This window comes from Dipteris shenzhenensis, chromosome 19 (genome assembly GCF_047967505.1).
Source record: "Dipteris shenzhenensis isolate YYH24624 ecotype China chromosome 19, Dip_SZ_1.0, whole genome shotgun sequence".
NCBI classification, from domain to species: Eukaryota; Viridiplantae; Streptophyta; class Polypodiopsida; order Gleicheniales; family Dipteridaceae; genus Dipteris; species Dipteris shenzhenensis.
The window spans coordinates 50,857,602-51,145,959 of NC_141614.1; the positions used below are offsets into that span (position 1 = coordinate 50,857,602).

The 288,358-nt window shown below is 46.1% G+C and overlaps 1 protein-coding gene and 1 non-coding gene across 2 annotated transcripts; both read left to right on the forward strand.

Annotated features, from left to right (window-relative positions):
* The first annotated feature begins 26,140 nt into the window (after window positions 1-26,140).
* Window positions 26,141-26,215, forward strand: TRNAE-CUC (transfer RNA glutamic acid (anticodon CUC)). Its single transcript has one exon. It is a non-coding gene; the product is annotated as a tRNA-Glu (tRNA).
* Window positions 26,216-120,096: 93,881 nt separating this feature from the next.
* On the forward strand, window positions 120,097-239,149 carry LOC147890611 (protein CHROMATIN REMODELING 35-like). The gene is made up of 9 exons (XM_087390326.1): window positions 120,097-120,198; window positions 120,954-121,098; window positions 139,414-139,698; window positions 141,263-141,432; window positions 144,666-144,824; window positions 189,362-189,495; window positions 190,085-190,165; window positions 237,032-238,791; window positions 239,061-239,149. Exons 1-9 carry the CDS (start codon window positions 120,097-120,099, stop codon window positions 239,147-239,149), a joined length of 2,925 nt encoding a protein of 974 aa, XP_087246452.1.
* The last annotated feature ends 49,209 nt before the right edge of the window (window positions 239,150-288,358 follow it).

Here is a 288,358-nt window from a genome sequence, read left to right on the forward strand (position 1 = left end):
TCTCTCCTCCCCCCCTCTCTCTCTCTCTCTCTCCTCTCTCCCTGCCCCCCTCCCTCCATAAGTGCTAGTCTCCCTACCTACCTAGTTAAGCCTTAAGGTTGCAAGGCAGCCCCAGTGCTTGTAGCGCACGTAGTGCCAAAATTGGCAGTGCAGCTTGCCACCAGCGACGGTGCCCCCACCTTGCTAGGGCCATCAGCCTCGCCCCGCCCGCAACTCCTTTGTTGGGCCTCCTCTCCCTCCTTCTTAAGCCTCCCCTCCTCCACAACCTCCACCCCCTTTCCACTCGCGACCCCCCGCTCAGCCTCTCCCAAAACTCCCCCCCTTTCTCTCGATGGCCGCCGCGCGACGCTCCCTTCCCCCCATATTTTTTTACTTTTTTATTATTTATTATTTAAATAATTAATTTTAAATACCTAACCTAACCTAACCATCAAACTGACAATAGTTAGGTTAGTTTAACTTATGTTAGATTAGATTTTACCTAGGTTAGTTAGGTTAACAGTAGGTTAGTTACTTACAGTTAGGTTAGCTTAACTGCTAGTTAGTTAAACTAACCAGAAAGTTAGGTTAATCTAATTCATCTAATTGTGGCTAGTTTAGCAAACTGTAGTTAGTTTGAGCCATAGTTAGGTTTAGTTAGACTAACTCTTAGACATTTAATTGAAACAGTTAGGGTAGTTAGGTTAGTTAGACTAATAGGGCCAGTTAGGTCAACTGAGTTGGGTTAGTTACTACCCCTCAGTTAGACTTAAAGTCCATTCACACCAAACCTTAAGACCAAGCCCTCCCCCCCCAAAAAAAGGCCAATTTTAACCAAAGAGACTTCTTAAAAAGAAAGCACAAGTGCCTCCACCTCCGCCAAGCAATGGGCAGCAAAGCTCATCCACATTAGCTCCCGAGCCTCAAATAAAAGAAGCTCCATACCCAAATGTAGAGGTGGAGAAGGCTCGTTTTCAGGCACTTCAACAATGGGTACAAAAGGAACAAGCTCAATTTGAGGCTGAGAGACAAGCCCAAGTTCCAATCCATGACTTGGCTCCACAAAGTATTGATACTGTACTCGAGCCTTTGTTTCAACAACATACTCCAAAACATAATGTACCGCCATGTCAACTTGAAGGAGCTGCACTCTCTAGCATCCTAAGTTGCCCTGTGTCAATTCCCATTGGAATCCTCCTACGGAATTGTCCCAATCTTTGGGAGAGTTTCAAAGGATGCATTGAACTCACAAAGTCCCCTCCACCTATGAACGACATCGAAGATATCCTTGTGCGGATGGGTGAGAGAGATGACATATGCAACATTACTGTGCCTTTGATCCACAAGGCATATAATGAAGTCCAAGCCATAGTGGATGGTGGAGCAGGTGTAAATGTCCTATCAAAGGAGCTCTAGGATGAATGGGGTATCCCACCAATGCAAAAAGCTAATTTTAACATACACCTTGCCAATGATTCAGCGGCTAAACCCTTGGGAATAGTGAATGGCGTGTCAACAAAGCTCGCAGGAGTCCACTTCTCCCTTCAATTCACAATCTTGGATCTTCCCAAAAAATCCTATCAAATCTTACTGGGACGTCCTTGGTTACGGGAAGCATCAGTCCTCCATGACGCGGGAACTGATAGACTGACAATCCAGAATCACGACACCATAGTCAAGGTGAATGTGGGGATAGGAGCTATAAAACTAATTGTTCCTAGAGCATTAGATGACACACATTCAACAACAATCTCAAGCAAATCAGGTCCCCTGCAACAGCATGCCATAGCGTGTGATTCACAAAGCAATGTCAATAATTGGATACAAACATTGGCAACCATCGACAACTGCCATTCATTAGACCCCATCTTCTCACAGCTAGATGCTAAGGTGATACAAGTAGATCCTCCACTCACACATGAAGAACCAATTGATCTAGAGATGCCATTCTTTATGGTTGACCTCGACTGGGATAATGAACCTGAAGTAGGTACCCATACCAATGATGACTCCGATTTTCCGTGGGACCTTGAAACTGAGGCTGAGAATGCTGAAATTGAAGATCAAATCTTTGATAATGACTTAGCCATTCTGCATGCCCTAATGGCGGTCGAGCTCCCAAAAATTGAACCTCCAAAGTTGAATAACAGCAGAAGATCCCATAAGAAAGCTATAGGAGGAAATCGCAGAAAAGCCAAGGCCAAACACTTCAATGAATTCGAACAAGTCCAAACAAGGATCGTGGATCTATATCTAGCAAAGCCAGCTCCCTCAAAATCAGAACCACCACCTCTTGAATGGTCCCCTTAGGGACTAGGAGGAGTATGCACACCAAATGAACCCTTACTTGGGAACACCTTACCAATGGAAAAGTTACCCCACAGTTCCCAATGTAAGAAGTTTCGAAAGTATAAGCCACATGTGCAAATGAAGCTCGATCAAGAGACTTTCGAAAAAGAAAGTCAAGAAGAGCCTAACAAATTGGTAAATGAAACTATGCCACCCAGTACACATGGCACATATCAGGCTAGTTCAACACCACTAGAGGCCGATCTTTGAGAAGTGCTGGAGTACTTCAAGAATTACACAAGTGGCAATGCCCCAATAGCAATGCCAAGACCACTAAGAGAATTTGAAGTTCAAGAAACTGATAGCATTGAAGAAACTCCAATCTATGATGTACCAGCGAAAACTCGCACAATATACCTCGCCCTTGAAGGGGAGGAAGAAAATTGGTTTTCATTGGGAAACAGCTTTGACAAGAAGATGAAACCAAACTCAGCACTCCTAATGGAAAACTGTGACTGCCTAGCATGGTCATACAAAGAGATGAAAGGAATTTCACCAGACATGGCAATACACACGATACCTATAAGGGAAGGTACCCACCCTAAGGTATGTAGACCTTATCACACAAATCCTAAGTACGGCACCATGGTTTATGAGACGAGCTAGAAAAACTCTTAGATGTCGGATTCATCTACGAGATAGAGCACACTGATTGGGTTTCACCCATCGTCATTGTGCCTAAATGCAATAAGAAGCTTAGAATATGTGTAAAGTTAAAGAATGTGAATGCTGCCACAATTAGGGATCACTATCCCCTACCCTTAATAGAAACAGTGTTGGAAAAAGTGGCAGGTTCCGAAATATATAGCTTCTTGGATGGCTTCAATGGCTATAAAGTGCAAATTGCTCCTGAAGACCAATCAAAAATAGCATTTGCTACAGAATGGGGTATTTTTGCATATAGAGTCATGCCATTCGGCCTTTGTAATGCCTCGGCCACATTCTAGTGAGTCATGTTCACAGCTTTCAAGTCATTTCTAAATAAGTTTTTACAGGTGTTCTTGGATGATTTGTGCATCCATTCGAACAAAAAAGACCACCTCAAATGTCTTGAAGCAGTACTAATCAAATGCAAGGAGTATGGCATCTCCCTAAATCCAACAAAATGCCAGTTCATGGTCACCTATGAAGTTGTTTTGGGACACATCGTTTCTCAACATGGGATTGCAATTGAGATGGACAAAATCAAAATCATCATGGAATTACGTCCTCCTACAAATTCCAAAGGTGTACAGGTCTTACAGAAGATTTATCTTGTGGTATGCCATGATAGCTAGACCACTTTACATATTATTAGTGGAATTCCTATGGGCAGAAGAGTGCGACCAAGCCTTTGAGCTTTTAAAGTGGCGCCTAATCATAGCACCCATCCTTATATCTCCCAATTGGGATATTGATTTTCATGTTCATACTAATGGATCCAAGTATGCAATTGGGAGTGTGCTTTGTCAACTTGGTGAACATAAGAAAGACTACCCATTCTACTTCGCCAGTTGACAACTCAATGATGCAGAGATCAACTATACCACCACAGAAAGAGAAGCCCTAGCAATGGTGTATAGTGTTAAGAAATTTCGGCATTATCTACTAGCAAATGATTTTGTCTTCTACACCGACCATCAAGCATTACTTTATCTTGTGAATCGTCCGTGTACAATAGGAAGAATAACCAGATGGCTCCTCTTGCTTCAAGAATTCAACTTCAAAATAGTGGTTTGCAAAGGTGCCCAACACTACATTGTCGATCACATGTCTCGTGTCAAGTCAGGAGAAGCAGCCACTGGAGTAGAAGACGACTTCCAGATGCTACACTATTTCAAATCGATGCTGTTCTAGATTGGTGTGGAGATATCATTGGGTCCTTAATGGCAGGAAGACCACCCGCTGAAATGAAAGCAGTAGATGTCAGAAAACTAATTCTAAAGGCTACACCCTATCAACTCATTGCAGGACAACTGTACAAGATGGGCAAGGACTAGGTATTAAGAAGACGTGTAATGCCTCATGAGATCATGCCAATCCTAAGTGAAGTCCATGAAGGCATTGCAAGAGGACACTTCCAAGGGGAAGCCACAGCAAGAAAAGTCCTCCTCGTAGGCTAATGGTGGCCAACACTGTGGGTAGATGCCTATGAATTTGTAAAGGTTGTGATGTATGCCAACAGACTACTAAACCATAAAACAAAGACTTCAATCCCCTAACAACAATTATTGCACAAAAACCATTTGAAAAATGGGGGATTGACTATGTGAGTCCCATCCATCCAGCAGCAGCAAAGGGAACACAGGCGGGACACAGGCACACTACATCATTGTGGCCACCACTGATTACTTTACCAAATGGGATGAAGCTAAAGCAGCCAGAAAGGGAGATGCTAGAAGCACAAGATTCTTATATGAGAATGTGATCACCCGATTCGGATGCCCCATTGAAATTGTGTCGGATAGAGGCACACATTTTGTCAACAATGAGATAATCCAAGAACTCTTTTCTGGCTTTATGGTGGAAATCCATAGAAAAAGCACACGCTACTACCCCCAAGGGAATGGACAGGCCGAATCCACCAACAAAATATTATGCATTATCCTCACCAAGGTAGTAGAATCACAACATTCAGATTGGGCAGAAAAACTAAATGCAACCTTATGGGCATACCAAACCACACTCAAGGTCAATACAGGGAACACACATTTTCAATTGGTGTACGGCCTTGAAGCTGTGGTCCCACTAAAATTTTGTAATACCAAGCCTATGCATAGCAGCACAGGAATGCATGGGAGACCATGAATCCTTGAAAGAAGGACTCTATTAGTTGGAGAAGCATACAGAGACAAGACTAGTCGCCTACCATGCCATGACAACAGAAAAACACAGAAGAAAGGCATGGTTTGACAGAAATCTTAAAGCTAAAGACATCAAGGAAGGTGACTTGGTCTTGTTATACAATGCCAAAGTACACAACGGGAAACTGAAGTATCTAGTATCTAGGTCAAGGACCCTATCAAGTAAGAAAGATGAATCTCATCGGAGCTGTGTTGCTAGAAACATTGGATGGAGTCCAATTCAACACAACAATAAATAGGAGCTAACTAAAGCACTACTACTTCAACACGCAAGCCATCCTCGACACGCACCAACAAAAACAAGTGTCAGAAGATGACAGGGCCTATCTCACATCCAACTTCCCATATCTAACTACTCTCTTTGCCAACCTCATAACCTTACTTACCCTTGCTACTACCACCCTGTTAACCTTCCCAAGCTCCATCCTAACATCTATTCCCTCGATCGTCTCTTTGCTCATGCCTCTCACCATTTTCAACTGACCCAACAGTCCCAAACTTACGAACCCCTCACACCTAGCTTCTTCCCTTACCTTCTAATCCTACCCTCGAGGATTACCAAGCTGCTCAAACCATTTGCCCAGTTCTTCCCCCCTCCCCTGTGCTCCCCCTTCCACATTGTAGGGTTTAGGAGGAGTTTAACGGTTAGAGGGAGGTTCAGGGTTTAGAAGAAGGTTCCAAGGTTTAGAAGGAGGTTCTAGAGTTTAGAAGAGGTTCCAGAGTTTAGAAGAGGTTCCAAGGTTAGAAGGAGGAGTTTCTTAAAGGTCCCTCATATGTGAATTATACAATAATATGGAGAAAGCTTCCCTTCCTATATTCTCACATAGACTAGCAGTCAAATTGTTGAGGTATGTGATGACATTATTGGGGACTATTTCTCCTTTTTGTGGCATAAATACGGCACCTTCCTATCTTTTTATGCTAGCTAAGTCATTGTAGCTTTTGCCCACCTCTCCTTTTCTTTTTTATGTTGCTCTATCTGTCTAGATGGTTCATAATTATATACGGAATACTTGACATTCAAAGAATAAATGGCATAGTCCCAACACAACTCAACATTGTTGAGATTGGAAATATATGGTGAGAATTAAAAAATGCATTACAGAATAAGCCTCATATATTTGAAGAATGTTTTTAAGCTATGACTTATTTCCCATCACAATGATCCACCACCCATTTGCATCACTTACATAGATATACATAGATAGAGATCATTTTGTTTCTTTCCTTTGTGAAATAGGTAACTCCCCTTAGTCAATTTGCTTTGTTCCTCTTTGACTGTGTGTATCTTGTAAACCTCTTAAAATACATCATGATGTGACTATAATGGAGAGAAAGAGAGAGAGAGAGAGAGAGAGGGGGGGGGGGGGGGGAGGGAGGGAGGGAGGGAGGCAACGAGAGATAGAGATATAGACAGACAGATAGATAGATAGATAGAGAGAGAGAGAGAGAGAGAGAGAGAGAGAGAGAGAGAGAGAGAGAGAGAGTATATAAAGCTTCACTAGCACCTGTTAATGAATGATTTGTCATATCCCAATTTTTCAACACTACGCATGGCCTTCATGTCTTTTCATGTAGACAGGTCATGAGTAATTACTTTCAACTTTGAAACCTTTTGAGGCACTTAAATAAGTACGAGAAATATCTATGGATGCAAATTGTGTATTGTATGGGGCTTTGGAACTGTACATAACACCCCTTTTGTGCTCACCGTCTCTAATGTTAGAAAAGCTTGAAGAAGTGTCATCGTCTCCTTCACTGTTGATCGTATTCCACTCAAGAATTACATTCATACAATGGGTATACAAATGGTGTCTAAATTCCACAGGTTGTTGATCATACTTGTCAAAGGTCATCACCCTTCGCACATCCTCAGCTACCCCAAGATGGAGCAAGAAGTGTAGTAGCTCTTCTATCAAAAACTAATTCCTCGTGATCACAATTGAATGTTGTCAAAAAAATGCAAAAAATGCAATTCCCTACTAGGCCAAGACAACCTTTATATGGACTATCATCTGTGAGGATACTTCTATCATGTTTGCAAATATCATCCCATCAATGTCAAGCAAATGTTAGAGGCTTGAACATTGCTTCTACTCCCAATCATAATTTCTCCTTTATGTGTCTAGGATTGTTCCTAGCTCCACACCATGAAAAAATCCAATTTCATCCCTACATGATGCTCCAGAAACTCAATGATTGCCATAAAATTCTTGTGAACAGATATTGACCAAATGCTAGCTTATAAGTTCTCAAACACAGCATCAAGAAACTACATGCACCCTAGTCTAAGTATCTACCTTTGTTTTCCCATGCGTAGACTTTCACAATTCTTTGACCTCGAGAAGCACACATTTTTTTGACAACATCTTGCCTTATTAAAGATTTTGCCACATGTTCAAAACTTCTCTAGGCTTTGTGATTGTGTGGATACCATCTTGCATCATAAATATTTTGCCACATGGCCAAATCGTATGTAGGCGTTGTGATTGTATGGGCACCATCTTGCAAGAGAGAAGGGGAGAGAGAGAGAGAGAGAGAGAGAGAGAAAGAGAGAGAGAGAGAGTTTGGGAGGGAGAGAGATCTCATCACGTGTGGGCACCATTTTGTAGGTAGGGGGAGAGAGAGAGAGAGAGAGAGAGAGAGATTTGGGTGCAAGGGACGGGGGAGATATCTCATCATGTGGTCAAATGTTTTTCAAATGAAAATCTCTAAGGCTGGGATGTCCCTACCAAACTCTAAGCATAAATTTTGGCCATGTGGTCAAATTTTATGGTAAAACTTAGAGCAAGATCTCATGTATTTGCCAACAAAAACCTTCAACAACTCTTTTCTCATACCACTACATTAGTTTTTCTATTATTCACCACTGCAATGGCTGCAACTTCACCAATAATGTAAATTTCAAACAAAACTTTATGCGCCTCTATGAATGCTTCTATTGTGTTTTTGCTCATACATTTCGTCTTATTTATTAATTCCCTTGCAATCATTACTTCCTCTTCCACGATCTCATCAAATTTCTTGCCCACATATACCCAAATCTCTGAAAAACAAACCTTGGTGTTAGGATAAGTAACATAAAATAGGGATTTGGAGAAATCTAGGAGAGGGATTTGGATCCACAAATAAGATGGAGAGGATATCCACAATATCAATTTGGCAAACACTACCTCCCACGATTGCCTCAATGGACTATTCTTTCGGAGTCTTTGATGTGATTTTGATGATGACACAAATGCCATCCATTAATCTCTTCTATATTTTATTTTCAAAGATCCACGTACCAAGGTTGTTCCACATGGCATGCAAAAGTTTACTCTTTCTCTTTACTCCTTCCTTACCATGTAGGCAATCTTGGCCAGCCACCTTCCCCCACAATCACGAAGAACGATGCTTCCCGCTTAATGAAGCAAGATACTCTTTTTTATTTTCCTCCCTCAGTCCTCTCTCCCATTGTTTGCCCCCATAGCTCCATTTTTAAATTTCTTGGGTGAGGAATTTGGAAATGGAAATGGACCTCGCAATAGTAACAATCCTGAACTGCCCTCCCTCCATTACTCCATTCTTTTTCCATATGCCTAAGGTTAGGTCTGTGGAGTGATCTGAGGGCTAGGAAGAAAACGAGGACAAGAAGCCCACCCCAAAAAATAGCGAAGGGATGGAGGTAGTGAAGGAGAGTGGGCCTGCTGAAGAGGCTATTGAGATGAAAGGAGGTAGCTCAAAGAAGCAAGATGCTCCCGAGCCTATAGTGAGCCCACCCATAGCTTAAGCCCACCCCACAACTCAAGTCTATGTGAAGAAATTGGGTTTAGCTTTTCATAGGAATCCAATGAACCCTGCGATTGTAGCATATGTCATGTCATTTAAAAAGGAGGGTGATCTAACTATACCACTAAAGGAAGACGTCAAATTTTCCAAGCTACACACATGATTGTTGGATTATATTAAGATTGCATTCCATCATTGTTGCAAAGCTCTACATCAATACAACGTATTCTGGATATAAAACACTTCCTTGCAACTAGGAATTCTAGAATAATTGTTCATTGCCTCGGAGAGATGTGCATTGATCTCTCCCACATGACAAATTTGGAGTCTCAATGTGTAATGAAAAGTGCTCCTTACGTCAACCTTATCCAACAACTACGAGCAACAGGACCCATCTATGATGATGGGTTAGGGATCCCCATCCATTAAGTTAAACCACCAATTTGAGAATATTGATTCATTCAGGTGATGAAGAATTTTAATAGACATCCAACTTCTTGTGAGTGACAAAGAATCACTTAGCTAAAGCTACTTGGCTAGGAAGATCAAAGTCTCATTGAGGGGCTGACATGATTCTTGTAGTCCATGGAGGATCCCAGACGGAAGATGGAAGTGATAGGGAACCGGGTGGGTGAGAGGCACTCCAGAACTCCATGGGAAATTGGAAGGCAATTGGGGGCTTGAGACTTGCATCACTCCCCTCTAGTCTAGTGTAGAGGAGATGTACAGGTAGAGTTGAGAGGGAGAGTGCCACAAGGAGAGGGCCTTAGAGGCAGGGCATATGTGGGCGTAGAGAATAGTGTTTTTCGTTTTAAAATTTCCATATTTTAATTAACCCCCCTCATATTTTTAATTAACCTCCCCCTCCTTCCAAACTATCCACTTGACTTCAACCACTACTCCTACACTTATGAATCTAATGGTAGCACAAATCAAATCTAGAATCTTCTTCACTTTCTCTTCTCCCTCTATCTTCTCCATACTTGTGGGATAACCATAAGATTCTTTCCTCTATCTTATTTCCTAGATTTAAAGAAACTTTAATTAATGTATGATTCTCATTTCCCTCTATCTCCTCCTCCATGTTTGACTCAGTTTGCAGAGATCCTCTTGGTCCCACCCGATAAAAACAAGACTGTGGAGAGTTAAGAGACTCTCGAAAGAAGCGTATCTGGAGTGTTACACTTAACCGTGAGAATTGTCTTAACCAACCTAGGGCTCTCTAACCTCCCACCAAGAGTCTGAGATCACCTCTTCAATCTCTTGGATCCTGATGCCCACTCCTCAGAGATAAGAGAGGGTATGTCTATTGGCCTTTGTCTCTCTAGGTCGTCGTCTCCATGTCTTGAAAGATCTATGGCCAATCCTTTGTCCCACTATGCCCAACCAATGTGTGTCCATTGCCTAGGCATGCACCCCTCCGTCTCTCTGAATTCTAGGTGCCAGATGAGTGGCTACCTCTCAAACACCTCTTTGGAGGATAGGCTTAGCCTAAACAAGTCCTCCTGTCGACCTCTGCTACACTCTATAGAGACTCTGCATCAATGGAGAACCCTTCCTTGTCAGCGGATCCTTAGAGAATATCCACTTGTAGGATTGCTACCATTGTCCACAAGTGCAGAGCACATCCCAATAAGTCCCTCTGGAGTAGGAGCTTCCAAGGTTTTGCCCTTGGGGGTGAGGCCTCTCACTACCAGCTTGCCCAAGAGGGCTCTGCTCTATATCTCTAGATTGATAGTGCCCAATCCACCCTGGGCGTGGGGCAAGATCACTCTCGACCAAGCCACCCTGCCTCTGGTATTAAATGTGCCATCTGATCCCAACTAAAGGAAGTTCCAAACCAAGCACCGTCTTTGCTCCATGTAACCTCAACAGAAGCACCAATAAGAAGCAATAAACCTAGGTGTGGCAAGGAGTACTTGGTTCATCACCAGTGCTCAACTTGCGAGCGAGAGTTTAGTGGAGTTCTAGTACAGGAGCTTCTACCAAACACTCTCTAGAATCGAACTGAACTACTGCTTTGCCAAAATATCGATGCCTACATGACAACCTAGGTATCAGGTTGTCTCTCCTTTCGAAATCCACTGAAAGCCAAAATTTTCTCCCCAACCTCAAACATCTTAGCTCTCCTTGGTACCTATGAAAAAGCCTACAGATTTGGTCTAAATTATGCGAGCGCCTAAGGCCTCACAGTAAATGGACACTTCTCCTCTGACCCGCTCTAGGCTATTTGTAGAACCATCCATGTAGAGTGCCATATCATCTAGAAACTCCAAATCTAGGAGCTCCTCCTCTTGTCAGATTGGTAACCTCATCCCTGTAAGGCCAAGTGCCTAAGAACGTAGGAAGTAACCTAGAGCTTCTACCACCACAAAAAGGAAGAGATACCGGGGCCAATGGCTAGCCCTGTCTCACTAAACAAGAAAGAAAAAAGATCTCACCTGTAGGGCCCCCAATAATCACACCTAGCTGGAGCTAACTGCATAAATAGCTGAAATCCCTCTGATCCACCTCTCTGAAAAGCCAAGCCTCTGCATAGTAACCTCCAAGAAGGACCACATATGCCTTCTTGAAATCGAGAAGTAGGATAGCAAGACGATGTGCCTCCTTCGTGGCCCAATCAACTAACTCCCAGAACATGAAGATATTATCTAGGATGTTGCACTCCTGGACAAAGCCAGTCTACATCTTATGAATGATACCCAGAAGATGGGGTCTCAAGTGTAGGCTCAAGACTTTAGCCAAAATCTTGTAAGCTATATGTAGAAGAGTAATCTATCTTCACTGGCAGATATATGATCGATTTGCTCGCTTCAGAATCAGGCATGTCTAGCCTCTACTCAAGGAATGTAGAAGGGATCGTGAATCAAAAATTCCATGTTAGGATAACCAGAGTGGGGTGGAGATGTGCTCTTAAAAGCAGTGAAAAATCCTCCTAGTAGGCTAACCAGAGGGGGTTGGAATGTGCTCCAAAAGTAGTTTCAAAAGGTCAAGTCAAACCATCCTCTCCTGGGCACTTTTGGGATGGAAGAGCTTGTAGGCCTCCCACAACTCATTGTCCATGAAGGGCACCTCCAAGTGCCTACAAAGACTCTATGAAACCACTATGGGGACCTATTCCGAAATTGCCTCTCTGGCTAGAAGAGTGGTGATCGAGGCCTCCTCCAACTGAAAAGGCTGGCAATAGAAGGCTGTGGTCATCTTAAGGATCTCCTAGGGATCTAAGTGTATTTGCCCATGTGAGTCCCTAAGGTGTCAAAGCTAAATCCTTGCTGACCGTGGTCTTGTGGTCTTGTGGTCTAGAAAAACTGTCTCGTCATACTATCCCCCTATTGGACCCATCTGGCCCAAGAAGAGTAGTAAGAGAACTCTGCTCTACGGACCTCCAAGTCCTGAAGCTCCAAGCATGCACACTCTAGATAGGGTACCTAAGCCACTAGGACTTTGGATCCTTTTCCTTAAGTCCCCCAATGGACACCATTTTCTATGCAAAGCACACTCTTGCTCCTGAATGGTAGCTCTCCACCTCAAGGCATGGCTCTATAGCTCATGGCTACTCTGATGGATCTACTCAACCACCCATGTCACCCACCTCAATAGGACTATCTGTGGGTTGTCTCCATAGCTCTACCATCACACTCCTTGTCTTGTAAGAGACCATCAGGTATATGGACTCCCTTTTGCGGGAGTTCGACGGAGTTGTTCTGAGTGAAGGACTACTGGCGAGTAGTTCGACATCGTAGTGCCTGCTAGAATGTTGGTGGAGCATCCCCAAAGTAGAGGCCAATCACCAACATAGAATCTATCAAGATGCTCTAGTAGCCGATCATTTTGCTACTAGCCAAAGGAAAAGCATAGGCTCCCTACTAGCCCGAGGAACTCTGGCTCTCGCCAAGGGTCTCTGACCACTGATCACAAAAATGAACTTCTCCCATGCCATCTCTGCTAAAGAGGCTCCTCTCTGCTTATCATCCATGAACTCAACAACAATCCATGAGTCCACATCTGGAGAAGGCAATCTATGAGTTGCTGCCAGAAAGCCAGGCGGTGTTGCTTGCAAACTGGTGCATACACATTCAGGGTGCCCATCCAAGCCTCTCCTAGCTAGAAGCCTATCCAAACTACATGGCCTGGAATGAGCTTGCCCTATGCAAAAACCTATGAGGCCAACGCCTGAGAAACTAAAATGCATACCCCATCATTCTTGTCAACTACTAGGGACCAGATCTGTGGGTCTCTCCCAGCAACAGTGATGGCATGCTATGTCTACTCTACTCAGAACATGTGCTCCTGAATCAAGAGAAAATCCATTGGTGTACCTACCAGAGCCCATTGTAGTTCTTGGCATAGAATTAGGTACTGCAGCTGGTTGTGCACACGATCATGGAGTCCATGCACATTCCAACTCACCATCATCAAACTCATGGAGATGGGACAATAGTAAACAAGGCTCTACTGTGCGTGGGAGCTTACTCTCGAAATTGGATATAAGTGATTTTTCTAGGGGTTTCAAGGGCAAATAATCTATGTCCATGTGTCAACAAATCAATGTCACCATTGGCTCAATCCCAACCTCCAAGCCTAATACTACATAAAGGAAACATCTACCCCAAAAAGGTCAGTGCACTACTATAGCATCTAGTAGTGGAGCTATGTGAAAACTAACTCCAGTGGCAAACGGATCATAGCTATAGCCAAGCCTGACCCTAGCTTCACTAGAGAAAAGCCGAGCTAAAAAAACGTGGAACTACCATGGACCAGCCAAAGATCCATACCTTGGGGTCCCATCCAATCATCCATCATGTGGTATACCTGATGCTCCATCATCACGTCAAACAACTCAAGGGTCCAGTTCTCCCCCCCTTCCCCCATGCTCTTACACCTCCTTCCTCTCCCACTCCTATGCTCCCCCTAAACCCTTTGTTCCTCATCCCTTCTTCCTCTCCCTCTCCTCCTCCCTCCTCCTCCTTCCTCCTCCTCCTCCCTCCTCCTCCTCCTTCTCCCTCCTCCTCTTCCTCCCCTCTCCTCCTCCTCCCTCCTCCTCCTCCCTCCTCCTCCTCCTCCTCTCTCCTCTTCCTCCCTCCTCCTCCTCCCTCCTCTCTCTTCTTTCCCCCATGCTCTTACACCTTCTTCCTCTCCCACTCCTATGCTCCCCCTAAACCCTAAAAAAACATGTTGCTAGGTATGTTATCCGATCAAGTACTTATGGGATGGGAATGCCACTTTGCATGTAATTGACTGTAAGTCAATTCCACCTAGTTTAAGGTTTGTGCAAAGTGTTATGCCCATCAGATATGCTTTGCATTGTCGATAAGCATAAAACACCATTTTTGCCTTAGTGTAATGCACAACCATAAAAAGAAGGATGCCAGACCACACACCCCTTGAAGAAATAGCTTGGCAATTACAAGAACTGGAAGAAGCTGAAGGTGATGTGCAAGCTCTTCAACTGTTGACATTTGTCATGGCATTCTTGTTTGCCTTGATGAACAACCTCATGCAGCACCGTGTCTTTAATCCTACTTGTAAAGATGGATGCAATATCATGAGGGTTGGTCCTTTTAACATTGTCTATGAGTTGTTCTATGCTGAAGATTCTTCCCGTATAGTATTTCACAATACACTAGTCACACCCTACCCTGCCTATGTATGCTTTGTGGATGTATCTTCACCTGATTTTCAGTTCAAGCTTCCTCTTTCTATTGTTTATCAATAGATAAGCCTCATTTCGCCTCTCTCTTTTCCATTTTCCAAGCATGGCTTCCAAGCATGGCAGACATTCTTGTGTTTTGTGGATAGGTTGAAGAAAATCCTAGTGAGTATCTTGTGGCCTTCAAGCGCCGTTGTGTTTCTCTTAACTTTCTTACTGAAGAAAGATGGCTGTTGGTTCTTCTTACATTTCTACAAGGTTTGGCTCAAGTGTGGTATGAGAACTAGGCCGAAGATGTTCGCCAAAGTTGGCCAAGTTTGACAGCAGCTATGATTGAGTATTTCGGCAAAGAAGAGGAGCCGGAGAATGTGTACCTACAGGTGGCAAACTTGAAGCAGTCGGAAGGTGAGACGGCGCATCGATATGTGGATCGAGCGGCCGTGCTCCTAGACCGTTTAATTTCCATGCAGGATGACAATGCCGAATTTCAAGCTGGAATGACTCAGCATGTGCTGGGCTAAAATGTAGCAGGAGCAAGTGACGAAGCTTAAATGGGAGAATCTAGGAACTATGGTGCTAGCACATGAGATTGCTCAAAAGTTTGATAAAGTTCAGTCTGACCCCACTTCAAAGAAGACGATTGTCCCTCCGCAACCCCCTCGATTCTTGCAACAATAACCTGGGGGGTCTAACTCAAGGGCATACCCCCACGCCTCATTAGTTATGTATCCACCGCCTCCACCTCAAATGTATGGCCCTCCCTTAGATGCTTACCCTCAACAAGGAGTATATCCTCAACCTCCGCCTCGAAGATTTCCCTAGCCTCACCCATGAGCCCCCCTCTTTTCTACTCCCTCGGCCCCTCCAACTAAAGAGGCCCCTCCTGCAAAAGAACCCAGAGTCAATGACCTAGCCAAGGCCCTGAATGATCTTCGGCTTGAGATGGTGGGCATTAAAAATCAATCCAATCACCCTCCAAGAGAACGTGCCAATGTTGTGTGCTACGAGTGCCACCAGAAAGGTCATTATCGCAAGGAATGTCCCAATATTCCAAGGGTGAATCTTCTAAGTGAATCAGGCACTAAGGATTCTGACGTAGAGATCCTTGACCTTGGGAAAAGAAGTCATACCACCTTGGACCCCTCTCCAAACCGTGGACCAGGCTGCCCCAGAAAGAAGGTGTCCTTCCTTAAACTCCATAATCTACGAGGGAGATGAGTTCTCCACCATGTACTCTACCCTGAACCTTCAAAATTGTGTCATCTTGTAGCTTGATATCGTGGGTAGATACCCTACTACTACCAAGACAACCTACCATTGTGGACATGGCAAGCGATCTACTTAGAGGCTCTTCTATGACAAGGGGTTGATTACTGAGGAGTAGTATAGCCAGGCTACTAGAGCACCCTTGTAGGTATTTAAAAGTACTTAAAAACGTCAGTATTTAAAAGTCCCTCATATTGAAGAGGAAGAAGGCGAGGATATTGCAGAGGAAGAAGGATCCGAGGGTGGTGCAAATGGTGATGGGAGTGATGATCAGAATGCCTCCAATTAGTCATAGAAGTAGTGCTAGAAGTAGTGCTAGCTAGCTAGTATTATTTTTTGTACTTGAAGCCATAGATCGCTTGGCTTCATGCTATATGTATATAAAAATACTTTTTGGGCTATGAATTAATATATACTCCTCTTAATTTTTTAGCATTCAATTTCCTTATGCAATTTTTTATCAATGAATGTTTGTGATGTAAATGTTTTGGAGTTGTAATGTTTTATTTGGAATTGTAATCGTTGGCTTGTATATGATCGTTTAATAATATATGTACTTCAAAATCTAGTACTTTGTCCCTTAACTCATTGAATAATATAAAACAATTGGGAGGGTGTAGGATCCCAGTGCATTGATGCCCCCTTTTTGGGGCTGTAGGATCAGAATGGTTAGCTCCAAGGGCATTTGAGATCTCCAAGTAGTTCTAGGGTCCCACTCACCAAAACTTCCTTACAAAGGTCGGCCCACACACATGCGTAGGTCTAAGGAATTAGTCTCAGGGGCCCCCTCCCCAAAGGTATGAGAAGAAGTTGTGTCATGTGTGCCCAAATCACTACCCTGCTTCCGCGCAAAGGATGGTGTGGTAGCCTTTGCCTTCCCCTTACTCACAAAAGAGGAGTCCAACATCGCACCTGGTGGGGTGCTCGAGGAAGAGGCCTCGAATGAGGATACTCCTGTCTGTGAGGAAGGAGGGGGGGCTAACAAGGGGGGGGGGTGACGAGGGTAATCACCGTGGGAGGGACAGGTGGGGAAGGCTGAGAAGGGAAAGGTGCTGAGGGGGATTGCAGAGAGGGGGCAAGTGGAACTGGAGGGGTTGGGGAAGGGGGGGATGAGCGGGGTCTGCCAATGTCACAGTAGTAGGTCATTGCCTACGACTATGGTACCTATGGTCTTTGCTTCTCCTGTTCCGCTGATCTTTGAGGGACCGAGGGCACTAGTGCACTAGGAGTCTTTGATGAATACTCCTAATGCTATGGGGGGTCTGATGGTGGGCGGTGAGTCTCTCCTCCAGAGGTGCCTGAAGAATATCTTGAAGTCGAAGGCTCTCTCTTTGGGTCCCGTGGGACACCTATCTACAAGCTATCGACTTGATCTCTATGTCCATACGTCGTTGCCTATGCTCACCTCTTGTGGTTGGCTCAGTGATATTGATTTTTTTATGCTGGCGCAACATTCCTCCCTCAAGGTCTCTAGGAGAATCACCTCTAGAAGGGTGCTTGGGCTCTCAATCACTAACCTGAGGTGAGGGACTCTCTCATAAATCTCACTATTGTTGACTCTAAGACTATGCCAAATGCCCTCCCTATGAAAGGAAGTATGGAGAGCATCATAGGAAAATGGGGGACATGGTGAGTTGAATCCATCTTCCATAGTGAATCCCATGATAAGATACACCAAATGGGGACCCAAGAGAATAGGGTTCCTCTCCACGAGAGCCAGAGCAGTATCTGGGGAGCTAAGCTAGAGGAGAAAAACACCTTGTCCATAAATAGTGGCCTCGTGAATGTGATTACCATCAAGTGCCAAGGTTGGCCTAGATGCAATCCCTGATCTGCCTCCTCGAAGGAGTGAGGCCCACTATCCTACCTATAACTACGTGATCTTGAAGAAGATTCAGTGCTTGCTATAACTGTTGCTTACCTGACAGTGAAAGATGAGCTTTGACAACTGCGAAGATTGAGGGTTTTGCCATAAAGCCCCTCTAGCCAAACCAAAGGTCACCATCAAAGAATCGGATCATTGGGATAAGCTACACCGCCCACTGAAAGGCGAGGAAAAGATTTTGCCATAGAGCCCCTCTAGCTAGACCAAAGAACCACCAAAGAATCGGATCATTGGGATAAGCAATAAGATGCACCGCCCACTGAAAGGTGAGGAAAAGGAAGAAGAAGGTAAAGAGAGAAGGAAGGAAGGTGCCCGTAAGGAAAAGGTACGCCACATCACGTCACCACCCTGGCAAAGTCTCTAGTTGAACCTTTGAATGGGAGGTGATTCAATAGAGGACAGTTAAAGGGGCCTCTCAGGGTTGCTTACACAAGAAATCATGAACTCTTAGAAAGTGTAAGAAAGGATGTACAAAGAGTTGTTGATCCATGGAGGCTTGACCTTTAACAACAATTGAGGAGATTAGCGGGTACCTCGAGGGATGCTAGCTACCTGCTAACTGCTTGTTAGTCCTAGTTTGGAGGCAGTGAATGGATAAGGCATTGGAGAAAGGGTCGCTTGAAAGGTAATAGTATTTCTAGCTAGTTGATGATCAATGGCAAGCATTGACAATGGCACAGTTTTGGATGCGGGCTCACGAGCTCAATGGTTTTCTTGGTAGGTGGTTTGCTACTCATAGTGTCCACAGCCTGTGAGCTGTGGGGTGGTGATTGGGCTCACGTGTCTTTGCAATGGTAGCACAAGGGGCCACCATGAGCACAACTCACCCCCATTGAGATAGCTTTGCACGATGCTCATCACCTCTATGCACACAATGACGTGGACAGAATGGGAAGAAGGTAGGATGTGGGTGTAGCTCACAAGAGAGGCAGTTCGCCTAGCTATTGTGCACCATTTCCTAACTATGCATCATATCTACTAAGCTAAGTGTCAATGCTAGCTATACTACTACCAATCTATGTAGCATTGGGATGGTAGTAGTATTCATGAACTATAGTGAGCTCATTACTAGAGGACTAGCAATCTTCATAAAACATAGCCGGTTGATTTGTAGAGAATTAGCACTACTAGATAGGTACATGGTAGTGCCAAATAGCTACCATCCCAATGGTATGTAGAAATGCTACATACATTTTCTTTTTGATATAGCTTGGTATGGCACTATATGGTTTGTAGAAATGCTACATACATTTGCTTTTTGATATAGCTCGATATAGTAGTTTATCTTCACTACTATGGAGATCACTAACATTTCTCTTTACAATAGTAGGGCTGGATAAATAATAGTACTCCCTCTTTCCTATTGAAACTATTGTGGGTGTGAGGTTAAAATAATTACAATCTATTACAAAACCATGGTTAGTTGATACAAAACAAGTCATAACTTGCAAATTATTCCTTGGAGTTGACGAATAAAAAGAAAAAATGCTTACTTTTTCATGCTCTATCAAATGATGACTTGAAATGAAATTTAATCATCCCTCATCCCCTATTCTTCTGGTGAATTCTGGTGAAATAGGGAGATAAGCCGATACAAAGGATGTAACTTGCAAAATATACCTCTAGTTGATGAGCTATAAACATAAAAAATGCTAAATTTCTCATGCTCTATCCAATGATGAATTGAAAATTGAAATTTGATCATTCCTCAATCCCTATTTTGCCAATAAAAAAATGTTTTTATGAATGCTAGAATTCACTCCTTTTTTTAATTAGAGAAAATAACATTTTGTAATAAAATCCTCACTGATACGCACATTAGAGGAAAAAAAACTCCCTGTCAAGGTTACAATATTAAAGCGTAAGGATATCCGCTTAGCTAGACCCTTTATGGGGGACTTACTTCATCCAAAGGGCTGAACAAAGCCACTCTAGTGGTCTATAATGTCATAGTATACTACCATTCATGAAATAAAGGAAAGCGTCTGGCTCTCATAAATTGATAAGATCCTCCCTCTTATGCCTAGTGAAATCCAAGTATATCTCATATGCCTTTGAGAGCATGAATGATATCTAGCCAAATGCTAACCATTGTCTCTAAATTTGATGTGGTTTATTGCTCTATGTCTTGTCTACACCTAGGTGTCCATACCTATTAGGAAATGATGCTTGCTCTATTAGCTCCCATCTATGACATTGTCTCATCTCTATAAGTCATAAGCATGGATGAAGATCAACTCCTTCCCTACCAATCTAATGGACAAGCTCCCCACTGAATGTCTTTGCAACCACAAGTAGGTCCTCTATCTGTAACCCATGCTACCACTCCGCACCCACTCCATAGGTCACCACCATCTCATATTGAATCCTAGCAAAGACCATCCTCAAAGATCTCCTCCAAACCGAACGAGTCTTGTGCCAATAGGCAATTCCAAATAAAGTGCCTAAAAGATGTTTTCAAAACCACATCGTGAGCATATAGCCAAAAATGATTTCAAAAGCTAAGAGTCCCTTGCAAGGGCTATGTGTGCCAATAGCCAAAGGAAGTGGGAGATGTTTCTTGGCATGTAAATATCCTAGATCTTGCATTGGCACATACCCATCACAATATATGATGAGCAATTAAAGATACTATGGTCTCCTAGGCCACTAAAGAGCTGCTCCATTTCTTGATACCTTGTTTCCATCTCTATAAGCTATCGGCTAGCATAATAGATGGGCTGCATTGGGTTGAAGAGGCACCAATCTTTGGAATTTCACCAAATCATGACATAGAAGCATATGTGGACAAATACATCTCCACAGACATTGACAAATTCCCACTAAATAAAAAAGACATACAAACACACAAACATCACAAGACGTGCTTTAAAAACAAGAAAATGTGCCCCTTGACTGTGCTCTACAAATGAACTGACGGCTACCATGTGCTAGACATATCCCAGCACCCATGTATATCTGCCAAACCTCCTCATGCCTCCTCCTAAACCTCTCCCGGACCTCCCTCCTCTCTTCCAAGCCTCTCTCGGAACTCCCTCCTCTCTTCCCAAGCCTCCAAATCCTCTCCACGTGGCAGGTATGGTATTTCTCTACACCAAAAATTCTTAAGAAACTTTTGAGAGAATCCCTGTTTGTGCCGATTTTCTGTTTGCAGATGGTATGCAATCAATCCTCCTATTCTAGATCCTCCTACCTTGTCTCACTAAATATTTGAAAATAGGAATATCAAGACATCCTAACTGAAAGGTTCCTTAATCAAAACCACTCTTAAGTAAGTTATAGCCTCTCCTAAGCCAATACATACATAAAATGTGCCAAAAGGAAAAAAGGTCACATTTTCCTTGATTGACATGTAGGCTAGGTATGAACTAATGTATCTTAGAACATATTCAACTCCAATCAATTCCTTGCCAAAATTATGTAGTTTCACACTTGGTGAGTCTCTTGGTAGTTGGATCACTAACTTTAATACATAATTTGCACAAAGATACACTCACATACCACATCAATAGCTGACTATCTTGGCATTGATTCTTGCACTTTCTCATATCAACCCTTGTAAAACCTTGGCTATCAATGATGCTTTGTTGCCCTATATTATGTATTGGTTTTGATCTTGCGTACACAACTTGTTCATCATTGCTAAATCTCAAAATAATGTCCATTTTCTAAACAAAATAGCAATCTAGATTTAAAAAATTATGAAAATTGGAAGTTCAAGATGGTGGTCATCTTCTTGCTCAAGAGGTTGTAGAATGCCATCTCACCAAAGTAGACAAGGGCATAAGCGTCTACCTATGAGTTTGATAACTTCCCTCATCCCCAATTATCTTTTCCAGCTAGAGGAGGATGAGAGTTCCATAAAGGAAAGGAGAGAACTCTATAATTCCAACAATTGAGGAAGAGGATAAAGCCATAGCAAGCAATCTTAGTCTTTAGTAGGACATCAACATCAAAACCATGGTCCTTTTGCTCAGAGGGGGATATGGAATCCCAATAATAGAGGAAACCTAAGACAAGGAGGACATCAACCAAGTGCTCCTAGAAGAGCAAGAAAAAACAACTAATATAGCATCCCAAGCCATTGGGATTTGTATGCTTCTTAGCTTCTTTGTTGTTGTAGATAGGTCCACATTAACATTGCTATTGGCTAACCTAATCTATTGTAGTAGGACACCTTGATGTTGTGCTACTCAAAGCATGTAGTATTCCTCATATTGTCTACTACATTCCATCTTTTTTTTGGCTACTTTTTTATTTGCCTTGCATTGGAGTTTCATTTTCTATTATTTTTACTTGCATCAGTTTCTTGTTGAATGTCATTGTAGGTCACATTCACCTACTTAGTTGTCTCACATCTAGTAGCTAGTCTAGTAGGTGTTTGACATGGCTCTAGCATTGATGGGTCTTGTTGCCTTCTACAAAATCTTGTAGATTGTAGCTTGCATGGGTTGCCTTTGAGCTTTGCTATCTGGTTTGTAGGAAGTATTTTGTTTTCTCTCTCAGCTCAACTATTATAGTTCAGCCCAATCAGCTCAATCCAATTTCCAATTTCCAATTTTTTAGTTCAATTAAATTTAGTTTGTCTCAATTTTATTTCAATTTTAATATCAGCCCACTTTAGGTTAGGCTGAACCCCTGGCCCACTATAGGTTAGGTCTAGTGGAGGGGCACTCAGATCTAAATAGGCCACTATACAACTTCCTAAGATCCCCAAGGTAAAAAGCCTTTATATTCAGCCATTGCAACCCTATTGGAGGGGCACTCAGATCTAAGTAGGTCAATATATAGCTTCCTAAGATCCCCAAGGTGAAAAGCCCTTATACTCAGCCATTGCAATCCTATTGACACCCACTCCCTATCCAAAGACATACTGAAAGTGGATCATTTCAGACCCACAAGAGAAAATTTCAAATCCATTATTTGCAACAAGAAATCAAAGAGCTCAAAACTTCAGCTTGCAGCCCTTGGGAGAAAAGTACATGATAGGCATGATAATGGAAAGAAAGAGATTATTGCGATGACCATACACAAATTCAATGCATCTCCATTGACACCTACACTTGTCTCTATAGTTAAGGATATGATCACCAATCAAGTGATCTCAATGAATCAAGCAAGAAATGTTGTTGATGTGAGCAACAAAGTCAATAGAGTGGATCTCTATATGGAAGTTAAAGAGCAGAAAACCAAATCATGCAATAAGAGGACAAGCTTGCGCATTGGGGGATTAAAGTATGGTTGCCTTCTTGATGATGAGGAGAAAGACATAGATGACATAATCATATATCTTAAGAAGAAAGTACCACAATTGAATGGGATTAAAAAGATATATGCAATATTAATCAAAATGGCACACAAGCACATGTCTACTTCAAACGGAAGGTAGCAAGAGTTAAGATCCTCAAACATACACATAAGCTAAAGGGTACAAAGATTTGTATATTTGAGGAGCTCACTTTGGTCCAACTTAAACAAAGAAACTCTAAATTCACCAAAGCCAAGGAGGCAGGCAAGGCAAGCAAATGGGTAGTTTATCGAGATGGGCAAGCATTAATTACAAACTTCAAATACAAACCCAAAGACTCTCAATCTCAAACTCATGTTACAAAGGCCACCTTATGAGAGTATTATAATGTGCCTATGCCCTATAATAACTTGGGAGGAGTTAAGCCTTGTGTGCTCCCCCAATTCTCTAGCTATTTAGATGTAGAAGCCACTTTTTCGTAGTTATAATTTGTCTCATAAATTTTTGAAGTCTCCCATAGACACTAATAGATCTCTCTCTCTCTCTCTCTCTCTCTCTCTCTCTCTCTCTCTCTCTCTCTCTCTCTCTCTCTCTCTTCTTTGAGATTGTTGTGATGCTTCAAGATCCAAGATTGATCATGCCAAAATAGGCTTTGATTCCCTAATAGAAGATCTAGTTCCTAGTCTTGCTCAATTGAGCTACAAGTAGATAAAAAAGGGGCAAATTTTCCAGATTCTTGGGATGCCCATTAGCTTGGACAGGTCCATGAAGCAAAGATAGGATTGGGTACTCAACCAAGTCAAAAAGAAAATTGATGAGTGGATGGACCATGAGTTGAATTTGATAAATACAAGAATGTTTCTTAACCATTTCCTTAATGTGGTGGCTACTTATCATTTTTCTTATTGGCTAGGAATAATTATTCACCTCTTCTTACCCTTTTCACTCAAGAACATACTACTACCAAGGGTGGTGACTTTTAGAAATCTATTTGGACTACTTGGGAGGCACCAAGAGCTACCTAATTTGCTAAGGAAAGGGAAATTTTATCACTATTGACTCTATGGTTTCCCACTATTTTCCAAAATAATGAGCTAAAGGATGGGGAGATAGATTAGACCTAGACAATCAATAGGAAGGACTCAAAATTTGGGTGATACTTGTCTTAAGGATGAACTAAGGTGGATGGAGTCAAGAGAAATTAGAAGATAATGGAGCGAAGTAGAATATCATGGTAGGATAGCCCCATTGCTTGGAAGGGGCACATAGGGTGACCATCTCATGGAATCCAGTTGGAAAAGGAAATCCTTGTTGAGCCTAACTCTGAAGCTAGTAGGTTTCAATAATGAGACAATCAACATATTTAACTAAAGATGGAGAAAAAAAAGACTTCTTTGGATGAAAACATAGATTCAAATTCATCTAAATTAGCGAGATCCATGGGAAGAGTAGTGTCTTAATTTGGATGCACCATTGTATAGAGAGTTTTCTGGATTATGCTAAAATGGCAAATTAAATGGATGCTGCAAGAGATGCTTAGGATGAAAAAGGATATCTTATTTCATGGTTTTCCTCAAGCAAGTAGGGCAGGGAGAGTGGCTAGATGTAGTCCAATTGGATGTATGTTGTTTAGGAGATACAGAGGGATGTTCGGAGAGGATTGGATGCCAATCATGTATTATGGGCTCTTTGGGTGGCAAGTAGTAGTTTTTAGTTTAATGATATTGCTACTAATGTGGGTCGTCTCTATGTTTGGCTTAATAGGACCTGAGAAAGCTAGGAGAGAATAGTCAAGAGCTTTATAAGCTAAGCTACTGAATATTCTTTCCCTACTTTCTCCTAACCTACTAAATATCCTCTCCTTGCTTTTTCCAAAGCTACAAGCAACTTTGGAGAGGTTTGATACACTTGAAGCTATTATTGGAGATTGCATGTTAGCCTAAGCACTTTTGTGGACTTGAAAATTTTAGAGACTCAGATGAGACCACTAGACCATGCCCTTGGAACAATCGAGTGATCACTTTTGTTCTCATCATTAGGCTTGAATCTATTAGATTTTGGATTTTTCAACATTGTCTTCTTCGATGTGCTTTAAGGGTTATGTTTTCAAAATATCTTTTGTTTAGTAGTCAACACTATCGTGTTTTACAACCTTGAGGTGTCATCTTTAAGATGAGTCAATTGCTTGTGTATATGCCAAATGGTCTGTGAACCATTCTTGCTCACCAAGAAAAAAGGACGAGAACTTAGGTTCTAACGATTGTCCTTTTAGTGTTAAGATATAAGAGAATCATTTATGCAGGTCCCATAATGAACCACGGGCTTTTGCCTATAGGCTATGCTACTACAAGAAGGGGAGTTTGGTTTTTTAGAGCTAACCTAAGTTCTAAAGATCATGTCCATTTAAGATTAAGATAAAACAAAATTATTTCAAGTGGCTTTTTACCTATGTCACTATGAGAAGGGGAGTGTGGTTTTTGGAAGCTAACAAGCATACATGTAAGATGACTCCCCGGATGGAAGTAGAATCAATTTATCAACTCATACCATAAACGTATTTAGTTAAGCACAAATCTCACAAATGAATCAATGGACCCACAACTAATAACATTAGTGCTTCCATGCGAGAACAACAAAGTAAAACTCCTTACGTTTTCTGGTAAGAGAGACTAAGTATATTGTTTAAGAGTACTCGATTTATAGCCATTATAGAATCTATGCTAGAAACCAAGATGGTCGCTTGGTATGATTAGAGCTCGAAAATCATAATAGGAAAAGATAAAACAATGCTTACTTGGACAGTGCAAGACGACTAAAGAGACTAACAAAGAGACTGACAATCGGGATGCAGACAAGAACGTTTGACCGGTGGCATCAACTACTGTAAACGAGGCATGAATGAGAAGTTGAATATAGATCTGAGAAGGATCTGAGAAGGCTCTCCTGGCCATCGGGATGCAGACAACGGAGTGTAGCGAAAGCTCGTGGATCAAGCTATTGGTAAAAACGGAGCAGGTCTACGCAGGACAAATATTATATAAGGCTGAAAGGAATGCGATCATGCATCAGTCGAGACGAAACGCAACAGTATTTGACGCTATTGATATTAAACTCTACATTTATCTTTTTCTGGATCGTGAGTGCATAATTCCGTTGTAGTCTAGTTGGTTAGGATACTCGGCTCTCACCCGAGAGACCCGGGTGTTCAAGCCCCGGCAACGGAATTTTGTTTTTGACAATGCTATGCTCCACGTAATTTTCCTTACGTGGGAACATTTATGTGTTTCTACTTTCTTCCTACCTTCCTTTACGTAGGGCTCTAATGCTTACAATAGTGATAATAACAAGGATGTGCTCTAGAGCTCTCCCTTGTTTAACTTTTATGAAGTAGATCAATAGTTGATATAGGGGGGGAGAACGAGCGCATGCAAGAAGAGAGAGAGAGAGAGAGAGAGAGAGAGAGCGTGCGAGAGAGCAAGCTCAGAATAGAAAGAGTTAATGGAGAGGATGAGTTTCCAAAATTGATTAGAACTGTTGCCTTGCAAGGTAACACTAATGGAGGAGGAGGAGGAGGGGGAGTTAGCTAGGGTCTTGGTTTAAAATACTCTCTAATTGTGTTTTGATGTCGAAGCATAGGCCTAGAGCTTTACCCATGCTCTTGGCCTCTTTTTGTAATAGGGGTTTTTTGGGGATTTATTGTTTTTTTAATAAATAATATAAAGATGCCGACTTATGTTAAGGAAAAAAATTTGCAAAAACAGGCCATAATAACAGGTCGAGCCCTTGGCCAATGCTATAACAACAAAATAAAAACTCATAGAACTTTTGCTATCTCTAGCCTGCCACCAAGGTATTAACTGGACTGTAAATCTTAGCCATGTTGCCTCATACAAATATTTTTCATCTCGCTAATAAGGCAAAGCACTTTTCCTTTAGGTAGGGCTTTGTTGACCTAGCCTTGTTTTTCTTCCCCCTACAAAGTTGACATCTATCCTTAGGATACAACATCTCACATAAGGAGTAGTTTAAAATCTTGATTATAGAGACAAGAAAGCATATTGGGCCCTTACACTACATCGCCTTGATGTTCCCTGTTACCATGTGGGCAAAAAGTTGATCTACAACATGCAAACCTAGCCTCATTTATGCATAACATGCTTCTCAATATCAACAAGCTAGCCTAGCTTTCTAATATCGTCCATGCTAGTTGCCTCCCTCTTGTTTTCCTTTACCAAGCAACCTAATTTCAGTCTCATCACCCATAACTTGCTATAACTTAAATCCAATCTAAATCCAATCTCATCACCCATAACTTGCTATAAAATTCAGCCCCATTTATACTAAGTTGCCATAAATTATGCCTAATCATCCCCACTCTTCAATATGCATTTGCCAGTAGCCTTTATGACTTTGAGCTTGAAGTCTACTCATTGGATTAGTTGATAACCCTAGACACAACCACACGGTGCAACGTTCACTCACTATATCACCCTTGATGTTGTCCTTGTATGGTAGGGTTGGGTTAGGTTTATGCAATGCCTTTGGCAAATTTTACACGTATGCACACGTGTGTGTGTGTGCGTGCATGTACGTGCGTGTGTTCGTGCGTGTGTGTGTGTAAGTTGTCCTCCTATGGTAGGGTTGGGTTAGGTTTGTGCAATGCCTTTGGCAAATTTTACACATATGCACACACACACACATGTGTGTGTGTGTTGTGCATGTGCATGCATGCCTGCATGTATGTATGTGTGCGTGCACGCGTGCACACACACACACACATGTGTGCATAATGTGTGGGAAAAATCCACTTTGTATACAAGATAACACCAAAGGAATGGACATTTGTTGAATAAATTTATGTATTAGCAATCCATAGTTGCACATATGTAAATACTATTTATAGTCACAATGGCAACGACATGCCTAGTATTTTAGTAAATGTGTAAATTTTCATCCACACTAGTAGGGCATATTATGTTCCCACATAGAATCTATGTATGTGAAGACTTACATTTGATAACCCCTTAATTTGTTTCTCTAGAAATGGTATTGCTAAAGAGAAATGTATTATTGCATGTGATCAGAAGTATGCACAAATTTTTCCTTAACAATACTGCATTCTTTGTGCTTTGTTGCAATTTGTGGGTTTACTTATGGTCATTTTAGATAAGCTTTCATGCATCAATCTCAATGGCTCTAGAATAGCAAGCTAGACCAAGATTGCAATAAAACAATTTACAACTTTCCATCCGAATGCCCGATGAATGTGATTCCAAAGCCAATATTATTAACAAAAATCACATGCGAATTTAATCTATAGCTTCAAAATCTATGCTACTTTACATTTAATCAGTACTACATGTCTTTTTAAAGGTAGTAAAAACAATGCTTGATTAACCCCTAACTCTAACCTAAGTGTAACCTAACACAACTCTTAACCTAACCTTAGTCTAACCCTAACTAACCCCACTACATTTGCACCTTCTTATCACCATAGCCAGTCATCCCCAACACCAACTCACTACCCTATATCCTTGCACTCTAGCCCTCATACGTTCACACCATCCACAATTGTAGCAACTAGATAGCCACAAAAAATGAAGAATCCCATGCATCAGGACCATTTTGCTCCTCTCCAACATGTAGCACCTAGCAAGGAAGACCACGTAATAGCTTGCAAACCTCTCAAGGATTCAGGTCACCCCATGGATTAACGATCACAATAATCAAGCACTCTATCTTGAAACATCCAAACCAAGATTTTCTCACGTAAAAGAATGAAATTCCTACTGCTAAGGTTTTGATACATACTATTCAAGCAACAAAACTAGGACTTTCCATTTCATGTTGTGAAAATGGTCCAAATGACACTTTTACTACAAGCTTCTCATAGTGCTAGGTTGGCCCGAATTGTCTCAGCCAGGTAGGTGTAGAAGGTCGGAGGAATGGAAAGGGGGTGAAACGTCTTGGCCCTAGTGGGTGTAAAAGGTCTCCTCAAAGATTGCTGGGAAGAAAAGGAGATAAATACTATGGGCATCGATAGAGGAGCTAAATGATGGTGGGGAGTGTGGAGGTGGAAGAAGAAGAGGGAGGCTATATGGATGATAAAGAGTTAAAGGGGAGATGGAAGAAGGGTGATAGGGAAGAGGGAGACAGAAGGAGTGGAGGCTAGGAGAAGAAACGAAGGAGGGGAGGCATGAGTGAAGAGTAGGGGGAAAAGTAGAGAAGTGGCCAAGGGGGCGAGAGAGCCAAGGTGAGAGGATTAATTGTTTGCAAGGCGCAATTCAGCTTAGGGTAATTTTCATTTGATTTGGGGGGACCATTTAACCTTACTTTAATTTTTCAATGGCTAGAGAGAGGGGAACTAATTAATAGGGAATTTTGATGTTTCAGTGAGTAGGGTGACATACATACCTGAAGCGAGTGACCTTCCACTCCTTGATCATGTAAGAAAATCTTAATATGTTGAGCAATCATGAGGCTCTTGCTCTTATCAAACATACTTTCTCCATACTTATTTTCTCTTTGTTTTTAAGGTCACCTTTCAATTTCAAAAGACCCTAAGATGAAAAAGGCTTACACTTTCACATACGCATGTTTTGGTCCTCTACTCACTATGACAAGCTTCTAGCATGTGACCAATTAAAACAATTCTAGTCCTTAAATTGCAACTAATGAAGGCCACTTTTGTCTTGAAAGAAGTCCTCTACCCCTACTAGTATAGAGGCATAGGGTTCAAGCAGCATGTAGAAGAAGCTATTGTTAAGATATTAAAGGAAACCTCTCCATGTGCGTTACCTCTTCATCCAAATTTTTTGTATAAGTAAGATATAATTTTATTGCAAGGGGTGGTCAATCCTATAATAGACAGCATACAAAAAGGTGGTTTTAAAAAAACAAGATGAAGGCCAACTCTTCTAATGTAAGAGAATACAGTCAAAGAGGACCTTAAAGCTTCAGCTTTACATCAAAAATCTTGATCTATATAACCCCTTCTAGCATACATCTTTCACCAAACAGACACTAAATAACTTATGGAAGAAAGTGTTTCATCATACACCTTTGTCCAAAGTGTGTAAGCCATTGGCTCACTCCTTGTCTATTTAGAAGATTCGTACTCAAATAAACTTTGAACCCTTGATCTTAATTTATGTATAGCTCCTTTTGTAGCTCTTGGACCTGCTACTATTGAAGTATAAAATTTTGGATATTTTCTTCCTCTCTGACATATGCTTCAAAGGGTCTGTTTTGTACATACATCATTCTAGCCTGTACTTTTTTCCACAACCCTTGCATATATGTATGGTTAGCTTGGATTTCATTTCTAAAAACTCTGTATTACTAATGAAGCACCCTACTATATATTTGTGAAGCTGTTGTCCAAATGCTCTGTGCCATGGGATAGCTGCATAAGCAATCTCCAACACCTCCTTTGTGCAGTGAGCACATCTTCTGTCCACCCGCATCTGCTCCAACCAGGGGCCGATAGATAGACCCCCATGAGCCACCATCCAAAAGAAGTAAGATATATTTTATGTTCTCAATGCATGAAGATATGAAAGTCACTGGAACCATGGCATGCCACATCATTCTCCCAAGTCATGGCCAAAAGTGGCTAACCACCTCTCTAGAAACCCCTGCTCTAACTAGTGTCTCTCCCTTAAGGAGGTCCATACTACTGCCTTTAGCTGAATGCATTAGCTGATGCATGTCATGCATGAAAACAACAACCCCTCCACCATCATGTCTGAGTGTCCCTCTCGTGCTAGCCAGAACCACTCCCCTGGGTCCCAATAGATATCTCTAACTTGCCTACCCTCCCATAGCTATAGATACCAAATTGCTCCCTCTACAGTAGTAGAAAGGACCGTACTCGGATCAATATGCCGTACTCTGCCCAAGAGGCCAACAACTTTGATCCTTTGCCACTCTAAATTCTTCAAAGTTGCTAGCTCCTCTGACTCCCTCTCTAATGCACCCTGTAGGAGCCCACCAGGTCCCACCCTTTAGAACCTACGAGGGATGAAACCAAGATGCTCTATAAAGAATTGGATGCTGAGAGGTACCCCCATCTACAAGAACTGATAGTCCCAATACTGGGGTGTCCAAGGGTCCCTCCCACCACGACTCAAGGATCAGCATTGAATCAATCTCTACCACCCGTATGCCCGTTCCTTACTATCTCTAGGCTTCAAAGGATCTCACGGGTCCAGTGTCCCACTGCACCCATCCAATGTGAGTCCTCTACTCCAACATCTGTCCATCTATATCTATGAGCTTCTAGTGCCAAAGAATGGCATATCTCTCAAACTACTCCCTATAGGCAAGGCTAGCCCGAATGAGTCCCCTTGAAATCCTACACCATACCTCAATCAAGATACTCATGAAAGGGAAGCCTCTCTACATGTGTAATGCCTCCAAGCTATAAGACTGCTACCACTGGCCACCTATCTGGGGGGTGTTTTTGAGAAGTCTCCTATGTGGGAGGAGCTTCCAGGGCTTTGTGCCAAGTGTGAGGCCCCAAACCACTAGCTTGCTGAGGAGTTTCTGGCTCTACATCTCTAGATCTATGATGCCCAACCCATCATGCAACTGTGGAAGGATCGTTGTCTGTTAGGCCACTCTAGCCCAATGTTTTGCATACCATCTGACCACGCCTAGAGAAAGTACCGCACCAATCTTCTGAGCTACCCCATACAACCCCTATGGAAACACCAACATGAAGCAATATAGTAGCAGGATGTGACAAGTAGGATCTGATTGACAACTAAAGCCCTACCTGCAAGGGAGAGCTTCACCGAGCTCCAATATAGAAGCTTGTGCCGCACACTCTCCAAAACTAGAGCAATCTACTGCTCTGCCACCATCACATCCAATCCCACCTAGCACCCTAAGTATCTTGATGTCTATCTGCATGGGATCCAAATGAAGCCAAGGGGATCCACCTAAAGCCAAGGGTTGCCCCCCAATCGTGGACATCTTAGACCTCCTCCATGCACTTAAAGGAACCTACAGATTTGGTCGCATTGATTTGTGCTCTAGAAGCCTCGCAATAGATGGCCAGAGCCCCTTGACCACCATCTCAAGGCTCGCTAACTATTGATCCCTCCACAAATAGAGCTGTGTCATCCATGAACTCTACATCCAGTACCTCATCCTCCTATCAGATTGGAGTCACATGCTTGAAATACATGCAGCTTGGGAGCATAGAAAATAACCCATGGCCTCCTCCACAAAGAGGAAAAGGAAGGAGGCAAGAGGGCAACCTATTGAACCAAGTGAGATAGAGAAAATGCCTCTTTTGTGTGGCTTTTGATGGTCGCCTGACTTGAAATTCCCTGCATAAGGGCCTAAGACCCCTCAGATCCATCTCTCTAAGAATCCCAATTCCACATCGTTCACTCCAAAAATACCACTCCACGTTGTCATATGCCTTCTCGAAGTCCAAGAGAAGGATAGTAAGAGGTTGAGCCTCCTCATGGGTCCAATCTAGTGCCTCCCAAAAGGTTAAAATATTGTCGAGGATACTACGCTCCTAAACAAGCCAATCTATGTATCATGGATGATATCTGGAAGGTGGGGACAACCACAAACTCAGAACCTTAGCCAAGATCTAAAAAGGCAATCGGCCTCCATTGCCAGATGTCCTTATCCCCCTCTTTTAGGAGTAAGAAAATATAGTCATGTCTCAAGGACTGAGGGAGAGAGCCTGTGTCAAAATTCTCCTAGTAGGCCCGCTTAAGCGGAGGGTGGATATGCTCCCAAAAGAAACAAAAGAAAGTTGGAGTCAGACCATCCTCCCTCAGGAGCTTCTAAGGGGGGAGGGCCTTAGAGTTCCCCCTCTATGAAAGGGACCACTACTAGAACTTGCTCCCATAGTGCCTCTCTAGCCACAAGAGACGCAAGGGTATCCTCCTCTGTCTAGAACAACTGACTATAGAAATATGTGGTCATCCCTAGAATATCTTGGGGGTTCGTATATAACTACCCGTGTGCTTCCCTCAGTTGCTACAACTATGTCCCTGTTGCAGTGACCTAGAAAAAATGTCTAGTCATCCTATATCCCTGCTCCACCCACCTGGTGCACGAGAAGAGTGGTATAAGAAATTAGCCCTCTATTTTCCTCTAACTCCTACAAGATTAGCCTCATAGACTTGTATCTCTCACTGATCCACTACGAGCTAGGCCCCTGCTCTCTAAGGCACTCCTATGGAGGCCAAGTCTCTCCCCTAGGCTCGCTCCCTCTCTAGCAAAGCAAGCCTCCTCCTAAGTGCCCGAGACTATAACTCTACGCTACTCCTCTAGATCGCCTCCACTACCCAAGCTGCCCACCCCTCCAGGGGGGGCTCCCTCCAGGTACTGTCGAATTATGGCCATGGAATGTTGAACCTCTGCCTCATGAAGCAGGTTGTCTAGAATGCAAATCCCCTTTTGGGAAGATTTGTACATGGCTGCTCGAGGTGCAATACAATCAGAGAGTGATCGGACATCATGGTATTCGTTAAAAATGGCAGTGGATCCCACTTTGTGTAGAGCCTAGTCCCCCACATAGAACCGCGGTCTAGGTGCTCCACCAGCCCATCATGCCTCCTCTACCCAAAGAAAAAGTGTAAGATGCCTAAAGTCCTAGTAAACTCTACCTCATGCCAGGGATCTCTACCACTAATCCTTTAAAAAACTACTCCCAAGTGCTCCTCTTTGTTGCTAGCATCTTGGAGAAGGAGGTCCCCCTTGCTTATCCTCCATGAACTCAAGTCACCTCCGATGATCCATGAGTTGATATCTGGGAGGCACTTTATCAGATGTCTTGAAAAGGTTAAGAGGTGCTATCTACAAGCTGGTGCATACACATTCAAGACCCCTATCATGAGGCCTCCCACTCGAAGGACCATCCAGACCGCCTTGCTTGCTATTAGCTCACCCTGATCAAAGACCTCAAAGGCCACTACCTGTCAAGCTGAGAGACAAACCCCTCCACTCCTTCCCACTATTGGGGACCAAACCTCAAGCCCCCTTCCTAGGAGAAGGTGATGTCGACATGCAATATCGGCCACTGTGAACGTGCAAAGGTCAACCAACCTTCCTACCACGGCTCTCTACAACTCCTAGCAAATAATCAAATACTAAGGCTAACTATGTGCACAATCATGGAGCCCATGCATGTTCCAACTCACCATTATCATGTGGGGGTTAAAGGCCACTATTCCTTAACCCCGGTTATGTATAATACTCAAACATATATGTATAAGGATGGCATAGAAGGATGCACTCATCGACCCCCTACTCCCATGGCAGAGGGTTCGGATCGTAGGCCTTTTGGGGAAGGTCTGGCGTACCGATAGCATTGAGCAAGATCAGCTGTAGCTTTGGCGACTCTGGCTCTGGGAGGGGCGGGCCTTGTCAGAGCTTGAGTGGGACCCAGGAGAGTGGAGCTGGCCAGAGGTTGTGACAGGACAGGGGCCGACCTCCTTCTTCGCCTACAGCACGACTTTGGGCAGGCGAGTTCTTGGGAGGATGCAGAGTCGCCCCCCCACCCAGCGGCCCAGCTGGTATGCACAGGGTATTTCCAGATTCTTTTTGCAGGCCTTCTGGAAGGCTTTGTGGGAGAGCTGGCGGCCGCGGAAGATCTCCTACTTCCTGTGGCTTCTCGTCCACAAAGGTCTTCCGGTGGGGAGCTGGTTGAGACAGATAGGCCAGGACGGACGCTGTCAGATCTGCCATGTGGCTGAGGAGTCACCAAAGCACTGCCTGTGGAGCTGCACTCGCGCCCAGGAAGTGTGGAGGTGGACTTTCGGGATTCTCACTCGTGCAGCACCAGAGCTAGGCGTGATCACGTGGGGCGCGTTCTGTTGGTGCTTCTGTTGGTGCAGCACCGCACCTGGTCTACATCACTTATTCGAGGCATGCCAGCAGGACCCCACTTTCCTTATCACGCAGGGTACATGGGGGCTGCTCGAGGGTATCCCGCAGCACCTAGCAGAGGCGGATATAGGAGTTCAGGAGAGGCAGTCAGTCTGGGAGATTATCAGCAGCATAGCAGGGTGGCACATTTGGACCTCGCGTTGCACGCAGATCCTCGGTGGCACCTCCTTATCGACTGCCCAGGTCATGACTGATATTTGGTGCGAGATTATTCATACCCTCAGAGGCCAGTGGGACTAGATTCAGGGAGACTCCCGGTCCGGTCAAGAGAAGCGGAGACGCTTCCTTTGGGCTTGGAACACTCAGGGCCTCTTCTTCGAGCAGACCTCGCAGGGCCTTCGGTGGTGCTACTCACCACCCCGATGGCTGTTCATTCATTCACACTCACCTTATCCCGACGTGAGAGAGTGATTTATTGTGTTACCTTTTAGGGCTGTGTCTGATTTGTGAACGCAGCCCGTCAGCTACAAGCTGACTTTTTGTATCTTGTTCTCGAAGTAATATAATTAGCACTGTTTTTTCAAAAAAAAAATAAGGATGGCATAGAAGATTAGGGTGTTCTGTAACTACCAAAACTTGTGTGGCTCTCTTTTGGTTCTCCCTCTCTCTCCCCCTCTTCCATTCTACTTCCATTGAGAGAACTCTCAACTGGATCACAGCCCGGCTGGTCTATCTAATGCTTATGGGTGGTCTAGCTGAGCCCATGTGTGTGCCTGGAGCCTGGAGTCTGCTACTATTACAACTTTGTGGGAGGACGGAGCAAGCTTGTGGGTGCTTGTTTGAGCTACCCAGTTGGTATTGGAACCTTGTAGAAGCCTGCAAGTAGTTTTTGGAAGTCTTTCAGTGGTTTTTGCAAGCCTGAAGTTGGTTTTGGAGCCAAAAGATGTTTTATGATGATTCCCTTGTTCCTTTTGATGGACTAAGAGTCCAAAATGACTTGCAGAGGCAATCAATTCCTGCTTTTGATGTCCATTGCACTTTGAGAGTTCAAAAATCCCTTCATTCTTGAATTTGGGATCATTTCATTGGATTTCTGACTCACGGTCTCTGCTTCAACGTTTTTCTGCCAGTGTGTAGTTTGAAGCAACCATTCGTAGGTCTGTCAGTCCTGGTGGACTCAGGAGGTCCTAAACTTCTTTATTGCCCATCATTTGCACTCTGGGGGTATTTACAAATAGATTGGTTTGCTAAAACTTTTTTCAATCCATGTATTGGACCCAATGATTGGGACTACGGTTTTCAAAACCGTTTGTTCCATTGCATTCTAGAGGCCTAAAAACCCCTATCTGTCAGCTCTTGTACGATTCCGTGCAGATTTCAAGAAGTTCTATCTCTCTGAGACATTGAATCTTCTCTATCAAAAATCCATTCAAAGGGCAAACCTTAGGCTTCTAAGGTTTCATTTACAAGTCAATTGCCAAGGTTGACCCCACGTTTTCCATTCATCAGTTGGGATTTTGGAGTTCCAGTAGAAGAGAGATATTTGTAGATTGTCTTGTTGAGTCCAATTATGTAGTGATGCCCATGTTTTGAGGCATCTCAGGTCCTATTTTCAGTAGAGGTCATTGCCATTGGGCCATGATTTTTGGGACATACCGTATGCAGGTCACTCTGGTTGCAGTATAAGCCATGTGTGCTCATTTGTGGTTTGCATTGGGTTGTAGTGGATGCTTTATTGGCCACATAGATGCTATTTCATGCTGAGGGACAGCAATGACACATTGCAATTGATTAACTAATAGTGCTATGCTCTCTTAGATGAGACATTATTGATGCTTATGCCCATGGATGGTGTTTATTCTTGAGGCATTTGGCTCTTCTTTTGGCATTGGGTTCGCCATTGTTTTGTCATTGTAGATTGACATTTTCTTTTGGGCCCAATTTGCTCATATGGATGCATAGTATATGCACATGAGTCCGTAGCATTTTTTGATGCTTTGAGCCTTTGAGGTTTGGTGATACTACCTTCCATTGTGGCATACATATTTGGGTGCACCTAGTATTTTGTGATTTCTCTCTTGTAGGCAATAGCACTTGAGATTTTTCTTTATTTGCATCATGGCATCCTCTTCCATGTTTGAAAAGGAGTTTTTCAACATTAAAAAGTTTGATAGGATAAACTTTTCTTTGTGGAAAGAATAGATAAGGGATGTGCTTATTCAAAAGAAGCAGACTAAACCCTTGGAAGGGATTGCAGCCAAGCCTGCAGCTATGTATGAGGATGTTTGGATTGAGTTGGATGCATTAGCAAATTCTACTATTAGACTTCATCTTGCAGAGTCAGTTTATTTCATAGTAGTAAATGAACAAACTACGAAAGATTTTTGGAAGAAATTATGTGCCACTTATGAGAAGGAAATACCTCTAATAACGTTTACCTCACGAAGAGTGAAACCAAAAGGTAATTCTTTTCACACAAATTCGCCAGTTAATCAATTGGAGAAGAAGAAACACAATCACACCATGAAAGTGACAGCAGAATGGGTACAATCTCCCCCCCCTAGATGAGTGGCTCACACTTCCTCATCTAGAGTATTTATGATTTTTCATAAAAGCACCAAGGAGCCAAAATTGTCCGTCTCTTTCAAAAATGAGGGATTTGCTTTACATAGCCATCTTAGGGCCCAAAAATGAATTATGTCCACTACAAAATATATTGCTCAAACTTGCAATAATAAAGTAAATACAAAATTGGCCCATGGCCATATATAATGCATTGTGTGACACCTCGATTGATACCCTCGCACTAACTCCAATCCTCGCTATGAGTTCCATCACATGTACTCAAGCCGCCAATTACATTAGTTATTAACAATCGATTGAACAAATCACCGAATCGATCGATCCCAACATAACCGTGCTCAAAGCACAATAATTAAGCACAACACCAATAGCACTAGCGACATCAGTATTAACATGGAATCACCCACAATACTGACCATCTAGCATGGCAAAACACAAGCTAGTCAGGCGTCCCCAACTAACCACACAAAGTATCCACTAGGACCCCCGCTGCGTCCGGTGCGCTCCTATGGAGTACTTTGCCATAGTCACACTTGACTAAAGTAATAATATCCAAAGAAAGATATATCAGAAAATATAATTTTCGTAACATCCCTCTTGCTTGGATTGCAACTGACCTCAGTTGCATGTTTGATTATAGGAACTAATGAGGTTTGGAAAAGTTCAAAAGAGCCGCTCAGGGATCCACTAAGCATCATCTCTTGAATGATTCTTGAATTTGAGCAAGTATTTAATATAGACATTTCCTTTTCGGGTTGAGGTTTGTTGATGATCAATAATGCATTCAGGCTCTAGAATTGATTCTTCATCAACAATCAACGGAGCCTCTTCATAAACAGGATTAATAGGTAAAGGTCTTTTGAAGGGCTTTAAGAGGCTGATATGGAAAGCATTATGTATTTTCCAATTATCACGTAATTCAAGCCTATAAGCTAGATCATTGATTTTCTTCATTGATTTTCTGGATCACCTTGAATGGTCCATAAAAACGTGGGGACATCTTGATTACTGGCTATTTCTCAGCACTCTTCAACCTTCTTTTCTCAATCCAAAGAAGTACATAATTCGCTTCTTTTAAAAGCATGTGTTTCCGTTTCTTATTAGCTTGTTTTGTGTACTTCTCTTGAGCAATTGCAATGGCTTCTCAAACCTCTTTGAGAATATTTTGATAGTCATGGGTAAATGCATCTGCTGCTTCCACTCTATGGGTTAATTGTGTGATAGGAATAGGTAAAACCTTCCCATAGATAATCTCAAAGGGTGCTCTTCCAGTTGTAGAATGAGGAGTATTATTATAAGCAAACTGTAAGAGATGAATGTATTTATCTCAAGTCTTTGGTTGACTTCCCGCATAAGCTTTTATCATATCGAAAATAGTACTATTTGTAACCTCAGTTTGTCCATTCGATTCTCGATGAAAAGCTGATGAGAAGTCTAACTTAGTGCCTAGATTATGAAATAATGCAGTCCAAAAATTACTGCAAAACTTCGAATCTCGATTAGACACTATAATCTTTGGCAAGCTATGATGAACAAAGATATGCTTGATGAATAAATGTGCAGCTTGCTGAGCTGTTAAAGTCTTCTTGCATGGGATGAAATAAGCTTGCTTACTAAAGCGATCTATTATCATCCAAATCAGATCATTTTGATTCGCTATAGTAGGAAAACCTGTTATAAAATCCATAAATATTTGTTCCCAAGGTTGCGTAGGAATAGGCAAAGGCATAAGCAATCCTGGGGTCTTTCCTTTGCAACTCTTGATCTTCTGACAAGTGATGCATTCGGCTACAAATTTAGCCACATCTTTTCTTATAGTAGGCCAATGAAATTCTCTTGCTGTCACTTGTAAAGTGGCAGTCACTCCCCTATGTCCCATATATGGTGGTTGGTACATTTCCTCCATTAGAATTTGTCTAAAGGGTCGAGCGATGCATAATTTCTTTTGATAAAAGAGGTATCCATCATTGCATGAATAGTCCAACATATGATTCCAATTATTATTCTCTAATTTGTTCCATATATCGGAGAAGTCTGGATCCCCTTGATAAGAGTTCTTCATACCTTCGAAAGGCTGGGTCTCTATAGCAGTGATGTGATTAATACTTGGCTTTCTGCTAAGAGCATCAGCAACTACATTTTCCTTTCCAAGTTGATACTGAATCATGGGCTGAAGACTCTGTATAAATGATGCCCACTTGATGTGTCTATCGGATATTAGTAGCTGAGTCAACAAATTCTTAATACTTTGCTGATCGGTTTTGATAAGAAACTCAGCTCCCATCAAATAATGTTTCCACATTCATAAAGCATGCACAACAACAGTTAATTCTTTATCATATGTACTATAATTGCATTCTGCTGGTTTTAATTTTTGGCTCTCATATGCTATTGGATGTCCATCTTGCATAAGTACAACTCCAATTCCATATCCACTAGCATCAGTTACAACTACAAAGAATGGTCTAAAGAAATCGAGTAGTTGCAACATAGGAGCTTGAGTGAGAGCTTCCTTCAAAGCTATAAAAGATTTATCTTGATGCTCAATCCATAAGAAATGCTTAGCTTTTCTAAGAAGGTCTGTCAATGGATGTGCAATGTATGCGAAATTCTTGATAAACTTTCTATAAAAGCTACGCAATCCCAAGAATGATCTTAATTCATGTATATCTCGGGGTTTAGGCCATGTGATTATGCACTCAATCTTCTTTAGATCTACTCGAATCCCATCGACGGATACAATGTGACCCAAATACTCTATCTGATCTTGAAAGAAGCTGCTCTTTTCAGGGTTTATGTACAATTGGTTTTCTTTCAAGAGTGAAAAGACTAGCTTCAGATGTTCTTTATGCTCCTCAACATCTTTGCTAAACACTAGAATATCATTAAAAAATACTACCACACAATCTTGGTGTTTAAGAAGGATTCGTTTCATCATTCTACTAAAAGTAGCTGGAGCATTAGTCAACCCAAAAGGCATAACTAAGAACTCATAATGTCTTGTCTGAGTTCTAAAGGTAGTCTTGTATATATCCTCTTCTACCATAGGAACTTGATGATAGACGGATTTGAGATCTTTCTTACTGAAGACCTTGGCCCCTTTCAATTTGTCCAAAAGATCATCAATCCTAGGGATTGGATATTTGTTCTTCACTGTGATTTTGTTCAGTGCACAATAGTCTATGCACATTCGATAGGTTCCATTTTTCTTTTTGACTAATAAGACAGGTGCTTCATAAGGAGAACTACTGGGTCTTATCAATCCTCTCTCTATCAATTCCTCCACTTGCTTTTGAATTTCCTTTTGTTCTAGTTGATTGACTCTATAAGGAGCTTTGCAAGGTGGAGTATTCCTGGTAGGATTTCTATCCTATGATCTTCAGGTCGAGAACATGGTAGTCCAGGTGGTAAATCCTCTAAGAAACAATCAAAAATTTGAGAAAGAAACTTTTGGTGTGTAGGCTTAGTGTTTGGCTGAGTAGCCATTACCGTATTCACCAAAATCAGATATGTCTTCTCATGTTTTCTAATTGCTCTTTTGGCTTGTGTGTGGTTGAGTAAAGGACTCTCAGGTTTCATTGAGCTTTTTAGACATATTTCTTGTCTGTCCTTCTCAATCCACAAGTGAATCGTAGTCTATCTTAGGATTGTATTAATGTCTCCATGGCATCCCTAAGATGATGTCCACTCCCTGTAGGGGTGCCACTAGAAAGTCTCATGTATCCTTGTAAGGTTTGATTGAGATTTCAAGATTCTTGACTTCTCTAGTACAATTGTACTTTGTTTTGGTAAAAGCATCTTTGACCTTATAGTTAAAAGGGAAAGACTCTAGGTTTAGCTTTGCTAAGGTTCTTTCTGAAATGAAATCATGAGTACTACCATCATCATGCAGAATAACAACCTCTTTGCCATTAATGAAACCTTTCATCTTTAGAAGAGCATGACAATTATACTTACCTCCCTCTTTCTTGGCTACTTCGTTGTCAATCATGAGCACCTTCGCCGTCGGGGTCTTCTTTCTCTTAGGACACTCAATGGCTATGTGTCCCACCTTGTTGCACTTGAAACACCTTATTTCTTTCTTTGGAAAATTTCCACGTTTGGCTTCGAAGAAGAATCTGTCTTCTGTGGAGCAAAATCATTTTTAGATTTAAATAAGGGCTTTTTATCAAATCTCTTTTTCTTATGGAAAGGTACATGCCATTCTGAATCTTTCTCTTCTTTTGGGATTCCATTCTTCCTTTCATAATTCATTGCAAGAGAAATTGCAATGCTCAATGAGCGAGGATGAAACATGTTAATCTCGACTCTCAACTTAGACTTTAGACCTGCCACATACTTTCTGTGTTGATCTCACTCATTAACTTTCTCTAAGGACTGTAATTGGATCAACATTTGCCAAAATCTATCAGTATATGTGGGGATCATTTCCTTATCGAATTGCCTGAAAGTATCCCACTATTGTCTAGATTTTGCTTTGAAAAGTGAGGGAAGAAAATCTCTCTTGATGAGCTTTTGAAAAGAATTCCAAGTTTTTGGTCGCCTTTTACTGTGCTTTGTGATGTTCCACCAAAGTGCAGCACTCTCTACTAAATGATTTGCAGCACATTTAATCTTATCTTTTTCAGAGAATTTCTCCCCTGAAAAATAATCATCTAGCTAACTAATCCAAGACAAGACAGTGCGTGCTTCTTTCTTTCCATCAAAATTTTGAAATGAGAAAGCTTTTCTACTTATCTTACTCTTCTTCCTTGAATTTTGTGCTCTCAATGTGGCTTTGATTGTCCTGATAATAGTATCATCGTCGGATGACTCATCATCAGATGAATGTCTCTTCCTTTTCTTACCATTGATTTTCTTTTCCAATCTCTCCTTATGCTCACGCTCATCGGCCAACTATGCATAAAGTGCATCTAGCTACTCTTGGAGCATGGGTGGTTGTGGCTGATGCACCATGATAATGCGATAAGTACAAATAAAGTGGAACGGAGGAAAAATAAAGATATTAAGTGTATGAGAATTAAATGGATGAAATAAAGATGTGATTAAAGTGTATGGTAAGACAACAGATGGCAGAAGATACTAAGTGTATGAAATATAAAGCAAAAAGGAATCACTTATCTCGCTCTTTGATCGGAGGTAGAAAGGACTAGAGTGGGAGATATGTGACCGATGATGTTGCTTGTAGTTGTCTTTGCGCTCGACTGATCTCCAATTAATTGCTCAATGATTTGTGGTACCAATCGCCTTCTTAATTGAAGCGTTCAGATTTGGCTATGGTCTTCACCTTATTGACCTCTGATCACCTTGTTGAATTTCCTCTTCTTCTTTCTTTTAAAAGAGCTTTAGAGCTCTCTCTTTTTTTAAAAAAAATAAATAGATTCCTTAGAGAACCTTTGAGCCTTGTCCCTTGAATTTTGGCAAAGAAGAACCTTTTGCTTGACAACCTCGGCAAATGATGCAGACTTGTACATGGGTGGTGACCAGAGTAATAAGGCGAATGACAGTGTGATGGTGTGGACCAGGGTAGTGGGCATGGAAACCAAGTCCTTGATGGCAGAGTTTCATAAGTCTTTGCGAAGACTGCTTCTCCTAAAAACGACGGCATGGAGCCTGCTGCTGTCTACGTTGTCAAAGGCCCGAAGGCCAGAGGCTGTTGTTGCCTTGATGTATTAGGGCTATGAGACTGTGCGCGAAGTTAGAAGACTAGAGATTGTAGGTTCGCCATCACGGGGCGTGCAAGGAAAACTCCAAAGCATAGAGGCGATTGGTGAAAGCTAGCAAAGTCCAAACCCGACGAAGTTCCACACAGGCTGAAATGCATGCAGCAAGAGTCTCTTGAGGTAGAGATGGCTGTTTATTGCAAGGTAAGGTCTGCAAAGGAGGCGCGTGCAATGGCTGGCTGTTCACAATGGATTACGCCTTTTTGGTACATGATTTTTGCAATTATCCAGACTAGCGCAAAATCTCAAAAGGCCAAAGGCGTAGGGCCACGGGCGATCGATTTTCCTTGCAAGGCAACCTTAACGATGCATACTGTGAAATCCATGCACTGAGAGCTTTGATGATTGGGAGTCGATGGGTTGAACTTTTCGACACTTGAGGTAGAGAGAGAAAGAAAAAGAAATCATGGCCTTTGAAATCTTCCATAGGACTTCTCTTTCCAAGGTGTCTTTTTCTTCTTGAATCCACACGAGGAAGCTTCAGACTTTCTTTACTTTCACAAGAGCATCACCAAAGCTCTGATCCTACTGAAACCAAAAGGTAATTCTTTTCACACAAATTTACCACTTAATCAATTGGAGAAGAAGAAACACAATCACACCATGAAAGCGATAGCAAAATGGGTACAATCTCCCCCCCTAGATGAGTGGCTCAACCTTCCTCATCTAGAGTATTTATGGTTTTTCATAAAAGCACCAAGGAGCCAAAATTATCCCTCTCTTCCAAAAATGAGGGATTTGCTTTACATAGCCATCTTAGGGCCCAAAAATGAATTATGTCCACTACAAAATATATTGCTCAAACTTGCAATAATAAAGTAAATACAAAATTAACCCATGGCCATATATAATGCATTGTGTGACACCTCGATGGATACCCTCACACTAACTCCAATCCTTGCTATGAGTTCCATCACCTGTACTCAAGCTACCAATTACATTAGTTATTAACAATCGATTGAACGAATCACCGAATCAACCGATCCCAACATAACCATGCTCAAAGCACAATAATCAAGCACAACACCAATAACACTAGTGACATCAGTATTAACATGGAATCACCCACAATACCAACCATCTAGCATGGCAAAACACAAGCTAGTTAGGTGTCCCCAACTAACTACACAAAGTATCCACTAGGACCCCCACTGCATCTGGTGCGCTCCTATGGAGTACTTTGCCATAGTCACACTTGACAAAAGTAATAATATACAAAGCAAGATATATCAAAAAATATAATTTCCGTAACAAAGAGGTTGTTCAGTTTAGGGGAAGTCCCAAGAAAGAGCGAAATCTTGTAGCAAATCCACGGCACAAAACATTGAGTATTACCATTGTGGCAAGAAGGGCCACATGAAAAAGGATTTCTACAAGCTAAAAAGAGAGCAAAAGGATAATCAAAAGATTGAAAATTGGGATGCAAAATAAGAAGGAAGAGAGTCCAAGGGAGGACAAAGAAAAAGTGAAGATTGAGGAGATCAATGCATTCATCACTGATGATAGTGACAATGACATTCTCTTCATGTCTAGCCTATCTCAGAGTTGCTTACCACTTCAGAGGATGCATATTCCTAGATTTAGATTTTGGATTCTGGTGCTTCATTCCATGTTACTCCCCATAGGGAATGGTTCTCCACTTATGACAATGGAAAGACAGGTTGTGTGCATCTTGGAAATAACTATGCATGTGACATAGTGGGAGGAGTAGATGAGACAAAAATTTCCTTTGCAAATGGTCTGCTTTTGTTTTGAAAAATGTGAGACATGTGCCTAAGCTGACCAAGAGGATTCTCATTTCAGTGGGTCAACTAGATGATGTTGGTTTTTAGGCCACCTTTGGCTTTCAAAGTTGGAAAATTTAAAAGGGCTCTATGGTTTTGGCAAGAGGTACCAAGTGTGAGACATTATATCCATTACATGTATCAGGGGTGTATGATCATGTTGTTACAATAACCAAGCAGCCAAGTACTCCTTTGTGGCATTGCCACTGTTGGGGCACATGAGCTAGAATGGAATGAAACTCTTATGCCATTTGGGTTATATGTACCGCATTTTAGTTTTTTTGATTTTGAATTTTGTGAGCACTTTCTCTATGGAAAGTAGACTAAATCATCCCATAAAATAAGGGGAAAGAAAGAGCTTTGAAAGGCTTGATTTGGTGCATTCAAACGTATGTGGTCCATGCCTACATGGTCATTAGGCAGGGTTGAATACTATGTGACATTCATTGATGATGCTACTAGGAAAGTGTGGCTTATGCTATAGATCAGAAGAGCGATGTGTTCTAGGTATTTCAGAAATGGCTGGCTTTGGTTGAAAATTAGTTAGGTAGAATGCTTTGAATGCCTATGGACTAACAATGGTGGAGAGTATTTCTCTCATGACTTTTAGCATTTTTGTGATATACGTGGGATCAAGAGGGGATCTCATGTCCCCTCATACTCCAGAGCAAAATCTAGTTGTAGAAAAGATGAACCGCACCATTCAGAAAAGGTTGCAATGTATGCTTTCCAATGCAAATCTTCTAGTGGTTTTTGGGTTGAGGCAATGAAGACTACAGTGCATGTGATCACCTAGTAAGATTTCGGATGGTAGTAATTCTGAAGAGGCATGGAGTGGCAACAAGCCCTCTTACTGTCATTTGCATATATTTGGATGTGAGGCATATGCCCATGTGCCAAAAGAGCTTCGGAAGAAGCTAGATCCTAAGTCTAGGAAATGCATCTTTTTGGGTTATGGTGAAAGTGGAGAGATGGGCTATCATGTTTGGGATCTAGAAGCAAAGAAGATGATATGAATCCATGATGTGGTCTTCAATGAGAAGAAGATGCATAAGACACCCATGAGGGATGTCGAAATGAGGAGAATCACTTTCTAGGATGTGAATCCACCTGCATATGTTGATAGATAGCAAGTTGTCCATGCACCAAATGTGCAAGAAATGGTGCCACCAAGTACTCCCATAGGTACACAATCAAGGGCAGATGATGGATCATCTATTAGTGTAAATGATGAGCCAAATGTGGCTGATATGTAGGCAGGACAGCAAGCTGAAATGCCCTTGAGAAGATCAACTAGAATGTCTAGACTACCTGATAGATTTGTTCCAGGGGTAGACTATGTGATGCTTACTAATTATGAGGAGCCTTCTTTCTATAGAGAGGCTATGATGTAGAGAAGATTTCATCAAAGTCCACACCCTTCTCTTGCTTGAACCCTTTAGCAAACCAAATGGGCCTTGTACTTAGCGACATCATCACCAATGACCTTCATCTTGTAGACCGATTTACATGGCAATGCTTTCTTTCCACGTGGCAAAGAAACCAAGCTTGACCAAAGTAGGAAACTCCTTTGGCTTTCACACAAGGAGTATGTTACAAAACTGTTGTAGCATTTCAATATGGAGGGCGGGAAGGCAGTAAGTACTCCATTGCCTCCATATGTGAAATTGAGTCAAGTAGATGCAGATGAGGAGAGGGTCATGATGGCCAAGGTTCCTTATGCATCAATGTTTGGGAGTCCTATGTATTCTATGATAGCTACTAGACTGCTTACAGTGGGAGTTGTTAGCCATCGATATATGGCTAATCTATGAAAGACGCACTGGGAGGTAGTAAAGTGCATCTTGAGGAACATGAAGGTACCAAGGAGATGTGTATCTGCTTTGGCAGAGGAGAGATGCATCTACTTGGGTACACAAATTCATGACTATGTAGGGCAGCTTTGGGAGTCGAGGATGCTGCCATGGGAGCTCCTATGGTCATACCAAGAGGTCACCATCAAGACTCTACTTCCCAAAAAACAAACACTAATGCTCTACTACCCAAGGAGGGAAGGAAAAACCAAAGTAGACTAGCTTGTAAGAGGAATGCAAGCTGGGCAGGCTACAAGTGTAGTCCAAAAAGAAAAATTTATAGCCTAGATTCAAGGCAAAACCAATGATCCATTGCTTGTCTACTAATGTGAGCTTGGAGTAGTCTCTCCATGCAAAACATGCAATGTTGGTTCCTACCGAGGCTAGGAGCCCTTCTCAATGCTATCATAGTCGAAAGACCCTAGGAGGGAGCTACTCCTTGCTCTTGCAGCTATCCAAATGGAAAGGAAGTAGAGATGTATGCTACCCTTCCCTTCTTGGCTGGCAAAAAGACCTCACAGGAGAGCCATGCCACACCTATGTGGCCGCACAACTAGCAAGGGGCAGGGCCTAACTACACCTAGCCTGCTTGGGCCACCAACATGAGCTGAGGAGCCCATGCCTCCTTACAACCTTTATTTGCATGCTAGAGACTTTGGGGGCTGAGGCATCACGTTGGTGCAGGGGGTTTGTGTGGATGCACGGTGGACAAGAGCAGGGCAATAGCCACCCCAATATGGGTAGCTTCACTATACCAGGAGGAGACCAGGAGTAGGCTAAGCGCTAACCAAGATGGGGAGATGGTTTGCAATGCAAAAGTTCTAGGGGAATGAGAGGGCATGAGTGATGTTGGTGATGGCAAGGAGAAGAGAAGTGTGAAGGGGCATGCCTATGGTGAGGGGGTGGAGACGAGGCACATTGGTTGTTGTTGAGCTAGCATGGCATGCAAGTTTGGTACTGAAGCTAGCATTTTGAATAAACGTCCTTCCTTGACTTCTTTTTCCACTAGCTAATATCCTCTAGATTTATCCCTGATTGTGCATTCATCTCCATCAAAGATGACTCAATCGTTGTGCTCAGTCATTTGCCCAATTGACAATGCCTTTCCCTTGAACTAGATTTGGTGTGCTATCTACCATGTAGATAACATTTTTGGGTCCTTCTAATGGTTTCATCTTTGAGAACCATTTTTTATGCTTTGTGATATGAGATGATGTACCGTTTTCTACCAAGGATTTGGATCTGCTTGATCAACTTCATAGTTGCATTTCCCTTTGGAATTATAATCAATGTTAATGTACATTGTATCAGTCTTTTTCATAAACTCAATTGCAAGATGCATAGTGTTAGGCTCATTGGCATAATGACTGAGACTTGGACATCCCTAGTCTATTCAGGATTACTTGAACATTTCTATGGGATTCATAGTCTCTCCTAATGCTGCAAATTGATTGTTGTAATCCTTAATCCTGAGTACATAAGCATGATCAGTTTCTTTGCTATTGCAAAAACTATGGTTGATTTGGTTTCTCAGTATGAGAATCTTGGATGTGTTTTTAGACTCATAAAGAGCTCCGAACATATCCCCTGCTTCTTTGGATGTCTTCACTATGTTGAGCTATCCAAGCATGACATCTTGCACATTATGTTTGATCAAATGATATGCATATGTGTCTTTCTTGTCCCATTCTTCACCCATTTGTCTTGAAGTACAAGCATTTTTGCCATTCATTATTCCCATGCATCGTAATTCAAGTTATTCAACTTAGTAGATGCCGCCAAATTGAGATTGTGAGTTGTAGACATGATGCAAGAAATGTACTCGAAGTGCCTATGAAAAACACTATCTGAATCAATTGCAATTTGAACTAGTGGCAAAGATAGAATTGTAATATATTCAATTTGTTACAAGGCTTATGTGGCAAATGATGCTGGGAATAAGGCTCAAAATGATGTGCACAAATGCTAGAAAATAGCCAATTAAGGCTTACCATGGAGGCACATGAGTGCAAAATGAAATGATGTCAATCTACCCATTGAACGATCTAGCAATACCTCTAAAAGACTTTGAAATCTACTCTCATTGATGTGTAGATGGACATGTTTCATGACATGTGATGATGTGAAACCACATGTGAGCATAGGGACTGACTCCAAGGAGGAACTAGTCTGAATTTTTTGGCATGGCTTCAATTGGCTTATTAGAGTTATCTCCTCTATGGATAAACTAATCTTCATTGATCTAGAGCTATAGAGCAACTCGAGCAATGAAAAGAACCAAAGAATTTCTTTTTCTTTTGTTCCTTTTTTGTGTTGGGTCAGATGTGTCGATGAAGAGGCTTCAATGTGTGCAAGAATTGGATTTGATGCTGAGGCTAAAATGTGTGTGATACAAGTGCCAGAATATGTGCATGATGTGAGGAGCACGTAGAGCACAAAAAATTAAGCGTTTTCCTCTTTGGTGCACCCTCAAATTCTTCCTAGATCAAGAGATACGACTTGATTTACGTGGAGAGGCAAAAAAGGATGAAATGGCACTGTGATGATGCGGCAACTGTGTTTACATGCATAATTATTCCAATGCAGGTGTGTGCATATGGAGCATTGTGTGATGTGGTGGCACACAAAGTGTGCCTGGCAAGAGGTGAATGTGTCTAGCAAGCTCCAGTGTCACGTGGCATAGTATGGCATGGCAAATGATGTCATTGATGATATGGCTACTAAATAGACCTAATGATGTGGCATTGCTAACCGGACCTAATGATGTGTCATTGTTGACTGGGCCTACTAATGTGGCACAATGATGTGGCCAAGGTGATGTGGCAATGCACAGGGTGATTGGACCTGATGATGTGTCACTATTGACTAGGCCTACTGATGTGGCACAATGATGTGGCCAAGGTGATGATGTGGCATGCAAGGTGATGTGACAAAAAATAAGGGATAAGGCTAACACATGGTAGTCAAATGTGATGTGACTTATGGGTGACATGGCACTCTTGGCCAGTAACAATTGTTCTGATATGGTAGTTGTGGATGAGGTGCCATGTGTCAATGGGTTTATACTTGCCACCTATTAAGGATAAGAGTCATCAAATCTCAAGGAGATGCTGACAAAGATGTGATGATATGTTGTAGATTCTGGTGAAATGTTATAGATTTCATTTAGGGCTGAGCGCTTATTTATTTGCCGTTTTGAGCACTTGAGTATAGAGACAGTCCTTGGCATGATGGACTAAGTTGTTTGCATAGGCACGTGGGCTGGAGAGAGCTGGCTAAGCTTGAGTGCAAGTCTGGTTGATGAAGTTATTAGTGGTTGATGAAGAGGCATTGATGCTCGTCGTCCTTGGAGCTAGAGGCATCTTTGGGCCACGTGAGCTTGTTGGTTCTATGTGAGTTGGCTGGAGTAATTTAGGGGGTATCCCTTAGCTCTTGCCTTGTGAGCATAGGAACCAAGCACCACTCCCCAAACTAGGATCTCCTTTTATATGAAAGCATAAGGGCATTACTAGCATGCTGCCACACTACCAATGCATGTGTTTATTCACAATAAAATTTTTAAAAGAAGAAATATAACATGTTTTTTCTCAAACTTTGAGAGATCCTAAATCTAAAGTCATGGTGCCACTTACACTCTTGCCTTGTAGCACTAGAACTAGGCAACACTCCCTAGACCACCAAGCTCTTCTTTTAGAAGTATTATAAAACTTTCTATCATTAAGAATGCATAGCTATCCAAAACACAAGCACAAGGAATGATTTTGAGAGAAGCATGTGCCACTACCACAATCACACCACAATATTAACATCCTCCTTATTCCACATAGGAATTCTAGAAGGATTCCTCGCTTGGCATGTGATCTCTCTTATATTATTGGAACACATGGACATGAGCCCACCTCTTTCTATGACTCACTCTTCCTAATTTCTAAAAACCCCATAATATCCCATACACAAATAACTCTCACCCGGTATTTATCATTCATACACATGGTATTTACAATGATCCTTTCCACTCATCCTCTCAATCCCATACAATATCTTAGAAAATTGAAATAAGTAAGAGCCGCTAGGCTATCACTTGGCCCAAAGTCTCTATGGAACCACTAAAGAACAAAGAAGAAGAGATAATAAACAAGAGGGATATTGGCTCTTGGATTAAATATATTATATGATCAATGGGTTGCCATTGGATTCTTTCATTAAATTGGATATAAGCGAACTCAAAAACTACCCTAATATTTGCATCATTGTTCAACCACTCTAACCTTTGCCTCACACATTGATATGAGCACTGATGCCAAATGAACTAACCTGACTATTAAAGAATGCCACCTCAACATCAAGAGTGAGCTAGTTTTTTATCCCGCCGTCCTTCACAATTGGAGACCACATATAATAGAAATGCAAAAGAATCAAACCCACCAAAAAAGAACAGTAAGATTAGACTCAAATGCCAAGCAATACAAAGCTTATGGATCAAGATAAAGAAGTAGAATGGAGGTTAAGTTTCCATGCCTATGGTAGAGTCAAAAGTAGAGGTAATGGCATACGAGGAACATATGCCTATGTTGAGGATTCATCTCAACATCATGTGTTATCATATGTGCATAGCATGAACACATAGAGTGCTAAAAGGCACAAGGGTTAGAAACCCTAATCCTAACCACCCTAACCCTAAAGGGGTTTGTATATATTCTTTATTTTCAACTAAATTTAGCATAGAGTTAGTCATTTATGGTGTGCTCTCTAGCAGTGCCCTCTCTCATCATCTCCTCTCTTCTCCTCTCCTCTCTCCATATTTGTTCATGGTATCAAAGCCTAGCAGCAATGACATGGCCTATAAGGTAAGCAACCTACAATGCGGCCTACACCTTATTGCAAGGCAAGAAATATCCAACAACAAAAGTAGCTCTAACAAGTAGAGACAATGACTCTCAACATCACGGTGCTCACGCAATACAACCAACCTCAATGACTATCCACTATAATCAGGGAACCTCCAACACCACATTCTACAAGCGCTCTCAAAGCTCTAGCAGAGACAAAAAGGGAAAAGCAACACAATTAAAGCAGACAATCAACAAACTATAGAAAACACAAGTGATGCTAAACTACTCAACCGCCGACTTCATCAGGTGGCTCCTAGATCACTTGAACTCAAAAGTTTTCATCTTGTGAATATATGCATTCATATAGTTTGGCATGCTTTATGCAGCTTTCATACATAAAGGAAGATCTTGGTTTGGGAAGTGGTGTATGGTTCCTATGCTCCTAAGGCAGGCAACTAAGGGGCACCCACGACTTGCAATCTTAGATCTCAACCTTGAGCTTGAGAAAATATGTTTATTTATTTCTTTAAATTTTTTGTTGTGAATATATGCATTCATTGTTTGGCATGCATGATGTGATGTAATCTTCTCTTTTGAATGCATTTACTAGTGATTTGTATGGGGTACGTTGATCGCATTTCAATATATGTTGAGCTATGATAAGTTTGTTGCATTTCTTAGATTTTAAACTATTTTCTTAACCTCTTTTGTTGTGAATATGCATATGGTTAGGGATAGAAGGATCCACGTGTAATTTTGAGCTATCTAAAGCACAACATAAGTATCTTAAGTAGATCCTTTGAGATGAGTTCGTTGGACAAATAAATAGCATGAGTAAGGAGGAGATGGAGATGACCACAAAAAGTGCTTAGCCTAGTAGATTGCAATACTCTAAAGAGAATAGTTGTTTTGGGCATCAATAAGAGTTGGATGATGGATCTAAACAAGAATTGCCTCGTAGGGTTCACCAAATAGGACTTTGATGCTATGCTTTGGGTAGAGAGCTACATTGGGAATATCTTGAGCCGCTTTCATGAAGCATGTGCGGAAACCAAACATTTTAAGATGATGTTAGTGAGTTGAAGATGCATTTGGAGTTCATTTTGGCCTCTAAATGAGACAGTCATAAGGTCAAATGGTGAAACCATATTGGTTGCAAGTTGGGAGAAAAATTTAGCAATTGCTTTGGAGAGGGCCAAGGAAATAGCAAAAAAAGAAGGTGCAAAAAAATTTCTTTGAACAATGCAAGAATTGCATGGTTAGTGATGCTCAATAGCTTCAAATCGGGTAAAGTCATATAAGCAAGGTGCCCTTCATGATGTACATAATTAGTTGGTGAAAAGATACGATTGACCACATATGGATTTGTCTAGAAAGAACCACTAGGAGGTGCGTCAGGATTATTCCAGCATATATGGTATGTCGGTGAGTGATACAAGGGTGACATAGGGGATCACACATGCGAGGCAAGGAAAGAGGTGCAAATGCAAATTTGGTATCTTGTGCTTGTTTGTGTTATTGCGAAAACTTTGGAGGAGTACTTGTGGACTATCACATTATATTCTTTTGGTGGTATCTTGATGCACTTCATGCAAATTTATTATTTGAAAAATGCAGGTTTAGGTGCTATGTTCAATGCATCCTAAAATGTACCTTGTGCCCTTGCCATAATTTCTATGCCTCTTTTTAAGACTATGTAAATTTTGCATGTTTTTTAAGACTATGTAAATTTTGCATGAAGTGAGAAAGGAAGATCACTCAGTCTCAAGATCAACAAGGATCACAATCAATCGCTCCATGAGAAAAGGATCACGATGCCTCAACAATGCTTAGATAGTATCATGAACAAATAGCGAGTGGATAACATTGGAGATGAGGAGAGGGGGCACTTGCTAGAGAACACAATACAAATGACGATACACTATGTTAATTGAAAAGAATGAATATATATAAACCCCTTCAGGGTTAGGGTTAGGGTTAGGGTTAGGGTTTCCAATTCTTCTGAGTTTTTAGGATTCTTTTGTGTTGGTGCTATCATCTATGGACAATATAAACATGGATGAGTCCTCAACATCTTGAACTATGTGTAGTCTATGTTGGCATACCTCAGGTGGTACGCCTTCAGACTAGCATAGTTTTAATTGGAAACATCTTGGCACTCAAGAAATAGAGCACATACTTTGAGAAAACTACTCAGGGGTTAGCACAATTGACTCACGTAAACTATTCCTTTGACTAATTGAAATTGAGCTCTTTATTAATTATTGATGCTTTTGAGCTACATGTTTCAGCACAAAGCTCTTAGGATACTCATTCCCACTTGTATCCTTTGTAAAGTTATATGAAAACATTTATTATTATTTTGCTATTTTCTCAATCTTATAAGCTTCTTCTAGCTGAAGAAATACTTGGAATGGATTGGTTTGTCCCACCACCAATATGATAATTATTTCCATGAAGTGAGAGTCATGCCCAGGTTATGTCCACTAGAAATTGGTGGTCCAATTCTGGCTCTTTTGGCACATGGTCCTTTAGAAAAAGCTAAGGGCTGGTAGCTAATTTCTTACTATCCTCATTCAACATATCGTAATTTTGATACCCCGATCATGTAGTACTTCATCTCTTTCTATCCAGGGTCTACCTAATAGCATGGGCATTATATTAAAGATAATTTATACTGATGTATATATCTTTAAGTATTGCTTTTGGTGTGATAGAGTTGATTTACAATGCTAAAGGATGTAACGACTTCAATATGGTTTCTTTGATAGATACTAGATACGATGTTAACACTTGATTCTTGGATATCAATAATCACACATCTGTTGTGGTATTCGTTATATTTACCAAGAATAATAGCATTGAGCCATCTTCTAACGAAATCTTGGCTAATGGGAGGATAGCCAAGGAATAGCCAAATTGTCCACCACCACCATCTTTGTGTAAAGATGTAGCTCCATCAATTCTTATGGAGCTATTCTTTGAAGAATATGGAGCCATTTGCCCAATTGTGGCTCTTTCTTATTTAGCCTCTTTTGGCTCTGCACCTATATTGGGTGGATTTGCATTATCATCATCTGTATTAGGTGACTCCTAAATCATTTTTATTTTGGGCAATCTGGTAGTGATGCCATCAATAAAAAGGATAGTTTCATCTTCTCGAAGTGAAGTCATGATGCTCAATGTTCAATTGATTTAATTCAGAGCATAAAATCCTATACCAGCTTTCCTTATTAGTTTAGGCCACACGAAATCTTCATCGGCTCCTTCATAGAATCTTCTTGAAAATGGATCTTTCATCTAGAAACACCCTAAAGCCCCTTATTTCTTCTTCATTGCCCCAATTCTTGAAATACTTAATGGGGTATTAATTGAACCATCATTGTGCCGCTTTATAGATTATACATGCAAGGTACATCATATTTGAAATGGGATGTAGGGTCTCATGCTCATGGAGAACTTGACTATCCGAACATTAAAACATCTCACATGTTATCAAATATTATGTTTTATTTGGCTATGTGACATACTCCAAATGTATCCACAAAGGAGGACATCACAACATATATTGCAAAGCCTTGAATAATAACGTTGTAAAGCACTCCTTTTCTAGAGACAAAACCCAAAGTTTGAAACCATTGAAGATAACAAGAGAGAAAACCCAAAGTTCGAAACTATTGAAGATAATGGAAACGCACGGCCTTGGAGTTTGCTAGGGTCAAGTGTTGCTTTACTAGAGGTCTAGTATGCTTGATTTGAGGGAAGAAATTTGCCAACTCAAATGGCAATTAATTGAAAGATCCTTGGATGGTTACCTGGGTTGTTGGAATGATTTGGAGACGAGTAGTCAAACTTGAGTTTGACGAAGCATGCAACCAATGAGCACAAGGCCGCATAGATGGCGACGTGAAATCCAGTGCCCTTCGTAGCTGCACCAGCAGCCGTCTTCAGCTCCGCCACCTTTCGGCCTTGCAGCTTCATTGATTCTCTCAGTTCTCCTTCCTCCCCTTCACGTATCGATATTCGTCAGTTGCCTTGAATCAAGCCAGCCTAATCACGTGCATGCAACTGTGCTGCTGGGTTCCTCTACTCGGGAGTCCGGAACCTGTAAGAATTCTGGCTGTGATGCTCTGCCTTAGCCAGGTATTGTTTGTGACAGATGTTTCCATTATTGTTTTCTCTTCAGGTAGGTGCGTAGAGTTTTGGTTGATTCCCGAGTTGGCGGTGCTTTCCAGTGGTAGAAATTGCAGGCCATGCTTAAAATTTCACCCATAAGGACAATTTTGTGGATAAATTTCTACTCTCAGCTTTACATGATACCCCATTAGTCAGCATCATTTTGCATACCGAGAAAGCAGGTCTGCGTGGAGGGACCATACAAGTTTCTTTGACTCTAATTTCTTTTTGCTTAGCACTATCAACCATGACAAGGATATGTGGGAATAGCAGACGTTGGCGAAGCTGCAAACTAAGGTGCAGTGACGGTGAACAAGAACGCTACGTGGGCTAAGAGTAATATACTTGATATTTCAAGCGCAACATTTCAGTGGCTCTCGGGATGGCCCATCGTTCTGTCTTTCACCTTCTCGATCTCAGCGTTTAGTTCCTCACCCTTTACGTTGGAAAGTCTTTTGCACCTTGCAAACCTTGGCAATCCCTCTTCTACTATAATTGGTGCATGCACGCGTACTAGGCGTTGACGTTGTGGCCCCAAAGAGAATCACAGGAAGGTGCTCATTACGGACATAAATGTTATTGTTACTTGTCCATTCAAGACATCGAAGGTCCTGTAATTTTCTCCTTCGAGGTCTACTAGGCAACGCTGCGACAACTAAGCAACAGATATCCTTACAAGAAGGTGCCCGAGAGGAATCCTTTTGAGAAGACGGCCTTGAATCTGCAAAGCCGATTAATGCAAATGTGGGGATGTAATTAGGTCATGTTTGATCGTTTGACAAGGATTCTGACATGCCAACTATTTGTGCAGCCTATCTACTTCTTCTAAGACCATCGTTTGGTGGTCTTCGCCAAGACATTTAGGAGAGATGCAAATGGTGACTGTGAGACATTTCCAAGGTGCAGGATAGTTGTAATTTCTTCACTTATGTGGTGCTTTGAGATGGTTGTCGTCTCCACCAAACATGGCCATTCTTGGACTTAGCTCATATAGGGATCCCACGATTGACTGTCTTCAACCATTAAAATGTATTGCCAATTCTTTGTGAGATAATCAGCTACCAGCTGATTTGTGTGATCCACTTTGTGTCCTGCCAATTTTCATTGATAATGTGGAGCTGCATTTCCATGTGCTTTGGCTGGCATGAAACCTAGGAATTTTGCAATGCACATAAAGCTTCTACAGTATCATTAAACGCAGCTGTACTCCCATTCTGTGACTTCCCAAGGTCCTGAGGTAGAAGCTTCATCCAAGTGGCTTCACAAAGTTCACATCTGGGGTATGTACCATACCGAGATTCATGGTATCCTTGGAAACCTTGGTATTCTCTTGCCTTCTCTCCAATACGACTCCCTTGGTTCCTGCATGAACTGCCTCACAAGGTGTTCACTTGTCATTGCCAGCCATGCGAGTTGTTAGAGGTTTACTAGTCTACGTGCTCAACCTTTTTAAAATATCCTGTAGGTATTTTACCCGTGAGGGAATGATCCTATCATGAAGCTGTCACACTTCACTGCCCAAGCGACAATGCATTGAACCTACATCTGTACACATCAGGTTACATCAGTCTTTTGTATTGCGCTACCAACAAATCATCGTTCGTAGTGATGAGTTTGTCACCCACATAAAGCACTACAAGCTCAAACGTGATTTCTCCAACATGTAGTAAAGATTAGGATCTACAAAACTCTTTCTCAAATCTGTTGAAGAAAATGCTAAACAATCCTAGCCTTTGCTCAATATTGACGACATCTTCTAGATACCCATTCAAAATGTAGATCTGCATCCATTCAGAAGATGGGTCAGCTATTTTGTGTGCAGGGAACGAAGGGTTCTGATTGTGTTTCAGAGTAATCAACCTGGGTACCCTTCAAAATTGAATTCTCCCGACGTCAAATTCATGCTTGATCCTATAAAATCATTTGACATCTATCAGCTTTTTTCCCTATGATAATCTTCTTAATGTTAGTGTTCATAATTGAAATTACCTTCTCACTACATGCCAACCCTCCATTCTTTACATTGGACAGCTTCTATCAGTGACTGAATCTGCTTCCTCGCTTTCATATCTCCCATAAAAGCTACATTGAAATGACTAGAATATGTCCCAGTGGGATTTTCAACTCTTTGTAACCTTGTGGGTCCTTCATAGGCTTTCTTTGAAGATTTTTCGCCTCTGAGTTTTTCATAAGATCCATATACCATGGGGAGATAAAATTCCTGCAACCTCCCATTGCGATGAGGTGAATGAGAACCTCTGTTAGTGAATTAGGCATAGTATCAGAGTCCCATATGCCCTGCAGGGCTGAGGTCAAGTGATCCCTCCAATCATAGCCCAAAGAATGTGACAATCCATCTAAACCCGGGCATTTGCCCTTGTGCAGGGCCAAAAGTGCAGTCCTGAATTCTTGATTTGTAATAAGTACCCTATGGTACTCTATTTCATTTCATTTTGTATCTAGGATTTTTGTAGCCATTTTTGGCATCTTAGCGGTATTACGATGAGGCCACCTAATTGGCGCATCGTTGATGATGTATTTTCCTTTCGGCGGATGATTTTGTGTCCCATAGGCCATGTATGGCCTTCCGTGGACCTTTAATAAAATTTCTTTCTTTCTTTCTCTCTCTCTCTCTCTCTCTCTCTCTCTCTTTCTATCTATCTATCTATCTATCTATTTGGGGATATATCTCTGAAAATAAAGTTTAATCAAGCTAATGAAACATCAATCAAGCATGAAGCTTAAGCTACTTGTATCCTCTCTCGCGGTTGCCGTTGCAGATACAGTAGGCACACGGAGCCCTCATGGGAATTTTATTTTGAAAAATAGGGATGAGGTGCAATTGATTCAAGTTCATAATTGTCATCAGATCGTGAGATCTGATTTTTTAAAGTCGGAGGAGTGAATGGAGCATCAAGCATAGCTGTCACGTAAGGTTCCACCAATATAGGAATATGCCGCCATTGGTAAATGGATCATCAAGCATAGCTGTCATGTAAGGTTTCACCAATAGAGGAATATGCTGCCATGCCCTACGTCTGGCATCATCTCTAGCTGGTGTGTCAGGATCTGCCGATAAGAGGAAGGTATAAAAATCTATAGCAATGTGTTAAATGGCATTAGGATCTGTCAGCAAAACACCGTTCAAGTCAACAAGTTGAGAAATACTTTCTCTACCATGCTTACGCCCAACCATAGAGAAAAAAATCCTTTGTTGACTCTCCCTCCCAACTGTATCCAAAAGTATTCACATACATGACAGGAGTACCCTCTACTCTTTGATCAGGTAAACTCTACTAATGAGCCCTCGCTGAAGCAAGGCACTCATGAATCCAAGCATCAATAGGCTACAAGGTATTGTCTAAGGCCTTTCTCCCGCCTGATAATGCCTGCTCTTCCGGTGCTAGTGGTAGCGTGATAAAAATCACTAATACCATAGAAGGCTGCTGCCATATGAGAAGGAGATGCTACCCCGCCCTGCATGTGAGACACCCAAATCTTCAAGACATACTCTTTAAGACCCTCCTCTATATATAAGACATCTGGAATTCTGATACTATCCCAATGGCCTCTAGAACGAGGGTCAGAGATAGATAAGGCTACCAGAAAATGATCCAAAATGGATACACGTAGTACAATGTAAATGAAACCTCCTCTCTATCCAAGGCCCAATCATCCACATAGAATCTGTCAATCCTCACATAAATGGGCATAAGAAACCTCTTATTTGATCTGAGAATAGAAGAGAATGTGGCAAAATGTGAAAGGCATCATGTATCCATGCATCTGTCACACTGAACTGAAAAAGGAATCCATCCCAAGCAGCTCTCTCTAGCGAATGTATGCCTCCTTCTCTCCCTCCCTTTTTATCTAAAGGCAATTCCACCATGTTTGAATCACCTCCAATAATCGAAGAATCTAAAATGGCAGCCCAAGATAAAAGATCTTTCCAAAAAATTACAAGTTCCTCTCTATTATTTGGGGCATATAGATGAGAAGGCCAACCTTACAACCTCCAATCGACAAAATAATTCACTAAGCTCTGGAGGGAATAATTTTTTTTTTCAAGAAAATAACTTCACTAAGTATGAATGAAAACCGCAAGAGCAAGCTCAAATGCGGGAGTACATCATGCAATGCATGAGGAAAAAAAACAGCTCAAAATGAGCTAATAAAGAACCAAGGCAGAGGTTGAAAATGCCATCTCAACCCTGAGGGAGACTCAGAGAAGAAAGGAGATCCTCTCCAAACTCTAAAAAAAATAACTCTCCTAGCAGTGGTTGCTCTGGACGATCCCTGCATGCTCGCCCAAATGGCCATCAGAGTGTGTACCATGTCGGTCCAAATACTAGCCATAGCCTAGGAAGGGTGAACCTGGATACCCTCCATCGCCTCAGTACACCTGGCACTCCAAATATGCCAAGCTGCAATGCTAGCCAAAATCTCCTAAGACGTGTCTACTGAGGCATGAGCAGCTCTGAAAGGAGTGAAGGGAACATCCTGGAGGGAACAAGACTCCACTAACTTTTGTCGTACAATGGAAGTTGGATCTAGATCATGTCCCTCGAAAAACACCTGAGGGCCAGTAAGAGATAACCAAGCCACTGAACCCCAGGTCATATAGAAATGTGCTGTATGAAAGACGCTGAAAATCGTAGCAACACCTTTCCAGATCATCCTGGCCTGTCTACACTGCCAAAGGCAATGTTGTACTAACTCAACTACAATGTGACAACGAGGACAAGTAGGGTCAGCCCCGAACATGGATCTCCACAGGTTCACTACAATCCCTCCATGAATAGAAAGCCAAAAGAAAAGAGTGATCTTTCTATTCTGAGGGATTTCCAGAGCCTATGCCAAAAGTTCTTCCGCACAATTGTGGAAATCTGAAAACTATCCCAATGTGGTGCTCTGGAGGGCCTCCACCCTCTACTGCTGAGCTGAAACCTCCGGGCATTTCTAACTGTGTAGCGAAAGAAGGGGAAGCTCTTCTCTCAGTGCCCCTCATCAATCCATTCCCACTCCCCTGGGTCCCACTGCAAGAACCTAATAGGGGAACCACCATACAGCTAGAGTCTCCAAGACCCTAGCGTAAGGAGAATAGGATCAGAGTCAAGATACCACTATGAGTCCTTGCCCCACTCCATGAAACCTGCAATCTTGACAAGCTGAAATGCAACCTCCAAAAGAATATCATCAGAAGATCTGATAAGTTTGCCTCCCAACTGAACATCAAAGACAAGGGTATCTTCCTTCTGAAAGTTGTGTTTCTTAGCTACCCCTTGGTATATATAGAATAGAGGAATTTATTTTTTTCTTCATCAGTGTTTTCCATTTGTGTTGTGATTCGTGAGTCATCTTTGGTATTAGTTTCTATGTAATAGATGGATCTATGTTGGCCAAAAAAAAAAAGAAGAGAGTAATCATGAGTGCCACAACCAGCATTGAATAAGTGCCATCATTGGCTTAATGGATTTGTACCAGGTTTTTGGAAGCTACAACCCTCACCCTGATTTTTCTGTGATAATCAAGTTGGATACATATACCCACAAAGTCTGTATGGCAGTTAAGGTGCATTTATTGAAAGTAAAACCTTACATGTGCACTACTAATTGTGCAAGATTTAAAGAATCTTGGAATCATTTTTGTCCTACTCTCATGTCCAGTTAGACATTTGATGGGTTGCTGATCATTTTTGCTAAGAACCAAGGGTGAGTAGGATTTTGCTAAACAGCTCTTTCTATTACCATACCTGTAGCTCCTGCTCCCCTCCTCTCCCCACTCCTGCTGCTCCTCCTGCTCCCCTCCTCCGTGCCCCCTCCCTTCCCTCCTGCTGCTCCTCCTCCCTGCTGCTGCTCCTCTCCCTGCTCCTCCTGCTACTTCTCTCCCTGCTCCTCCTGCTCCCTCCTCGCTGCCCCCTCCCTTCCCTCCTCGCTGCCACCTCCTACCTGTGCTGCACTCTCCCCTGCGCTACCCCCTTCCCCCGCACTGCCCTCTCCCCTGTGCGCTGCCCCTCCCTCCTACCTGCTGCAGCCTCCCCCCCCTGCGCTGCAGTCTGCTCCCCCCCTGCGCCTGCTGCTGTTCCCCCCCCGCTGCAGCCTATCCCCTCCTCTCCCCCCCTGCTCTTCCTTGCTCCCCCCCCAGCTCCAGGACCCCTCTCCTCCCCTCTCCTCTCCTCCTCTCCTCCTCTCCTCCTTCCCCTCTCCTCTACTCCTCTCCTCCCCCTCTCCTCCATTCCTCTCCTCTATCCTCCCCTCCTCTCCCCTCCTCCTTCTTGCTGCCCCCTTGCTGACTCCTCCTTGGCTTCTTCTTCTCTCTCCCTTCTTCCTTCACCCACTCCTTCGTCTGGAGTACCCCTATTCTCTTATAGGGGTCTCGTGGGTTTTAGGAAAGCAGACAGAGTTTTTTATTTTTTGTGTTTGAATCGGCCAACACACCTCGATTGACGAATGGGCTCCCATTCAGTCAATCCGTCTCCGCTCACACCGGCCGCGAGAACTGTCACTTTTTCAAAAGACGAGCTGCAGCAGTTGCAAGAGGGTTTGGAGCACGAGTGTTCCACGACTCTCTTCGCACGCATTCATGGCTCACACCCCTCCAGGTCACAAGCTAGAGATTGGATGCTAGCGACGCTTCCTCAGGACCTCGCCCCTCACCTCAAGGATGTTCGTTTGTTGGGACGAGATTTCTTTCAGGTGTGCCTAGATTCCTTGGACGTCACGAGAGACCTGCTACAGGCCGGGTTTCTACTTCTAGGCTACAGGAGGATTTTTTTGTTTCCTTTTCAACTGGGGTTGACCCAGTTGAAGAGGACAAGCAGGGATTTTCTATTTTCATCAGGTTCCCTGGTCTTCCCTTAGTTTATCACTGGCTTCTTTCAGTTATTGGCAAGAGGTTTGTTGTGGTAGTAGAGATCCCCCCTCTCCTTGGCGAGCCCTCTTCGACTGCTGAGGCGGTCAGGATGGACGGGGTACCCAGGGTTAGGGTCATTGTCCAGGACCCCAATATTTCAGATGACCACATCATGCTACAGCATCCCGATGGGTCTTTCTTCTGCCAGAGATTTGAGGTTGCAGGTCGGCAGGATTTGCAGATCCTGGGGTCACTTCGCCAAAGATTCGTACCCCCTCCCCAGGACTGGCTCAGCGGAACTCATTTTCCGCTGTGGAGGACCTCTCTAGCCTCCCAGATGATGATTTTGTACCCTCTACTTTTGGAGTGCCAGTTATCGGCATCCCTCTTGAGAGATCCTTCTCTCTCTCACCTGTAGACTTTCCTCCCCTTGGACCTCGTGTGTATGGTAGGAGGTCTGCTCCGGTAGAGGTTTCTTTTTCTGCCACCAGGCCGGGTAAGGTATTCCAACCCACTTCCTCCCGCCGATGAGGATAGCCAATTGGAATATACAGGGATTGGGCGGCATCCCTCATTGCCGTCGCAGACAGCTGATCAAGAATCAGCTCCATCCAGGTGTTTCAGGTGGTTCCCTAGACATTTCTTTTTCTTCAGGAACACAAACTGGATGACAGAGATTGCTCCAAGTCAGGTAAGCTGCTCTTAGGCCGGACTTTTTGGCTTCCTACCTTGGGAACCAGAGGAGGTACATGCATTTCAGTTTCAAATTCTATTCTCCCTCTGGTCATTGGACATGGTACCATAACCCCCTCCAGTACCCAATGGGTTTTACTTCTGATTGACGGATGTAAGGTTTGTTTCCTCAACCTCTATGCTCTGAACAACAAAGGGGACCGTGTTTTGTTTTGGAAAGAGTTGCTCTCGTGGGCTGACATTGTGGATTTGTGGATTATTGGAGGTGACTTCAACATGGTTGAGGCACCTTCTGATAAGAAAAGGGGCAGAGAAGGTGGTATCCACTCTTGAGAGAGCAGCCAAGGATGCCTTCTTGTTCAAGTTCAGTGGGAGAGATGTTTGGTCAGATGATGCATTTCTTGTTCAATCTCAGTCACCTTTGTTTTCATGGTCGAACCATAGGGTGCAGATGCCTATCCATGCTCGGATTGACAGATTCTATGTGGGTGACTGGGCTCTTGATAGAGGGGGGATAGTTTGCATTGCACACGGTGTTTCCACTTCAGACCATTTTTCGATAATTTTGTCCATCTCAGAGCCTCATCTGAGAGGACGGTCTCACAGTATCAGGATCCCCGACGCCTTATACACAAATGAGACTCTCACAGAGGCAGTGTTGGAGATCTGAGTTTCTCGTATGTAGGGTTGGTGGCCGGTCCTTCACATGTGGCCACAGTACTTGCCAATATCAGCGACTTTTATCACTCCGTTGCTGGTGCTCGGCGAGGTGAGGTACTCAAGCGAGAGGTCGGTATCTGCCTGCAGTTGGCAGCCCTACAGAGGGAGGAGCAGAAACGACCATCAAATGCTTGGATACAGGAGCACCTTGCTTCGGCAAGGGCTCACTTGCAGACCTTGCTTGATCAGAGAGCAGAGTATGCCTTCCATGCACGGGAGTCCTTTTGGATACAGATGGGAGGGAGAGTCAATAAACACTTTTTCTCTACACTTGGTCCCAGACATAGTAGAGAGAGTGTCAGGCAGCTTATTGACTCTAACGGTGTTTTGCAGTCCCATCCGGAAACTGTCATGCACTTAGCGACAGCTTTCTATGCCTCCCTACTTTCCACAGATCCGAACTCATAGGCTAGAGAGGTGGCTAGAGATGAAGTTTGGTAGAGTTTACCTGTGTTGGTCACCCCAGAGATGTTATGCTCACTTGATGCACGCTTTACCAACATAGAATTCAAGACTGCTCTCTTTGCCCTTCATAAGGGCAAATGCCCTGGTTCCGATGGTCTTACTCCTTTTTTTATAGCCTTTTGGGATATGATAGGTGATCATATTACTTCATCCCTGCAGGGCATTTGGGACTCGGGTGAGATGCCTGACTCACTGACCGAGGGATTCATTCACCTTATCCGGAAAGGTGGCAACAGGAATTTTGTATCCCATTGGAGACCCATCACTCTTTTGGCACTCATTACAAAATCCTTGCCAAGGTGATCATCATCCGATTACAGCCCCTTCTTCTAGACCTCATCCATGATACTCAGATAGGCTTTGTGCATGGCAGGAGCATTTTTGATAATATCTTTTTCTTTTGGGAAGCCACAGAGTGGGCTATGCAGAGTGGGCAGAGGCTAGCAGTTCTACTCCTAGACTTCGAGAAAGCCTATGACTGAGTAGATTGTGGTTTTCTTGAGGGCACTCTTCTACGGTTTGGATTTTCAGATGCTTAGATTAGAGGGGTGGCCTCCCTTTACAGATCAGCCCACAACCACGTTTTGATTGGAGGGGTAAGGGGTGACAGGTTTTAGATTGGCATAAATCCTTTGGCTTTTGGATCAATGATGAGGACACTCCAGGCGGGGGAGTTGACATTGGCTTTTCCTGGATTCAGAAGGGTGTTCCTATCAGGTATTTGGGATGCCAGGTAGGATTGGACATCTCTCCAGCACAACAGTTTGCCCCAGTACTAGAAAGTGTAAGGAAAAAGCTCCTTTTCTGCAGCTCTGCCAAACTTGACCTTGCATCTAGAGTTGTGGTAGTGAACCAGGTTCTCTTGGCCACCTCCTGGTTTGTGTGTTCTTGCTGGTGCCGATCTAGGGATTGCATCACTCAGCTCATCAGACCAGTCAGGAATTTTTTATGGAGTGGACTTGATGGCACAGCGCAGATGTTGCAGCAAGGGTGGCCTGGGAGACCATTATTCTCCCTACATGTGAAGGGGGCCTTAATGTCATTGACCCGGACTTGCAGTGCAGGGCATTGCTTTGTAAGGTGGTGCTGAGGGGACTCATGCCTAGGCAAGAACCTTGGAAGGATTTCTTTTTTGGACGCATTCAGGCTTGCACACCAACGTTGGGAGTTGATTGGGCGGACAGCCCTCACTAGATTTTCACTTCCGCCCCTCTCAGATCTCCTGCCTCTCCTCTCATGGCTGCCATCCTGAAAGCTTGGGGGAGCTTCAGGAACACTCTTCGAAGGATTCCACCTTCTACCATCAATGAGATTGATAGGCAGCCAATCATTTGGAATGATAGTATTCTTGACGAGCATGCCAGACCACTAGGCACTTCCCATTATATGCAGTGGTCTAAATGGGAGAGAGGCCCCACCTACACAGTAGGCACTTGGAAAGCTTTTATCAGGTTACCTGAGGATCAGAGACTGCAGTCCGTGAGTCACCTCAGAGGGGTAGCACGTAGGATTCAGTAGATAGGTGCAGCCATCCCGATGGAATGGACAGTTGAGTTGCCTATTACTTCCACCACTTGGATGGGGGCTTTTTCGAGGACATCAGTTCCTTTACGGGTGATCGCTCTTCAAGGTCTCGGGGAAGACGCACTGGTCTTTGACGTTGGGGATGGAGGTTTACTCTCTACATCCAAGGATGGCATTCTTCTTGAGGTTGCCTTTCAGCTTGTCAGGATTGCTGCTTTTGTGGACTATGGAGCGGGATTGCAGTGGTACTTAGACCCCAACCCTCTACTCTTGGCCTTGGGATCCTGGAGGTTGTGGTTATATGGAGGTGCACCTATCAGGTGCTTGCAGTGGGACCCAGGAGAGTGGGAGTGGATAGATCATGGGCACCGAGAGAGGGGGATTCCCTTCTTTTGTTTCACGGTTGGTAATGCCAGGAGATTTCAGCCGAACAGTAGGGGTTTGATTCCCTCCAGAGCCCCCCATTGGGAAAGCTTCTTCATCACCGCAGGTTTGCGTAGAAATTTCTGGAGGCTGCTCTGGAAATCCCTTAGAAATAGAAAGATCACTCTTTTCTTTTGGCTTTCTATTCATGGAGGGATTGCAGTGAACCTGTGGAGATCACGATTTGGGGCTGATCCCACTTGTCTTGGATGTCATTCTGCAGAGGAGTCAGTGCAACATTGCCTCTGGGACTGCAGTCAGGCGAGGACTGTTTGGAAAGGGGTTGCTCGGATACTCAGCATCTTTCACACTTCCCCTTTCTTCATGACTTGGGGCTCGGTCGCATGGTTATCCCTTACCGGGCCCCAGGTGTTTTATGAGGGTGAGCCTTCTTCTTGGGCACTCTCGGTCCGCCGGCAAGTGATAGAGCCCTGCTCTCTTCAGGATGTACCACTTACTCCCTTCAGAGCTTCTCATGTTTCAGTGGACACCTCTTGGGAGATTTTGGCTAGCATTTCCTCTTGGCACATTTGGAGAGCCAGATGTACTGAGGCCTTGGATGGCACCTAGATACACCCATCACAGGTGTTCATGGGTATTTGGGCTGACACGGTTCACACTTTGATGGCCATATGGGCTAGCATGCAGGGCCCTTCATGGGTAGCCTCTTCTAGAAGGACTATATTTCTTCAAGTTTGGAGGGGTTCTCCCTTTTTCTCGGAGGTTTCTACCGGATTGAGATTTTTGGCTCTTGAGCTTTTCGTGCATTGCATGATGTATCCCGTATGGAGCTTGCTCTAACGGTTTTTCTTTAATACTTAATAGAAGTTTCTTTTTGCCAAAAAAAAAAAAAAAAGAAACATACCAGTAATGACTAATAGCAGAAATCTCAGAATTTGTCTTTCAAAACTTGCAAACACATACAAATGCTCGAAATTATTAACTTGGATTTTTTTTTTTTAATTATAGTGTGAAGGCTCTTAATTGGAATGGCCTACATTTCTTGCAAAGATGCATGTTTTTAGGAAACCAGTCCTTGTTATTCCTCAGGTGATGTGTTTGAATTCCTGAAAATGGGGAAAAGGAACCTTGTCATATCATCAACTCCAGGTATTCTTTGACAATCTATCCTGATGATTTTTTTGAGTACTATGTAATTTCAATTCCGTATTACAAGTTTTTACATCACTAGGAATGCCCCTCTGAACATGCAAGCAATTGTATTGTCTGTAAGGTTCTTATTTGGCATTTTCCTTTGGATTTCAAGGTACTTTTCTTGGTCTTTTCAGTGGAGTAGTTATTGCATGTGCCAGCTTTGGAAATGCATTCAAATTCATTGTTCTGCTAGAAGCTGGCCACTATATTTTAACTCCTATTTTGTTGGATATAATCTCGTAACCTTTCACCCAAGGGACGTTTAAACCCAGCCTTGGGTTATGTCAAGATATATGAGCTGTTATTGGTATCACCCAGCCTTTGGTTTTTTCAAGCTTTGTGAGCTGTAATGAAGGTGTATTTGCCATGTTTCCAATCAATAGAGCCTTGGAAACTCAACGTTGTCCTCCTGTGGAATGCTCAAAACCAACCTAAACATCATAGCTCCTTATCCAAAATCATTGTGCTAATCCACGTTTGCTCCTAGGAACAGCCACAAACAAACCATGTCATATACTTTTCTATATTGTTATAATGAATACTGGCAAAGCCAAGTGCACCCTTCTTGAGCCTATCGCAGCCGACACACAACCCTTCATGTTAAAGCTACACCATGCATAGAACATGAAGTCAAGTTGAGTGTGTTTTAGTGTGTTCTACTAGGAGTTCTAGTAGATTATTATGTGTGAGTTCCACGTGTCATATGGGGAGATATCCCATATACACTTTGGTATTCTAGTGTGTGTGCCTATCCTATATATGATTGTACTTGTGTGTCACATCAACACACATCAAGGAAGCTTATCAATGTGAGTCATTTCATTTTGGTACTTCCATTTCTCTTTCTTTCATTTTTGTTTTTTTTCATTATGTTTCCATTTGAGTATCATTATCTCTCTCCCTATTCCACCATCTCTCTCTTCCTCTCCCTCTTCACCATGTTCCTTCATGTGGTATCAAAGCCATCCTTCCTTTATTTCTTCCCTCCTTCCTTTACCATCTTACTCTTCCAAGGGATTGAGGTGAGGGAGGCCAAGAAAGAGGAGCTACTCTCCCTCTTTCCTCTTGGAAGACTAAAGATGCAAGACATGGAATGGAAAGGAAAGTAGAAAAGGCAAACATAAAGAAATGAATGAATGCTAGAAAGAAATGTACAACCAAAGAAAAGTACTTACATGACCAAGAAAGGATTGAGGCTTGATAATGTCACATGAGAAAGTAGAATGCCTTTATAGGATCTAGGATATAAAGTAGTATAGTGCTACTCTAGAACTCAATAGAAACACACTAAAAGTCACTCCAATCAACTCCATTTCCTAACACCCCCCCATGGAGGAAAGGTGAGGGAGTATAGGTATGGAACCAAAGTCATGATAATGACAGTCATCAAATTGTGCATGCCATCTAGAACTAGACATGGTTCCCACACAATCTCAGAGGCTAGTGAGCATAACATAAAAATACTCATCTAGCATGGCTCAGAGGCTCATCGTGCATGGATGCATGATCAACTCAGAGGTCTAGGAGACCAATGCACCAACAAATAGACCTATCAAAGCCAAAACGTATGTCTCCCATAGTACATCCCCTCCTGGCTCCAAAGACTAATGAGGAACATGGAGCCACACACCAAAAATAAAAAATAAATACATCATTTTAGGAGGATATCCAAGGCAAAGTACCTATACACATCATGCTCAGAAAGCAAATGAATCATCATCTCCATCATCCTCTAGATGTTGGAGACAGACATGTCTAATTTGAGCAGTGAGAGCCTGATCCTGGATGGTCATCTTCGTCTGCATCATCACTAGTGGCGGATGCCACCCAACTGGCATGATCCTTCGATTGTTGTTGGGAAAGCTTCTGGTAGCACCTGTCCTCCGTATGACCAAGCTTGTTGCAATATGTGCACTTGAATGGTTTGAATGTCTTTCCTCGTGTTGATGGAGGCGATGGCCTAGGTCTCCATTTGCTGGTGGAGGCAAGAGCCTGTGTAGTATCCGATGAGTAGAATGGAGATTCTTTATTGCGGCGATCCTTTTCAAGAAGAGACACCATATCTTCGAAGGTAGTCGATGAAATTCGAAGTACTTCAAGGGAATTCTCAAAGCGAGAGATCCCTTCGATACTCGTCATGAGGACAGCCATTTTGTCCTCATCATCCAGGGGACACTTCAAGTTGGAGAGTTGTTGAACTAAAGATTGAATTTTTGCTATATGTGCACTCAAGGTATCGCACTCTTCCATTTTTCAACATATAAAATTGCATTCTCGAAAAAACCTTGAAGTTGGTGATTTTGTTACCAAATATATTCTCGAGGCGTGCCCAAATCTCCTTGGCCATTGACTTGAAGTCGATGTAATGAATCAAAGAATCATCTAGGCAAAGCCCGATGATTGCGATGGCTCTCGAGTTGTGTTGCTTCCAAATCTTGCATGTTGGAGACTCCGTTGATGTAGCAATATCTTCATCATCTTCAATGACATCCCAAACATTCTCCTTCATGAGAAAGAGTTGGACCTTCATTTGCCATGTGGGGAATCCTTCCCCCATGAACTTGTCCACTAGCAAGGAACTTGCAGATAGTGAACCCATTATGAATATACAAGCTTGTGAATGGCGGGTAGCTCTTTAGGACAGCTAGAAGAGCTCAAATGTTTGCTGCTATAGAACGGGTGATGGGCAGCTGATAGTAGACGAATGTTTGCTATAGAACGGGTGACGGGACGCTGACAGTAGACAGATTTGCTGCTGGTGTAATGGTGGGCAGAGAGGGGGCAGAATGGCGGGCAGATCAGGGGGGAATGAAGCAGGCTGAGCAGAGGCGATGGAGCAGCACGAGCTTCAGTCATCACGAACTGAACAGTCACCTTTGCTTGATGAAGCCATTGTTGGTGAGGCTCGGGTGGAGGAGGAGTTGAGCTCGAAGTGGAATAGAGAAAGCAGCCCTCCAAGGGGAATGAGGGAGAGAGGCTTCAATGTCCTCAACCTCTTACCTCAACCTCTTGGAAGTTAGCCTAGCTCTGATACCATTTGAAGATGCATGGAAAGGAAAGTAGAAAAGAATGAGTAGGCAAACATAAAGAAATGAATGAATGCTAGAAAGAAATGTACAACCAAAGAAAAGTACTTACATGACCAAGAAAGGATTGAGGCTTGATAATGTGGCATGAGAAAGTACAATGCCTTTATAGGATAGGCACACTCACACTCTAAGTGTCAAGTGTATATGGGATAAGTCCCATAGTGACACGTGGCACTCTAGGATATAAAGTAGTATAGTACTACTCTAGAACTCAATAGAAACACACTAAAAGTCACTCAAATTGTCTCCATTTCCTAACAAAGACAACCCCCTTCTCACTCTTAGCCTCTCCTTGTAGCTGTTGGAGCTGATATTCATCAACATGAGCTGCTGCTACATCAACCATTGGAGCTGCTAGCCTTGGGACTGCTACTCACGCTTCTATCCTCACCATCAGCCTTGGAATTTCCGCCTACTTCTGTTGCTCCTGCCCTCGGGATTCCTACCAGCTACTGCTGCTGATTCCACCTCAGTTCCAACTGCTGATTCCACCTCAGATTTGCCACCAGCTGCTGCTGCTGCTGAGTCCGTCTCATTTTCAGCTGGTCCAATGCCTTCTCTTGGCCATTTTCTACCCCGACTGCAAGCTGAGTTGCTATTGCAACCCATACTATTCTAGCCTTTGGTCCGAGCTAGCCCTTCAGCCCATGCTGCAACATTTGGAGAAGACACTTGATTAACATGGAGTATTTCAAAACGGGAATTTTCATTGAAAAGTTTTCTGGTAAGAACTTCCAAACTTGGCAAACCAAGATGAGGCTTCTACTTATGAAGGAAAATGTGTGGAATGTGGTTAGTGTGGCAAAGACAAGAAACTTGCATTTGATGAGAAGAAAATTCTAGCTTGGGAAAATCTCAATGAAAAAGCTCTTTCTATCATTGATTTGGGTTTGTCCGATCAAGTTATTCATCATTTAGATTTTAATTCCACTACACATGAATTGTGGGACAAGCTAGACCGCCTACTTGGTAACAAAATTATCAATTCCCAAGTAGTTCTCAGACCGGAATTCTTTAAGCTCCATATGAAGCATGAAGATTCTCTTAATGCTCATTTGAATCATATGGAATCCCTCATCACCCAACTTGCTGCTTTGAAGGCCCTTGTTGGGGAAGATGATTAGGTGGCTGTCCTCCTTTCTAGCATTAAGGATATTCCTCAGTATCGTGATATTATACTGTTAGGAAATGGAGTCAAGTTGAGTCAATTTGGTGTGTTCTAGTGAGTTCTAGTGTGAGTTCTAGTCTAGTCTGTTTTGTTCATTGCTCTTGCTATTTCATTTCCATTTCATTATGTCTCTCTTTGAGTATCATTATCTCTCTCCCTAGCCTACCCTCTCTCTAGGATTTTTGTAGCCATTTTTGGCATCTTAGCGGTATTACGATGAGGCCACCTAGTTGGCGCATCGTTGATGATGTATTTTCCTTTCGGATGATTTTGTGTCCCATAGGCCATGTATGGCCTTCCGTGGACCTTTAATAAAATTTCTTTCTTTCTTTCTTTCTCCACCAGGTGCCTTCATGTGGTATCAAAGCCTCCCTTCCTACCTTCCCTTTCTTCTTGCTCTACCTAGAGGATGAGAGAATCCCACAAATGGTATCTTCCCTCTCCTCCAAGGTAGAGCTCCCTTCCCTTAGCCTCACCATTGTTTGAAGCTGTTGAAGGATCAGCCCAGAATGCCTCGCCATCAGCTACCGCTTCAGCCCGAAATGCCTCACCATCAACAAGTCTATTAGCCCGCCATCAGCAGCCCCATTAGCCCATATATAGGCCCGTACCAGCTTGCAGCCAGTCATACAGGCCGTACGGATCGTACGGACTGGTGAGCGTACACTGTGCCTGCTGGTCTGCCTGTACTGCCCTCAGGACTGCCGACTATAGTAGCTGCTACAGCCTCAATTGCCACGCCACTTGCAGCCATCCCTCGCCTCAATTGTTGTGCCATTTGCAGCTGCCCCTTCCCTCGATTGCCATGCCATTTGCAGCTGCTTATTGCCTTGAAATATGCATTATTGTTGCTGCTCATTACCTCTCCAATTGTGCATGAACTACTAAGCTGAGCTGCCCTCACTTTGCTCCTGATTCGTAGGTGCCCCCAATTCGTTGGTGCCTTTGATTTTCAGAGCCTTAGACCAGCTCCGCCATTTGCTGGTTATTCTTTTCAGCCTGCTGGATTTGTTACCTCAGGTTTATACCATGGAGTCCTATCCTCGTGGAGACATCACATCAGCACGGAAGAAAGCAATAGCCCTTATTGGTGTGAGGTTGGATAACAAATTGCTTCATCATCTTGACCTCAATGATTCAGCCACAGAGATCAAAGCTAAGCTTGAGAATCTTTACGCCACATCTACTGGACCAGACCAATGAGCTTTATTTGTTCTATTGCATGATCTATCATTCTCTGAATTAATTGATAATGGTTAGTAATATTTGGGTGCTCTGCCCTGGTTGTTTCCCAAAAATGAATGAAATAAATGATGTGTGTTGAGTCAATAAAGGTCCTCAGAAGAAGCAAAAACAACCTGGCTGCTGCTCCTCCCCGCTCCCTTGCTGCCCCCTCTCCTTCAGCCCCCTCCCTCTCCCTCAGCCCCTCCCCCTCCTCCTCCCTCCACCTCTCCCTTCCTCCCCCTCCTCTCCCTCTCAGCCCACTACCCTTCCCCTCCTCTCCCTCTCAGCCCGCCCCCTCTCCTCTCAGCCCATTCCCTGCTCCCCCGCTCCCTGCCTCAGCCCTCTCTCTACCCTGCTCCCTACCCCCTGCCTCTACACCCCTCTCCTCTACCCACTCCCTACCCCCTGCCTCTACCCCCCACCTCTACCTCCCTCTCCTCTACCCCCCTCTCTCCTCTCCCGCTCAGCCCGCCCCCCATTCCTTGCTCCCCCGCTCCGTGCCTCAGCCCTCCCTCTCGCTCCCTACCCCTTGCCTCTAACCCCCTCCCCTCTGATCGTTCCCTATCCCCTGCCTCTACCTCCCTCCCCCTCTACCCCCCTCTCCTCTACCCCCGCTCCCTCCCCCCTGCTTCAGCCCTCTCCTCTACCCCCCTCTCCTCTCCCCCACTCCCTATCCCCCCGCCTCAGCCCTCTCTTCTACCCCCCTCCTCTTCTTCCTATCTCCCCCCTCTTCCTTCTCCCACAACGTTTTTTGGAGCGGACGGAGCCTTAAAAGTGTCCGAGTCAGCCTCCTCACCTCAATTGGCAATGGATATTCCATCAGCCAATCCTACTCCACCTCCACCGCCTGCAAAAACTATTACTTTTTCTCAAGACGAGTTGCAGCAGCTCAAGAAGGACGTAGAGATTGAATGCTCTACCACGTTGCTCACACGCATCTTCGGGTCTCACCCTTCCAGATCCCAAGCTAGAGACTGGATGCTTACGACTCTCCCCATAGACCTCACTCCATGATTGTTAGATGTTCGTCTTCTGGGACGAGGTTTTCCCAGGTTGTCTTTGACACTCCAGATGCTGTGAGCACCGTGCTCAAAGCTGAGTTTTACACCTGGGACACAGGAAGATTTTCTTTGATGCCTTCGATATTGGTTTCAACCCAGTGGAGGCAGATAAGGAAATCTTTTCGCTCTTCATCAGATTTCCCGAGCTTCCCCAGGTTTACCGTCGACTTCTCTCTGTTATTGGGGAGTATTTTGGCACGGTTGCTAAGAACCCACCCCTCCCTGGGTTGCTGTTGACTGCAGCAGAGGCAACCAAGGCTGATGGGGTACCTAGAGTTAGGGTCCTCCGTAAGGATCCCAACCTCACGATGGACCATGTTATGATCCAGTCCACGGATGGTTCCTTTTTGTGCCAGAGAGTAGAGATTACAGGCAAGCAGGACCAGTGCAGGATATGCAAGACCATTGGACACTTTGCTAGGGATGCCCCAAGAAGAAGAAAAGGCCCAAGAAGCCCTCTGGTATAGCTACCACCCCATGGCCTCGACAGGGAGGTGGTACAAGTCCAGCACCTGCTCCTCGGCCTCGACAGGGGGGTTATACAGGTCCAACACCTGCTCCTCGAACTCTACATGGCCACCCTCCTCAAGGTGGTGGTATAGCTCCTACTCGCCAGAGTGCTCCTCAACTGAGCGCTCCTTTGGTACTGCCACCTTCTATCTCAAGTGCCTCACGACCTGCAGGGGCACCCGCCGCATACCAGTAGGTTCCAATTCGTGTGTAAATTCCTCCTTCAATTCACGAGGATACACTGGTGGACTCTACTTCACCTCAGGCTGTCCCTCCAGTCTCACCTCACACAGTCCGAGATGCTTCAACTTCGACCTCCTCCCCGCGGTCGCAGCTTCTCCACTGGAACCAACGGTGCCAGACACTCTCCTCAAGGCAGTAGAGGTCTCCACGGCCGTGCAGACATAGAATCGAGAGCAGTCCTCACTTCCTCCCTTGAATAGGGGGAAGGAGATAGTTTACACTATTGATCCTCTTCCCTCAGAAGGGATCCTTCACACTCCGGTGTCTGGCCTGATTCACAGGAACTCATTTTCAGCTCCGGCAGATGCTTCAGATTTCCCAGAGGAGGAGTTTGTGCCCTCTACTTTTTGTGAGCCAGTGATTGGGTTTCCTATTGACAGGGCATCAAGTGGCAAGGTTCTTTCCCCTATTGATTTTCCGTCACTTGGTTCCATTCCTCGCTCCTCGAGCAAGAGGTCTTCCCCTATTGAGGGGTTTGTTTCCGCCACTAGGTCAGGTAAGGTGTTCCACTCTACATCCGCCCATCGATGAGAATTGTTAGCTGGAACATACAGGGCCTAGGTGGCATCCCACATCGCCACTGCAGACAACTGATCTACGATTAGCTTCATCCAGGTGTTACTGGGGGTTCCATTGATATCTTATTTATTCTATAGCACAAACTGGATTCTAGAGATTGTGCCAAGTTAGGCAAGTTGCTTTCTGGCCATACATTTTGGTTGCCTACCTTGGGCACTAGGGGGGGCACTTCTATTTCAGTTTCAAAGTCGGTTCTCCCCTTAGTTGTTGGACATGGAGTTGTTATCCCCTCTAGGGCTCAGTGGATCATTCTCTTGATTGGAGGGCGTAAGATTGGTTTCCTTAACCTGTATGCCTCCAACATTAGAGGGGAACGTGTCATTATGTGGAAGGATTTGCCCTCCTAGGCCCCCACTGTGGATTCATGGGTGATTGGAGGTGACTTTAACATGGTTGAGTTACCGTCAGACAAAAAAGGGGGTAGAGAAGGAGGACTTCACTCTTTGGATAGAGCAGCTTGGGATGCCTTCCTTTTTCACTACTATGGCAGAGATACTTGGTTGGACAATGCCTTTCTTATTCAGCCACAGTCCCTCCTATTCTCTTGGTTGAACAGGAGGTAGCAGATGCCTATTCATGCACGCATTGACAGATTCTATGTAGATGATTGGGCACTAGACAGAGGTGGATCGGTATGCATTGCTACTGGGGTTTCCACTTCAGACCACTTTCCTATTGTGGTGGGTATCTCAGAGCCTCACTTCAGAGGCCAGTCTGCCAGCATCAGGATTCCAGATGCCTTGTACACAGAGGAGGACCTTACAGAGGCAGCCGTGCAGATATGTGTTTTGCATGTCCAGGGTGGGCAGCCATCTCCTTCACATGTAGTTGCTGCCCTTTCTGTTATTAGCAACTTCTACCACTCAATTGTGCTTGTACCAGGAGACGAGATATTCTCAGACGTGAGATTGGTGTTCGCTAACTATTGGCAGCTTTGCTGAGGGAAGAACAAGAACGCCCTTCATATGCTTGGATTCAGGAGCGCCTTGCTGCAGCAAGGGCTCATCAACAGATATTGCTTGATCAGAGAGCAGAGTATGCCTTTCATGCACAGGAGTCCTTCTGGATTCAGATGGGTGGTAGAGTCAAAAAATAATTTTTCTCTACTCTTGGCCCCAAACATAGTAGAGAGAGTGTATCCCAGCTTATTGACTCATGGGGTTTTACAGACAGATCCAAATGATGTCATATGCATAGCTTCAGATTTTTATGCTGCCCTTCTTACTGCAGATCCTAATACACAGGATAGAGAGGATGCTCGACAGGTTATTTGGCAGAGCATCCCTTTGTTGGTGAAACCGGATATGCATGTTTTTCTTGATGCACCTTTCACCAAGACAAAGTTCAAGACTGCACTTTCAGCCCTTCACAAGGGATAGTGCCCAGGTTCTCGGATGGCCTCACCCCTTCTTTTTTCATTGCACATTACATCAGCCCTGTAGGGCATTTGAAACTCTGGCGAGATGCCCGGGTTGCTCACAGAGGGTCTCATCCACCTTATCCCCAAAGGAGGTTGCAGAAATTTAGTGTCCCAGTGGAGGCCTATCATACTTTTGGGGACATGTTACAAGATTTTGGCCAAGGTAATCAGTCTCCAATTCAAGCCCCTTCTCCCAGATCTTATTTATGACACTCAAACAGGATTTGTGCATGGCATTTTTATAACATTTTCTCTCTTTTGGGAAGCTTTAGAGTGGGCCATGCAGAGCAGCCAGAATCTAGCCATTCTACTCTTGGATTTTGAGAAAGTTTATGACAGAGTAGATTGGGGTTTTTTGGAGGGCACCCTTCTACGTTTTGGCTTTACTAATGCTTGGATCAGAGGTATTTCCTCTTTGTACAGATCAGCCCACTGCCAGGTACTTATTGGTGGGGTAAGGCGTGAGAGATTTCAGATTTCCAGATCAGTCTGTCAGGGATGCCCCCTTGCTCCTTTTCTTTTTTTGTTCGTGGCTGAAGCTACGAGTATCTATCTTAGATCTCAAGCTGACATCTTTGGGCTGAGACTTCCCATCAGAAGGGAAGAGGAGCTACTTGACAGTGAGTTGGCAGATGACACAGTAGTTTACTTGGATGCCACACGATAGACGCTCACTTCTTTCAGGAAAGCATTAGATTGATTTTTGCTTGGCAGCAGGGGCGCAGATAAATTGGCATAAATCCAATGGCTTTTGGATCAGTGATGAGGACACTCCAGTTTGGGGGCTTGACATAGGATTCACTTGGGTTCACAGGGGTGTGCCAATCAGGTATTTGGGCTGCCAAGTCGGCTTGGATATTTCTTCCAGCAGTTTGCTCCCGTGTTGGAGAGCATCAAGAGGAAGCGCCTTTTTTGGAGCTCAACCAAGCTGGATCTTGTCTCTAGAGTTGTGGTGGTCAACCAAGTCCTCTTGGCCATGGCCTAGTTTGTTTTTTCATGCTGGTGCCATTCTAGGGACTGCATCACTCAGCTCAGGAGACTGATCAGAAATTTTCTTTAGAGTGGGCTTGATGGCACAGCAAATCCATTAGCCAGGTGGCTTGGGAGACCCTCATCCTCCCTACACAGGAAGGGGGTCTCAATATTATTGATCCGATGCACACATGCACCATAGAGCAAGCCCTTGATCATACTTACCCCAACACTTCTCACTCTCAATCCCCGTGCAATGCTGAATGAACCCCCATTCCCTCATCTCCCCTCTTCACCCTCACCTTCCAGATGGGAAATCCTTTCCCTCTCTCCTATTAGTTGTCCCCTCATCGTTAGCCATCCCGCCGCTGAGCCTCTTCATGTCTCCTGCAACGGCCAGCTTGCGCCAAGTTAGTGCGTTGTAACTACTCCATGTGCACCGCCTACAACCACCATGTATCTGACAAGGCACAGCCAGATGATGTTTGAGGGAAGGGGTTCCTATCCTTCCGGAGGTGTTACCGGAGGCCAAAGGCCACTAGCGTGAGAAGCATGAGTTTTGCAATGCTCTAATGCAATGGATCGCACAGAGCACACCGTGCAGTAGTGTGCGAGTGTCGTATGCTATACTGCAGTGAACGATGACGTACGAGTGCACTATGCTAAATGACAATCACCGGCAAACTCCACAACATAAGCAAAATAAGAAAATCCTACACTATGAACAATCCCCATATTGGGAAGTGACAAGAGAGATGAGAAAGTGACCGAGTTGGCCAAAGTACATATGACTGGGCTAGTGTCCCTAGGTCACAAGTCGCAAGTCACAAGAATACACAGGTCTATCCCCATAGTAGACAGAGGGTACACACAAGTCTCTCCACATTCTCTCCTTGGCGAGCTCGTAGCTCTAGCCTCTATCTCTCCTCACTCTCCTCTCCTTTGCTCCAATGCCGAATGCCTTCTCCTCTCTCCCCCTTCTCCTTCATCCTCATCCCCCACCTTGGAGGGTCCCTTCTTCGCTGAGAATCTCCCCTCTTTCTTCCCATTGGTGATCCTCTTATCTCCTTAGCTGTTGACGATAGCCGTTGCGCCGCTGGCTCTCCTGATGGCTACGGCGACTTCCTAACTCCCTGACTCGCTAGCCTGATGGTGTAAATTCTCCATGTGCAGATGACTCGCCAGCCTGATGGTGTAAATTCTCCATGTGCAGATGAGCTGGATCACCTCACCACTGCACCACTGTATCACTGAACCACTGTGTAAATGTAAATACTCCTGATTGCTCCATGTGCTAAGCTCACTCTCCATGTTCGCAGCTCTTGATGAGATCACTTTGGACATGATACTCCTAGTCGACCTGTGGTTGACATGTGTCGACCTGTGGTTGACATGTATCGTTACATGATTGCCTTGGATAGTACTCCTGGATGATGAACCCGTGTGATCGCGTGGCTAACTTGTGTTGACACATGGTCAACAGATGTTGTCATGTGGTCAACGCCTGTCGACAGGTGGTCGTCGTGTGATAAGGTAACAGATGAACATCTATGCCACCAATGAGTCAGGTCTGCAGAGGTTGGTAGAGCATAATTGCATGACATGAAGACCCTAGACGGATGACCATGTGCGTGGGTGACTTGCTGAAACATATCATATGTCATTGTTCATCCCTGTCCTAAGATGGTGCTACAGAAACTCTAGACACTTGATCATTCTCTTCCTCAACGGTGTCCATCACATTCCGGAGATTCTCATATTTTCCTTTGTATCGGTGATAATTTGATCTGTACATATCACGCTTGGACTGCACAGTAGTATGCTCTGCCTATAGTGATAGTAGCTCTGCATTGACTGTGGCATGTGTATCTTGTAATGCAGAGTGTTGCTCCTGGATCTTCTTAAGGTCCTGCTTTTGAGTCTCAAGCAGACTCCAACTCAGTTATCCTCCTCTCTGCTGCAGAATGTGAATTGGCTAGGCAGTCATGGTTGGCTTGAAGTATACTTAGGTCTTGTGCCATCCTATCTCTTTCTGTGGTATGTGTGCATAAAACCTCCTGGTGTTGAGAGTCCCTCTGATGTAATTCCTGCTCATGTTGTGCTTTCAGCCTATCCATCTCCATGTTATAGGCTCTTTCCTTGCTCTAGAGCTGTTCGTTGTATTGTTGCTCCTGAACGCATGCTGTCTACATGTCTATGCCACTGTGGAGAATGATTGTCCAGATGATGAAGCAAGATAAATGGACATCATATCATTCTCATGCACACGAGGACACTCCATAGACTCTGGCAAGAGACCACCCTCAAAGAGATACCCTGGAATCAAGTCAACCTGCGTAGCAGCACTGGTACACGTGACGTCGGAAGTACTGTGGGTGTGGCATAGCTAGTACGTGGTCGGCGAGGAGGCATGGGAATGGAGGGCTGTAGGAGGGATAAGCTGTGGGGGGCCGAGTGAACTAAGAGTGCCTGCTGCCCATGTATAGTCCCATCACCGCTCATGCCCAAAGTAAGATTGAGATTGAATGGCCCCTGAGATGTAGCACAGATCTGCAATATGCATGATGTAAAGACCTGGGAAACACGGAGTGAAGTTGAACCAACTGGGTGGTCATGGAGTGGCAAATCAAGTGGCTCCAGAGTATCATCTCCTTCCCGAACAGTAGCCATAATGGGATCTATGACAGTGTTGACCACCGAGGATACCCCTGTGAGATGAAGCGAGGGGACACCCGAAGAAGATGCCAAAGCCACGGAGGAAGCATCTGGGACCTGTGCAGAACTGACCACCAACTGGGCTCCTCAAGTGCATGAAGTACGGGGATCCGCTTGAGATGAGACATGCAGGAGAGGTGGTGGAGTCGTGACTGTAGCACGGAGAGAGAGGCTGATATGCTGGAGAGGAAATGATGGTATTGGCAGGGGAGGCGGAAGAAGATGCCGCCCAAGAAACAGACGTGGTCGAGTGGGTAGATGGAAGCCGTGCAACTACAATAGGAGGAGGGGCAGCCTGCCACTAATGGAGAAGGCGGGTAAGATGCGGTCCACATGTGCATGTATGTGTCTTTCCGCGACGTTTTCGCACAATGGCACGGAAGGTGGAGTGAAACAGAGACACGCAGTCAAAAGGAGTCACGGTGAAGAGGGCGTTCAATGTAGGGCGAATACTCCTTAAGATAAATAAATGGCTAGGCGCTGAATATAATCATGCAAAGAAATAACTCGCCAGTACCTCCTATCCCTCCACTGCTTGTCGGCAATCTTCTCCCTGTCTGTGCCACTTACAGCCCATGAGAAAGGATGTTAGGAGTGGAGACTCACCATAAGCAGGCTGAATAACAAGTGTGGGAAGACGCAAATAAGTAGACACTAGAGTTGGGGTGAGAATGTGGCGGGAACCCATAAACTCGAAGGTGTCAGAGGACATGTCATAACTCCGGATGAAAGCTGTATACAAGGAAATGTCCACCGGAGGAAAATCAATACCATCAAACTCCGTGAGGGCGAGTGCCTCAATCTCCCCTATAGATAGGACCGATGAAAGATGGAGAGATGGATCAAGAATGGTGGTCCACACCCGGAGTTGGGAGGGATGCTCATCATCAATGGATGCATCCCGAGTTGCCACTCGTCGTGGGGCAGGAGAGGGTGAATAATCGGAGCTGCCATGGTCCGAGAACTGGAGTCGCTTGAGGAAGTGGGAGAATGAGCTGGAGGATGATCCCAGTCCTCGTCAGAGTTCGTTGTGATGCTGGGCGTGCTGGAGTAGCAGATGGGGCATGTACAGCACAAGAACTCGATGGAGCAAATACTGAAGTAGAAGTACCTGCAGGAGAATTCGGGGCAGCAGCTGCACCTGGTGCTGTTGGACCTGCAGGAGAAACCGGGGCAGCAGATGCACCTGGTGCTGTGGGAGAAGTAGTGGTCTTTCTAGGGAGTGGTCGAGATGTAGGGGGACTCATGGAGCTGCTTGCCGGAGTACTCTGTGGCACTGGAGAGGGATGTGAAGGAGACCCTTGAGGAGTCATCTTTGCATAAAAGGAGTGAAGAGTTTGTCTTTTGGCAGTCAAGGTTTGTACTTCATGCGCCTCTCTGGCATAGAGGAGAAGAGGATACAGGGAGCGCGAAGGGAGAAGAGGATAAAGGAAGCTGCCTAGAGTGATTGCAGAGGAGGGACTGTAGGGAGTGAGTGCGAGAGGGGCAGTGATTGTGCAGGAGGGGGGCTGCAAAGAATGATTGCGGAGGGAGGGGGAAGTGATTGTGCAGGAGGGGGGGAGCGTTGGCTGCGCAGGAGGGGTTTTGCGCGGGGGGGGGGGGGGGGAAGCTGATTGTGCAGGAGGGGGGGGGGAGGAGATTGCGCAGTAGGGGAGGGTTGACTGCGCTGTAGGGAGGGAGAGGGAGCAGCTGAGGGAGAAGGGGGTAGGAGTAGATGGCGCTGTAGGAGGGGATGAAGGTGAGGTGCTTGCGCTGAAGGGGGAGAGCAGCGAGGAGGCTGGTGGGAGGAGCAGGGAGGAGAAGCGTAGGAGGAAAGGAGGTGGTGGAGGATGGCAATGGAGGGGGCTGGAGGGAGATAGCTCAGGTGGGAGGGAGCAGCGGGGACGGGTTGGAAGGAGCAGGGAGGAGGAGCATAGGAGGAGGAAAGGAGGTGGTGGAGGATGGCGATGGAGGGGCTGGAGGGAGATAACGCAAAAGAGATGGGCAGATATTGAAGGCCGCAAGATGGTGCTTGCAAGAAGGAGAGGGAGATGGATGGAGGGAGGGGGAGCTGAGGTAGAGGTGAAGATAGGAGCAGCCAAAGTTGCCCAAAAGCAACTTTGCCAAAATTAGCGGGTAATGGCTAAAATTAGCTGTGAGGAGAGGCGGTCACACTTACGAGGGGTGGTGAGAGATCTAGAGAGAGGTGGGAAAGACGGATGAAGTTAGAGAGAGATGATGGGGTGGAGAGAGAGTGTATTTGGAAGAGAGAGATGATGGGTAGAGAGAGTTAAAGGAGGTGCTTCACACCCATCGTGTCCCTTTCACCCAGGAGAGAGAAAGTTGTTTTGCACCATAGGAGAGAGAAGGGCTTTTCCACCACCATGAGAGAGAATGTTGTTTTGCATCACAAAAGAGAGAAGGTCCTCTTGTACCAGGAGAGAGAAGGGCCTTCTGCACCACTAGGAGAGAGAAGGGCCTTTGCAGATCAAGAGAGAGAAGGGTCTTCCTTGTGGAGTAGGAGAGAGAAGGTCCTTTGCACACCAGGAGAGAGAAGGATCTTCCTTGTAAAGCAGGAGAGAGAAGGTCCTTCTGCACACCAGGTTAGAGAAGGTCCTTTGCACCAGGAGAGAGAAGGGCCTTCTGCACCATCAAGAAAGAGAAGGTCCTGCTGCACCAGTAGGAGAAAAGAGGTCCTTTGCATCAGGAGAGAGAAGGGCCTTCTGCGCACCACCAGGAGAGAGAAGGGCCTTCTGCACCACCAGGAGAGAGAAGGGCCTTCTGCACCAATAGGAGAGAGAAGGTCCTTCTGCACCAGTAGGAGAGAAGTCCTTTGCACTAGGAGAGAAAAGGGCCTTCTACACCACCAGGAGAGAGAAGGTCCTTCTGCACCACTAGGAGAGAGGTCCTTCTGCACCAGGAGAGAGAAGGTCCTTTGCACCAGGAGGAGAAGGGCCTTCTACACCACCAGGAGAGAGAAGGTCGTGCACCAGGAGAGAGAAGGTCCTTCTACACCAGGAGAGAGAAGGGCCTTTTGCACCACCAGGAGAGAGAAAGTGGTTGTGCATAGGAGAGAGAAGGTGGTTTTGCCCTGGAGAGAAAAGGTGGTTGTGCACAATAGGGAGAAGGTGATTGTGCACTTGTGCACCAGGAGAGAGAAGGTGGTTATGCATAGGAGAGAGAAGGTGGTTATCCACCTAGAGAGAAGGTGGTTGTGCATAGGAGAGCGATGGTTGTGCACAGGAGAGAGAACATGGTTGTGCACCAGGAGAGAGAAGGTGGTTGTGCACAAGAGAGAGAAGGTGGTTGTGTACAAGAGAGACAAGGTGGTTGTGCACCTAGAGAGAGAAGGTGTTTGTGCACCAGGAGAGAGAAGGCGGTTGTGCACAGGAGAGAGAAGGTGGTTGTGCACCTGTGCACCAGAAGAGAGAAGGGTCATGTGCACTAGGTTGGCTTGTAGACACAGGGCGAGTCTAGAGAGAGGGTGCATTTAGAGAGAGAAAGTGAGAAGAGTTCTCTAGAGAAAGTGCATCTAGAGAGAGAAAGTGAGAAACAGATTTATAGAGAGAGAGTGCATCTAGAGAGAGAAAGTGAGAAAAAGTTCTCTAGAGAGTGCATTTAGAGAGAGAGGGTATCTACAGATAGAAATTGGAAAAAATTCTCTAGAGAGAAGTGCATCTAGAGAGACTATTTCTAGAGAGAGAAAGTGTGAAATTTTCTCTAAAGAGTAGTGTGTCTAGAGAGAGAAAGTAAGAAAAGTTCTCCAAAGAAAGTGCATCTAGAGAGAGAGTGAGAAAAATGTCTCTAGAGAGAGAGTGCACCTAGAGAGTGTGTGTAAGTCTAGAGAGAGAAAGTAGGAAAATTTCTCTAGGCAAAAGTGCATCCAGAGAGAGTGCACCTAGAGAGAGAAAGTGATAAAAAGTTCTCTAAAGAGTGTGCATTTAGAGAGAGAAATTGAGAAAAAGATCTCTAGAGAATGCGTCTAGAGAGAGAAAGTGAGAACATTGCTCTAGAGACAAGTGCACCTAGAGAGAGAGTGTGTTGAGAGAGAAAGTGAGAAATTTGCTCTAGAGAGAGAAAGTGAGAAAAGTGAGGAAGTGTTGATACTACCACGCCCCATCTCTCTTTGTCTATGGAAAGAAAACCAATGCACCATGGACTGAGTGTAGATATGAGATATTGCACAAGTTGGTGGGTGATTTGCGTCATGTTGTATCCTTGTCCAAGTGATGCATGTTCCAAGTCTTGTAACCTTGTTCCAAGTGATTGAATCATGGTATAACATATGTCCCAATGCATGTATCCTTTTTCCAAGTGATTGAGTCATGATATGACCTATGACCCAAGTCTTGTAAGCATGAAGTAAGTAGAACATGCCTTCACCTCTACTACAGACCTCTTGTGAAGCTTAAAGGGAACCCATTGACATCGCATGAAATACCATGAAGGAAGAAATTCCTAAAAAATGTAGTGAAAAAGCAAGACAGAGTGAAACCTAAAGGAAACCAAATTGAGTAGACAAACTTTTTTTTTTTGAAAATAGTATATACAAACTTCTCCATAAGAGTTTACGCAAGCTGATATTTCTTCACTTTGAACTATTCACTCGGGTTAGGAGCACCATACCATTCAAAGTGGCCAAATACACACCGCCACTGGGCAGGAGTTTGGAGATGAAGTAAGGTCCAGTCCACCCGCTAACAAATTTAAGTTTATGCTTCAAAAACTTGTTGGAATACAAGAGAACCAAATCACCCACTTTAAACTCCCGACGACAGAGGTTCCTATCATGCCACACTCGTTGTCGATTCTACCAAACTTCCTGTGCAAGGACAGCCTCTCATCGGTGCTCTTCTCACAACCGTTCAAGGGTGCATGCCTCCAAGTTGTCATCCATCTCAGCAATGACCCTAGTAGTCTTCATATGAAATTCATAAGGCATAACTGCCTCCAAGCCATAAACCAATTGAAATGGTGAATATCCAGTGCTGGCCTTATATGCGGTCCTTTAAGAGAGGTGCGGTGAGGATCAAAATATCCCAATCCTCCAGAGAATTAAGACACAACCATGTCATGATATGACACATGGTCTTATTGGAGCTCTCAGCCAAGCCATTGGTGCGAGGGTGATATGAACTAGATGTCTTGTGAATTATTTGCATTTCGATGGTGATGCCAGCAATGACATCATTTAGGAAGTGGGTGCCTCGATCACTCATCAATTCCACAGGACATCCAAACCTTGAGATGATTTGATCATAAAGAAAAGTAGCTACCACTTGAGCGGTGCATGCCTTTGCAGCCTTGGCCTCAACCCATTTGGTGCCATAGTCTGTGGCAACCAAGGCATATTTGTTACCTCTTTGAGTGGTAGGAGAGATGGGTCAAGCCCCATCTATAGAAGCGGGGCACAGGGCTGAATGGCTTTAGGGAAAGGTACTCACGTCGGGTAGGCTTGGGATAGGCTTGGGACCCCAGCTCGTTGACATGAGTCACGACGGCACACATGAGCATAGCAATCTTGGAACAACTTCAGCCACCATAATCTGACGTGCATTATCTTTCAAGCGGTGGCCTCCAGGGCCATATGGCCACCCCCCATGCTTGAGTGAGCCTTGTGTTTCATGAGGGAGCACGCACCGTTGAAGGATATGGCCTTTACCTAGCTTGAACAACTATCCAGCAATCATTTTGAAGGAGGCAGCTTGAATGATATGTTTTATTTTTTGGGCTGGGGTTAGCCTTTTAGGAAACTCACCCGTGGACAACAAATGCACAATGTTTGCATACCACAGTGGAATGGAGTCCACTGCAAACAAGCAATCATCCTTTGTCACTGTCACTCCGAAGAGGCCCGCGTCTGGCAATTCATCCTCCACCCCTATTGGTGCTTCACCTGACGAGATCCGTGACAAATGATCCACAGGTTGGTACAAACGGTCTGCCCTCACTACAATGTCAAAGTCCAATTCTTGAAAAAGAAGTATCCACCTGCTTAATCTTCCCCCAAGTGTGGGTTTGTTCAGCATATACTTGAGAGCTTGATGATCAGTGATGATAATAAACTTACTGCCCAAGAGATAGTGTTGGTACTTTGTCATGGCATAAACCATGCCTAGGCCCTCGCGCTCCCTGGCACTATAGTTGTGTTCAGCACAGTTGAGTTGTCTATTGGCAAAGTAAACAGGCAGGTCCAGTTTGTGCTCTGCATCTGGTTGAGCTAATATTGTGATAATGGCCACCCCACCTGCATCGACATGAACATGAAAAATGATATCCCATTGGGGTTGCCGTAGGATGGGCACCTTCAATAAATGGTCCTTTAGATTTTCGAATGCCAATTGCTGAGGTGGGCCTCCTACATCTTGGTCATCTGTACTGGGCCAGAACTTCATCTGTGGACCAATCTTGAAGGACCGCAACCATGGTCAACCGAGAAGTAAAGGGTAGGTTTGCTCATCCTAGGATATGTCCAAAACAATGAAGTTGGACAAGAATGTCACACCACCAATCTTCATGTTAACACCCTTGACTGCATAGGCTTCACTCTGCGTTGATCAGCCATGCGGACTTGGAAACAGACGTCACTGGTCAACTTCAAGCCCATTTGTTATAGTGTACCTTTGGGCATGATGTTCACAGCTGCACCCCCATCCAAGAATACATCCTTCAGATCCAAGCCATTAACATCCACAATAGTGAGCCTAGGACTTTGTTCACATCTTAGGGCAGCATAAGCTGAGCATTGATCTCCAACCTAAACCGGTCCGTTCTCTAGTGCAGGCCCGCATTGAAGAGGTTCCTTGTGTTGACCCCTTGGCATGCGGTTCAGTAATGCCATGGTCTGGTCCTTTACTTGTGGGGACAACAAACAAAGTGGATGTAGGATATTGTTGGGCTTGAATTCCATCAAGTCCTAGATCAAGGAGTAGGGTTGGGTCGTTGCCTTTTGTAACCTCATTCTCCTTGCTTCTGGTGCAAATGTGAATGTCCAGCCATTGACTCATGTGATGTCCCTTTCAGCACCTGCTTCCCTTTGCCTTGTGCCGTACCATGTCTCAAATGTCCAGCCTGTGACTCATGTAATGTTTCTTCTATCACCTGCTTCCCTTTGTCTTGTGCCATACTATGTCTCAATGGCCCTCTTTCTTGGAGAAGGTCCTGGTTGCTCCTCTGTACCCTTGTTTTGTCCTAGGGTTGGCACTTCCTTTGTGAACTGCACTGTTCAGAACTTTCGGGAAGGAAACTGAGGTATGCTTCCCTCCTCGCAACTACTAGTTTGAAGATCATTGATGACGCTCTTGACCACTGCTTGATACCTTGAAGGCATAGATTGGTTGCCGGAAGGTCGGCCACTTTTGGAGCTATTGACGAGGGCCTTGATCGTTGTGAGGACTTTGGTGATTTTTCTGATCAACTAACAGGAGAGGACGAGGAAGATGTATTCCTTGACCCACTGTCCACCTTGGAGAGAGGAGGTGACCTTAACTTGGAAGGAGGGGGTGACTTCGGAGGGGATGCATTGCTAGGGATAGAATTGACACTAGTCGATGACGAGGCCAATGGTATTGAGACAGAGTCGTGCATACCATCACCATCTTTTGTTTGTGACCTTGTCATAGCTTCCAACACTGCACCAATCAAATGGGGTGTGTCGTCCTCCCCATTGAGGGAGGATCTTGCAGATTGAGGCAGCCCTTCCAGAGGTTTGGGTAGACACAGATGATATGCCACTCACTTCCTCCACTTGGGCAGGTACTTTTACAAGAGGCGGTGTTTCGCTTCAGGTTTTGGCCTTTCGAGATGCACAAGAGGATGCTTTGGTTTTAAGTGTCCAGGATGGTGGCAGACTGCTCAAGTCCACAGAGGACATCTTACTTGAGTCTACTTTTCAGCCTATCAGGGTTGCAGGTCTTTTGGTGCAAGGATCAGATTCAGAGTGGTTCCTAGACCCAGACCCCCGGCTACCCTCCACCGGGTCTTGGAGGCTCTGGCTCTATGGGGGAGTTCCCATCAGGTATTTGCAGTGGGACCCCGGAGAGTGGGAGTGGATTGACGCAAGGCATCGAGAGAAGAGCATCCCCTTCTTTCATTACACAGTCAGTGATGCCAGGAGATATCAGCTCAGTAGTAGAGGTTGGAGACCTTCGAGAGTTCCTCATTTGGAGACTTTTGATATCACTGCGGATCTGCAGAGGTGCTTTTGGAGGAGACTCTGGAAATCCCACAGGAATAGAAAGATCACTATTTTCTTTTGGCTTTCTATCCATGGTGGGATTGCAGTGAACCTTTGGAGGTCCAGGTTCGGAGCTGTGACCCTACTTGCCCTCGATGCCTCTCTGCTTTGGAGACTATTCAGCATTGCTTATGGGATTGCAGATAGGCGAGGATGATTTGGAGGGGGGTAGCCAGGATTTTCAGTCACTTTGCTCACTCCCCATTTTTTATGACATGGGGCTCAGTGGCTTGGCTTTCTCTTACAGAACCTCAGGTTTTCTATGAGAGATTTGACTCCTCTCGGGCCATTTTGGCTCGATGTCATCGGACTAAGTCCTGTTCGTTAGATGTGGTACCACACCTTCCTTTTACAGCTGTACATGCCTCTATGGATACTTCTTGGGAGATTCTAGTAAGCATAGCATCCTGGCATATCTGGAGAGCCAGATGCATAGAGGCTTTGGAGGGTACTCAGGTTCATCCCCCGCACACATTGGCTAGTATCTAGACAGACACCGTACATACTTTGATGGTCGTATGGATGGGTATGCAGGGAGACTCTTGTGCAGCCTCAGCTAGGAGGGCTTCTTTCTTCAGAGAATGGAAGGATTTCTTCTTTGAGACTACTACAGGGTTGAGGTGGCACTTTCAGCCTCAGCCTTGGTTGTTTTCCACCTCACTCTGAGGGGATTTTTTATCTATCCTCATGATTTCATGATGTATTCCGCTTTGAGCTTGCTCTCGCGGGTTTTTTCTCTTACTTAATAGAAGTCTCTTTCTTGGAAAAAAAAAAAGGGGTGTGTCGCCCTCCCCCACCATTACCACATCAACCATGTTGACTTGGGATGCTGGTTCACCTTTGGTATTGGGATAGTCTCTACTGTAGTGATCATTTGTGTTGCACAGTGTCCAAGAGGGTCCTCCAAACAGCTGTGGACAATCATCTTGGTATTGGCCATACTCTCCGCATTGATAACACATGATAGGTCTTGTAAGGTTGGTACCTCGACCAATGCCTCCCTGGACTCCTCGAAAACCACCCCATCAATCGCATTGATAGTACTGTCCATACCCACCTCTGGGAGTAGTGGTTGGTATGGTGCATAATAGGGCTGAGGATAAAAGTATGGTGCCCCAACCGGATTGTGGGATTAGGAAGCAGAATGATAGGAGGGGAAGGTGGCTCAAATGCTTTTCCAGGAGTAGGAGGTTTAAGTGCTGGGCTAGAAGCTACCGGTGTAGCTCTATTGATTGCAGCCACTAGGGGTTCCCCTGAAGAATACTCTGGTAGAAGCTTCCTTGACTCTTTGAGGTACCTACACTTGGAAGCATCATGTCCATGGATTTCACAAAATGTACAAAAGGAGGTAGAAGGAGGTACCTTGCGCTTAGAGGAACACTCCCACTAACCAACCCTTGCATTCTCTACACCAAAGACCACTTCTAATTTGGGCCTCATAGGATGATTGTCCATGCATCCTTGTTCTGTCTTTTGGAACTTCTTTGATTTCTTCTAATTCCTTCTTGAGTTTTTGCCATGCCGATGATTCGTCCTCTCTCAGGGGCTGGGTGGTCGACCAAGCATCTAACAGAAACGCCCTTTTAAATCTTAGTACAATCAAAATCAGCCCCCACATCTAGAGTGTCCTTGTTGCTAATTCAAAAGACACTAGATTTATTCCAATTAATATGTGCAGTTGTTGCAAAACAAAATAAATTAAGGCTGTCTTGATTTCAATTCTCCCAAAATACCTGACTAGAGGACATGCTTCATTGGCCAGATTAGAGAGACAATGTTTTTAGGCCCACTACCTACATGTGCACATGAAACCCTCTTTGATTTCTTAGTTAGACAAGTAGCACTATATGTGGGAGCCTTCTACAGAGGGAACCTTATAGTGACCAAGTGCGTTTTAGACATGATGCTCTCACTTGTGATCCATAGGAAGAGATAGTAGTAGACAAACGTAGACATAATTCTATAATCACAAGGCTCTCACACCTTTGAGCATTGAGAAAGGTAGAGGTGGTGAAATATGTTATTCGCATCAAATCAAGGTCTAGGCTCCTTTGATTGTAGGCTAGCTCTTCTCTAAGTGAAGTAAACTATGTGAAATTGTGTGGAATCGTTTTGGATCTTGAAGATGAGGCAATTAACTTATGGGGTCTACCTGTGTAGCTGCATTACTTGACATTTGACAAATATGTGCTCTTCACCAGCATAGTATTTGTTCTTCTTCCTAATGCATAACGGCATGATGATTTGGAATCAAAATAGGAAACATGCTAAGGAATTCTTTACAAGGTATTTTCCATACTTCTTTCTACCCCTAGCGGGTCAAAAAGGAACCTAGAATGTCCCTAAGAACATGAGCCCGTCTTGGTTCATCAAGAGAGTAGGCATAAGGGGGATATTTGGAACCTCTATCGTGAGGATGGAAAGTTCGACTCCTCTCGGGCCATTTCGGTTCGACGTCATCGGATTGAGTCCTGTTCGTTGGATGCTGTACCACACCTTCCTTTTACAGCTGTACATGCCTCTGTGGATACTTCTTGGGAGATTCTAGCGAGCATAGCATCCTGGCATATCTGGAGAGCCAAATGCACAGAGGCTTTAGAGGGTACTCATGTTCACATCCCTCGCACACATTCGCTAGGGTTTGTTCTCTTACTTAATAGAAGTCTTTTTCTTGGGAAAAAAAAAAGGGATGGAAAGCTCAAAGCGGAATACATCATGAAATCATAAGGATAAATAAAAACCCCCTCAGAGTGAGGTGGAAAACAACCAAGGCTGAGGCTGAAAGTGCCACCTCAACCCTGTAGTAGTCTCAGAGAAGAAAGGAGAATCCTTCCATTCCCTGAAGAAAGAAGCCCTCCTAGCTGAGGCTGGCAGAAGGGTGGGTGACTACTGGAAGAAGTCATTAACAGGTCAATGGCATTGAACAAGATTAATCTAAGTATGAGACATTTATAGAGATGTGTATTTCACTCTATAGTTATTGGTCCATTATGATGTTCTTCAAAAGAGTTGGAGATGTTTCAATATTTCAATCTAAAGGAATTTTGGAAGCCTCATATTGAATCTTAAGTCCTTAAAAGGAAGGAAAGGTGGTGGGAAGATAGACTAGAACTTAAAACACCAACTTCCTCCAGAAGGATGATTAGGAGTGCCCACTAATGCTGGTGGCCCCATCATCAACCAACTCACGTGGGGGAATCTCCATGCAAGAGTCTGCAGGATAATTATGCCTCTGGTAGGTTAAGATATGGTGCCTGAGGCATTAATTCGTTGTACAGTAACATTTACAGCAGCATGGCATCCGAGGGTGCAGTTTCATGATAGATCTTCTGCACGTGGCTGATGATACCAGATGACTCACACTAGCACGAGGCTTGTTGAGCCAGCCAGTCTAATAGCTTGGTTATTTTTACATAAGTTTAACATTTCTTGGCCTTTTTTGTGTTTTTTAGTGGTTATGATATCAGAAATGGCTGATAATTCTTTTCTTTTTTTTTTGTTATGTCAGAAATGGCTCCTGGAAATTCTGGTGTGTAGATGTGTTTTTAATCTCTTGGCTGTTATGTAGCTGCATCTGTGTTTGCCGTATGAGACATAACTTCATAAATCTAAGAACTGACTGATGTTTTAACAGCAGTTACCAAACATACAAAGAAAAAGACCTGCAAGAACTACGGCAGCATGACAGATGATGTGGCAATCTGTACTGAGCGGTGTCAAAGCGCTCGCAGTGACATAAAGAAGATGTTGAAAGGGAGTGCCTCAGCAACCACACTATTCACCTCTGCTTTAGAAAGGCTGGCCCAGCATGGAGTGAAAATCAGCGAGTCTTCAGGATCAGGGTATGCTACAGAATATTTACCTCTTCAGAGTAACGACCAAGCTTCATCCATGCAAGAGTACAATGAAACAGACCTGATTTCAAATGAATTTCTGTATGCTCAAGCTCAGTCCCAAGTTGTGCCTTTCATGGAAAGGCATGATATGGAAAACGGGATAGGTGATGCAGACGTGGAAAGCATCCATACTCATGCTGAAGTAAGGGGTACATCATGTCTGAATGATAAGCAAGAAAATGGCAGAGAAAAGAGTTCCACTTATGAGCCAGAAAAGCGAATACAACTTGATGAGACCTTGGCGAATTCTCCTAGGGCAGAGGATGTTGAAGAATCTGGATCAGAATCTAATGACTATCCGGAGTCTGATGATGATGGTCTAAAACAGCTATGGCAAGACATGGCATTTTCGTTTGCCTGTATGGATGTAAGCTGGAGCTTTGTACTGAATCCATTACATGTTTTGGTTGTAGCTGTTTTAAAAATGTGACTGCACAAAAAATCTACAAAGGAGTGTTGTGAATTTCTTGCGAGAGCTGCTGCTCCTCCCCGTTCCCCTGCTGCTCCCCCTCCCCTCCCCCTGCCTCCGCCCCTCCCCCCTGCTGCTCCCCTCTGCCCCCTGCTGTCCCGCCCCCTCTCCCTGCTGCTCTGTACCCTCCCCCCTTGCTCCGCCCCCTTTCCCTGCTGCTCCCCCTCTCCCCCTGCCTCCGCCCCTTCCCCCCTGCTGCTCCGCTCCCTCTCCCTGCTGTCCCGCCCCCTCTCCTGCTGTCCCGCCCCCTCCCCTGCTGCTCCGCTCCCTCTCCCTGCTGTCCCGCCCCCTCTCCTGCTGTCCCGCCCCCTCCCCTGCTGCTCTGCTCCCTCTCCCTGCTGTCCCGCCCCCTCCCCTGCTGTCCCGCCCCCTCCCTGCTTGCTCTCCCGCCCCCTCTCCTCCTCTCACTCCTCCCTTTCTTCTCCTCTCCCTTCCCCTCCCTCCTTGCCCCTCTCCCCTCTCAGCCTTAGCCCCTCTCCTCCTTCCCCCCTGCTTCCTCCTAGCCTCCTTTCCCCTCCCTTGCCCCTTGCAGTTTTTTGGAACGGAAGGAGCCTTTTTTCCTGTTCGAGTCGGCCTCCTCACCTTGATTGGCGATGGATTCCCCGTCAGCCAATCCTACTCCATCTCCACCGGCCGCGAAAACTATCACATTCTCTAAAGACGAGTTGCAGCAGCTCAGGAAGGATGTAGAGATTGAGTGCTCTACCACTTTGTTAGCACGCATCTTCGGGTCTCACCCTTCCAGATCCCAAGCCAGAGACTGGATGCTTGCGGCTCTCCCCCCAGACCTCGCTCCTCGATTGGTAGATGTTCGCCTTCTCGGACGAGGTTTCTTCCAGGTTGTTTTTGACACTCCAGAGGCTGCGAGCACTGTGCTCAAGGCCGAGCTTTTACACCTGGGACACAGGAAGATCTTCTTTGAAGCCTTTCACCTTGGTTTCGACCCAGTTGAGGCAGATAAGAAATTCTTTTCGCTCTTCATCAGGTTCCCCGGGCTTCCCCAGGTCTACTATCGACTTCTTTCTGTTATTGGGGAGCATTTTGGCGTAGTTGCTGAGATCCCACCCCTCCCTGGGTTGCCATTGACTGCAGCAGAGGCAACCAAGGCTGATGGGGTTCCTAGAGTTAGGGTCCTTTGCAAGGATCCTAACCTCGAGATGGACCACGTCATGATACAGCGCCCGGATGGTTCCTTTTTTCGCCAGAGAGTGGAGATTTCAGGCAGGCAGGACCAATGCAGGATTTGCAGGACCTCGGGACACTTTGCCAGGGATTGTCCCAGAAAGAAGAAAAGGCCTAAGAAGACCTCTGGTACAGCTACCGCCTCAGGACATCGACAGGGGGGACAGGGGGGGAGATTAGACCCGGCACTTGCCCCTCGACCTCGACAGAGGGGTGGTACAGGTCCAGCTCCTGCTCCTCATTCTTCACGTGGCGGTCCTGCTCAGTCAGGTGGTGGTACAGGTTCAGTACCTATTCCTCGGCCTCACCAGGGGGGTGGTACAGGTCCTGCTCCTCGACCCCCACCTCCCTCAGGCACACGTGACGCTTTACAGTGGGTTCCAGTACGTGTGCAGGTCCCTCCTTCAGTTCACGAGGGTACCTTAGTAGATTCTGCTTCACCTCGAGCTGTCCTTCCTGTCTCACCTTGCACAGTCCGAGACGCTGAAGCTTCGACCTCCTCCCCAGTTGCAGCTTCTTCCTTAGATCCAGCACTGCCAGATGTTCCTCTTGAGGACGGAGAGATTTCCGCGGCTGGGCAGACACCGGGTAGAGAGCCTTCCTCACTCCCTCCCTTAGACAGGGGGAAGGGGATAGCTTACACTGTTGATCCTCTTCCCTCACAAGGGATCCTTCGTACTCCGGTGTCTGGATTGCTCCACAGGAACTCATTTTCAGCCTTGGCAGAGAGTTCAGATTTCCCAGAGGAGGAGTTTGTTCCCGCTACTTTTGGGGAGCCAGTGGTTGGATTTCCTATTGACAGGGCTTCTTCTTCAGGTGCCAGGATTCTTTCCCCTATTGACTTTCCTCCACTGGGTTCCTTCCCTCCATCCAGGAGGTCTTCCCCTGTTGAGGGGTTTGTTTCCGCCACTAGGTCGGGTAAGGTGTTCCACTCTACATCCTCCCGTCGATGAGGATTATCAGTTGGAACATACAGGGCCTAGGTGGCGTCCCACATCGCCGCCGCAGACAGCTGATCCGGGATCAGCTTCATCCAGGTGTTACTGGTGGTCCCATTGATATATTATTTATTCAAGAGCACAAGCTGGATTATAGAGATTGTGCCAAGTCAGGCAAGTTGCTCTCAGGACATACTTTTTGGTCGCCTGCATTGGGCACTAGGGGAGGCACTTCTATTTCAGTTTTCAGTTTCGCAGTCGGTTCTCCCCTTAGTTGTTGGGCACGGAGTCATTATCCCCTCTAGAGCTCAGTGGATTATTCTCTTGATTGGAGGGCGTAAGGTTGGCTTCCTCAACCTATATGCCTCCAACATTAGAGGGGAACGTGTCCTTATGTGGAAGACTTTGCTCTCCTGGGCCCCCATTGTGGATTCTTGGGTGATTGGAGGTGACTTTAACATGGTCGAGTTACCTTCAGACAAAAAAGGGGGTAGAGAAGGCGGACTTCACTCTTTGGAGAGAGCAGCTTGGGATGCCTTCCTTTTCCATTTCTGTGGCAGAGATACTTGGTGTGATGATGCCTTTCTTATTCAGCCACAGTCCCTCCTGTTCTCTTGGTCGAACAGGAGGCAACAGATGCCTATTCATGCACGCATTGACAGATTTTATGTAGATGACTGGGCACTTGACAGAGGGGGATCGGTATGCATTGCTGCAGGGGTTTCCACCTCAGACCATTTCCCTGTTGTTTTGGCTATCTCAGAGCCTCACTTGAGAGGCCGATCAGCCAGCATCAGGATCCCAGATGCCTTTTACACAGAGGAGGACCTTACAGAGGCAGCCCTTCGGGTATGGTTTGCTCATGTCCAGGGAGGGCAGCCACATCCTTCACATTTAGCCGCTGCCCTCTCTGGTATTAGTGACTTTTACTGCTCAGTTGCTTCTACCAGGAGACGAGATATTCTCAGACGTGAGATTGGTGTTCGCCAGCAGTTAGCAGCTTTGCAGAGGGAAGAGCAGAAACGGCCTTCAGATGCTTGGATTCAGGAGCGCCTTGCTGCAGCGAGGGCTCACTTGCAGTTATTGCTTGATCAGAGAGCAGAGTATGCCTTTCATGCGCGGGAGTCCTTCTGGATTCAGATGGGTGGTAGAGTCAACAAACACTTCTTCTCTACTCTTGGCCCTAGACATAGTAGAGAGAGTGTATCTCAGCTTATTGACTCACATGGGGTTTTACAGACAGAGCCAGATGACGTCTTACGCATAGCTTCAGATTTCTATGCCACCCTCCTTACTGCTGATCCTGAGACACACGATATAGAGGATGCTAGACAGGCTATTTGGCAGAGTATCCCAGTGTTGGTGAATCCGGATTTGCATGTTCTACTTGACGCACCTTTCACCAACACAGAGTTCAGGACTGCACTTTCAGCCCTTCACAAGGGCAAGTGCCCAGGTTTAGATGGCCTCACTCCGTCTTTTTTCATTGCATTTTGGGATATGATTGGAGACTATATTACTTCAGCCATGCAGGCCATTTGGGACTCTGGCGAGATGCCTGAATCGCTTACAGAGGGCCTCATCCACCTTATCCCAAAAGGAGGTAGCAGAAATTTATTGTCCCAGTGGAGGCCTATCACACTTCTGGGGACTTGTTACAAGATTCTGGCCAAGGCGATCAGCCTCCGATTGCAGCCACTTCTCCCTGATCTTATCCACGACACTCAGACGGGATTTGTGCATGGCAGAAGTATTTTTGATAACATTTTTTCTTTCTGGGAAGCTTCAGAGTGGGCCGTGCAGAGTGGCCAGAATCTTGCCATTCTACTGTTGGATTTTGAAAAAGCTTATGACAGAGTAGATTGGAGTTTTTTGGAGGGCACCCTACTACGCTTTGGATTCACTGATGTTTGGATCAGAGGTGTTTCCTCTTTGTACAGGTCAGCCCATAGCCAGGTACTTATTGGTGGGGTAAGGGGTGAGAGATTTCAGATTTCGAGATCAGTCCGTCAGGGATGCCCCCTTGCTCCTTTCCTTTTTTTATTCGTGGCCGAAGCTATGAGCATCTATGTTAGATCTCAAGCTGACATCTTTGGGCTGAGACTTCCTATCAGAAGAGAAGAGGAGCTGCTTGACAGTGAGTTGGCTGATGACACAGCGATTTATTTGGATGCCTCTCCACAGACATTGACTTCTTTCAGGACAGCATTGGATTTATTTTGCTTGGCGGCAGGGGCGCAGATAAATTGGCATAAATCCAATGGCTTTTGGATCAGTGATGAGGACACTCCAGTTTGGGGACTTGACATAGGGTTCACTTGGGTTCAGAGGGGTGTGCCTATCAGGTATTTGGGCTGCCAGGTCGGCTTGGGTATTTCTACCACGCAGCAGTTTGCTCCCGTGTTGGAGAGCATCAGAAGGAAGCTTCTCTTTTGGAGCTCAGCCAAGCTGGATCTTGCCTCTAGAGTTGTGGTGGTCAACCAGGTCCTTTTGGCCACGGCCTGGTTTATTTGTTCATGTTGGTGCCGTTCTAGGGACTGCATCATTCAGCTCAGAAGACCGATCAGGAACTTTCTCTGGAGTGGGCTTGATGGCACAGCAGATGGCTTAGCCAGGGTGGCTTGGGAGACCCTCATCCTCCCTACACAGGATGGGGGTCTCAATATTATTGATCCAGATTTACAGTGCAGTGCCTTACTTTGCAAGATAGTGGTGCGAGGACTTATGCCAGGACAGGAACCGTGGAAGGACTTTCTTATCAGCAGCATACAGAGGTGCACACCTTCCTCAGGAGGAGACTGGATGAGCAGTGTTAGATGGATTTTCACCTCAGCACACCTCAGATCACCTTCATCCCCTCTCATGGTTGCCATTCTGAAAGCTTGGGCTAGTTTCAGAAGCTCTCTTCGGAGGATTCCTCCTTCCTCCCGGGAAGAGATTGATAGGCAGCCCATCATGTGGAACGACAGTATTTTAGATGATCGTGGCAGACCACTGGGTGCCTCACTCTACATGCAGTGGGCCAGGTGGGAGAGGGGACCTGCTTCTTCTTTGGGATCTTGGAAAGCCTTCCGTAGGCTTCCAGAGGAAACCAAGTCAGGGTTGATAGGACATCTCAGAGGGAGTGCAGGGAGAATCTTGCAGATTGAGTCAGCCCTTCCAGAGGCTTGGATAGACACAGATGATATGCCTCTCACTACCTCCACTTGGGCAGGTACTTTCTCGAGAGGCGGGGTTCCACTTCAGGTCTTAGCCTTCCGAGGTGCACAGGAGGATGCTTTGGTTTTCAGTGTCCAGGATGGTGGCAGATTGCTCAGATCTACAGATGATATATTGCTTGAGTCTGCTTTTCAGCCTATCAGGGTCGTAGGCCTTTTGATGCAGGGATCAGATTCAGAGTGGTTCTTAGACCCTGACCCCCAGTTACTCTCCACCGGGTCTTGGAGACTTTGGCTCTATGGAGGAGTTCCCATCAGGTATTTACAGTGGGACCCCGGAGAGTGGGAGTGGATTGACGTGGGGCATCGAGAGAAGACCATCCCCTTCTTTCGTTACACGGTCAGTAATGCCAGGAGATTTCAGCTCAGTAGTAGAGGTTGGAGACCCTCCAGAGTTCCTCATTGGGAGACTTTTGGTATTACTGCGGATCAGCAGAGGTACTTCTGGAGGAGGCTCTGGAAATCCCACAGGAATAGAAAGATCACTATCTTCTTTTGGCTTTCTATTCATGGAGGGATTGCAGTGAACCTTTGGAGGTCCAGATTCGGAGCCGACCCTACTTGCCCTCGCTGCCTTTCTGCTTCGGAGTCTATTCAGCATTGCTTATGGGATTGCAGACAGGCGAGATTGATTTGGATGGGGATAGCCAGGATCTTCAGTCACTTTGCCCATTCCCCACTCTTTATGACTTGGGGCTCGGTGGCTTGGCTTTCTCTTACAGGACCTCAGGTTTTCTATGAGGGACTTGACTCCTCCTGGGCCATTTCAGTTCGACATCATCGGGTTGAGCTCTGCTCGTTGGATGTGGTTACACACCGTCCTTTTACAGCTGTACATGCCTCTGTGGATACTTCTTGGGAGATTATAGCGAGCATAGCAGCCTGGCATATCTGGAGATCCAGATGCACAGAGGCTATGGAGGGTACTCAGGTTCATCCCTCGCACACATTGGCTAGTATCTGGACAGACATCGTACACACTCTGATGGCCGTATGGACGGGCATGCAGGGGGACTCCCGTGCAGCCTCAGCTAGGAGGGCTTCTTTCTTCAGGGAATGGAAGGATTCTCCTTTCTTCTCTGAATCTACTACAGGGTTGAGATGGCACTTTCAGCCTCAGCCTTGGTTTCTTTCCACCTCACTCTGAGGGGGTTTTTTATTATCCTCATGATTTCATGATGTATTCCGCTTTGAGCTTGCTCTCGCGGGTTTTTGTTCTTACTTAATAGAAGTCTTTTTCATGAAAAAAAAAAAAAAAAAAAAAAAAAAAAAAGTGACTGCATGCCACTATTATAATTGTAGTTACATGTGTTGGTTCTAATTGAAGGACCTTGGATGAAGGTTTTAGTTTGTTTGTAATTAATGTACGGGTACATCTCACTGTCAATGGCTAGAACTTTTGTTGAATATCAAAACCTGTGGAATATCTCTGCACGTTTATCTTGGCATTTGAAGTGACATTCAGTAAAGAGTTAGAAAAAGATTCTGGAATATATTACAACTCTGACAGCATCTTGTTCCTGTATCAATGAAAGCATCAGGCTTGCTTTGATTATTGCTTTTGTTTTCTTTAATCTCAATAATGATCTAGAGGATCCATAAACCAGATGAGAGTGTGTTTCCTGGTATTGATGACACCATTAGGCTTGTGGTGGGTGATTCTTTGTTTTCGGCTCTTTTGTTTATTTCTTGTTCACTTGCACTAGGTGCCGAATTTGCAAGGTTGAAACCAATATTTTCCTGGAAAAGTGCCATGTAATGTTTCAAATGTTATTGGACCCAAATTCCTCATTTATTGTTATTTTTGGCGTTAGCTGGCTCATATTGAAGGCCTATTTGGTTTCCTTTCTGGGGTAATTGGCTCAGATCAAAGACCAATTTGATAAAGTTTAACAACAGGATATACCAGTTTAGATTATGTTTGGTAACAGACGTTCTGGAGCTTGCTCGTTTTCCAGGGCTCCGATCTTGTCTCTTATCTCAAGAGAGCCTCCCTTCCTACCTTCCCCTTCTTCTTGCTCTATCTAGAGGATGAGAGAAGCCCGCAAATGGAAGCTCCCCTCTCCTCTAAGGTAGAGCCTCCCTTCCCTTAGCCTCGCCATGGTTCCTCACCATCAAGTACTCTGGTGTCCTAGTGATTGCTCCTGGTCCTCGTTTATGAGTTCAGCTCACTCCCGCATCAGTTCGTGGTTATCCCTCAGCATTGGCGGACATTCCTCGTTAGTTGGTTGCCAAAAACTTGTTTTGGAGCAGTCCAGCGGCTGTTTTTTGACCTTTTGAGGTCCGATTTTGACGTTTTTTGACATTTTGGCACCGCCCAAACATAAACAACCCTATCCCGCCGCACCATTTTGAGAAAACAAAAATTGATTTTTTGTCCGTATGACCGTATGGGCCTCTGCAAGCGGATGCGCAACAATGCCAGGAGTCCGTACAACTTGTCAGAAGGTGATTCTGAGCAGTTTTAGGCTTCTTTTTGGCATTTTTTGCTCAGATTTGGACTCCCATGACCTCCACCAATGATTTGAGCTTCCCGATAAAGAACTAACCAAAATAGACTCGACTTGACTCCATTTCCTGACACCGATCCCCTTGGATTCTATCCGATCCCCCTAGTTCATAATGCTATATTACACCACCATCTATGAAATGAAGGAAAGGGCATGGCTCCCATATACTCATAAAGGCCTCCCTCATGCGCCTAGCATGATCAAATCCCCCTGAAGTCTATCCGATCTATCTCTAAGAGTATGAATGATATCTAGCAAAATTATGGCCAGTGTCTCAATGCTTGGCTCTTTTCCTCCTCACAGCCTAGAGACATAGAGATCAGCTCATAAACGAGAGGATGATCATGGATTTTTTCTCAAGCAACCCGAGCAAGACTAGACATGGTAGAGAGCATGGCTATTAGAAACATTAGGTACGTATTAGGGTTGAGTACCTAAAGAACCTAAACTTAGGATATATTAGAAACATACATAAATACATGTATGTATGTGTGTGTGTGTGTGTGTGTGTGTGTGTGTGTGTCTCAATACTCACTCTTTCTCTCATGGGTGAGATATTGGGCTCTTTGGACGATCTGGGAAGAGCACAATTTGGCATACTTGGGCTGCCAGTTTCAAAAGTCATATGAATCTTTTAGAGCCTCATTGCGGCAATCTTTATATGATGCCTGCCATGAGGGTGATATACATGCATCTTGCATTGAGCTTTTCTTTTTATGCTTCTGATCTGTGGGATACTCTCCATTCTTGGAGACTTTCCCTCTTGTAAAGTTATGACAATATAAATACAATGCACTGGATTTTACCAAAAAAAAAAAAGTGTGTGTGTGTGTGTACATGCATAGAGTGACACTCCGAAGCATGATGCCCAAATTTGTGACAAGAAAAACAAGCTCCAGCAAAAATGCCCCATTTTAAAGTGAAATATTTCTTTCCCAAATTAACACCCTCAATCTCAACTGCAATAGAGGAAGGGGTCGGTCTATCAGTATCCCATAAGATGCAAAAATGATTTTTATTACCTGTGGGACGAGGGGGACAGATCACTTGTCCCAATGTCATAGCTAAACCTGGAAGCTCTGTTCTCATATAATCTAGAAAATCAACCACTTCAACCCATACAGGGCAATGATGCTTGATGAGGTTCTGATAGTCCTTATTAGGGGATCAGGGCATGATATGCACCATCTGGCGACCGAAAAATAAATGTCTCTCTTTTGTTTTGTCAAAGCATCCAAAAGATGAACTTCATAAAATCCTCGGGAGGCAAAGCCTTCAGTTCATACAGGGAGCCAAGCCAATTCAGCTCAAAATAAGGATAAAGGAAAAAGCAAGTTAGGGGAAAATATCTCATCTTCTCATGAGGGATGGTAGACTGCAAAGAAGACGGTGCCTCTCAAACAAAGACCTCTCCAATCTCGTAATTGGGATGCCTCTGCTTCTTCTCAAGGACAATCTTCTACCTCTTCAAGCAACCCCATCTCAAAGGCATGGGTCAATGCAGTCAAGAAGGGTCTTCCCCTTTGTGAAGAAGATGATATTATCAGGGAATTGGATGCTGAGGGTCAGCAAGACCCTGTGGCAATGGCAGAGGCTTGAGGCCTCCCGTTCTTTTGGAGGACCGATCATTCTCTTGTATATATTTTCATGCGTGCTTCTCTTAAATGTTTTTCCTATAATATACAGGGCCTCTGCAACCAGAATAAATGGAGGCTTCTTTGGCATTATATAAATACAACTCATCCGGATGTTGTGTGTCTGCAAGAGCATAATCAGCATTTTTTTGCTGGCCAGCATGGGTTTTTTTCTGGATATGATATATTTTATTCAGGATTTGAACAATTCTCTGGGTGGCCAAGCATGGGTTTTTTTCTGGATATGATATATTTTATTCAGGATCTGAACAATTCTCTGGGCTGTGCATTTTAGCCAGACATGATCTGCAACCCTGGATAGCATATAATGATCTAGGTGGACGATGGATGATTATCCAATGTATGATCAATGGAGAGATTTTTGAAATAGGATCTTTGTATGCCTCTCAAAATTCAGCTTCCAGAGCTCAAATGTGGAACTCCATAAAGCAATATCCTTGGTCCTCTAATGCTCTACTTTGTGGTGATTTCAACAATTCTCCTCACTGGAAGGACAATACCACTCATAAATCCCATATGCTGCCCTCTGAAATCCAGCAATGGGAACACATGACATCATCACTTTGATTTGCAGATTTATGGACAGCAACTCACCCTTCAGTGATGGGATTTACATATCATCATAATGCTTTTACAGATTATTGGGCCAGGCTTGATAGATATTATCTCATTCATGCTCAGCAATATGATGAATATACATGTCAGATGTGGACTGATTATTCACAACAATTATCTGATCACACTCCACTTTGGCTCACCCTTTCTTTTGGTATGCCTCTGGATGACTTGCAGCTCTCTTCAGTCAGAAATTTACAGGTTAATCAATTATATCTTTCTCGTGAAAAATTTCAGCATATGATCAGACTGGCTTGCAGGCCATTGCTATCCCATGCTCAGGAGGATCTGGAATTTGCTTGGACCTCTTTCATACATCATATTCAAAATGTCATTAAGGAATATGGAAGATGGTACATGGCAGAAACCAGACAGCATATCCAGTGGGCAAAATCATACAAGCAGTATTTGGTACAGATTAGTCATCAAAGATCTCTATCTGCTTTTGAGCAGCATTTATTGTCTTGTGCTTCCTCCATAATTGATGCCAATGATAAATGCAAGCTGTCCAAATGGCAGATCAGGGCCAAAGTTAAACCTATGCTAGATAAGGGCTGTTCCTCTAAATCTTTTTTTCGGAACTTACATGCACATAGACAAAGCCAATCTATCATGAGGGTAAGGAAATCAGATGGTCTTTGGACCCAGTCTCTCTCTCAGCTAGAAAAGCAATGTCTCGATCATTTTCAGCTCCCTTTTTCTCAGCCATCTTCTTCTACACCTCAGGTCGCATTGGCTCGTAACAGATTTACTGAGCTTGTTTCTCCCATTGTCTCCTCGCAAAAAGCCTCAATGCTGGAAATGTCCTTTTCAGACGATGAATTGGTGGAAATGTCCTTTTCAGATGATGAATTGGATGAAGCCCTTAAGCATTTGGGTAAACATAAATCCCCTGGCTGGGATGGTCTGATGGTTGAATTTTTTGAAGCCTTTTGGCCTGAATTGAAGGGTCCAATTCTGCAGTTTATTAATGCAGCCTGGCAGCACCAACATCTTTCCTCAGCTTGGAAGCATGGTGTGGTTAAGCTTGTGCCCAAAAAACTTCTATGTGAGACTATGGATGACTGGAGGCCCATCACTTTGATGCCGGTAATATACAAACTGATTGCCAAAATGTTGGTACACTGGATAAAGGATATCCTTCATGATGGACTTCATCCCAGGCAATATGGTTTTGTTCCAAGACGGCACATACATGACAATATCTCTAACACTCTCATCGCGATGGAATATGCAAAATATTCAGATCAAGATGTGTTGGTCATGCAAGTGGATGTGGCGAAGGCATTTGATACAGTACAGTGGGATTATGTCTCTCAAATCATGCTAAAACCCGGGGCATTACAAAGGCCGAATGGCATGACTCTATAGGAATCTTATGAAATTGGGTATCCGGTCCATTGATGACGTCGTAGATATGCAAGGAAATATTCTCACTTTTCCAGTAGCATGTCGACAATACAATCTGGGAATGCATCATAGACCTATTTGGAAAGCTATTGCTGATCTCCTACTTCCTCTGGTTCCGATTCCGACATTGAATGTCAGTGACAGGCTTCAAGATTAGCACCTTCAGTCTTCAAGTCCAAGCATATCCTCTAGGCCTTTGCAGTTATTGACTTCTATATAGGCTTATCGATTGATATTACCTCCTCCTTGGATTGCCCATCATGCTAATTCTCTATGGCATCTGAACAAATCATTAGCCTGGTGGAAAGGAAGATTGCAATTGATATGGAAGTTGAAAATGCCATTGAAGCAACGACTATTTCTATGGAGATGTATTGTTCGTATTCTTCCAGTGGGAGTGAAATTGGCTAAACGACGAATAGCTTCACCTCTTTGTCCAAGATGTCACCTTACATCGGAGAGTATTCCGCATTTATTGTGGTTTTGTTCATATTCCAGAGACCTTCTAGACAGAATCTCCTATTTTTTATCTCTCAGATTTCCAGCACACAGGTTCTACAGGTTTTTCTGGATGTATGGCAAACTATCAGCTTCTTTGTCACAGTATTCTCTCTTCTTCCACTGGATCAAATACTGGGCCTTATGGACCCTCTGGCTGCAGCGCAATCAAGCATTTCTGAATTCTCCCCTTCAGCATCCATATGAGTTCTTCAGAGCCTCATTAAGGCAGTCTTTATATGATGCCTTACATGAGGAAGATTTGGATGTTTCTTGTATTCAACTTATCTTTTACTGCTTCTGATGGATAGGGCTTTAGCTCTCTTTTTTTTTCCATGAAAAAGACTTCTATTAAGTAAGAACAAAAACCCGCGAGAGCAAGCTCAAAGCGGAATACATCATGAAATCATGAGGATAATTAAAAAAACCCCTCAGAGTGAGGTGGAAAGAAGCCAAGGCTGAGGCTGAAAGTGCCATCTCAACCTTGTAGTAGATTCAGAGAAGAAAGGAGAATCCTTCCATTCCCTGAAAAAAGAAGCCCTCCTAGCTGAGGCTGCACGGGAGTCCCACTACATACCCGTCCATACGGCCATCAGAGTGTGTACGATGTCTGTCTAGATACTAGCCAATGTGTGCGAGGGATAACCTGAGTACCCTCCATAGCCTCTGTGCATCTGGCTCTCCAGATATGCCAGGCTGCTATGCTCGCTATAATCTCCCAAGAAGTATCCACAGAGGCATGTACAGCTGTAAAAGGACGGTGTGGAACCACATCCAACGAACAGAACTCAACCCGATGACGTCGAACCGAAATGGCCCGAGAGGAGTCAAGTTCCTCATAGAAAACCTGAGGTCCTGTAAGAGAAAGCCAAGCCACCGAGCCCCAAGTCATAAAAAGTGGGGAATGGGCAAAGTGACTGAAGATCCTGGGTATCCCCATCCAAATCAATCTCGCCTGTCTGCAATCCCATAAGCAATGCTGAATAGACTCCGAAGCAGAAAGGCAACGAGGGCAAGTAGGGTCAGCTCCGAATCTGGACCTCCAAAGGTTCACTGCAATCCCTCCATGGATAGAAAGCCAAAAGAAGATAGTGATCTTTCTATTCCTGTGGGATTTCCAAAGCCTCCTCCAGAAGTACCTCTGCTGATCCGCAGTAATACCAAAAGTCTCCCAATGAGGAACTCTGGAGGGTCTCCAGCCTCTACTACTGAGCTGAAATCTCCTGGCATTACTGACCGTGTAATGAAACAAGGGGATGGTCTTCTCTCAATGCCCCGCGTCAATCCACTCCCACTCTCCGGGGTCCCACTGTAAATACCTGATGGGAACTCCTCCATAGAGCTAGAGCCTCCAAGACCCGGTGGAGAGTAACTGGGGTCAGGGTCTAAGAACCACTCTGAATTTGATCCCTGCATCAAAAGGCCTACAACCCTGATAGGCTGAAAAGCAGACTCAAGCAAGATGTCCTCTGTAGATCTGAGCAATTTGCCACCATCCTGGACACTGAAAACCAAAGCATCCTCCTGTGCATCTCGGAAGGCTAAGACCTGAAGTGGAACCCCGCCTCTCGAGAAAGTACCTGCCCAAGTGGAGGAAGTGAGAGGCATATCATCTGTGTCTATCCAAGCCTCTGGAAGGGCTGTCTCAATCTGCAAGATCCTCCCTGCACTCCCTCTGAGATGTCCTGTCAACCTTGATTTGGTTTCCTCTTGAAGCCTACGGAAAGCTTTCCAAGATCCCAAAGAAGAAGCAGGTCCCCTCTCCCACCTGGCCCACTGCATGTAGAGTGAGGCACCCAGTGGCCTGCCAAGATCATCTAAAATACTGTCGTTCCACATGATGGGCTGCCTATCAATCTCTTCCCAGGAGGAAGGAGGAATCCTCCAAAGAGAGCTTCTGAAACTAGCCCAAGCTTTCAGAATGGCAACCATGAGAGGGGATGAAGGTGACCTGAGGTGTGCTGTGGTGAAGATCCATCTAACACTGCTCATCCAGTCTCCTCCTGAGGAAGGTGTGCACCTCTGTATGCTGCTGATAAGCAAGTCCTTCCACGGTTCCTGTCCTGGCATAAGCCCTCGCACCACTATCTTGCAAAGTAAAGCTCTGCACTGTAAATCTGGATCAATAATATTGAGACCCCCATCCTGTGTAGGGAGGATGAGGGTCTCCCAAGCCACTCTGGCTAAGGCATCTGCTGTGCCATCAAGCCCACTCCAGAGAAAGTTCCTGATCGGTCTTCTGAGCTAAATGATGCAGTCCCTAGAACGGCACCAACATGAACAAATAAACCAGGCAGTGGCCAAGAGGACCTGGTTGACCACCACAACTCTAGAGGCAAGATCCAGCTTGGCTGAGCTCCAAAAGAGAAGCTTCCTTTTGATGCTCTCCAACACGGGAGCAAACTGCTGCATGATAGAAATACCCAAGCCGACCTGGCAGCCCAAATACCTGATAGGCACACCCCTCTTAACCCAAGTGAACCCTATGTCAAGCCCCCAAACTGGAGTGTCCTCATCACTGATCCAAAAGCCATTGGACTTATGCCAATTTATCTGCGCCCCTGCCGCCAAGCAAAATAAATCCAATGCTGTCCTGAAAGAAGTGAGTGTCTGTGGAGAGGCATCCAAATAAATCGCTGTGTCATCAGCCAACTCACTGTCAAGCAGCTCCTCTTCTCTTCTGATGGGAAGTCTCAGCCCAAAGATGTCAGCTTGAGATCTAACATAGATACTCATAGCTTCGGCCACGAATAAAAAAAGGAAAGGAGCAAGGGGGCATCCCTGACGGACTGATCTCGAAATCTGAAATCTCTCACCCCTTACCCCACCAATAAGTACCTGGCTATGGGCTGATCTGTACAAAGAGGAAAAACCTCTGATCCAAACATCAGTGAATCCAAAGCGTAGAAGGCTGCCCTCCAAAAAGCCCCAATCTACTCTGTCATAAGCTTTTTCAAAATCCAATAGTAGAATGGCAAGATTCTGGCCACTCTGCATGGCCCACTCTGAAGCTTCCCAGAAAGAAAAAATGTTATCAAAAATACTTCTGCCATGCACAAATCCCGTCTGAGTGTCATGAATAAGATCAGGGAGAAGTGGCTGCAATCGGAGGCTGATAGCCTTGGCCAGAATCTTGTAACAAGTCCCCAGAAGTGTGATAGGCCTCCATTGGGACATTAAATTTCTGCTACCTCCTTTTGGGATAAGGTGGATGAGGCCCTCTGTAAGCGACTCAGGCATCTCGCCAGAGTCCCAAATGGCCTACATGGCTGAAGTAATATAGTCTCCAATCATATCCTAAAATGCAATGAAAAAAGACGGGGTGAGGCCATCTAAACCTGGGCACTTGCCCTTGTGAAGGGCTGAAAGTGCAGTCCTGAACTCTGTGTTGGTGAAAGGTGCGTCAAGTAGAACATGCATATCCGGATTCACCAACACTGGGATACTCTGCCAAATAGCCTGTCTAGCATCCTCTCTATCATGTGTCTCAGGATCAGCAGTAAGGAGGGTGGCATAGAAATCTGAAGCTATGCGTAAGACGTCATCTGGCTCTGCTGTCTGTAAAACCCCATGTGAGTCAATAAGCTGAGATACACTCTCTCTACTATGTCTAGGGCCAAGAGTAGAGAAAAAGTGTTTATTGACTCTACCACCCATCTGAATCCAGAAGGACTCCCATGCATGAAAGGCATACTCTGCTCTCTGATCAAGCAATAACTGCAGATGAGCCCTCGCTGCAGCAAGGCGCTCCTGAATCCAAGCATCTGAAGGCCGTTTCTGCTCTTCCCTCTGTAAAGCTGCTAACTGCTGGCGAACACCAACCTCACGTCTGAGAATATCTCGTCTCCTGGTAGAAGCAACTGAGCAGTAAAAGTCGCTAATACCAGAGAGGGCAGCGGCTAAATGTGATGGATGTGGCTGCCCACCCTAGACATGACCCTGGACATGAGCAAACCATATCCATAGGGCTGCCTCCGTAAGGTCCTCCTCTGTGTAAAAGGCATCTGGAATCCTGATGCTGGCAGATCGGCCTCTCAAGTGAGGCTCTGAGATAGCCAGAACAACAGGAAAGTGGTCTGAAGTGGAAACCCCCGACGCAATGCATACCGATCCACCTCTGTCTAGTGCCCAGTCATCTACATAAAATCTGTCAATGCGTGCATGAATAGGCATCTGTTGCCTCCTGTTCGACCAAGAGAACAGAAGGGACTGTGGCTGAATAAGAAAGGCATCATCACACCAAGTATCTTTGCCACAGAAATGGAAAAGGAAGGCATCCCAAGCTGCTCTCTCCAAAGAGTGAAGTCCGCCTTCTCTACCCCCTTTTTTGTCTGGCGGTAACTCGACCATGTTAAAGTCACCTCCAATCACCCAAGAATCCACAATGGGGGCCCAGGAGAGCAAAGTCTTCCACATAAGGACACGTTCCCCTCTAATGTTGGGGGCATATAGGTTAAGGAAGCCAACCTTACGCCCTCCAATCAAAAGAATAATCCACTGTGCTCTAGAGGGGATAATGACTCCATGCCCAACAACTAAGGGGAGAACCGACTGCGAAACTGAAATAGAAGTGCCTCCCCTAGTGCCCAAGGCAGGCGACCAAAAAGTATGGCCAGAAAGCAACTTGCCTGACTTGGCACAATCTCTATAATCCAGCTTGTGCTCTTGAATAAATAATATATCAATGGAACCCCCAGTAACACCTGGATGAAGCTGATCCTGGATCAGCTGTCTACGGCGGCGATGTGGGACGCCACCTAGGCCCTGTATGTTCCAACTGATAATCCTCATCGACGGGAGGATGTAGAGTGGAACACCTTACCCGACCTAGTGGCGGAAACAAACCCCTCAACAGGGGAAGACCTCCTGCTCGAGGAGGGAGGGAAGGAACCCAGTGGTGGAAAATCAATAGGGGAAAGAATCCTAGCACCTGAAGAAGAAGCCCTGTCAATAGGAAACCCAACCACTGGCTCCCCAAAAGTAGCGGGCACAAACTCCTACTCTGGGAAATCTGAACTCTCTGCTAAGGCTGAAAACGAGTTCCTGTGGAGCAAGCCAGACACCGGAGTACGAAGGATCCCTTGTGAGGGAAGAGGATCAACAGTGTAAGCTATCCCCTTCCCCCTATCCAAGGGAGGGAGTGAGGTTTAGCTCTCTTTTGAGTACTGCCTGGATGTAAATGAATGTTTCATAATATAAGTATCTTGGTTTTACCCCAAAAAAAAAAAAGTGTGTGTACATGCATACACACACATGATTTCTTGGGTCTCCTTGGGCTGCGATTGAGAACTAGATTTCCTAATGCTACCTTTGGAAAGTTTTGCTGGCATTTTGGGATTCACCCACCTAGACAAAAGGTTGGTCTATCTTTCACTTGTGTTCGATGTTGGGCACTCTGGACTCTACCCCACACGGATTGGTAGGAGGCTTGAGATGGACTCTTCGATGTAAACCCCTTCAAGGGAGAGGCATTGGGTGGCCCTGAGACTTCCCCGAGATGTCCTGGATGTGGTTATGGTCCAGTTTGCGGCCAACAAAGATATCCTACTTATTCTGGCTGGCCGTCCCACGGAGGCTTGCCCATCAGCCCATGGTTGGAGCAGATGCGGGTGGAGGGGCAGTGTCTCTACTGATTTTTTGGAGATGATCCCGCACTGTCTCTGGAGCTGTTGTAGCGCAGCGAGGATCTAGATGGGAGCCCTTTAGATCATGACCCGTATATGTTAGAATATGAAGCCAAGTTGAGTCAGTTTATTCTAGTCATTTCATCTCCATTTTATTATGTCTCCTTTTGAGTATCACTTCCTCTCTCCCTAGCCTACCCTCTCTCTCTCCCTCTCTCCACCATGTGCCTTCATGTGGTATCAGAGCCTCCCTTCCTACCTTCCCCTTCTTCTTGCTCTACCTAGAGGATGAGAGAAGCCCACAAATGGAAGCTCCTCTCTCCTCCATGATTGAGCTTCCTTCCACTCCTTAGCCTCACCTTTGGAGCTGACTTGGAGCTGATCAACCTCGCCATCAACTACCCTTTCTTCAGCCCAAAATGCCTCGACATCAGCCGCCTTAGTAGCCTCACCTCCAACTGCTCCAGCCCACTGCAAGCAGGCCGTACAGTCTGTACGGACTGATCCGTACTGCCTTGGGACTACTACCTGCTCCTGCTACGCCGTACCAAACCATCATACTGGCTGTACAGCCTGTTGTACAGTCCGTACAGGCTGTACAGACTGTTCCATACAGTAAGGATAGTTTCGGCCTGCCCATAATAATGTGACACACCCGCCATTGCTGCTTGCCCTCCGGACTGCCACCACCTCGATTGCAGTGCCACTTGCAGCTGCCCCTATCCTCAATTTTTGAGCCGTTTGTAGCTACTTATAGCCTCGATTTCTGCGCCATCTGATTTCATCTACTGCTGCTGCTCCTGCCCTTTAAATCCACGACGAAATCTGCACTTGATTCCACCATAGATTGCCTCTACTACTGACTTCATTCAGGCTCCCGTTGGTGGTCACAAAGTTGATTTGAGCTGCTCACAATTTGCTTCTCCAACTGGGCATCTTTCTTGAACATCCTTGAAACTTCCAACATGTAAATTTATTTGGGGCTTTCTTCAAATTCATGCAGCCTCATTCTAATTTTATACACTCATTTAGGCATTTTGCCTTCTTTGGGCATAATTGCTCGAATTTGAGCCTCTCCTTGAGCATTTGGTGACTCTCCAATCGGCACATTGAGAGTCATGACGTGATCTCCCTCGGTAGCTGCTCCCATGGTCTTCATTGACACATTATTCCAAGGCATCCTCGTCTGGTTCTTCACCTACATACCTCTTTACATCAGGATGTGCACACTCTTGTGCGGTAGCTACTTCGGGCTCATGGGTTCTCTGCCCTTGCTATGAATAAAATGAACGAAATCTTTTATATTTTTTATATGTTTGAGTTAAAGTTTCTCTGCCTTGAGTAGTCCCTCTAAAATGAATGTTTGAAGAGTCAATTAAGGTCCTCTGCCTTGGATTGTCCTCCTAAAATGAGGTATTTATTTAATGGTGTGTGACTCCATGTTTCTAGTTAGTCCCTGGAGTCAAGAGTGGGATGCACTGTGGGATCTATGTATTGGCATTGATAGGGTCTAGTTATCAGGGCTGGCATATGAGTTCCAAGATGTTGGTGCATTGGTCTTCTAGACCTCTAAGTTGTTCATACATCCATGTTGAGACATGAGCCTCTGAGTCATGTTTGGGATGTAAAGCCATGTGAGTGCTCAGTCTGACCTCTGAACCATGCTCATACTTCAAACCTTTGAGTTAGCATGAGAGCCATGTCTAGTTCAGACATTGCACAGTTTAGTAGTCCTGTCACTGTCATGTTCTGCCCTTGGTTTTATTCCAATAGTCTCTCACCTTGCCTTCATGGGGGGATGTTAGAATATGAAGCCAAGTTGAGTCAGTTTTGTATGTTCTAGTGTGAGTTCTAGTCTAGTGTGTCCTATGGATGCCACGTGTCATATTGGGAGTTATCCCATATGCATAGGTGTTCATATGTGTGTGTGTGCTCTTATATAAGACTTGTACTTGTCTAGTGTCAAATCAATCAAGTATCAAGGTACAAGCTCTTTGGTCTACATGTGAGTACTCTCATTTTTGTTTATTGCTCTAGTCATTTCATTTCCATTTCATTATGTCTCCTTTTGAGTATCACTTCCTCTCTCCCTAGCCTATATACTCTCTCTCTCCTTCTCTCCACCATGTGCCTTCAGTATATAGATTCAGAGGGACTACACTTGGGGAATGGTGGCCTGGTTGATTGACGGAGGACACACATTCCAAATTGATGAGATCTCCCCAACTTACCAGATACAAGGTCAAAGCATTCAGAGGATAGAGCTCCATGAGGCAATCCCTCCTGATAGCCTGGCTCCTCCTCCTCCCAGAGGACAGCGTATGGGAGGTAGTAGCCAATATCACTGCGTGGAACATTTGGGTTTCTCGCTGCAGTATGGTGATGGGTGAGCATTGGCTACCTTGGTCTCCATCTAGTAGAATATCATCTTCACCTGGCAGCGTGGGACCCTAGGCTCTAGGGCAAGTGTCGTGGGACATGCTCGATTATGCAAGGCTTGGGATGTAGGAGTTTTTTATATTTTCACTCCGTGAGGGATTCGTTGGTTGTATAGTCCCCCCACCTGGCTGTTAGCCCCAGTACCAGAGATCCCCTAGGCAGTGAGCTGGGTTTCTTTGGAACAAGCCGGTTTTTCTTTTAGCCTTTTCCTAGTCTTTTCTTGTACTCAGTACCTTTGGGGCTGCTGTTTTGTATGAAGTTCTTCAAGCATTAACAGAAGGTTCCTTTCTTTGCCCAAAAAAAAAAAAAGAAACTAACCAAAACCGACTCAATTTGACTCCATTTCCTAACACCAATCCCCTTGGAGTCTATCCGATCCCCCTAGTTCATAATGCTATATTACACCACCATCTATGAAATGAAGGAAAGGGCATGGCTCCCATATAGAGAGAAGGGGGTTTGAATATCATCGACCCAAATCTAGAGTGTGGAGCTTTACTTTGCAAGTTCGTTGTGAGAGGGCTTATGCCAGGGCAAGAGCCTTGGAAGGATTTTTTTATCAGATGCATACAGTCTCGCACACCCACTTTAGGAGAGGATTGGACACACAGTACTAGATGGATTTTCACCACAGCCCAACCTCAGGTCTCCCTCTTCCCCTCTTATGGTTGCTATCCTAAAAGCATGAGCCAACTTCAGGAGTACTCTTCGCAGGATTCCCCCATCCACCCGTGAAGAGATTGAAAGACAACCTATCATTTGGAATGACAGGATTTTGGATGAGCTTGGCAGACCACTTGGAGCTTCTCCTTACATGCAGTGGCCAAGATGGGAGAGGGGCCTTGCATCTACAGTGGGAGCATGGAAAGCCTTCAGGAAGCTTCCTACAAACCAACAGGCCCAGATGATTCTTAATCTCAGAGGGAGTGCAGGGGGAGAGTCCAACAGATTGATGCAGCCTTGCCCTTGAGCCTTGCCCTTGGATTGGGTGGACACAGATGACATGCCTATCACTTGCTCCACCTAGATGGGGGCATTTTTCAGATTGGGAGTTCCTTTACAGGTGATTGCTTTTCTTGACCCACATGAGGATGCCTTAGTATTTGATGTTTCTTCGGGGGGTAGCCTGTCCAGATCCACAGACGATATCTTGTTGGAGGTACCGTTTCAGCCAGTCAGGATAGTGGGGTTCATGGAGCATGGCTCTCTTTCACAGTGGTACTTGGATCCTGACCCGCTTCTCCTCGCCCTTGGCTCATGGAGGCTGTGGCTCTATGGAGGTGTCCCAATTAAGTTTTTGCAGTGGGACCCTGGGAAATGGGAATGGATAGATGAAGGGCATCCCCTTCTTTCGTTACACGGTCAGTAATGCCACGAAATTCCAGCTCAGTTGTAGGGGTTGGAGGCCCACCAGAGCTCATCATTGGGAGAACTTTTAGATTCTGGCTGACTTGCAGAAATTTTTTTGGCAGAGACTTTGGAGATCCCACCGGAATAGAAAAATCACTCTCTTCTTTTGGCTTTCTATTCATGGTGGGATAGCACTAAACCATTGGAGGTGCAAATTTGGAGCTGACCCTTCTTGCCCTCGCTGCCTTTCTGCTTTGGAGACAATACAACACTGCCTTTGGGATTGCAGACAGGCGAGAATCATATGGAAGTGGATTGCAAGACTTTTCAGCACTTTTGTTAACCTACCTTTCTATATGACCTGGGGATCAGTGGCTTGGCTTACTCTTTCAGGGCCCCATGTATTTTTAAGAGACTTGATTCCTCTTGGGCTCTTCACATCCGACGACACCTTGTGGAGTCGTGCTCTCTAGAGGATGTTTCGGCCATTCTTTTCAGGGCTGCTCACTCTTGGGTCGACTCTCCATGGGAGATCCTAGCTAGTATTGCAGCATGGCACATTTGGAGAGCCAGATGCGCTGAGGCTTTGGAGGGTTCTCAGGTTCACCCTTCTCAGATCTTGGCCAGTACTTAGACAGATACGATACACACTCTGATGGCCATTTGGGCGACCATGCAGGGATCATCTCGAGCAGCCTCCTCCAGGAGAGTTACTTTTCTCAGAGATTGGAGAGACTCTCCCTTGTTTGCTGAGACTTCTACAGGGTTGAGATGGCATTTTCAGCCTCAGCCTTGGTTTCTTTCAACCTCATTCCTCTAAGGTGTTTTTTATTACATTCTTAGCATGGTGTATTTCCGCACAGAGCTTGCTCTAGAGGTTTTCTTTCTTACTTAATAGATGTCTCTTTTTTGGAAAAAAAAGAAAAAGACAATGTTGGGCATCCTTGCCATCTGATCCTTTGTGGGAGCAGTAGTAGAAGCTTGAGTGGTAGTGCTAGAAGTGGATGATGCACTCATGCTAGATCCAACAGGTCTAGCCTCATCACCATTAACAATGTCCCATAAGCCCTTAACAACCAAGATATTCTTGAATGATACAGGCTGATTTTTTGGGGTAGAAGCACATTGCATTTGAGACAGTGTTTGGCTGTGGTTGAGGATTTTTTTTTGGGGGCAGAAATATAGTGCTTGATTGCATTTTGTATCCTAGAAGGGATTGAGGTTTCATCATAATTTATGGGGCAGATTTATTGCTATTTCAGAGCAGCCACTGTCAGTGAATGCCATTGCAGTGATTGCACAACAGTTAGTGGTCTTTCAGTTGCCCATTTGCTGTATTTTCCTTTGTGGGTACACTTGCCTTTATTCTTGAGCTTGAAATCATGTCTCTCAATGAGAATTTTGGTACCATAAGAATCAAGGTCTCCCAAGCCACCCTGGCTGTAACACCAGTTGTTCCATCTAGACCACTCCCTAAAAAGTTTCGTACAGGCCTCTTAAGCTGAGTGATACAATTCCTAGAGTGGCACCAACAAGAGCATACAAACCATGCTGTGGCTAGAAGAACTTGGTTAACCACCACCACCCTGGAGGCTAAGTCAAGTTTGGCTGAGCTCCAGAAAAGGAGCTTTCTTCTGATCCTTTCCAACACCGGAGCAAACTATTGTGAAGAAGAAATGCCCACCCCAACCTGGCAGCCCAAATATCTGACGGAGATGCCTCTCTGTACCCAAGTAAAGCCAATATCATTACCCCAATCTAGGGTCTCATCCTCGCAAATCCAAAAACCATTGGATTTATGCCAAATAATGTGTGCACCTGCAGCCGTGCAAACAAATCCAAGGCTGTCCAGAAGAAAGTGAGTGTCTTGGGGGAGGCATCCAAAAAAACAGCCGTGTCATCTGCCAACTCACTCTTCCTAGCAGATAGGAAGCCTTAGCCCATACATATCAGCTTGGGATCTAATGTTGATACTCATAGCTTCCGCCACAAACAGAAAAAGAAACGGGGCAACCTGTCCCCTCTTACCCCCCCAATGAGCAACTGGCAATGGGCTTGATCAATAGAGAGAGGATACTCCTCTAATCCATGCATCTGAAAAACCAAATCAAGATAGAGTACCCTCTAAAAAATCCCAGTCTACTCTATCGTAAGCTTTCTCAAAGTCCAAGAGTAGAATGGCCAATCTCTGGTGGCTCTGCATGGCCCACCATTCTGAGGCCTCCCAAAATGAGAAAATATTATCATAAATACTTTTTCCATGCACAAACCCTGCCTGCGCGTCATGAATCAAATATGGAAGAAAAATCTGTAGCCGTAGACTAATGGCTTTCACCAGAATCTTGTAAAAAGTGCCCAATAGAGTGATGGGTCTTCATTGAGACACAAGATTCCTATTACCCCCCTTTGGGATGAGATGAATGAGACCATCTAAAAGTGAGTCTGGCATCTCACCAGAGTCCCACATGCCCTGCAGGGCTGATGTAATGTGATCACCAATCTTCTCCCAAAAAGTAATAAAAAAGGAGGGGGTACGTCCATCCGAACCTGGGCACTTGCCCTTGTGAAGGGCAAGTAATGCAGTCTTGAATTCTGCATTGGTGAAAGGTGCATCTAAAGAAACATACATCTCATCCTTCACCAATACAGGGATACACTGCCAAATAACCTCTCTGGCATCATCAATGGCCTGTGTGCCTGGATCTACAGTAAGAAGGGATGCAAAAAAATCTGAAGCTACACGCATGGCAACATCAGGATCTAACTGTAACACCCCGTCTGAGTCAACAAGCTGTGAAACACTATCTCTACTATGTTTGGGCCCATGAGTAGAGAAAAAGTGTTTGTTGGTCCTGCCACCCATCTGAATCCAAAAGGATTTCTGTGCATGAAAGGCATATTTTTCTCTCTGATCCAACAATGTCTGTAAATGAGCCCTAGCTATAGCAAGGCACTCTTGAATCTAAGCATCTATGGGCCTATTTTGCTCTTCCTTTTGAAGGGACGCTAACTGCTGGCTCAAGAATCTGCAACACCACTCGAAAATGATCTGAGGTGGAAACCCCAGTAGAAATGCATACAGATCCTCCTCTGTCAAGTGCCCAATCGTCTATATAAAATCTGTTAATCCATGCATGAATGGGCATGTGTATTCTCCTGTTCGACCAAGAATACAAGAGTGGATGTGGCATAATCATCCAGCCAAGTGTCCCTGCCCCTGAACTAAAAGAGGAAGGCATCCCAGGCTGCCCTCTCCAAAGAATGAATTCCACCCTGTCGGCCTCCCTTTTTGTCTGAAGGCAACTCAACCATGTTGAAGTCGCCACCAATGATCCAAGAATCTGCAATGGGGGCCCAAGAGAGTAACTCCTTCCAAAAGGAGATCCGCTCCCCTCTATTGTTGGGAGCATAAAGATTGAGAAGACCAATCTTACTCCCTCCAATCAAAATAATGATCCATTGAGCTCTAGAAGGGGAGATAATACTATGACCAGCAACCAAGGGGAGAATACAAAGAGAGACCGAAATGCAAGTACCTCCCCTTGTGCCCATAGCAGGCGATCAGAAGGTATGTCCTGAAAGTAGTTTGCTAGACTTAGAGCAATCACTGGCATCCAGCTTGTGTTCCTGGATAAAAAGGATATCAATAGCACCTCCAGTGATGCCTGGATGAAGCTCGTTCTGGATCAGCTACCTACGGCGACGGTGTGGAACTTTGCCTAGGCCCTATATGTTCCAGATGACTATCCTCATTGACAGAAGGATGCTAGATGGAAAGGCTTACCCGACCTAGTAGAGGAGACCAGCTTCCCTTGCGCCGAAACACTCCTGCTGAGGGCAAAAAACTCAACAGATGAAAGGATCCCCACACTTGCTGAAAGGGAGGCCCTATTAGAAGGAATCCCAATGACCGGGATCCCTAAGGTGGATGGCACAAACTCCTTATCATCCATGAAATTCGCCGAATGTACCAGTGCCAAAAAAGAATTCCTGATAAGCAAGTCTAGCCGAGGAGTGCGAAGAAGACCTGCACTCGTGGAAGATGGAGGAGAAGGACCTGCCAGGTCTCTATCAGCAGAACTGGAGTTGGGGTTTGAGGAGGCCTATAGCTGGGGTGAAGAGAAATCAGGAGCCCTCATTTGCACCTGCACTTTCTTGGTTGTCCTGACTGTGGTAGAAACAGTCTGCGGGAAAGAAGTACCTGTAGCCCCCTCGTGGTCAGAAACCAAAGTGACTGGGGCTGGTGGATCTAAAGGCCCCTCTTGATGTGGAACTGAAGTGTCTGGGGCTGCCGCAACATCCACCTCTGGAGTCTAGAAGGCATCTGTCTGAACAGGATCAAAAGTCTCCTCTTGACGTAAGGGAGCTACTCTGATAGCTCTCTATCATGGTACTGGGTGTGCTGCAGGCATTAAGCGCCCTGTTGCCCCTGGTGGTCCTGGGGTGCGCGAAGCAGGGCGCCCTATTGCTCTTGGTGGTCCTAGAGTGCACGGTACACTGAGGGGGAGGCATGGGGAGCTGAGTTAGGAAGGAAGGGGGCGGGGAGGGAGAGGGAGGAGGTTTTTTTTTATAAAATAAATAAATAACTCTCTCTTCTTCTTCTTCTTCTTTTTTTTTTTGGGTGGGGTCTCCTTGTGGGGGAGAGCAGCGGGGCGGGGAGAGGGAGGGGGAGGGAGGGGGGCGGGGGACGATAAGGGGGCGGGGGGGTTGGCAGGGGAGAGGGAGGGCAGAGGAGAAGGGGGGAGGGGGGAGGGGGAGAGCAGCGGGGGGGGGAGAGGGAGGGTGAGGGAGGGGGGCGGGGGAGGAGAAGGGGGCGGGGGGGCTGGCGGGGGAGAGGGAGGGCAGAGGAGAAGGGGGCAGCGGGGAGGGGGGCAGCAGGTGGGGGGGAGAGGGATGACGGGGGAGGAGACGGGGGAGGAGAAGGGGGGCGGGGGGGCTGACGGGTGGGGGAGAGGTATGGCGGGGAGGGAGAGGTAGGGGCAGCAGGGAGGGAGAGGTAGGGGGCAGCGGGGGGGGAGAGGGAGGGTGGGGAGGAGGAAGGGTAGAGGGAGGGTGAGGGAGGAGGGAGAGGGGGCTGGCGAGAGGGGAGGGAGAGGAGGAGCAGCGAGGGGGGGAGAGGGGGGGCAGCAAGGGAGAGGGAGAGGGAGAGGGGGCTGGCTGAGAGAGGGAGAGGGGGGGGCAGTAGCTCACGGGGAGGAGCAACAGCTCATCTCAGCAGTGTGCAAGACTATGAGATTCTAACCGTGGTATGGTTGTGAACGAATTCACTTTGCTGGCAAGTAAATTTTCATTCATCCCCAACATTGTCTTTGATTACGTTGTCTATGAAGACACACATTAAGTCCACTATTATGTCTTGCAAGACTTCAAAGGCAGATTGGGATAGAGTGAAAAGTATGTGGAATGTGAAGAAATAAAGCAAGAAGCGTTACTTTGAATAATAAGCTCAATAACTTGTCCATGCTAGAAGGTCAAACTATTTCAGCTCATATTGCAAAGATTACTGACATTCGGGATGAGCTCGCAACAGCTATTGATGAGGATATAGAAGACAAGAAATTGGTCTCTATCACCCTCAATAGTTTAGAACCCTCATATGATACGTTTGTTACTTCCTTGACCATTATGCTCCAAGCTGCTCTACTCATTTTTTAGGAGCTAGTTGGCTTGCTCTTACAGTAAGAAACATGGACTTCCAATTCAAGCCATTCGAGTGAGCAAGCACTTGCCACTCATGAAAAGGGTAAATTTTTAAAAAATACCATCTATGCTTATCAGCCTCAGAAGAAGGAAATGCAAACACAAATGCAGATAAAGGTGCAAAGGTGAAGAAAGGCAAATGCAATTATTGCAAGAAGCTTGGTTATTACATTGCAGAGTGCCAAAAAAGGATTGCCAATGAGAAAAAGAGGCAAGGCACAAGTAGTAATTATGTGGAACCATCTGAAAATGCCAATCCTTCACCATCTTATGCAAACTTTGCACAAGAGGGAAAGGATTATATGTTTACTGCATTTCAAGACAGCTTTGGTGCTAGGGAGATTTAGTTGCACATGGTGCTTCTCTTGCTTCATCTGAGGATTCTTCATTTGCTATCATAGATACTTGGTATCCAGATAGTGGTTCATCAAAGCACATGACTCAGAGGAAAGAATGATGCAACTCACGACATCACAAGAGTGGGAGATGTTGCCATCCTTCTAGATTTAGGAAAGAGAAAGTATATCCATGATGTTTGGTATGATCCTGAGTTAAGCAAAAATCTTGTTTCTATTCCATCCATGGCCCGTGATTAGCACATGCTTGTGGAATTCCAGGATGATCAATGCAGGATCAAGGATCCAAAGAAAGGGTATGAGATTGTGGCTACAGGTTCTTATGAGGCTAGCATGGGTCTTTACACGCTTGATGATTCTCAGCCCTATAATCAGTATACTATGGCTGTCTCTTTTGCTACTCAAGGTGATTTATGGCATGCTAGATTTGGTCATGCACATCACAGAGCTCTGGCATATTTGCATAATCATAATATGGTTGAAGCATTGCCAAAATTACAGCAGCCCGCTTGACAAGTGTGTGAAGCTTGTGCTCTTGGAAAGTTACATTGCCTACCATTCCAAAAGGATGGTCCAGGTTTAGTAAGAGCACAAAGGGTCTTGCAGATTGTGCATAGTGATGTTTGTGGACCAATGACTGTTGAAACTCGTAGAGGGTATCGGTATTTTTGTCACATTCATTGTGATGATTATTTAAGGTTCACTTGGCTCTTTCTCATGAAAAGAAAATCTGAAGTGTTCAATTGGTTTAAGGAGTTCAAAGCGTTGGCTGAGAACCAAACCAATTCTAGAATTGAAACACTTTATTCTTTTTTTTTTTGCAAAAAAGAGACTTCTATTAAGTAAGAAAGAAACTCGCAAGAGCAAGCTCTGTGCGGTGATACAACATGCTTGGCATGTAATAAAAACACCTCTGAGGAATGAGGTAGAAAGAAACCAAGGCTGAGGCTGAAAATGCCAACTCAACCCTGTAGAATTCTTAGCAAAGAAGGGAGAGTCTCTCCAATCTCTGAGAAAAGTAACTCTCTTGGAAGAGGCTGCTCGAGATGATCGCTACATGGTTGCCCAAATGGCCATCAGAGTGTAGGGTTCTCCTGATGATGAGCTTTGGTAGGCCTCCAACCCCTACAGCTGAGCTGGAATTTTCTGGCATTACTGACCGTGTAACGAAAGAAAGGGATGCCCTTCTCTCGGTGCCCTTCATCTACCCATTCCCATTCCCCAGGGTCCCACTGCAGAAACCTAATTGGGACACCTCCATAGAGCCACAGCCTCCATGAGCCCAAGGAGATGAGAAGCGGGTCAGGATCCAAGTACCACTGTGAAAAAGAGCCATGCGCCATGAAGCCCACTATCCTGACTGGCTGAAACGATACCTCCAACAAGATATCGTCTGTGGATCTAGACAGCCTGCCCCCTGAAGAAACATAAAAAACTAAGGCATTCTCATGCGTGTCATGAAAAGCAATCACCTGTAAAGGAACTCCCAATCCGGAAAATGCCCCCATCCAGGTGGAGCAAGTAAGAGGCATGTCATCTATGTCCACCCAATCCAAGGGCAAGGTTGCATCAATCTGTTGGACTCTCCCTGCACTCCTGTTTGGGGGGGAGGGGTTCCTATCCTTCCGGAAGTGTTACCGGAGGCCAAAGGCCACTGGCGTGAGAAGCATGAGTTTTGCAATGCTCTAATGCAATGGATCGTGCAGAGCGCACCGTGCAGTAGTGTGCGAGTGTCGTATGCTATACTGCAGTGGACAACGACGTACGAGTGCACTATGCTAAATGACAATCACCGGTGAACTCCACAACATAAGCAAAATAAGAAAATCCTACACTGGTGAACAATCCCCATATCCGGAAGAGACAAGCGAGATGAGAAAGTGACCGAGTTGGCCAATGTACATATCACTGGACGTGTCCCCAGGTCACAAGTCGCAAGTCACAAGGATACACAAGTCGCAAATCAGCAGAATACACAGGTCTATCCCCATAGTAGACAAAAGGTGCACACAAGTCTCTCCACATTCTCTCCTTGGCGAGCTCGTAGCTCTAGCCTCTATCTCTCCTCACTCTCCTCTCTTTCGCTCCCCTCTCGAATGCCCAATGCGAATGCCTCCTCTTCTCTCTCCCTTCTCCTCCATCTTCATCCCCCGCCTTGGAGGGTCCCTTCTTCGCTGAGAATCTCCCCTCTTTCTTCCCATTGGTCATCCTCTTATCTCCTTAGCTGTTGAGGATAGCCGTTGCGCCGCTGGCTCTCTTGATGGCTTCGGCGACTTCCTGACTCCCTGACTCGCCAGCCCGATGGTGTAAATTCTCCATGTGCAGGTGAGCTGATTCACCGCACCACTGCACCACTGTATCACTGAACCACTGTGTGTAATATAAATACTCCTGACTGCTCCATGTGCTAAGCTCACTCTCCATGTGCGCAGCTCTTGATGAGATCACTTTGGACACGGTCGACCTGTGGTTGACCTGTGTCGACCTGTGGTTAACATGTGTCGACCTATGGTTGACAGCCTCGGACAGTACTCCTGGATGAACCCGTGTGATCGCGTGGCTAACTTGTGTTGACACATGGTCAACATGTGGTCAACAGATGTCGTCATGTGGTCAACGCCTGTCGACAGGTGGTCATGTGATAAGGTAACAGTTTCCCCCGCCACTATCATTCACCGTCCCGGTGAATAGAAAGGTTGGACGATTCGTCAAAGAAAAATAAAGATGAACTTACAAACCATTGATATGGTGATGGAGTGGGAAAAAGAAAGAGTACAGACCATGTGGTTGGCCGTGGGAGTAATCCATGATTTGTATTAAGTGGAGATGTGAAAAATAAACTGCTGTATTACAAGGGACAGCATGGAAAATTGCAGAAAAAACTGAGTACACCTTGAGGTAAAACACTGATATTTACAGTGAGGGCCAAACAGCTTGGCAAAATCTAATAGTGCAAAAAAAAAACTCAAACACCAACAGCCATCTATCAACTCTTCTATGAGATTCAGGAGGAGACCCTTGATCCAGTTCAAATAGATGCCATCTAGACTCAAGAGGTGGATGCTATTGTAGCCTCAGATACTACAATTCCACATCAGGAGGGGACTTCAGATACACCAGTCCCAGTCATTTTCATTTCTGATCACGAGGGGGCTACCGATACTTCTCCCCCTCAGATTGTTCATGCCACAGCTAAGGGAGTGTTTGCACAGATGAGGACTATAGATCCTTCTTCAGCCCAGCCACAGGGCTCCTCAGCTCCCAACCCCAGATTTGCTGATAGAGGCCTGACAGGTCCTTCTCCTCCTTCCTCCATGAGTGCAGGTCTTCTTTGCACTCCTTGATCAAAGTTGCTTCTCAGGAACTCTTTTTCGACACTGGCTGATTCGGTGACTTTTATGGATGAGGAGTTTGTGCCCTCCACCTTAGGGGTCACGGTCATTGGGCTTCCTTGGATAGGGCCTCCCCCTCAGCAGGTGTAGGGATCCTTTCACTTGTTGAGTTTCCTACCCTCAGTAGGAGTGTTTTAGCCCAAGGGAAGATGGTCTCCTCTACTAGGTCGAGTAAGCTTTTCCATCCAGCATCCTCCTGTCGATGAGGATAGTCAGCTGGAACATACAGGGCCTAGGCGGAGTTCCACACCGTCGCCATAGGAAGCTGATCCGGAATCAACTTCATCCAGGTGTCACTAGAGGTGCTATTGATATCCTTTTTATCTAGGAACACAAGTTGGATGCCAGTGATTGCTTTAAGTCTGGCAAACTGCTTTTTGGTCATACTTTTTGGTCGCTTACCTTGGGCACCAGGGGGGGCACTTCTATTTAAGTTTTGTAGTCGGTTCTCCCCTTGGTTGTTGGACACAGAGTCATTATTCCCTCTAGAGCTCAGTGGATTATTCTCTTGATTGGAGGGTGTAATGTTGGTTTCCTTAACCTGTATGCCTCCAATATTAGAGGGAAACGTGTCTTTATGTGGAAGGATTTGATCTCCTTCACTCCCATTGCAGATTCATGGGTGATTGGAGGTGACTTTAACATGGTTGAGTTACCGTCAAACAAAAAAGTGGGAAGAGAAGGAGGACTTCACTCTTTGGAGAGAGCAGCTTGGGATGCCTTCCTTTTTCACTACTGTGGTAGAGATACTTGGTTGGACGATGCCTTTCTTATCCAGACACAATCCCTCCTATTATCTTGGTCGAACAAGAGGCAGCAAATGCCTATTCATGCATGCATTGACAGATTCTATGTAGATGATTGGGCACTTGACACAGGTGGATCGGTATGCATTGCTACTGGGATTTCCACTTCAGACCACTTTCCTATTGTGCTGGCTATCTCAAAGCCTCACTTGAGAGGCCCATCTACCAGCATTAGAATTCGAGATGCCTTGTACATAGAGGAGGAACTTTTAGAGGCAGCCGTGCGGATATGGGTTTCTCATGTCCATGGTGGGTAGCCATTGCCATCATAGGTAGCTGCTTCCCTTTCTGGTATTAGCGACTTCTATCTCTCAGTTGCTCATACCAAGAGACGAGATATTCTTTGACGTGAGATTGGTGTTTGCCAGCAGTTGATAGCTTTGCAGAGCCAAGAGCAGCGCCGGCCTTCAAATGCTTGGATTCAGAAGCGGCTTGCTGCCGCAATGGCTCATCAGCAAGTATTGCTTGATCAGACAGTAGAGTATGCCTTTCATGCACGGGAGTCCTTCTAGATTCAGATGGGTGGCAGAGTCAATAAACACTTTTTCTCTACTCTTGGCCCTAGACATAGTAGAGAGAGTGTATCCCAACTTATTGACTCACATGGGGTTTTACAGATAGATCCTGATGATGTCTTGCGCATAGCTTCATATTTTTATGCCACCCTTCTTATTGCTGATCCTGAGACATGGGATAGAGAGGATGCTAGACAGGTTATTTGGCAGATTATCCCTTTGTTGCTGAAACCGGATATGCATGTTTCTGCTTGATGCACCTTTCACCAACACAGAGTTCAGGACTGCACTTTCAGCCCTTCACAAGGGCAAGTGCCCAGGTTCGGATGGCCTTACCCCCTCTTCTTTCATTGCATTTTGGGATATGATTGGAGACTACATTACTTCAGCCCTGCAGGGTATTTGGGACTTTGGTGAGATGCATGGGTCGCTTACAGAAGGTCTCATCCACCTTATCCCAAAAGGAGATTGCAGAAATCTAGTGTCCCAGTGGAGGCCTATCACACTTCTAGGGACTTGTTACAAAATTCTGGCCAAGGCAATTAATCAGCCTCCAATTGCAACCCCTTCTCCCAGATCTTATTCATGACACTCAGATGGGATTTGTGCATGGCAGAAGCTTTTTTTATAACATTTTCTCTTTCTAGGAAGCCTCAAAGTGGGCCATGGAGAGCGGCCAGAGAATCTAGCCATTCTACTTTTGGATTTTGAGAAAGCTTATGAATGAGTAGATTGGGGTTTTTTGGAGGGAACCCTTCTACGTTTTGGCTTTACTGATGCTTGGATCAGAGGTGTTTCCTCCTTGTACAGATCAGCCCATAGCTAGGTACTTATTGGTGGGGTAAGGGGTGAGAGATTTTAGATTTCCAGATCAGTCCGTCAGGGATGCCCCCTTGCTCCTTTCCTTTTTTGTTCGTGGCCGAAGCTATAAGTATCTATGTTAGATCTCAAGCTGACATCTTTGGGTTGAGACTTCCCATTAGAAGGGAAGAGGAGTTACTTGATAGTGAGTTGGCAGATGACACAGTAGTTTACTTGGATGCCACTCCATAGACGCTCACTTCTTTCAAGACAGCATTGGATTTATTTTGCTTGGCGGTGGGGGCGCAGATAAATTTGCATGAATCCAATGGCTTTTGGATCAGTGATGAGGGCACTCCGATTTGGGGGCTTGACATAGGATTCACTTGGGTTCAGAGGGGTGGGCCTGTCAGGTATTTGGGCTGCCAAGTCGGCTTGGATATTTCTTCCACACAGCAGTTTACTTCCGTGTTGGAGAGCATCGGGACGAAGCTTCTTTTTTGGAGCTCAACCAAGCTGGATCTTGCCTCTAGAGTTGTGGTGGTCAACCAGGTCCTCTTGGCCACGGCCTAGTTTGTTTGTTATTGCTGGTGCTATTCTAGTGACTACATCACTCAGCTCAGGAGACCGATCAAAAATTTTCTTTAGAGTGGGCTTGATGGCACAGCAGATACCTTAGTCAGGGTGGCTTGGGAGACCATCCTCCCTACACAGGAAGGGGGTCTCAATATTATTGATCCAGATTTACAGTGCAGAGCTTTACTATGCAAGATGGTGATGCGGGGACTTATGCCAGGTTTGGAACCATGGAAGGCCTTTCTTATTAGCAACATATAGAGGTGCACACCTTCTTCAGGAGGAGACTGGATGAGCAGTATTAGGTGGATCTTCACCACAGCACACCTCAAATCACCTTCATCCCCTCTCATGGTTGACATTCTAAAAGCATGGGCCAGTTTCAAGAGCACTCTTTGGGGGATTCCTCCTTCCTCTCGTGAAGAGATTGATAGGCAATCCATCATGTGGAATGACAGTATTTTAGATGATCATGGTAGACCACTTGGTGCCTCACTCTACATGCAGTGGTCTAGGTGGGAGACGAGACCTGCATCATCTTTGGGGTCTTGGAAAGCTTTCCGTAGGCTTCCAGAGGAGACCAAGTGTCAGTTGACAAGACATCTCAGAGGGAGTGCAGGGAGGATCTTGCAGATTGAGGCAGCTGTTACCTTATCACACGACCACCTGTCGACAGGCGTTGACCACATGACGACATCTGTTGACCACATGTTGACCATGTGTCAACACAAGTTAGCCACGCGATCACACGGGTTCATCCAGGAGTACTGTCCGAGGCTGTCAACCACAGGTCGACACATGTCAATCACAGTTCGACACATGTCAACCACAGGTCAACCAGGAGTATATTTACACAGTGGTTCAGTGATACAGTGGTGCAGTGGTGCGGTGAACCAACTCACCTGCACATGGAGAATTTACACCATCAGGCTGGCGAGTCAGGGAGTCAGGAAGTCGCCGAAGCCATCAAGAGATGTGGTGAACCAGCTCACCTGCACATGGAGAATTTACACCATCAGGCTGGCGAGTCAGGGAGTCAGAAAGTCGCCGAAGCCATCAAGAGAGACAGCGGCGCAACGGCTATCCTCAACAGCTAAGGAGATAAGAGGATGACCAATGGGAAGAAAGAGGGGGAATTCTCAGCGAAGAAGGGACCCTCCAAGGCGGGGGATGAGGATGAAGGAGAAGGGAGAGAGAAAAGGAGGCATTCGGCATTCGGCAGGGGAGCGAAAGAGAGAAGAGTGAGGAGAGATAGAGGCTAGAGCTACGAGCTCGCCAAGGAGAGAATGTGGAGAGACTTGTGTGTACCCTTTGTCTACTATGGGGATAGACATGTGTATTCTTGTGATTTGTGACTTGTGTATTCTTGTGACTTGCGACTTGTGACTTGCGACTTGTGACCTGGGGACACGTCCAGTGATATGTACATTGGCCAACTCGGTCACTTTCTCATCTCTCTTGTCTCTTCCCGATATGGGGAATGTTCACCAGTGTAGGATTTTCTTATTTTGCTAATGTTGTGGAGTTCACTGGTGATTGTCATTTAGCATAGTGCACTCGTACGTCGTCGTTCACTGCAGTATAGCATACGACACTCGCACACTGCTGCACGGTGTGCTCTGCACGATCCATTGCATTAGAGCATTGCAAAACTCATGCTTCTCACGCAAGTGGCCTTCGGCCTCCGGTAACACCTCCGGAAGGATAGGAACCCCTCCCCTCAAACAGTTTATGGCGATCACGGTGGGCCACTGCTGGTATTGAGTAGCACGAGTGAAGTGATGATCTAGGGTCCTAGAGAGAGGTCTTATGCCGAGTAGTTCTAAAACCTTTGAAGGAGCTAGTGAGAGAACTAGGAGGTACTTGAGGAGAGTGGAGAAAAGACTTCTGGCAGACCAAACTAGGTACAAGAAGCATTACGTGCGACGTAAGTTTGCGAAGCCCTCAACTCGAGCACAAAGTGAGCCCACTGGTTTAGTAGCCAGAGCAAGTAACTTCATCAACACTCTCATTTACTTGGATCAACAGGAACCCTGGTGGTCTCATCCAGACTCCGGAGAAGAAGAAGTGCAAAGCGGGAGAACAGGTGAAAGAAGAAGAGGGTACTAATGATGAGGGCTCCTCAAGGACTCATCAAGGTCAAGGCAGCCCCTCTCCTCCTCCTGCAACGATGTCTTCATCAACCACCTCTTCTACCGGAGTGGTGACTCCATCTACTCCCACCTTGACCTCTTGTGGACAAGCTGCTACCTCATCTGTTATGCATAGCTCTGGGCTCCTAGCTAATCATTCTTCTACATCTATCCCATTGGGGGATACTTTTGCTCCAGCCATGCCTTTACCTGCCACGATGGTTTCATCTCCCTTTCCATCCACACCGGTGTTGCCTTTTCCACCACCTCCTTCCTTCCCTTCTGCCTACTCATCCATGACTTCAGCTCCGTCCCTCTCTTTCCCAAATGCTCTCCCATCCTCTTTCACCCCCACATCTTCCATGTTCTCACCCTTTCCCTCTGCAACACCGAGACCCCCCACTTATGCGCTACCATCTGGGTACACTCCCTCTATGACTACATCAGTAGTGACTTCCCCATTGTGGTCCTCCATAGGAGGAGTTGTCGGGGTGGTCTCCTCCTTGGGAACACCAACACTCATTACAGCCCCATCAGGACTCCCTCCAACTCTTGCATCTTCTCCAACCTCTCGGGTGGGGATGGCCGTTCTCAGTCCCCCAGACAGAGCTAGACTTCTTGAGCTACTCAACAAGGTCCACGTGAAGACTCAAAAGTTCAAAGGCCACCTCCATGTGGATGCGGAAGCTTATGTGAGGAAGTTCCTCACAGCATGTAAAGCTAAAGGTGTGGAGAATGAGCATGCGTTCCTTCACATCTTTCCCTCGTCATTGGAGGATGCGGCGGATGTATGGTACAGTCAATTTCCACCGGACCACTTCCAGACGTGGACAGACCTAAGGGAGGAATTCTTACGTACTTTCAAGTTGGAAAAATACGAACACATGATTGTCCAAGAGTTATCCACTGACACCATGAAGCCTGGAGAAGGCATCTCTGAGATGTACACAAGGATGAGGGTCTTGGCGGCAAAGATATCTATGCCACCTAATGATGCTGTCATGAAGGGATGGTTTTTGAAAGCATTACCCCCTTCCATTGCTATAAGGTTGGTGGATAAACTCCCTGAACATGCCTCACTTCAAGACTTCCTAAAAGAAGCTGTCAAGATGGAACGGTCACAGTTAAGCTTTGCCTCATCAACGAATACGACCACCCAACTCCCAAGAGACGAGGGATCATCCGCATGGCAGCAACTCAAGAAGGAGTTAGAAGAAATCAAAGAAGGCCTGAAAGATAGAATAAAGGTGGATGGCCAATCGTTCTTTGAGGCCCAAATTTGAAGTGGCCTTTGGTGCACCGAATGCAAGGGTTCTAACCATGGTTACTGGGAGTGCCCCTCCAAGCGAAAGGTACCTACTTCTACCTCATTTTGTACATTTTGTGAGATCCATGGACATGATGCCTCTGAGTGTAGGTACCTCAAAGGATTAAGGAAGCTTCTTCCAAAGTATACCTCGGGGGAACCTCTAGTTGCTACAGTCAATAGAACGGTACCCATAACTTCTGGTCCAGCAGAAGTATCTTCTGCTCCCCCTCTTGCACGAGCATCTGAGCCACCTCCTCCTCCTATCATGCCACCTCCATTGCTTCCGACTCCCCCTTTTCTCCAAGCTCCTGCCCCCAATTCAATTGGTTCCCCTTATTTCTATCCTCAGCCATACTATGCCCCGTACCAACCACCTATGTCAGGAGGTGGCTATGGACCCTCTTATCAACGCGGTCGAAGGGGTGGTTTCAGAGGTGGACGCGGAGGTGCAGGCAGAGGTACAAACTTTAGAAGACCCATCATGTGTTACAGATGTGGCGAGTACGGCCACTACCAAGATGATTGTACACAGCTGTTCGGGGGACCCTCTTGTACACAGTGCAACACAAACGACCACTACACCAGAGATTGTCCCAATAGAAGAGTGGAACCCGCATCCCAAGTGAATATGGTTGATGTAGTAGTGGCAGGGGAGGGCAACAATCCCCATTTGATTGGCGCAGTGTTGGGAGCTGTGACACGGTCACATACAAAAGGTGACAAATGTAAGGGTGACTCAGAATCAGCACCAGAGACCTCAGCACCAATGAGTTCGACAAGTGTTCCCCCACCGAGGTCATTCTCCTCCTCCAAGGTACACAGTACGCCCAGGAATAGACCACCCATGCTGGCTTCTGATAGTGATTCAAAAACAAACTCGAAGGGCCCACAGCCATTAAGGTCAACCACTAACTCTGGGAGTACCTCATCCTCGGGTGATCAATCTATGCCTTTGAGGTATCAGGAGGTAGTAAAGGGTGTCACGAGAGATCTTCAAACAAGTTCTGAAGATGAAGGTAGCACACCTCAGCTTCCATCCCGCAAGTCCAAAACTGTGAGGTTTGCAACAGAAGTGACACCCTCGGACAGTACCGGGATAAGGAGGCACGAGTAGGTCCTCCCACTTTGTCCCCAACAGCACTCAACAGAGAAGAGGCTATGGGGACAAGACCTAGTCCTGTCCAGGAAAAAGGGAAAGGAGTAATGGAAGAGAAACCACTGGACACAATGACTCACAGTTCAGACCTACATCCACATCCTCATGTAAGCTTCGACCCTCGGCCAGAGGCTAGGAGGATGAAGTTGCAGAAGGCTAATGCTAGTGTCCACCACTACTCCTTGTTTGAAGATCTTATGAGTTTCAAACCCAACCTCACTCTACGACAACTTTGTCTATTGTCCCCCCAAATCAAGCATCAGACTATTACATTTTTGAATCGCCTCCCAGGAGGTCGACACAAGGCATCTACTCTGAGTGGGCCAACACCAGAGACATTACCGGCTCAGCATGGGTCTACACCGGACCACTTCTTTGCCTACGCTGCCCTCACTTATGAACAAAGTCCCAAGCTCATCGTGGAGATCCATGGAGTGGAGCTGAAGGACGTCTTCCTCAATGGTGGGGCGGCTGTGAACATTATGCCAAAAGGTACACTCCAAAAACTAGGGTTGAAGTTGACAAGTGATGTTCACTTTTAGGTACGCATGGCTGATCAACGCAGAGTAAAACCAATGGGTGCAGTCAAAGGTGTTCACATGAAGATTGGCGGAGTAACTTTTCTCTCCAATTTTGTTGTCCTTGATATGACTGAAAATGAACAAACTTACCCTCTACTTCTTGATAGGCCATGGTTGCGGTCTTCAAAAGCCATTCAGGATTGGTCAACTGATGAAGTTCGATTGCCCCTGGGATCGAAATCCCTCAAAATAGATATGGTCACAGGGCAGGCAAGGCACATACCAATAGAGCTAGGAAAGGAGGATTTTGAAGAACAAGCTGGAGTCGAAGAGGAGCATTGGGCCTGTGGGGACTGGCCTAGGGGTGGTGACCAAGATATCAATGAGGAGACAACCCTAGAAGGATTTGAAAGTTTGACCTACTTGTTGGATCGGGCTGATCAAGAAGACGAGGAGGCTGTCATTTTGGATTGGATGGGAGCCCTGGGCTCCTTAGCGGTCAACATGGTGGAACTATGCCAACAAGAAGATCAAGAAGAATACCTACTTACAGTATCAGAAATCCACCCAGAACGACAGGGTATGGCTGAACTAGTTTACGAAAGGATGCCCTTTGGACTTTGCAATAGTCCACACATGTATAAGAGAATGGTCACTAGGGGTATTACAGTGGAGATCGTACTGAGGACAATGATGGTACTGCAGTAAACATTGAGGATCCTCCAGTGGCTGACATGGAGGACATTGGTCAGAATGATGCTGACAATACTATAGGATACAATGAAGGATCTACTAGGGACGAGGCTAGTAGTGCACAACCCACCAATGGTACTCCAGAGTACAATCATGGTATTACGGTGCACAACCATGGTACTACGGTGTACAACCATGGTACTGCTAAGTGCAATGATGGTAATAGAGAAGACAGGAACACTAATGAAGACGATACTGATGATGATAGTGATTTAGAAGAAAGTGACATAGACATTGCTGAACTTGAGGAGAATCACCACCAACAGCTTGAGGTCTTGGGCGGACCCAGGGTGCATACCGGATACAGAGATGAGGACATGGCCGATCTCACTTTGCTTGACCTTTTCTTATCAAAAGCCGACCACCCCTCAATTCAAGACCTTCCGGAAACCACTTATGAGGTGGAAGGCTTACCTTACCGGGGCATGCTAAAACAGTCACCGAGGCATCGAAGGCACACAACATCTGCAACATCTACTGATTCTACATCTCAGTCAATGCCTGAGAACCCCCCAGTTACTTACCCCTCATCTTGGTTGAGAGAAGTGGAGGGGGACTTTCCCCTTGAAGATACTCCAGCACATACAGGACTGAGAATGGGTGAACCAAGTACCTCAACATCCCAATGCATTGCCCGTAATTTTATTGCCCCCATTGAAACTTGTGCTTCAGATGCACATGGTGAAGCTCATCTTGTCCAAGGTGATAGAGATTTTTTGTTTGCTGCATTTAATGAGAAGATGGATGCCAGGGGGGATTTGAATGCTGAAAGTCAATCAGGGGATGCTTCCCTTGTTGCAAGTGATACATGGTATATCGAATGGTATATCGACAGTGGTGCTACTAAGCACATGACTCCTCGCCAAGAGTGGTTTGAGAGCATCACACCTGTTCATGGTAGACAAGTTACGTGTGGCAATGATGCTTCTCAAGACATCATTGGAGTTGGGCACATTCCCATTCAGCTTGACAATGGGAAAGTTAAGTATATCCGAGATGTTTGGTATGTTCCAGATTTGAGGGAAAATCTGATTTCAGTTTCAGACATTGCCCATGATGAACATATGTTGGTCGAATTTCAAGATAACCAATGCAGGATCAAGGATCCAAAGAAAGGGTATGAGGTTGTAGAAACATGCATGTATGCCAGAGGCTTATACAAGCTTGATGCTCAACCTTATGCTTAGAAGGTATTGGCTGTAGCAAACACTTCCTAGGCTGATTTATGGCATGCCAGGTTTGGACATGTCCATCACAAAGCATTGTCCTACTTGTACAACAATAATATGACTCAAGGAATGCCAAAATTGCAGCAACCAGCAAATGAAGTGTGTGCAGGTTGTCCACTTGGCAAACTGCATCGCTTGCCATTCAGTAAACAAGGCAAGAATTGGGTCAAGGCAACCAGAGTGTTGCAGATAGTGCACAGTGATGTATGTGGCCCCATGACTATTCCCACGCATAGAGGAGCAAGGTACTTTGTGGCCTTTATAGATGACTTCTCCAGGTTCACATGGCTTTTTCTCATGAAGGAAAAATCTGAGGTGTTCTATTGGTTTCAAGAGTTCAAAGCTATGGCTGAGAACCAAACCAATTCTAGAATTGGAACAACTCAGATAGAGAGGGAGAGTACATGTCACATGCATTCCAGGGATTTTTGAAGCAGCATGGGATTAAACATCACTTGACATGCCCTTACACACCACATCAGGATCCACTCCCTGAGAGGAAGAATTGTACTCTCATGGAAATGACGAGATGCATGTTGAAATTCAAGAGAGTCTCAAAGGCTTTTTGGGGAGAAGCAATTGTGGCAGCCACTTATATTCAGAATAGATGCCCTACCAAAGCTTTGGTTAATGTGACTCCATTTGAGGTTTTGTATGGCTTTAATCCAAAGGTTAGTCATTTCAAATTTTTTGGCTCAGTGGCATATGGATCCATCGGACAAAGCTTGATGACAAGAGTGTCAAATGAATTTTCGTGGGATTTAGGCACTGAAAGCAGGGGATTTAGGCTTTAAAATCCTGCTACCAGGAAGGTAATAATCAGCATAGATTTTCTCTTTGCTGAGAATGAGTGCATGCAGCCCGCTAGTGCAGAATTGCCACCATATGATGACACCCCTTTGGACATCATCCAGTTTGAGGATGATGAGATGGAGTCTCTTGATGCTTCCCCTTCTACTTCTCATAGTTCAGATGGGTTGCCACATGTTGAGGATGGCTCTCCCTCAAATGTTTCAGATTTGCAGCCAATGAATGAGAAGAGACAGCCTCATGTTTGGAGGCATTATCAACGTCGTGAGGCCACTAAAGATGGTTGATGCAGCCCCGAGTGGTACAGCAGAGAAATCTATTCCATGTTGGGCAAGGTTGACCATTCAACATGCTAAGGATCAGCCTACTTTGGGGAAAACCAAGGCCAGCACTCAGAAAAATCAGAAAAAGGTCAATTTTGCTTTGACGACCTTAGTGATGGAAGCTGAAAATGAGCCTTAGAGCTTCAAGGATGCTCAGCATAATCCAGAAAGCTATGGAAGCTAAGATTAAATCCATTGAGAAGAATGCCACAAGAGACTTGGTTGATGCGTCCATTGGGAAAAATGTGGTTGGCATGAAATGGATTTATAAGGTGAAATACCATTCAGATGGCACAGTTGAGAAATACAAAGCCCGTTTGGTTGCCAAGGGGTATGCACAAGAGGAGGGGATAGAAATTGAGGAGACATTTGCTCCAGTGGCCAAGATGACCACCATTGGTTCCGTCATCTGTCTTGCTGTGTTTTATGGTTGGTTAGTGTACCAGATGGATGTTAAGACCACTTTCCTCAATGGAGATCTTAAAGAGGAGGTCTATGTACATCAGCCCCAAGGTTTTGAGGTGAAGGGACAAGAGCATAAGGTATGCAAGCTCAAGAAGGCTCTATATGGGCTGAATCAAGCACCTCGTGCATGGTATCAAAAGATACATCAGTTTTTTCTGTCTCAGGCTTCATAAACACTAATACAGAGCCAAATCTGTATGTTTTGCAGCAAAAATCAGAATTGGTCATGTTGGTACTATATGTGGATGACATCATACTCACTGGCAGTGATTTGCAGCAAATTACAGCAGTGCAGTCCACTTTATGTCACAACTTTGACATGACAGATTTGGGCCTATTGTATTATTGTCTTGGCATTGAGTTTTAGCAGACCCATGATGGGATTTTTATGTCACAGACAAAGTATTCGAAGGGGTTGTTGCAGAAATTTAAAATGGAGAACTATAAGCGTGTGGCTAATCCATTGGAAAAGGGACTCAAGCTGAGTAAGCATGATATTGCTGAAATGTTTGATGGCACTTTGTACAGGCAGTTGGTTGGCAGTTTGATATATCTATACTCCACACGGCCTGATATTGCCTATGCCACAGGGCTTTTGAGCCAATTCATACATTGTCTCATGATCACACATTGGAATACAGCAAAGAGGGTTCTCAGATATGTCCATGGCACTCTCTCTCTTGGCTTGCATTATGCTTCAGATTGTGATCTAAAGCTGAGTGGTTTCACCGACTCAGATTTGTCAGGGGACATTGACGACAGACGGTCCACTACTGGCTATTGCTTCTCATTGGGTTCAGCTTGTATCTCATGGTTTAGTAAGAAGCAAGAGCGAGTCTCTCTTTCCTCTAGTGAAGCAGAGTACAAAGCTGCAAATTCAGCCACTACGGAGTTAATGTGGTTAAGGAAGCTTTTGCATGACTTGCATCATGCACAGGATGGCGAAGCAAACTCTATCTTCTGTGATAGCCAGAGTTGCATTGCCATAGCCAACAATCCTGTCTTTCATGCTCGCATGAAACACATTGGAAATCATTATCAATAGGTATGGGATTGTATTTTTGATGGCTTCATTGATCTCATCTATTGTCCATTTGAGGACAATGTGGCAGATATCTTCACCAAAGCCCTGTCAACAGATCTTTTCTTACAACACTGATATGGCTTGGGGATCAGAGACATTCTCACAATGTCAAGGGGGTTGTGAAGTGATTCACAATGACATTGTTTTCATGTACTCCCATAGGTTGCATATCCATATGGATGAATTTGTGCAACCATGGTAGTTTAGGTACTACAGGATACACTTGAGATGTTTCCAGGGTACTTTTAGTCATATCTTTGAGGGTGGATTTGTAAGAGATTACAAAGATATGGTGTTGTGGGCATAAAGTCAACCCTACGGTTGACCAGTAGTACTTGGGTACTATATATACGAAGTACTTGTATTGTTTCATTTGAACATTTCTATTGGAGCTTTCTTGTGTGTGCACTCTTGCTCACTTGTGTTCACAACCTGTCCCTACAGATCCAAAGAAAGGTATGAGATTGTGGCTACGGGTTCTTATGATGCCAGCATGGGTCTTTACAAGCTTGATGCTCAGCCCTATAATCAACTTGCTAAGGCTGTCTCTTCTACTATACTGTAGGTGATTTATGGCATGCCGGGTTTGGTCATGCACATCACAGAGCTTTGGCATATTTGCGTAATCTTAATATGGTTGAAGGATTGCCAAATTACAGCAGCGAGGTGTGTGAAACACTGAAAGCCCAGGCTTTAGGCTTTATGATCCAGCCACCCACAAGGAAAGTAATCATAAGAAGATATATTTTGTTTGGATAGCATGATAGCATGCAGCCCATCAGTGAGGAGTTACCTCCATATGATGATACACCTCTGAACATCATTATGATGCTGATTTGGGTTCTCCAGTTGATGTTCCCTCTACCTCTTAGATTCCAACAGGGTTGCTGAGGGTTCTTTTCCCTCAAATGTTTCAGATTTGCAGCCAACCCATGGGGAGGGACAGCCCAATATTTGGAAGCATTATCAGCGCCGTTCAAGGGATGTTACTCCACATGCACTTCTAGATGCTATTCCCAATGAGACAACAGAAGTGATGCTATTCCCAAACGAGACAGCTGAAAATCCAATTCCTAGATGGCGGGCTAGGTTGACACTTGCAGATGCTAAAGATCAGCTTATATTGGGGAGAACCAGGGTCGGTACTCAGAATGCTAAGAAGCACGTGAATTTTGCTCTCATGACCCAAGAAGCTGAACAGCGCTTTGAGGATGCTCAGGGCAATCTAGCATGGCAGAAAGCCATGGAAGCTGAGATTAGATCCATTCAAAAGAATGCTACATGGGACTTGGTTGATGCGCCCCATTGGCAAGAATGTGGTTGGCACCAAATGGATCTACAAAGTAAAGTATCATATGGGTAGTACGGTGGAGAAGTGTAGAGCCCGTTTAGTTGCCAGGGGTATGCAGAAGAAGAGGGGATAGATTATGAGGAGACTTTTGCTCCAGTGGCCAAGATGAATATAATTCACTCTGTTATCCCTCTTGCTGCGTTTTATGGTTGGTCTGTGTACCAGATGGATGTCAAGGCCGCCTTCCTTTATGGGGATCTCAAGGAGGAGGTCTATGTGCATCAGCCCTAGGGTTATGTTGTTCAGGGACAAGACAACAAGGTATGCAAGCTCAGGAAATCCTTGCATGGGCTGAAGCAAGTGCCTCATGCATGGTATCATAAGATACATCAGTTCTTCCTATCCCCGAGCTTTGTCAACACTCATACAAATTTATATGTTATGCAACAAAAATCATATTTGGTCATGCTTGTGCTTTACGTCGATGACATCATACTCACTCATAGTAATTTACAGCGAATTGCAGCAGTGCAGTCCAAAGGGGTTATTACAAAAATTTAAGATGGAGAACTTTAAGCATGTGGCCACTCCATTGGAAAAGGGAATCAAATTGAGTAAGCATGATGCAGCTAAAAAGGTTGATGGCACATTGTACAGGCAGTTGGTGGGCAGTTTGATCTGCTTATGCTCCACACGGCCCAATATTTCCTATGCCACAGGGCTTCTTAGCCAATTCATGCATTGTCCCATAGTCATGCATTGGAATGCAGCGAAGAGGGTTCTCAGATATGTACAGGGTACACTTTCCTATGAGCTGCATTATGCTTCAAATGGTGACATTTCTTTGAGTGGCTTCACCAACTTAGATTGGTCAGGGGACATTGATGATCGATCGTAGGCTCACTTCTGGCTATTGCTTCTCATTGGGATTAGCGTGCATCTCATGGCTCAGTAAGAAGGAAGACCACCTGCCTCTCTCCTCTAGTGCAGAATACAAAACTACAAATTCAGCCACCATGGAATGTATGTGGTTAAGAAATCTTCTGCATGACTTGCATCATGCTAGAGTTGCATTGCTATTGGAAACAATCTTGTATTTCATGATCAAATGAAACACATAGAAAATCACTATCATTATGCATGGGCTTGTATCATATATGGCTTCATTGATCTCACATATTGTTCCACTAAGGACAATGTGGCAGATATCTTAACTAAAAGCCTGTCAACACCTCTCTCACACGACGCTTCTGAGGCAAGAGGTTGGCATTCGTCATAGCGATGACTAGCAGCCTCCAGAGAGAAGAGCATAAATGGCCTACAGATGCTTGGGTTTAGGAGCACCTTGCTGCGACAAGGGCTTAGCATTAGATGCTATTAGATCAGAAAGCAAGGTATGCCTTTCATGCCAGAGAGTCATTCTTGACTCAGATTAGACACATAAATAAGCATTTTTTCTCTACTCTTGGCCCCAGACATAGTAGAGAAATTCTACAGATAGATCCTAATGTTGTCATGCATATTGCTATAGATTTCTATACCTCCCTTCTTATTGCAGATTCAGACACGCAGGCCAGAGATGATGCTAGGGATGCTATTTGGGAGTATATTCCTATGTTGGTGAAACCTGCTATGAGAGTCTTAGATGATGCACATTTCACCAACACAGAATTCAAGATTGCTCTTATTGGCAAGTGTCCAGGTTCGGATGGACTGACTCCTTTTTTCTTTGCTTTCTGGGATCAGATTGGGGATCAAATTACCTCCGCCCTACAGGGCATTTGGGACTCGGATGAGATGCCTGACTCACTTACAAAGGGTCTCATTTATCTTATTCTGAAAGGTGGTTGTAGGAATTTAGTGTCCCAATGGTTACCCATCACTCTATTGGGCACTTTGTACAAGATTTTAGAGAAAGAAATCAGCCTTTGTTTGCAGCCCATTCTTCTAGACCTCATTCATGATCTGCAGATAGGATTTGTACATGGAAAAGGCACATTTGATAACATTTTCTCATTTTGGGAGGATTTTGAGTGGGCCATGCATAGTGGCACAAGCCTAGCCATTCTACTTCTGGACTTTGAGAAAGCTTATGATAGGGTAGATTGGAGCTTTCTGAAGGGAACTCTACTTCATTTTGGATTCACAGATGCTTGGATTAGAGGGGTTTCTACTCTCTATAGATCAGACCACATCGAGGTACTTATTGGAGGAGTCAGAGGAGACAGGTTCCAGATCTCTAGATCAGTCCTTCATGGATGCCCTTTAGCCCCCTTTCTTTGTTTGTTTGTGGCTAAAGCTACGAGTATCTTCATTATATCTCAAGCTGATATTGTTGGTATGAGACTTCCATTGAGGTAGGATAATGAGCTTTTGGACAGTGAGTTGGCAGATCACATGGCTGTTGTTTTGGATGCCACACCACAGACGCTCACTTCTTTTAGGACAGCCTTGTATTTGTTTTGCATGGTGGCAGGGGCACATATAAACTGGCACAAATCCAATGGCTTTTGGATCAGTGTATGAAGACACTCTATATTGGGAAGCTGATTTTGGTTTCACATGGATTCAGAGGGGTGTTTCCGTCAGCAATTTTCTCATGTGCTGGAGATCAATAGTGTAATCTCCTCTTCTAGAGTTTGGGCAAACTAGACTTGGCATCTAGGGTTCTGGTGGTCAACCAAGAGTTATTGGCCACTGCTTGGTTTACTTGCTCATGCTAGTGCCGCTCTAGGAACAATATCAGTCAACTCAAGAGACCTATCAGAAAATTTTTATGGAGTGGACTTAATGGGATAACGGATGCCATAGCTAGGGTAGCTTGGGAGACCCTCATACTTCCCACTGGGGAAGGGGGCCTTAATATCATCAACCATGACTTGCAATGCAGGGCCCTGCTTTGTAAGATAGTGGTTACAGGTTGACAGGAGCCTCGTAGGTAGCATATAGACGTACTCCCATCCCAGGAGGAGAGTGGATGGACAATACTAGATGGATTTTTACTTCAGACCCGCTTAGGCCTCCCTTCTCTCCTCTTATAGCTACCATTTTGAAAGCTTGGGATAGCTTCAAAAGTACGCTTCGGAGAGTACCACCGTCCTCTCACAAAGAAATTGATAGGCAGCCCATTATGTGGAATGAAAGCATACTTGATGAGCATGGAAGACCACTAGGATCTTCGCACTATATGCAGTGGTCCAAATGGGAGAGAGGCCCTGCATCCTCTGTGGGATCTTCGAAAGACTTCAAGAAGTTTCCATAGGATTGGAGAGTTTTATTAGTTGGTCATCTCAGAGGGAGTGTAGGGAGGATTCAGCAGATTGATGCAGCCATTCCAATGGAGTGGATGGATACAGATGATATGCCACTTACGGATTCCACTTGGTTGGGTGCTTTCACTGGGACAGGTATTCCTATGGAGGTTATTGCTTTGTGGGATGCACATGAGGATGCCTTGGTTTTTTATGTTACATCTGGAGGGAGGCTACTTATGTCTTCTAATGATATACTTCATGGGGTTCCCTTCCAGCTGGTCAGGGTTGCAGGTTTTATGGAGCAAGGCACAGATTCACAGTTGGTACCTAGATCCCGACCCTTTTCCTCTGGCTCTAGGTTCATCGAGACTTTGGCTGTATGGAGGTGTCCCTATCAGATATTTGATGTGTCACCCTGGAGAGTGGGAGTGGATTAATGAAGGGCACTGAGAGAAGAGCATCCACTTCTTTCATTACATGGTTAGAAATGCCAAGAGATTTCAGCCTAGTTGTAGATGTTGGAGGCCCTCTAGATCTCCTCATTGGGACAACTTTCACATTTCTGATTATGTGCAGAAAACCTGATTATGTGCAGAGAACCTTTTTTAGGAGACTCTGGAAATACCTAAGGAATAGAAAAATCACTCTTTTCTTTTGGCTTTCTATTCATGGAGGGATTGTGGTGAACGTTGTGTAGATAAAAATGAAAAAATGTGTTTCACTTGTTTCATGTTGATGGGTGAGTGCATAGCTATGTACATAGCTAGTTGGTGGTGGCTTTGAGCTATGGACACCCTCATAAAGGACTCTACACTGATGATATTTTCTTGAGATGGTAAACACTTCTACTAGGACTTAAGGGAAATGATGAGCCCAAGGTGTAGGTGCATCAGGCACTCTAGAGCATTTGGTGTGGGAGGACATGTCTTTCATTGTTGTCCTAAGCTATGTTTATCTTGCCATGAGTGCTCCTGATTTGTAAGTCCTATGGGCAATTATATCATGGGTTGTGGCCTTCATGGATGTGCAGTTATATGTGGCAATCAAGCAATAAAAAATGTGCTAGAAGGTTATGTGCATTGGTGGTGCCTAAGGTTGGAATATAGGCACTAATTGCCTTGGTATAAAGTTTGAAGGGAAGGGTGGAGAGTGGTAAAAAAGCAAAGGTGACGTGGCTATAATAAAAAAAGGTATCCATGCAAAGGTGGCTACATAAACGAGGCGAGGATCTTCTAGATGGCGAGATGGCGGAAGGAGCTCACAGGTGAACTACTAAAAGGATCGACAGAGGAGGGATCTGGAAGCGTGGGTCGCGACTGTGTGAGCGATGGAGGCCTTTGGCTGGGGATGCGCGATCAAAAGGAGAAGCGGGAGTAGTTCCCAGGAGCGAAGGTTCTGTTGGGGAGGCTGAGTGCTACCGGATGTAGCTTGGGCGTTGCTACTATGTGGGGGGGAACCTTGGAGAGGAGCTTGAAGAGTGGAGCGGAGGTCGCTACAGCTGATGCAGGGAGGAGGAGCCCAGTGCGCAGGGGAAAGGATGGCGCAGAAGAAAAGAGAGACCGGGGAGCTCTGAGAAGGAAGGAGTCAAGGGACTAGAGGTGATGGGAGAAGGAGCTTGGAGAGCAGGTGGAGTGCGCATCGCTACTGCAGGGGAGATTCATCGAGGGGATGATCACGAAAAGGAGGAGAGCCATAAGCAGAGTGCTTCGTGAAGGCCAGTAGGGGAGCAAAGGAGACCGGGAACCTGGGTGAGGAGACAGAGTCACGGAGCTGGGGATGACTAGAGCTGATGGGTATGGAGGCTCATAGAAGCGGAGGACCTTGGAAAAAAGAACTACGTGAGCTCGGGGAGCATGCGAGCTCAAAGGTAGAGCTGTTTTGCATGAGCAAGAGAGAAATTTGATGCTGGGAATCATCACATGAAAGGAGATGAGTTGCTGAGGATCGATGCCCTCTAGAGAACGGGCTGGACACACAAGTGTAGAGGCTGGTGGAGAGTTCGTGGGCTGTGGTGGCGAATCTATATGCACAACCATTGGGACTGGTCGAGGTCAGCATATGCAAGCACGGGGTGACCACTTAAGCTAATAGGATGATGGCAAAAGTGGCATGCTAGCCAAGACATCAAGAAGCCTTGCTTTCATGTCTGCGAGCAGTTCGGGATGGGCTGGTTAGTCTCGTCAAGTGAGTGCACGATTGCTTCAAAGCTGAGGGCAGAGAGGATTTTGACTAAGCAAGCTTTATGAGTAAGAGGAGTGCCAGGTGTTGACAATGGTCACGTGCATGAAGGGTTGCTGCTTTTGTTGGGAGGTTCAGAAACTTGGCCGTGGGTGTCACTACTATATAAGGTGGCAAGAGAATAGCTATGAGGTAGCTATTATAGCTTGAAGGCAGAGATGAGCAAGAATGGCGGGCTGCATCATTACTAGTGCTTGTTGTTCCCGCATCATTACTAGTGCTTGTTGTTAATCTTTGGGAAAGATATAATAAGATTTTTGACCATGGTCACTTTGTGGGTGGTTGTCTGGTGAGTTGTGGGATTGGATGCATTATGAATCTGAATGCTTTGTGAGCTTGAGTTCAGTCACTAGGAGATTGTGTTGGGCTGTGTAATCCACTAGGTTGTTGGCTATCAGAGGAAATGTGGCCAGAGTGTGAGTTGTATCAGAAGGTGTGTAGAGAGAAGGATGTTGAATGAATGCCTTTTACCTTGTGATTGTGCTATGCAATTGTTTTAAACGTGGATGAGTGTGGCTGTGAAGGCGGATTAGGCTCTACTGCTTTTGTCCATCCAACGTGTGGAGGTCCAGCTTTGGGGCTAACCCTAGATGTCCTCATTGCCATTCTGCGATTGAGACAGTTCAGCATTATCTTTGGGGGTGCAGAAGACAGGCAAGGATGATTTGGAAGGGTGTTCCGAGGAGATTATGTATTTTTCATACTTCACCCTTCTTCATGACTTGGGGTTTAGTGGCTTTGATTTCTCTCACAGGGCCTCAAGTCTTTTTTGAGGGACATGACTCAAATGGGGCTTTTTTGGGTTGCCAACACGTCATGTTCCCTACATGATGTTACTTTTACTCCTTTCAGAGCTGCACATGTTTCGGTAAACACACCATGTGAGACTATGGCTAGTATTGTAGCTTGGCATATTTGGAAAGCCAGATGTACAGAGGCATTGGATGGATCCCAAGTTCACCCCTCTCAGACATTGGCCAATATTTGGACTGATACTATACATACCCTGATGGCAATTTGGACGACTATGTAGGGGTAATCGAGAGTAGCCTCTATTAGGAGGAACACTTTCTTTAGAGTTTGGAGGGGGTCTCCTTTCTTCTCTGATTCTGTCTCAGGGTTGATTTGGCATTTTTAGCCTCAATCCTAGTTATTTGCTAGCTCTTTTTTAGCTTTGATTTTCATCATTTTTTATTGACATGATGTATTTTTGCATAGATCTTGCTCTGCAGTTTTCATTCATACTAATAGAAGTATTTTTGTACCCCCCCCCAAAAAAAAAAAAGCATAACATGATTAACCTATTTCTATATTCCAGGGCCAAGAAGAAAGAAAGTATTTGATGGAGTCAAATGCAGCAAATGACGACAGATGTGATCACAACTTTCTACACAAAGATGATGTAGGCCTTGTTTGCATTGTCTGTGGGCTTATAGAGAAGGATATAGAAGCAATTTTCAGCCTTATGTGGGGTAATGTATGTTTGCTACTCCCCCTCCGAAAAACTACTCTCCTCCCTCCCTGTCTCCTTCTCTCTCTCACACACACACATGTGCACACATGCAAGCACACACACTCTTTTCTCCCCCCCCCCTCTCTCTCTCTCACACACACACTTTTTTGTGAAACCAAGAGCTATAAAATTAACATGAAATCAATGTACATGACATTAGACTCCAAAAGAGAGCCTAATGGAAGAACTCAAAAACATTGAGAAAACACTTGAAGGCTAGTAGCATCCAAGTCCCTCGCAACATAACTATCATATAAGGATTGCTTGAGGGACATTTTGAAGAAACCATATGCCTGAGGAAACTGTTGTCCCATCCTAAAATGCAATCTTTGTGTCCAGATGGTCCATAATACCCAAAAACGAGCCCAGTGAAAGAAAAGGAGGAATGGAGACATCTGAGATGAGAAGCATCCAAACATCCAAAAAAGTTTCCCAAATCTGATAGAGGGAAACCGAAGTCACAGCAAATGAGAGACATGAGTGATCAGTATCCGAGAGTGCAGGCAAGACCATAACAAATGGGAAATTGTCTCGCTGTGATGAGAGCAACGGGGGCAGGAAGAGGAAGCAATACGACATGCTTTCAATTTCACCCCAATGGAAAAAGCTCCCACTATACATCTCCAAAAGAAAAGCCTCTGTTTCAATGGCATTTTTGCTTTCCAAATGTTCCTGAGTTTTGATTGCCACCAAGATAAAGGCTTATCCAAATTCCAAAGAGTGTTGGCATGCTTATCAATCCATGGCGGTGGAAGAAGAAATCTGTAGACCATCGAGGATGTCAAATTATGCATTGAAAGTGAGGAGGTAGCAGGAGACAAGGAAGTCAGATTCCAGTCTAGTAATCTGTCCTGTACAAACAGCAGGGGGACAAGAACAAATGGCTACAACATAGTTGTGAGTATTCTCCAAATGGGCCTATGGTGCAGACCCAAGGGGAATGTCTTGCAAGCTTGTGGAAATGAAAGCACATAACCATGTGGATCCACCACATCTCCGACCAATATTATGCCCAATTTCATAAGATTATATGCTTTAATAGGTGCCTGTAAAGCAAGAGGTGATTCAAACACCTTGCTCCAATGGATGCTTTCCAAACGGAGAGAATTACCAGGATGAGAGGAAGCACCTGACCATTTAGCATAAGAGAGAATTCTCTTCCAATCATGAATAAAAGCAGTAGAAACAGGACAGCCTGGAATTTTCCCTTGAAATGTGGTCACAGCTGCTTCCCAGTGATCTGTAATCCAATGCCCATATGCATGGGACTGCATGAATCCACACATAGCTGCTAACATAATAGCCCATGGCTGTTTTTTCTGAAAAAAATCAGCAATCATAGTGCTCTTTCTTGCCAACATATGAAACTGAAGATTGAGAATATTCAGTCCCCCATGAGTCTTAGGAGAACAAACAGACTGCATGGGAAGTAATCACAAAGCCTTTTTGTGAGGTTTGCTTTTCCAAAATATCTCCATAGCCTGGGACATATAGGAAGCCAAATGCTTATAGGACCAGGGAAGAAGAGGCAAATAAAATTGCACATATGCCATAATGATAGACTATACTATCCGAAGTCGAACATGTAGAGGCCAAGTCGACAAGTGCCAGTATTCAGCTTCTTGTTAATCTTTTGAAGCACCCATTGAAGCTGTTGTTGAGGGGTAACATTCCACCCAATGGGATACCCTAAATGCCTCACAATAGTATGGGAAGAAATAATGTGGCCTAGCCAGAGAAGTGCATGCCAATCAGCTTCTTTCAATGCTAGAAGATTCGATTTCTGAAAGTTGATATGCAGTCCAGCAGCTAGGCCAAAGTCATTCAAAGTATGCATCAAATGAGAGAGGTCACTTTGAGAATTCCTGGGCATGAAATATGAATCATCAGCATATGCCTGTGCAAGGAATGGCTGTGCCCCTGGAATTTGCAAATGCTTATTGAATTGTTGTTTGGCAAGCTTCTGAAAACAACGGTTCTCTGTATGGCCAAGCTTCTTGCAATACATATATTTGAAAGGTCTGAATGGTTTCTTACCCTTGGAATATTATGCCTGCTCCTCATGGACATCCTTGCACCTTCATTCATGATCGAGAAACATTGCAACCATTTCATCAAAGGAAACATCCTGTGCTACATGAAGCGTCGGTATGATATCGCAATACTAAGCAATATCCTCAATGCTGGAAAAGAGGACAGCCACCTGATCATCTTCCCAACAAGGGCCTTCAAAGCAAGAAGTCACGTGATGAGGGATTCCATATAATTCAAATGAGCATGAAGAGAATCTTCATGCATATGGAGCTTAAAGAATTCCTATCTAAGAAATACTTTGAAATTGATAACTTTGTTGCCAAATAAGTGCTCTTACTTGTCCCACAATTCCTCTACAGTGTCATAAAAAATCCAAGTGATGAATAACGTCATTAGACAAACCCAAACCAATGATAGAAAGACCTTTGCCATTGAGAGTTTTTCCCACGCTAGAATTTTCTCTTCATCACATTCATGTTTCTTGTCTTTGCCACTAACCACCTTCCACACACCTTTCTTCATTAGCAGAAGCCTTAGCTTGGTTTGCCAAGTTGGGGAGAGAGACAGAAAGAAAGAAAGAAAGAAAGAAATTTTATTAAAGGTCCACGGAAGGCCATACATGGCCTATGGGACACAAAATCATCCGAAAGGAAAATACATCATCAACGATGCGCCAACTAGGTGGCCTCATCGTAATACCGCTAAGATGCCAAAAATGGCTACAAAAATCCTAGATACAAAATGAAATGAAATAGAGTACCAAAATTGCCTAGATACAAAATGTAAAATATGGAATATGAGGAACATCGTCTTCCCTAAGGGGTCTGTGATCCAAAGAAATGATGGAAGTCATGGCCATCGACCATGCCTCCTGCCATGAGTGTGAAGATCTGGGCAAGTGTCAAATGGGCTGCTGGCGGTGCCAAGTCTCCATGGAGCAATCTCCTCCGAAAATCTGCCATCATCCTCCGTCGTCTAGAAATAAAGCGACGGGTACGGCCTCTGTGTAAGATCATCCTGCGGTGCTGCCGGATCATGTCATATGTACATCCTCGGGGTGGAACCATCGGTGCTCTCTGGCAAGATGGGCTATCTCTGTGCTCATGGTCCTGCGCCTCGTCCTGCTCCTCATGAATAACCAGGTCTCTGGCAGGGATGCGACGGTGCTCTCTGAGGAATCTCTCTCTGTATCTGGTGATCTCCCTGATGAACAACGCTAAGCAATACTGATCCTCATACTCCATAATCCGAGAGAGAGGTCCAAATCCGTGCCCAAATAAACAGTGAAATCTGCCACGGATCTCATAATATAAAGGGCATCTGCAAACAAAGTGCTCCTCAGTCTCCACCTCCCCCATAGTGCAACAAGGGCATATCCTAGTCTCTCGCCTGGGTCTATGTCCGGTAGCTGTACGACGCATCCTGCCGGCCTCAACGTCTAATCTGTGGGAAGATACCCTGAGCTGGCCCAAGGCAATCCTGAGTGAGTGCGACATATGAACGCCGATATATCCTGGGGATATGATGAAGCCATCCTCTGAAATCCTGAGAAAATGGTCACGATATGTGGCCATCTTCGTAGGAAGCTCCGTGGGATGAACCCAAGTGCGAAACGTGTATAGCTGCAACAAATCTGCCCTGATAACCTGACTGAGCTCATGTCGAGTGAGAGGGAGGCGAGGGGCATCTATGCTGTATCGAAATGGTGGCAGCCTATCCATATCCAAGCCCAGCGAGGTGAGCCATGTGGAGAGTGTGTGGTACCAACAAAAAGTATGACCTCTCTCCTCTAACATCTGCGAGGATGTCAGTGCTAGCCACGGTAATCGTGCTCTGCCTGCTGCTGAGTCTCCGAGCGCCCTGATCCTATGCAAGTACGTAACTGACTGAAATGCTGCATCTAGCGCTAGGGGTGTAGCTCCGAACTCTGCGAACGTAATCTGATGCGGTACCGTGGGCTTCGCTCTGATCAATCTGGAGAACATGATGATCTGTAACCTCTCTACTCGTCTCCAATCTGCAACCCTGAGATCTCCTGCCCAAAAGGGGCTAGCATACATGACTGCAGGTCTCACCAGCGTATCGAAAAGTAAGGACTTCGTGTCGGGATGCTGAAAATGTGACTGTGCACACTGCCTCTCGAGAAGAGCCAAGGCGGCATACCCTCTACTGATCCTATCTCGTGCTGCATGCGTCATGGTGAAGACTGGACCTCTAAATGTGGCACCCAAATATGTATACTCCCTGACTAGCTCCACCTCCTGCCCATCAAATGTGAAAGAGAACTCGCCTCTCCTATAAACCTGGTATGACGTGTTGAAGACCATGACTTTGGTCTTCCCAAGGTTTACAGACAACCCTCTGTCCTGACAAAAGCTGTGGAGTGCATGGAGATGTGCCTGTAAACCCTGCTGGGAGGAAGAAATAAGAACCACGTCATCTGCATAGAGGAGAATCGGTATCGTGGATCCTGCCAGTAAAGAACCTGTACCACCCATCGTCTGTATGTACATCTCTAACTCATCGATATAGAGACCAAAGAGTGTCGGAGACAAAGGACACCCCTGCTTCACCCCTATCGTACTGCGTACTTCCCCCGACAGCCCCGCCCGTGTCCTGACTCTACCTGTGACTCTCTCATACAAGGCCATGATCGCCCATTGAATCTCCCCATTGAATCCCAAGTCACGAAGTCGCTGGAAGAGTCTGAAACGCGGCACAGTGTCAAATGCCTTTCTGAAGTCCACGAAGCAACAATAGAGCCGTTGCTTACGTGACTTCGCCTCCTCAATCAAAGACCTGAGTGTGAAGATATGATCTAGAGTCGAGTGCTCTGCACGAAATCCTGCCTGCCCTCTAGCTCTCATGCCTGTCGCCTCGGCATGGTCATTTATATGTCCTTCTAGAATGGTCGCATAAATCTTGGCCATGACATGGCCAATCATAATGGTCCTGTAGTTCGACGCCTCCAAAGGATCCCCCGACTTGTGTATGGGTACTATGGTATTTTCTAGCCAACTAGGTGGAAGACCTGTACAAATGGACTCGTTAAAAAGACGGGAGAGGACTGTAGCTAAGGCATCAATCCCATGGATTACATACTCCGCTTGCAATCCATCATGGTCCTTAGCTCTCCCAGTCTTCAAACGATGAGCTGCTGCTCGGACACTATTGGATGAGAATAAGGCAGAGGAGGTGGGTCTAGGCACATGGGATAAGTCGATCTGTGGCTGGTCTGGAATATCATATAAAGTGGAAGTATAGGCAAGCCAAACCTGCGGGTCTGTAAGAGGAGTTTGAGATTTCAAGCGAAGGAATTTCTTCCAGAATTCCTTGGAATCACAGCTGAAAAGTAAACTTCTCAGCTCCTCCTCATTCCGGGCTAGAAATTGGCACTTTTTGCGTCGCACCAAACGCTTGTAACTCTTCTTGGTCTCAATGAGGAGGGGAGACTTCTCCTGTGTCTCAAGGCGAAGCTTCCTGCGGAGTTCTTTACACTCCTCATCATACCATCCATTACAAGGCACAAGACCGACTGGTGGAGGACTGGATGTGTGGCAAGTGACGGGGAAGGACTTGTGGGCTGCTGAGATGATGGAGGTATGTACAAGGTCCCACCGATCCTGTGTGGAGGGTAGGGCATCGAGAAGGTGCGGACGGAGAAGACCACTCAGGTGCTGGCTATAAATATCATCAAACTGGTGGTCAAAATGAACCTCATAGTATGGCTGACGCTCATGATGTCTAGAAGGGGGGGCATGAGGAATCTGGGTAAGAATAAAGTGCAGACGTGCATGATCGGCTGAAGGCATAAAAGGGTCGACTGTGAGGTTATGTACAAAAGGGATTAAAGTCGGGGGACCCAAGACGTAATCAATGACGCTCGTGCCACCACCCGCGAAGGGAAAACATGTGGCTGTGGATGAATGCGGCCACTGTCGAAGTCCATTATAAATGACCATGCCGTGCGATGAGAGAAGCTCCAATAGGCGATGTCCCTGATCTGTCACCTCTACCCCTCTATCTGAAGATAAGCGTGGAAAACTCTCATCTGGGGCAGCTGGAACTAAGACTGGATCCTCAGCAAAGTCCAAAATCTCTGCCTGTCTGTCTGATGTCCTCGCGTTGAAGTCTCCTAAAAGGATGACCTCTCCGCGGCGTGAGTACTCCAATACATCGGCTGACAAATCCTCAAAAGGTGACTGTCCTGGTCCATCTGAGGCATAACGAGACTGTCTCGGGGGAAAGTAGCATACTGCAATAAACAAGTCTCTCAGGGGGGGTCTCCTGATCCGTACCCAAAGATATCTGGCCCGATGGTCTCTGCTCATGACTGTGAGTATCGATCTGAGATGCTCTCTATAAAGAACTGCCACACCGCCAGATCCTCTGGCTCCTCCTGATCGTCTAGTCTGCTGTCGAAAGACAGACTCCCAGGCATACCCTGTCACCTGCGGCAAGCCTCTCTCTGGGCTCTCATGGGTCTCTGTAAAGAAGACGATGTCCTGATCAAAAAAGGCCTCTCGTAAGTTGCCAGGCTGAGCTGTGAGGGAACCATTACAGTTCCAAACTGCGAAACTCAAGCTATCTGGCAGACTACGTGTCCCATAGGCCTCGTGTCGTCAACTGTGGGCTCCAGCCGGTCTAGATCGTATAGCTCCTATCAAAAGTCTGCCCTCTCTGATCACGGCCCACTTGCCCTCACGACGGGCAACATCCCTCTGTGCAATGAGACGTCTATGCTCCTCCCACTGAAGAGCTGTAAGGTCCTCATCCATGTGAATCTGTGGATGGTCCCTCAATCTGGATCTCCTTCGTAATGCTGCGAGACGGGCCTCAGCATCTCTGAATCTGATGATAAGTGGCTGGTGCCGTGCTGGATCCCGGCCCACTCGATATGCAGCTACTATGCCATGATCCTGAACTCCGAGTGTCCCAGATATGAAATCTGTCGCCTGATCCATGGCTGATCTCGTATCTGATCGCTCAACTCCGCGGATGCGGATGTTGAGGGCCTTCTGAGCTCGCCGCTGACTCTCGGCAATAGTCTCAGAGACTGTGGTCTGCTGGGCCTGTGGGGCTCTACGCACAACGTCCACCCACTCTGAGGTCTTCTGTACCTCTGTCTGCAGTGTGGCCAACCTCTCCTCAACTGCTGCACTAGCTGGAGGAGCTACATGCAGCTGCTGGAGGCGATCATCGCATGCCACAACATGCTCCTAAATGCGTGTCTCCAGCTGCACTATGCGCTCAGCATGTGTCCGTAACTGGATATCCCGATCAATATCTCTGGTATGAAGCTGGCGAATATGGGAGTCCTGATCAGATCTATGACTCTCAACTGTCGATAGCTGATCAGTCAGTGTGTGTATCTGTGCTGTGAGAGACTGAATCGCAACGCCCTGAAGTCTGCAAGTCTCCATGCACTGCATAACTAAATCTCTCAATCGCAGATTATCTGCCAGGACTGCTTCCGCTGTGGAGGGTGAAGGGGAGAGGGGGTACAAGGATGAGGGGGTAAGAGGGTAAGAAGGTGAGTAAAGGAGGGGTGCAGAAAATGGAGGTCCTGAAGAGAGAGATCCGGTAGAAGGAAGTAGGGAGTCAGGGACCGAAGAAGAGCCTGCACTAGGGGAGGAAGGGGCTGAAAGGGAGGGTCGGTGGGGAGAGGTGGGAAGAAGCTGGGTAGGGACTAGGGGAGGGGAAGAAGAGGAGGGAGGAGGCTGGGTAGGGAATAGGGAAGGGGAGGAAGAGGAAGGAAGAGGATGGATAGGGACTAGGGGAGGGGAGGAAGAGGAAGGAAGAGGATGGGTAGGGACTAGGAGAGGGGAGGAATAAGCAAGGGAAAGGGCTAGGGAGGAATGAACGGGAGCAAGAGGAGGAGGTGAGACTGAAGGAGGGAGAGGAGGAGGATTGAGTAGAGGAGGTGGGTAGGAAAGGGTTGGGATTGAGGCAAGGGAGGTAACCGGAAGTGATGGGGGAGATGGAAGTAAAGGAGATGGGGTCGGAGCCACAGGAGGATTGAGTAAAGTAGATGGGTAAGAAAGGGTTGGGGTGGAGGCAAGGGAGGTCGTTGGAGGTGGTGGGGAAGGAGATGTTAAGGGTAAAGAAGAACTTGCCTCTTCGGCTCTTGTACTGCTGCCTATGCTTTTATCTTTCTCTACTTTTGCTCCTTGGAGGGCCATGGTGGAGCTCCTTGTTTGTGGCATCTCCTTACTCCTGGAAGTGCTGAATTCTCTGCTCAAAACTGCCTCTAAGGGCCATGGTGGAGCTGCTAAATTCTCTGCTTTCAAAACTGTCAAAACTGCCTCCTTTTGCCCTCAAAAACTGCCCCTTTTCTGTTTTTCCTGCACTTTAAGGACACTTGCTGTAAGTCTATTCGCACGGGGGGGGAGAGAAGTTTAAGACTTTCCTTAAACCCCCTTCCCTTCCAACAGAGGCTTCCGCAGGGAGCTGAGCTGCTGGCTTGCACAGGGAGGTTGCGGGGCTGAGCAGGAGCAACAGGGAGCTGAGCTGCTGGCTTCCACAGAGAGGTTGCGGGGCTGAGCAGGAGCAACAGGCAGGAGGCGAGAGAGGAGCAGCTTGCGCAGGGAGGGTTGGCGGGGCTGAGCAGGAGGGAGCTGTTGCGACTGAGCAGGAGGGAGCTGTTGCTGCGAGAGAGGCTGAGGCGGAGGGAAAGGGGCTGAGCGGGTGAGTGGCGGGCTGAGCCTGAGCGGGTGAGGGAGGGAGGGGAGCGGGTGAGTGGCGGGCTGAGGCTGGGGTGAGAGAGAGTGAGCTGCGAGGGGCTGCGAGGGGGAGAGGGGAGCTGCGAGGGGGGGGTGAGGGGCTGCGAGGGGGGGGAGGGGTGAGCTGCGAGGGGGGGGAGGGGTGAGCTGCGAGGGGAGCTGCGAGGGGGGGGTGAGAGAAGAGAGGTGGGGAAGGGCTAGGAAGGAAGGCTATGATACCAGAGAGAGAGAGAGAGAGAGAGAGAGAGAGAGAAACACACTAAGAGAGATCACGCACAAGAATAGAAAGGAGTATGAGTGACAAAGTGAGGCAATAATATGTCACAAAAATACTGGAGGGACAATTTTAGTAAGGACAGCACTACTGCAGGCAGTGCTAACAAAAACGTAAGAGTGACAAGGATGGAACACCAAGACTACAGCTTTTCCAAGACTACAGTGGTAAATGTGCGCTTGGCAGCCCACTTCAACTGGAGTCTTCCCATGAAAACTCAGGTACCCAACCCCTTCACAAGCAATGGATTTTGGATCAGTGAGATGATGAGGACACTCCAGATTGGGGGAATGACATAGGTTTCACTTGGATTCAAAGGGGTATTTTTGTCAGATATCTTGGATGCTAGGTTGGGGTGGGCATCTCCCAGCACAGTAGTTTGCTCCTATGTTGGCGAGTATCAGGAGGAAACTCATCTTTTGGAGTTCTTCCAGACTTGACCTTGCATCTGGAGTTGTGGTTGTAAACCTTGTATTATTGGCCACTTGTTTGCTCTTGTTGGTGCAAGTCTAGAGGTTGTATCGCTCAGCTCATGAGACCTATTAGGAACTTCCTATGGAGCGGCTTAGATGGCACCTCAAATGTTGTAGCCAAGGTGGCTTGGAAGACCCTCATTCTCCCCACAGGAGAAGGAGGTCTCAATCTTATTGACCCGAACTTACAGTGTATGGCCTTGCTCTGCAAGTTTGTAGTACGTGGATTGATGCTTGGACAGGAGCCGTGGAAAGATTTCTTCTCACGCAACATTCAATCTTGTACTCCATCTCATGGGGAGATTGCATGGACAGCATCAGATAGATCTTTAATTCATCCCATCTCAAATATCCCCCTTCCCCTCTCATGGCTGCTATTCTAAAAGCTTGGGGCAGCTTCAGAAACACTCTTCGCAGAGTTCCATCCACCTCTCGTGAATAAATTCACAAGTAGCCAGTCATGTGGAATGACTCGATATTGGATGACCATGGCATGCCACTTGGAGTGTCACACTATATGCACTGGTCTAGATGGGAGAGGGGACCTGCTTCTACAGTAGGCGCTTGGCAAGCCTTTAGGAGACTTCCAGAGGATCAAAGACTTTTAGCAATTGGCCACCTCGGAGGGAGGTTAGTCAAGATACAGTAGATAGATGCAGCCATTCCAGCATATTGGATAGACACAGATGACATGCTGATCACAGAGTCCACTTGGTGGGGAGCATTCTCAGGGACGGGCATTCCTTTATAAATTATTGCCCTACGGGATGCACATGATGTTGAGATATCGAGCTCCACTCGCGATATGCCAGGGTGACCGTTGTGTATTTATGTCACCAACTTGTTAGCTGGAGATGCGGTTGGTACACGGCCCACGAATAATAGCTGGATGACAGCTATCCTTATCTACTCTAGTTTGTGGCTCAGTTAGTATGCCACCTTAGTTAGTTGAGTTTGGTTTGAGACCCACATATAGGGTTCTTCTATTTTCTTTGTACTTGAGTTCTTTTGGCTTACACAACTAAGAAGAGGAAAACTGTTTTCAGCCTCCACCTTTGTGTGTATTCCCCCATTGTGTATGTGAGAAAGCCGCAAGTGAGACTCCTTCCCTCTCTCCCACTATCTTCACATGGTATCAGAGCCTTGTTCGTGGTAAGGAGCTCAAGAAAGCAAACCAAGTTCTCGGTGTCCTGGTAAGAGGAACAGTGTTGCTTTCCTATTTCGAGTTTGGGAGCAAATCTCTGCAGGTAGCACAGCCAGAAGTGCAAGAGTGCATTGTCTCAGATTGAGACGCCCTTCGCGGTGTAGCGAGAGTGCAGTATATGTTGCGGGACAAGGGCGAAGCCCTTAGTGACTTTATTTTTCTGATTCGAGGCCATCTCGAGGCCCGTTTTGAAGGCGGAAGTTCTTCGCATGCACTCAGAAAAAGGCCCTGCTTTGGCTGTACGACCACTGCTCGGCTAGTCGGTGAAAAGTTACCGCAGAAATCGCATCGTATGCCTGTGTGCAAAGATATTGGGAGTTGCAGATTCATGCTTGTTGCCTGTTGATGCAAAATTGTCACTAGGAAGTGACTGTGTGGTGAAATACCACTTTCGTCAGTTTTGCAGATCTGCCGTGTGAGGCAAAAGCTGTGTTTTTTGCAGTGACAGAATATTTTGCGGTGTTCAAAAATGGCATCTGATTCTCTTTCACAGATTGTCACTGAAAAGCTCGACAAGAATAATTTCCAGGCATTGAAGTTTAGAATGACGAATTTCCTTATGGGAAAAGGCTATTGGGAGTTCATTACAGGAAATGAAGAAGAACCTGTTCTTCCTAATGTTCCCAATCAACAGGAAATGCAGGCATTTAAAGGATGGCATGAGAGAGTCAGGAAAGTTATGTACTGGCTTTCTATCAGTATTTTGGACTCCATGATTGTGCATATTCAAGATGCAAGTACGCCAAAGGAGGCATGGGATACTTTGGCAAAAATGTACAGCACAAATACGCAAGCCAGGAAAATGCACCTCAAGCAGGAGCTGCACAATGTGCAGAGAGAAAATATGAGCATCAATGACTACCACATGAAGGTGAAGAAAATTGCGGATGCACTTGCTTCCATTGGGTCGCCAGTGGATGATGACGATTTAGTTTCTGTGACCTTGAATGGTCTAGGAAAGGATTATGCACAGTTCCGGACATCCATTGCTGTCCATGAAAAATTTCCTGATTTTGAGGAGTTGATTGCTCTTCTAATTTCTGAAGAGCAGAGAAATGGGGGTGCATCTTCTTCAGCAGGAACTTCAAAAGAAACTGTCTTCTACTCAAATGCTGGCAGAGGTAGAGGCAGAGGTAGAGAAGGCCGAACCGTGGTAGAAATCAGAATATGCAGCAAATGCAAGAAAACCAGTCCTATGCAGGAGGATGTGGTAACTCTAGAGGCAGGGGGAGCCAAAGAGGTCGTGGTGGATGGCAGAGAGGCCAAAATGCAACAAACAGCAATGTTGAATGCTACTACTGTGGTAAAATGGGGCATATGGCTAAAGACTGCTACAAAAAGCAGAATGACATTATGAATGGAAAATTGCAGCAAGGCAATTATGCATCCTCTAGTAGACAGGGTGATGACAGAAATGAGCATTTGTTTATGGTGCAGCATATGACAAATTCTGTGACAAGTGCTAATGATTTGATCATCACAGGTGATAGTGATGAAGATATCCTTCATGTGAAAATGCTATTGAGGCAGAAGTTTGAGATGAAGGATTTGGGAGAGCTGCGTTATTTCTTGGGCATTGAGGTGATTAGATCACCAAGTGGGATACAGCTCTTGCAGAGGCAGTATGGATTGGACATGCTGTCCAAATATGGGATGACAAGCTATAAGCCTATTTCGGTTCCTTTGAAGCAGAATGTGAAGCTGAGCGCAGATGCAGGTGAGCTTCTGGAAGACCCTACTATGTACAGACGCATAGTAGGAAGTTTGATTTACATGACTATTACCAGCCCAAATTTGAGCTATGCTGTTGGGTTGGTAAGTCAGTTTATGTAGGCTCCAAGGAAACTACAGCTGGATGCGGCTAGACGCATACTCAGGTATGTGAAGTCCACATTGCAGTATGGACTATTTTATGAGGCTGGGGTTCAGATACAGTTGCATGGATATACTGATGTTGATTGGGCTGGTAGTATTTCTGATAGACGATCTACCAGTGGATATGTGTTCTCTTTTGAGAATGCTGCAGTCACTTGGAGCAGCAAGAAACAGCCTACAATTGCCTTGTCGAGCACAGAGGCTGAGTACAGGGGTGCAGCAATGGTTGCATGTGAGGTAGCTTGGTTGCATAAGCTACTCTATGATATGCATCAGTCTACAGATGGGCCAATTGTCATTTATTGTGACAACATGAGCAGCATATACTTGGCAAAGAACCCAGTCTTTCATGCTAGAACAAAGCACATTGAGGTGCATTATCACTATGTGCGGGAGAAGGTTTTACTAGGTCTTATTGATCTAGTTTATGTCAACACAGAGGATCAGGTAGCTGACATATTCACGAAAGCATTGGGCGTAGAGAAGCTGTGAAAGTTCAGAGACCTGTTTGGTGTGTGCAGAAATTGGGATTGAGCTCGAGGGGGAGTGTTGAGATATCGAGCTCCACTCGCAATATGCCAGGGTGACCGTTGTGTATTTATGTCACCGACTTGTTAGCTGGAGATGCGGTTGGTACACCGCCCACGAATAATAGCTGGATGACAGCTATCCTTATCTACTCTAGTTTGTGGCTCAGTTAGTATGCCACCTTAGTTAGTTGAGTTTGGTTTGAGACCCACATATAGGGTTCTTCTATTTTCTTTGTACTTGAGTTCTTTTGGCTTACACAACTAAGAAGAGGAAAACTGTTTTCAGCCTCCACCTTTGTGTGTATTCCCCCATTGTGTATGTGAGAAAGCCGCAAGTGAGACTCCTTCCCTCTCTCCCACTATCTTCACACATGAAGATACCCTAGTCTTTGATGTTTAGTCGGGAGGCAGACTTTCCAGATCTTCTGATGATATTCTTTTGGAGGTACTATAATCCGGAAAAGAAATCAAGACAAGAGGCTAGAGGATAGGTATGGCGACGCTTGAGGGCCATTGAGGAATAGGGAACGTGAGGGGAGGAGCGTTAACATGGGTGGGGAAAGGGATTAAGAGGGGAGGGAAAGAAGAGGGAGACTATGGCACAAGGGGAGAGGGAGAGGGGAAAGAGGACTATGTACATGGGTGGAGGAGGAATGTAAAGATGGAGACATCAAGGGAAGAGGGCCATGCTTTATTTAAAAGGAAGGGAAGGGGAAATCAAAGTACTAGCTAGGTGGCTTTACAAGAATGAGCGTGTGCCATCAAGGAATAGCCCCCTCCTTTTATAGCCAAGAGAGGGGGTCTCTCCCAATAAATGCATCCTTCCACATGCATGGTGTGTGTGGAAAAGTCTCCCATGTGGGCTAGGCAGTTACACACTCTCAATTGTGTGCGATAACGCTTGGCCATATTTTTCCACATATATCAACTCCCATATCCCAAGTCTATGATACTTCCTTGGTCTCTTCCCAATTTTATAATACGTTCAAACATCTAGGAGGACAAGTGGAGGGTTGGCACAAGGAATCTTGCCACCTCATCCTACTTTTCCCATTATTTAACTTGCACTCTTGGACCTTCTATACCTCCCCCACATGGGCCTGTCCTATATGGAGGGAATAACCTAATATAATATCCATCTCCATCTATTTTATATTACTTCTCCCATGGACTTTGAGCCATGTCTCACTAAATGCAGGCATGGGACCGCCTAGGTGGAGGGGTGGCACATGGAGTAACCATTCCACCTTACATTTTATAATATTACTACCATGGATTATGTACATCACACCTTATGGGTCCTCTTATGTGGAAGGGTGGCACATGGTCATGCCCTACCACCTCAACCCTGGGCCCTATGCACACCATATTTTATTATACTATTGCCACACATACAAGCACACACTCATATTTATGCCTTTTTAGTTTGGTCAAATTTATCCATAACAATTCCCCCCCCAGGCAAGGAATGCACAGCATTTCCATGCCTGGGACCATCACGCACAAAGAAGGGCTTGAGATAACACTTGTTGATCACCTTCTTGCCATATGGTTCATGCAGCTCCTGAACTTGTACAGACCCATTGCTATGTTCCTTGATGACTTTGTATGGACCGGCGGTCCACAGCGGTAGAAAATTCTTATCCATTTGGTGGTCCAATCTGTTATCAAAGCATAGCACAACATCCCCCTCAGCAAAGTGTCTTTCCCATCCCTTGCGAATCTTAGCATCCAAGCGGGTCTTTTGTCGATTCTTTTGGATCTCTGTTTGGTGTAGTGCAAGGCGTCGGGTTTCATCTAACTTCTCAAGTTGTACCAATCTGGCCTCTACATGTTCATCTTATGTCATCCTCTGTTCTTGTGCCAATCTCAAAGCCGGAATCTCTATTTCTAGTGGTAAAACAGCCTCAGTACCGTACACCAACTCAAAAGAAGTGTGACCTGTAGACATTTTATGAGTGATGTTGTAAGCCCACATGGCTTCAGTGACCTTTTGATCCCACTGGCTCCCATTCCTTGCGGCCATTTTTTCCATGGTTTTACAAAGGAGGCCATTGGTCCACTCTGTTCGACCCATGGATGCTGGATAATAGATGCTAGAAGTGCGATGATCAATACCCATGCCAAGCCTTCCTACCAAAGAATTGACATGGTTCACAGGTTTTGCAATACAAAGTGACATCCTTAAACAAGGTTGGCCAATAGTATCCAGCATGTAAAATCTTCTTAGTTGTATAGTCACTGGCATAGTGGCCTCCACAAAATCCATCATGATAATGCTTCAATACCTTAGGCACTTCATCTGCATCAATGGCCCGTCTTAGTACCCCATCCATGCCTTAACGGTACAAGACCCCATCAAAGAGAGTGTAGCGCCTACTATCTCTTCGGATCTTCTTTCTCTCATAGCTAGTACTTTTTGGAGGAAAGGAGAAAGCAATCAGAAACCTATAGATACCACCATACCATGGATCCCCAACTTCTATGGCCACTACAATGGTTACATCGAGGCACTCCTCTAAATCAATCAAAGCATTCTTCAAGTTGGAACAACCCCCTTTCACAAATTTGAAAGAAAAACCATATTCTTGTAAAACTGCCAACCATTTGGCCAACCGGCCCATGGGATTTGGTGATTGAAGAACCTGCTTTGCAAGACCATTGCTAGAAATTATAATGAAGGACTTTCCAGCAACATAATGCTTAAATTTCTCAATGCAGAACACCAAATATAAAACATGCTTGTCAGTCTCTGAGTAGCATCGTTTCGTGTCGAGCAATTGTCGAGAAGCAAATCGATCGGGATACATGAACCGATCCTTCCCTTGCTGGAGAAGAATACCTGCCAGAGTGTGCTCACCAAACCCAAGATTGATATAGAAAGTCTTTGACCAATCTGGATTGCGTAGAATAGGTTTTGAAGCCAGAGCCTTCTTGATTTGTGCAAACCCATGATCACAATCCTTATTCCAAGAGAAATCAACCACTTCTTTCAATAGCATAGTCATGGGTCGTATCAAAGTAGCATATTGATCAATGAAGCAGCGACAGTATCCTGCTAGATTGACAAATGAGCGTACCTGACGTGTGGTTGTTGGTGGGGAGAGCTTGAGGATAGCTTCTACCTTCTCGGGGTCAGGCTTGACACCCTCGGATGAGACAATATGTCCTAGTAACCTCCCTTGAGTGGCCCCAATGATGCATTTCTCAGGGTTGAGACTGACACCCTCGGATGAGGCAATATGTCCCAGTAACCTCCCTTGAGTGGCCCCAATGATGTATTTCTCAGGGTTGAGACTGCCATTCGCATCATTGATCCTTTGGAAGGCCAACCTAACCTTCATGACATGCTCTTTACGTGACGAGAATAGACAAAAATCATCTAAAAACACCTCCAAGAAATCCCCCAAATAAGGAGCAAACACCATCTACATAAATCTTTGAAAGGTAGCAGGAGCATTGGTAGGCCAAATGGCATTACTTTGAATGCAAATGTCCCCCAAGGTGTGGCAAATGTGGTTTTAAGCACATCTTCTTCGGCAATTCTGATTTGATAAAACCCGAAGTAACCATCACAGAAAGTATATATCTCATGACCACTTACCTTCTCAAGAATGAGGTCTTGAAAGGGTAGAGGATGATGATCCCTCTTGGTGGCCTCATTGAGTTTCTCATAGTCGATGCAGACCCGCCACTTGTTGTTTTTCTTTGGGATGACTACCACTGGTGAAATCCATTCAGTATTGTGAGCCAGAATAATAAAACCAGCTTCTACAAGCTTCTGCAACTCCGAGTGCAAAGCATCGGTCTGTAGAGGCCCTAATCTCTGATACTTCTGAGCCACAGGCTTCGCATCAGGCTTCAGCTCTCTCTTGTGCTCTATGGCAATCACATGGCGAAGGTGGTGGCAGCTAGTTGCAAAGAGGTCAAGGAAATCTTTGAACCTTTCTAGGAACTTGTCTTCCTCACTTGGAGTGAGATCTGGGGAAAGCATAGATTCAAGCTGTTGAGGACTAGCTGTTACCTTTTCTATAGGTGGCGGGGTTGGAGACACCCCCATCATGTAAACTTCCTCATCTGAGAACTCCTCCCCCCCGTCTGATCCTTCCATTGATTCAGACACTGAGGATGAGAGAGTATCACTGTCTTGCTCCTCTTCTTTTGGTTCTGTGGCATCTGGTTGTGCACCGGGATCTTCTCCTTAGAAGCACGAAAAGACATGTGTCCTGTCTTCCAATAGCTGACTGCATCTCTCTTTCTCAACCATGGTCTCCCGAGTATGGTTGGGTAACTCCTGCCTGTATCTTCAATGTCCACTACATAGAAATTGACGGTGGTGGTCAACCCATTGACAGTGATGGGCAAATCCTCAATGACTCCTAGGGTGGCGAGTCGTCAATCATCTGCTAATATGATTCGAGTGGAGGAATGCCTTGTACATTTCAAATTCAATTTCTTCATAATTCAGGGCACCATGATATTACATGCGGCTCCCCCATCAATACACACATTTTTTACACGACAATTATCTATGATGACATCTACTATATGTGGGTGTTGATCAATTTCTTCAGAGATAGAAGAGACCTCTCGTACCTTTTCCTTTTTATTGCTCCTCCTTGTTGAGAGCCCTTGCTGCAGCTCACGTCTCACCTTAGGGCTTAATGCTATTAGTTGAGGGAGCGTGATGCTCAAAGAACGATGAGCAAGGTCCTAAACGACCGAATAGTCTTCTTGCCCCGAGCCAATGGGAAAATCCTAGGGTGACCACTTACTCCTGTGAGATCTTTTAGTCTTCTCTGTTGATGGGTTTGCCATCTCAGCATCTGAGGGCTCTGAGAAGAACACCTTCTTCCTGAGGCGGCCTGGTCCACTGTTTGGAGAGGGGTCCGAGGTGGTACGACTTCTTTTCCCGAGGTCAAGGATCTCTACATCAGAATCCTCAGTGCCAGATTCACTTAGAAGATTCACCCTTCGAATATTGGGACATTTCGTGCGATAATGACCCTTCTGGTGGCACTCGTAGCATACAACATTAGCACGGTCTCTTGGAGGACGATTGGCTTGATTTTTGATGCCCACCATCTCAAGCCGAAGATCATTCAAGGCCTTGGCTAGGTCATTGACTCCGGGTTCTTTTGCAAGAGGGGCCTCTTTAGCTGGAGGGGCCGAGGGAGTAGAAAAGAGGGGGTTTCGTGGGCGAGGCTAGGGAAATCTTCTAGGTGGAGGTCGAGGATATACTCCTTGTTGAGGGTAAGCATCTAAGGGAGGACCATACATTTGAGGTGGAGGCGGTGGATACATCCCTGATGAGGGGTGGGTGTATGACCCTGAATTAGACCCCCCAGGTTGTTGTTGCAAGAATTGAGGGGGTTGCGAAGGGACAATCGTCTTCTTTGAAGCGGGGTCAGACTGAACTTTATCAAACTTTTGAGCAATCTCATGTGCTAGCACCATAGTTTTTGGATTCTCCCATTTAAGCTTGAGGCGGAATTCATCACTTGCTCCTGCTACAAGGTAGCCCAACACATGTTGAGTCATTCTAGCTCAAAATCCAGCATTGTCCTCCTGCGTGGCAATTAAATGGGCCCAGGAGCACGACCGCTCGATCCACATATCGACGCGCCGTCTCATCTTCTGACTGCTTCAAGTTTACCACCTGCAGGTACACATTCTCTGGCTCCTCTTCTTTGCCAAAATACTCAATCATCGCTGCTGTGAACCTTAGCCAGCTTTGGCGAACGTCTTCGGCCTACTTCTCATACCACACTTAAGCTAAACCCTCTAGAAATGTGGGAAGAACCAACATCCATCTATCTTCAGTAAGAAAGTTGAGAGAAACACAATGGTGCTTGAAGGCCACAAGATACTCATTTGGATTTTCCGACCACAGAACACGGGAATGTCAGCCATGCTTGGAAGATGAAAAAGAGAGAGGTGAAATGAGGCTTATCTAAGGGCAAACAATGGAAAGAGGTAGCTTGAACTGAAAATCAGGTGAAGATACATCTATAAAGCACACATAGGCAGGGTAGGGTATGACTGGTGTATTGTGAAATACTATACGGGAAGAATCTTCAGCATAGAATAGCTCATAAACAATCTTGAAAGAACCAATCCTCATGATATCGCATCCATCTTTACAAGCGAGGGTTAGAGACACGGCGCTACATGAGGTTGTTCATCAACGCAAACAAGAATGCCGTGACAAATGTCAACAGTTGGAGAGCTTGCACATCACCTTCAGCTTCTTCCAGTTCTTGTAATTGCCATGCTATTTCTTCAAGGGGTGTGCGGTCTGGCATCCTTCTTTTGAGCAATGTCCTTAAGGACCTTTTTGATGATCTTTCAAAGTCTGTAAACTCATATCAAATATGCCCAACACTTAGTTTCATGATGACCATAACCTTTGCATTCCTTACAAATGATCACCATCTTTGCGGCTTTGTTGGAGCAGTGCTTCCACTCGCTTCATGCGTGATTGAAGTACAAGCTTCACGTGCCAAGAAATCAGCAACTAGATTTTGAGCTCGAGGGATATGCTGAATTTTTACCTCTTTAAATTGTTGGCATAGTTCCAATGCTTGTTGATGTCATGGAACCAAGACTTCGCTCCGCACCTTCCACCTTCCACTAACTTGTTCACACACGAGTTGAGAATCTCCTTGTACCTCAAGTTGCTTGATGCGATGTTCTTGCGTCTTTTATAGCCCAAAAATGAGTGCCGAATACTCAGCTTGGTTGCAAGTACTTGCAGGTGCATACTTACTATAACAATACTCCTCACCACCCGGTGAAGTGAGCTTCACATTCACACCAACAGCCTTAGTCGAAGGTTTGTAAGCTCCATCAAATTGAAGGATCCAAGATGTCATCACACCAAGACTAAAATCTAGATATCCCAAGTTTCTCGGTAGTCTAAGATAGGTAGAAGGAGAGGGTGGGGAGAATTCAATACTTGAGCCAAACGTTTAGCACCAAATAAACTTGTAATGCTTTGTTGATACTTTATCTTTAGACCAAAAAGAATTACAACTTGAAGCTCAAAATGAGGCACAAAAGGTTGATTAGGTATAAAGGGATTCCTTGGTCGAAACATTACCAACGATAGCCGAGCCCTAGAAACCTTTATAGTGAGATTGAGAATAAACCATTCAAGACGAGCTTATCCACAAGAATTAACAAGCAGATGCGCCAAATCTCCCCCCAAGCTTGGGGAGCATCCCACCATTCGAAGAAGGACACCCTTTTAATTATCTCCGAAGCAGCAAGTAGCTCGATCACAGCACAATGAGTACAATTAAAATCAAAGTTTTCCCATCGTATCACTAGTTCTTCACCTTGAATCAACCATGGTGTATCATTCCACCCATCTTCTCCTTGAACAATGCACTGGACAATCAGCCGTTGAAAATCGACATGAAGATCAAGAAAGAGATCTCGCCAATTGGTAGCCAAATCTCCCCCCCAAGCTTGGGGAGCATCCCACCCTTCGAAGAAGGACACCCTTTTAATTACCGCCGAAGTAGCAAGTAGCTCGATCACCGCACAATGAGTAGAATTAAAATCAAAGTTCTCCAAGCGTATCACTAGTTCTTCATCTTGAATCAACCACGGTGTATCATTCCACCCATCGTCTCCTTGAACAATGCACTGGACAATCAGCCGTTGAAGGTGTGGGGGTTAAAGGTCACTGTGCCTTAACCCCGGTTATGTACAATACTCAAACACATATATAAATGAATGAAAAAGAAGATTAGGGTGGTTCTGCACCCACCAAACTTGTGTGGCTCTCTGTCTCTCTCTCTCCTTCTTCCGTTCTTGCTTCCGTTGAGAGCACTCTCAACTGGTATCAGAGCCCGGGTGATCTAGCTGAGCGTGCGTGAATGCTTGAAGCTCAGCAGCTCTGTGGGAGGAAGGAGAAGCTTTGTGGGTGACTTTACTTGCATCCGAGTGTGCAGAGACCTTGGAGGAACCTTTGGAAAAGTTACTTTGGCTTTGCAAAGTGGTTTTGAGAGCCTTTTGAGCTTTTCCCTGTTTCGTTCGATGACAGAGACTCCGTATTGACTTGTAGAGGCAACTATTGCTTGCTTTTGGTGTCCACATTACTTCAGGAGCTTGGAAACACCTTCAATCTTGAATCTGGGATCATTTCATTGGATTTCTGACTCACTGTGTCAGTTTCTGCGTTTTTTGCCCGGGTGTGGGAACTCAAGTTTGGAGCAACCATTTGCAGATCTGTCAGTTCCGGTGGACTCAAGAGGTCCTAAAACTTTTATGTTGCTCATCATTCGCACTCCGGTGGAGTTTACAAACAGCTCTGTTTCAAAAAACGTTTTTCAGTCCGTGTGTTGGACCCAATGATTGAGACCACGGTTTCCAAAACCCTCTGTCCCATTGCGTTCCGGACGCCCAAAAACCCCTACCTATCAGTTCTTGCGTGATTCGGTGGAGGATTTTCAGAGTTATAAATCTCTGTGTATTCGATTTCGCCTCTCTGTTATGCATTTTTCATACTAAGGTTTTGAAACCTTAGATTTATGCCACATGGCAGTGGATAAGTATTGACTCCCATTTCTCACTCATCAGTTGGGATTTTGGAGTTCTAGCAGAAGAGAGATATTTGCAGATTTTCTTGCTGAGTCCGATTATGCAATGGCGCCCATGTTTTGAAGCATCTCAGGTTCTATTTTCAGTAGCGCTCATTACCGTGGGACTATGATTTCTTGATCATACCTTATGCAGATCACTCTGGTTGCAGTTTGAGCAGTGTGCGCTCATTCGTGGTATGCATTGGGTTGCAATGGATGATTTATAGGCCATTTGGATGCATTGCGGTCCTTGTTGGATGCGCTGATAGGGCCAAATTGCCTTGTGGGATGCTATTTTTTTATGGACGCTTTGCACATGGATGCTATTTTATGCTGAGGGACAGCTTTGAAACATTGCAGGTGATGCACTGATAGTGCTATGCTCTCTTGGATGAGACATTATTGATGCATATGCCAGTGGACAGTGTTTATGCTTGAGTCATTTGGCACTTATTGGCATTTTCTTTTGGGCCAGATTTGCTCATATGGATGCATAGGATATGCACATGAGTCAGATGCTTTGAGCTTTGAGTTTGGTGATATTTCACTCTATTGTGGCATACACATTTGGGTGCACCTGGTATTTGGTGTGATTCTCTCTTGAGACACTAGCATTTAGGATTTTGCTTTATTTGCATCATGGCATCCTCTTCCATGTCTGAAAAGGAGTTTTTCAACATTAAAAAGTTTGATGGGACAAACTTTTCTTTGTGGAAAGAACAAATAAGGGATGTGCTTATTCAAAAGAAGCAGATTAAACCCTTGGCAGGGATTGAAGCTAAGCCTGCAAATATGTCGGAGGATGATTGGAATGAGTTGGATGCATTAGCAAAGTCTACTATTAGACTTCATCTTGCAGAGTCAGTTTATTTCACAGTAGTAAATGAGCAGACTACTGAAGATTTGTGGAAGAAACTGTGTGCCACTTATGAGAAGGAAACTGCCTCTAATAAAGTTTACCTCATAAAGAGGTTGTTTGAGCTGCAGATGAAGGAAGGGGTCTCCATTGCTTCTCACTTGAATGAATTCAATATTATTTTCAGCCAGCTTTAGGCTCAGAAGATGAATTTTGATGCGGAGACTAAGGCAATATTTCTCTTATGTTCATTGCCATCCTCATGGGATACCTTCCGTATAGCTGTCAGTAACTCTGTACCTGGTGGAGTACTGAAATTTGATGATGTTGTGGGTAGCTTGTTGGCCGAGGAGATTAGACGGAAATCTATGGATGGCAACAAGCAGGATGCAGTCTTAAATGTGCAAAGGGGCAAATCACAGTTCAGGGGGAAGTCCCAAGAAAGAGGGAGGTCTCGTAGCAAATCCAGGGCACGGAACATTGAGTGTACCATTGTGGCAAGAAGGGCCATATGAAAAAGGATTGCTACAAGCTGAAAAGAGAGAAAAAGGATAAGAAAAAGAATGCAAATTGGGGTGCAAATCAAAAGGAAGAGAGTCCAAGGGAGGACAAAGGAAAAGTGAAGATCGAGGAGATCAATGCAGTCACACATGATAGTGACAATGACGTTCTCTTCATGTCTAGTTTATCTGCAGAGTTGCTTGCCACTTCAGATGATGCATATTCCCAGGATTGGATTTTGGATTTTGGTGCTTTATTCCATGTTACTCCCCATAGGGAATGGTTCTCCACTTATGATAGTGGAAAGACAGGTTGTGTGCATCTTGGAAATGACTATGCATGTGACATAGTGGGAGTAGGTGACATAAAGTTTTCTTTTGCAAATGGGTCTGCATTTGTTTTGAAACATGTGAGACATGTGCCTAAGTTGACCAAGAGTCTTATTTCAGTGGGTCAGCTCGATGATGCTGGTTTTCACACCACTTTTGGCTTTCAAAGTTGGAAAATTCAAAAGGGCTCTATGCTTTTGGCTAGGGGTGCCAAGTGTGGGACTTTGTATCCCTTACATGTATCAGGGGTATTTGATCATGTTGTTGCAATAACCGAGCAGCCAAGCACTTCTTTGTGGCATTGCAGGTTGGGGCACATGAGCCAGAATGGAATGAAACTCTTATGCCGTTTGGGTTATGTACCGCATTTGAGTTTCTCTGATTTTGAATTTTGTGAGCATTGTCTCTATGGGAAGCAGACTAAATCAGCCCATAAAAGAAGGGAAAAGAAAGAGTTTGAAATGCTTGATTTGGTGCATTCAGACGTATGTGGTCCCATGCCTACACGGTCATTAGGCGGGGCTGAATACTATGTGACATTCATTGATGATGCAACTAGGAAAGTGTGGGCTTATTCTATAGCTCGGAAGAGTGATGTGTTCCAGGTATTTCAGAAATGGCTGGCCTTGGTTGAGAATCAGTCAGGTAGAACGCTTAAATGCCTACGGACTGACAATGGTGGAGAGTATCTCTCTCATGACTTTCAGCATTTCTGTGATACATGTGGGATTAAGAGGGAGCTCACATCCCCTCGTACTCCAGAGCAAAATCTAGTTGCAGAAAAGATGAACCGTACCATTCAAGAAAGGTTGCAATGCATGCTTTCCAATGCAAGTCTTTCTGGTGGTTTTTGGGCTGAGGCAATGAAGACTGCAGTGCATGTGATCAATAGATCACCTAGTAAGAGTTTGGATGGTGGTATTCCTGAAGAGGCATGGAGTGGCAAGAAGCCCTCTTACTCTCATTTGCGTATATTTGGGTGTGAGGCATATGCACATGTGCCAAAAGAGCTTCGAAAGAAGCTAGATCCTAAGTCTAGGAAATGCATCTTTCTGGGTTATGGTGAAAGTGGAGAGATGGGCTATCGTCTCTGGGATCCAGAAGCAAAGAAGATCATACGCAGCCATGATGTGGTCTTCAATGAGAAGAAGATGCATAAGGCATCCATGAGGGATGTGGAAATGAGGAGAATCACTTTCCAGGATGTGAATCCACCTGCCTATGTTGATAGACAGCAAGCTGTCCATGCACCAAATGTGCAAGAAATGGTACAACCAAGTACTCCCATAGGTATACAATCAAGGGTAGATGATGGATCATCTATTGGTGGAAATGATGAGCCAAATGTGGCTGATATGCAAGTGGGACAGCAAGCTGAAATGCCCTTGAGAAGATCATCTAGAGTGTCTAGACCACCTGATAGGTTTGTTCCAGGGGTAGACTATGTGATGCTTACTGATTGCGGGGAGCCTTCTTGCTACAGAGAGGCTATGATGCGTGAGGATCAACGCAAGTGGGAGTATGCTATGCAATCAGAGATGAGTTCACTTATGAAGAATAAGACTTGGGACTTGGTTTCTTTGCCACATAGAAAGAAAGCATTGCCATGTAAATGGGTCTACAAAATGAAGGTCACAGGTGATGATGTGCCTAGATACAAGGCCTGTTTGGTTGCTAAAGGGTTCAAGCAAGAGAAGGGTGTGGACTTTGATGAGATATTCTCTCCGGTTGTGAAGATGACCACACTTAGATGCATGCTTGGACTAGTGGCAATAGAGGATATGGAGCTTATGCAGATGGATGTCAAGACAGCTTTCTTGCATGGGGATTTGCATGAGGAAATTTACATGGTTCAGCCGGAAGGCTTTGAAGAAAAGGGCAAAGAGCATTTAGTTTGCAAACTGAAGAAGAGTCTCTATGGTCTTAAGCAAGCACCTAGAGAATGGTATCGGAAGTTTGATGCTTTCATTCGGTCCCAAGGTTTTAGAAGGAGTGAAATTGATCACTGCCTCTACACTAAAAGGGCTAAGGATAGTAGCCTGATAATCCTGGCACTATATGTGGATGATACGCTATTGGCTAGCAAGAATACTTATGAGCTAGATGCATTAAAGGCCAAGTTGCTTGAGGCCTTTGATATGAAGGATTTGGGACTTGCAGGTCATATTCTTGGTATGCGCATCACGCATGATCGGAGTAGGAAACTCCTTTGGCTTTCACAAAAAGAGTATGTTACAAAAGTATTGCAACGTTTCAATATGGAGGGAGGGAAGGCAGTGAGTACTCCATTGCCTCCATATGTGAAACTGAGTCATACAGATAGTCCCAAATCAGATGAGGAGAGGGCCATGATGGCCAAGGTTCCTTATGCATTAGCAGTTGGGAGTCTTATGTATGCTATGATAGCTACTAGACCAGACATTGCATTTGCAGTGGGAGTTGTTAGCCGGTATATAGCTAATCCAAGAAAGAGGCATTGGGAGGCAGTTAAGTGCATCATGAGGTACATGAAGGGTACCAAGGAGATGTGCATTTGCTTTGGTAAAGGAGACATGCGTGTACTTGGGTACACAGATTCAGACTATGCAGGGCATGTGGATAGTAGGAGATCCACTTCTGGTTATGTGTTCAGCTTTGCAGGTGGTGCAGTGTCGTGGATGTCTCGCGTACAGAAGTGCGTTGCTTTGTCTACCATAGAGGCTGAGTATGTTGCAGCCACAGAGGGTTGCAAGGAGGCTATATGGCTTGATCAGCTAGTGGGAGATTTGGAGATTCATACAGGTGTACCGACATTAGTGATTCCATGAGTGCTATTTAGCTAGCACGGAATCTGGTCTTTCATTGCAAGGTTCATACAGATGATAACCCTGCAGATATGCTGAAGAAGAGTCTACCTAGTCAGCGGTTTGAGTATTGTCGTGTATTGATGGGCATTGGATAGTATGCTCACTAGTTGTTCTCTCTTAAAGGCACATTGTCCTTTAAGTGGGAGGTCGTGGGGGTTAAAGGTCACTGTGCCTTAACCCCGGTTATGTACAATACTCAAACACATATATAAATGAATGAAAAAGAAGATTAGGGTGGTTCTGCACCCACCAAGCTTGTGTGGCTCTCTGTCTCTCTCTCTCCTTCTTCCGTTCTTGCTTCCGTTGAGAGCACTCTCAGAAGGTCGACATGAAGATCAAGAAAGAGATCTCGCCAATTGGTAGCCGTAATGAGTAGAGGACCAGGCACCAAATCCTTAAACTCGTCGAGAAGTGACATAAATATCCACCCTCCTCGTGTGGCGTGCATCCGTGAAGTAAACTTGAAAAAGTGTAGAATTGGCGATCTAGTAAGAGATGTGAATAGAGCACATGAAATGAAATACTTTTGCTTTTTATAGCAAGAGTAAACTCCCCACGGTTAGAGAGTTACAGTTCCCAAGATTTCAATATATAAGCAAAAATCATTACATTTTCATCACTTCCTACTTGTTGGCCCAATGATAAGTCTCCCTTTTATGAAGGGGGAGGTCTTGGGTTCAAATCCCACTCTTTAATAAAAAGAGAGGAGAGGAGAGGAGAAGGAGAAGAGAAAGAGAAGAGAGAGGGGGGTGCGGGATCTGTTACAGTTTTGCAGAAACCCAAAAAAACTGTCCATGACCAGAAGACGCAAGAGCCCAAAAAACCGTCGCGATCTGTTGTCCGTAATGCGTGCCGGTATACACAGTGGACACACGAATGCGTGCGCAAGAGCTCAGAGGGAGCACACATGTTGCAGTTCTGCAGATGCGATCGGTACGAGCAAAAGATTGGCCAGCCAGAATACATGTAGGAACCGCAAGCAGAAAGCAGGCCACTGGAAGCGCATAAGTAGGGAGGTTTTGCAGCCGTAGAGACAAGGAAGGCACGCAGTTTGGAGGTGCAAAAGTAGAAAACTGCACACGGAAGAGGCCGCAGAGCCGCACCCAGTTGTAGGAGTAATAGATTTTACACCACTAGCCATGGAGACCTGGGCTCAAATCCCAGCAACCACACCATTCTGTTAGTCGGGAAAGAAATCAAGACAAGAGGCTAGAGGATAGGTATGGCGACGCTCAAGGGCCATAGAGGAATAGGGAATGTGAGGGGAGGAGCATTAACATGGGTGGGGAAAGGGATTAAGAGGGGAGGGAAATAAGAGAGAGACTATGGCACAAGGGGAGAGGGAGAAGGGAAAGAGGACTATGTACATGGGTGGAGGAGGAATGTAATTCTTTATGACATGGGGCTTAGTGGCTTGGCTTTCTCTTACAAGGCCTCAGGTATTCTATGAGAGACTTGACTCCTCTCGGGCAATTTTGATTCGACGTCATCAGGTTGAGTCCTGTTCTTTGGATGTAATGCCACACCTTCCTTTTGTAGCTATACATGCCTTTGTGGATACCTCTTGGGAGATTCTAACGAGCATAGCAGCCTGGCATATCTGGAGAGCCAGATGCATAGAGGCATTGGAGGGAACTTAGGTTTATCTCTCGCACACATTGGCTAGTATCTGGATAGACACCATACATACCTTGATGGCCGTATGGACGAGTAGGCAGGGAGACTCCCGTGCAGCCTCAGCTAGGAGGGCTTATTTCTTTAGGGAATGAAAGGATTCTCCTTTCTTCTCTGAGACTCCTACAGGGTTGAGGTGGCACTTTTAGCCTTGGCCTTAGTTGTTTTCCACCTCACTTTGAGGGGGTTTATTTAACCTCATGATTGATTTCATGATGTATTCTGCTTTGAGCTTGCTCTCGCGGGTTTTTTCTCTTACTTAATAGAAGGCTCTTTCTTGGGGGAAAAAAAAAGGTATTAGACTCTTGTTGGAATTTTGAGGAGACACGAAGTGGATAACGAACACGAGAGTGTAGTCCACACACAAAGCTCCACTGAATAGTTCAAGAATAGAAGTACAAGACTTGGGATATATATGAAACCCAAGTATAAAGTGAAAACCCTAGACTAGAATAACTTAGACCAAGTCTAGCCTACAATACCATACCATTGTATGTTCTGTCAAATCCCCCCTCAATGGTATGGTTAAAGTACTGTGGAAACTCCTCAGAAGTACTTAGGGTACCTAAAGTACCATGGTTGCACAAATTCATCCAACAATATATAGCAACCTATGGGAGTATTACAAGAAAAACAATGTCATTTCACAACCTCCCTTGACATTGTTGTAATGTCTTTGATTCCCAAGCTTGTTCGATGACGTACAAACACTTCGCTGACAGGCTCTTAGTGAAGATATCTGCTACATTGTCCTCATATGGACAATAGATGAGGCTAATGATGCCATCTGCTATAGAATCCCATATAAAGTGATAGTGATTTTTCACATGTTTCATGCGAGCATGAAAAACAGGATTGTTACCAATCTTTATGCAACTCTGACTGTCACACAAGATAGAGGTGGCCTGATCATCTTGTGAATGATGCAAGTCAGAAAGTAGCTTCCTTAGTTATATGCATTCTGTAGTAGCTGCATTTGCTGCCTTATACTCCGCTTCACTAGAAGAAAGGGAGAACCTGGCCTGCTTCTTGCTTAACCAAGATATGCATGCGGAACCCAAAGAGAAACAGTAGCCAGAAATGGATTTTCTATCATCAATGTCCCCTGACCAATCAGAATCTGTGAAGCCACATAGATCAAGATCACAAGCATTGGTATAATGCATCCCAAGAGTAATAGTGCCATGCACATATCTGAGAACACGCTTGGCAGCATTCCAATGAGTGATAGTGGGACAATGCATAAACTGACTCAATACTCCTGCAGCATAAGCAATATCAGGCCTTGTGGAACACAAATAGATAAGACTCCCCACCAACTGTCTGTACAAAGTGCCATCAAACTTTTTAGCCTTATCATACTTAGACAATTTGAGACCCTTCTCAAGAGGTGTAGCTCAGGCTTACTATTCTCCATGTGAAATCTCTGTAATATACTCCTGGCATACTGAGTTTGGGACATGAAAATACCATCTTGAGTTTGCCAAAACTCAATGCCCAAACAATAGTGCAGTAAACCCAAGTCTGTCATATCAAATGACCGAGACAAAGCTGATTTTACTGATGCAATATTTCCCTCATCATGCCAATAAGCATGATATCATCCACATAAAGAATAAGAATGATGATTTCTGATTTTTCTTGAAGCACATAGAGATTTGGCTCAGTATGAGTGCTAACAAAGCCCTGTGATAACAAGAACTGATGGATTTTATGATACCAAGCCTGAGGTGCTTGTTTCAGCCCATATAAATCTTTGCAAAGCAGTATGAGTGCTAACAAAGCCCTATGATAACAAGAACTGATGGATTTTATGGTACCAAGCCCGAGGTGCTTGTTTCAGCCCATATAAAGCTTTGCGAAGCTTGCATAACTTTTGTTCCTATCCCTTAACCACAAAACCTTGGGGCTGCTGCACATAGACCTCTTCCTTTAGGTCTCCATTCAAGAAGGCCGTCTTCGTATCCATCTGATAAACAGGCCAACCGTAACTTGCAGCAAGAGAAATGACAGTCCGAATGGTTGTCATCTTTGCTATAGGAGCAAAAGTCTCCTCATAGTCAATTCCTTCCTCCCGACTATACCCCTTGGCAACTAAACGGGTTTTATGTTTCTCAACTGTGCCATCAGAATGATATTTCAACTTATAAATCCACTTGGTGCCAACTACATTCTTCCCAATAGGGAGATCAACCAATTCCCAAGTGGCATTCTTTTCAATGGACTGAATTTCAGATTTCATAGCCTCTTCCCATAATGGGTGTCCCTGAGCATCCTCAAAACACTGAGGTTCAATTTCAGCTTCCATAATTGTGCTCATAAAGGCATAATCGACCTGATTTTGTGCTTGCCTTGTACTAGACCTTGTTCTCCCCAACACAGGCTGATTTTGTGCATCCTGAATGGTAGCCCGAGCCCATCTAGGAAGGGGCTGACTAGCTGCAGCAGGCTGAGACTGATCTGCAAATCTTACCCTCCTCCTTTCATAGACAATAGGTTGATTTTCATTGACTGATTTCTGAACTGAAATTTCAGAAGTGCTACCTTCATCAATATGGGGGATTTCTCTAGATGTAGTGGAGGAAGAACTTGGTGTGTTAGACACTGTGATGGAATATCTTCTTACTCAAAATGAACAATATCCAAAGGTGTAGTGTCCTCAATGGGCATATGTAAATCATTAGGCATAAAGCAATCATTTTCATTGAAAGCAACATCTTTGCTTATGATAATTTTCTGTGTTTCAGGATTGTAAAGCCTATAGCCCTTGCTTTCAGTAGTATAACCCACAAATATGCATTTGATTCCCTTATCATCAAGCTTGAATCTGTGTTATCTGGTACTAATGCATATGCCATTGATCCAAAAATTCTGAAGTGGCTAACCTTTGGCTTATATCCATAGAATGCCTCAAACGGAGTCCGATTCACCAATGCTTTAGTTGGACATCTATTTTGGATGTATGTGGCTGTAACTATAGCCTCACCCCAAAATACTTTATCTTTTTGTAGCTCAGAATGCATTTGGTCATCTCCATGAGAGTCCTATTCTTTCTTTCAGCAACATTATTTTGAGCTGGTGTGTAAGGGTATGTCTTCTGATGATGAATCCCATGATAAGCCAGATAATTCTTATAGGCATGAGACATGTACTCCCCTCCTCTATCTGTCCTGAGTGTTTTGATCTTGGCATTAGTTTGGTTCTCAACAAGTGCTTTTTTTTTTTTTTTAAAAAAGAAAGAGACTTCTATTAAGTAAGAGAAAAAACCTGCGAGAGCAAACTCAAAGTGGAATACATCATGAAATCATGAGGATAAATAAAAAACCCCCTGAGAGTGAGGTGGAAAACAACCAAGGCTGAGGCTGAAAGTGCCACCTCAACCCTGTAGTAGTCTCAGAGAAGAAAGGAGAATCCTTCCATTCCCTGAAGAAAGAAGCCCTCCTAGCTGAGGCTGCACGCGAGTCTCTCAACAAGTGCTTTGAACTCTTGAAACCAATGAAACACCTCATATTTCTCTTTCATGAGAAAGATCCATGTAAATCTGGAGTAATCATCAATAAAAGACACATAATACTTGGCACCACGATGTGACCGCACATTCACCTCACATACATCACTATGCACAAGCTGCAGTATATGTGTCGCTCTGACTGATCCATCCTTTTTGAAAGGAAAATGGTGCAACTTTCCCATAATACACCCTTCACAAAAAGAACTAGATGATTGCTGCAATTTTGGCATCCCTTCAACCATTTGATTATTCTGCAAGTATGCCAATGCTCTATGATGTGCATGACCAAATCTAGCATGCCATAAATCACATGAAGATGCATTAGACGCAGCCAAGGCATGCTGCACATGGGGCTTAGCATCCAACTTATAAAGACCCTTATCATAAGTGCCAGTGGAAACCATTGCATATCCCTTTCTAGGATCTTTACTTTGGCATTGATCATTCTGAAACTCCACAAGCATGTGCTGATCATGAGCTATGGATGGAACTGAAATAAGATTCTTTCGCAACTCTGCAACATACCAAACATCACGAATATACTTGACTTTGCCATTATCAAGCTTAATGGGAATATGTCCCACTCCTGTAATGTCTTGAGAAGCATCATTGGCACAAGTAACCTGCCGCCCAAACATAGGCTTGATGCTCTCAAACCACTCCTTATGAGGAGTCATATGCTCTGAAGCACCGCTATCCAAATACCAATTCTCATTCACATTAAGTGAATAGGATCATCATTATTGCTATGAGCAATATCATGATCACAATCACAATCCCCCCTGGAAGATATCTCAGAGAGTGTAGCTGCAAATACAAAATCTTGATCATCCTGAGCAAAGTGTGCATGTGAGCCAGATGCATTGTTCTCAGTATGAGCCACAAAATTACTGTTTGAGTTGCCTTGCCTCTTCTTCTCATTTGCAATCTATTTGTGACATTCTACAATGAAATGGCCTGGCTTCTTGCAGTAATTGCATCTGCCCTTTTTCACCTTAGCATCTTTGCTTGATCCTGCATTATTGGTACTATTATTTGCCCCTTGTGGCTGGTTGTTTTTAGGCTTATATTTCTGAAATTTTCCCCTCTCCCCAGTGGCTAGAGCTTGCTCACTGCCATGAGAGCCACGAGAAAAATTATGAGCTCTTTCTTCTTCCTGCAATAACAAACCAACCAATTCTTCAAAAGAAATAGATACAGCCCTGAGAGTGATGCTCAATGATGCAGCAAATGTACTATATGAAGGAGCAAGACTATTAAGGGTGATAGAGACCAATCTCTTCTCTTCAATTTCCTCATCAACATTTGCAAGCTGATCTCGCAAATCTGTAATTTTTGCTACATGCTCTGTGATGGTTTGACCATCAGTCATTTTCAGATCCTTAAGCTGATTGTTGAGTGCAATCACCCTGGCCATATTCTTAACATTATGCATACGGGACAACTTGTCCCAAGCATCCTTAGAAGAAGTACAAGACTTAATAGTCTTCATGATGTGCCTCTTCACTGACAAGGAAATAAAAGAAAGTGCTTGAGCATTGCAACGGTCAAACTTCTTTTGCTCCTCAGTAAGAGGATGAGATGAGCTAGCAATAGAACCTTGACTGCTAGGAGTACTAGGAGCAGTCACAGGCCTAATTTCATCTCCATTAATAATATCCCAAAGGCCTTTTCCAACCAAAATATTTCTCAGCATAAAAGACCACAAGGCATAGTTTGATGCATCCAACTTATCCGCTTCAGTCAGGGTGCCAAAACTCTCAGAAAGAGACATGATTGCACTTCACAAGTAACCTGAAAATAAAATGCAAATATAGATAGCAAATCTGCCCCAAAGGTGTTGTCACAAAGCACAATTCCCTTCCAGAATCACAAGGCAAAATGGGCAATAGTATTTGCTCTTTAAGTATTCTAAACTTTCAGCCCAACAAAGGCTCGATAAGCATCAACCATAGGTATAAAATCTGAAGCAAATGTTTGCTTAAAAGGCATCCAATGATAGCATTCACTGTTAGCCAACCTTTGGCTCAATATGCATCCAATAACTTGCCCCCAATTCTGATGTTTTGTCTGCTGCGTGTAAAATATTACGAGAAAAGTGATCTCCCAGTCCAAAATAGCTTCAAGATGACTCCAGAAAGAAGTCGACCAGATTTTGGGAGCTGAAACAGTCCAAAATCAGCAACAAAACTACCATGAATGAGGTTGCCCAGCCTAGATGGTCCTCCTGGAGAAATGCAAACTGAAAATAGGCGGAAACTGATGAAAGAAAGCAAGGAAATGCCAGATCTGAAGTTGTTCAGGCACAGGATGCTCCAAGAAGCAGTTCGAGCTGATGTAGGGCTGGAAACTGACAAAATCAGCAGCAATAGTGCCCAGAATGAAGTCGCCCAGCCCAGATGGAGCTCCTTAAGATAGGCGACTGGAAAAAAATGTTGTAAATCAGCAAGTGGAGCTGATTTTGAGGATGTATGGCTGCGAAATATCCCAAAAACAGCAAGTCTGTAGTCACCTAGGTCCAATAGTGACCCTGGTGAAGGTGCCCAGCTACAGGAGACCTCCAGAAAGCTGCTACAGGAAAAAACGAGCTGGCTGGACTGATTTCTTTGCAACAGAAGTGACTCTTCACGAGAGAACTGAAACCCGGGAGTGGTAGAAGCATGGGAAGCAATGCGGGAGCCAAGCTCTGATACCAATTGTTGGAACTGTGAGGAGACATGAAGTGGATAACGAACACGAGAGTGTAGTCCACACACAAAGCTCCACTGATAGTTCAACAATAGAAGTACAAGACTTGGGATGTATATGAAACCCAAGTATAAAGTGAAAACCCTAGACTAGAATAACTTAGACCAAGTCTAGCCTACAATACCATACCATTGTATGTTCTATCAACTCTTCCATTTTCAACTTATAAAATTGCATTTTCAGAAAAACCTTGGAGTTAGTGATCTTGTTACCAAATATATTCTCAAGGCGTGCCCAAATCTCCTTAGCCCAAAAAAAAAAAAAAAAAACACTCCTCCCTCTCCCTCCTCCCCTGCTTCTGCTACTGCTGCTGCTCCTCCCCGTGAGCTACTGCCTTCCCCTCTCCCTCTCTCAGCCAGCCCCCTCTCCCTCTCCCTCTCCATCACTGCCCCCCCTCTCCCCCCTTCGCTGCTCCTTCTCTCCCTCCCCTCTCGCCCGCCCCCTCTCCCTCCTCCTTCACCCTCCCTCTCCCCTTCCTCCTCCCCGCCCTCCCTCTCCCCCCCCTGCTGACCCCTACCTCTCCCTCCCTGCTGCCCCTACCTCTCCCTCCCCGCCCTACCTCTCCCCCACCCGTCAGCCCCCCCGCCCCCTCCCCCCCCCCCGCTGCCCCCTTCTCCTCCATGCTCCCTCTCCCCTGCCAGCCCCCCCCGTGCCCCCTTCTCCTCCCCCTCCCCCATCCTTTCCTCTCCCCCTCCCTCCCTTTCCCTCCCTCCTAACCCGCCCTCCTTTCCTCTTCCCCTCCCCCTCCTTCCTCTCCCCCACCCTCCCTTTCCCTCTCTCCTATGCCCCCATCTGGACGCTGAAGCATAATGTGGTTATCTGAGATGTTAGGGTTAGAGACAATGACCCTAACACGAGGCACCCCGTCTGCACTGACTGCCTTTGCCGAGGAAGAAGGCATGCCAGGAAGGGAGGGGATCTCAGTGACCACTTCGAATGTGGCTCCGATAGTGGCAAGCAGTCGATGGTAGACCTGAGGAAGACCAGGAAATCTAATGAATAGTGATGTGACCTGCCTGTCCTCCTCGACCAAATCAAAGCCCAAGGTGTAGGGTAAGAGAAAGATCCTCCTCGATCCCAAAGCCAAGGGATTAGCTTTGAGAACAAGGGCTGTGGACTTGTGGGAGTCGAAAACCACTTGGAAGAATCCACGTCCTAAAAGTTGAATATCCCTTAGGTGTGGGGAAAGGTATCCTGGTAACATCGCGAGCATCTAGTCTCTAGCCTGTGATCTGGAAGGGTGTGACCCAAAGATGCGGGTGAAAAGTGATGTGGAGCCCTCTAATTCCACATCTTTCTTGAGCTGCTGCAACTCATCTTCTAAGAAAATGACGGTTCTCGCGGCCAGTGGAAGTGGACGAAGATTGGCTGAATAGGGATCCATTCGCCAATCGATGTGAAAAGGCCAATTCCAACACTAAAAAAGCTCCGTTTGTGAAACTACTGTCTAGGACACCTTGAACGCGGGCATAGGAAGAAGGAGAAAGAGAGGGTAGGAGAGAGGGGAAGGGAAGGAGAGGATAGACTGAAGGGGGAGACAGAGGTGGGCTGAGGGGGATGTGTGGGGAGCTGAGTTAGGAAGGAAGGGGGTGGGGAGGGAAAGGGAGGAGGTTTTTTTTTCTTTTTTAAAATAAATTTTAAACTCTCTTTTTTTTTTAAAGGACTAGTGCAGGATTTGCAAGACCCTTGGGCACTTTGCTAGAGACTGCCCAAGGAAGAGAAAAAGACCCAAGAGGTCTTTTGGTGCGGCTTCTTCACGTACTACCACGACTGCACCTCTCCAGCACCCTATACCACGCACTCCAGGACCACCAAGAGCAACAGGGTGCCCTGCTTCACGCACCCCAGGACCACCAAGGGAAACAGGGCGCCCAATGCCCGCAACAGACCCAACACCACGATGGAGAGCTATGAGAGCGGCTCCCTTACCTCAGGAGGAGACTTTTGATCCTGTTCAGACAGATTCCTTTCAGACTCTAGAGGTGGATGTTGCTGCAACCCCAGACACTACAGTTCCACATCAGGAGGGGCCTTTAGATCCACCAGCCCCAGTCACTTTGGTTTCTAACCCCTTGGTTTCTGACCACGAGGGGGCTACAGCTACTTCTTCCCCGTAGACTGTTCCTGCCACAATCAAGACAACCGAGAAAGTGCAGGCGCAGATGAGGGCTCTTGATTTCTCTTTACCCCAGCCACAGGCCTCCTCAACCCCCAGCTCCAGTTCTGCTGATAGAGGCCTGGCAGGTCCTTCTCCTCCATCTTCCACGAGTGCAAGTCTTCTTTGCACTCCTCGGCCAGACTTGCTTATCAGGAATTCTTTTTTGGCACTGGCAGATTTGGTGACTTTCATGGATGAAGATGAGTTTGTACCCTCCACCTAAGGGGTCCTGGTCATTGGGATTCCTTCTGATAGGGCCTCCCTTTCAGCAGGTGTGGGGATCCTTTCACCTGTTGAGTTTCCTGCCCTCAGTAGGAGTGTTTCGGCCTAGGGGAAGCTAGTCTCCTCTACTAGGTCGAGTAAGCCTTTCCATCCAGCATCCTCCTGTCGATGAGGATAGTCAGCTAGAACATACAGTGCCTAGATGGAGTTCCACACCATCGCCATAGACAGCTGATCCAGAACCAGCTTCATTCAGGTGTTATTGATATCCTTTTTATCCATGAACAAAAAGCTGGATGCGAGTGATTGCTCTAAGTCTGGCAAACTGCTTTCAGGACATACCTTCTGGTCGCCTACTTTGGGCACAAGGGAAGGTACTTGCATTTCAGTCTCTCTTTCTATTCTCCCCTTGGTTGCTGGTCATGGTATTATCTCCCCTTCTAGAGCTCAATGGATCATTATTTTGATTGGAGGGCGTAAGATTGTTCTTCTCAATCTTTATGCTCCCGACAACAAAGGGGAGTGGATCTCCTTTTGAAAGGAGTTACTCTCTTGGGCCCCCATTGCAGATTCTTGGATCATTGGTGGTGACTTCAACATAATTGAGCTGCCCTCAGACAAAAAGGGAGGCAGATAGGGTGGAATTCATTCTTTGGAGAGGATAGTCTAAGATGCCTTTCTCTCTCAGTTCAGTGGCAGGGACACTTGGTTGGATGATGCCTTTCATATTATGCTACAGTCACTCCTGTACTCTTGGTTGAACAGGAGAATACACATGCCCATTCATGCACAGATTGACATATTTTATGTAGACAATTGGGCACTTGATAGAGGAGGATCTGTATGCATTTCTACTGGTGTTTCACCTCAGATCCTTTTCGAGTGGTGTTGCAGATTCTTGACCCTCATCGGAGAGGAGGCTCTACCATTGTCAGGATTCCGGATGCTTTTTATGCAGAGGAGAGCCTCACGGAGGATATTTTACAGCTTTGGGTTTCTCACATACAGGGTGGAGCTGTCCATGAGAGTGCTCTCAACGGAAGCAAGAACGGAAGAGGGAGAGAGAGAAATAGAGACAGAGAGCCACACAAGTTTTAATGGGTGCAGAACCACCCTAATCTTCTTTTTCATTCATTTATATATGTGTTTGAGTATTGTACATAACTGGGGTTAAGGCACAGTGACCTTTAACCCCACAACCTCCCACTTAAAGGACAATGTGCCTTTAAGGGAGAACAACCAGTGAGCATACTATCCAATGCCCATCAATACACGATAATACTCAAACCGCTGACTAGGTAGACTCTTCGTCAGCATATCTGCAGGGTTATCATCTGTATGAACCTTGACAAGCTCTATGCGCTTGTCCTCAAGTACCTCCCTCATGAAATGGTACCTGACCTCAATGTGTTTGGTCTTTGCATGAAAGACCGGATTCCGTGCTAGTTGAATAGCACTCATGGAATCACTATGCAATGTCGATACACCTGTATGAATCCCCAAATCTCCCACTAGCCGATCAAGCCATATAGCCTCCTTGCAACCCTCTGTGGCTGCAACATACTCAGCCTCTGTGGTAGACAAAGCAACGCACTTCTGTGCGCGAGACATCCACGACACTGCACCACCTGCAAAGCTGAACACATAACCAGAAGTGGATCTCCTACTATCCACATGCCCTGCATAGTCTGAATCTGTGTACCCAAGTACACATGTCTCCTTTACCAAAGCAAATGCACATCTCCTTGGGACCCTTCATGTACCTCATGATGCACTTAACTGCCTCCCAATGCCTCTTTCCTGGATTAGCCATATACCGGCTAACAACTCCCACTGCAAATGCAATGTCTGGTCTAGTAGCTATCATAGCATACATAAGACTCCCAACTGCTGATGCATAAGGAACCTTGGCCATCATGGCCCTCTCCTCATCTGATTTGGGACTATCTATATGACTCAGTTTCACATATGGAGGCAATGGAGTACTGACTGCCTTCCCCCCCTCTATATTGAAACGCTGTAATACTTTTGTAACATACTCTTTTTGTGAAAGCCAAAGGAGTTTCCTACTCCGATCACGCATGATGCGCATACCAAGAATATGACCTGCAAGTCCCAAATCCTTCATATCAAAGGCCTCATGCAACTTGGCCTTTAATGCATCTAGCTCATAAGTGTTCTTGCTAGCCAATAGCATATCATCCACATATAGTGCCAGGATTATCAGGCTTAATGACCGTGTAGGCATGGGACCACATACATCTGAATGCACCAAATCAAGCATTTCAAACTCTTTCTTTCCCCTTCTTTTATGGGCTGATTTAGTCTGCTTCCCATAGAGACAATGCTTACAAAATTCAAAATCAGAGAAACTCAAATGCGGTACATAACCCAAACGGCATAAGATTTTCATTCCATTCTGGCTCATGTGCCCCAACCTGCAATGCCATAAAGAAGTGCTTGGCTGCTCGGTTATTGCAACAACATGATCAAATACCCCTGATACATGTAAGGGATACAAAGTCCCACACTTGGCACCCCTGGCCAAAAGCATAGAGCCCTTCTGAATGTTCCAACTTTGAAAGCCAAAAGTGGTGTGAAAACCAGCATCATCTAGCTGACCCATTTGCAAAAGAAAACTTTATGTCACCTGCTCCCACTATGTCACATGCATAGTCATTTCCAAGATGCACACAACCTGGCTTAGGCACATGTCTCACATGTTTCAAAACAAATGCAGACCCATTTGCAAAAGAAAACTTTATGTCACCTGCTCCCACTATGTCACATGCATAGTCATTTCCAAGATGCACACAACCTGTCTTTCCACTATCATAAGTGGAGAACCATTCCCTATGGGGAGTAACATGGAATGAAGCACCAGAATCCAAAATCCAATCCTGGGAATATGCATCATCTGAAGTGGTAAGCAAATCTGCAGATAAACTAGACATGAAGAGAACGTCATTGTCACTATCATGTGTGACTGCATTGATCTCCTCGATCTTCACTTTTCCTTTGTCCTCCCTTGGACTCTCTTCCTTTTGATTTGCACCCCAATTTGCATTCTTTTTCTTATCCCTTTGCTCTCTTTTTAGCTTGTAGCAATCCTTTTTCATATGGCCCTTCTTGCCACAGTGGTAACACTCAATGTTCCGTGCCCTGGATTTGCTACGTGACTTCCCTCTTTCTTGGGACTTCCCCCTGAACTGTGATCTACCCCTTTGCACATTCAAGGCTGCATCCTGCTTGTTGCCATCCATAGACTTCCGTTTAATCTCCTCGGCCAACAAGCTACCCACAACATCATCAAATTTCAGTACTCCACCAGGTGCAGAGTTACTAACAGCTGTACGGAAGGTATCCCATGAGGATGGCAATGAACATAAGAGAAATATTGCCTTAGTCTCCGCATCAAAATTCATTTTCTGAGCCTGAAGTTGGCTGAAAATAATATTGAATTCATTCAAATGAGAAGCAATGGAGACCCCTTCCTTCATCTGCAGCTCAAACAACCTCTTCATGAGGTAAACTTTATTAGAGGCAGTTTCCTTCTCATAAGTGGCACACAGTTTCTTCCACAAATCTTCTGTAGTCTGCTCATTTACTACTGTGAAATAAACTGACTCTGCAAGATGAAGTCTAATAGTAGACTTTGCTAATGCATCCAACTCATTCCAATCATCCTCAGACATATTTGCAGGCTTAGCTTCAATCCCTGCCAATCAATCCCTGCCAAGGGTTTAATATGCTTCTTTTGAATAAGCACATCCCTTATTGTTCTTTCCACAAAGAAAAGTTTGTCCCATCAAACTTTTTAATGTTGAAAAACTCCTTTTCAGACATGGAAGAGGATGCCATGATGCAAATAAAGCAAAATCCCAAATGCTAGTGCCTGCAAGAGAGAATCACACCAAATACCAGGTGCACCCAAATGTGTATGCCACAATAGTGTGAAATATCACCAAAACTCAAAGCTCAAAGCATCAAAAGATGCATCTGACTCATGTGCATATACTATGCATCCATATGAGCAAATCTGGCCCAAAAGAAAATGCCAATAAGTGCCAAATGACTCAAGCATAAACACCGTCCACTAGCATATGCATCAATAATATCTCATCCAAGAGAGCATAGCACTATTAGTGCATCACCTGCAATGTGTCAAAGCTGTCCCCCCTCAGCATAAAATAGCATCCATGTGCAAAGCGTCCATAAAAAATAGCATCCCACAAGGCAATTTGGACCTATCAGCGCATCCAACAAGGACCGCAATGCATCCAAATGGCCTATAAATCATCCATTGCAACCCAATGCATACCACAAATGAGCGTACACTGCTCAAACTGCAACCAAAGTGATCTGCATAAGGTATGCTCAAGAAATCATAGTCCCACGGTAATGAGCGCTACTGAAAATAGAACCTGAGATGCTTCAAAACATGGGCGCCATTGCATAATCGGACTCAGCAAGAAAATCTGCAAATATCTCTCTTCTGCCAGAACTCCAAAATCCTAACCGATGAATGAGAAATGGGAGTCAACACTTATCCACTGCCATGTGGCATAAATCTAAGGTTTCAAAACCTTAGAATGAATAATGCATAACAGAGAGACGAAATCGAATACACAGAGATCTATAACTCTGAAAATCCTCCACCGAATTGCGCAAGAACTGACAGGTAGGGGTTTTTGGGCGTCCGGAACGCAATGGGATAGACGGTTTTGGAAACCGTGGTCTCAATCACTGGGTTCAACACACGGGCTGAAAAACGTTTTTTTGAAACAGAGCTGTTTGTAAACTCCACCGGAGTGTGAATGATGAGCAACATAGAAGTTTTAGGACCTCCTGAGTCCACCGGAACTGACAAATCTGCAAATGGTTGCTCCAAACTTGAGTTCCAATACCCGGGCAAAAAACGCAGAAATTGACACAGTGAGCCAGAAATCCAATGAAATGATACTAGATTCAAGAATGAAGGTGTTTCCAAGCTCTGAAGTGAAGTGGACACCAAAAGCAAGCAATAGTTGCCTCTACAAGTCAATATGGAGTCTCTGTCATCGAACGGAATAGGGAAAAGCTCAAAAAACGACTTTTTCTTTGAAACCACTTAACAGGCTCTCAAAACCACTTTGCAAAGCCAAAGTGACTTTTCCAAAGGTTCCTCCAAGGTCTCTGCATACTCGTATGCAAGTAAAGTCACCCACAAAGCTTCCCACAAAGCCTCTCCTTCCTCCCACAAAGCTGCTGAGCTTCAAGCATTCACGCACGCTCAGCTAGATCACCCGGGCTCTGATACCAGTTGAGAGTGTTCTCAACGGAAGCAAGAACGGAAGAGGGAGAGAGAGAAACAAAGACAGAGAGTCACACAAGTTTTGGTGGGTACAGAACCACCCTAATCTTCTTTTTCATTCATTTATATATGTGTTTGAGTATTGTACATAACTGGGGTTAAGGCACAGTGACCTTTAACCCCACAGTCCACCCATCTCAGGTAGCTGCAGCCTTATCCGGAATTAGTGACTATTATCATACAGTCGTTGATTCTAGGAGACGTGAGATTCTCAGATGTGAGATTGATATACGCCAGGAGTTAGCGTCCCTTCAGAGAAAAGAGCAGAAGAGGCCCACAGATGCTTGGATTTAGGAGCGCCTTGTTGCAGCAAGGGCTCATTTATAGACATTGTTGGATCAGAGAGCAGAATATGCCTTTCATGCACGGGAATCCTATTGGATTCAGATGGGTGGCAGGGTCAACAAACACTTTTTCTCTACTCATGGGCCCATACATAGTAGAGATAGTGTTTCGCAGCTTGTTGACTCAGATGGGGTGTTACAGTCAGACCTGATGCTGTCATGTGTGTAGCTTCAGATTTTTTTGTATCCCTTCTTACTGCAGATCCAGGCACACAGGCCATTGATGATGCCAGAGGGGTTATTTGGCAGTGTATCCCTCTATTAGTGAAGGATGAGATGTATGTTTCTCTAGATGCACCTTTCACCAATGCAGAATTCAAGACTGCATTACTTGCCCTTCACAAGGGCAAGTGCCCAGGTTCAGATGGACTTACCTCCTCCTTTTTTATTACTTTTTGGGAGCAGATTGGTGATCACATTACATCAGCCCTGCAAGGCATGTGGGACTCTGGTGAGATGCAAGACTCACTTACAGATGGTCTCATTCATCTCATCCCAAAGGGGCGTAATAGGAATCTTTTGTCTCAATGGAGACCCATCACTCTTTTGGGCACTTTTTACAAGATTCTGGTGAAAGCCATCAGTCTGCGACTACAAGTTTTTTTTCCATATTTGGTTGATGACACGCAGATAGGGTTTGTGCATGGTAGAAGTATTTTTTATAATAGTTTCTCATTTTGGGAGGGCTCAAAATGGGCCATGCAGAGCCGCCAGAGATTGGCCATTCTACTCCTGGACTTTGAGAAAGCTTACGACAGAGTAGACTAGGACTTTTTAGAGGCTACTCTATCTTGCTTTGGTTTTTCAGATGCATAGATTAGAGGAGTATCCTCTCTCTACATATCAGCCCATAGCCAGTTGCTCATTGGGGGGGTGAGAGGGGATAGGTTTTAGATTTCCAGATCCGTCTGCCAGGGATGTCCTCTTGCCCCGTTTCTTTTTCTGTTTGTGGCGAAAGCTATGAGTATCTACATTAGATCTCAAGCTGATATTTATGGGCTGAGAGGCAGGTGTGAATAGAAAGGCAGCGGGAAGGAAGGCAACAAGTAGGAGTAGTGGGCAGGAAAAGAGGCAACACGGCCAGCTGGAAGCAACGCAGGATGGTAGCGGGCAAGAGGTAGCGAGTAGGAAAAGAGGGGCGCACGGGCAGCACGGGCCACTGGGAGCAAGAGGTAGCATAGGCAGTTGGAGGCAGCGTATTAGAAAGTTGATGATGAGCAGCTCCTTCAAACCATCATTTTCTCAAAAGACGAGTTACAATAGCTCAAAAAAGATACAGATCAGGAGAGCTCGACATCTCTCTTTACTCTCATCCATGGGTCCCACCCTTACAGGTTATAGGCCAGGGACTGGATGCTTGCCACTCTACCTGGAGATCTCGTAGGGCACCTCATAGATGTTTGTTTGCTTGCGCAAGGTTTCTTCCAGATTTTTTTTTACTCCTCGGAGGTAGTAGGTACAATGCTTCAGGCTAGATAGTTAGCACTGAGCTCCAGAAGGATTTTTTTGACCCCTTTATCATTGGGGTTTGATCCTGTCGAGGAGGACAGCCGGACAACATCACTCTTTATCAAATTTCCCGGCCTTCCTCGGGTGCACCATTGAGTTTTACATTCCATTGGAGCCACCTTTGGGGTGGTTACCGGGATCCCCCCTCTCCCTGAGATGCCTTCTTTAGCAGCAAAGGCAGTCAGGTCCAATGGGGTACTATGTGTTAGGGTCATTGTCTCTGACCCTAACATATCAGATGACCACATTATGCTTCAACGTCCAGATGGCTCCTTCTTTAGACACAAAGTCGAGATTGCAGGGAGACAGGATTAGTGTAGGATTTGTAGAACCCTAGCCACTTGCCAGAGATTGCCCAAGGAAAAGAAAGAAGAAAAGACCTAAAAGATCCATGGGTGTGCCTCATAGCTTCACCCAACTTGGACCTTCCTCACGACCAGCTCCTAATGCTTCACGTGCTGCTAGACCTTCAACTTTGTAGCTAGGACCGGCCTCTCATCCTGGTACTTCTTTAGCGCAGCCAGCAGGACCATCAACCTCTTGTCTTGGTACTTCTTTAGAGTGGACAGGACAGTCAGCACGTCCTGTTTCGATCGTCCCCCATTGGTTGCCTGTCAAAGTTGGGGAGCCAGTTCCACCTCAGGCTACCACTAATGGTGCCACAGACCCATCTCTTTAGGCAAGAAGCATTCCTATCCTGGTTCCATGTGCAGAGACTGCTCCTACCCCTTGACGTGTCATGTGCAGGAGCGCTCACCTAGAGAGAAGCTTTCGGCAAAGACCCATGCCTTACTTGAGAACAATGCCAAAGTCGTGACTGAGGCCATGAAGATTCACGCCAAGGCCATGCAGCAAAAGCAATCGAACATCACAATCACAAGGTAAAAGGCATTCTTTCAAAATCCTCGATTCTACATACCTCTATATTCAGCACATACTCTGGCTACATTTCCTCCAGAAGCCAAACAACCTCAACCCACTCCTCATCACTCACATATATTACTACAGTCCAATAATCATGATGGGACCACAGACAGCAAAATTTCAACATTAAATCCTTCAAACGACAGACCACAAATCCTTGGCTCAAACTCCAGTGATATGATCATTTCCTTCTTTTACTGCAATAGTAAATAGCATTTATGGCCAGAACCTAATGGGATCAGAAAAGCATGGGTAGCTTATGGAGCTATATTCCAGCAACCACCCTTGAACTAGAATCCAAGACAGCCCCCCACAAGTGAACTTCAGAACTGAACTTCCCTCAACAATTTAGACAGCATTCAGCTTCAAAATGCATCCAACCCACAACCCACATGAAGACTATCTTCAAGACTCTTCAAGACATCAACCCACAAGCTGGCCACGGTCAAAAGTCCTATCACATCTTCCCCAAAGTCATCATCATCAAACACTAGAAATGGAGCAGCCCACCATTTTTGAAGATTCTCAAAGGCAAGGTCTCCTTAGCAACACTGGGTACCTACCTGGGCCAAAGCCTCTCTACTCTCAGCATCAGAGTATTTGTGTGCATTCAATGACTAGCCAGCCATAAGCACGCTGCTGCACTCGCATTATCTTCTTCCTTTATGAGGACTACCTTATAGCTTCATAGCTCAAACAGCTCATGGAGCTTACGTACCTCCTTCCAAAACCCATCCAGCCTGCAAAATGATGACGCCTCTCCTTCACATGATCATAGAAGCCTCCCAATTCCTCTCTTGCAAGAAACTCCCAGATCCCACAATCCTCCAGCCCGAGATTCTCCAACCAGCCTCTATGTATGTATATCCAGTCTGTACTCTCGATGCAGCTCCTACGTTATCTCTCACCTCTTCATGCTATGATAGCCTCTAGTCGCGGTTTCTCCCACACCAGCCACGAACTTTGGTCAAGATGCCTCAGCGTCGTGGTTTCTCTCCAGGACTAGGCACACATGCAAGGTACCCTAGCCCCCACAAGAGTAGTAGTGGCGTCTTCCTTCATGCAAGGTACCCCAGTCCCCACAAGAGCAGAAGTCAACACTTTCAGTAAAGCTCATATACTTCCTCCTATCTCCTTTGCATGAAGATAGCCAACAGAGCAGATTTCCCGTCATCACGGGCTCATGGACTCCCGTCGTCAAAGAAGCTCCTGTCTTACATGACAATGGACCTCTCCAGCTTGTATAGTCGAAACCATGGCCTAGCCTAGCGGCTCACCACAAAAATTGTTGAGATATCAAGCTTCACTCGTGATATGCCAGGGTGACCGTTGTGCATTTATGTCACCGACTTGTTAGCTGCAGATGCGGTTGGTGCACCGCCCATGAATAATAGCTGGATGACAACTATCCTTATGAACTCTAGTTAGTGGCTTAGTTAGTATGCCATGGGTCTCACCTATTCCTTTTGTACTTAAAGAGAGTTCTTTTGGCTTTCACAACTAAGAAGAGGAAAATTGTTTTCAGCCTCCACCTTTGTGTATATTCCCCCATTGTGTATGTGAGAAAGCTGCAAGTGAGACTCCTTACTTCTATCCCACTCTCTTCACATGGTATCAGAGCTCGGTTCGTGATAAGGAGCTCAAGAAAGCAAACCAAGTTCGCGGTGTCTTGGTAAGAGGATCAGTGTTGCTTTCCTTTTTTGAGTTTGGGAGCAAATCTCTGTAGGTAGCACAGTCGGAGAGTGCAAGAGTGCACTGTCTCAGATTGGGATGCCCTTCACAATGCAGTGAGAGGGTAGTATATGCTATGCGAGTAGGCAGCCCTGAAATGGCCTTGAATCATATACTGCCCATTTTGGTGGCGGAAGTTTTCCGCAGGCACTCAGAAAAGTGCCCTGTTTTTGCTGTGCGACCATTGTTCTACAGGTCTGTGAAAAGTTGCTACAGAAATTGCACTATATGCTTGTGCACAGAGATATTGGGAGTGATAGAATCATTCTTATTGCCTGTTGATACAAAATCATCACTAGGAAGTGACTGTGTGGTCAAATACCACTTTCGTCAGTTTTGCAGATTTGCCCTTGTGAGGCAGAGGTTCTGTTTTTAGTAGTGACAGAATATTTTTGCAGTGTTCTGTAATGGCGTCTGATGCTCTTTCATAGATAGTCACTAAAAAGCTTGACAAGAATAACTTCTAAGCATGAAAGTTTAGAATGACGAATTTCCTTAAGGGAAAAGGATATTGGGAGTTCATTACTAGAGCTGAACAAGAACCCGTTATTCCTAATGTTCCTAATCAATAGGAGTTGCAGGCATTTAAAGGATGGCATGAGAGAGCCAGAAAAGTTATGTACTGGCTGTCTATCAGTATTTCAGATTCTATGATTGTGCATATTCAGGATGCAAGCACGCCAAAGGAGGCGTGGGATACTTTGACAAAAATGTATAGCACAAATACGCAAGCCAAGAAAATGCAACTCAAGCAGGAGGTGCACAATGTGCAAAGAGAAAATATGAGCATCAATGACTACACATGAAGGTGAAGAAGATTGCAGATGCACTTGCTTCTATTGGGTCACCAGTGGAAGATGATAATTTAGTTTCTGTGACCTTGAATGGTCTAGGAAAGGATTATGCACAGTTCCAAACATCCATTGCTAACCATGAGAATTTTTCTAATTTTGGGGGGTTGATTTCTCTTCTAATTTTTGAAGAGCAGAGAAACGGTGGTGCATCTTCTTCAGGAGGAACTTCAAAAGAAACTATCTTATACTCATATGCTGGAAGAGGTAGAGGCAGAGGTAGAGCAGGCCGATTTGGAGGCCGTGGCAAGAATCAAAATATGCAGCAAATTCAAGAAAACCAGTCCTATGGAGGAGGAGGACCTGGTAACTTTAGAGGCAGGGGGAACCAAAGAGGTCATGGTGGATGGCAGAGAGGCTAAAATGCAAACAGCAATGTTGAATGCTACTACTGTGGTAAAATGGGTCATATGGTTAAAGACTGCTATAAAAAGTAGAATGACATCATGATTGGAAAATTGCAGCAAGGCAATTATGCATCCTCTAGTAGATAGGGTAGCATTTGTTTACGGTGCAGCACATGACCAATTTTATGACAAGTGCAGAAGAAAGCATTGATGTGTGGTATGTTGACTTAGGTGCGTCAAACCACATGATAGGTCATGCAGAATGGATACAGGATGCAAGAAAAATGGAAAGACCAGGATTTGTGGAGACTGCTGATGATATTGTATATCCTATTGTGCAGATTGGTAAAATTTCTTTGTCTATGTAGGATGGAAAAAATAAATACCTGTCTCATGTATTTCATGTCCCAAATATCACCAAGAACCTGGTTTCTGTTGGTCAAATGGTTGAGCACGGCTTGCAGGTCAAATTTAATCCTCATGGATGCTTTGTTGAGGATATGAAAAATAAAGGTCGCTTGATAGCAAAAGGGAAGAAGAAGGGCATGATGATTACGTTGGATGCGGACATGCCTGAATTGAGTGCAACAATGTTTGCACATGGGACCTGTGTAGTTGTAGATATTGATATCTGGCATAAACGCATTGGTCATGTTAATATACAACGACTTAAATTAATGCAAGCCCAAAACATTGATACAGGATTGCCTAAGTTCAAGGTTGTAGAAATGCATAAGGTATGTGAAGCCTGTCAATTTGGAAAACAGGCAAGGAAACCATTTCCTAGACATGTTCAAGAGAGTAAGAGGCCATTGGAATTAATCCACTATGATGTGTGGACTACAAAGCTGCATCTATTGGAGGCTGTCGTTATTTTGTCACTTTTATTGATGACTACAGCAGAAAAGTTTGGGTGTATTTTATGAAAAAGAAAAGTGAAGTGTTTGGGCATTTCAAAGCTTTTAAAGCTATGGTTGGAAAAGAAACAAGCTTGCAAATAAAACTCCTAAGGTCAGATGGAGGGGGAGAGTATCTCTCAAATGAGTTTGCAAGGTTCCTACAGGAGCATGGCATAAAGCAGCAATATTCATGCAGTCATACCCCACAGCAAAATGGACTTGCGGAATCTGGTGCCATGCTCAACGAAAAAGACCTGCCAGATTATTATTGGGCTGAAGCAGTTGCTATAGCAGTCTACATAATGAACATGATTCCCACTATAGCAATACATCGCATGACACCAGAGGAGAGGTATACTGGTAGAAAACCAGATATTTCTCATTTGAAAGTTTTTGGTTGCATTGCCTATGTTCATGTGCCAGATGAGTTGAGAATCGATCCAAGTTGGTGGATCCAAAAGTTAAGAAGTACATCTTTATTGGTTATTCTCTGCAGCAGAAAGGGTATAGATGCTATAACCCTTCTACTCATAAGTTTACAGTGAGCAGAGATGTTGTTTTTGAAGAGATGAGCAGTTGGTATAAACCAGTAAATGTGATTGATGATGTAGATGCACAAAATGGTAATGCTACACAGATTGCACAGCAGCAATCACAAAATATTAGTGGACCTATAGTATCCTCTAGTAGTGGTTCACATACTTCGCCATGGACAGGCAAATTGAGATCAGGAGGATCTCCTCAAAGCAATGCAGATAGTGGTATGCAAGTATCACGAAAAGGAAAAGAGGAAGTAGATCAGCCCAAGGGTGATGTGAATGCAGGTCACTCTTATGTGAATGGTGAATCCAGTGGCTCAAAACAGAGCCTTGATGATGAGTTGGGTATTCCTCCTGTTGTTACACTAGGAGTAAGGAAGACAAGGGATGTTTTGAGAGCACCTGGTAGTGAGCCTATTTTGCGCAGTTCTACCAGAGCTAGGTATCCTGTGGATAGGCTGAAATATGATGGATTTACAACCATTCACTATGCCTATATGGTCAAAGTGATACATGAACCAGAACCCACTTCTTTTAAGCAAGCCATAGGAAAAGAAAAATGGGAGAAAGCCATGGATGAAGAAATGGATGCCTTGGAAGCAAATGCTACATGGGAATTGGTGCCTTTGCCTAAAGACAAGAATGCAATTGGCTACAAGTGGGTTTATAAGGTGAAGCACAATGCAGATGGTTCTGTGAATAGATACAAGGCAAGATTAGTTGTCAAGGGGTATGCACAGACATATGGCATTGATTATGAAGAAACATTTAGTCCGGTTGCAAGGATGGCAACTATAAGAGTAGTCATTGTTATGGTGCATCAAAGGGATCGCAGATGGATGTAAAGAATGCTTTCTTGCATGGTGATTTGCAAGAAGAGGTCTATATGGAGCAGCCACCAGGTTATGTTCATGCTGTTCATCCTAAGTTTGTTTGCAGGTTGAAGAAAGCCTTGTATGGTTTGAAGCAAGCACCCAGAGCATGGTATGACAAGATAGGACAGTATCTTGTCACTATTGGCTTTCAGATTTCCAAGGCAGATTTCTCACTTTATGTGAGAAAAACCGAGAAAGGCATTATGTTGCTTGTCATTTATGTTGATGATTTGATCATCACAGGTGATAGTGATGAAGATATCCTTCATGTGAAAATGCTATTGAAGCAAAAGTTTGAGATGAAGGATTTGGGAGAGCTGCGTTACCTTTTGGGCATTGAGGTGATTAGATCCACAAGTGGGATATGGCTTTGCAGAGGTAGTATGGATTGGACATGTTGTCCAAATATGGGATGACAGGCTGAAAGCCTATTTCAGTTCCTTTGGAGCAAAATGTGAAGTTGAGCACATATGCAGGTTAGCTTCTGGAAGACCCTACTATGTACAGACGCATAGTAGGAAGTTTGATTTATATGACTATTACCAGGCCAGATTTGAGCTATGCTATTGGGTTGGTAAGTCAATTTATGCATGCTCCAAGGAAACGACATTTAGATGATGCATATTGAGGTATGTGAAGTCCACATTGCAGTATGGACTATTTTATGAGACCGAGGTTCAGATACAGTTGCATGGATAAACTGATGCTGATTGGACTGGTAGTATTTTTGATAGATGATCTACCAGTGGATATATGTTCTCTTTTGGGAGTGTTGCAGTCACTTGGAGCAACAAGAAACAGCCTAAAGTTGCCTTGTCGAGCACAGAGGCTGAGTACAGGGGTGCAGCAATGGCTGCATGTGAGGCAGCTTGGTTGCATAAGCTACTTTATGATATGCATCAGTCTACAGATGGGCCAGTTGTCATTTATTGTGACAACATGAGCAGTATACACTTGGCAAATAACCCAGTTTATCATACTGGAACAAAGCACATTGAGGTGCATTATCACTATGTGCGGGAAAAGGTTCTAGCAGGTTTTATTGATCTAGTTTATGTTAGCACAGAGGATTAGGTAGCTGACATATTCACGAAGGCATTGGGTGCAGAGAAGCTATGCAAGTTCAGAGACCTATTTGGTGTGCAGAAATTGGGATTGATTGCGAGGGGGAGTGTTGAGATATCGAGCTCAACTCGTGATATGCCATGGTGACCGTTGTGCATTTATGTCACCGCCCACTCTCTTTACAAAAACAACAGCCCCCCTCGTCATCACGGAGCTCCTAACCTGCATAGTAGTGATGCTACGCCATGTCTAGCCACACCCAATGCTCGTCTCTACTCGTCATTGTCCACCCACCAGTGCCCATGTTATGATAAACCCACCTCTCTGCTTCTCACAGCACACTTGCATTGCCATGGTCCTCCAGATTTTCACAATGATAGTAGTAGCGATGCCCATAATCCTCCAACCACCACCAACTGCTCCTCCCCCCCCACACATTAGCCATGCCACAGCCAAGACCCCCAAAGCTCCTGTCTCCACCATCGTATTGTGCTCACAGAGCTCTCTTGCTCTCTCTGTCGCCCCGGTCCCCTTTCACCCATAGTCGCAATCCCCTTCTATACAAGAAGCTCCCTGCCCTCTCTATTGATCCTTCCAGCAAGCTCCTAGACCCACTTCTAGCCGCCGTCACCTTCACGTACATGCCAACAACCCGTCACCTTCTAGCATACCTTTCTTGATTCCAGCCACGCCATCTTGTTTAGGCACCTCATGTTTTTTTTTTTTTCCCAAAAAGAGACTTCTATTAAGTATTAAAGAAAACCGTTAGAGCAAGCTCCATACGGAATACACCATGCAATGCATGAAAAGCTCAAGAGCCAAAAAGAAAGAATTGGGGCTGATAGTGCCATCTCAATCCAGTAGAATCCTCCAAGAAAAAGGGAGAACCCTTCCAAACTCGAAGAAAAACAGTCCTTCTAGAAGAGGCTGCCTATGAAGGGCCCTGCATGCTAGTCCAAATGGCTATCAAAGTGTGAATCGTGTCAGTCCAAATACCCATGAACACCTATGAAGGGTGTATCTGGGTGCCATCCAAGGCCTCTGTACATCTGGCTCTCCAAATGTGCCAAGAGGACACGCTAGCCAAGATCTCCCAAGAGGTGCCCACTGAAGCATAGAAGCCCTGAAGGGAGTAAGTGGTACATCCTGAAGAGAGCAGGGCTCTATCCTGCCGGCGGACCGAGAGTGCCCAAGAAGAAGGCTCACCCTCATAAAACACTTGGGGCCCAGTAAGGGATAACCAAAGCCCCCAAGTCATGAAGAAAGGGGAAGTATGAAAAATGCTGAGTATCCTCACAACCCCTTTCCAAATAGTCCTCATGTGACTGTAGTCCCCAAGGCAATGTCGCACTGACTCCTCTGCAGAATGACAACGAGGGCAAGTGGAATCAGCCCCAAAACGTGATCTCCACAGGTTCACCGCAATCCCTCCATGAATAGAAAGCCAAAAGAAAAGAGTGATCTTTCCATTTCTGAGGGATTTCCAGAGCCTCCTCCAGAAATTCCTACGCAAATCTGCAGTGATGAAGAAGTTGTCCCAATGGGGGGCTCTAGAAGGAACCCAAACCCTACTGTTCAGCTGAAATCTCCTGGCATTACCAACCGTGAAACAAAAAAAGGGAATTCCCCTCTCTCGGTGCCCATGATCTACCCACTCCCATTCTCCTGGGTCCCACTACAAGCACCTGATAGGTGCACCTTCGTACAACCACAACCTCCAAGATCCTAAGGCTAAAAGCAGAGGGTCGGGGTCTAAGTACCACTCGAAGCCTGCTCCAAGGTCCACAAAACTAGCAATCCTGACAGGCTGAAAGGCAACCTCTAGAAGAATATCATCCTACCACTCCCAAAGCTTCCCCACAAAACTTAGACCAAGGCATTTAATGCACCACACTTAGACTTTGTGTACACTAATGCACACCACAAGCACTTAGATCTCATTACCTACTGTCTATCCACATATAAACCCAATCCTGATACACGAAAAATTGGAAGACGCCCTCAAAAAAAAAAAAAAAAGCTATTGCCCTCATACACATGTGACTCGGGACAATCACAAAGAGCACATGTCATCCCATAACAAAACATGGACACACACTAGATACCATGCTCTGGGATGTCTGGTGCACCCACACTATAAAAAACCGCACCCATCACACACTATATAGCTCCCTGGTCACTCCAAGCACATCCCTAGTCCCTCCAAGCAAATCTCATGTAGAGCACACCGTATTTACATCTTTTGGCACACAATGTCTATCTACAGTTGACAGAGGTAAGGGGTTTATTGGCTCCACTCCTCCTTCTGCAGGGGCGCCAACTCCCTTTAGTAAGAAAACCTATTAAAATCTTGAGTATGAGTGAATTTAACAATATGCCATGAGTAGAAATTATTTAAATCAGAGCTGCTGCTCCTCCCCGTGAGCTACTGCCCTCCCCTCTCCCTCTCTCAGCCAGACCCCTCTCCCTCTCCCTCTCCCTCTCTCAGCCAGCCCTCTCTCCCTCTCCCTCTCCCTCGCTGCCCCCCCCCCTCCCCCCCTCGCTGCTCCTCCTCTCCCTCCCCTCTTGCCAGCCCCCTCTCCCTCCTCCCTCACCCTCCCTCTCCCCTTCCTCCTCTCCGCCCTCCCTCTCCCCCCCCGCTACCCCCTACCTCTCCCTCCCTGCCCAACCTCTCCCCCACCCGTCAGCCCCCCCGCCCCCCTTCTCCTCCCCCGTCCCCTCCCTCGTCATCCCTCTCCCTCGCCAGCCCCCCCCCTTGCTACCCCTTTCTCCTCTCCCCTCCCCCGCTGCCCCCCTCCCCGCTGCCCCCTTCTTCTCCGCCCTCCCTCTCCCCCGCCCCGCCCCCCCTCGCCCTCCCTCTCCCCCCCCCGCTGCTCTCCCCCTCCCCGCTGCCCCCTTCTCCTCTGACCTCCCTCTCCCCCGCCAGCCCCCCCATCCCCTTCTCCTCCCCTGCCCCCCTTCCTCCCCCACGCCCCCCCCCCCTCGCTGCTCTCCCACCCAAGGTGACTCCCCCCCAAGGGGAAAGTACCAAAAAAAAAAAAAAAAAACCTCCTCCCCCTCCCTCCCCGACCCCTTCCTCCCTTTCTCAGCTCCCCACGCCTCCCCCTCAGCCTACCTCCGTCTCCCCTCTCTTTCTCCTTCTTCCTACCCCTCTCTTTCCCTTCCCTTCCCCTCTCTCCTACCCTCTCTTTCTCCTTCTTCTTGCACCTGCGTTCAGGGTGTCCTGGGCAGTAGTTTCATGGACAGAGCTTTTTCAGTGTTGGAATCGGCCTTTTCACATCGATTGGTGAATGGATCCCCATTCAGCCAATCTCCGTCCACCTCCACCGGCTGCGAGAACTGTCATTTTTTCAAAAGACGAGCTGCAGCAACTCAAGAAAGATGTGGATATAGAGGGCTCCACATCACTTTTTGCCCGCATCTTTGGGTCACACCCTTCCAGATCACAGGCTAGAGATTGGATGCTAGCAGAGTTACCAAGAGACCTCGCCCCTCATCTCAAGGATATTTGACTTTTGGGACATGGATTCTTCCAAGTGGTTTTCGACTCCCACGAGTCCACAGCCTTGTTCTCAAAGCTAATCCCCTAGCTTTGGGTTCGAGCAGGATCTTTCTTTTGCCCTACACCTTGGGCTTCGATCTGATCGAGGAGGAGAGGCTGGTCACATCACTGTTCATTAGGTTTCCTGGTCTTCCTCAGGTCTACCATCGACTGCTTGCCACTATCGGAGCCACATTCGGAGTGGTCACGGAGATCCCCTCCCTTCCTGGCATACCTTCTTCCTTGGTGAGGCAGTCAGTGCAGACAGGGTGCCTCGTGTTAGGGTCATTGTCTCTAACCCCAACATCTCAGATGACCACATTATGCTTCAGCGTCCAGACGGCTCTCTCTTTCGATAGAGAGTCGAGATTTCACATAGACAAAACCAGTGCAGGATTTGCAAGACCCTTGGGCACTTTACTAGAGACTGCCCAAGGAAGAGAAAAAGACCCAAGAAGTCTTCTGGTGCGGCTCCTTCACGTTCTACCACGACTGCACCTCCCCAGCACCCTGTACCATGCACTCTAGGACCATAAAGAGCAACAGGGTGCCTTGCTTCGTGCAACCCAAGACCACCAGGGCCAGCAGGGCGCCCAATGCCCGCAGCACACCCAGTACCACGATGGAGAGCTATCAGAGCGGCTCCCTTACCTCAGGAGGAGACTTTTGATCCTGTTCAAATAGACACCTTCCAGACTCTAGAGGTGGATGTTGCTGCAGCCCCAGACACTACAGCTCCACATCAAGAGGGGCCTTTAGATCCACCAGCCCCAGTCACTTTCATCTCTGACCCCTTGGTTTCTGACCACGAGGGGACTACAGGTACTTCTTCCCCGCAGACTATTCCTGCCATAGTCAGGACATTCGAGAATGTGCAGGCGTAGATGAGAGCTCCTGATTCCTCTTCACCCTAGCCACAGGCCTCCTCAAGCCCCAGCTCCAGTTCTACTGATAGAGGCTTGGCAGATCCTTTTCCTCCATCTTCCACAAGTGCAAGTCTTCTTTGCACTCCTCGGCCAGACTTGCTTATCAGGAATTCTTTTTTGGCACTGGCAGATTTGGTGACTTTCATGGATAATGAGGAGTTTGTGCCCTTCACCTTAGGGGTCCCGATCATTGGGATTCCTTCTGACAGGGCCTCCCTTTTAGCAGGTGTGGGGGTCCTTTCACCTGTTGAGTTTCTTGCCCTGAGCAAGAGTGTTTCGGCCCAGGGAAAGCAGGTCTCCTCTACTAGGTCGGGTAAGCCTTTCCATCCAGCATCCTCCTGTCGATGAGGATCGTCAGCTAGAACATACAGGGCCTAGGCAGAGTTCCACACCTTCGCCGTAGGCAGCTGATCCGGAACTAGCTTCATCTAGGTGTCACTGGAGGTGTTATTGATATCCTTTTTATCCAGGAACACAAGCTGGATGCCAGTGATTGCTCTAAGTCTGGCAAACTGCTTTCAAGACATACCTTCTAGTCGCCTGCTATGGGCACAAGGGGAGGTACTTGCATTTCGGTCTCTCTTTCTATTCTCCCCTTGGATGCTGGTCATGGTATTAACTCCCCTTCTAGAGCTCAATGGATCATTATTTTGATTGGAGGACGTAAGATTGGTCTTCTCAATCTTTATGCTCCCAACAATAGAGGGGAGCGGATCTCCTTTTGGAAGGAGTTACTCTCTTGGGCCCCCATTGTAGATTCTTGGATCATTGGTGGCGAATTCAACATGGTTGAGTTGCCTTTAGACAAAAAGGGAGGCAGACAGAGTGGAATTCATTCTTTGGAGAGGGCAGCCTGGGAAGCTTTTCTCTTTCAGTTCAGTGGCAGAGACACTTGGTTGGATGATGCCTTTCATATTATGCCACTGTCACTCCCATACTCTTGGTCGAACAGGAGAATACACATGCCCATTCATGCACGGATTGATAGATTTTATGTAGACGATTGGGCACTTGACAGAGGAGGATCTGTATGCATTTCTACTGGGGTTTCCACCTCAAACCATTTTCCAGTGGTGTTGCAAATTCTTGAGCTTCATCGAAGAGGACGCTCTGCCAATGTCAGGATTCCGGATGCTTTTTTTGCAGAGGAGAGCCTCACGGAGGATATTTTACAGATTTGGGTTTCTCACATACAGGGTGGAGCTGTCCATCCATCTCAGGTAGCTGCAGCCTTATCCAGAATGAGTGACTATTATCATTCAGTCGCTGATTCTAGGAGACGTGAGATTCTCAGATGTGATATTGGTATACACCAGTAGCTAGCGTCCCTTCAGAGAGAAGAGCAGAAGAGGCCCACAGATGCTTGGATTCAGGAGCGCCTTGCTGCAGCAAGGGCTCACTTGCAGACATTGTTGGATAAGAGAGCAGAGTATGCCTTTCATGCACGGGAATCCTTTTAGATTCAGATGGGTGGCAAGGTCAACAAACACTTTTTCTCTACTCATGGGCCCAGACATAGTAGAGATAGTGTTTCGCAGCTTGTTGACTCAGATGGGGTGTTATAGTCAGATCCTGATGCTGTCATGCGTGTAGCTTCAGATTTTTTTGCATCCTTTCTTACTGCAGATCCAGGCACACATGCCATTGATGATGCCAGAGAGGTTATTTGGCAGTGTATCCCTGTATTGGTGAAGGATGAGATGTATGTTTCTCTGGATGCACCTTTCACCAATGCAGAATTCAAGTGCAGAATTCAAGACTGAATTACTTGCCCTTCACAAGGGCAAGTGCCCAGGTTCATATGGACTTACCCCCTCCTTTTTTATTACTTTTTGGGAGCAGATTGGTGATCACATTGCATCAGCCCTATAGGGCATGTGGGACTCTGGTGAGATGCCGGACCCACTGACAGATGGTCTCATTCATCTCATCCCAAAGGGGGGTAATAGGAATCTTGTGTCTCAATGGAGACCCATCACTCTTTTGGGCACTTTTTACAAGATTCTGGCGAAAGCCATCAGTCTACGGATACAGGTTTTTCTTCCAGATTTGGTTCATGACACGCAGACAGGTTTTGTGCATGGCACAAGTATTTTTGATAATATTTTCTCATTTTGGGAGGCCTCAGAATGGGCCATGCAGAGCTACCAGAGATTTGCCATTCTACTCTTGGACTTTGAGAAAGCTTACCATAGAGTAGACTAGGATTTCTGAGAGGGTACTCTATCTCACTTTGGTTTTTTAGATGCATGGATTAGAGGAGTATCCTCTCTCTACAGATCAGCCCATAGCCAGTTGCTCATTGGGGGGGTAAGAGGGGACAGGTTTCAGATTTCCAGATCCCCGTCCGCCAGGGATGTCCTCTTGCCCCGTTTCTTTTTTTGTTTGTGGCGGAAGCTATGAGTATCTACATTAGATCTCAAGATGATATTTATGGGCTGAGGCTTCCTATCTGCCGGGAAGAAGAGCTCCTGGATAGTGGATTGGCAGATGACACGGCTGTTTTTTTGGATGCCTCCCCCAGGAGACTCACTTCCTTCCGGACAGCCTTGGATTTGTTTCGCACGGCTGCAGGTGCACACATTAATTGGCATAAATCTAGTGGTTTTTGGATTTGCAAGGATGACACCTCGGATCGGTGTAATGATATTGGCTTCACTTGGGTACAGAGGGGCTTCTCCGTCAGATATTTGGGCTGCCAGGTTGGGGTGGGCATCTCTCCCTCACAACAGTTTGCTCCGGTGTTGGAAAGCATCAGAAGAAAGCTCCTTTTCTGGAGCTCGGCCAAACTTGACTTGGCCTCCAGGGTGGTGGTGGTTAACCAGGTTCTTTTAGCCACAGCATGGTTTGTATGCTCTTGTTGGTGCCACTCTAGGGATTGTATCACTCAGCTTAAGAGGCATGTACAAAACTTTTTATGGAGTGGTCTAGATGGCACAACTGATGTTACAGCCAGGGTGGCTTGGGAGACCTTGATTCTTCCTACAAGAGAAGGGGGTTTGAATATCATCGACCCAGATCTACAGTGCAGAGCTTTACTCTGCAAGTTCGTTGTGAGAGGGCTTATGCCAGGACAAGAGCCTTGGAAGGATTTTTTTATCAGATGCATACAGTCTTGCACGCCCACTTCAAGAGAGGATTGGACACACAGTACTAGATGGGTTTTCACCACAGCCCACCTCAGGTCTCCCTCTTCCCCTCTTATGGTTGCTATCTTGAAAGCATGGGCCAGCTTGAGGAGTACTCTTCGCAGGAATTCCCCCATCCACCCGTGAAGAGATTGAAAGGCAGCCTATCATGTGGAATGATAGGATTTTGGATGAGCTTGGCAGACCACTTGGAGCTTCTCCTTACATGCAGTGGCCAAGATGGGAGAGCGGCCTTGCATCTATAGTGGGAGCATGGAAAGCCTTAAGGAAGTTTCCTGCAAACCAACAGGCTCAGATGGTTCTTAATCTCAGAGGGAGTGCAGGGAGAGTGCAGCAGATTGATGCAGGGGTGTTACAATGAGATCCTGATGTTGTCATGCATGTAGCTTCAGATTTTTTCGCATCCCTTCTTACTGCAGATCCAGGCACACAGGCCATTGATGATGCCAAAGAGGTTATTTGGTAGTGTATCCCTCTATTGGTGAAGGATGAGATGTATGTTTCTCTGGATGCACCTTTCACCATTGTAGAATTCAAGACTGCATTACTTGCCCTTCACAAGGGCAAGTGCCCAAGTTCAGATGGACTTACCCCCTCCTTTTTTATTACTTTTTGGGAGTAGATTAGTGATCACATTACATCAGCCCTGCAGGGCATGTGGGACACTACTGAGATGCCGTACTCACTCACAGATGGTCTCATTCATCTCATCCCAAAGGGGGGTAATAGGAATCTTGTGTCTCAATGGAGACCCATCACTCTTTTGGGCACTTTTTACAAGATTCTGGCGAAAACCATCAGTTTGCGGCTACAGGTTTTTCTTCCAGATTTTATTCATGACACACGCAAACAGGGTTTGTGCATGGCAGAAGTATTTTTGATAATATTTTCTCATTTTGGAAGGCCTCAGAATAGACGATATCTTGTTGGAGGTACCGTTTCAGCCAGTCAGGATGGTGGGCTTCATGGAGCATGGCTCTCTTTCATAGTGGTACTTGGATCCTGACCCACTTCTCCTCGCCCTTGGCTCATGGAGGCTGTGGCTCTATGGAGGTGTCCCAATTAAGTTTTTGCAGTGCGACCCTGAGGAATGGGAATGCATACATGAAGGGCACCGAGAGAAGGGCATCCCCTTCTTTCGTTACACGATCAGTAATGCTAGGAAATTCCATCTCAGCTCTAGGGGTTCGAAGCCTACCAGAGCTCCTCATTGGGAGAATTTTCAGATTTCTATTGACTTGCAAAGAATTTTTTGGCAGAGGCTTTGGAAATCCCACCGGAATAGAAAAATCACTCTCTTATTTTGGCTTTTTATTCATGGTGGGATAGCAGTGAACCATTGGAGGTCCATGTTTGGAGCTGACCCTTCTTGCCCTCGCTGCCTTTCTGCTTTGGAGACAGTACAACACTGCCTATGGGATTGCAGACAGGCGAGAATCATATGGAAGGGGTACCGTTTCAGCCAGCCAGGATGGTGGGCTTCATGGAGCATGGCTCTCTTTCATAGTGGTACTTGGATCCTGACCCGCTTCTCCTCGCCCTTGGCTCATGGAGGCTGTGGCTCTATGGAGGTGTCCCAATTAAGTTTTTGCAGTGGGACCCTGAGGAATGGGAATGGATAGATGAAGGGCACCGAGAGAAGGGCATCCCCTTTTTTCGTTACACGGTCAGTAATGCTAGGAAATTCCAGCTCAGCTCTAGGGGTTGGAAGCCTACCGGAGCTCCTCATTGGGAGAACTTTCAGATTTCTGCTGACTTTCAGAGAATTTTTTGGCAGAGGCTCTGGAAATCCCACCGGAATAGAAAAGTCACTCTCTTCTTTTGGCTTTTTATTCATGGTGGGATAGCAGTGAACCATTGGAGGTCCATGTTCGGAGCTAACCCTTCTTGCCCTCGCTGCCTTTCTGCTTTGGAGACAATACAGCACTGCCTATGGGATTGCATACAGATGAGAATCATATGGAAGGGGATTGCAAGACTTTTAAGCTCTTTTGTTCGCCCACCTTTCTATATGACCTGGGGATCAGTGGCTTGGCTTACTCTTTCAGGGCCCCAAGTATTTTTTGAGAGACTTGACTCCTCTTGGGCTCTTCACATCCGATGACATCTTGTGGAGTCGTGCTCTCTAGAGGATGTTCTAGCCACTCTTTTCAGGGCTGCTCACTCCTCGGTCGACTCTCCATGGGAGATCCTAGCTAGCATTGCAGCATGGCACATTTGGAGAGCCAGGTGCACTGAGGCCTTGGAGGGTTCTCAAGTTCACCCTTCTCACATCTTGGCCAATACTTGGACAGATACGATACACACTCTGATGGCCATTTGGGCTACCTTGCAAGGATCTTGAGCACCCTCCTCCAGGAGAGTTACTTTTCTCAGAGATTGGAGAGACTCTCCCTTCTTTGCTGAGACTTCTACAGGGTTGAGATGGCATTTTCAGCCTCAGCCTTGGTTTGTTTCTAGCTCATTCCTCTGAGGTGTTTTTATTACATGCTTAGCATGGTGTATTTCCACACTGAGCTTGCTCTAGCAGGTTTCTTTCTTACTTAATAGAAGTCTCTTTTTTGAAAAAAAAAAAAATCCTCCTCTCCTGTCTACAATCCCATAAGCAATACTGAATTGTCTCCAAAGCAAAGAGGCAATGAGGGCAAGTACGGTCTGGATCCCCAAAGGTTCACTGCAATCCCACCATGGATGGAAAGTCAAAAGAAAAGAGTGATCTTTCTATTCTTGTGGGATTTCCAGAGTCTCCTCTAGAAGTACCTCTTCAAATTCGCAGTGATATCAAATGCCTCCCAATGAGGAACTCTGGAAGGTCTCCAACCTCTAATACTGAGCTGAAATCTCCTGGCATTACTAACTGTGTAGTGAAAGAAGGGGATGCTCTTCTCTCGATGCCCTGCGTCAATCCACTCCCACTCTCGAGGGTCCCACTACAAATACCTAATAGGAACTCCCCTGTAGAGCCAAAGCCTCCAAGATCCGGTGGAGAGAAGCTGGGGGTCTGGGTCAAGGAACCACTCTGAATTTGACCCCTAAACCAAAAGACCTACAACCTTGATAGGCTGTCTGCAATCCCATAAGCAATACTGAATCGTCTCCAAAGCAGCGAGGCAATGAGGGCAATTACGGTCTGGATCCCCAAAGGTTCACTGCAATCCCACCATGGATAGAATGCCAAAAGAAAAGAGTGATCTTTCTATTCCTGTGGGATTTCCAGAGTCTCCTCCAGAAGTACCTCTACAAATTCGCATTGATATCAAATGCCTCCCGATGAGGAACTCTGGAAGGTCTCCAACCTCTAATACTGAGCTGGAATCTCCTGGCATTACTAACCGTGTAGTGAAAGAAGGGGATGCTCTTCTCTCGATGCCCAGTGTCAATCCACTCCTACTCTCGAGGGTCCCACTGCAGATACCTAATAGGAACTTCCCTGTAGAGCCAAAGCCTCCAAGATCCGGTGGAGAGAAGCCGGGGGTCTGGGTCAAGGAACCACTTTGAATCTGACCCCTGCACCAAAAGACCTAAAACCTTGATAGGCTGAAAGGTAGACTCAAGCAAGATGTCCTCTGTGGACCTGAACAATCTGCCACTATCATGCATATCAAAAACCAAGGCATCCCCATGTGTATCTTGAAAGGCAAAAACCTGAAGAGGAACACCCCATCTCATAAAAGCACCTGCCCAAGTGGAGCAAGTGAGAGGCATATCATCTGTGTCTACACAATCCACTGGAAGAGCTGCCTCAATCAGCAAGATCCTTCCTGCACTCCCTCAGAGATGTCTTGTCAACTGAGATTTAGTCTCCTCTGGAAGCCTCCGAAATGCTTTCCATGACCCCAGAGAGTAGGTCCCCTCTCCCATTTGGACCACTACATGTAGAGTGAAGCACCAAATGGTCTGCCAAGATCATTCAATATACTATCATTCCACATGACCGGTTGCCTATCAATCTCTTCAGGAGAGGAAGGGGGAATCCTCCGAAGAGTGCTCCTGAAGCTGGCCATGCTTTCAGGATGGCAACCATGAGAGGGGATGAAGGAGTGCTGAGGTGTGCTACAGTGAAGATCCATCTAATACTGCCCATCCAGTCTCCTCCTGAAGAAGGTGTGCACGTCTGTATGCTACTAATAAAAAATGCCTTCCACAGCTGCTGCTCTGGCATAAGTCCCCGCACCACCATCTTGTAGAGTTAAGCTTTGCACTGTAAATCTGGATCAATAATATTGAGACCCCCTTCTTGTGTAGGGAGGATGAGGGTCTCTCAAGCCACCCTGGCTAAAGCGTCTGCTGTGCCATCAAGCCCACTCCAAATAAAATTTTGGATCGGTCTCCTGAGCTGAATGATGCAATTCCTAGAATGGCACCAGCAAGAACAAACAAACCAGCAGGCCGTGTCCAAGAGGACTTGGTTGACCACCACAACTCTAGAGGCAAGGTCCAGCTTGGCTGAGCTTCAAAAAAGGAGCTTCCTCCTGATGCTCTCCAACACGGGAGCAAAACTGCTGCATGGAAGAAATATCCAAGTTGACATGGCAACCCAAATACCTGACTGGCACACCCTTCTGAACCCAAGTGAAACCTATGTCAAGCCCCCAATCTGGAGTGTCCTCGTCATTGATCCAAAAGGCATTGGATTTATGCTAATTTATATGTGCCCTCGCCGCCAAGCAAAATAAATCCAATGCTGTCCTAAAAAGAAGTGAGCATCTGTGGTGTGGCATCCAAGTAAACTGCCGTGTCATCTGCCAACTCACTTTCAAGTAGCTCCTCTTCCTATCTGTTTGAAGTCTCAGCCCAAAGATGTCATCTTGAGATCGAAGTTTTTTTTTTTCCAAGTTTTTTTTGACACTCCAAGTTTTTCCAAGTTTTTTTTGACACTCCAGAGGCTGCAAGCACTAGGCTGCAAGCACTGTGCTCACAACTGAGTTTTTACACCTGGACACAGGAAGATCTTCTTTGAAGCGTTTCATATTGGTTTCGACCCAGTGGAGGTAGATAAGGAAATCTTTTCGCTCTTCATCAGATTTCCCGGGCTTTCCCAGGTTTACCATTGACTTCTTTCTGTTATTGGGGAGCATTTTGGCACAGTTGTTGAGATCCCACCCCTCCCTAGGTTGCCATTTACTGCAGTAGAGGCAACCAAGGCTGATGGGGTACCTAGAGTTAGGGTCCTTTGTAAGGATCCTAACCTCAAGATGGATCATGTTATGATCCAGCGCTCGGATGGTTCCTTTTTTCGCCAGAGTATAGAGATTTAAGGCAGACATGATCAGTGCAGGATATGCAGGATATGCAGGACCATTGGACACTTTGCCAGGGATTGCCCTAGAAAGAAGAAAAGGCCCAAGAAGCCCTCTGGTATAGCTACCGCCCCATGGCCTCGATAGGGGGGATAGGGGGGTGGTACAGGTCCAGCACTTGCTCCTCGACCTTGACAGAGGGGTGGTACAGGTCCAGCACCTGCTCCTTGACCTTAGTATGGTGGTCCTCCTAAGGATGGTGGTGGTACAGGTCCAGCACCTGCTCTTGGCCTCGATAGGGGGGTGGTACAGGTCCATCACCTGCTCCTTGACCCCCACCTACCTGCATGCGACGCTCTCTAGTGGGTTCCAGCACGTGTGCAGATCAGTCCTTCAGTTCGCGAGGGTACATTAGTGGACTCTGCTTCACCTCGAGCTGTCCCTCTAGTCTCACCTCGTGAAGTCTGAGACACTGAAGCTTCGACCTCCTCCCCGGTTGTAGCTTCTTACCTAGATCCAGTGGTGCCAGATGCTCTTCTTGAGGCAGTAGAGGTCTCCGCAGCTGGGCAGACACAAGATAGAGAGCAATCCTCACTTCATCCCTTGGATAGGGGGAAGGGGATGGTTTACACTATTGATCCTCTTCCCTCAAAAGTGATCCTTCGCACTCTGGTGTCTAGCTTGCTTCACACGAACTCTTTTTTAGCCCTAGCAGATGGTTCAAATTTCCTAGAGGAGTTTGTGCCCGCTACTTTTGGGGAGCCAGTGATTGGGTTTCCTATTGACAGGGCTTCTTCTTCAGGTGGCAGGGTTCTTTCCCCTATTGATTTTCTGCCACTTGGTTCCATTCCTCCCTCTTCAAGCAGGAGGTCTTCCCCTGTTGAGGGGTTTGTTTCTGCCACTAGGTCGGGTAAATTGTTCCACTGTACATCCTCCCGTCGATGAGGATTATTAGTTGGAACATAAAGGGCCTAGGTGGCATCCCACATCGCCGCCGTAGACAGCTGATCTAGGATCAGCTTCATCCAGGTATTACTGGGGGTTCCATTGATACCTTATTTATTCAAGAGCACAAACTGGATTCTAGAGATTGTGTCAAGTCAGGCAAGTTGCTTTCTGGCCATACTTTTTGGTCCCCTGCCTTGGGCACCAGGGGGGGCACTTCTATTTCAGTTTTGCAGTCGGTTCTCCCCTAAGTTGTTGGACACGGAGTCATTATTCCCTCTAGAGCTTAGTGGATTATTCTTTTGATTGGAGGGCGTAAGGTTGGTTTCCTTAACCTGTATGCCTCCAACATTAGAGGGGAACGTGTCCTTTTGTGGAAGAATTTGCTCTCCTGGGCTTCCTTTGCGGATTCATGGGTGATTGGAGGTGACTTTAACATGGTCGAGTTACCGTCAGACAAAAAAGGGGGTAGAGAAGGCGGACTTCACTCTTTGGAGAGGCAGCTTGGGATGCCTTCCTTTTTCACTTCTGTGGCAAAGATACTTGGTGGGATGATGCCTTTCTTATTCGGCCACAGTCCCTCCTGTTCTCCTGGTCAAACAGGAGGCAGCAGATGCCTATTCATGCACGCATTGAAAAATTCTATGTAGATGATTGGGCACTAGACAGAGCTGGATCGGTATGCATTGCTGCTGGGGTTTCCACTTCAGACCACTTTCCTATTGTGCTGGCTATCTCAGAGCCTCACTTGAGAGGCCGGTCTGCCTTTTAAAGAGAGGAAGACCTTACAGAGGCAGCCCTGCAGATATGGGTTTCTCATGTCTAGGGTGGGCAGCCATATCCATCACATGTAGCTGCTGCCCTTTCTGGTATTAGCGACTTCTACCACTCAGTTGCTTCTACTAGCAGACGAGATATTCTTAGACGTGAGATTGGTGTTCGCCGATAGTTGGCAGCTTTGCAGAGGGAAGAGCAAAAACGGCCTTCAGATGCTTGGATTCAGGAGCACCTTGCTGCAGCAAGGGCTCATCAGCAGATATTGCTTGATCAGAGAGCAGAGTATCCCTTTCATGCACGGGAGTCCTTCTGGATTCAGATGGGTGGTAGAGTCAATAAACACTTTTTCTCTACTCTTGGCCCTAGACATAGTAGAGTGAGTGTATCCCAGCTTATTGACTCACATGGGGTTTTACAGACAGAGCCTGATGATGTCTTACGCATAGCTTCAGATTTCTATGCCACCTTTCTTACTGCTGATCCTGAGACACATGATAGAGAGGATGCTAGATAGGCTATTTGGCAGAGCATCCCTATGTTGGTGAATCCGTGTATGCATGTTCTACTTGATGCACCTTTCACTAGCACAGAGTTCAAGACTGCACTTTCAGCCCTTCACAAGGGCAAGTGCCCAGGTTCGGATGGCCTCACCCCGTCCTTTTTCATTGCATTTTGGGATATGATAGGAGACTATATTACTTCAGCCCTGCAGGCCATTTGGGACTTTGGCGAGATGCTTGGGGCGCTTACAGAGGGGCTCATCCACCTTATCCCAAAAGGAGGTTGCGGAAATTTAGTGTCCCAATGGAGGCCTATCACATTTCTGGGGACTTGTTACAAGATTCTGGCCAAGGCTATCAGCCTCCGATTGCAGCCCCTTCTCCCTGATCTTATTCATGACACTGAGATGGGATTTGTGCATGGCAAAAGCATTTTTGATAACATTTTCTGGGAAGCTTCAGAGTGGGCCATGCAGAGTGGCCATAATCTAGCCATTCTACTTTCCGATTTTGAGAAAGCTTATGACAGAGTAGATTGGGGTTTTTTGGAGGGCACCCTTCGACGCTTTGGCTTTACTGATGCTTGGATCAGAGGTGTTTCCTCTTTGTACAGATCAGCCCACAGCCAGGTACTTATTGGTGGGGTAAGGGGTGAGAGATTTCAGATTTCGAGATCAGTCCGTCAGGAATGCCCCCTTGCTCCTTTCCTTTTTTTGTTCGTGGCCGAAGCTATGAGTATCTATGTTAGATCTCAAGCTGACATCTTTGGGTTGAGACTTCCCATGAGAAGGGAAGAGGAGCTACTTGACAGTGAGTTGGTAGATGACATAGCAGTTTACTTAGATGCCACTCCACAGACGCTCACTTCTTTTAGGACAGCATTGGATTTATTTTGCTTGGCGGCAGGGGTGCAGATAAATCGGCATAAATCCAACGGCTTTTGGATCAGTGATGAGGACACTCCGGTTTGGGGGCTTGACATAGGATTCACTTGGGTTTAGAGGGGTGTGCCTATCAGGTATTTGGGCTACCAGGTCAGCTTGGATATTTCTTCCACGCAGCAGTTTGCTCCCGTTTTGGAGAGCATTAAGGAGGAAGCTTCTTTTTTGGAGCTCAGCCAACAAGCTGGATCTTGCCTCTAGAGTTGTCGTGGTCAACCAGGTCCTCTTGGCCATGTCCTGGTTTATTTGTTCATGCTGGTGCTATTCTAAGGACTATATCCTTCAGCTCAGAAGATCGATCAAAAACTTTCTTTGGAGTGGGCTTGATGGCACAGTAGATGCCTTAGCCAGGGTGGCTTGGGAGATCCTCATCCTCCCTACACAGGAAGGGGGTCTCAATATTATTGATCCAGCTTTACAGTGTAGAGCTTTACTTTGCAAGATGGTGGTGCAGGGACTTATGCCAGGGCAGGAACCGTAAAAGGACTTTCTTATTAGCAGCATACAGAGGTGCACACCTTCTTCAGGAGGAGACTGGATGAGCAGTGTTAGGTGGATCTTTACCACAGCACACCTCAGATCACCTTCGTCCCCTCTCATGGTTGCCATTCTGAAAGCTTGGGCCAGCAGAAGCACTCTTTGGAGGATTCCTCCTTCCTCTCAGGAAGAGATTGATAGGCAACCCATCATGTGGAATGACAGTATTTTAGATGATCATGGCAGACCACTGGGTGCCTCACTCTACATGCAGTGGTCCAGGTAGGAGAGGGGACCTGCATCATCTATGGGGTCTTGGAAAGCTTTCTGCAGGCTTCCAGAGGAGACCAAATCAAGGGTGACAGGACATCTCAGAGGGAGTGCAGGGAGGATCTTGCAGATTGAGGCAGCCCTTCCAGAGGTTTGGGTAGACACAGATGATATGCCACGCACTTCCTCCACTTGGGCAGGTACTTTTACAAGAGGCGGTATTCCGCTTCAGGTTTTGGCCTTTCGAGATGCACAGGAGGATGCTTTAGTTTTTAGTGTCCAAGATGGTGGCAGATTGCTCAGGTCCACACAGGACATCTTGCTTGAGTCTGCTTTTCAGCCTATCAGGGTTGTAGGTCTTCTGGTGTAGGTGATCAGATTCAGAGTGGTTCCTAGACCCAGACCCCTGGCTACTCTCCACCGGGTCTTGGAGGCTTTGGCTCTATGGGGGAGTTCCCATCAGGTATTTGCAGTGGGACCCCGGAGAGTGGGAGTGGATTGATGCAGGGCATCTTGAGAAGGGCATCCCCTTCTTTTGTTACACGATCAGTAATGCCAAGAGATATCAGCTCAGTAGTAGAGGTTGGAGACCTTCCAGAGTTCCTCATTGGGAGACTTTTGATATCACTACGGATCTGCAGAGTTGTTTCTGGAGGAGACTCTAGAAATCCCACAGGAATAGAAAGATCACTATCTTCTTTTGGCTTTCTATCCATGGTGGGATTGCAGCGAATCTTTGGAGGTCCAGGTTCGGAGCCGACCCTACTTACCCTCAATGCCTCTCTACTTCGGAGACTATTCAGCATTGCTTATGGGATTGCAGACAAGCGAGGATGATTTGGATGGGGGTAGCCAGGATTTTCAATCACTTTGCCCACTCCCCATTTTTTATGACATGGGGCTTAGATGCTTGGCTTTCTCTTACAGGGCCTCAGGTATTCTATGAGAGATTTGACTCCTCTCGGGCCATTTCGGTTCGACGTCAGCGGACTGAGTCCTGTTCGTTGGATGTGGTACCACACCTTCCTTTTACAACTGTACATGCCTCTATGGATACTTCTTGGGAGATTCTAGCGAGCATAGCATCCTGGCATATTTAGAGATCCAGATGCACAGAGGCTTTGGAGGGTACTCAGGTTCATCCCTCGCACACATTGGCTAGTATCTGGACAGACACTGTACATACTTTGATGGCCATATGGATGGGTATGTAGGTGGATGGGTATGTAGGGAGACTCCCGTGCAGCCTCAGCTAGGAGGGCTTCTTTCTTCAGGGAATGGAAGGATTCTCCTTTCTTCTCTGAGACTACTACAGGGTTGAGGTGGCACTTTCAGCCTCAGCCTTGGTTGTTTTCCACCTCACTCTGAGGGGGTTTTTATTTATCCTCATGATTTCATGATGTATTCCGCTTTGAGCTTGCTCTCGCAGGTTTTTTCTCTTAATAGAAGTCTCTTTCTTGGGGGGGAAAAAAAACGTAGAAGAGTGTCCTCCAAAAAACCCCAATCTACTCTGTCATAAGCTTTCTCAAAATCTAAGAGTAGAATGGCTAGATTCTGGCCGCTCTGCATGGCCCACTTTGAACCTGTTGAATGTTGGCTCTTTCCTAATGCTTTCATTGGAAGAGCAAGGTTTTCTTAGTATGCAAGGTTCCAAGGCTTTTTGTCACCTACAAATATATTGGGGTTGTCGTTGTAGTATACGTGTAGCTTAGGAAGGTTCTAGGGTTTAGAAGGAGTTCCAGGGTTTAGAAGGAGGTTCCAAGGTTTATAAGGAGTCTAGGGTTAGAAGAAGGATCCAAGGTTCAGAAGGAGGTTCCAGGGTTAGAAGGAGATTTCAGGGTTTAGAAGGAGTTGCAGAGTATAGAAGGAGTTCCAAGGTTTAGAAGGAGTTGCAGGGTTTGGAAGGAGGTTCCAGGGTTAGAAGGAGGATCCAAGGTTCAGGGTAGAGTACATGGTGGAGAACTCGTCTCCCTCATAGATCATGGAGTTTTAAGGGTTGAGGAACAAAGGGTTTAGGGGAAGCATAGGACTGGGAGAGGAAGAAGGTATAAGAGCATGGGGGAAAGAAGAGAGAGGAGGGAGGAGGAGGAGGGAGGAGGACGAGAGAGGAGGAGGAGGAGGAGGGAGGAGGAGGAGGAGGAGGGAGGAGGAGGAGGAAGGAGGAAGAGGGAGGAGGAGAGGGAGAGGGTGGGTTGCAAGGTTGGAGGAGAGGGGAGGAGGAGTTGCAAGGTTAGGACATGCTTTTGGACGTGGAGTGCAAGGAAGCATGGACACTTGAGACAAGTGCTTGGAATACCAAAGTAGACTCAACAAAATGCCCCAAAGAGTGTGGGCTTCATTCCAGTATGGGGTATTTATACAAGTTGGAGAGCTTCTCTCTCTGCATGTAGGAATTGTAACACAAAGTTGTAACACATTCTCTTTCTACATGTAGAAGTCGTATGTAGAAGTTGTAACACAAAGTTGTATCACAAAGATATAACACATTCTCTTTCTACATATAGAAGTCGTATGTAGAAGTTGTAACACAAAGTTGTATCACAAAGTTGTAACACATTCTCTTTGTACATGTAGAAGTCGTATGTAGAAGTTGTAACACAAAGTTGTATCACAAAGTTGTAACACATTCTCTTTCTACATGTAGAAGTCGTATGTAGAAGTTGTAACACAAAGTTCTATCACATTCTCTTTCTACATAAGTCCATGTTGGCACAGAGTCAACATACTCTTGGATCCATTTTATTACTCGTCCTCGGGTTATGGCTTATTTTGATTTCAGAGTTGGGATGCCATGTGCGTAATCCAGTCGTTCCTGCTGTAATGCTTTTGCACCATACAATCTGTGGTCTATAGTCACGAAGCTTATCTCCTCTTAAGGAGGGGTAGATGGCTATGAATTTTAGAGGGTATCTCGTTGCTGAGGTTGCGGATTCTGCCATCGAATCTTCTGGGGAAGAGGTTTGGAGGGGGTCTCGTTGTTGAGGCTGGCATTTCTTGCTATCTTGCATACATGTTGGACGTGATTGCACCCGTATCATTGAGCTTGTAGATAATTAGTATGCAAGTCTGATATTTTTGCATATAGGAGACGACTGTGATGTTTGGTGGGGGTCTCGTTGCGGAGGTTGCAGACTCTTTTGCCAATTCATCTTGAGTTTTGGCATAGCTTCTTGTCCTACTTGTGAATTCATTGCATGCTTTGAGAGTATGGAATGAAAGTGTGTGATACTATTTTTTATGCAATCTATTATGTGCCTATGCAAAATCATGTGAGTGCATGTGATGTGTCTAACTATATGCTTATTTGTGGGATTTAATAGGGAAACTAAGACTCAAACATCCCTAATACGAAATTGATTAGGTCTTCATAAATGTGCAAAAACATGCATATGCCAGTGAGTGTGCGCGTAACAATCTAGTGCAAACTATTTGTGCAAAAACGTGCATATGCGAGTGAGTGCATGTGATACAATCTAATCCTAACTAAGGAAGACTTGGTTTCCCAAATTGTCATTTTCATCCGGGATGGCTTGTGTGTTGAAGTAGTAGTGCTTTAGTTGGCTCCTGATTATTGTTGTGTTGAATTGGACTCCGTCCAATGTTTCTAGCAGCACAGCTTGAACTTCAGATGCTTTTCGTGGTCTTGGCATTGCTATGGGGACATTGCCACTTGTGTAATTCTTGAAGTACTCCAGCTTTTCTTGAAGATCAGCCTTTGATGTGTTGAACTAGCCTAACATGTGCCATGTGTACGAGGTGGCATAGTATTATAAATTATTTGGCTCTTGGAGACCCTTTTTTTTTCTTTTTCTTTTTGTTTTTTTTTTCTTTTTGTTTTTTTGTTTTTTTGTTTTGTTTTGTTTTTTTTTTGGGGTGAATTCTCTTGATCAATCTTCATACGCACATGTGGCTTATACTTTTGAAACTTCTTACGTTGGGAACTATGGGGTAACTTTTCCACTGGTAAGGTGTTTCCAAGTAAGGGTTCATTTGCTGCGCATACTTCTTCCAGTCCCTTGGGTGACCATTCAAGAGGCGATGATTTTGATTTTGAGGGAGTTGACTTTGCAAGGTACAATTCGACGACCTGATTGGACTCGTTCGAATTCATTGACTCAATTGCCATTAGGGCATGCAGAATGGGTAAGTCATTATTAAAGATTTGATCTTCAATTTCAGCATTTGCAACCTCTGTTTCAAGGTCCCAAGGAAAATCTGAGTCATCATTTGTATGGGTACCTTCTTCAGGTTCATTATCCCACTCGAGGTCAGCCATAAAGAATGGCATCTCTAGATCGATTGGTTCTTCATGTTGGAGTGGAGGATCTACTTGAAGCGCCTTAGCATCGATCTATGAGAAGATGGGGTCTAATGAATGGCAGTTGTCGATGGTTGCCAATATTTGTATCCAGTTATTGACATTGCTTTGTGAGTCACCTGCTATGGCATGATGTTGCAAGGAAGCTGATTTGATTGAGATTGTTGTTGAAGATGTGTCATCCAACGCTCTAGGCACAATTGGTTTAATAGCTCCTGTCCCACATTCACCCTGACTGCAGTGTCTCAATTCTAGATTGTCAGTCTATCAGTTTCCTAGTCATGGAGGACTGATGCTTCCCGTAACCAAGGACGTCCCAGTAAGATTTGATAGGATTTTTTGGGGAGATCCAAGATTGTGAATTGAAGGGAAAAGCAGACTCCTGCGATCTTTGTGGACACGCAATTCACTATTCTCAAGGGTTTAGCCTGTGAATCATCGGCAAGGCATATGTTGAAATTAGCCTTTTGCATTGGTGGGAGACCCCATTCTTCGTAGAGCTCCTTTGATAGGACATTTACACCTGCTCCACCATCCACTATGGCTTGGACTTCATTATATGCCTTGTGGATCAAAGGCACAGTAATGTTGTGTATGTCATCTCTTTCACCCATCCACACAGGGATATATTCAATGTCATTTATAGGTGGAGGGGGATTTGCGAGTTCAATCCATCCTTTGAAACTCTCCCAGAGATTGGGACAATTCCCTAGGAATATTCCGATGAGAATTGACACAGGGCAACTCAAGATGCTAGAGAGTGCGGCTCCTTCAAGTTGACGTGGTAGTACATTATGTTGTGGAGTATGTTGTTGGAACAGAGGCTCGAGTACAGTATCATTACTTTGTGGGGCCAAGTAATGGATTGGGTCTTGAGCTTGCTTCTTACCCTCGAATTGGGCTTGTTACTTTTGTACCCATTGTTGAAGTGCTTGAAAACGAGCCTTCTCCACCTCTGCATTTGGATATGGAGTTTCTTTTATTTGAGGCTCGGGTGTTGACGTGGATGAGCTCGGCTGCTCATTGCTTGGCGGAGGTGGAGGCACTTGTGCTTTCTTTTTAAGAAGTCGCTTCGGTTGGATTGGAATGTTAGGGTCCTTGGTGGCCTCTTTCTGTTGGCGTGTAATTACATTTATAGGTTGTGATTTTACACTTGTCGGACCCATACTTCGATGGTCCACCCCAATGATGCCAATTGGGATGTCAGGCTTAACCTCTCTTTGTTCTTGGACCTTATTTTTCATGGGACAATCCATACAGGCATGTCCTATGCCACAATCTCTACAGAGTGGTTGGAAAGTAACGGGGCTACCACGATGAGGGCACTCTGCGATCCGGTGATTTTTGCCACAACCGTAGCACTTGATTGGTACTCGAAATGTATTGGGACGTACTTGATTTGCATAAATGGGTATTAGAGCCTCTGCACCTTCTACATAGTACACTGGGTACTTTGCTTCATACTCAAATGGCGAGTCTACTTCCTCCTCTTGTAATTGATGTATGGGAACTACCTGAGGAGCTAGATCTGGTGCTCTTGGATATGGTCGTGGATTCGGATTCTTGAGTAGTTATGGGACTTGTGTCCTTTGATTTATCCTTTTTCGAGTGCTTATCTCGTGTATTAGACCTGCCGTCATCACTGCTAGTATCTGAGTCGGTCATGCCATCCTCGATGTCAATGGCTGTTGCATGAACAGCACTGAATGTTTCATAGCTGCTTATCTTTTTCATATCCTTTCGGATTTTCTTTCTTACACCTGGTATGAACCATGCCGTCAGGTACTTTGCATCTGGGCGTGGGTCACATTTGGCGATCAATCTCTTGATCTTTTCCAAGTACGTGCGCTCGTTGGCCTTGTTCAATCTTGCTTAGTTGAAGAGTGGGATCATCTTGTAGCCTCTCTATTTGAAAGTGTCGTTTGAATTCTGTTTGAAGTAGTTCCCATGTGGCGCACTCTTCCACTAGAAGGTCTGAAGTAGTTCCCATGTGGCGCACTCTTCCACTAGAAGGTCTAGGTACCATTCAGACGCTTCATCAGTTAAGGCCATGGGAAACCAAGCCACCTTGGTTTCATGGGATTGATCTCCACCTGCACGGCATGCGGCATCAAAATGATGGAGGAATTCGGCTGGGTCTCCCCAACCATTATATTTGGAAAGTTCGAGTTTTCCCAAGGGGCGTCGGCCTTGATTGTTGTTATTTCTTTGATTGAAGAAATTGTCATTGAGCTCGATATCCCCATCATGGTCACGACGGAGTCCAGCCATGTTAGGGTGTGGAGGAGTTAAAGGGAGTTGTTGAATCTCAGGGGGGGATTTGAGGTAGAGGATTGGTAGGGGTGATGGTTGCAGCAGAGTTATATGCTGATGTGGTGAGCGTTGGAGTCAAAGGCATTGGCCGGAACGTAGCTACATGCAAATTGGGTGAGATTTGCCAAGGGTGTCTCTGCCACAAGTGCAGGTGTGGATGTAGTGTTGTTGGGAGGGTTAGAGTGGTGTTAGTTTGTGTAGGGACCATCATGTTAATAATGTGCCTAATATTTTCCTACATGTGTAGGGAAATGTGCCGGTGCAGACGGATCGTTAATCGGATGTCACAGCGTGAAGATATGATCGAATTTGTGCGAAACGAGGCCCACACGGGGTGCGAATGAATGAGTGCTAGGGATGCCGAAATGGTGTGAAATGGGTTGGAAAAATACCCCATAGCGTGGCGCTTCTGTGTGTGAAATCTTGGTTCAAACGGGGTTCAGTTTGGGTCTTAAACGGATGAGTGTCAAGGGGTTAAAGTAGGGATAAATTTTGCTTTGTGGGGGGGGGGGGTTTTCTTAATGGTGGTGTGAATGGACTTTAAGTCCAACTGAGGGTTTGAAACCAAGTGACTCTAGTTAGGGTAACGAACCTACATCCTCTCAGTTACTATAACTGGGAGGTTTGACTAACTATAGTTAGTTAGTAACTGAAGAGTTAGTCTAACCTAACTGAGGTGAAAACTAACCTAAAGTAGGTTAATACTAACCTAGGGTAAAACTAACCAAACTGAAGTTAATACTAACCTAACCTAGTTAGAGTAACTAATCTAACCTAGGTTTACTAACCTAACCTAGGTTAACTAACTTAACCCAAGTTAACTAACCTAACCTAACCTAACAAACCCACTAACCTAACTAAAGTTAGTTTAGGTTTTTTTTTTTTTTTGGGTGTGATTCTGTGGGGGACTTCCCGACGGCGGTGGCCGGGAGGGGGGGGTGTATGTGTGTGTAGGGGAGGGGGAGGTGGGAGGGGACGCGGGCGGAGGGAGGGGGACGTGGGAGAGGGTGCAAGGGAGGAGGAGGTGGGTGGAAGGGAGGGGAGGGCCGTAGACCGCCAGCAGGCAGGGACACGTAGGTAGTGTAGGGCATGTAGGTGGGTAGAGTAGGGCACGTAGGTGGGCGGAGTAGGACGGAGGTGGCGGGAATGCTTGGTGTGCGTCGCGGGCGCGCACCGCCGCTCGTAGCAGTAAGGGCCTTTGGCCCTTGCTTAGGTTAGTAGTTAGGTAGGTCTGTGTTAGGAGTGTAGGGAGCGGCGGGCGAGGGAGGTAGAAAGAAAGAAAGAAAGAAATTTTATTAAAGGTCCACGGAAGGCCATACATGGCCTATGGGACACAAAATCATCCGAAAGGAAAATACATCATCAACGATGCGCCAACTAGGTGGCCTCATCGTAATACCGCTAAGATGCCAAAAATGGCTACAAAAATCCTAGATACAAAATGAAATGAAATAGAGTACCAAAATTGCCTAGATACAAAATGTAAAATATGGAATATGAGGAACATCGTCTTCCCTAAGGGGTCTGTGATCCAAAGAAATGATGGAAGTCATGGCCATCGACCATGCCTCCTGCCATGAGTGTGAAGATCTGGGCAAGTGTCAAATGGGCTGCTGGCGGTGCCAAGTCTCCATGGAGCAATCTCCTCCGAAAATCTGCCATCATCCTCCGTCGTCTAGAAATAAAGCGACGGGTACGGCCTCTGTGTAAGATCATCCTGCGGTGCTGCCGGATCATGTCATATGTACATCCTCGGGGTGGAACCATCGGTGCTCTCTGGCAAGATGGGCTATCTCTGTGCTCATGGTCCTGCGCCTCGTCCTGCTCCTCATGAATAACCAGGTCTCTGGCAAGGATGCGACGGTGCTCTCTGAGGAATCTCTCTCTGTATCTGGTGATCTCCCTGATGAACAACGCTAAGCAATACTGATCCTCATACTCCATAATCCGAGAGAGAGGTCCAAATCCGTGCCCAAATAAACAGTGAAATCTGCCACGGATCTCATAATATAAAGGGCATCTGCAAACAAAGTGCTCCTCAGTCTCCACCTCCCCCATAGTGCAACAAGGGCATATCCTAGTCTCTCGCCTGGGTCTATGTCCGGTAGCTGTACGACGCATCCTGCCGGCCTCAACGTCTAATCTGTGGGAAGATACCCTGAGCTGGCCCAAGGCAATCCTGAGTGAGTGCGACATATGAACGCCGATATATCCTGGGGATATGATGAAGCCATCCTCTGAAATCCTGAGAAAATGGTCACGATATGTGGCCATCTTCGTAGGAAGCTCCGTGGGATGAACCCAAGTGCGAAACGTGTATAGCTGCAACAAATCTGCCCTGATAACCTGACTGAGCTCATGTCGAGTGAGAGGGAGGCGAGGGGCATCTATGCTGTATCGAAATGGTGGCAGCCTATCCATATCCAAGCCCAGCGAGGTGAGCCATGTGGAGAGTGTGTGGTACCAACAAAAAGTATGACCTCTCTCCGCTAACATCTGCGAGGATGTCAGTGCTAGCCACGGTAATCGTGCTCTGCCTGCTGCTGAGTCTCCGAGCGCCCTAATCCTATGCAAGTACGTAACTGACTGAAATGCTGCATCTAGCGCTAGGGGTGTAGCTCCGAACTCTGCGAACGTAATCTGATGCGGTACCGTGGGCTTCGCTCTGATCAATCTGGAGAACATGATGATCTGTAACCTCTCTACTCGTCTCCAATCTGCAACCCTGAGATCTCCTGCCCAAAAGGGGCTAGCATACATGACTGCAGGTCTCACCAGCGTATCGAAAAGTAAGGACTTCGTGTCGGGATGCTGAAAATGTGACTGTGCACACTGCCTCTCGAGAAGAGCCAAGGCGGCATACCCTCTACTGATCCTATCTCGTGCTGCATGCGTCATGGTGAAGACTGGACCTCTAAATGTGGCACCCAAATATGTATACTCCCTGACTAGCTCCACCTCCTGCCCATCAAATGTGAAAGAGAACTCGCCTCTCCTATAAACCTGGTATGACGTGCTGAAGACCATGACTTTGGTCTTCCCAAGGTTTACAGACAACCCTCTGTCCTGACAAAAGCTGTGGAGTGCATGGAGATGTGCCTGTAAACCCTGCTGGGAGGAAGAAATAAGAACCACGTCATCTGCATAGAGGAGAATCGGTATCGTGGATCCTGCCAGTAAAGAACCTGTACCACCCATCGTCTGTATGTACATCTCTAACTCATCGATATAGAGACCAAAGAGTGTCGGAGACAAAGGACACCCCTGCTTCACCCCTATCGTACTGCGTACTTCCCCCGATAGCCCCGCCCGTGTCCTGACTCTACCTGTGACTCTCTCATACAAGGCCATGATCGCCCATTGAATCTCCCCATTGAATCCCAAGTCACGGAGTCGCTGGAAGAGTCTGAAACGCGGCACAGTGTCAAATGCCTTTCTGAAGTCCACGAAGCAACAATAGAGCCGTTGCTTACGTGACTTCGCCTCCTCAATCAAAGCCCTGAGTGTGAAGATATGATCTAGAGTCGAGTGCTCTGCACGAAATCCTGCCTGCCCTCTAGCTCTCATGCCTGTCGCCTCGGCATGGTCATTTATATGTCCTTCTAGAATGGTCGCATAAATCTTGGCCATGACATGGCCAATCATAATGGTCCTGTAGTTCGACGCCTCCAAAGGATCCCCGGACTTGTGTATGGGTACTATGGTATTTTCTAGCCAACTAGGTGGAAGACCTGTACAAATGGACTCGTTAAAAAGACGGGAGAGGACTGTAGCTAAGGCATCAATCCCATGGATTACATACTCCGCTTGCAATCCATCATGGTCCTTAGCTCTCCCAGTCTTCAAACGATGAGCTACTGCTCGGACACTATTGGATGAGAATAAGGCAGAGGAGGTGGGTCTAGGCACATGGGATAAGTCGAATCTGTGGCTGGTCTGGAATATCATATAAAGTGGAAGTATAGGCAAGCCAAACCTGCGGGTCTGTAAGAGGAGTTTGAGATTTCAAGCGAAGGAATTTCTTCCAGAATTCCTTGGAATCATAGCTGAAAAGTAAACTTCTCAGCTCCTCCTCATTCCGGGCTAGAAATTGGCACTTTTTGCGTCGCACCAAACGCTTGTAACTCTTCTTGGTCTCAATGAGGAGGGGAGACTTCTCCTGTGTCTCAAGGCGAAGCTTCCTGCGGAGTTCTTTACACTCCTCATCATACCATCCATTACAAGGCACAAGACCGACTGGTGGAGGACTGGATGTGTGGCAAGTGACGGGGAAGGACTTGTGGGCTGCTGAGATGATGGAGGTATGTACAAGGTCCCACCGATCCTGTGTGGAGGGTAGGGCATCGAGAAGGTGCGGACGGAGAAGACCACTCAGGTGCTGGCTATAAATATCATCAAACTGGTGGTCAAAATGAACCTCATAGTATGGCTGACGCTCATGATGTCTAGAAGGGGGGGCATGAGGAATCTGGGTAAGAATAAAGTGCAGACGTGCATGATCGGCTGAAGGCATAAAAGGGTCGACTGTGAGGTTATGTACAAAAGGGATTAAAGTCGGGGGACCCAAGACGTAATCAATGACGCTCGTGCCACCACCCGCGAAGGGAAAACATGTGGCTGTGGATGAATGCGGCCACTGTCGAAGTCCATTATAAATGACCATGCCGTGCGATGAGAGAAGCTCCAATAGGCGATGTCCCTGATCTGTCACCTCTACCCCTCTATCTGAAGATAAGCGTGGAAAACTCTCATCTGGGGCAGCTGGAACTAAGACTGGATCCTCAGCAAAGTCCAAAATCTCTGCCTGTCTGTCTGATGTCCTCGCGTTGAAGTCTCCTAAAAGGATGACCTCTCCGCGGCGTGAGTACTCCAATACATCGGCTGACAAATCCTCAAAAGGTGACTGTCCTGGTCCATCTGAGGCATAACGAGACTGTCTCGGGGGAAAGTAGCATACTGCAATAAACAAGTCTCTCAGGGGGGGTCTCCTGATCCGTACCCAAAGATATCTGGCCCGATGGTCTCTGCTCATGACTGTGAGTATCGATCTGAGATGCTCTCTATAAAGAACTGCCACACCGCCAGATCCTCTGACTCCTCCTGATCGTCTAGTCTGCTGTCGAAAGACAGACTCCCAGGCATACCCTGTCACCTGCGGCAAGCCTCTCTCTGGGCTCTCATGGGTCTCTGTAAAGAAGACGATGTCCTGATCAAAAAAGGCCTCTCGTAAGTTGCCAGGCTGAGCTGTGAGGGAACCATTACAGTTCCAAACTGCGAAACTCAAGCTATCTGGCAGACTACGTGTCCCATAGGCCTCGTGTCGTCAACTGTGGGCTCCAGCCGGTCTAGATCGCATAGCTCCTATCAAAAGTCTGCCCTCTCTGATCACGGCCCACTTGCCCTCACGACGGGCAACATCCCTCTGTGCAATGAGACGTCTATGCTCCTCCCACTGAAGAGCTGTAAGGTCCTCATCCATGTGAATCTGTGGATGGTCCCTCAATCTGGATCTCCTTCGTAATGCTGCGAGACGGGCCTCAGCATCTCTGAATCTGATGATAAGTGGCTGGTGCCGTGCTGGATCCCGGCCCATGGATCCCGGCCCACTCGATATGCAGCTACTATGCCATGATCCTGAACTCCGAGTGTCCCAGATATGAAATCTGTCGCCTGATCCATGGCTGATCTCGTATCTGATCGCTCAACTCCGCGGATGCGGATGTTGAGGGCCTTCTGAGCTCGCCGCTGACTCTCGGCAATAGTCTCAGAGACTGTGGTCTGCTGGGCCTGTGGGGCTCTACGCACAACGTCCACCCACTCTGAGGTCTTCTGTACCTCTGTCTGCAGTGTGGCCAACCTCTCCTCAACTGCTGCACTAGCTGGAGGAGCTACATGCAGCTGCTGGAGGCGATCATCGCATGCTACAACATGCTCCTGAATGCGTGTCTCCAGCTGCACTATGCGCTCAGCATGTGTCCGTAACTGGATATCCCGATCAATATCTCTGGTATGAAGCTGGTGAATATGGGAGTCCTGATCAGATCTATGACTCTCAACTGTCGATAGCTGATCAGTCAGTGTGTGTATCTGTGCTGTGAGAGACTGAATCGCAACGCCCTGAAGTCTGCAAGTCTCCATGCACTGCATAACTAAATCTCTCAATCGCAGATTATCTGCCAGGACTGCTTCCGCTGTGGAGGGTGAAGGGGAGAGGGGGTACAAGGATGAGGGGGTAAGAGGGTAAGAAGGTGAGTAAAGGAGGGGTGCAGAAAATGGAGGTCCTGAAGAGAGAGATCCGGTAGAAGGAAGTAGGGAGTCAGGGACCGAAGAAGAGCCTGCACTAGGGGAGGAAGGGGCTGAAAGGGAGGGTCGGTGGGGAGAGGTGGGAAGAAGCTGGGTAGGGACTAGGGGAGGGGAAGAAGAGGAGGGAGGAGGCTGGGTAGGGAATAGGGAAGGGGAGGAAGAGGAAGGAAGAGGATGGATAGGGACTAGGGGAGGGGAGGAAGAGGAAGGAAGAGGATGGGTAGGGACTAGGAGAGGGGAGGAATAAGCAAGGGAAAGGGCTAGGGAGGAATGAACAGGAGCAAGAGGAGGAGGTGAGACTGAAGGAGGGAGAGGAGGAGGATTGAGTAGAGGAGGTGGGTAGGAAAGGGTTGGGATTGAGGCAAGGGAGGTAACCGGAAGTGATGGGGGAGATGGAAGTAAAGGAGATGGGGTCGGAGCCACAGGAGGATTGAGTAAAGTAGATGGGTAAGAAAGGGTTGGGGTGGAGGCAAGGGAGGTCGTTGGAGGTGGTGGGGAAGGAGATGTTAAGGGTAAAGAAGAACTTGCCTCTTCGGCTCTTGTACTGCTGCCTATGCTTTTATCTTTCTCTACTTTTGCTCCTTGGAGGGCCATGGTGGAGCTCCTTGTTTGTGGCATCTCCTTACTCCTGGAAGTGCTGAATTCTCTGCTCAAAACTGCCTCTAAGGGCCATGGTGGAGCTGCTAAATTCTCTGCTTTCAAAACTGTCAAAACTGCCTCCTTTTGCCCTCAAAAACTGCCCCTTTTCTGTTTTTCCTGCACTTTAAGGACACTTGCTGTAAGTCTATTCGCACGGGGGGGGGGAGAGAAGTTTAAGACTTTCCTTAAACCCCCTTCCCTTCCAACAGAGGCTTCCGCAGGGAGCTGAGCTGCTGGCTTGCACAAGGAGGTTGCGGGGCTGAGCAGGAGCAACAGGGAGCTGAGCTGCTGGCTTGCACAGAGAGGTTACGGGGCTGAGCAGGAGCAACAGGCAGGAGGCGAGAGAGGAGCAGCTTGCGCAGGGAGGGTTGGCGGGGCTGAGCAGGAGGGAGCTGTTGCGACTGAGCAGGAGGAGCTGTTGCTGCGAGAGAGGCTGAGGAGGCGGAGGGAAAGGGGCTGAGCGGGTGAGTGGCGGGCTGAGCCTGAGCGGGTGAGGGAGGGAGGGGAGCGGGTGAGTGGCGGGCTGAGGCTGAGCAGGTGAGAGAGAGTGAGCTGCGAGGGGCTGCGAGGGGGAGAGGGGAGCTGCGAGGGGGGGGTGAGGGGCTGCGAGGGGGGGGAGGGGTGAGCTGCGAGGGGGGGGAGGGGTGAGCTGCGAGGGGAGCTGCGAGGGGGGGGAGGAGTGAGCTGCGAGGGGGAGAGGGGAGCTGCGAGGGGGGGGTGAGGGGCTGCGAGGGGGGGGAGGGGTGAGCTGCGAGGGGGGGGAGGGGTGAGCTGCGAGAGAGAGAGAGAGAGAGAGAAAGAAAGAAAGAAATTTTATTAAAGGTCCACGGAAGGCCATACATGGCCTATGGGACACAAAATCATCCGAAAGGAAAATACATCATCAACGATGCGCCAACTAGGTGGCCTCATCGTAATACCGCTAAGATGCCAAAAATGGCTACAAAAATCCTAGATACAAAATGAAATGAAATAGAGAGAGAAAGAGAGGGGGGGGGGGGAAATAGAGAGAGGGAGTGAGGAAAAGAAAGAGAGAGAGCGTCATCGACTCGCAGGGATGTGCACACGTGCACTGGCTACTTGGAGGACATCTCTGATCATAAGAGATCTATTTTTTATTACTACATACTTGATGTTATTTTGGGGTCCTCTGCCCTGGGTAGTCTCCCTAAAATGATATGTATTCAGTGGTTGATTTTAATTGAGTCTAAAGTTCCTCTGCCTTGGATAGTCCTCCTAAAAAGTGTATTGGTTTTCCTATTTTGGTGTGTGGCTTCCTAACATGTCCTGTTATGAAGCCAAGGGGGACGTACTATGGGAGCCATGTATTGGCTTTGATAGGTTTAGAGGGGGATGTATTGTGGGAGCCATGTATTGGCTTTGATAGGTCTCGTTATATCAGGCCTGGTCGATGGTGTATTTCTAGACCTATGAGCTGGTCATGTAGCCATGCTATAACATGATCCTCTGAGCATGCTGAGTTTCAAGCCATGAGAGTGCTTGGATCAACCTCTGAACACGCTTAGACTTTAGCCTCTGAGTTACATAGGGTGCACAGTTTAATGACCATCATTGTCATGTTCTGTTCTTGGTTCCATTCCAATAGTCCCTCACCTTAGACCATCATTATCATGTTCTGTTCTTGGTTCCATTCCAGTAGTCTCTCACCTTGCTTTCATGGGGAGGTGTTGGAATATGAAGCCAAAGTGAGTCTAAAATGAGTGTTATAGGTGGGGTTTTATAGTCTAGTGAGTCCTAGACATGCCACATATCATATTGGGAGATATCCCATAGACATTGTGACTTTCTAGAGTCTAGTGGCACACTATATAGTGTTGTACTTGTCTATTGTCTAATATATCAGTCAACATCAAGCTCTTTGGTCTCATGTGAGTACTTGTCCATTGCTTTCATTTTCTTTCCATTTCATTTCCATTATGCTTGTTATCTTTCCTTTCCATTCCTAGTGTTAGCTTGCTTCTCTCCCTACCACTATGATCTTTCAGGGGCTGCAATCAGAGGCTGATTGCCTTGGCCAGAATCTTGTAACATGCCCCCAAAAGTGTGATAGGCCTCCATTGGGACACTAAATTTCTGCAACCCCCTTTTGGGATAAGGTGGATGAGACCCTCTGTGAAAGACCCGGGCATCTCGCCGGAGTCCCAAATGCCCTGCAGGGCTGATGTAATGTAGTCTCAAATCATATACCAATATACAATGAAGAAAGAAGGGGTAAGGCCAGAGGTACTTCGAAGGAACTCTCTTTCCGTTCGGGCAGACTTGGTTGAGTTTGAGGCAGAGGAGGAGTTTGTACCCTCTTAGCTCGGGGAGCACATATTTCAAACATCTGTGGATAGAGTTTCCCCCTCAACAAGTGTGGGTGTGCTATCCCCAGTTGAATTCCCTTCTCTTGATAGGAGAAACTTTTTGTAGGAGAGGGCTATCTCCGCTACCAGGTCGGGTAGGATCTTCCATCCAGCCTCCTCCTCTCGCAGATGAGGATTGTCAATTGGAACATTCAGGGCCTCGGGGGTGTACCTCACCACCGCCGTAGGTAGCTGATTCGTATGCAAAAACTTAATTGGGACACCTCCATAGAGCCACAACCTCCATGAGCCAAGGGCGAGGAGAAGCGGGTCAGGATCCAAGTACCACTGTGAAAGAGAGCCATGCTCCATGAAGCCCACTATCCTGATTGGCTGAAACGGTACCTCCAACAAGATATCGTCTATGGATCTCGACAGCCTGCCCTGAAGAAACATGAAATACTAAGGCATCCTCATGTGGGTCAAGAAAAGCAATCACCTGTAAAGGAACTCCCAATCTGGAAAATGCCCCCATCCAGGTGGAGCAAGTAATAGGCATGTCATTTGTGTCCACTCAATCCAAGGGCAAGGCTGCATCAATCTGCTGGACTCTCCCTGCACTCTCTCTGAGATTAAGAACCATCTGGGCCTGTTGGTCTACAGGAAAATTCTTGAAGGCTTTCCATGCTCCCACTGTAGATGCAAGGCCGCTCTCCCATCTTGGCCACTGCATGTAAGGAGAAGCTCCAAGTGGTCTGCCAAGCTCATCCAAAATCCTATCATTCCACATGATAGGCTACCTTTCAATCTCTTCACGGGTGGATGGGGGAATCCTGCGAAGAGTACTCCTGAAGCTAGCCCATGCTTTCAGGATAGCAACCATAAGAGGGGAAGAGGGAGACTTGAGGTGGGTTGTGGTGAAAACCCATCTAGTACTTTGTGTCCAATCCTCTCCTGAAGTGGGCATGCGAGAGTGTATGCATCTAATAAAAAAATCCTTCCAAGGCTCTTGTCCTGGCATAAGCCCTCTCACAACGAACTTGCAGAGTAAAGCTCTGCAGTAAAGCTCTGCACTGTAGATCTAAGTCGATGATATTCAAACCCCCTTCTCTTGTAGGAAGAATCAAGGTCTCCCAAGCCACCCTGGCTGTAACATCAGTTGTGCCATCTAGACCACTCCATAAAAAGTTTTGTACATGCCTCTTAAGCTGAGTGATACAATCCCTAGAGTGCACCAACAAGAGCATACAAACCATGCTGTGGCTAGAAGAACCTGGTTAACCACCACCACCCTGGAAGCCAAGTCAAGTTTGGCCGAGCTCCAGAAAAGGAGCTTTCTTCTTATGCTTTCCAACACCGGAGCAAACTGTTGTGAGGGAGAGATGCCCACCCCAACCTGGCAGCCCAAATATCTGACGGAGAAGCCCCTCTGTACCCAAGTGAAGCCAATATCATTACACCGATCCAGGGTGTCATCCTCGCAAATCCAAAAACCACTAGATTTATGCCAATTAATGTGTGCACCTGCAGCCGTGCAAAACTGTCCGGAAGGAAGTGAGTGTCCTGGGGGAGGCATCCAAAAAAACAGCCGTGTCATCTGCCAACTCACTATCTAGGAGCTCTTCTTCCCGGTGGATAGGAAGCCTCAACCCATAAATATCAGCTTGAGATCTAATGTAGATACTCATAGCTTCCGCCACAAACAAAAAAAGAAACGGGGCAAGAGGACATCCCTGGCGGACGGATCTGGAAATCTGAAACCTGTCCCCTCTTACCCCCCAATGAGCAACTGGCTATGGGCTGATCTGTAGAGAGAGGATACTCCTCTAATCCATGCATCTGAAAAACCAAAGCGAGATAGAGTACCCTCTAAGAAATCCCAATCTACTCTATGGTAAGCTTTCTCAAAGTCCAAGAGTGGAATGGCCAATCTCTGGCGGCTCTGCATGGCCCATTCTGAGGCCTCCCAAAATGAGAAAATATTATCAAAAATACTTATGCCATGCACAAACCCTGTTTGCGTGTCATGAACCAAATCTAGAAGAAAAACATGTAGCCGTAGACTGATGGCTTTCGCCAGAATCTTGTAAAAAGTGCCCAAAAGAGTGATGGGTCTCCATTGAGACACAAGATTCCTCTTACCCCTCTTTGGGATGAGATGAATGAGACCATCTGTGAGTGAGTCCGGCATCTCACCAGAGTCCCACATGCCCTGTAGGGCTGATGTAATGTGATCACCAATCTGCTCCCAAAAAGTAATAAAAAAGGAGGCGGTAAGTCCATATGAACCTGGGCACTTGCCCTTGTGAAGGGCAAGTAATGCAGTCTTGAATTCTGCATTGGTGAAAGGTGCATCCAGAGAAACATACATCTTATCCTTCACCAATACAGAGATACACTACCAAATAACCTCTCTGGCATCATCAAGGGCATGTGTGCCTGGATCTGCAGTAAGAAGGGATGCAAAAAAATCTGAAGCTACACACATGACAGCATCAGGATCTGACTGTAACACCCCATTTGAGTCAACAAGCTGCGAAACACTATCTCTACTATGTCTGGGCCCATGAGTAGAGAAAAAGTGTTTGTTGACCTTGCCACCCATCTGAATCCAAAAGGATTCCCGTGCATGAAAGGCATACTCTTCTCTCTGATCCAACAATGTTTGTAAGTGAGCCCTTGTTGCAGCAAGGCGCTCCTTAATCCAAGCATCTGTGGGCCTCTTCTGCTCTTCCCTCTGGAGGGACGCTAACTGCTGGCATATACAAATCTCAAATCTAAGAATCAGCGATTGAATGATAATAGTTACTAATTCCGGATAAGGCTGTAGCTACCTGAGATGGATGGACAGCTCCACCCTGTATGTGAGATACCCAAATCTGTAAAATATCCTCTGTGAGGCTCTCCTCTGCATAAAAAGCATCTGGAATCCTGACACTGGCAGAGCGTCCTCTCCGATGAGGCTCAAGAATATGCAACACCACTGGAAAATGGTATGGGGTGGAAACCCCAATAGAAATGCATACAGATCCTCCTCTGTCAAGTGCCCAATCGTCTACAGAAAATCTGTCAATCCGTGCATGAATGGGCATGTGTATTCTCCTGTTCGACCAAGAGTACAGGGGTGATTGTGGCATAATATGAAAGGCATCATCCAACCAAGTGTCTCTGCCACTGAATTGAAAGAGAAAGTCGTCCCAGGCTGCCCTCTCCAAATAATGAATTCTACCCTGTCTGCCTCCCTTTTTGTCTGAAGGCAACTCAACCATGTTGAAGTCACCACCAATGATCCAAGAATCTACAATGGGGGCCCAAGAGAGTAACTCCTTCCAAAAGGAGATCCGCTCCCCTCTATTCTTGGGAGCATAAAGATTGAGAAGACCAATCTTACGCCCTCCAATCAAAATAATGATCCATTGAGCTCTAGAACGGGAGATAATACCATGACCAGCAACTAAGGGGAGAATAGAAAGATAGACTGAAATGCAAGTACCTCCCCTTGTGCCCATAGCAGGTGACCAGAAGGTATGTCTTTTTTTGTGTTTGAATCGGCCAACACACCTCGATTGATGAATGGGTTCCCATTCAGTCAATCCGTCTCCACTCACACCAGCCACGAGAACTGTCACTTTTTCAAAAGACGAGCTACAGTAGTTGCAAAAGGATTTGGAGCATGAGTGTTCCACGACTCTCTTTGCACGCATTCATGGCTCACACCCCTCCAAGTCACAAGCTAGAGATTGATGCTGTCGGCACTTCCTCAAGACCTCGCCCCCCACCTCAAGGATGTTCCTTTGTTGGGACGGGGTTTCTTTCAGGTGTGCCTAGATTCCCCGAACATCACGAGAGGCCTGCTACAGGCCGGGTTTCTACTTCTAGGCTACAGGAGGATCTTTTTGTTTCCTTTTCCACTGGGATTTGACCCAGTTGAAGAGGATAAGCAGGGAGTTTCTGTTTTCATCAGATTCCCTGGTCTTCCCTCAGTTTAATCACCAGCTTCTTTCAGTTATTGGCGAGAGGTTTGGTGTGGTGGCAGAGATCCCCCCTCTCCCTGGCGAGCCCTCTTCGACTGCTGAGGCGGTCAAGATGGACGGGGTACCCAGGGTTAGGGTCATTGTCCATGACCCCAATATTTCAGATGACCACATCATGCTACAGCGACCCGACGGGTCTTTCTTCCGTCAGAGGTTTGAGGTTGTAGGTCGATTGATAGAGGGGGGACAGATTGCATTGCACCCGGCATTTCCACTTCAGACCATTTTCCAGTAATTTTGTCCATGTCAGAGCCTTAGCTGAGAGTACGGTCCCACAGTATCACGATCCCAGACGTCCTATACACGGATGAGACTCTCACAGAGGCAGTGTTGGAGATCTGGGTTTCTCATATGTAGGGGGGGTGGCCGGTCCTTCACATGTGGCCACAGCACTTGCCAATATCAGCGACTTCTATCACTCCGTTGCTAGTGCTTGACGAGGTGAGGTACTCAGGCGAAAGATCGGTATCCACCGGGAGTTGGCAGCCCTACAGAGGGAGAAGCAGGAATGACCATCAGATGCTTGGATAAAGGAGCGCCTTGCTACGGCAAGGGCTCACTTGCAGACCTTGCTTGATCAGAGAGTAGAGTATGCCTTCCATGCACGGGAGTCCTTTTGGATATAGATGGGAGGGAGAGTCAATAAACACTTTTTCTCTACACTTGGTCCCAGACATAGTAGAGAGAGTGTTAGGCAGCTTTTTGACTCTGACGGCATTTTGCAGTCCCATCCGAAAACCGTAATGCATTTAGCAACAGCCTTCTATACCTCCCTACTTTTTGCAGATCCGAACTCACAGGCCAGAGAGGTGGCTAGAGATGAAGTTTGGCAGAGTTTACGTGTGTTGGTCACCCCAGAGATGTTATGCTCACTTGATGCATGCTTTACCAACACAGAATTCAAGACTGCTCTCTCTGCCCTTCATAAGGGCAAATGCCCTGGTTCCGATGGTCTTACTCCTTTTTTTATAGCCTTTTGGGATATGGTAGGTGATCATATTACTTCAGCCCTGCAGGGCATTTAGGACTCGGGTGAGATGCCTGATTCACTCACCGAGGGACTCATTCACCTTATCCTGAAAGGTGGCAACATGAATTTTGTATCCCATTGGAGACCCATCACTCTTTTGGGCACTCTTTATAAAATCCTTGCCAAGGCGATCACCATCCAACTATAGCCCCTTCTTCCAGACCTCATCCATGATACTCAGACAGGCTTTGTGCATGGCAGGAGCATTTTTGATAATATCTTTTCCTTTTGGGAAACCATAGAGTGGGCTATGCAAAGTGCACAGAGGCTAGCAGTTTTACTCTTAGACTTCGAGAAAGGTTATGACAGAGTAGATTGGGGTCTTCTTGAGGGCACTCTTCTACGGTTTGGATTTTCAGATGCTTGGATCAGAGGGGTGGCGTCCCTTTATAGGTCAGCCAGGTTTTGATTGGAGGGGTAAGGGGTGATAGGTTTTAGATTTCCAGATCAGTTCATCAGGGATACCCTTTAGCCCCCTTCTTCTTTCTTTTTGTGGCAGAAGCTATGTGTAGGCTGAGCTTTTTGGGATGAGATTGCCCTTGAGACAGGAGAAGGAGCTTTTTGACTGTGAGTTGGCTGATGACACTGCTAATTTTATTGAGGCCTCCTTGCAGTCACTTGATTCTTTCCGGATAGCCTTGGATATTTTTTGCTCAGCTCCAGGGGCACACATTAACTGGCATAAATCCTTTGGCTTTTGGATCAGTGATGAGGACATTCCAGGCTGGGGAGTTGACATTGGTTTTTCCTGGATTCAGATGGGTGTTCCTATCAGGTATTTGGGATGCCAGGTAGGATTGGACATCTCTCTAGCACAGTAGTTTGCCCCAGTACTAGAAAGTATAAGGAAAAAGCTCCTTTTCTGGAGCTTTGCCAAACTCGACCTTGCATCTAGAGTTGTGGTAGTGAACCAGGTTCTCTTGGCCACTTGTGTGTTCTTGTTGGTGCCGGTTGCATCACTCAGCTCATCAGACCAGTCAGGAATTTTTTATGGAGTGGACTTGATGGCACAACAAATGTTGCAGCGAGGGTGGCCTGGGAGACCATTATTCTCCCTACATGTGAAGGCTGCCTTAATGTCATTTTGCAGCGCAGGGCATTGCTTTGTAAGGTGGTGGTGAGGGGACTCATGCCTAGGCAGGAACCTTGGAAGGATTTTTTTTTTGGACGCATTCAGGCTTGCACACCAACCTTGGGAGATGATTGGGTGGACAGCCCTTGCTGGATTTTCACATCAGCCCCTCTCAGATCTCCTGCCTCTCCTCTTATGATTGCCATCTTGAAAGCTTGGGGGAGCTTCAGGAACACTCTTCCAAGGATTCCACCTTCTATTTGGAATGATAGTATTCTTGATGAGCATGCCAGACCACTGGGCACTTCCCATTACATGCAGTGGTCTAAATGGGAGAGAGGCCCCACCTACACAGTAGGCACTTCGAAATCTTTTATCAGGCTACCTCTGAGGATCAGAGACTGCAGTCCGTGAGTCACCATAGAGGGGTAGCACGCAGGATTGAGCAGATAGATGCAGCCATCCCAGTGGAATGGATAGTTGAGTTGCCTATTACTTCCACCACTTGGATGGGGGCTTTTTCGAGGACATCAGTTCCTTTACAGGTGATCGCTCTCCGAGGTCTCGGGGAAGACGCACTGGTCTTTGATGTTGGGGATGGAGGTTTACTTTCCACATCCAAGGATGGCATTCTTCTTGAGGTTTCCTTTCAGCCTGTCAAGATTGCTGGTTTTGTGGACCATGGAGCGGGCTTGCAATGGTACTTAGACCCCGACCCTCTTCTTTTGGCCTTTGTATCCTAGAGGTTGTGGTTATATGGAGTGGATAGATCATGGGCACTGAGAGAGGGGGTTCCCTTCTTTCGTTTCACGGTTGGTAATGCCAGGAGGTTTCAGCTGAACAGTAGGGATTGGATTCCCTCCAGAGCCCCCCATTGGGAAAGCTTCTTCATCACCGCAGATTTGCGTAGAAATTTTTGGAGGAGGCTCTGGAAATCCCTCAGAAATAGAAAGATCACTCTTTTCTTTTGGCTTTCTATTCATGGAGGGATTGCAGTGTACCTGTGGAGATCAAGGTTTGGGGCTGATCCCACTTGTCCTCGATGTCATTCTGCAGAGGAGTCAGTGTGACATTGCCTTTGGGACTGCAGTCAGGCAGAGGAGTCAGTGCGACATTGTCTTTGGGATTGCAGTTAGGCGAGGACTATTTGGAAAGGGGTTGCTCGGATACTCAGCATCTTTCACACTTCCCCTTTCTTCATGACTTGGGGCTCGGTCGCATGGTTAGGGCCCCAGGTGTTTTATGAGGGTGAGCCTTCTTCTTGGGCACTCTCGGTCCACCGACAGGTGATAGAGCCCTGCTCTCTGCAGGATGTGCCACTTACTCCCTTAAGAGCTTCTCATGTTTCAGTGGACACCTCTTGGGAGATTTTGGCTAGCATTTCCTCTTGGCACATTTGGAGAGCCAGAAGTACTGAGGCCTTGGATGGCACCCAAATACACCCATCACAAGTGTTCACGGGTATTTGGAATGACACGGTTCATACTTTGATAGCCATATGGGCTAGCATGCAGGGCCCCTCACGGGCAGCCTCTTCTAGAAGGACTATATTTCTTCGAGTTTGGAGGGGTTCTCCCTTTTTCTCGGAGGTTTCTACCTGATTGAGATGGCACTATCAGCCTCAATCCTTTCTTTTTGGCTCTTGAGCTTTTCGTGCATTGCATGATGTATCCCGTATGGAGCTTGCTCTAACGGTTTTTCTTTAATACTTAATAGAAGTCTCTTTTTGAAAAAAAAAAAAAAAAAGAGTGTACTAGGTGTCTAGGAGGTGATTTATAGTCTAGTGAGTCCTAGACATGCCACGTGTTATATTGGGAGATATCCCATAGACATTGTGACTTTCTAGAGTCTAGTGTCACACTATATAGTGTTGTACTTGTCTTGAGTCATTTCAAATCAGTCAACATCAAGCTTTACATCATGTGAGTATTTTGGTTATCATTGCCTAGCACTTGTTCTTTCATTTTCTTTCCATTATGCTTTCCATATTTCCATTCCGTTCCTAGTTAGCTTGGGATTCTCCGACTGCCATGTCTCTTCAGCTATCACCACCTGATGGCATACAAGCTCCTTACACGGGGGGGGAGAGAGAGAGATTTCAATTTCAATTAACAGTTATTGTGGAATATCATTTTTTGTTTACGGAAACATGAGGGAAGGAAACATGTTTTGATTTCATGTCTGTGCAAAGTTATCCTTATGGTGATACATCTTAAGAGTATTATATCTTTGTATTAAATCTGTACCTTTTTTTTTTCCCCCTAATCCTTTGTACCTTTTATATTCATATAGGCACGCAAGAGAAAGCAAAATAAACGAGTTCCTTCCGGAAATACAGGGAATCTTATAGAGGAAGAATTGAACGAGGAGGACGAGCAAACATTCAGTAATCAAGATTGTCAATGCCTCAATATACACCCAAAGTATTTGGAGAAGATGCATCAACACCAGATTGAAGGATTTCATTTTCTTGAGAGGAATGTTCTAGGGGCTGAACCTGGTGGTTGCATTCTTGCTCATGCTCCTGGAACAGGGAAATCGTTTCTCATAATAGCATTTTTGCAGAGCTTCTTAGAGTCATATCCCGATCAAAGGATTATCATTATGGCACCTAAGGCAATGCTAATTCCATGGGTCAAAGAATTCCGGAAATGGGAAGCAGAGATTCCATTGCTCAATCTTTACGAGACAAACAGCTCAGCTAAATATCAAGTAGCTGTTGACGAGTGTGGTGATCATGCTAGTGTTGCAGTTTATTTACATAGGTTGAGCCTGCTTCAAACAATAAAACAGTGGCAGAGTAAGAAAAGTATTTTGCTTGTAGGCTACTCTCACTTTTCTAGTTTGGTTAAGATGAAAAATAATACGCCTGTGTGTGTGGAGATTAGGAATCTTCTTCTAGAAGTTCCTGGACTCTTAGTACTGGATGAAGGTCACATAACAAGGAACAGGGACACAAAGATTTTGGAATGCCTCAAGAATATCCACACAAAGAGGCGCGTCTTACTCTCTGGAACACTCTTTCAAAATAACTTTGAAGAATTATTCAACCTGCTAAAGCTTGTCAGACCCAATTTTATGAGTGAAAAAGTGAACTTGGTGGAAAATCTACCGGAATCCCTAGTCCAGGAGTCAAAAGAAACTTGCTTTAATGATAAGATATCATCCCCAAAAACTGTTAGCAAGAGGAAAAATAGAGATTTGCTGGAACAGAGGATTTTTGTGGAGAGTTTGGGGCACAAAATTCAGGATGGAAACAGAGAGGAACAAAACCATGCAGTTAAGTGGCTCCACCAACTGACAGAATCTTTTGTTCACTGGTACAAAGGACAGGTTTTGGAGCAGTTGCCAGGTTTGATTGATTTCACAATTGTGCTAAATCTGACACACGAACAAGTAGATGCACTTTCTTCAATACAGAGTCTCATTAAGAACCGTATGGACAGGGACATTAAATCAACGTTTGTTTGTATCCATCCCTCATTGTTGAAAATTGAAGTGGGTGTTACACCAAACTCTCAAGCTGAGGATGATATTTTGCCAGACACTTGTCAAAGCATCATAGATGATGAGGATGTGAATTGTGGAGTGAAAACTAGATTTGTGATAGATATGGTAGCTCTATGCTGCCATTTAAATGAAAAAGTGCTAATATTTAGCCAGTATTTGCCTCCTCTCTCTCTTTTAGAGAGATTCTTCATGAAGTGCAGGGGCTGGTCGAAGGAACATGAAATGCTGAGGCTGGAAGGCAAAACTTTACCTGAAGAAAGAGAGAGGATAATTGAGAAGTTCAATACCGACACAGAGACTAGGGTCTTACTTGCATCTATCAAAGCTTGTGGTGAAGGTGTGTCACTCATTGGAGCTTCAAGGATCATATTCTTAGATATACCATGGAATCCTGCAGTTACACGGCAAGCAATCAGTCGAGCCTTCAGAATTGGCCAAAGAAAGAGAGTTTTTTCTTATCGTCTAGTTGGTGCTGGAACCTTAGAGGAGGAGATACACAGAATAGCCTTTAAAAAGGAATGGCTGGCAAAAGTGATCTTTGAATCGAGTGAAGACAAGGAGATCGACTTGGATTCTCATGAAGTAGATGTGCAATCACAAGACATAATATTTGAGAGCTCAAGCCTAAGAAAACTAGTTAAAAAATGCTATCAAAGTACTTTCCTCTAAATTAGGAAATGATAGCATAGAGATTTTGGCTTGCTTACCTTCTTTGTAACATATCTAATGTATAAAAGTACTCAAGTCCACCTACAGAAATTGCATTTGTATAGCTACAGTCCACATGGCAACATGTCTTAGACTTGTATGCTAACATGTTGAGGGTTTGAGGGGGAAAATGTCTACATCTCGATGTACTTGAATGACAGCATGCATGATACACTAAATTGTGATCTACATACAATGCTGTATAATGGAATGCAGTCCGACCGTATATTGAGTCTTTTTCTTCAGAGGTCTTGTTTGTAGATGGAGTTACACAGGTTAAGTTCGGGAAAGTGCAGTCTGGATAAAGGAATCGTACTAGGACATCCACATGTCAAATTTTCTAGAGAGAGCAAATGACATCCACATTTTGGGATTAATGTATTCAAATGTCCGTGAGAATCAAGGGGGAAAAAAGTGTGTTTTGAGACTAAAACCTCAGATGGCGATCTTGAATTCTGCAAACAGAAAAGGATATTAGCCTTAGTAACTGTAGAGTAGAAAGGTGCAGCTATACATTTTCTAGTTGGTATGCTAAAATGCTTATGATTGTGTAGTAGCAAAATTGCACTTAGAATTTTTTTGGATAATATTTCTGCATGGCAGTGAAACTATTATAATAATAAACTATGGAAAAACATGGGAGGGTATCAAATGAAGCCAACAATTGTGCTAGTGACCTCTCCTCTCAATTGCCTATACTTGCCATCCCTGAGCTTCCCCTTGATTTCTTTGTTTTTCTTGGGAGTGTAAGAGATTACAAAAATATGGTGTTGTAGGCATAAAGTCAACCCTATGGTTGACCAGTAGTACTTGGGTACTATATATACCAAGTACTTGTATCGTTTCATTTGAACATTTCTATTGGAGCTTTCTTGTGTGTACACCCTTGCTCACTTGTGTTCACAACCTGTCTCCACTTTGTTCCTACATTTGGTATCAAAGCGCTTCTATCTCTAGAGCCCATTCCCGCGCTCGCTTCTAGACTCCCGCAAGCTTGGTGCTCCAGTGCGCGTTCTTGGTTCTCACATTTAGCTCTCCAGCTTTTGCTTGAGGAAGCTCCAACAGTCCAGCGGCTGTTTTTTGACCTTTTGAAGTCCCATTTCAACGTTTTTCAAAATTTCTGAGCTGCCCGCATACAAACAAATTTGTCCTGCACCATTTCAAGTGAAAAAAAATTTTTGGGGGGTTTTTTCCCCCCATCCATATAGTCCATACGGACCTATCCGTACAATTGCACAACAACGCCGCGAGTTTGTATGACTTGTCAGAACCTGATTTCAAGCCCATACGACTTGTTAGAAGGCGATTCGAGCAGTTTTTCGGCTGTTTTTCAGCGTTTTTACTCAGATCTGGACCTTTTTCAGCTCCAGCCTCTCCCGGGTGTGTTCCAAGAGCTCCAGGTGTCTCCATGCTTCTCCAGGCTCTTCTCTACACGTGCATTGTCTTCAGAAGTACTCCCGATAACTTCATTCAGCTCCAAACAGCTCACTTCAGCTCTTTTGTCATCTCGAGCTTGCCCACACAGTTAGTGAACTGTTTTGCAGGTGTTTCGGGCCAAGGTGCACTTTCAGTAAGTGTTTTGAGCCGTGTATTTTGCTTCGGGACTGTTTTTGCAGCCCATAATCTTGCACTCTCAGGTGCATTTGCAGATAGTCTGCATTGTTGGGCGCGTTTGCAGTTACTTTACAGTTGTGGATGCTTTTGAGCTCCGTTGGATGCATTTGAGCACTCGTGGGTGCGCTCTTTTAGGTTTGGATTGTGCATTTTCAGTTTGGGATTGTACTTCAGATTGCAGCAGAGTGCAGTGATTGGTTGATGCCATTTTTGCAGTGATTGTATTGTGCAGGGTCAGTGGCATTTCAGAGCAGCCAGTAGTCATACTTTGCATTTGCAGCCAGTATTAGTTTGGAATTTGCAGGCACATTTGTAGCCAGTTGCACTTTTGGGACTTGTAGTTCTTTTTGCAGGTACATTTGCAGCTTGTGGGTATCCCATTTTGCATCATGTCGACTCTTTCAGACAGTTTTGGCAATTTGTCCGAGGGTGACAAGCTGGATGGACTAAACTATGCCTTGTGGTCATTCATGCTTAAGAACATCTTGGTTGGTAAGGGCTTGTGGGATATTGTTAGTGGGGATGAGGTGAGGCCAGTAGGCTCATCTACATCCAGCACAGCTTCTTCGGATCAGACTACAGGCAGACAACAAACTGCGACAGTCCCTCCTGCTAGTCCCATAGCATTGACAGAGGAGTAGAAGAAGTTTGACCGCCGCAGTGCCCAAGCGATGTTTTTTGATTGCCACAAATGTGAAGAGGCACATAATGACGACTATCAAGTCCTGCAAGGATGCAAAGGCAGCATGAGAAAGATTGGCAAACATGTATCATGTTAAGAATGAGGCAAGAGCCATTGCCTTGACAAATCAGCTCAAGGATCTTGAGATGCAGGAAGGCCAAGCCATCATTGATCATATTGCCAGGATTACTAATCTACGTGATCAGCTCGCAAGTATTGATGAGGAAATAGAAGACAAGAAGCTCATCTCTATTACTCTCAATAGCTTAGCACCCTCATATGGGACATTCGTCACTTCATTGACCATTGTTCTCAGGGCAGCCCCACTCTCGTTCGATGAGTTAGTTGGGCTTTTGTTGTAGGAAGAGGAGAGATTCTCAAATGCAAGTGCTTGCCATGGGTGGAAAATGTGAATTCTAGAAAAAGTTTGAGCCCAAACACAGCCATCCAAACACAGCCATACAACTCAGCCCAAGGAGGGGAATGCAAGCAGTTCAAGCAAAAATCAGAAAAGGGGCAAATGAAATTATTGCAAGAAGCCAGGGCATTACATCACAGAGTGTCAGAAAAGGATTCCCAATGAAAAGAAGAGGCAAAGGGACAGCTCTAGCAGTAAGTTTGTTGCCCCCACTGAAACTCGTGCTTCAGATGCACATGGTGAAGCTCATCTTGCCCAAGGCGATAGAGATTTTGTGTTTGCTGCATTTAATGAGAAGATGGATGCCAGGGGGGATTTGAATGCTGAAAATCAATCAGGGGATGCTTCCCTTGTTGCAAGTGATACATGGTATATTGACAGTGGTGCTACTAAGCACATGACTCCTCGCCAGGAGTGGTTTGAGAGCATCACACATGTTCATGGCAGACAGGTTACCTGTGCCAATGATGCTTCTCAACACATCATTGGAGTTGGGCACATTCCTATTCTGCTTGATAATGGGAAAGTTAAATATATATGAGATGTTTGGTATGTTCCAGATTTTAGGCAAAATCTGATTTCAGTTTCAAACATTGCCCATGATCAACATATGTTGGTCGAATTTCAGGATAACCAATGCAAAATCAAGGATCCAAAGAAAGGGTATGAGGTTGTAGCAACAGGCACATATGATAGAGGCTTATACAAGCTTGATGCTCAGCCTTATGATCAGAAGGCATTGGCTGTAACAAACACTTCCTAGGCTGATTTATGGCATGCCAGGTTTGGACATGTCCATCACAAAGCATTGTCCTACTTGTACAACAATAATATGACTCAGGGAATGCCAAAATTACAGCAACCAGCAAATGAAGTGTGCAAGGGGTGTGCACTTGGCAAATTGCATCACTTACCATTCAGTAAACAAGGCAAGAATTGGGTCAAGGCAACTAGAGTGTTGCAAATAGTGCACAGTGATGTATGTGGCCCCATGACTATTCCCACGCATAGAGGGGCAAGGTACTTTGTGACCTTTATAGATGACTTCTCTAGGTTCACATGGCTTTTTCTCATGAAGGAAAATCCTGAGGTGTTCTATTGGTTTCAGGAGTTCAAAGCTATGGCTGAGAACCAAACCAATTCTAGAATTGGAACACTCAACTCAAATAGAGAGGGAGAGTGCATGTCACATGCATTCTAGGGATTTTTGAAGCAGCATGGGATTAAACATCACTTGACCTATTCCACTTCTTGGGTTTGAGCTGCTGCTCCTCCCCGCTCCCTTGCTGCACCTCTCCCTCAGCCCGTCCCTCCCTCTCTCCCTTGCCCTCAGCCCCTCCCTCTCCCTCAGCCGCTCCCTCCCTTCCCCTCCTCCCCTTCAGCCTGCCCTCTTCCTCTCGCCTCCTCTCCTTTCAGCCTGCTCCCCTCTCAGCCTGCTCCCCCGCCCCCTCCCCCTGCCTGCTCCCTCGCCCCCTCCCTGCTGCTCCGCCCCCTCCCCCTGCTTGCTCCCTGGCCCCCTCCCTGCTGCTCCGCCCCCTCCCTGCCTGCTCCCCCGCCCCCTCTCTGCCTCTCCGCCCTCTCCCTGACTCTTAGCCTGCCCCCCTACTCCCCCGCCCCCTCCCTGCCTCTCTGCCCCCTCCCTGCCTGCTGCTCCCCTGCCCCTCCCTGCCTCTCAGCCTGCCCCCTGCTCCCTCGCCCCCTCCCTGCCTCTCTGCCCCCTCCCTGCTTGCTCCCCCGTCCCCTCCTTGCCTCTCCGCCCCCTCTCTGCCCCTCAGCCCGCCCCCTCCTCTCCCTGTCCTCCCCCTTCCCTTCACTCCCCGCTCCCTCTCCTCCCCCACTCAGCCTGCCTCGCCCCCTCCCTCTCCTTCCTCTCCCTCTCCTTCCTCTACCTCTCCCTCTCCTTCCTCTCCTCTCCTCTCCCTCTCAGCCCTCCCCCTCCTAGCCTGCACCCTTCCAGCTTCTCCTTCCTTTCCCTTTCCTATTCCTAGCCTGCCCCCTCCCTCCCTCTCAGCCTGCCCCTTTCCCATTCAGCCTCTTAGCCTCTCCCCTTCACCCCTCCCCTTCTCTCCCCTTCCCCCTGCTCCCTCCTTGCCTTCTTTTCCTTTTTTCTGCCCCCCTTTTCTCCCGCAGCTTTTTTTGGAGCGGAAGGAGCCTTTAATTTGTTAGAGTCGGCCTCCTTACCTCGATTGGCGATGGATACTCCATCAGCCAATCCTACTCCACCTCCACCTTTCGCGAAAACTATTACATTTTCTAAAGACGAGTTGCAGTAGCTCAAGAAGGATGTAGAGATTGAATGCTCTACCACGTTGCTAGCACGCATCTTCGGGTCTCACCCCTCCAGATCCCAAGCCAGAGACTGGATGCTTGCGGCTCTCCCCCCAGACCTCACTCCACGATTGTTAGATGTCCGTCTTCTGGGACGAGGTTTTTTCCAAGTTGTTTTTGACACTCCAGAGGCTGCGAGCACTGTGCTCAAGGCTGAGTTTTTACACCTGGGACACAGGAAGATCTTCTTTGAAGCCTTTCATATTGGTTTCGACCCAGTGGAGGCAGATAAGAAAATCTTCTCGCTCTTCATCAGATTCCCCGGGCTTCCCCAAGTTTACCATCGACTTCTTTCTGTTATTGGGGAGCATTTTGGCACAGTTGCTGAGATACCACCCCTCCCTGGGTTGCCATTGACTGCCCTCGACAGAGGGGTGGTACAGGTCCAGCACCTGCTCCTCGACCTTTGCATAGCGGTCCTCCTCAGATTGGTGATGGTACAGGTCCAGCACCTGCTCCTCAGCCTCGACAGGGGGGTGGTATAGGTCCTTCACCTGCTCCTCGACCCCCTCCTACCTCAGGAACTCGCGACGCTCTCCAGTGGGTTCCGGTACGTGTGCAGATGCCTCCTTCAGTTCACAAGGGTACTTTAGTGGACTCTGCTTCACCTCGAGCTGTCCCTCCAGTCTCACCATGCACAGTCCAAGACACTGAAGCTTCGACCTCCTCCCCAGTTGCAGGTTCTTCCCTAGATCCAGCGGTGCCAGATGCTCTTCTTGAGGCAGGAGAGGTCTCCGCGGTTGGGCAGATACAGGATAGAGAGCATTCCTCACTTCCTCCCTTGGATAGGGGGAAGGGGATAGCTTACACTATTGATCCTCTTCCCTCACAAGGGATCCTTCGCACTCCGATGTCTGGCTTGCTCCACAGGAACTCGTTTTCAGCCTTGGCAGAGGGTTCAGATTTCCCAGAGGAGGAGTTTTTGCCCGCTGCTTTTGCGGAGCCAGTGATTGGGTTTCGTGTTGACAGGGCTTCTTCTTCAGGTGCCAGAATTCTTTCCCTTGTTGATTTTCCACCACTTGGTTCCATCCCTCCCTCCTCGAGCAGGAGGTCTTCCCCTGTTGAGGGGTTTGTTTCTGCCACTAGGTCGGGTAAGGTGTTCCACTCTACATCCTCCCGTCGATAAGGATTATTAGTTGGAACATACAGGGCCTAGGTGGCATCCCACATCGCCACCGTAGACAGTTGATCCGGGATCAGCTTCATCCAGGTGTTACTGGGGGTTCCATTGATATATTATTTATTCAAGAGCACAAGCTGGATTCTAGAGATTGTGCCAAGTCAGGCAAGTTGCTTTCTGGCCATACTTTTTGGTCGCCTGCCTTGGGCACCAGGGGGGGCACTTCTATTTCAGTTTCGAAGTCGGTTCTCCCCTTAGTTGTTGGGCACAGAGTCATTATTCCCTCTAGAGCTCAGTGGATTATTCTTTTGATTGGAGGGCGTAAGGTTGGTTTCCTTAACCTGTATGCCTCCAACATTAGAGCGGAACGTGTCCTTATGTGGAAGACTTTGCTCTCCTGGGCCTCCATTGTGGATTCATGGGTGATTGGAGGTGACTGTAACATGGTCGAGTTACCGTCAAACAAAAAAGGGGGTAGAGAAGGTGGACTTCACTCTTTGGAGAGAGCAGCTTGGGATGCCTTCCTTTTTCACTTCTGTGGCAGAGATACTTGGTGTGATGATGCCTTTCTTATTCAGCCACAGTCCCTCCTGTTCTCTTGGTCGAAAAGGAGGCAACAGATGCCTATTCATGCACGCATTGACAGATTCTATGTAGATGATTGGGCACTAGACAGAGGTGGATCTGTCTGCATTGCTGCTGGGGTTTCCAGTTCAGACCACTTCCCTGTTGTGCTGGCTATCTCAGAGCCTCACTTGAGAGGCCGGTCTGCCAGCATCAGGATTCCAGATGCCTTTTACATAGAGGAGGACCTTACAGAAGCAGCCCTGCAAATATGGTTTTCTCATGTCCAGGGTGGGCAGCCATATCCATCACATGTAGCTGCTGCCCTTTCTAGTATTAGCGACTTCTACCGTTCAGTTGCTTGTACCAGGAGACGAGATATTCTCAGACGTGAGATTGGTGTTCGCCAGTAGTTGGCAGCTTTGCAGAGGGAAGAGCAGAAACGGCCTTCAGATGCTTGGATTCAGGAGTGCCTTGCTGCAGCAAGGGCTCATCTGCAGTTATTGCTTGATCAGAGAGTTGCTTGATCAGAGAGTAGAGTATGCCTTTTATGCACAGGAGTCCTTCTGGATTCAGATGGGTGGTAGAGTCAATAAACACTTTTTCTCTACTCTTGGCCCTAGACATAGTAGAGAGTGTATCCCAGCTTATTGACTCACATGGGGTTTTACAGACAGAGCCTGATGATGTCTTACGCATAGCTTCAGATTTCTATGCCACCCTTCTTACTGCTGATCCTGAGACACACGATAGAGAGGATGCTAGACAGGCTATTTGGCAGAGCATCCCTATGTTGGTGAATCCGGGTATGCATGTTCTACTCGACGCACCTTTCACCAACACAGAGTTCAGGACTGCACTTTCAGCCCTTCACAAGGGCAAGTGCCCAGGTTTAGATGGCCTCACCCCGTCTTTTTTCATTGCATTTTGGGATATGATTGGAGACTATATTACTTCAGCCCTGCAGGCCATTTGGGACTTTGGCGAGATGCTTGGGTCGCTTACAGAGGGTCTCATCCACCTTATCCCAAAAGGAGGTAGCAGAAATTTAGTGTCCCAGTGGAGGCCTATCACACTTCTGGGGACTTGTTACAAGATTCTGGCCAAGGCTATCAGCCTCCGATGGCAGCCACTTCTCCCTGATCTCATTCATGACACTCAGATGGGATTTGTGCATGGCAGAAGCATTTTTTATAACATTTTTTCTTTCTGGGAAGCTTCAGAGTGGGCCATGCAGAGTGGCCAGAATCTTGCCATTCTACTTTTGGATTTTGAAAAAGCTTATGACAGAGTAGATTGGGGTTTTTTGGAGGGCACCCTTCTACGCTTTGGCTTTACTGATGCTTGGATCAGAGGTGTTTCCTCTTTGTACAGATCAGCCCACAGCCAGGTACTTATTGGTGGGGTAAGGGGTGAGAGATTTCAGATTTTGAGATCAGTCCGTCAGGGATGCCCCCTTGCTCCTTTCCTTTTTTTGTTCGTGGCCGAAGCTATGAGTATCTATGTTAGATCTCAAGCTGACATCTTTGGGCTGAGACTTCCCATCAGAAGGGAAGAGGAGCTACTTGACAGTGAGTTGGCTGATGACACAGCAGTTTACTTGGATGCCACTCCACAGACGCTCACTTCTTTCAGGACAGCATTGGATTTATTTTGCTTGGCGGCAGGGGCGCAGATAAATTGGCATAAATCCAATGGCTTTTGGATCAGTGATGAGGACACTCTAGTTTGGGGGCTTGACATAGGATTCACTTGGGTTCAGAGGGGTGTGCCTATCAGGTATCTGGGCTACCAGGTCGGCTTGGATATTTCTACCACGCAGCAGTTTGCTCCCATTTTGGAGAGCATCAGAAGGAAGCTTCTTTTTTGGAGCTCAGCCAAGCTGGATCTTGCCTCTAGAGTTGTGGTGGTCAACCAGGTCCTCTTGGCCACAGCCTGGTTTGTTTGTTCATGTTGGTACCGTTCTAGGGACTGCATCATTCAGCTCAGAAGACCGATCAGAAACTTTCTCTGGAGTGGGCTTGATGGCACAGCAGATGCCTTAGCCAGGGTGGCTTGGGAGACCCTCATCCTCCCTACACAGGAAGGGGGTCTCAATATTATTGATTTAGATTTACAGTGCAGAGCTTTACTTTGCAAGATGGTGGTGCGGGGGCTTATGCCAGGGCAAGAACCGTGGAAGGACTTTCTTATCAACAGCACACAGAGGAGGAGACTGGATGAGCAGTGTTAGATGGATCTTCACCACAGCACACCTCAGGTCACCTTCGTCCCCTCTCATGGTTGCCATTCTGAAAGCTTGGGCCAATTTCAGAAGCACTCTTCAGAGGATTCCTCCTTCCTCTCGGGAAGATATTGATAGGCAACCCATCATGTGGAATGACAGTATTTTAGATGATCATGGCAGACCACTGGGTGCCTCACTCTACATGCAGTGGTCCAGGTGGGAGAGGGGACCTGCTTCTTCTATGGGGTCTTGGAAAGCTTTCCGTAGGCTTCCAGAGGAGACCAAATCAAGGTTGACAGGACATCTCAGAGGGAGTGCAAGGAGGATCTTGCAGATTGAGGCAGCCCTTCCAAAGGTTTGGGTAGACACAGATGATATGCCACTCACTTCCTCCACTTGGGCAGGTACTTTTTCAAGAGGTGGGGTTCTGCTTCAGGTTTTGGCCTTTCGAGATGCACAGGAGGATGCTTTGGTTTTTAGTGTCCAGGATGGTGGCAGATTGCTCAGGTCCACAGAGGACATCTTGCTTGAGTCTGCTTTTCAGCCTATCAGGGTTGTAGGTCTTTTGATGCAGGGATTAGATTCAGAGTGGTTCCTAGACCCAGACCCCTGGCTACTCTCCACCGGGTCTTGGAGGCTCTGGCTCTATGGGGGAGTTCCCATTAGGTATTTGCAGTGGGATCCCAGAGAGTGGGAGTGGATTGATGTAGGACATCGAGAGAAGAGCATCCCCTTCTTTCGTTACACGGTCAGTAATGCAAGGAGATATCACCTCAGTAGTAGAGGTTGGAGACCCTCCAGAGTTTCTCATTGGGAGACTTTTGGTATTATTGTGGATCAGCAGAGGTGCTTTTGGAGGAGACTCTGGAAATCCCACACGAATAGAAAGATCACTATCTTCTTTTGGCTTTCTATCCATGGAGGGATTGCAGTGAACCTTTGGAGGTCCAGGTTCGGAGCCGACCCTACATGCCCTCGATGCCTTTCTGCTTCGGAGTCTATTCAGCATTGCTTATGGGATTGCAAACAGGCGAGGATGATTTGGATGGGGGTAGCCAGGATTTTTAGTCACTTTGCCCATTCACCATTTTTTATGACATGGGGCTCGGTGGCTTGGCTTTCTCTTACAGGACCTCAGGTTTTTTATGAGGGAGTTGACTCCTCTCGGGCCATTTCGGTTTGACGTCATCGGATTGAGTCCTGTTCGTTGGATGTGGTACCACACCTTCCTTTTACAGCTGTACATGCCTCTGTGGATACTTCTTGGGAGATTCTAGCGAGCATAGCATCCTAGCATATTTGGAGAGCCAGATGCATAGAGGCTTTGGAGGATACTCAGGTTCGTCCCTCGCACACATTGGCTAGTATCTGGATAGACATCGTACATACTTTGATGGCCGTATGGACGGGTATGCAGGGGGACTCCCGTGCAGCCTCAGCTAGGAGGGCTTCTTTCTTCAGGGAATGGAAGGATTCTCCTTTCTTCTCTGAAACTACTATAGGGTTGAGGTGGCACTTTCAGCCTCAGCCTTGGTTGTTTTCCACCTCACTTTGAGGGGGTTTTTTCATTTATCCGCATGATTTCATGATGTATTCCGCTGTGAGCTTGCTCTCGCGGGTTTTTTCTCTTACTTAATAGAAGTCTTTTTCTTGGGAAAAAAAAAAAACATCACTTGACATGCCCTTACACACCACAGCAGAATCCACTCCCTGAGAGGAAGAATCATACTCTTAAGGAAATGACCAGATGCATGCTGAAATTCAAGAGAGTCTCAAAGGCTTTTTGGGGAGAAGTAGTTGGGACAGCCACTTATATTCAGAACAGATGCCCTACCAAAGCTTTGGTTAATGTGACTGCATTTGAGGCTTTGTATGGCTTTAAGCCAAGGGTTAGTCATTTCAAAATTTTTGGCTCAGTGGCATATGCTTTGGTTCCAAATGCACATTGGACAAAGCTTGATGACAAGAGTGTCAAATGCATTTTTGTGGGGTATAGCACTGAAAGCAGGGGATTCAGGTATCCGGATGAGACTACAAAACGCCGTCAGAGTCAATAAGCTACCTGACACTCTCTCTACTATGTTTGGGAACAAGTGTAGAGAAAAAGTGTTTATTGACTCTCCCTCCCATTTGTATCCAAGGACTCTCGTGCATGGAAGGCATACTCTGCTCTCTGATCAAGCAATGTCTGCAAGTGAGCCCTTGCTGCAACAAGGCGCTCCTGTATCCAAGCATCTGATGGTCGTCTCTACTCCTCCCTCTGCAAGGCTACCAATTGCTGGTAGATACCAATCTCACGCCTGAGTACTACACCTCTCCGAGCAGTAGCAATGAAGTGATAAAAGTCGCTGATACTAGCAAGTGTTGTGGCCACATGGAAGGACCAGCCATCCCCCCTGCATGTGAGAAACCCAGATCTCCAAGATTGCCTCTGTGAGAGTCTCATCCATGTATAAGGCGTAGGGGATCCTGGATACTATGAGTCCATCTTCTCAGATGGGGCTCTGAGATGGGACAAAACTACCGGAAAATGGTCGGAAGTGGAAACACTAGGTGCAATGCCAATTGTCCCCCCTCTATCAAGAGCCCAGTCATCCACATAGAATCTGTCAATCCAAGCATGGATAGGCATCTGCACCCTATGGTTCGACCATGAAAACAAAAGTAACTGAGATTGATCTGACCAAACATTTCTGCCACTGATGAGCCTGAACAAGAAGGCATCCCAAGCTGCTCTCTCAAGGGAATGAATACCACCTTCTCTGCCCCCTTGCTTATCAGAAGGTGCCTCAACCATGTTGAAGTCACCTCCAATAATCCACGAATCTGCAATGTCAGCCCAAGAGAGCAACTCTTTCCAAAACAGAACACGATCCCCTCTGTTGTTAGGAGCATAGAGGTTGAGGAAACCTCTGGTTCCCAAGGCAGGAAACCAAAAAGTTTGGCCTAAAAACAACTTATTTGACTTGGAGCAGTCTCTAACATCCAGTTTGTGTTCTTGAAGAAAAAGAATGTCTAGGGAACCACCTGAAACACCTGGATGAAGCTGATCAGCTGTCTGCGACGGTGATGACGGATGCCGCCCAATCCCTGTATATTCCAAGTGGCTATCCTCATCGGCCGGAGGAAGCAGGTTGGAATACCTTACCCCACTTGGTGGCAGAAAAAGAACCCTTCACCAGAGTTGACCTCCTTCCATACAAAGGAGGTCCAAGGGGAGGAAAGTCCACAGGTGAGAGAGAGAAAGATCTCTCAAAAGGGATGTCGATAACTTGCTCTCCGAAAGTGGAAGGTGAAAATCATCATCTGGGAGGTCAGAGGGGTCCTCCAGAGTGGAAAAGGAGTTCTGCTGAGCCAGTCCTAGGGAGGGGGTACGAAGGATTCCTACCGAAGCAGGGAGAGAATGTAAGACCCCCTTCCCTCTATCCATAGAAGGAGGCACGTGTACTGGCAAGAAGTGCTGTGGATGAGGTGCCAACAACCTTGGCTGCTGAGGAAGATACAACCTCATCCTGGGATAGAGTGGAACAAGGCTCCTAAACACTAGTCTCCTCCCAAGGCTCCAAGGGGGTAGCCTCCGAAGTGGTGGAGGTGTGATCTGAAGTAGAGGGCCCACCGTGGGCCAGAGGTGGTGCGGGGTGCAGGAGAGACTCGAGTAGCCCTAGGAGGGGAGGGAGCCTCTGTTTGAGGCAGTGCCTATTGAGAGGTAGGCCCTACTCCTGCTCTCTGTCATAAGCTTTTTTTTTTTTTTTTGCCGAAAAAACAGTGCTAATTATATTACTTCGAGAACAAGATACAAGAGGTCAGCTTATAGCTGACGGGCTGCGTTCACAAACCGGACGCAGCCCAAAAGGTAGCATAATAGATCATACTCTCACGGAGTGATATGCTGAGTGTGAATGAACAGCCATCGGGGTGGTGAGTAGTGCCACCGAAGGCCCTGCGTAGTCTGCTCGAAGAAGAGGCTCTGTGTGTCCCAAGCCTGGAGGAAGCGTCTCCGCTTCTCCTGACCGGCCCGGGAGTCTCCCTGAATCTGGTCCCACTGGCCTCTGAGGGTATGAATAATCTCACTCCAAATCTCCGCCATGATCTGGGCAGTCGATAAGGAGGTGCCACCGAGGATCTGCGCGCAGCGCGAGGTCCAGATGTGCCATCCTGTAATGCTGCTGATAATCTCCCAGACTGGCTGCCTCTCCCGAACTCCTGTATCAGCCTCTGCTAGGTGCTGTGGGATACCCTCGAGCGGCCCCCACGTCCCCTGTGTGATAAGGAAAGTGGGGTCCTGCTGGCATGCCTCGAACAAGTGATGAAGACCAGGTGCGGTGCTGCACCAACAGAACGCGCCCCAAGTGATCACTCCTAGCTCTGGTGCTGCACGAGCAAGAAGCCCGAAAGTCCACCTCCACACTTCCTGGGCGCGCGTGCAGCTCCACAGGCAGTGTTTTGGTGACTCCTCATCCGCATGGCAAATCTGACAGCAACCATCCTGGCCTATCTGCCTCAACCAGCTCCCCACTGGAAGACCTTTGTGGGTAAGGAGCCACAGGAAGTATGAGATCTTCCGCGGCCGCCAGCTCTCCCACAAGGCCTTCCAGAATGCCTGCAAAAAGAACCTGGAAATACCCTGTGCGTACCAGCTAGGACGCTGGGTGGGGGGGCGGCTCTGCATCCTCCCGAGAACTCGCCTGCCCAGAGTCGTGCTGTAAGCAAAGAAGGAAGTCGGCCCCTGTCCTGTCACAATCTCTGGCCACCACCACTCTCCTGGGTCCCACTCAAGTTCTGACAAGGCCCGCCCCTCCCAGAGCCAAAGACGCCAAATCTGCAACTGGTCCTGCTCGATACTAGGGTCGGTATGCCAGACCTTCCCCAGAAGGCCTACGACCCTAACCCTCTGCCACGGGAGTAGGGGGTCGATGAGCGCATCCTCTCTCCTGAGTCGTCCATCCCCTGAAACCGCGAAGAAGGCGATAGAGGAGTCATCCAAACGTCCTGCGACCACCAGTGGGATGCCACGGGGGGTGAACTGTCCCAGCCAGTGGGTGTCTCCAGGCATGAGGACCTGAGGCTCAGGTGGAGCCAACCAAGCGGCTGGGATCGCACCGTCGATCTCCGTGCGTCTCGCCTGGACTCCGCGTGCACCTCCAGCTGCGTCTGCAAGATCGGCCATCTCCAGATGTCTGTACGTATCCCTCCAAACTCGAAGGGACCGGGCTGGCCCCCTCATCCAGCCGTCCCACCTAATATGTGATCTCTCCCCCAACTGAAGGCCCTCTGCGTCTCTGACCTGCCCATTCCAGACGAGCGGCTGGCGATCGATCTCCTCCTGACAGCTGGGCTGGGACTGAATGAGACTGAGACGAAGCCGCCTCCAAACCATGAGGAGGCTACGAACGAGTGGGGAGCGGGGCTGAGTGAGCGGGGCGGAAGTGAAGATCCACCTGAAGGACGGTAGCCACTCTCCACCTCGGCGCGGGACACAAGAGCCGACTCCCTGCTGAAGTAACATCTTCCACGTCTGCCCCCCTGGGGTCAAACCGCGGATGATAAGCTTGCCTAACAAGGCCTGACTCTGAAGCTCTGGATCAATGACCCCCAGACCACCCTCAGCCTGCGGAAGAATGACTGTCTGCCAAGCAACCCTGGCTCTGGTATCTCTATGCCCATCCTCCCCAGACCAAAGAAAGTTCCGAACCAACCTCCTGAGCTGTGCCACGCTGGATCTCGAGAAGCACCAACAGGAAGCCACATACCAAGCCGTGGCTAGAAGGACCTGGTTAACTACCAAAGCACGACCTGCAAGGGAAAGCTTAGCAGTGCTCCAGAAAGCCAGCTTCCGTCGGATGGAATCTAGCACCGGGAGAAACTGCTGAGCTGGCGTAATGTCTAGGCCAACCTGGAAGCCAAGGTATCTAGCTGTCTGTCCACGTGGAATCCATCTGAAGCCCAGAAATCGCCCCCACTGAGAACACGCCCCCGGGTCTGTGAGAAAACCAACTGATTTGTTCCAGTTGATTTTCGCACCAGCGGCCGAGCAGAAAACCTCCAGGGCCATCCGCACCCTCTCTAGCATCCTCTCATCGTCCTGGACATAAAGGGCTGTATCATCTGCGTACTCTGAGTCCAGAAGCTCCGTGTCCTCCCGGAGTGGAAGGCGAACACCCCTGAGCCCTGTGGACCTCGCCCGAAGGTAGTAAGTCATGGCCTCGGCGAAGAAGAGAAACAGATAAGGAGCCAGGGGACAGCCCTGCCGTACTGATCTCTCCAAGCTGAATCGCTCACCCATCCTGCCTCCAATGATGACTCTGCTGGACGCTGTCCTGTACAAAGCTGAGATACCCTGAATCCAGCCTGCCGGGAAACCTAGCCGCTCCAGAGTCCCCTCCAAAAAGGACCAATCCACGCGATCGTAGGCCTTCTCGAAGTCGAGAAGTAAAATGGCAAGGTGTGATCCGCTGTACTGAGCCCACTCCGCCGCCTCTGAAAAGGTGAAGACATTATCCAGGATACTGCGATCCTGGACAAAGCCTGTCTGAGTGTCATGGACGAGGTCTGGAAGTAGAGGTCGAACTCTGGCACTGATCATCTTGGCGAGGATTTTGTAGGCAGTGGTAAGGAGAGTGATCGGACGCCACTGGCGGATCTCCTGTCTATCTCCTCCCTTCGGGATGAGGCAAATCAGTCCCGAGGAAAGGCTCTCTGGCATCTGACCGCTGCTGAAAATCCCCTGCAGAGCTGCAAGGAGGGGCTGATGGATCTGGTCCCAGAAGGAGGTGAAGAAAGCTCGGGATAGCCCATCCTCACCTGGGCATTTCTGCCCATCAATGGCCATCAAGGCCTCCAACATCTCATCCGAGGTGAACGGCGCCAACAACGTCGCCTGCATGCTAGGCTGGACAAGGGATGGAATGTGCCTCCACACCTCCTCACGGTCACGACTAGCACGAGGGGCAAGTGGCTCCTGCTGGAAGAGGGTCCTGTAGAAGTCAGTGGCCAACCCCAGGACCTCCCCCGGGTCCGTAACAATGTGACCATCCGCTGTCCTGAGACTCCGTAGCTGATCCCCTGCAGCTCTCTGGCCGTGTGTCCTGAAGAACTCCCTGCACATCCGGTCACCCTTCCGGGCCCAGAAGGAGAGAGAGGCGTGATAGGAGAACTCGGAGCGACGCTGGAGGGTCTCCTCCAAGAGGGCTCTGGCTCGAAGGGCCTGGATCCGAAGCTCCTCCGAGCCCGGGGAAGACTGCTGAAGTCGCTGAATGGAGGCGAGGTCCCTCCGAAGAGCTCTCTCTCTGCCCCACCAATCCTGTCGAACCTGTAGGGCTGCGAGCTGGCAGATCTGGCTGGACTCCTGCAGAGCCTGCGCGACCGAGTCTACCAGATCCACGCCCTCCCCCCAGTCTCTGTCCCAAAGACTGCAAATGCTGCTACGGACGTCCACCCTCGAGAAGATGGAATCGGGAATCCTGCATGATCGGGGGGGGAGAGTCTGGGCTGCCGAATCTAATGAAAGGAGCACAGGCGCATGGTCGGAGAGTGTCGTCCCTGGAACAATGCCCGCCTGGCCACCTCTGCTGATGGCCCAATCACTGACATAAAACCTATCAAGCCGCTCCAGGAGTCTGCCTCCTTCCCTGCGGAAGCCCCAAGAGAAGTCCAGGCTCCCGTGCCAACGCCGGAAGGACGGGTCTCTCCAACTGTCCCTCCCTCCTGTCGCGAAGATGAAAGAGTCCCAAGCTGACTGCTCTGTCTGAGCCATACCTGTGAACTCCGGATCTCTACCCTGCTGGTCCTCCAAGGTCTCCAGGTTGTTGAAGTCTCCTCCAACAATCCAGGAATCCATGTCTGGAAGAATCCCTGTAAGTGTCCTCCAGAAGGTGGCTCTGCAACGGAGGTCTGTGGGAGCATAAATGTTGAGGATTCCTATCTTGGATCCCTCCAAATTCAGGCCTACCCAAAGGGCTCGGCCTGGGATCAACGTGCCGTGACCGAAAACTATCTGAGCTAACTGCTCGCACACGGAGGTACAGACCCCCCCGCTCCTCCCCTGTGCGCCGATCGAAGGCTCCCAATAAGTGTAGGAGCGTCCAGGGAGAACCTTCCCGCAGCTGCGGGCATGAGCCGCAGAAAGCTTGTGCTCCTGGAGCAGCAGTACATCCAATCGACCAATCACTGCAGGCTGAAGTTCCTGACGCAAAATGAGCTTCCTGGGACCACGGGTGCTCGAAGAGTGAAACCCGTTCACATTCCAGGATACGAGGTGTAGGCTCATGGAGAGGGATGGGGGGCTGCGAACAGCTGTCTGCTCGCAGTCGAAGTCGAAGAAGAATTAGACATATCGGAGTGGAGGCGCTGCCGCTTGTGAGAAGGTTTGGAGGGGGAGACGGGGTCGTCCTGCCCGTTCTTCAACACCTTCAGCAATGGCGAGAGGCCTCTAGTGCCATGAGCAAATGCTTTCTCGAGCCAGCTCGAGATCTCTGAAGTGGTCATCCCGTAGAAGGTTCGGAGTTTCTGTTGGGACCAAGCTCTGACATCCTGGGGAAGAGGCCATGCCAGGGGGGTCTGAGGATCACGATCAATCGGAAACGTTTGGCAGCGCAACGCCACCGCAAGCGCACATCGCCCTCGGACCACTGAGTCTCGAGGAGCTGCCCACCGGACGGGCCTATCCAGGAGCAAATCTGGGCGTGTGTCTGCTCTCTGAGAGCCTCCCACACCGAGTCGTCTGTCCAGGTCTCGGTGCCATCGCTGAGGAACGTGAAGGCGAAGCTAGGGCCATCCCTGGGAGCCAAGGCAGCAATCTTCCCATCCGCCCCTTTGCGGAGCATGAAGATACTAATGTCGAGACAAGCCGGGAAGGTCCCAAGGTCGGCCACATCCAGGTAGTCCCAGGGGCCAGATCTGTAAAAGTCTCGAGGGAGCTCTCTCTCCTGGAGCTGAGACCCAGCTGAGTCTGCCACTGAGGGGCTAGCGGGAAGGGAAACCTGCTCCACTGGTGGTACAGACTCCGGGTGTCCTACAAGCGGGGGGGGAGGGGGAGGAGGCTGCGGGATAGGCGACTCGGGCTCCACGGAGGCGACTGGCGGAGAAGGTGGAGGAGGTGGAACGGAGGCTGCACTCGGCTGGGAAGGCGACGGTGCAGCTAACTCTGTAGGAGGGGCGAGGGGAGCAGGGGGGGGAGGGGGATGGGGATGCATCTGGAACTGGGGCTGAGGGGGAGGGGGAGGGGGAGGGGACTGAGGGAAAGGAGGCGGGGGCTGAAACTGCGGGGCGGGCGAAGGGGGGGGAAACTGGGGAGAAGGCGGGGGGGTGGGAGAGAGGAGGATCTGAGGCTGTGGAGGGCGGGCTGCCGTCGAAGAAGAAGCTCTCCCAGGTCCCTGGGGCATCTGCCTGTCAGGTCTCTGGAGTGCTGCTGCAGGAAGGGTGACCTCTGCCTCCTTGCCTTTATCCGAAATCTTCTTATTCTTTCCTCTTTTCCTTCGAACCTCGGTCCAACTGCCCACTACCTCTGGCCCAGGCTCCGACTGCCTCGGCTCCTCCTGACGTGGCTGTCCGGGGGGGGGAGGTGGGGGCGGAGGGGGCGGGGGCGGGGAGGGTCGAGACGAGCTGGCAAAGCGTGGACAAGCAGCCGCCAAGTGCCCAAAGCCATGGCACCGCAGGCACTGACCTGGCTGTCCGGTGACTATCATGCTCTGGGTGATACTGCCGGCACCTGTCACGATCTCGATCACTGCAGGGAGAGTCGCAGGATCCGCCACAGCCACACGGACTCGGGGAGCTCCTGCCGTGGTCACCGCGTCGGCAAAGGTGTCGTGCATAACCCAGCCAAAATGGGAGCCCAAGTCCCTGACAATCGGCCGCAGCTCAGTAGCAAGCCCTGGAAAAACTAGTGTCACTGGGTGGCGAGGTATACGGAACCGAGTATCGAAATCCGCTGCGCTGAAACCACGGTACCACGGGACTATCATGATGATCTTCCCATCCACCGATGTGGGGGAACCGGCAATCAGATTGCTCGCAGCTTTCTCACTGGAGAGTTTGAGCCAGAAGATGCCCCTTCCCATAAGGGCCACCTCCTCAATGTGGCCATCCTCTAGCAAGAGAGTGGACTGGAGCCAGTCCCTGATGGTAGACCTGGAGGGGGAGTGTCCAATGACTCTACCGTAAACAGAGGTACGAGCAAAGTCACTGGCTACCGCCTGAACACGGGATGATTGTTGCTCTGTCAGGATAACGCGGTAGGCATCTGGAGAGGGAGGGTCCGACTGGGCCTCCGGATCCGGGCTGGGGGCCGCCATACCGCCAAGACTAACTGCAAGCTTCCGATGAAGAAAAACAGGCTGCCACCCAAGAAGGGGATGAAGCGGCGGTGGAGCCTGGAGGTGAGGCGGGCGAGGCGAAATGAAGGGTCGGAGGGGTCGAAGCGGAGGGCGGGGCGAAGGCTGCGGGATGCGGGGAGTACGGAAGGGGGCGAGAGGGCGGGGGGGGGGGTGAAGTTGGAATGGCGGGGGTGGAGGGGTGAAGCGGGGGGGCGAGGGGAGCGGAATGAGGCGGAGGCGGGTGAAGCGAGGGGGTGAAGGAGCAGCGAGGGGGCGGGTTGGAGCGGGGTGGATGGTGAGGGAGCAGCGAGGGGCGGAATGGAGCGGAGGCGGGGCGAGGGCGAGGCGGGCTGAAAAAAAAAAAAAAAAAAAGAAAAGAAAAAAGAAAAGAAAAGAAAGAAAGAAAAAAAAAAAGGACGAGGCGAGGCGAGGCGGGATGGAGCGGAGGGGGCGGTTGGAGCGGCGGCGAGGGGGGGTTGGAGCGGGGGCGAGGGGCGGGTTGGAGCGAGGGGGCGGGATGGAGCGGAGGTAAGGGGGCGGGATGGAGCGAGGGGGCGGGTTGGAGCGAGGGGGCGAGGGACGAGGGGCGGGTTGGAGCGAGGGGCGGGTTGGAGCGAGGGGGCGAGGGGCGGGTTGGAGCGAGGGGGCGGGATGGAGCGGAGGCAGAGGGGCGGGATGGAGCGAGGGGGCGGGATGGAGCGAGGGGCGGCTGGAGCGGAGGTGAGGCGAGGGGTAGCGGGGTGCCGGCGGGGGGGGAGGAGAGGGGACGGGGGTCGAGGGCGGACGGGAGGGGTGGAGGTGGTCGCGGCGAGGGGGGGGGGGGAGCGAGGGGGGAGGTAGGGGCTAACGGCGAGGGGGGGAGGGGAAGCTCGCAGGAGCTCTAACTTCACTAGAAACTGGATTCTCTGTCATAAGCTAGTACGAGTTGGTTGCTTTTTGGGCCTCTTTTTCTTCTTTGGGCAATCTTTGGCGAGGTGCCTCGAGGATCTGCAAATCTTGCACTGATCCTGCCGACCTGCAGCCTCAAATCTTTGGCAGAAGAAAGACCCATCGGGTCGCTGTAGCATGATGTGGTCATCTGAAATATTAGGGTCATGGACAATGACTCTAACCCTGGGTACCCCATCCATCCTGACCGCCTCAGCAGCCGAAGAGGGCTCGCCAAGAAGAGGGGGGATCTCTGCTACCACACCAAACCTCTCGCCAATAACTAAAAGAAGCCGATAATAAACTGAGGGGAGACTAGGGAACCTGATGAAAATAGAAATTTTCTGCTTGTCCTCTTCAATTGGGTCAAAGCCCAGTTGAAAGGGAAACAAAAAAATCCTCCTCTAGCCTAGAAATAGAAACCCGGCCTGTAGCAGGTCTCTCGTGACGTCCGGGGAATCTAGGCACACTTGAAAGAAACCTCGTCCCAACAAACGAACATTCTTAAGGTGGGGGGTGAGCTCCTGGGGAAGCGTCGCAAGCGTCCAATCTCTAGCTTGCGACCTGGAGGGTTGGGAGCCATGGATGCCTACAAAGAGAGTCATGGAACACTCATGCTCCAAATCCTTTTGCAACTACTGCAGCTCATCTTTTGAGAAAGTGATGGTTCTCACGGCCGGTGTGTGCGGTAATGGATTGACTGAATGGGAACCCATTCGTCAATCGAGGTGGGATAGGCCGATTCAAACACAAAAAAGAACTCTGTCCGCCTTCCTGAAGCCCAGGAGACCCCTAAAAGAGAATAGGGGTACTCCAGATGAAGGGAGAGGGTGAAAGGAAGGTGGGAGAGAGAGGAATGAGCAAGGAGGAAGGGGGGGCAGCAAGAGGAGAGGAGGGGATGATAGAGGAGAGGAGGAGTGGAGGAGAGGGGGGGGGGGGGAAGCAAAGAAAAAGCGGGGGGGGGGGGGGGCGTGTAGGCAGGCATCAGCACGGGGGAGGAGCTGGCAGCAGCACGGGAGGTAGAGAAGGGGAGAGAGGGAGGGGAGGCAGGGGGAGCAGCAGGTAGGGGCGAGGGGAGGGAGGAGGCAGCACACGGGGGAGGAGCTGGCAGCAGCGTGGGAGGTAGAGAAGGGGAGAGAGGGAGGGGAGTCGGGGGGGAGGCGGCGGGGGGAGCAGCACGTAGGGGGGAGGGGAGGGAGGAGGCAGCAAGGAGGGGGCAGCAAGGAGGGGAGCAGAAAGAAGGAGGGCAGCAGGAGGAGCGGGGAGCAGCAGCCTTGTTTCACTCCGATAGTGCTCTCAACCCAATCCGATAGACCTCTTGAGGCATTTTATGGGTACAATTGTGCCCAAGGTGAATTATCTCAGAGTCTTTGGGTCTGTAGCATATGCTTTGGTACCAACTTAGAATCCAATCCAAGCTTGATGATAAGAGCATCAAATGCATCTTTGTGGGGGATAGCACTAAAAGGCAAGGCTTTAGGCTTTATGATCCAGCCACAAGGAAAGTAATCATAAGCAGGGATGTCTTGTTTGCTGAGAAGGATAGCATGCAGCCCATCGATGAGGATTTGCCTCCATATCTCTAGATATTGTTTAGTTTGAGGATGTTGACTTGGGTTTCCCAGTTGATGTTCCCTCTACCTCTCAGACTCCAATAGGGTTGCCACATGTTGAGGGTTCTTTCCCCTTGAATGTTTCAGATTTGCAGCCAGCACATGGGGAGGGGCAGACCAATATTTGGAAGCATTATCAGTGCCATGCAAAGGATGTTACTCCGGATGCACTTCTAGATGCTATTCCCAATGGGACAGCTGAGAATACAGTTGGGCTAGGTTGACACTTGCAGATGCTAAAGATCAGCTTGTATTGGGGAGAACCAGGGCCAGCACTCAGAATGCTAAAAAGCAGGGGAATTTTTCTCTCATGATCCAAGTGGTGGAAGCTGAAACTGAGCTTCAGCGCTTTGAGGAAGATCAGGGCAATCCGGCATGGCTGAAAGCCATGGAAGCTGAGATTAGATCCATTCAGAAGAATGCTACATGGGACTTGGTGGATGTGCCCATTGGCAAGAATGTGGTTGGGCACCAAATGGATCTAGAAGATAAAGTATCATGTAGATGGTACAGTTGAGAAGTACAAAGCGCGTTTAGTTGCGAAGGGGTATGCACAAGAAGAAGGGATAGATTAAGAGAAGACCTTTGCTCTAGTGGCCAAGATGACTATCATTCGCTTTGTCATCTCTCTTGCTGCGTTTTATGGTTGGTCTATGTACCATATGGATGTCAAGATCGCCTTCCTCAATGGGGATCTCAAGGAGGAGGTCTATGTGCATCAGCCCTAGAGTTTTGTTGTTTAGGGACAAGAGCACAAGGTATGCAAGCTCAAGAATGTCTTGTATGGGATGAAGCAAGCGCCTCGTGCATGGTGTCATAAAATACATCAGTTCTTGCTGTCCTAGGGCTTTGTCAACACTCATATAGAGCCAAACTTATATGTTCTGCAACAAAAATCAGATTTGGTCAAGCTTGTGCTTTATGTCAATGACATCATACTCACTCGCAGTAATTTGCAGCAGTGCAGTCCATCTTGTGTCAGACTTTTGACATGACAGATTTGGGCCTCTTACACTACTGTCTTGGCATTGAATTTTGGCAAACCCAAGAAGGGATTTCTATGTCACAGACAAAATATTCGAAGGGGTTGTTGCAGAAATGTAAGATGGAGAACTGTAACCCTGTGGCCACTCCATTAGAAAAGGGAATCAAGCTGAGTAAGCATGATGCAGCTGAAAAGTTTGATGGTACAACATTGTACAGGCAGTTGGTTGGCAGTTTGATCTACTTATGCTCCACATGGCCAGACATTGCCTATGCCACAAGGCTTCTTAGCTAGCTCATGCATTGCCCCACAATCACGCATTCAAATGCAGCGAAGAGGGTTCTCAGATATGTACAGGGTATACTTTCCTAACATTATGCTCCAGATGGTGACATTTCTCTGAGTGGCTTCTCCAACTTAGATTGGTTAGGGGACATTGATGGTCACAGGTCCACTTCCAGCTATTGCTTCCTCGTTGGGCTGAGCTTGCATCTCATGGTTCAGTAAGAAGCAAGACTGCATGTCTCTCTCCTCCAGTGAAGCAGAATAGAAAGCTGCAAATTCAGCCACTATGGAATGTCTGTGGTTAAGGAAGCTTTTGCATGGCATGCATCATGCTCAGGACGGTAATGCAACTTTGATCTTCTATGACAGCTAGAGTTGCATTGTAATGGGAACAATCCTATATTTCATGCTCGCATGAAACACATTGAAAACCACTATCATTATGTGTAGGATTGTATCAAAGATGGCTTCATTGATCTAACATATTGTTCCATTGAGGACAATGTGGTAGATATCTTCACTAAAAGCCTGTCAGCGCCTCTCTTCACACGACATCGACATGGCTTGGGGATACGAGACATTCAAACAATGCAAAGGGGGGTTGTAAACTGATATTGTTTTCTTTTGTACTCCCATACGTTGCTATATCCACATGTAGATGAATTTGTGCAACCATGGTACTTTAGGTACTGCAGGTATCATTGGAGAGTACTTCAGCCATATCATTGCGGCAAGATTTGTAGAGATATATACAATGATATGTGGTGTAGGATAGACTACGACTTTGTCTATTTTGGAGTTTTAGTGTGTTCTAGTACTGGGACTATATATACCAAGTACTTGTACTTCATTTGATTGAACATTCTAGTTGGAGTTCACTTGTGTTCACTTCTTATTCTCTTGTGTTCACAATCCATCTCCATTCTTGTTCCTACACTAACCTTCTTGCATCTTTTGTTCCTCGAGTTTATTTTGTCAATGCAATGACCTTTGCCTCATTCTTGACATGATACATGTTTTCCAAAGTGTCCCATGCATCCTTTGCATCTTTGCATGACTTAATGGTCGTCATAATGGCCTTTTCACTGATGAGGCAATCAACAACAAAGCCTGGGCATTTTTACGATCAAACTTCTTCTACTCCTCAGTAATAGGAGTGGCAGAAGTAGTTGAAATGGTAGTGGTGGTAGAAGATGAGCTAGAACGAGCTGCACCTAGCCTAGTCTCATCACCACTCACAATGTCCCATAAATTCTTGCCAACCAAAATATTCTTGAGCATGAATGACCACACTGCATAGTTGGGTCCTTCCAACTTATCACCCTCGGTCATCATAACACAAAAGCTCTCATTCTAAGACATCCTGACTGCTGCAAAGACAATACTGACTGCTGCAAAGACAACACTTACTGCAAAATGCACTTGCAAAGAAAATGCAACTGAAAGAAAATTGCCTCTGACTGCTCTATGCCATCACTGCAAGTATGGCATCGACTGATTGCTCTGAAGTGGGACTGTCTGCAGTCTAGGAATCAACCAACAAAATGCACCTCAAGTCCAAATGTGTGCGTGTGGGCTCACCAAAAATTCCACAAATGCACCTGTATGCCAAAAGCCAAAAAAGCTATACGCCAAAGAAAAGTTGTATGGCAAAGGAAAAGCTGTAAGCCAAGGAAAAGTTGTATGAGCTATACGCCAAAGAAAATATGTACGCCAAAGAAAGCTGTACTCCAAAGAAAAGTTGTATGCCAAAGAAAAGATGTACGCCAAAGAAACTTGTACGCCAAAGAAAATCTATATGCCAAGAAAAGCTGCATGGGTTGGAGCAATACACAAATATAGTGGAATAGAATGCATAAGCCTCGGAGAAAATTGCATGGGCTAGAGAGCGGGCTGCAATTTTACGAAGGGGCAAGTATGAAATGTACAGACCAGCAGGTATAGGATGTACGGACGAGCTGTATGGATTTCTTGACAGATAATGCGGACTGCAGCTGAGTGTCAACACCAGATAGGTATAGAAAGCAGGATGGAAACAGAAGCAACACACTGATGCCTGAGAACTTGTTTGGTGACGAGAAGCAAGATAGGAACCAAGAGCTAGTGAGTGTAGCTCTGATACCACATGAAGGAGCAAATGGAGAAAGGTTGTGAACACAAGTGAACAAGAAGTGGTCACACAGAAACTCCAATAGGATGCTCTGTTGAGAAATCATAGCCAAAGAGTGTGTTTTAGTGTGTTTACTAGGACTTCTAGTAGTGGTTTTATGTGTGAGTACCACATGCCACTTTGGGAGCTATCCCATTTTGTCTTATACCGGTGGTATTCCCGGTAGTAATGATCATGTTGCAATTGCAAAGTGGAATGGGAAGTCTGAAGGGTGGTCAGCTGTGTCCGAAGCTTTGTAAACTCCTCGTCCATGGCTGAAAGCTTCGCTTCCAATTTAACGACCCAAGAATCTAATTTTTCTTTGGTAATCAGTGATGAAGACAACGAGTCCTGAGTGAGCTCCTGCTGAAATTTGGTTACCTCTGAGGCATGCTGGCTGCGCAAAGTTGCCAAATCTTTTGCATGCTGGCTACGCACAGTTGCCATATCTGCTTCCCAATCCTGCTTGTAGATGAGGTGGCGATCTTCAACGGTAGCTCGCTGAATGTTCCAAGCGATGTCGCGCTCATGGATAGCTGATTCCTCCTGTTTTTTCCAGCTCTCTTTATGCTGTCGAAGTGTCGCTCCTGAGACGCGCTGTTGGGCTGCTTGGGCTCTCTCAAACTCTAACTCAAATGTTGTTGTTGCTGGGAGGGCAGTTTATGAGTATAACCTGTTGAATTAAAGATTGCTACCCCAAGTTGCATGAAGGTATCATCCATGATACATTGTGTGAGATGTAGGGACCTCTTCATCTAGGCATATCTATCATTGTAAGTCAACCAGTCAGCCATATTGATCATGTCTCCCAACTCCTTGAACATGGTAGGCACAACGCACTCTTCCACCGAAGATAGGCTTTCTATAGGTGCAAAATGATCTAAGCCCACAAAATATGTCGGGGCCCTAGAGGTCTTCCAGTTCTTTGTGAGGCATTCTTGCAAAGGAATGGTGAAGATCTGATCCACATCCTCTTCTTCCATGCATACCGGGAAGCATTTCTTGTGTAGAATAGATAGTAATTTTCCGTAATCTCCATTCTGTCGCTCCACAAGAGAAACATTTGAGAGGGATGGGCCTGAGGAAGTAGCTATATAAGCTGTCAACATATCATTCTGATGGAGGAGTGGGTAATTCAAGTACTTGGGCGACTTCCCTCCCTGAAATATCTATCCTGCTGGTGGAGTTGCCGGAGGATCTCCCTCGGAGGGGTTCCCGCTCTTATCTTTGCTCCTGTCTCTAAGCTGCAGGGGCCGTGAGGGGGTTGGTCTGTGAGAAACGTGAAGTACTCCTTGAGAAGCTTGAGAAAGCCCATGGGAGTTAGGTCCCAGACTACGATTCAAATCCAACCCACGGTGGGAGGCCACGAGACATGATGACTCCTGAATGGTGGTGATGGCTGCATCGGTGAAAGTGGTGGCAAGGCAAGATGGTACAGCTGTAGTCTGTCTCGATGGTCGTAAAAATGCACTATCTGAGGGAGGCATTGGTACAACACCCATCATCATTGGTACAACATGGGGTATATCTGATGCGACCATACCCACTTAAAGTCTGGAGGTCACTGGCAAAGCTTGCACAACTGTAATTGATGGAGATGCAAGTCCAGAGTTCACTGGCAAAGCTTGATTGTAACTGATGGAGATGTAAGTTCGGAGCTCATTGGGGCGAAGCTTGCACAATAGTCACTGATGGTGGAGATGTCACACGTCACTGGGGAGGAAGATCCTGAACTAGAGGGCACTATTGCTAATGGGAAACCTAAAATAGAATGCACTGATGCTACTGGAGAACTTGAGATAAGTGTCAGCACTGATGAGATATCGAAAATTGGTGAGATGTGCTGGACAACAGGCTAGATCATGTTGCGCTTTTCGAGATGCCCTCCTTGTCCAAAGAGGAGAGGAGGCAAGAACCATGAAGTGAAAGTGAAAGAGGTGGCAGTGGTGGTGATAGGAGGGGAGAGGGATGATGAAGGAAGTCGACCTATGACAATGGAAGGGGGGTTGGCTTTCCACTGGTACAGAATGAAAGTGAGGTGTGGCCCACAAGTACATGTATATGTCCCCCGATGCTTGCGGACTGTGTTGTGGAAGTCGGAGTAGAACAGAGAGGCAAAGTCATATTATGGAGTGATGGAGAGAATGGAGTCGAGTGCACAATGGTGGATTGCCTTAGTGATGATGAAGAAGTGTCCCGAGACAGAGTAGAAGTAAGTAAACAAATACCATGCTAATATACCCTCTCTGCTATTACCCTCGAGAACCTTCTTGCACTCATGTCCATGGCGATGAGGTTTGCAATTTGATGTGCGTGACTCTGTGTGAGGTGGCAAAAAAGGTAGGTTGGGAAGACGTAGGTAAGTGGACACGAGATTGGGAGTGAACATATGCCTAGAATTTAAGAAGCCAAAGGTGTTTGTTGCAAAGTCATATGACTGAATAAAAGCAATACACATTTGGATGTCTATAGGGGAAAGTGTCACTCCATCAAACTCTATGAGGGACATGCGAACTATCTCATCAAGAGATAAAATGCTAGGCAGCTTGAGCTTAGGATTCTGAAAAGGTTTGAAGATGACCCGAAGCATCGAGGAGGATGAATTAGGAGCAAGAAGGTTGCCAGCTATACTCTATTGGGCTAGATCACCATAACACTAGTACTGTGCCCACTAGATTTTTTGGAGGTGACCTTGAGAGTGCCTATGGGGGGCAAATAATCAAAGCCTCCATGATCCAAAAATTCAAAGGAACTAGAAAAAGGGGATAGTTCCTCATCAGAAAATATTGTGATACTGTTGGAGGGTAGTGAATCCATAGAGCTTCTTGAGGGTGTTTGGAAGTGCCATGTGGTGTAGACGCAACACCTTGGTCATCTGTTGTGCACTTGCTAGGTGATGCCATTGAGGGTGGTCCTGATCTTGGTCCTCGAGCTTCCTGAGCCGAATGAAAGTCCACGAAGAGAGTGTCTTGAGGTAATTTAGGCTTGTACTTGTAGCGAGGGACACAGGTAGGCATGAACAATGGCGCCAAACAAGGGGATGAAGAGGCAAAGAGCGAGGAGGGGGTGTTGATGGCGAGGTTAACAAGGGAGGAGCCTGCAAGAGAGGATCCGACACCAGAGCCAAGAAGGAATGCAAGTGGCTAGAAGGGGCACGAGGAAGGAGTGAGGAGAGAGCGTGGGGGCAGGGGCACAATCGAGGAGCAGCCAAATGGCAAGGGAGAAGCGTGATGAAGTGAGGGCAGAGCGAGAGAGGGAGCAAGGGGCGACAGCAAGGGGGCACAACAGAGGTGCAACCAGGGAGCAAGGCAGATGCTAGGGAGGCAAGGAGGAAGCGTGGAGGGAGGAGGGGGTGGTGCGATGGAGGGAGGAGCGGGCTGTTAGGGAGAGGGCACAGCCGGGGGTACAGGGAGGGGCGAGGAGGGAATGAGGGGGGATGAGGTGGAGGGAGCTAGGAGGGAGGGGGCCTAGTCATAGGTGCATTGCAGGGAGAGGGGATGCAAGAGCGGTAACATCTACTAGGGAGAGGGTGTGAGGGAGGAGAGGCAGAGAGACGGCAAGTAGGGAGAGGGGAGAGCAGGTAGCCAGGAGGGGGCAGGTGTAGAGCGAGAGGGAGGGGTGCGATGAGGAGGAGGGAGGGTTGGCTATTAGAGTTGGCCACAAAGGGGGAGGGCTAGCGAAGAAAGGCATAGTAAGGGGGGTAGCCAACGTGATGCGATGGAAGGGGAGAAGGTGGTATCTAGGGAGAGAAGAGAGGGGGACACTAGGAAGGGAGTGAGGAGAAGGAGGGGTGGTGAAGGTGGTATGAAAGGAGGCTGTAGCCAGGGGGTGGCGAAGGTGGCCAAGAAGGTGGAAAAGGGGGGGGGCCGCCCCCCCTAGGGTATGGAGGTAGGGATTGTAGAGGAGCTGAAACAAATGGAGAGATAGCTGAAACAAATGGAGAGATGTCTTCATAGAGAGTTTGGAGAATCGCCAAATGCCCGAGGGAGGAGCAAGGAGAGGAGGTGCTAAATATAGCTGGAGGTGCCAATTTTAGCAAAGAGATGCTAAATGTAGCAAGGAGATGCTAAATATAGCAAGGAGTTGCTAAACTTAGAAGAGGAGATGCCAAACTTAGCAGAGTAGGGCTAAAAATAGCAAGGTGATATGGGGTGGAAAGAGAAGAATTTGTAAGAGAGAGGTGGTGGAGGGACATGGGGTGGAAAGAGAAGGTGTTTGTAAGAGAGAGGTGGGGGTGACATGGGGTGGAAAGAGAAGGTGTTTGTAAGAGAGAGGTGGGGGTGACATGGGGTGGAAAGAGAAGGTGTTTGTAAGAGAGAGGTGGGGGTTGGACAAAGGGTAAAAAGAGAAAGTGTTTGTGAGAGAGAGGTGGGGGAGTGACACAGGGAAAAAGAAGGTGTTTGTAAGAGAGAGGTGGGGATAGGACATAAGGTGGAAAGAGAAGGTTTTTGCAAGAGAGGGGTGGGGATAGGACAGAGCATGGAAAGAGAAGGTGTTTATAAGAGAGATGTGGGGATTGGACAGAGGGTAGAAAGAGAAGGTGTTTGTAAGTGGGGGAGTGACACAGGGTGGAAAGAGAAGGTGTTTGTAAGAGAGAGGTGGGAATTGGACAGAGGGTGGAAAGAGAAGGCCCCATTAAGAGAGAAAAGGTGACATGGAAAAAGGGTAATCCCCTCTAGAGAGAGAATGTGACACCTATGTGGAAAGTGAGTCCTCTATTAGAGAGAGAAAGTGACACTGGGGTCAAAAGGAGGTCCTCAGTGAGAGAGAGAAGGTGACATGGGGTGAAAAGGGGAGTCCTCACTTAGAGAGAGAAAGTGACACCGGAGTGGAAAGGGGGTCCTCGGTGAGAGAGAAAAGGTGAGACGGGTTGAAAAGGGGAGTCCTTAGATAGGGAAAGTGACACGAGGTGAAAAGGGGAGTCCTTAGAGAGAGAAAGTAACATCGGGTAAAAAGGGGATTCTACTTAGAGAGAGAAAGCGACATTGGAGTAGAAAGGGGGGTCCTCAATGAGAGAGAGAAGGTGACATGGGGTGAAAAGGGGAGTCCTCACTTAGAGAAAGTGAGATAGGGGTGGAAAGGGGAGGTTCTATTTAGAGAGAGAAAGTGACACCCGGTGTCAAGAGGCAGTGGCATTTAGAGGGAGAAAGTGGCAACCGGGTAGAAAGGGGAGAAAGTGGCAACTGGGTAGAAAGGGGAGGTCTCATTTAGAGAGAGAAAGAGACATCGGGTGAAAAGAGGAGGACCCCTTGAGAGAGAGAAAGTGACACTGGGGTGAAAAGAGGAGGACCCATTGAGAGAGAGAAAGCTACACCAGGGTGGAAAGAGGAGGGCCCAATTACAGAGAGAAAGAGGCACTAAATGAAAACATGAGAACCCATGTAGAGAGAGAAAGTGGTAATCAAATAGAAAGAGAAGGTGACATCGGGGGGAAGGAGAAGGCAACAATGGATATACAAGGGCGAGGAGGGTGTTACCTCATTGAACATGGTACCTCTTAACTCATGACCCATTCACTGGTGCAGGTAGGAGTATGCCTTCCAAAGTGAAGTAGACGCCTCCGCTTGGGATAAGCTTGGCAACGAAAAATGGGCCTGTCCAACCACTTACAAACTTAGGTTTGTGTTTGAGAAACTTACTCAAATACAACAATACTAAATCACCAACTTTGAAATCCCTCTTCTTGAGGTTCAGATCATGTCATGCTTTCTGTTGTTTTTGCTAAACTTCTTGAGCGAATACTGCTTCACGCTGATGCTCTTACAATGCCTCCAAATCCCACAAGCGTTCCATTGTACAAGATTCAAAGTTGTCATCCTTGTCTGAAAGCACCATGTGGGTGTCAAGATGAAATTCATAAGGCATGACAGCCTCCAACCCATAGACCAACTCAAAGGTACCCAGTACTCGCCTTGTAAGCCATTCAGTAGGCGAATAAAGTAGTTGGAAGTATGTCATACCAATCAGCTAAACAATTTAGGCAAAGACGATGCATGACCCTGCACATTGTTTGATTTGAGCTCTTAGCTAGACCATTAGCACGTGGGTAATAGGGAGATGAAAATTTGTGAACTATTTGTAACATGTTAACTAGGGCAACAATGGTGTCATTGAGGAAGTGAGATCCTCTATCACTCATTAACTCAATAGGACAACCAAACTGAGAGATGATTTGGTCATATAGAAATGTGGCTACCACCTGGGCTGTACAGTTTTTGATTGCCTTAGCTTTGACTGATTTGGCTCCATAGTCATGGCAAGTAGAGCATATTACTTGTTCCCTCGGTGTGTGGCTGAAGAGATAGGCCCTATGAAATCCTACCCCCAACAGTAGAAGGGGGGCACTGGAGTGAATGGTTTTAGAGGAAGGTACTCGCACCTTGTAGGCTTGGGGCCTGCTCGTTGACATAAATCACATTGAGTCACATGAGCATGGCAGTCGTAGAAGAGCTTGGGCCACCAGAACCCATCATGCATGATCTTCTGAGCAGTAGCATTTGGGGCCATATGCCTTTTACCTATGCAAGCGTGTGCCTCTTCAAGAATGGATTGTCTCGTGGGGAAGCACACATCGTCTCAAGATATGGTCCTTCCTGAGTCTATACAATTGACCTGCAATCAACTTGAAGGGAGCGGCTTGAAGGATCCTCTTCTATTTCTTTGTTGGAGTAAGACCTGGAGGAAAGCCACCTGTAAATAACAGTTGTACTATGTTGGCATATCATGGTGGAAAGGAGTCCATTGTAAACATGCATTCATCAGGTAGTGCCATCACCCCAAAAAGGCCCGCATTAGGTAATTCATCTGTGATACCACTGGTTGGTTCCCTAGAACTTAACCTGGATAAGTGGTCTACAGGTTAACGCAGTCTGCCAGCCCTCACCACAATGCCAAATTCAAATTCTAGCGAGGTTCGTAGTCATCCCCTCAGTAGAAATGATATGACCAAGGAGAACACCTCGGAGTGCGAGAAAGAAGTATTTGTTGTTAGAATCCAAGAGCATGTGCCTAGCGTGCCCCCCGCCAAGACTGCTAGCACCTCACGGAAGTGCACAACCTTCATGGCCACTACGGAGGCTCTGGCATGTGTGTATGGCAGGTCCCCACCCCTGCCATAAGGCACCCTTGCCTAGCCAGCCCTCCAACCTCCACAAAAGGCAAGCTTGGGGGAATTGAAGATAGGAGGGGCAACTTGGACTATTTATGTCCCTTCATCTTCCACACACCTTTGTATGTGGGATAATTCAACCCTTTCTCCTTCTTCTTATCCCCTTTGTCCATGAGAGATTTGCACCTCCAACACCCCCCTCCAATCGATCATGGAGAGAGGTGGCCGGGGATCAGACCCGGGCTCTGATACCATGTTAGAATCCAAGAGCATGTGCCTAGCGTGCCCCCCGCCAAGACTGCTAGCACCTCACGGAAGTGCACAACCTTCATGGCCACTACGGAGGCTCTGGCATGTGTGTATGGCAGGTCCCCACCCCTGCCATAAGGCACCCTTGCCTAGCTAGCCCTCCAACCTCCACAAAAGGCAAGCTTGGGGGAATTGAAGATAGGAGGGGCAACTTGGACTATTTATGTCCCTTCATCTTCCACACACCTTTGTATGTGGGATAATTCAACCCTTTCTCCTTCTTCTTATCCCCTTTGTCCATGAGAGATTTGCACCTCCAACACCCCCCTCCAATCGATCATGGAGAGAGGTGGCCGGGGATCAGACCCGGGCTCTGATACCATGTTAGAATCCAAGAGCATGTGCCTAGCGTGCCCCCCGCCAAGACTGCTAGCACCTCACGGAAGTGCACAACCTTCATGGCCACTACGGAGGCTCTGGCATGTGTGTATGGCAGGTCCCCACCCCTGCCATAAGGCACCCTTGCCTAGCCAGCCCTCCAACCTCCACAAAAGGCAAGCTTGGGGGAATTGAAGATAGGAGGGGCAACTTGGACTATTTATGTCCCTTCATCTTCCACACACCTTTGTATGTGGGATAATTCAACTCTTTCTCCTTCTTCTTATCCCCTTTGTCCATGAGAGATTTGCACCTCCAACATTTGTTAGGGTTTAAGCACAAGCGCACTTCTTTGTACTTATTAAGACCCATCTTAACTTGTGTAGATGATCATTTTGTATGGTCGGATCAAGATAGGAGGCAGATTTACCATTAAAAATAGAGAAGTCATCTAGAAATAGCTCAAGAAACTTGGCAATATTCTCATGATAGAGTTTGGTGACAAGTCATTGAAATGTTTTGGGGGCATTACATACTCCAAAGGGCATGATTCGGTAGGCATACGTTCCCTATTGAGTGACAAAGGTATCTTGGGCTGATCTAGTTCTTTCACACGAACTTGGTTGTACTCGGTATATCCATCCATGAATGAGTATAAAGCATGTCCTGCCACTGTCTCCAACACTCTATTAGTGAAGGAAATTGTAAACCTATCACGTTGTGTTACAGCATTCAAACTACGATAGTCAACACATATTTTGAGTTTGCCAATCTCTCTTTGGGTATAACGACAATTCTATTAACCCAATCTGAGGAATCCACTAGGTAGATTAATCCTGCTTGTTCCATTTTTTGTATATCTATTTGGACCACCTTGCCATAGTTGGGATTCATGCGGTATGGACCTTTAATCATAGGGTCTGCATCCGAGTACAAGTTGATGTGATGCTCCATGAAATCAACTTTGGCACCACCTTCAAATCCGTGTAGGACCAGGCAAAGACATGCACAAATTTTTTTAAAATATCTGTTATTACTACTAGAAGATAATCATGTTCCCAAACCCAAGTGGCTACCTTCAAATGCCAAGGTTGGTCCTCAGTCCCAATATTGAGGTATCGCCATTTCTGTGCCTCATCAATGGGGGCAATGCATTGGGATGTGGAGGTACTTGGTTCACCTGTGCTTAGTTCTATATGTGCTAGAGTATCCTTAAGGGAAAAGCTGCCCTCCACTTCTCTCAACCAAGATGGGGGCTAGTGGGTTCTCTATCATGTGCAGCACAAGCTAAGATGTAGAGTCGATAGGTGTTGTGTGCCTTCGACACCTCGTTGCCTGTTTGAGCATGCCCCGGTAAGGTAATCCTTCCACCTCATAAGTGGTTCTAGGAAGGTCAAGTAGAGTGAGGTGGGCCATGTCCTCATCTCTATATCCGATATGCACCACTATCACACGGTGCACTGTATTAGAGCATTGCAAAACTCATGCTTCTCACACCAACGATGGCCTTTGGCCTCCGATAACACCTCTGGAAGGATAGGAACCCCTCCCCCCTCAGTCAGTTTATGGTAGATCATGATGGGACACTATTGGTGTTGAGTTACAAGAGGGAACCGAAGCTCTGGGGTCCTAGAAGAGAGAGTTCTTATGTCGAGTAGTTTTGATACATTTGAAGGGGCCAGTGAGAGAACTAGGAGGTACTTAAGGAGAGTGGAGAGGAGACTACTGGATGACCAAACTTGATACAAAAAGCATTACATGAGATAGAAGTTTGCAAAGTCCTCAGGAAGAGCACAAAGTGAACCTATTGGAACTGTAGCTAGAGCAAGTAACTTCATCAAGTCTCTCATCGATTTTGGACCAACAAGATCGATGGTGGTTAGATCCCAACTCTGGAGAAGAAGTATAAAGTGGGGAATGGGTGAAAGAGGAAAGTACTAAGGACGAGGGCTCGTCAAACACACATCAAGGCCAAGACAGCCCCTTATCTCCTATTGCAATAATGTCTTCATCAGTAGCCATAATAGCCCCTTCAATTCGAGTGATTGTATAACTATATTTGGACATTGGATGTGAAAGTTATGTCACTTCTAAAAGTGCTATCCAAGGTAGCAAAACTACCTTAAAAGACCTACTTCAAAGAGGTTTCGCTATTGTGAAACTACCTTGATGGCTTAATTGGATGTGAAAGTTATGTCACTTCTAAAAGTGCTATCCAAGGTAGTTTCGCCAGCAAAACTACCTTGGAAGACCTGCTTCAAAGAGGTTTCGCTATTGTGAAACTACCTTGATGGCTTACTTCAATGAAATTTATTTAGGGAAACCCTTTCATAAAGATAGGCTAAGAGAGGGTTTTCAATGTCAACCCCTATTAAGTAAAACTTGTAAGAAGGATTATAAGCAAATTTTCATAGAGAAGTCTACTCTACATGTGGGTTTCTTCAAAAGCCATCCCATTATGTTACTCAACATTCCCAAAGTTTCATGTAAAGATTTGTGTATAAAATAGGCAATGCTATAACACTTTACCTATTTCTAACTATGTTTTCTTTCAATCCTTTTTTGCCATATTTTTACATAGTTGGAAACTTTTTTTTCTCCTTTGCTCAGACGCTTGAAAGATTTTGCTTGAAAAATGGTCATCCCAAAGGAAAGACATTGGATGATTTGGTAGGGAAGGTCTGTCAAAATGTAGATGCAACAACTTGCTAGATAAGGTATGTCAAAATATGGATGCAAAAATAATATTTACTTCATTGACTGAGATGAATGTTGATTTAGGAGATGTAAAGGAATAGAACACTCAACTAGTAGAGCAATATATTTGGAGAACATAGAGGAGAATGATCCAAATCCTTCTATGGCTTGCCAGTCAGACCAATAATCTCATTTGGGTACTATTTTGGAACCAAAAATTTCATAAATGTTTCTATTAGAATCCGTTTTTGTCAACATAGACTTGCACTTTTGACAATACATACTTTCTATTTTGTCCACTTTCCATTTTAAATAAATACTAATCTTAATTAACTAATTTATAAGTAGTAATAAACAAGCTATGAAGTGGAGTATAGTGAATCTTTGTATTGCACCAGGCTTTTCATTCTAAGAGCCACATAGTCCTAGAATGAGGAGATGTTGCCTTAGGAAGGGGGTTTTATTCCTATGTCAGTATACCAATTTATTAACAAAACTGATTGGTGGGAACAGGTCCTTTTTTTAAAATAAAATTCCTATCATTAGGTGTGCAAGTGATACATGCCATTAAAATGTAGGCTAAATATTTGTAAATATATGAAGTTAATGATCCAGATAGTATATAAATATACTTAGAAGTTCCTGAATACCAAGGCATGCACCTCTTCAGTTCATGTTTTGCATTCAATTATTTAGCTACTATGTGTAATAGAGGATTTTGAGGATGAGAGACATGCGCAAGTTGAGAGGAATATGATGTATCTGAGAATATGAATGAAGTTGCTCACTATAATTTTTGGATTTGTCCGTGTACTATTATTACTATCACAAATCTGATATGTAGCTCATTTTTGATTTTGCGTGTTTCCTGATATGTCTATTCAAGTTTGAGCAGCAATGTGATACGGAAAGTAATCTATGTGTCAATGTCGTATTTATTTTTGGATGTGAGTATTTGTAATACCCAATAAATAGTGAAAGAGGAGGATTCTTGATAAACTGACAGGGTAGGAACTTTAATACTTATTGTGTAGGTGACTCACGTGTCATGGGGATCTTGTAGGAATGCCGATGGAGTACTCCTCCAAGCTACTATGGGTTAAGAGCAATGCATGCAAATGCCCACTAGTATCATTGTAGCCACTCTCAAGTTGTTGCAATTGTGAATCCATAAGGAGAAGAAGAGGGAGGGGAGAGGCGAGTGGAGAAAGGAGGGGAAGGAGAAGAGGTCATGGCATTCATACAAGGCATTATGAGGGAATAAGAGAAAACTCCATAGAGGAGAAGGAAAGCTTGTATTCCAATGTGTGTAATCAATAAGAGGAGACCAAATTCAACCATTTGGCCTTTTATACATGACTCCTTTTGAAGGGATGACCAACCCTATTTCCTTTATACCACGCTTTTTCCTCATTCCTTAGAATTATATTGGGTTCCAAGGACAATCCTAGCTCTACGAACTTGCCTTTATTTGTCAAATGACATTGTCAACTAATGTAGTTAACATGCCCCGCCCCCTCCCTGTTCTCGATCTAGACCTCCAGATAATGAAAAGGGCATGGTTGTTGGAGGATTATCGCTACAGATAATTTCTTTATGTCCTTGTAGAAACCTTTCCTACCAGCATTACTTCATAGAGATGTAGTGGAGCCTGTGTGATGGAATTGTTGCTAGGAGAATGGATATTTCATCTAGTGATGTGGTGGTTCTAGCATCAAATTTTGCTGTAATAGGCACTACATGGCATGAGTAATTGGCATGTAGTACTAGTAAAGGACTTTCCCTCAGGTCCAGTAAAGGCCTTCTCCTCAGGTCCAGTAGAGGGCCCAACTTTCATCTTCATCTTTATTAATCTCTTATGCAACCATATTTGCATGCTCCCTTTGATGGTTCTTTAGACATCTCCATTAAGTATCTCTCCTCAGTGTGTCCAAGCTTGTTGCAATAGGTACAATTCAATGGCTTTCCTTTCTTTATTGACTTATTCTTTTAGAAGTATACCTTCTCAAGTTCTAGTGAAGCTCCAGCTTTCTCTGCAACATGGTGATAAAAGTAATATTACATTGGGAGGCTCAAATGGTTAATGAGGTACTAGTGTTAAGCATAAAAAAGAAAAAGAATAAGAAGAAATAAAAAGAGAAGGGAGAGTTAGAGTTAGCTAATGAAGGGTGGGGTTAGTAGATGAAAGTGAAAACAAATCTTTAAGGATCACAAGAAACTCATCCAGTCCCATTTTTTAATCATCAAGTTAATCCTACAATCAAAGTCATCCCTTGGAGCTATTGGTCTATAATCACTTGTTGTTTTGTATGTGGAGGAGTGCCTTGGATACCGGGGGTTCATGTGTCTTTGTTGGTGAGGACCTTCTTTCCCAGGGTAGCAACGCCTTGTGAAGGGCTCGAGTATCTTCTGTCATAGTAGGTGCTTGTGGATCTACTCCATTTTTATGTGTAGGTTCTTGTGGGTCTACTATTATGGATTTGGACCGAATGCGAGTGGTTTCATATTTCTTTGTGGGAAAGTTGATGAAGGCCTTAAACGATAATTGATGTGTCCTTTGTGGACCTTATAGTAGGTTCTTATGTCACTACTTACCATTTAGAAGTAGGTTCTTGTGTGAGGAAAGCAAGAGAAGTTGGATTGCTATGTTTATGACACTTAGGGATCCACATGTGAGTGTTACCATGTAATGTCTTCTTGATCCCAACCTTCTTGTGCCTTCCTTGATTATAGCCTCTCACATGTTCAAACTTCATTGTATCACCATAATAAAGTGATGTATGTTCTTTGTAGCAAATGTGAGTAGGACCACAATGTATTGAAGACCTTTTGTTTTTGTTGAGCCCAAGTTGCTTCTAAAAAAGATGTCATCAGTGAGGCTACTTCCTCATTCACATTGGAAGGTTGTTGTGTGACTTCCACTATGGCTGGTATAACAAGCTCTTGAGTAGCTGCCATGAAGATTGGTATAAAATTTCTCACTAAGGAAGGTTCTTGTGTAGCTTCCAAAGTAGATTACATTCTTTTCATTGTAGGTTCTTGTGTTACCATCTCTTTTTTAGAGATAGGTGCTTGCATAATTGCTGTTTGCCTTGAAGATGATACAGTGAATAGAAAGGCATTCCGATAGATCGGTAGTCGAGTAGGTTCTTGTGCTACTGTCTGTCTTTTTGCGATAGGTTCTTGTGTAACTACTTGATAGGAGGTAGAGGATGATCTTTTTGTGTGATTCTCCTTTGTTGATGCTTTTTCTTGTCCTTGTAAGCAGATTATTATGGCTCTACCTTTTCCAAGGTAGGTTCTTGTGGTTCTGCACTCCAATATTTGCCTTGATTTTTCATCATCGGTAGGCCTAAATTTGATGGTTGCATCTCATTTGTTGATGATAATGATTTTAGAGGATTTGGACTCCATTCTTTCTTCTGATCTTTATTGAGCACACTGTCATCTTTTGGAAGATAATGATGATCTTGTTGCATGTAGTCCCTTCAGGTCCCAAATATAAGTGTTTCCAAGGTAATATCTCTAGGCATCTAGTAGTCTTGTGGGAACCCAATAGTACCGTACCTTCCTCATTGGATAACGTCATTTTGTTCTTCAATGTCAAGGTTTTTTGCTTACATAATATTGTGGCTTTTGATTTCAAGGTTTTATTGGAACCCAAATATATGATTCATCGACTACCCTTGGGCTTGTAATAGGTTCTTTTGGACCTTCATTTTCTTGGTTGCTCTTCTTCTTTGTTTTCTTTATTGATGAGGTGCTTGTAGAGGTTGAGAAGTGGAAGTGAATGTTGATGTCAATGCTTGAATGTTGGGTCAACCACCAATAATGATTAGTATATCTTAATGGGTTGATTCATCACCAAACAGCTCTACCCAAAGTTGAGATGAAGTAATATCTATCGCCTTAGTATCGATGGCATTATCAATTGTAGGTTCAATGTGATTAGGTAGTACCACTCTTATGGTGTAAAAAGGTGTAATGTCAATCTACCGATCATTGTTAAGGTGCATAAGTTGAGTTCCTTTAACACTTGGCAAATCTATTGTAGCTAGCGTATGTATCCAATTTAGTGAGTCTTTTAATTTACATAAAGGAGCACACTAAGAGTATTTAAGACTCTTCTTATTATCCTCTTCCATATAAGCGTTGAATACATTTATCGATGTTGACCTATTGGTGGTGTTAGATTCAGCTGTGAATATATTTCTCAACATAGGGTGAGCCTTCCAAGTTTAGAGATCCACTCTCATGACCTACTCATCCTTTTATAAATATATTGTTTTTTTTTTTTTTGTAAAAAGAGACTTCTATTAAGTATTAAAGAAAAACCGTTAGAGCAAGCTCCATACGGGATACATCATGCAATGCACGAAAAGCTCAAGAGCCAAAAAGAAAGGATTGAGGCTGAAAGTGCCATCTCAATCCGGTAGAAGCCTCCGAGAAAAAGGGAGAACCCCTCCAAACTCGAAGAAAAATAGTCCTTCTAGAAGAGGCTGCCCATGAAGAACCCTGCATGCTAGCCCATATGGCTATCAAAGTGTGAACCGTGTCAGTCCAAATACCCGTGAACACCTGTAATGGGTGTATCTGGGTGCCATCCAAGGCCTCAGTACATCTGGCTCTCCAAATGTGCCAAGAGGAAATGCTAGCCAAAATCTCCCAAGAGGTGTCCACTGAAACATGAGAAGCTCTGAAAGGAGTAAGTGGTACATCCTGTAGAGAGCAGGGCTCTATCATCTGCCGGCGGACCGAGAGTGCCCAAGAAGAAGGCTCACCCTCATAAAACACCTGGGGCCCGGTAAGAGATAACCATGCGACCGAGCCCCAAGTCATGAAGAAAGGGGATGTGTGAAAGATGCTGAGTATCCGAGCAACCCCTTTCCAAACAGTCCTCGCCTGACTGCAGTCCCAAAGGCAATGTCGCACTGACTCCTCTGCAGAGTGACAACGAGGACAAGTGGGATCAGCCCCAAAACGTGATCTCCACAGGTTCACTGCAATCCCTCCATGAATAGAAAGCCAAAAGAAAAGAGTGATCTTTCTATTTCTGAGGGATTTCCAGAGCCTCCTCCAGAAATTTCTACGCAAGTCTGCGGTGATGAAGAAGCTTTCCCAATGGGGGGCTCTGGAGGGAATCCAACCCCTACTGTTCAGCTGAAACCTCCTGGCATTACCAACCGTGAAACGAAAGAAGGGAATCCCCCTCTCTCGGTGCCCATGATCTATCCATTCCCACTCTCCTGGGTCCCACTGCAAGCACCTGATAGGTGCACCTCCATATAACCACAACCTCCAGGATCCCAAGGCCAAGAGCAGAGGGTCGGGGTCTAAGTACCACTGCAGGCCCGCTCCAAGGTCCACAAAACCAGCAATCCTGACAGGCTGAAAGGCAACCTCAAGAAGAATGCCATCCCTGGATGTAGAAAGTAAACCTCCATCCCCAACATCAAATACCAGAGTGTCTTCCCCGAGACCTCGGAGAGCGATCACCTGTAAAGGAACTGATGTCCGCGAAAAAGCTCCCATCCAAGTGGTGGAAGTAATAGGCAGCTCAACTGTCCATTCCACCGGGATGGCTGCATCTATCTGCTGAATCCTGCGTGCTACCCCTCTGAGGTGACTCACGGACTGCAGTCTCTGATCCACAGGTAGCCTGATTAAAGATTTCCAAGTGCCTACTGTGTAGGCGGGGCCTCTCTCCCATTTAGACCACTGCATGTAATGGGAAGTGCCCAATGGTCTGGCATGCTCGTCAAGAATACTATCATTCCAAATGATTGGCTGCCTATCAATCTCTTCGACGGTAGAAGGAGGAATCCTTCGAAGAGTGTTCCTGAAGCTCCCCCAAGCTTTCAGGATGGCAGTCATGAGAGGAGAGGCAGGAGATCTGAGAGGGGCTGATGTGAAAATCCAGCGAGGGCTGTCTACCCAATCATCTCCCAAGGTTGGTGTGCAAGCCTGAATGCGTCCAAAAAAGAAATCCTTCCAAGGTTCCTGCCCAGGCATGAGTCCCCTCACCACCACCTTACAAAGCAATGCCCTGCACTGCAAGTCCGGGTCAATGACATTAAGGCCCCCTTCACATGTAGGGAGAATAATGGTCTCCCAGGCCACCCTTGCTGCAACATCTGCTGTGCCATCAAGTCCACTCCATAAAAAATTCCTGACTGGTCTGATGAGCTGAGTGATGCAATCCCTAGACCGGCACCAGCAAGAACACACGAACCAGGAGGTGGCCAAGAGAACCTGATTCACTACCACAACTCTAGATGCAAGGTCGAGTTTGGCAGAGCTCCAGAATAGGAGCTTTTTCCTTATACTTTCTAGTACTGGGGCAAACTGCTGTGCTGGAGAGATGTCCAATCCTACCTGGCATCCCAAATACCTGATAGGAACACCCCTCTGAATCCAGGAAAAACCAATGTCAACACCCCAGCCTGGAGTGTCCTCATCACTGATCCAAAAGCCAAAGGATTTATGCCAGTTAATGTGTGCCCCTGCAGCTGAGCAAAAAATATCCAAGGCTGTCCGGAAAGAAACAAGTGACTGCAAGGAGGCCTGAATAAAAATAGCAGTGTCATCAGCCAACTCACAGTCAAAAAGCTCCTGCTCCTGTCTCAAGGGCAGTCTCAGCCCAAAAAGCTCAGCCTGAGATCTAAGGAAGATACTCATAGCTTCTGCCACAAAAAGAAAGAGGAAGGGGGCTAAAGGGCATCCCTGACGAACTGATCTGGAAATCTGAAACCTGTCACCCCTTACCCCACCAATCAAAACCTGGCTGTGGGCTGATCTGTAAAGGGAGGCCACACCTCTGATCCAAGCATCTGAAAATCCAAACCGTAGAAGAGTGCCCTCAAGAAAACCCCAATCTACTCTGTCATAGGCTTTCTCGAAGTCCAAGAGTAAAACTGCTAGCCTCTGCCCACTCTGCATAGCCCACTCTGTGGCTTCCCAAAAGGAAAAGATATTATCAAAAATGCTCCTGCCATGCACAAAGCCTGTCTGAGTATCATGGATCAGGTCTGGAAGAAGGGGCTGTAGTCGGATGCTGATCGCCTTGGCAAGGATTTTGTAAAGTGTGCCCAAAAGAGTGATGGGTCTCCAATGGGATACAAAATTCCTGTTGCCACCTTTCGGGATAAGGTGAATGAGTCCCTCGGTCAATGAGTCAGGCATCTCACCCGAGTCCCAAATGCCCTGCAGGGCTGAAGTAATATGATCACCTATCATATCCCAAAAGGCTATAAAAAAAGGAGGAGTAAGACCATCAGAACCAGGGCATTTGCCCTTATGAAGGGCAGAAAGAGCAGCCTTGAATTCTGTGTTGGTAAAGCGTGCATCAAGTGAGCATAACATCTCTGGGGTGACCAACACAGGTAAACTCTGCCAAACTTCACCTCTAGCCGCCTCTCTGGCCTGTGAGTTCGGATCTGCGGAAAGAAGGGAGGTATAAAAATCTGTCGCTAAATGCATGACGGTTTCCGGATGGGACTGCAAAACGCCGTCAGAGTCAATAAGCTGCCTGACACTCTCTCTACTATGTCTGGGGCCAAGTGTAGAGAAAAAAAGTTTATTGACTCTCCCTCCCATTTGTATCCAAAAGGACTCCCGTGCATGGAAGGCATACTCTGCTCTCTGATCAAGCAAGGTCTGCAAGTGAGCCCTTGCGGCAACAAGGCGCTCCTGTATCCAAGCATCTGATGGTTGTTTCTGCTCCTCCCTCTGAAGGGCTGCCAACTGCCGGCGGATACCGATCTCTCGCCTGAGTACCTCACCTCGTCGAGCACTAGCAACTGAGTGATAGAAGTCGCTGATACTGTCAAGTGCTGTGGCCACATGTGAAGGACCGGCCACCCCCCCCTGCATATGAGAAACCCAGATCTCCAACACTACCTCTGTGAGAGTCTCATCCATGTATAAGGCGTCTGGGATCCTGATACTGTGAGACCGTCCTCTCAGATGAGGCTCTGAAATGGACAAAATTACCGGAAAATGGTCTGAAGTGGAAACACCGGGTGCAATGCAAACTGTCCCCCCTCTATCAAGAGCCCAGTCATCCACATAGAATCTGTCAATCCGAGCATGGATAGGCATCTACACCCTATGGTTCGACCATGAAAACAAAAGTGACTGAGACTGAACAAGAAATGCATCATCTGACCAAGCATCTCTGCCACTAAACCTGAACAAGAAGGCATCCCAGGCTGCTCTCTCAAGGGAGTGGATACCACCTTCTCTGCCCCCTTTCTTATCAGAAGGTGCCTCAACCATGTTGAAGTCACCTCCAATAATCCATGAATCCGCAATGTCAGCCCACGAGAGCAACTCTTTCCAAAACAAAACACGGTCCCCTCTGTTGTTTGGAGCATAAAGGTTGAGGAAACCAACCTTACATCCGTCAATCAGAAGTAAAACCCACTGTGCCTTGGAGGGGGTTATGGTACCGTGTCCAATGACCAGAGGGAGAATAGAGTCTGAAACTGAAATGCATGTACCTCCTCTGGTTCCCAAGGCAGGAAGCCAAAAAGTCCGGCCTGAAAGCAGCTTACCTGACTTGGAGCAATCTCTGAAATCCAGTTTGTGTTCCTGAAGAAAAAGAATGTCTAGGGAACCACCTGAAACACCTGGATGGAGCTGATTCCTGATCAGCTGTCTGCGACGGCGATGAGGGATGCCGCCCAATCCCTGTATATTCCAACTGGCTATCCTCATCGGCGGGAGGAAGTGGGTTGGAATATCTTACCCGACCTGGTGGCGGAAACAGAAGCCTCTACCGGAGCAGACCTCCTGCCATACACACGAGGTCCGAGGGGAGGAAAATCCACAGGTGAGAGAGAGAATGATCTCTCAACAGGGATGCTGATAACTGGCTCTCCAAAAGTAGAGGGTACAAAATCATCATCTGGGAGGCTAGAGAGGTCCTCCAAAGCGGAAAAAGAGTTCCGCTGAGCCAGTCCTGGGGAGGGGGTACGAAGGATTCCTACCGAAGCAGGAAGAGAATGTAAAACCCCCTTCCCTCTGTCGAAAGAGGGAGGCACCTGTACTGGATCCTGATCAACAAGTGGTGCAGACGAGGTGCCAACTACCTGCGCTGCTGAGGAAGGTACAGCCTGATCCAAGGGTGGAGTCGAACAAGGCTCCTGAACAGTAGTCTCCTCCTGAGGCTCCAAGGGGGTAGCCTCCTAAGAGGTGGAGGAGTGAACTAGAGTAGAGGGCCTAGCCGCGACCGGAACCCACCGTGGGCCAGAGGTGGGGTGGGGTGCTGAAGGGACTCGAGTAGCCCTAGGAGAGGGGGGAGCCCGAGTCTGAGGCCGTATCTGTGGAGCGGTCGGTCCTGCTCCAGCTCTCTGTCGTAAGCGAGTACGAGCTGGTTGCTTTGTGGGCCTCTTTTTCTTCTTTGGGCAATCTTTGGCGAAGTGCCCCGAGGATCTGCAAATCCTGCACTGGTCCTGCCGACCTGCAACCTCAAATCTCTGGCGGAAAAAAGACCCATCAGGTCGCTGTAGCATGATATGATCATCTAAAATACTGGGGTCCTGGACAATGACCCTAACCCTGGGTACCCCGTCCATCCTGACCGCCTCAGCAGCCGAAGAGGGCTCGCCAGGGAGAGGGGGGATCTCTGCCACCACACCAAACCTCTCGCCAATAACTGAAAGAAGCCGGTGATAGACTGAGGGAAGACCAAGGAACCTGATGAAAACAGAAACTCCCTGCTTGTCCTCTTCAACTGGGTCAAATCCCAGTTGAAAAGGAAACAAAAAGATCCTCCTGTAGCCTAGAAGTAGAAACCCGGCCTGTAGCAGGTCTCTCGTGACGTCCGGGGAATCTAGGCACACCTGAAAGAAACCCCATCCCAACAAACGAACATCCTTGAGGTGGGGGGCGAGGTCCTGAGGAAGCGCTGACAGCATCCAATCTCTAGCTTGTGACCTGGAGGGGTGTGAGCCATGAATGCGTGCGAAGAAAGTCGTGGAACACTCATGTTCGAAATCCTTTTGCAACTGCTGTAGCTCGTCTTTTGAAAAAATTACAGTTCTCGCGGCCGGTGTGAGCGCAGACGGATTGACTGAATGGGAACCCATTCGTCAATCGAGGTGTGTTGGCCGATTCAAACACAAAAATAAAAACTCCGTCCGCTTTCCTGAATCCCAGGAGACCCCTATAAGAAAATAGGGGTAATCCAGAAGAAGGAGAGGATGAAGGAGAAGGGAGAGAGAAGAAGAAACGAAGCGAGGAGAAGGGAAGGGGAAGGAGAAGGGAGGAGAAGCAGCAACAGGCTGCAGCCGGGGGGAAGCAGCAGCAGGAGCGGGGGGGAGCAGCAGCCTGCAGCGGGGGGGAGCAGCAGCAGGTGCGGGGGGGGAGCAGCAGGCTGCTGCGCAGGGGGAGCAGCAGCAGGCGCGGGGGGGGAGCAGCAGGCTACTGCGCAGGGGTAGCAGCAGCAGGCGCGGGGGGGGAGGAGCAGCAGCAGGCTGCTGCGCAGGGGGAGCAGCAGCAGGCGCGGGGGGAGGCTGCTGCGCAGGGGGTGCAGCAGCAGGCGCGGGGGGGGGGGGGGGGGAGGCTGCAGCGCAGGGGGGGGAGGCTGCAGCGCGGGGGAAGGGGCAGTGTAGGGGAGAGGGCAGGTAGGAAGGGGCAGCGAGGAAGGAGGGGAGGGGGTAGCGAGGAGAAGCAGCAGGGAGTGGGGAGAGAGGCAGCAGGGAGCGGGGAGAGGAGCGGCAGCAGGGAGGAGGAGCAGCAGGAGGGAAGGGAGGGGACAGCGAGGAGGGGAGCAGGAGGAGCAGCAAGGAGCGGGGGAGCAGCAGAGAGCGGGGAGAGCAGCAGTGAGGAGGGGAGCAGGAGGAGCGGGGAGCAGCAGCAGTGTGCGAACTATTGAAAAACAAAAAAAGTGTATATGTTTTTACATCAGACTATAGCTGGAAAATATGATGCAGAACTGTCAGAGAGTATTTGGATCTAATTTCAGACAGATCAAGGATTGAATATATTGTATTTGAGCTATTGTATTTGAGCTCTAGTCATGGACTAATCCTAAAATTTGCATGAAAGGTGTACCCAATATGATGGCATAGCCATCTACTGGTTGGGGAAGTCCATTACAACAAACCACACTTTGGTAGGTTAGAATAAAAGTCTTAATCTTGATATCCCTATCGATTGCTCCGTTGCTCCATCAGCCAATTTGACTATGAGATTTGTGCTATCCATTTTAGGTTGTCCCCACTCAGCCTAGCACTGCTCAGTGACTATGCTTACATCCGCGCCTCCATCCAAGATTGCCGTTACTTGTTATCATGGTATGACATGGTGGATAGTATTGCTTTGTATCATCACTCTTAAAGTACTGGCCCCGTCCAAGCTCCTAACCCAAAGGCATTGACTTTATCTAGGTCTCCAATATTGCCAAATGTTTCAATAATCTATTCAAACCTCTCCATATGGGATATTCGATCTCTATCACCTAAGAGTTTAATGATTAGCTTGGAGATTATTACCAGTTTATTTTTGGAAGGGTTTTGGTCTCTGCCCGTAAATGTTGGAGGTGTGTCTCTTCCTAGCGCTTGCACTAGGATCCTCATTGCCTCATCGATAAGTACCATTTGTAGAGTAGGTAGAACTTGAGAATATGGTGGCCTTGCTGTGTATATTGGCGGTCTTGATAGAGGGTTCCATGTATTTGGTGGTGGCTATAAAAATGTACGATTTGAGGATCCTAACCTACTGGGCATTTGGATTGTGACTTGGGTCAGTTGTTGGTCCTAATAGGCTAGACTATAGGTCTTCTAGGGAGTGGCATGCTCACCCTAGGCACAAGCCAATAAGGGTTGGTTGTTGGGTATGGCATACCTCCCATGTTCTGTAGCCAAGTAGGAAATGATAGAACTTTGGATGTAGTAGGTCTTAGTTGTGGACCTTTTGGATTGCTCCTTTGCCCACTATGTTCCAGCATTTAAAATTCTTGAGGGATTTTAGAGAAAAATTCATATCCTCTATGATTATCTTTCGTTAAAGGATGGATATAGCGGCAGTTCATTGCCAATAGATGCAATGGGACTTGCTTCCCTAAATATTGCTTCCGACACCAATGGCTCGATTGACACTTGAGGTTCTACTGGCACTCTATTCAACCTAGCAAATGGGTTCATCAACGTGTCTATTGGTTTAGTTAATCAAAGCCTCTCCATTATGTTGGACAAGGTTTTCCTTAATCTAACTACTGTACAAGGCATCGGGGAAGAATTGGGGTCTCAAAAGGGACTTATAAGGAATGGATTAGTGAAAGATTAGTTTTCATAATCCAATCCTATGTGGAGGGGTCATAGTGGAGGCTAAAGTGGTTTTGGTAGACTCTACATGGTTTTGGAGACAATTATGGAAGAGAGGCAAAAAGTCGTATAAGATTATATAGAACGTAGTAGAGAAGGATATCAGTATTGGCTTAATGGCCTAGTGGTTAGAGTGGAGGGTCCCTTTCAAATCCTATTAGGAGCCAAAGTGTGCATTTAATTTTTGGTGGGTGCCCCCCCTTCCCCAAGTGGCACATAAATCTCGCATGTACATGTGACAGGCACACGTGCAATACAGCTTTCTCTCACTTCTGTACACTGCACAGGCTGAGAACCTTACAACCATATTTTTTGACTTTAGGGAGTGCCTTAAATGCATCCCCTCCCCTCCTATTTCAAATTTGGCAACACATGGTGATCTCTCCCAAACATGGTGGTTTTGCTCTTGAAATCTTGAAATCGATGGTATTCCTCCCCCTCTTTCAAACTAAAACCATCTTTTTCAAATCAAAACCACCTATGGACCTAGGCATAGTAAATGCAACTTGACACCTCAACATACCATTGCACCACACTTCAGAGCACTCTCATTGGTACACCTCAAATACACTAATCCCTTGAAATTAGGAAACACTAATTTGAGGCCCATTTGAGACCCCATTTCTCCCCTAATGGGTAGGAGATTGGGGATCATTAAAGCTAGTGCTTAGAACCATTGAGGCTCCAACATTGAAGAGTTATTCAATATCTTTGGACAACAAGCTCATGGACTCTTTTGAGCTGGACAGATCACCTTGTGGTGGTTCATGTAAGGTATAAGAACCAACTTTTGAGCTTGTTGACTGTAAGGATGTAGAGCTAGGTATCTAGCTCAATACGAGGGTATTTGAGGAACTATCCTCAAGCTCAAGATCACCTCTTAGGACTCTTCCTGATCTTAAATGCATGTGTTGGTCAGCAAAATTTAAGGCACTATCCTCAGGCTCAGCTCTTAGGACTCTTCTTGATCTTAAGTGCATGGGTTGGTCAGCACAATTTAAGATCCCAATTCTAAGTTGATTCCGCTTCGAGTGGAGTCAAGGGGCATGTATTTGGTTAAGGTTAATGCAACATGCACTCGCTTTATTAATGCAGTGGGTTCACTAGGTTATTAGTGCAACATGTTTATTGGCTACTAGTGCAATGTGTTTGCTGGCTTATTAATGCAACGTGCTCGCTAGCTACTATAGGCATCACTAGGTTAGGGTTGACCTCTATTTTAGCCAAGATTTTGCTCATTAATCATGCTTGATGTTAGATCTTGTTAGGTATCAGACTATCAATATGTGTAAAAGTGTCAGTTCTTGCTAATCCCACATGGTCAATGCTAACCCAATGTGGTTAATGCTAACCTAGTGTGCTAGTTAATACAATGTATACTTGGTTATTAATGCAATGTGGTCAATGCTAATGCAATGTGGTCAATGGGCAATGTAATAGATTTTTAATGCAATGAATTTCGAACCTGCTATGGTTAACGCTAATGCAACGTGATCAACGGTTAATGCAAAGAAGTCAACGGTAATTC

What these genes read in the sequence shown, in the direction of transcription:
- LOC147890611 (XM_087390326.1), top strand. Translation starts at nt 120,097, where the DNA reads ATGCTAGAAGGTCAAACTATTTCAGCTCATATTGCAAAGATTACTGAC. An exon ending in TCGAACATCACAATCACAAG is followed by an intron (nt 189,496 to 190,084) that starts GTAAAAGGCATT and finishes AGGTCTCCTTAG; the next exon opens with CAACACTGGGTACCTACCTG. An exon ending in AGTTAAAAAATGCTATCAAA is followed by an intron (nt 238,792 to 239,060) that starts GTACTTTCCTCT and finishes AATGGAATGCAG; the next exon opens with TCCGACCGTATATTGAGTCT.